Here is a 288,358-nt window from a genome sequence, read left to right as displayed (position 1 = left end):
GCCCAGGGATAGCCCTCAAGCAGAGGGGCATGAGGATCTGATGGGTAAAATACGTCCCAAGGTTTGTACTTTGGTAGACAATTCTGAGAGACATCTATAAGCAGTTGAGAAAGCCTTGGAAAGGAATTGATCCATGGGGCCCACCGCAGTACCTCAACAAAATCACTTCCTATGGCCTTTTTCTCTTTTTTTCACTCCTCCTTGTCCCTCAGTCCTTATCTCTGGGATCACCTCACAAACAAACTACCTGTACATAAATTCTGGCCTCAGGTTCTACGAAGTAATCCAGTGATAGAGTAGAAAGATCAAGGCCTCTGGAACTAGACAAATTTGAGTATATATCAGCTCTGCCACCCTCTAGTTGGGAGATCTTGAACAGGTTGCTTAACTTCTGTGAGCTTTAGCTTTTTCATTCATAAGATGGGAAAAATAATACTTGGCACAGGTGGGGAATATTGATTATGGATAAATACTTAGCACAGGGTCTATCACAGCATCTGTGTGCAACAAATAGCAGCAATTACTGTTATTATAGCCTGAGCAAATCCCAGGGGGCACCCTGGAAACTAGAGGTGCAGAAATGGTGATGATTTGACTTCTATGCCTGTCCAGGCACTGCTAAGCTGCAGGACTTTATCACTTTAAGGACCCAAAACTACATGAATTATGTATAAATTACTGTTTATAGAGATGGTTGCACCATAAACAGCTTCTGGATTCCATAAACTTATTTATGCACATGGGGAAAGATAATATATTTGAAGAGTTAAGCCATGTTGTTGCTTTTTTTCTCCCCTGATTCTTTCTACCCCTTGTTCTCTCCTCCATCCAGTAGGCTAAGCAGGGTGTATTTGTGGCCCCAGGGGAGGGATGACAAAGCAGAAATGTAGAGGTTAAAAAAAAAAGATTTAAGTAACTCAGAAAAAGACAGATACCACATGATTTCACGCAGAGGTGGAATTCAAGAAACAAAACAAATGAACACAGAAAAAAAAAAAAAGAGAGAGAGAGACAAAAACCAGACTCTTAAATACAGAGAAGAAATTGGTGGTTGCCAGCCGGGAGGCGGGTTGGGGCATAGCTGAAATAGGTTAAGGGATTAACAAACAGTACACTTAGCCTGATGAGCACTGAGTAATGTGTAGAATTGAAACTAACATAACACTGTATATTAATTATAGTTGAATTAAAAAATGGTAAAAAAATATTTTAAAGATTCAACTCTTGTTTATTTATTTATTTATTTTCATAAACCTAGAGTGGAGTCCACAGCTTTAGGAGAAAGTCTTCCCTCTTCCTTAAATAGTATGGATTTAAGAGCTTAACGAAAGTTAGGAAGGGTAGAGGTTCAGACAGAGTATGGTGAAAGCACACAGTCAAGGGTGGAGGTAGGATCCGGAGATGACCCAGCCTCCTCTTGAGCAGCCTCCTTAGGGGTTGTGTGAGATACAAATCAAATTCCACAGCCTAGTACACTGCAGTAAGTATTGTGTTTCCCCTGATGAGGAAGTATGTTAGTTGTTCTTCCTGTTATCATCCACTGAAGACCTGTCTTCAAATAGCAGCTAGATTTGCAAATGGGCTCCTAAAATTTTGCTAAGTCAACATTCAACTTATTCCATGTGGGAAATGCCTTTTTCAGAATTCTAAGACACCTGAAAGACCCTAAATGAAAAGTGAGCCCAAGTGTGGAGATGGGAGAGGGTTATGTCTTAGTATAACTGTCAGTGTAGACATGTACCCCAGACCAGACAGTGGTAAATCAAACCCCACCACACATGCATTATTTATCAATATATGCAACCTTCTGAAGGAGTTCAGAACATGCCACCCAAAATATGCCATTCTGCAATACTGACTTTTGAGTTAAAGGCACTTGAAGAGTAGCCTATACTAGAAAAATCCTTCTTTTTCTTTTTTTTCTCAATGTTTATTTACTTTTGCGAGAGAGAGTCAGAGAGAGAGAGAGTGGGACACAGGTTCAGAAGCAGGCTCTGTGCTGATAGCAGAGAACCTGACGTGGGCCTAGAACTCACGAACCATGAGATCATGACCAGAGCTGAAGTTGGATGCTTAACTGACTGAGCACCCTTTCTTTTTTCTTAAAAGTGGAAGATGGCATATTTATGGAAAGATGCCCTCCCCATTCCAAAAACAAAGTACATTCTTATCAAAAATGAGAAATTGAGATCAAGAGAACTCTATTCAAATAGACCTTGTTAAAATCTTTCCTTTCTTTAGTTTTCCCACATAGTTACTTTTCCATAATTGCTCTCTTTGTTCAACTTAAAGTTCTCACCATTTCTTTGGTTCTTCATTCCTTAGGAAGGTCCTAGGGTTATGTAAAACTCACATTAAATAAAAGTATATGCTTTTCTCCTACTGATCTATCTAGGTCCATATAATGTCCAGGCCCAACTGGAAACAGACTGAAGACAGCAGAAGTGAAACTCTGCCTTCCCTACAATTTCCCTACATGTTTATCTGGTTTATGCAATGCATACTTTATAGTCTTTGTGAATCCCAGAGAGTAAAGGTCCACAAACTTATGAGTTTCAGCCCCACTGAAGATCATTCCTATAAGATGTGAGTTATGAACTGACTTCAAATACACCTTCTCTCTTAACCCCAATGTGTGATTTCTAAAACATCCCTACATTACAGCCACTAATAAATTATAAAAATGGGTATCTGGAAATAATACTCCAGCTAGGAGGTACATCAGGCTGGAAGTGTCTCTACCATTGGTGGACCGTGAGATGCCTTGACCGTGGATGGCAGCCTCAGGACTTCTCAGATTATAACACTCAGTAGGTCATGGAAGTTTTACATAGATGGAGTGAAAGCGGACAGCAGAAACCTTGTCCTTCAAAATGTCAGTGAGAACCAATGCCCTCTAACTACATAAATGCCCCTTACCATGAAAGAGGTGATGAGTTATGCAGGAAAAAGCACTGTGTTTTTGAATGACATTGGAGAAATTGTCCTTTCTTGGTCCCTATTACCTCACTCCCAAGCCCAGAAAATCATTTTTGTAAGGTGTCTCTATTTCAGACCACTAATTATGGGCTAATGCATATTAGTTATCTAATGTTGACTAACAATTACCTCTAAACCTATCCGCTCAAAACAACAGTTATCTCACCTTTTGTGTGGGTCAGGAATCTGGGTAAAGATTAGCTGAGTGCCTATGGTTTAAAGCCTCTCATGAGGTTGTAGTCAAATCATCAGCTGGGTCTGTATCTCATCTGAGGGGATGCCTCCACCACCTGTGCATCACCACAGGGCTGCCTTACAACATGGCACCCAGCTTCCTCCCAGGGTAAGTGGTGATAGAGAGAGTGCATACCCAAGACAGAAACCACAGTCTTTTTTTTTTTTTAATTCCAGTATAATTAACATACAGTGTTATATTAGTTTTAGGTGTACAATACAGTGATTCAACAATTCTATACATCACTCAGTGCTGATCATGATAAGTGTGCTTTTTTTTAATTTGTTTTTAATGTTTATTTATTTTTGAGAGAGAGACAGAGAGGGAGACAGAGTGTGAGCAGGGTCGAGGCAGATTGGGAGGGAGACACAGAACACAGAATCCAAAGCAGGCTCCTCTGAGCTATCAGCACAGAACCCGACACAGGGCTCAAACTCATGAACTGTGAACTGTGAGATCATGACCTGAGCTGAAGTCGGATGCTTAACTGACTGAGCCACCCAGGTGCCCCAAGATAAGTGTACTCTTAATCCCCTTCACCTATTTCACCTATTCCCCACCCACCCACTTCCCTTCTGGAAACCACCAGTTTGTTCTCTTTGTTTTTTGTCTCTTTTTTTCTTTGTTCATTTGTTTCTTAAGTTCCACATATGAGTAAAATCATATACTTGTCTTTCTCTGACTTATTTCACTTAGCATTATACCCTCTAGATTCATTCATGTTGCAAATGGCAAGATTTTACTCTTTTTTATGGCTGAGTAGTATTCTATTGTATGTATACACCACAAAGAAGCCACAGTCTTTTTATAACCTAACCTCAGAAGCAACATCCCATCACTTGTTCTGTACTACATTTGCCAGATGTGAGTCAACATGTGAGCCCAACCCACACTCAAGGTGTGGAGATTTCATCAGTGCGATTACCAGTAGGTACAGATCACTAGGGGGTCATCCTAGAAGCTGTCTACCACAATAAACTCAGTTCTATCTATTAGCCACACAGATGGTGTCATTCTGCTTCCACAGATTCTCTAGAGTGTTCTGTAGTTATTTTATTTTTCTCCATTTCATTCCACAGTTTGACCTAAATATTTTCTGTTCTTCTTACCAGTTTATTTTTCAGTGGAAACCTGAATTCCTACTTCATGACCAAAGATAAGTCATCTCACCATTGTCCTCCCTAGTTTCTTTCTTTACTTAAGAATTTATCTGTATTTATATCCAATTCCCTCTTTCTATCATCTCAGAAAAAAGGATGAGAGTGAGAAAGAAATGTAATTTTGTGATCACCTTCTATCTGCCAAGCCCTGTTTTGAGACAGATGGATAGATAGGTAGATACAGAGATATAAATATAGATATAAAAATATGCCCCAAATTAAGATATTAAATTAAAGTATATATACAAATTAAAACCTACTAAAAATTTAACATATGCCAGAAAATATAATAAACTTGACATTGCATTATCTCATTTAATCCATACATTTTATAGATGGCTTGACATTCAAAGAAGCTAAGTAACTGGTTCAAGCCAAGACAGCTGGTGGAGGATTGTGACTACCCCCTCACTCCCACCTCCCCCAAACCAGGTTTCCTATCTATCATAGTTTACTCATCTCCAAACTACTCTACATCTTTAGTGTTGATCCTGTCTCATCCTGTTTTATCTGAGTGCCTCTTGTCATTTATCATGGAAAAATATAATTTCCATCTCTGGTTTTATTAATTGTAAACTTGCTCTCAGCTAATAAGTTCAAGCCTTTCTTAGCCTAAAAAAAAGGAAGAAGTAAGGAAAGAACAAAGGAAGAAAAGAGAAGGGAAGGGAAGGGAAGGGAAGGGAAGGGAAGGCAAGGCAAGGCAAGGCAAGGCAAGGCAAGGGCAAGGGCAAGGGCAAGGGCAAGGGCAAGGGCAAGGCAAAGGCAAAGGCAAAGGCAAAGGCAAGGCAAAGGCAAGGCAAAGGCAGGGCAAAGGCAGGGCAAGGCAAGGCAAGGGAAGGGACAGGAAGGGAAGGCAAGGCAAGGCAAGGCAAGGCAAAGGCAAGGCAAAGGCAAGGCAAAAGCAGGGCAAGGCAGGGCAAGGCAAGGGAAGGCAAGAGAAGGCAAGGGAAGGGAAAGACAAAGCCTTGCCTTTTAACCATTACTTTATCATATATCTATCTGATATCTTCTTGTTCCTGTCCCCAAATGTCTCAGTAAAGAGACTTTCCTCAGTGGCTTCCCATTCTTGCCTGTCCTCCATATATCCACTCCCCTCTCCTGCCTTCTGTGAGGTCGATGGAACTTGGCTCCATCCTTTTCACTTACCCTAACAAACATAGCCCTGGTTTCTTAGAATGCTCCATTTTTGTGGGCTGAAATATTTAACGTCTAGCTTCTTTTTCTGTATTTTTCACCAGTCCTCCTTGATCATATTCATTTTCTTTCTTCCTACCTCTAAAGTATATCTTTGTATCAGTTTCCTAGGGCTGCCATAGTGAAGTACCATAGACCAAGTGGCTGAAAACAACAGAAATTTATTTCTCTCACATTTCTGGAAGTTGGAAGCCTGGATTCAAGGTGTCAATAGGACTCTGCTCCCTCTGAGACCCTTCCTCACCTATTCCTAGCCTTTGGTGGTGGCTATTAACCCTTGGAGTTCCTTGCCTCACAGCTACATCACTCCAGTCTCTGCCTCTGTCATCACATAGTGTTCTCCCTTTGTGTGTCTGTGTCCACATGTTCTTCTTCTTATAAAGTCACCATTCATATAGGAGTAAGACCCTACCTCACTCCAGTATGACCTCACTTTAACTAATTACATCTGCAATGAACTTATTTACAAATAATGTCACATTCTGGGATCCTGGGGGTTAGGACTTCAACGTATGTTTTGGAAGGGACAGAATTCAACCCACGACAGTCTTCTTTGGGATTCTATACTTTACTCTCTACTCTTGTCCCTGAGTCCCAGCTTGAACCAGCATCTCCATGTAGACAGTTCCCCAACTATGCAACTCTCCCCAAATTTTGTTATTTTGCACCAGTGTTCTCTTAGACCAAAACAAGAAGCTCCAAATGCCTAAAAGATATCACAGTTTGTCTCATGAGCACAATAACTCAATTATTCCCAAAGGCCAAAAGTTAATGTGAGACAACTTACCTCCGTTAACCATAACCACCAAACCACCATCCTTACTCACCTGGACCCCTATGCCAGCCTCCCATCTAATCTCCCTGCTGCTGCTCTGCCTCTGCCTCCATTTCTCATGGTAGCCAAGAGTAAACCCTTAAAGGCAGAAAGCATAGCATTTCACTCTCCAAAACTCTGTGGCTTCCAGCTACACCTAGGGGAGAGAAATCAAGCTCCTTAAAGTGCATATTCTTCTGAAACTTCTGTTTACATTATGCCCCTTGTGTCTCACTCTCAGGAGCTCCACTCATCCCCCTCATAGTAGTATCACCAGTAGCTAGAAGTGTGTTTGGCATACAGTAAGTGCTTGGCAGATGTGTTGAAGAAAGTAGTTAACAAGTAGGAAAATCAAGTTCATTTTATTGCTCCCACATTCACCATGCAGCCTCTTTTTGAAGTTGCTTCCTTCACCATCCTAGCTATTTGGTTTGCTCATATGTAGCACAGATAGTCTTCCTGTGGTTGTACACCATCACTCCTGTGTTGGGACTGCCAGTGCCCTCTCTGAGCACTCCAGTTCTGCAAAAACTGTCTACAAGGGCCTCCTACAACACCGTCTCTCAGGGCATCTTTGCTTCTTTGAGGGGGAACACTTAGGGGACAGGGGCTGGGGGAAGGAAGAAGAAGGTCAACCAAGGCTTCTCAATGTGTGCTCTGTGCTGACCCAGGAATTGCTGGTTACCTACCTACAAGGTAAATACAGGCCACAAATGTAATGCATGGGAAGACAGCATGGTATGGAAGGCCTTCCATAGTGAGGATTTCTCTCCTCAACTCTGTTTTCTTCCAAACAGCATTTCCTGCACCGCACATTCTTTAGAATGCCTCTTTTGTGGCTCTTCTCCATAAGTCAAAGCCTGGGCAGTTACCATGCTGTCTTGAATCAGAACTTCTCAATTATGTTAGATGTAGGACCTGGGAATTGTTGTTTTTGTCTGTTCATTATTTTAATTTTTAATTCCAATCAATCACTGTCTGATACTGTCATAAAACATAATAAAAATGAGTTACTAGAAAAACGAAATGTCTCTTCGATTCCACAGCAGTATCAAATTGCTATGAAGTTTCCCATGCATTACATTTGTGGCCTGTATTTACCTTGTGGGTAGGTAACCAGCAATTCCTGGGTCAGCACCAGTGCACACAGCACACATTGAGAAACCTTGGTTGACCTTCTTCTTCCTTCCCCCAGCCCCTGTCCCCTAAGTGTTCCCCCTCAAAGGCTTTTTCTTCCATGAATATCAAGTCAGGTAAAAAGAGTCTTGCAATTTCCTGGACCTCCAAATCATCATTTGTGCTCAGACACGTAAGTCCACCTTGGATCTTTGTCCCCCAAACATGTCAAATCCAGATCTCTCTCCTCACCAAGTTTGCTCTTTCTCTCAAACTATCAACTCTGTAAACAGAATCACCATTCTCTCCAACACTAATGAGAAACCACAGCCTCACCTACACATCATCACTTCTTTTTTCCCCAACACATCCATCTGCTGGTCAGGACTCAAGGATTCATGTTCTGCAATATTTTCTTGCCTCTTCTATTTTCTTTCTCACCCCACAGCCATATTCCTAGCTCCGGCCCATGTTATCTCCCAACCAAATTATTGTAGTTGCCTCTAAATTGGACTTCCTGCTTCCCGCATCTCTCATTTCCAACCCACTATATATGGTGGGTCTAGAAACATACTTCTAAACTACAGCTCCGATAATCATCCAACATCTTCTCAGAAGCCTTTAGTACTATCATAGTGCTCACACTACAGAAGCCTGTGGTCCTTGGATACACATCAAAGCCCTCCATAGCTAATGATGGCAGTGTCTTTCCCACAGATCTTGGAACATGTTGGGAGTGCCAGAGAATTAGCACCCACAAAAACAGACGCCAACCAATGGGGCCAGGAGTTGGTGGACTAATACCTCAGCCTTCTACCTCCTAGGTAGGGCAAATAGCAGAGGACCCCCAGGGGGACTGAGCCACAGTGGTAACCAGTGCCACGTGGAGCCATACTAGAGCCTGAGGCAAATGAAATATGTATTCTCCTCTCTACAATTTTTAAATGTATTTTTAAATGGTTAATGGGTTTTAAGAAAATATTGCTGATGAGTTTATTTCCATCAAAAACAGTAAAATAAAATTAAAATTTGTTTTTGATGTAAAACATTGTTTAAATATAAAATAATGGTGTGTGTTATAATATACCTACTTTTCAATTTTTCAATATACTTTTCAGTTAATGCTCTGAAGATAACTCACTGTTTTAAAAACACATAAAAATGTATTTTTACATAGTTTTCCCTTTTGCCTCAGGTTGCAATATGGCTCAACACAGCATTGTCAGATCCTGTCTTTATTTAAATTTTGATAATTTTGGGGGGGCACGTGGGTGACTGAGTCAGTTAAGCGTCTGACTCTTGGTTTCAGCTCAGGTCATGATCTCACAGGTTTGTGAGTGAGCCTTGCATTGGGCCCTGCACTGACAGCAAAGCCTGCTTGGGATTTTCTCTCTCTCCCTCTCTCTATGCCCCTCCACCTCTCTCTCGCTTTCTCTCAAAATAATAAATAAATTCAAAAAAATTTTTGATAATTTTTTACCAAGATAATTTTTACTGCTAATTTTGATATTTTAATTTTTTTCATTGCTCACTTTTAATTACTGTCTGCTGGCACTTCTTAAATTCTATGTCTGAAGTAAGTGCTTTCCCACTTCACCCTGTCCTAGCCCTGGTCGTAATCCACATGTTCCCTATTACTGGCTTTCCTCCCTGCCTCTCCTTTCATCCTGATTCCTGGGATTATTTTCCAAATAAAGTACCTGAAATCTTCATTTTAGGGCCCACACTTGGAGGAATCCAGAAGAAGACATCCTCTGTGGTCTAGCAACAACTGACTGTCATAGAAACACTTCCACCACCAACCCTCAAACTTATGCTCAGTCAGTTCAGGGTGTTTTCTACTCCTGCCTTGATTAAATGTAACAAAATACATGAAAGTCTTTTATCAAAAAGCACTATATAATTGTGAAAATTGTTATGAGCTTCTTGATTGTCCACAAAACTCCCTCTCCCTAGAATTCCTTTATTCTGTGTTCACAGCTGAAAAATTAGTCACAGCATTACCCCCATGAAGTCACTGTTCCCACATCTCCTCATTCAGTTTTATCCTTTTTTGTTCTGCCCCACTATCTTAGTGGTAACCCGTGTGATAGACCCTTACATTGTTATAAGGGGCTTATATCTTAGGTATTTTAATAAGTTTTATCTCTTTATTATACTGTCAGTCTGAAAAATGGAGACATAACCACTGTACCCTGCCTTGCAGTGGCCTATTATACACCCTAAATGTCTGGTGCATTGAATTAATTGAAGAATTCGATAAATTCAAAACCAAATGCATTCAACAACAGAACTGCAACTTGAGTGAACAGAGCAGGTGGAGATATACACAAATATATTCATAGCACAGCTATCTGGGAACCCAGTGTACTAGATTAGTTGGCTTGATAGGCTGCCTGATTGGTAGGTTTAGGAACACTCCCGCCCAGCAAGCTGGAGGTAAATTTGGCAAGCAACAGTACGCAGAAGTTCTCAGCTTTACCCAACAACTAAAAGTTCTACCTTTACTGTTACCAAACTCTCCTTGACGTGGTGCTCGCCTCGATATGCATCAGGTGACAAATATTCCTAACAGGTGTCCTCAATCATGTCCAGAATTGGGGCATGAGAAAAAAATAGTTGGCATCTGCTCTGATCCTGATGATAGGGTTGATTTAAGCTCTGGCAAACTCTTCTCAAAACCACCTGGCATTGAATCTCAACACACCCACACATGCCATTCAGTTAGCATTTTATAGGACTTCCATAAATCTCCAGCTTCTCCAAACTGCTCTACAGACAGCTGAATTTTCCTTAGCCAAGATTAAACTGTTATGCCACCTCCTCCCCTACCTTGCCAACAAATGGGGGGGGGGGAGAGGGCCCAAACAAAATAACACTCCATATTTCCACCCCATAGCCTTTCTCTATCATCTCAACCATATCAAGTTGTTCATCATAGTATTATTTATCATAGGGGAGAACTGAGACAAAACCTAAATCATAGAGTAATTAATAAGGAAACTGTTCCCTTTTCACAGAACTATATATAGAAAAAGTTATAATAATAGTAATAAACTACTAAAAATATTATTAATTGTAATAATTTAGATTATACAAACATGGGTGATTTTTTCTCCCTTCTACTCATAATCCATTTTAATGCATTATGAATATATAGTCCTTTAACATATATGAAGTAATGACACATTGTACACATTTTTAAAAGATTAATTGCATGGACAATGGAATTGGGGAAAAATCATAAAAGAAGGGCATTTGGAAGAGGGAAATTCTAGTCCAATTCTTTGCTTTGACAAAGACATTCACAAATTCTAAATGTTAGTGGTGCTGATATGTGCGTTTTTGTGTGTATATGTGTATGTGTAACATCCAGTTGTAATACTCATAAATGTTTAACAATGCACTCTAACAAATATCCCAGTTTGTAGCATTTGCTTACTTCTGCACTACAAATATTCTCTTTGGAGTCAAGAGTTGGGCAGAGATGCACACAACTGATCTCATAAGGCTGTAGGAGCCCAGCAAGCCCCAGCACACCACTGGACTTCATTTTCCCACTGAGTGCTTCCCTGAGCCCACGGATAACCACCTAAATGTGGCTCCTTGAAAACAATTACCTGTGGTAATCTGAAGCTCCTCTCCAAATTTCACAGCCCCCTGAGAAGACAAACCCACCAAAATAGAAGACAGAAGGAGATGAACACTGCTTTCACCAATCTGTCCACTCTCCTCAAGTCCCTCTGTCTCCAGGACCACTGGAGCTTTATTGGGGTTTTAGAGCCCAAACATCAGACAGGAAACTCTTTTTAAAGGAAGCTTTTTCTTTAACGTTTATTTATTTATTTTGGGAAGAGAGAGGGAGGGCAAGAGAGAGGGGGGCTCCATAACATCAGCACAAGCCCCGTGCAGGAATTGATCCCACGACTGTGAGTCATGGGATCTGAGTCAAAATCAAGAGTCCAACGCTTAACTGAGCCACCCAGGCACCCCTAGTGAAACTTTCTTAAGGGAAATGGCGAAATGATGGAAAATGTTAAATGTAAAAAAAAAAGTGAGTAAAGAAGACTAGTAGCATAATTTGGATTTGTAAGTAAACATGAGAAAACCCAAAATATTATTGGAAAATTGATCAAGGAATTGAAGATCTAGTAGGGACCTTTGTGAATATCTAAATTAATAGTTCATCATCTAGAAAATAAAACTGAAGCCCAGAGAGTTTAAGTGACTGATTCAAAGTCAGATTTCAAAGCAGTGCATTCTCATTTCAAATATGTTGCTTTTGTCATTAATTTGGCACCACATAAAAATTCACGTGAGCTCAAACTTTAGAGGATTCTTATAATATTTCAAGACAATAAAGACTCTAAATATTTTTTTTATATTTTCCCCATTGAGGTGAAGTTTTTAAAATCTCTTCAGTAAGTTTATATTTTAAGCAGAGAAATTTTTCAACACCTAACAGAAAGGCATTGATGTTCATTTTCAAATAAAACTCTCTCCCACACTTTTTTGTTCCCTGATGCAAAATAGAAGCAAGGCTGCCCCCAGTTCACCTCTTTCCATTTCATCAAAGGGAGTGTGTCCCATGCACATACTGCAAATAAGTCACATCTTTGACTTTACTGTTGATGTTAGTCTTTGGGAATGAAATTTGGAAATGACATCCTCAGGAGAATGAGCAGCTTGTTTTTGCTGTTACTGCCAGTAGGCTGCATCTTGTCACAAGTGACTAAATTTCTGAGTGAAAGCCTGAACATTCTGAAACCTTGTTAAACTACCAGTTTAATAAAAAAAAAATAGAAAAAAAACAATAGTGGAAAACCAAATTCATATCCATGCTTATATTCTCACCATCATATTTCTTAATTTTATGAGCATGTCTTGGGGCGTGCAAACCTAACCATGCATATCAGACACACTACAGAGATTTCTTGATTTGTCCATATAACTCAAGTTACAATGTCAATGGAGCATTTCTAATTAGTGGCATGCAAATATTCTTAATACTCTCTGTCACTAGCTGAAACATACATGCAATCTCAGGATAAAAATTAGAAACTCACACTACTATACAAGTTATTTTAAAAGAAAATAACTGGTTTGGCAATTGAAAAATATCAACTTAATCTTCTGCTTATGTTTCATAAATTTCACAAAAACCTTAAACAGCATAATTCTTGGGTTGATAGACAAAATCAGTAAGCTTCCAATACTCACTATAAGTTTCTTCTGGGTTATTTGGAGGGAAATCAGAAGGTATCCAATAGGCAGAGAATAATATTTTGGGGAAACAGGAGGACCACTACTCCAAAAACTCTAACTTCTGTGATTAACATCTTTTCCTGCAATGAGGATGTGAAATTGTAAAATACTCAAGGATTATACACATTCACAATGATTTCTGGAATTTGGACTTCAGCATTCTACTTAATAGAATTCTTCAAGATGGCTGAAGAGTTATTTATTTACTCACTTGATTACTTATTTATTTACTTTCAGAGCTAGTAGGTACTTGGGGAGAATTGACTGGCCACTTGCCGGAGTGTGGTCTCAGATTCACACCATTGCCATCACCTTGGAGACATCAGAAGTGCAGGATCCTAAACTTACTGAATCAGAGTCTGCGTTTTACCAATATCTTGGAGGATTCAAATGCACATTAAAGTTTAAGATGCACTGATTTAGACCCATTCGACATCTGGAGCAACTGAAAAATTGTTTCAAGATCTCATAGTTGGTTAACTAATGATTAAACCTCAAGCCCAGGGCTCTCAAATTCCAGAACTATGCCTTTCCCCTGCTTTCCTTTCTTCCTTTTGATACATTTTTAGGCAAAATGGGCAGATCTTCCAACACAACCACTTAACACTAGTTCAATCACTATTAATGTCCATCACTGCCAGTGCCAGGTTTGACTGGATCTATGCTTTGCCATGATTTAAGTTTTGACATTCCTTTATGTTAATATAGTCCCAACTTTGGCATGAGTACAATGGTTGCAAAGTCAAGAGGGATGTATTTGTATCCACTGGCAAAGGTAAATCTACTCAGGGGGACTGTAGGAGGGTTTTTTAGACTATTTGACAATTTACCAGCAGATGAGAGAAGCTCATACCCCCGCCCCCACTATTCCAATGAGGAAGAAGCAGAACAAAGCCCTGACATAGCCAAATTTTCTGGGAACCAACAAAGTAAATGGAACTTCATTTCAGAAGGATGGCTAAGAACAGACCGACAGAAGGAAAAAGCTTCAACTGATAACTTTCAGCAAACAGGAGATTCACAGCTGGTGAGAGTGATTTGGAAGCAGATCATAGGAAAAATAGTTTATTTTCTATTACCCTAAGAGGAATGAGTTGGAGAATATGGCTTGATTTCTCCAGTCTCTTAAATCATATCAATGAAAAACAACAGCCATTACACAGCAGGAAAGCAGGGAGGGAGGAGATGGGACTAAAGCCGAAGCTGTGTTATTACAAAACATGCAACAATCCCCTTAGTGTTTCAGTTGAAAGTTTGAAAACTAACACAATAGATTTGCAGTTGACTTTGATCACACAGAATTTGCCACATTCCCATTTCTTAAGGACCTTTACATGACTAAAGTTAAAAGGGAACATAAGAAGTCATTGCCATTTGACAGTTAAGCAACTGAGGCTCAGAAGAGTTAAACAACATTCTCAAGGTCATTTGATAAGATGAAAACAGGATGAAGATCCTGTGTCTCTGATACTCAGTTCAGTGCACAAATTTTGGCATAATACCCACACTTGCTGCCTAAACTTTAAGTTGAATTTCCCAAATGGAAGGAATCTTGCTTGTTTTTGTTTAACCCATTCCTATAAGAGACTGTTTAATAAAAAAAATAAAAACAAAAAAAAAATCTCAAGATTCTGGGGAAGTAACAAAAGGATATAGGTTTGCTTTGGAGGAATCTATTCTCTGGAATTTAAAATGTCGACATCCCTTTATGTTAATAATATCCAGCCTTAGAGATCTGGGTCAAGTGTGAGGACAGTCAAGAGAAATCTGTTTGCATCAGTGGGCAAAGAATAAAGCATTTAGAAGAACTGGACAGGGCTCCTGGAAGTCTTTGGGGCTTAATTAATATCTCAGTGGTACATGTGGCTTTGGGTAGTGCTCCTACTTCTGCTTCCTAACTTTAGGGAAGGATAATTTGGCCTCAAAGCTACAGACAGCTGTGAAATCGAATGCTCTATTGGAGCATTTTAAATAGCACATTTGGCCCTTTGGAGGTAACTAAATGGGTTTCACTTCCACAGATTTATAGAACTTGCTCTTCTGCCCAAATTTCTACCTCTTCTGGCTGACTCACTCCCAGTACTTTTGAATTGAGCCCTTCATTACTCACTCCCTACAGCATGTAAGGTAAGCTGGAATTGACGTCACACAAGGCTAGCAAAACTTACTTCCTTTCAGATGCTAGAAGTTTTATCCATCTCTTCCCTTCCATAGCAACACACGGAAAAGAACAAATTGCAGATACTCTAGTCTTGCAACCTAGAATTGAGGGTATGGTCTAAGAAATGGTTTTCAACTTGTCTACACATTAGAACCATCTGGGGAGCTACAACTAATCCCCATGTCAGGCTATTACCCAGTCCAATTTCAATAGAACCAGCTGGGTGAGACCAGGCATTAGCCTTCTATAAGGAACTCATCAGGTAAGTCCAATGTTTAGCTAAGGTTAAGAACATGTGGTTTAAAGCAATTCTTCTCAGACTTTAGTGAGCATCTGTATCACCTGGAGGCTTGTTAAAACACAAACTCCTGGGCCCAACAACTGATTAGTGATGACTAACTTGGTGCTACTTATAATGTGGCCCTCAGCCAGCACAATGGCATCACCCAGGAGCTTTTTAGAAATGCAGATTCTCAGGTCCCACCTATGACTGAGTCACTCTAGGTGGAGCTTCTGAATCTTCAGGCTTACTAAATCTCCAAGCGCTACTGATGTTCTAAAGTGTGAGTACCATTGGTCTAAAGAAGCTGGTAAGTAAGAGTGTTACTGCAATGGTAACAGCTAAAAATAATATTTTAGCAATAATATTTCAGGCAATGCTAATATTTCAATCTCTCATTAACTGCCTGGTTTATCAATTGATTCCACAAAACTGTGATAACTGTAGAAGACCTAGCCAAATCCACTTCTGAGACAATTCTTCATCCATGAAAATTAGAGCTAGATAGGTCTGCAAGGACCAAGAGTCTCATTTTTCCTCAAGCCTGCAGAAGTGCAGTTTAACTTGAGAGCAACGCCCATGACATCTCTGAGGAAAAAGTCCAGGATAAAAAAAAAAAAAAATTATGCAAGAAACCTAGCATTTTTGCTTCCTGCTTCAATCAGGAATGCTGTTCTCATTCAAGCCTCTAGCCTGCTTTGTGGGGCTCAGACAGGGCTCAGACATAAAGCATACAGAAGAAAGAGCTTCTATCTGGACCCAAAGTGCAATCCCATTCTCCAGTCCCTCTCTCTCCAACACACTTCCCTGTATAGAACACCTTGTTCACCTCTCTTGACCCCTATTATCTATCTGCCAGTCCTCTGAGTTACCTGAGCCCCCACATTTTTTTTTCTGTTCAGCCATTGTCTTCAATCAGGTAAAAGTTGTCCTGAAGCTGAAATAGAATGTCAAAATCACTAACCATTCCAGGGTTTTATTTCGGTATTATCTTTGACCGTTAACAGTGTTATAATGCAACTGTGAGCTAGCCCCTCTTAACCACTGAAACTCCAAACAAGGGTTTGAATGTCCTGATCGTCCGGATCATTGATATACAAATCATGCCTTGTTGGTCTTGATCCATTTTGAGTCATTGACAAAAGCTGTGACTATCACTTATGAGCACAAGTCAGTTTTTCCCTCTAATTAAAATGCTACCTCACTTCACAATGGGAGGTTAAAAAACAATCCCTAGTGTTTCAGATGCCTGATTGACATCAGGGAAACACACTAGAATATTAGACTAAATATTTTCTCTTTGAGATTTTTGAGTGGCGGAACCAGGTATTTGCCTTTTTCCAGCAGAAGAAAGATAAATCTAAGAACAGTGGGGTGAAGCTGACCTAAGTCAAAACTCCCCATAGAGAGCAGCAAGCTTCTTAGGCTAGGTGTGGGTTCTGCATAATATTTTATTATTTCCCACCCTTCTTGTTTATTATTTCCCACCCTTCCCACAGAAGTACAAGAGGAATCGAATGCTTCGAATCAGGGAAAATATGCAGATTAAATCACTGCAAACAAGCCTGAGACAATTGCTAGTCTCTAGCTTGGGTTGTCTTCTTTGTTGTGAGTTTTAATATCACAGCCTCCCCCCCTTACAATTGTATTTAAAAAATTGGGCTCACTTTGCACATTGATGTACGTCCTCCTTAGGAAGGTGCTTTGCAACCAGGAAGCTGAATGCTAATGCAGGGGTTGCTATGGTAAGCAATCTTTTCTATTGAGCAGAATAAATAGTTCTATGAATTCCTAAATCAATAGCCAGGGCTGAACAGGATATAACCAGGTATTTTAGCCCCTAAATATAGACTTAGAGCTAGAAGACAGTGTTTTCTCTGTAAAATCCCAATATAATTATAGATGCTTCAGGAAATTTTGTGTTCACCGTTTGAAGCTGATTATTGATATTTTTTTTCAGAGTTTTTACATAACCCTGTAGCACTTGTTTAAAACAATGTTTTTTTCTTTCATCCAGATAAAGGCAGCTGAGGAAAAAAAACTGCTGGTTTTCATGGCTGGGAAAAGAAGCTTTTGCAGAATTAGACCCTAATTAATGAATGCTTAATGAGCTAGAAATGTTTAATGAACATTAAATAACAGTACCATAGGTGTGTATTTTTTTTTTAAAGACTTTTATCTAAACAAAATGCTTTGTTTCGGTTCTTGAGAAACCTAACTATTCATATACTGGATGGTTCCCAAGCCTCCCCACCTTGTCCCTCTGGCCCTGTTCCACCTGAAGGCAAAGGACACTTATCTTCATCAACCAATGAATAGGCTCCTTGCAGCTGGGCCTCTAGTTGGATTCACCCAATGGTGAGACACCATCAGGAGATAGGAGGGAGGTGGGAAAGAGGGTTTGGCTCCCTCCTGCCCATTGATATAAGCTGGCTGAGATTCTCCTGTAGACACAGCTCCTGGGTATTAGTTGTTCTTTTCTCCCCTAGCTCATTCTACCCTAGGCATGATAAAGGGCCCCTCACTATTGCTAGCTCCAGGGGCTTCAAACTTCTATGTTAGTTCCATTTCATCCTGCCAGCAATTGTATAAACATACTCCCTTAAGTCTCCTCAAATTCTCCATCTGACTGTGTATCTGGTTCTTTCTGGGGCCCTGCCTACTACTCTCACAGGGTCCATATCTCATTAGGATGAGAAAATAAATATATTACAAAATATAACTAAATTTTTATTTAAACACATATTTTTAAGCATATATTTTAAGACAGAACTACACCATTGGGCTATTTCAATGCCAAATGAGCCACCTCTCCATTGATATAATTAGTAAAGTCAAAAATATCCTCTTTCCCATATTCTGCTGAATCACTTTGATTCATAATTTGTACCTTATTTACATATTTTTTCCTTCACATTTTCCATGTGATTCTCCACCAGAGTGGAAACTTTGTGAAAGAAGCTTTCCTGGTGGCTTTTGTACTCATCAAAGGACAAAGATAAGCCAGGAAAGAGCATAAAAACTCAACCCAGCATTAAGGAAGGGGCTGGAAGAAGCTTTCCTCTGTACATTTTGCCTTTTACTCTCACTGGTCACTTCCATCTCATAAGTATGCCCTTTGGAGGGAGACCTCCACCTCAACATTTTTTTATCTTTACACAAAAGTCTCTTGGATAAATTTATCAGTTGTGACTGCAGACATTGAGCAAAAATCTCTTCCAATCTCATAGTGGGCAGGTACCTTATCTGGGAGCCATACAAAAGGCTGAGATATAGCTTTTTAAAAATTACTTTTTATTTTTTTTAATTTACTTTGAGAGAGAAAGAGAGTGAGCTAGGGAGGGGTAGACAGAGGGAGGGAGGGAAGGGGAGAGAGACAAAGAGAGAGTGTGAAAGAGACAGAGAGAGAGAGAATCCCAAGCAGACTCCATACTGCTATCATGGAGCACAATGCAGGGCTTGAACTCACGAACTGAGATCATGACCTGAGCTGAAATCTAGAGTCGGATTCTCAACTGACTGAACCACCCAGGCATCCCATGAGGTATAGCTTTGAAGTAGCTCTTTCTCTTTTCCTAGGTCTTTCTCTGTCTTTCTGTTTCCCCCAGGGCTCTGACCTCCCTCAAATCTTAAGACTCAGCCTCCCTCTATAGAGAGGCAGGCATGCAAATATCAGGATGGAGGCAGTACCACCTCTCACCCTGGCAGAACACTCAGCTCGTTAGCATAGCCCTTGAACAAGGCCTGTCCCTCTCTGTGGGACTTGAAATGATAAATGACTCTGTCATTCGGGCTCTAAAGGGATAATCATCATTTTCCAGACCTATCATCCACTCCCAGGACAATACTGGGTGATGGTGTGCTAGGACATTTTCTCTGTGCATATGGCATTGGTGGCAAGAACCTCCATCTCCTACCAATCTGTGAATAATACCATGGATACAGCTCCAGGAAGTTAAAGAAGTTAGTTCAGCTTTCGAAACTGCCTCATTTGCAACCAAAAAACAGCTTAGGCCCAGAGAGAAATAGTCTTACTAAGTTTGAAGTGGAAAATCCCTAGGTTATAAATGAAATGTAGCTACATGGACCTTCGACCAGGTCTACAGCACCCTCCAAACTCTTAAAATAGAAGCTATAAGTGTCTGCTAAATATGAACATATACAAAACCTATGACCCAGAAATCCCATTCAGAGGTATATATATATATATATATATATATATATATATATATATATATATATACAGGTTATATATAGGCTATATATAGGTATATATATAGGCTATATAGGCTATATATATATATAGCCTATAGGCTATATAGGCTATATAGGCATATATATATATATATATAGGTTCCACAAAAGTATATATATAGGCTATATAGGCTATATATATATATAGCCTATAGGCTATATAGGCTATATAGGCATATATATATATATATATATATAGGTTCCACAAAAGTCATATAGCAGAATATTCATAGCAGCAGTATTCCTAATATATAAAATATAGATGCTTCCAAATTGTTAAGAGTAGAATAAATACATAAACAATGCACAGCAATAAAGAGTAACAATCTACAACTTTACATAAAACTATGGATGCATCGCACAAGCATAGTGTTAAGAGAATGAAGCAAGACATAAGAGTACCTGCTACATGACTCCATTTATCTAAAGGACAGAAATAGGCAAAACCAATCTATGGTCATCAAAGTAAGGATAGTGGCTACCCTTGGGAGCATAGAAACTAGAAGGGAGTGTGAAGGCAGCTTCCACCACGCTGGTAATAATCTGTTTCTTGACTAAGTTTACAATTCAATAATTTTTTTCCAAAATTTACACATCTCATCGAAATAAAGGATGACCAGGAGTCCAACTAATTTAATGCAGAATCACTAATCTATTGACGAGGAGACTTTTTCTTTCCTTAGAATAGGAACAGAGGTGGCTTAATAGGAGTTCCATCCAGATAATTGTCTGGGCTGCCATTTTGTAAGGAATGCTAATACCTGACAAGGGAAAGAAGATAGATAAAATTGTACCTGCCAGAATTCCTTCCAGAGATGGCATTGCATGTGTTTAAAAAAGGATCCTCTGGCAGTCAGTTAAATTTGATAGGATACCCCAAAAAACAGTTGCAAAAATCTGTCATAACTTCAGAAAAGTACTTGGTTGAATAAAATGACCACAATTGTTTAATGATTCTGTGGCAATTTGGTTGGTCATTCAGCAATGAATTCAGCATTCTCTCTCCCTATGTTTCTCTGTGGACAGAGAATGTATCCAGATCCATTGAAGGTCAACTTGGCCACTTGACCTACTTTAGACAATGGAATGTTAGCAGACATACTAAATCAAAATCCACATTTGTACAGAGAACTTGAGTTGCTTGTCCAAACAGTGATATAAACAATGACAAGTGGAAGGGCATTAAATACTTAAGGAAGCTATTATCATATCCATTTCATAGATTGAGACTTCAGATTCTTCACTTTTAACAAGCTACCAGGTGGTGTTGATGTTGCCAGTCAATGGGCCACAGGTTGGATACAGGCAGTCACACCTCAATGTCTTCATCATTTAGAAAATAGAAACCATATTATCTACTCATAGAGTTGTCTGGGGGCCAATACAAATTGTGTGTCTGCATCACCTAGCACTATGCACAATGAACGGTCATTTGTATTTATACTTCCTATCCTATCTCAAACCATGAAAGAGGAGAGCAAACACATGTGCCTAAGTTTTGTGCAAAAAATGTAGGATGAAGAATAAGAAGATTTGAGTTCAATAACACTGTAGTCACTTGCAACTGTGCAAACTTGGGGAGGTTGTTTAACTTCTGTGAATCCCAGTGTTCTCATCCACAAAAGGAGTAATGATGTCTACCTGTCAAGAATATGAATATCAAATAAGGTCTGTTCCAGGCACATGGTAGGCTCTTGAAATTTGTTTGTTGAATCCAAATGTGGCTCATTAAGTAATGAGTTCATTAATATATCTGAGGGCTCCACACCATTCAAAGGTGCCAAACTGCAAACACCAAGAGAGGTTGTCCTGTGAGCATCCACTAAGCAACTATTACATGCCACAGAGCAACTTGACAGGATATTAGTATGTGTCCCATGCAGGCAGGGCATGGGATTCCTTTAAAAACACAAATTCCTTTAAAAACAGGAAGTCATGCCACCTCCCTGTTGAAAAAACCCTTTAAGTCATCCTGGTACACTTAAAATAAAATCCCATGGGAATGTAAGCTGGTGCAGCCACTCTGGAAAACAGTATGGAGGTTCCTAAAAAAATTAAAAATAGAACTACCCTACGACCTAGCAACTGCACTGCTAGGTATTTATCCAAGGGATACAGGTGTGCTGTTTTGAAGGGACACATGCACCCCCATGTTTATAGCAGCACTATCAACAATAGCCAAAGTATGGAAAGAGTCCAAATGTCCATTGATGGATGAATGGATAAAGAAGAGGTGGTATATATATATATATATATATATATATATATATATATATACACAATGGAGTATTACTCAGCAATCAAAAAGAATGAAATCTTGCCATTTGCAACTACGTGGATGGAACTGGAGGGTATTATGCTAAGCGAAATTAGTCAGAAAAAGACAAATATCATATGACTTCACTCATATGAGGACTTTAAGAGACAAAACAGATAGAACATCAGGGAAGGGAAACAAAAATAATATAAAAACAGGGAGAGAGACAAAACATAAGAGACTCTTAAATATGGAGAACAAACAGAGGGTTACTGGAAGGGTTGTGGGAGGGGGCATGGGCTAAATGGGTAAGGGGCATTAAAGGAATCTGCTCCTGAAATCATTGTTGCACTATATGCTAATTTGGATGTAAATTAAAAAAATAAAATAATCAATAAATAAATAAAAATAAAAAATAAAAATAAAAAAAGGAAAAAATAAAATAAAATAAAACCCCAAATTCTCAACAAACCTTATATGGTCCAGCAACTGACTATTGCTCCAAAGGCATGCCGTCATCTTGGCCACTCTCCACTTTGCTCACTCCATCCCAGCCTCTGCCTCTCAAAACACATGCTGTTTGCACATGCTGTTTCTCATCATGAAACACTCTTCATCTAGGCATCTATATGGTTCATTACTAATAGATGTCCTATCATTTTGGTTTTAGTTAATCCTCCCTCATTAAAGAGGCCTACCTGACTAACCAATTTCAACTATCACTCTAACCCCCACCATATTACTCTGCCCCCCTCATCCTGCTTTATATGTCCTCATGGCCCTCATCACTAACTGACACTATATCATATACATTTTTGTTTTCATCTTTTATGACTCTACCACGAGACTCTAAGATTCATGAAGAATGGATTTTGTCCCTTTAATTCATTTATGTGCCCTCAGCTGACATATGATAGATTCTTAATAAACACTGTTGAGTGGATAAATGAAAAAAATTGCTACACCATGAATTCCTATCTAACATGTAGGAAGGTACCTGTACGTGTGTTGACTGTCAATATTTAGGTGTTGCATGCAGAGGTTGTCAGTGTATTTACATTTATTCATGCATCCAACATTTTTAAAGAAACTTCTACCTGTCAGACACTCTTCTAGAATCTCAGGTACATCAGTGAATGCTGTAGGTTGGGTTCCATGGCAAATAGACTCTGAGATGGAGATCACTGGTGAAGAACATTTTGGGGACCTGTTCTTAGGGTTGATACCTGTTATGGTTAGAGAAAAATGGGAAGAGAAAAGCTGACCCATGGAGGAGTTGCAGCAGGGGCCTAAGCCCATCCCTCTTGGAGTTGTGGACATTGGATGTGCACAGAGTTGTCCCGAATTGAGGCAAGGATTTGAGGCAAGGATACTTTTGCATCCACAGTCATTGGACACGGGCTGTCCCTGGAGAAGAACATGACATTGGATAAGATGGAGCTCTTCAGAAGAGAACAATTCCAAGAGAAGTAATCTCTTGAGCTGTGAGCCTCCATCGTTCTCAGGATCTAGGGGAATGAGTGCTTTAGTTGTGAGTGTGTGTGTGTGTGTGTGTCTGTGTGTGTCTGTGTGTTCGCGTGTGGGTGCGCACACATGCACGTCTGTGGTGTAGGGGGAGGGGCTGCTAGGGCAACAAACACTGGCATCTACTACAGGTAACAAAATAAACAAAGAACCTGTCTTTAAGGAGTTTACATTCCAGTGTGGGAGAAAACAGGCAATCAACAATAAAGTAAATAATCTAGACAGCATATTAGAAAGTGGTAAAGTCCCACAGTACAGCTTGATGGAGAGGCAGTAAGTACCAGAATGAATGTGAGGGGCAGAATTAAATAGGAAAGTGTAGGCTTCATTGAGCAGGTAAAAATCCGAGCAAAGGCCTGAGGGAGGTAAGAAATTCAGCTTAGCAGAAATTAGCCTGGAGGGAAGAGCATTCTAGTCAAAGGGCATACCTGTTGCAAAGGTTGGGGCAGTTTTAGCTTGTCTATGATCCTTGACCCCCAAAACCCTTGAAAAAAAGGAGCAAGCAAGACCTAGTCACAAGGAAGAATAAAAAAAAGGACCTGTGTGCTTTAGATGATACTGGTGATCCACCAGGCAGATCAAAACACACAACCTCAATTATTCCCCATCCTGGCACCAGCAAGCCATCCCGGGGGTTATCCCATGGCTGCTGGCCAGGCCTAGGAGACACAGGAGAATTAACTGCTATGCAAACCTGAAATTTACCAGCCTCTTTCTTCACCAAGTGCACCCTCGGACACTATTAGTGTCTGAATAGAATCTAGAATTCTGAAAACAGTTGATTCTGGCAGTTCTTGACAGTTCAGTAGTTGTTTTGACGGAGAGACATATTCCTGAAGCTTTCTACTCTGTCATTTTTTTTGTGATCTCACTCAAAATATTTTAATATCTGGTAAATTAAATTCTGTATGCTTCTTCTCTTGTCAGGTTTTTTTTTTCCTTACTACTTTTGCACATTTATTTTTTCAGATAAATATTAGGATAATTTTTGTCATTTCTTAAAAAGAATGAAAAACAAAATCGTATTTGGATTTTCTCTGTAAATTGCATTGATTTTTTAGTTATTTTTAGAAAATTGACTTATTTCAAATGTTATATCTCTTTACACATAAGATATAGTTCTCCATTTATTCTAATCTTCTAACCCTTTTACAGAGTTTTATGTTTTATACAGTACCTGTCCATTTAATGTGATATTTGTTCTTTATTATTTCATATTTGTGAAATAATATTGTTTATAATATTACTATTGTAAATGTAATCATTTTCTTTATTAAAACTTCTAAACAGTTATTATTATACAAGAAAACTATATTTGGTTATTTGTTTTGTGATTGGCCACACTACTGAATTCTCCCACTAATTCTAATTGTTTTTGCTTTTCTTAAGGTTTCTTGAATATATAATCACATAATTTGCAAATAATAATAATTATTTCTTTTCTACTTCTAGTATTTATATCGCTTATATTTTCAGAACAATTATAAAGAATAGTGATGATTGCAATTGTCCTTCTTTTGTTCCTAGTTTAAATGAGAAAGTGCCTAGTTTTTCACGATTAATCATGATGTTGGCTATTACTGTGTGCTATAAATACATATATAATCTATCGATATATACACACATAAATATATGGAAATTACATTTTAATAAATATTATGCTACTACTACATTATTAAAATTATTATGTGCCTCAGATATAATTTGAATTGTATTCTATACCTTTTTTGAATGTGTTGAAATAACTTTCTTATCCTTTCATTGACTTATTAGTATAATAACTCAGTACATTTCTGGAAATTGAGACTTTCTGCATTTTTAGCATTACCCTCACTTGATCACTTTAATTGATAATATTTCTTACCTATATTTCATACTTTTACTGAGTGTAATTAAATTGGTCTTTTACTATTTCCTTCTGCTACTCTGTCGTAGTTTGGTTTCAGTAATAACAGAATTTATACAGTTCACTGGAAAATTTTTTACTCTTTATTCTAAAATTGCATAAAATGCAGATCTTTCTGGATTTTTTTCTCTTTGAAAGTATTAATGATGAATACATGTATTGTTTTCCTTGTGTGTAACTAGATGTTTATCTGTTTACTGCATTTTCTCCATGATTAACATATTGTTTAGGGGCACCTGGGTGGCTCAGTCGGTTAAGTGTCCGACTTTGGCTCAGGTCATGATCTCAAGGTTCATGGGTTCGAGCCCCGCGTCGGGCTCTGTGCTGGCAGCTCAGAGCCTGGAGCCTGCTTCAGATTCTGTGTCTCCCTCTCTCTCTGTTCCTCCCCTGCTCTCACTCTCTCTCTCACTCTCTCAAAAATAAATAGAGATTAAAAAAAAACTTTTTAAAAAACATATTGTTTAGACTTACAAATTTGGTACTTTAAGTTTTCTTAGAAAATTACCCACTTTAACCAAGTTTTCAAAGTTTGTAGCATAAAGCCATGTAAATACTCTCATAATTCTTTAAATTTCCTCTACAACTTAATATCTTCCTTTAATCATGATTTATTTGGTAAATTTATTTTGTGGCTACAAAACAACAAATGTACAAAATATGTATAATATGTACAATCTATGTACAATAGACTTGTACATATGTACAAATCTATTTTGCACACATTTTGTGGCTACAAAACAGATATGTACATAAATAAGCATTATAATTATATATGTATATATATTTATATATTATACAGGTACATTCTAGCATTATATGTTTCATTCACCTATCAAAAAATACCTTTCATTGTAACTTTCTGTTTTATAATTTGCCTATTACTATTTTTTAATCTATTAAAAATTTTAAATGGTAGGAAAGGAATTCTTTAAAGAATTTTTAAAGCTATTAAAAACATTAAGTGCTGGGTTCTCAGACATGTTACCAAAAGCATGATCTATTAAAAAATAATAAGTTAAACTTTATTAAAATTTTTAAATCTTGCTTTGCAAATTACCCTGTTAAAATGATTAACAAAAAATAAGACAAGCCATAGACTGAAAGAATTTGCAAATCACATATCTCACAAAGAATTTGGAAAAGAAATATATTAAGAATTTTATAAACTCAACAGTAAGAAAATGGACAAAAACTTAGACATTTCACCAAAGAGAATATACAGAAGAAAAATATGCACAGGAAAAGGAGTTCAGCCTCACAGGCCATAGTGAAATGCTAAGACGATGATAAGATACCACTACACACCAATTAGAATGACTAAAATTTAAAAATATTCTTCATTCCAGTGCTAGCTGGAGAGACTGAGTCTCTCATCCACTGCCAGTGAAAATATAAAATGGTACCACTGCTCTGGAAAATTGTTTGACAGTTTCTTGAACAGTTACGCAAACACTTATCATCTGACCCATCAATCACAGTCCGGGGTATTTATTCTAGAATCTTGAGAATGTATGTTCACACGAAACCTGTCCATAATGTTCATAGCAGCTTTATTTGTAATCACGAAAAATTGGAGCCAACCCAAATGTCCTTTAACAGCTGAATGGACAAACAAGTGGTACATCCATAGAGTAGAATACTTCAATCAGCAATAAAAAGGAATGAACTATTCATGTATGCAACCACCTCAGGATCAATCTCAAAGACACTATATTATACTGGGTTGGTGTTTTTTTTTTAACTAATCTCAAAGAGTAATATGCTATGTGATTATATATAAAAGTAAGTTACACTCAATTAAATAATATACTACATATATAATATATACACAATGCTCTCAAAGTAGCAAAGTTATAGTAATGAAGAATAAATCAGTGATTGGTAAGAGGTAACAAGAGAGAGTTTCTTTAAGTGATTGAACAGTTCTGCATCCTATCTCTGTGAGGGTTACTCAAAACATGTGACAAATTTTCATAGAACTATACACAAAAGATTGCATGTAAAAACTGATGAATTCCAAGTAAGGTTAGTACCAGATTTTAATAGTACTGCATCAATTTCAATTTCCTATTTTTAACATGTTCTGTGGTTATGTAGATATTGTCTTCTTTTTTCCTAAAAAATCAATCTGATTGCATGGAACTGTACACCCCCCCCCCCACACACACACAAATTCACAGAAAACTGGCAAAATTTGAGTAGGCTCTGTGAATTATAACAATGCCAACTTCCTGGATTTCATGTTTTATTATAGTTATGTAAGATGTTCCCATTGGGGAAATGGCTGAAGGGAACATGTAACCTTCCTGTACATTTTTAAAAATCCTCATGAATCTATGACTATTTCAAAATAAACAGTGTAAAAATATTGATCTCATTATTCTGTTGTGAATAATATGACTTAAAGAATACATATTGCAAAGAGCTGGAAATTGTCATTCTCACTCTTACAAGAAAACACTGGAAAAACTGAATATTGATGACTGAGATCCATGAGAAAACTGAGGTTGCAGAATAAACCACCCTGCAGTCTGGATGGGGAAACAGGCAAGCCCAGAGAGTCCCAGCTGAGATCCGCTTACCTGGCATAAAGCCACTGGAGCCATACACTGGTAAGAACTGTTAAATGTGAATTTTCATGAATTCCTGAAGGCTGAGTGTAGACAAGCATGGCAGTGAGAAACTATGGAGGCTACAGTGTTTGGCAGCCCCCATACCTCTGTGGGCTTTACTTCCAGGAGCTCCTCCTGGTTCTCACAGTGAAGAGCTCTCGTAGGAAGAAGAAAAATAGTCATTCTGAGATACGCTCAGAACCTATTCCATAATGAGGGCCTATGCTCCAGAGTAGAGGACTTTGCCAGAGCATTATCCCATCTGGGAGAAGGGTATTCCTCCCACCCCAGGCCCCACTAGTTTTCCTATATTACCTAAAAGAGGAAAAACATATCAACAAGGGACAGAGCTTCTGGAAAATCAGCTGGGGATGTTGGAGCCAGGTAAGGGAATATGGGCTGGGGAAGGGAGAAACTATTCCACTGGAGAAACACTTGTGAAAGTCACAGCCTCTTAAAGACTGATTTAATTATAGTATTATAAAATACTTCCTCTCTGTCACACTTTACTATCACAACAACATGGCTCCAGAGTAACATACTGGTTTACAGCTTAAATAGCAGGCATAGTCTCTCTCTGGAGAGGAGTACTCAGAGAAACCCAAAGTCAACAAGGGGAGACAAAAAACAAGGACACTAGAAGAATTTAGGATCTTTAGTATATATAGCTAGAGCAAACATTAAACACAGCCCAACCCTTAGCCAGACTAACGTGAAACCTTACACTAAATGCCTACTTACTTCAGTTCCTTATTACCCAATACGTCCTTGATGTCTATCTTTCAACAGAAACCACAAGGTACACCAAACAGGCAATACACAGATCTGGGGGTTGTTTGTCACACAGCATTTTATAGTACCAAGTTGACTAATAAAGAAATCATCTTCTATAATATCATCTAAATTATTCCGTGTCTTGTTTACAGCATGTGGAGAAATTTATGGCATAAGGTTGAAATCCCAGGGCTCCAGTCCCTGAGCTCTGAGTTGGCACTGAGGCCAACAACTGAGTGTATCACAGTTCATGCTAAGGCAGGTCCATTTCTGGAAGTCACAGGACTCCTCTGGTGGCGGGTTTGGTTCAAGGATGCCCCAGCGGCCTTGCTGGAACTTAAGACTGCAACATGGTCTAAAAGCTTTCATCCGCTTTCACTCACTCTCACCAGGTCAGATGTGCTTTGTGGTCTGATAGCTCACCCAGCTTTTCCTAGCTCCCTCCTCATTTTTCATTTTTCATTATAGGTGTTTCCCCTAAAAATAAAGTCTTTTGTACTTAATCCTTGCTTGGCATTTGTTTCTCAGAGAACCTGGACAAGCAGTCTCTCATCCCTTCACTGCTTCACTGACACAGACACTGTTCCCTGGTGGGCATTTTTAAATCACATATATTCATAGACAAAAACTGTCTGTATTTTTATATTGATTTTTCTAGGAATCCAGAGAAATTCAGGGAACTTCTTCAAATGCACTCTCAGCATTGTTTTTTAATCTCTCAAATTTTAAGCTGGAATGACTTTTTAGAAAGCAATGCCACATCCTTTACCACAAACTGGCATCACAATAAAAAGAAAATGCTTGGTATAAAAGAGTTAGGCTGTCCATTAGATTCTGTATGATAGCTATACACTTCAAGGATCCTTACACAAGACAGGCAAGATGAGCTTTCTTTTTTTTTTTTAATTTAATTATAAATCTTAAACACACTGTGGTTTTGTGGACACATGGCCCCTGAATTAGCTCATGAAGTGACTGGGTTAATAAGACACAGTTGGATCTTTGCAATTATATAGCTATGACCTTGGTTTTATTTCCCTAAGGTCTGAGGAATTTAGAGGCCAGGAACAGATTTTAAATAGATTAAGTGGTGTGTCTGTGTGTGTGTGTGGGGGGGGGGGGTAATATGTGTGTGTAAGTAGGCCAGGTGTGTATTCTTAACTTTCACTATAGTGTATATGTGTGGTTCAAGAATTGTCTCCTTTATGTATTCAACTGTGAACACTGCACCCCAGCTAAAACCCACAAAGGAGATGGAACCATAATTCCTTGAAGCTAGTAAACACCTACAAAAAAATGACTGATAAATGGAAGCCAGTTTCAATTTGAGACTCATTGGGAGGGAGTTTGGCATTCTCAGGGAAACTTAAGATCCTTTCTAGTGGCATACATTCAAAAATACCCTTGAAAAAGCTGCTTGACAGTGGTTTTGGCAATGAATTTTTAGATATGACACCAAAAATACAGGCAACCGAAGCAAATATAAATACTGGGACTACATCAAATGAAAAATCTTCTGGGGCACCTGGGTGGCACAGTGGGTTAAGGGGCTGATTTCCAAAATAGATAAAGAGCTCAGATAACTCAATAGCAAAATAATAATAATAATAATAATAATAATAATAATAATAAATAAACCTGATTTTAAAATGGGCCAAAGACCTGAGTGGACATTTTTCTGAAGAAGACACATACATGGCCAAGAGAGGGACACCTGGGTGGATCAGGTGGTTGAGTGTCTGACTTCAGCTTAGGTCACAATCTTATGGTTTGTCAGGCTCTGCACTGGCAGTGCCATGAGGAGCCTGCTTGGGACTCTCTCCCTCTCTCTCTGCCCCTCCCCACTCATGTGCACACACGTGCACACTCTCTCTCTCTCTCTCAAAAATGAATGAACGTTTTTTTTTTTAAAAAATGGCCAAGAAGTATATGAAAAAGTGTTCAACATCACTAACCGTCAGAGAAATACCAATCAAATCCACAATGAAATATTACCTCACATCTGTTAGGATACTTACTACTTAAAAAAAAAAAAAGATAAATTTTGGCCAGGATGTGGAAAAAAGGGAATCCTGCTACAGTGTTAGCAGAAATGTAAATTGGTACAGCCATTATGAAAAACAGTATGGAGTTTCCTCAGAACATTAAAAATGGAACTACCATACGACCCCAGTAATCCCACTTCTGAGTACACATCTAAAGAAACTGAAATCAGGATCTCAAAGAGACACCTGCAGGCCTTTGTTCATTGAAGCATTATTCACAACAGCCAAGATAGGGAAACAACTTAATGTCCATTGATGGATGAATGAATACAGAAAACATGGTATATACATACAACAAAATATTGAGAAAGAAAGGCATTCCGCCATTTGTGACAACATAGACCTAGAAGACATCATGCTAATTGAAATCAGACAGAGAAAGACAAATACTTATGCTCTTACTTACATGTGGCATTGAAACTAGTCAAACCCATAGAAGCAGAAAGGAGAATGGTGATTACCAGGGGCTAATGGGGGAAATGGAAAGAAGTTGGTGAAGTCTCAGTTTTGCAAAATCAATGCGTTCTGAAGATCTAATGTACGGCATGGTGACTATGGATAACAACCCTGTACTGTGTACTTGAAATTTGCTAGGACAGTGATCAAAGTATCCTCACCACCATAAAACAAAACAAAACGAAACCAACCAAACCCAGCTATAATTATGTGAGGTGATAGATACGCTAACTAGTTGAATTGTGGTGGTTATTTCACAATGTATACATATATCAAATCATCAAGTAGTATACTTTAAATATATATAATAAATAAAATATCCTGGAGCCAAAACTTACTTGGGTCAAGATAGAAGTGGGGGGTGGGGGAAGGAAACAACGTTTCTAAATAAGTAAATTACCCAAAAGTCATTTGAATTTTCTTGGGCAAATGAATCAAAGCAGTTCTGCATGTCAGCACTCAGGCACCCACCTTCCTGAAAATCACCTGGCTGACAAGCCATCGGCCCCTACTGGTTGTTCTCATAAGCACAACTGATCTGCTTTAAGACCTATTAAATCAAGCTTTAGACAATGGGCGATTCATCAGGACTGCTGGAAAGAAAAAAAAAAGTTCTTTGGAAAATGATAGATCCACTGTTCCTATTATAGAAAGAACCTTAGTTGGAAAAGTAGAAGACATTTTTGAAAAGAAAATATTTGAACTTCCAATATCTTATAATAAGAAGTAAAAGACCCTCATTAAAATGAGTCTTTGCACCAGAACAGAAAAGTTCGAATACAAGCCTTTCTCAGAAAGAGGGGGACTGCCTCTTTAGTCAGAACTCAATTTTGCATTTCCTTGATTTATAGATGGAAAGAATTCCAATTCTCTATTTATTTTGTAATGCCTGGCATGCGAACCTCTAGCTGGCTCAAGTAGTTCTGATGAAATGCAGGACAATGACACCTTGAAAGGTGGTGACAGTGTATCCACTTGAAAAGTAATTGCTCCTGGCTTCACGCACAGTAACTTCAAGATGGAAAATACATTCAGAATAGCAAAATGCCAAGAATGCTTCTAATCCAACTAGAGTCTCTCCCTTATCATTTAAGAAAAGCAGGTGGGATAAAAATAATGCCAAAAAGCATTATTTACCATATCAAAATTTTATTGTTTGTTAAGTTTTCTATCCTCTCTCCTCTCTCTTTCTCTCTCAATTTTTCAAATGCTTTTCTTTATATATAGGGCTCCCACCCAAAACTATTAACTGCATTCATTTTTCAATAGACTGATTTTCTTTTTAAATGTAAAGTCCTGGAGACATTTTGTCTTTTTTATTGTTTTGAATTTAATGTAAATTAATTTTTGAATAACTGACAACTGGATTTGTTTTAGTTTTTTAATATTTAAGGCTTGATGCATTCAAAAGAATATATGTAACATGTGTAAAATATGTAGCATAGCACTAACAACCCCTGGAACATCCCTCACTATTATTAATATTGATACATTCACTTGTTTGCTCTTTCTCTACTCTATAACCCTGTCTCCCCTCAACCCCTGAAGTAACTATTATCCTAAATTTTGTTTTTATTGCCTTTTGCTATTTGCATGACTCCTTTGTATCTTGTGTTTAAGAGTTCATTCATTCATTTGTCACAAGAGCTGGACTTCATTATTTTCACTACAGTCTAATACTCGATTGTGCAAATAAGCTGACTGCTGAACAACACAAGTTTGTACTGCACAGGTCCACTTACATGTAGATATTTTTCAATAAATATAGTATAGTACTGTAAATATATCTTATCTTCCTTATGATTCTTTTAAGTTTATTTATTTATTAAGAGAGAGTGTGTGCAAGCTAGCACAGGAGGGGCAGAGAGAGAGAGGCAGAGAGAACCCCAAACAGGCTCCGCACTGTCAGCATGGAGCCTGATGCCAAGCTTGATCTCAGGAACTGAATTGTGAGATCATGACCTGAGCCAAAATCAAGAGTCGGACGCTTAACCAACTGAGCCACCCAGGCACCACCACCCTCCCCCCCTTATGATTTTTCTTATTAACATTTTCTTTTCTCTAGCTTACTTTATGGTAAGAATACAGTATGTAATATATGTAATATACAAAATATGTGTCAACTGACTTTATGTTATGGGTAAGGCTTCTAGTAGACAATAGGTTATTAGTAGTTAGGATTTTGGGGAGTCAACCATTATATGCAGATATTTTACTGCATAGGGGTCAATGCCCCTAGCCCCCATGTTGTTTGGGGGGTCACCTGTATCACAACTCATTGTGCTGTCCTTTGATTGATGGACTAGATTTGATCCATGTTGGAAATATCTCCTTCTAGTTTGTCAGGAGTCTTCATTTTTCCTATGTTATCTTTGAGAACTTTGAGTTCTTAATTTGTTTCTGGTCAAATGTATTCATCTGGGTTTTTTATATCTAGCATTTTTGTCATATTTAAGAAAGGCTTCCTTCTCCAAAGTTACAGATCTGTTCTTCTAAATATTTTAGTTTGACTTTTAAGTCTTCAAACTATTAGGAATACATTTTTGTGGTGGCTATTTTATTAGGTGGGAACAAGTTTAAAAGTTTATATTTTCTTGTTTAAAAACATTTTTATCACGGGGTGCCTGGGTGGCTCAGTTGGTTAAACAACTGACTTCAGCTCAGGTCATGATCTTACAGTTCAGGAGTTCAAGCCCCACATCAGATTCTGTGCTGACAACTCAGAGCCTGGAGCCTGCTTTGGATTCTGTGTCTCCCTCTCTCTCTGCCCCTCTCCTGTTCATGTTCTGTCTCTCTCTCAAAAACAAATAAACATTAAACAATTTTTTTAACTTTTTTATCATTATAAAGACCCTTTGTACCTCAACCCTGTTTTTTGTCTTAAAGTCTTTTTTTTTTAATTATTTTAATTATACTACACTTCTTTGGCTTCATATTTGCCTTGTATATTTTCCCCACATTTTTACATTCAAATTTTCATGCCCTTGTGTTTTGGGTGCATCTTTTACAAAAAGTATGTAGATAGATTTTCTTCTTATTATTTTTTTAGTAATCTAACCATATTGCAAAAACTGGAAATTATCAATGAAATTTAACCTTCCAGATAGAACTCTCTTTTTATTTAATACAAGTAAAGACACAGAGGGTGCTTTCATATAAAAATAATAGGCTGGATTCTACCACACAATTGATTATTACTGTAAAGATAAATTAGTAGCTTTAGAAGAACTTAATTTTATCTCCAATCCGATTCTTTTAGAACAATATGTGTGGACACAGCCCTAAATATACACTGTATTTCTTGGATCATCTCAACTCTTATGAAGAAAAATCCTCCAATGAGACACAAAAATGGCTTTATCAAATGTGACAATAACACATTTAACAATATGTCCCAGTGGAGACTAATATAAGCATGGCGAGTACCTAATTACTTAATCAGATTTTTTTATTGCATTTAGCAATGTAGTAACGAAACTGCCCAGGTATACCTAAAGAGGACTTTGAAAGATGTTCCTTCTGCCCTCCACCCTCACCAGGGAGCATTCCCTCTTGTTAGGAAGATTATTCATTATTCAAACCATTGTTAACAGTTCCCAAGGTCTGGACCAGCTGAGGAAGGTAAGAGATTATCCATAGGGAGACAAAGACGTCATACTTACAGGTTGTAAAAGAAGTTTTCTGGTCTTGGTTGGGCTCATCACATAAGTGGGTGTCACTGGCTTAGCTGGGTTGACCTGGCTCTACTCTACGTGTCTTTTATCCTCCAGCAGCCTTGTTCACATAGACATTAGAGACAGCCTCTTTATCACCCTTGTTTATCACACTTTAAAGCCCCTTCTTGTATCACCCTTATTAACAACCCATTGGCCTTTTAAAATGTCCTACAATCTAAATGAGCTTGGAGTCAGGCTAGGAAGGCATCATAATGCTATAAAGCAGAGGGTGAAGATATTGGTAGGGGTGAGGTGGGGGGGGGGGGGGGGGGATTAATGTAATCAATCTACCACAGAAACTAATTTCTCTCCCTGACTCAGAAACTCAGAAATGGAGGATAGGAGCAAAACAATGAGCCTGTTTCAGAAAGGACTGACAGGGAACCATTGTCCTCAGGGAAAGGCAAGTTTTGGGTGAGACATGACCTCTCTAAAGGACAAGCTTGTCCTTTAGCATAGGCCCCTCACCAATCTTTGCTTGCTCTTTGAATAGCTGGGGCATATAATTGCATTGAATCAATTTTTACAAGGAGAAGGAAGAAACCACGAAGAAGCAGGATCCTTTGTCTAACACTGAGTTATGGCAGGAAGCAAGATGATAAAGTGACAGTACCCATAAAGGAATGGTATATTTCTTCTCAGGGTTATAGAGAATTTTTGGGAAAAGACAAACCTCTTGTAACTGCTGTTAGGGAAGTGTTGATCCGTGATTTGCATAAGCTGTGGGCATCTCCTTTGAATTGTAGAAAAATTGCAAATTGGGGAGTACAGATACATCAAGCAGGAACAGCTAGATTTCTGAGGCACAACAGCAAAGTAGTAAAGAGCCTTGATTTGGGATAATGAAAAGTATTCATGATTTTCTTATTTTATATTTTAGGACATCCCCTTTATTGTTTCAGTTTCTGTGTGTGTGTGTGTGTGTGTGTGTGTGCATGTGTGATAGTCACACTACAAATTTGACATATAATTTTAGTTTATTTGGGTGGATTCCACAGTGTTATATTAATGCATGTTTTTGCATTCCGCTGCTAGAAAACAGGGCAATAAATCTTAGGAGATTCAGACCTAATCTCTCTTGCCATACTGGAATGAAAAGCTAGAATTTCTGCACATATTTTAAGCTGCCTCCTTCCTTAATGCATTGTGTCATGTTCTTAGCAGTTTCTCCCATAGAAGATAGGCTTTCAATGTGCATGTCGGCTTGGGGGAAATCTTGCTCCTATGTATTAACTGCTGACTCCTTTAATCCTGTTAGAATTTAATTTCCCTTGATTGAATGTGGTGTTATCACCAGGTGCTGAGAGGCCCTTTCCTATCAGTACATATAAATCCTGTTAGTCCTCCCCAGACTCCAGATGTTGCAGAGTCTTCTGAGGTCAGACTCTTCTAAAGGAGCACTTACTCTCAGGTTCATCCAATCCAGAGTGTGAAAGTCAAACTTCTGGACACAAATGTCTTGTTTATTTCTGTCTGGCTAAGTTATGGGGTTGAGGCATCGGTGCTTGCGGCCTGTGAGAGTCCCAGGAGTTTTCAATCACTTCTCAATAAATACCAAGTTCAAGGACTTTTAAAAAGCCTTACATTAAATTGTGAGGTGTTCACTGATTAGCAAGATACTGACCCATAAAAATCTCTATGGTTTTCAATTCTTCCAATTTTACTAAACAAAGCATTTCCTTTTTATATGCGTGACCTGCTTTAACTGCTTATCCCAGGAAACTCTTCCCAGCAATTGCTGAGATTTGTAATGAAATCCATTCTCAGCGATCCCAGTGTCTTTGCTTCTCTGTGAGAGATTCTTCCTGCTCCCAGCTTCCTCTTTCTGCATCTCATTTGTTGGCCATTTCCTGCTAATTACCTTCCTCCACCAAACAAAAGAAAGCAGTTCTATTCACAGTCAGTTTTGCTACTTGTTAGCACCTCTAATTATTTTTTTCAAAAGTTTGATTAAGAAGAAATTATTGGATAAATTGTATTTGAGCATCTGTGGATTTCAGGCATTAATTAAAATAAATCAGCTTTATTACTAACAATCAACTTTGGTAAATTTTAAGACTTTAACTATTTCACTGACATCAATTTGGCCACCAAATGTGGTCTCAATATTCTGTAGATGCTGTAATTTAACCAATTTAACCGTAATTCAGATAAAATACTTGTTCTCAGAGGAGTGAGGGTTTATTGTCAGATTTTTTCAAGGATCTCAAACTCCAAAACATTCAGGTCAGCTTTATGAAAGAATTGGGCAAGGTGGCAATGTGCTGATCGCAGGTCAGATCTAAAAATGGGGAAACCAGCTTTATTAAACAGCACAGCCATTGTTTCTGTGTAGGAATGCTGGTCCACTGCTGTCAGGATTTCTTTTTCCTTTTCTTTTTCAAGTAGTAATAGTATTTTGGATTTTTCTACAATATCTCATAATTTATAAATGTGAGCTTTCATACTAGCTTTATAAGCAATTAACCCACTACATTTACTACATACTTACCTTTCCAGCGAGATTTACTCTTTATTATACATTCTTATACTAATTAGCACCCTTTCTTTTCAGCTTAAAAAAGTCCCTTTAACATTTCTTGTAAGGCAGTTTAGTGATGATGAACTCATTTAGCTTTTGTTTATCAGGAAAATTCTTTTCTTTTAAATTTTTTATTTTTAGAGAGAGAGAGTGTGTCCATACGTGTGTGAGTTGGGGAGGAACAAAAAGAATCTTAAGCAGAATCTATGCTCAGCATGCAGACCAATGCTGGCCTCAATCCCCAAACCCTAGGATCCTGACCTGAGCTGAAATCAAGAGTCAATGGATGCTCAATTGAGCCACCCAGGTGCCCCTATCTGGAAAACTCTTTATCTCTTCCTGAATGTGAATGATAATGTTGTGGAGTAGAATGTTCTTGGTTGGAAGCTTCTGGGTTTTTTTTTTTTTTTCTTTCAGCACTTTGAATACATCTTGCTACACCCTTCTGACCTGCAAAGTTTCTGCTGAAAAATCTGCCGCTAGTCTTATGGGGGTTCCTTCATACATAACAAATTGTTTTTCTCTTGTTACTTTTTATATTCTCTCCTCTCCTCGTCTTTAAGTTTTGACATTTTAATTATAATGTGCCTTGTGGTGGGTCTCTTTGGGGTCCAGTTTTCTTTTTTAATGTTTGTTTATTTTTGAGAGTGAAAGCAGGAGAGCGGGGTAGACACAGAGAGAAAGGAGACAGAGGATCCGAAGCAGGCTCTGCACCTACAGCCCCGACGCAGAGCTCGAACTCACAAACCAGAAGTTCATGACCTGAGCCTAAGTCAGATGCTTAACCAACTAAGCCACCCAAGCACCCCTGGGTTTCTCTTATTTGGAACTCTCTGGGCTTCCTGGGTCTGGATGTCTGTTTCCTTGCCCAGGTTAGGGAAGTTTTCAGCTATTATTTCTTCAAATAAGTTTCCTGCTCCTTTCTCTCTCTCATCTCCTTCTGGGAGTTCTATGATGCAGTTAGTCTGTTTGATGCTCTCCTATAAGTCCCTTAAGGTATCCTCACTTTTCATTCTCTTTCTTTGTACTGTGATTGACTGAGTTCCATTACCTTGTCTTGTGGTAGACTGATATCTTTTTTGCTTCATCTAGTCTGCTGTTGATATTAATGCCATGGAAATTAAATACTGGACTCCTAAGTCATTAATAGGCAAATTAAAAACAAAGTATTTTGAAATGTATTATAAAAATAAGACAAGGGGCACCTGGGTGGCTCAGTCGGTTAAGCATCCGACTTTGGCTCAGGTCATGATCTCGCCGTTTGTGAGTTCAAGCCCTGCGTCAGGCTCTGTGCTGATGGCTCAGAGCCTGGAACCTGTTTCAGAGTCTGTGTCTTCCTCTCTCTCTGACCCTCCCCCGTTCATGCTCTGTCTCTCTCTCAAAAATAAATAAACATTAAAAAAAAATTAAAAAAAAAATAAGACAAATCAAAACTTGTGGAACATAGCCCAAACTATGAAAAGAGGGAACTTTACAGCCATATATACAGAGAAGAAAAACTGATTATCAATTATGAAGAAGTTAAAAAAGAATTCAATGGGGATGCTAATTGGTTAAGCCACTATGGAAAACAGTATGGAGGTTCATCAAAAAATTAAAAATAGAATTACCATATGACCCAGTAATTCCACTACTGGGTATGGGGAACGCTAATTTAAAAAAAAAGATATACATACCCCCATGTTTATTGCACTATTACTTACAATAGCAAAATATGGAAGCAACCCAAGTGTCCACCTATAGATGAATGGACAAAAGAAATTGGTGTATATATACAATGGAATATTACTCTGCCATAAAAAGTAATGAATCTTACCATTTGTAACAACATGGATGGATCTAGAGAGTATAATGCTAAGTGAAATAAATCAGACAAAGAAAGACAAATGCCATATGATTTCACTCATATGTGGAATTTAAGAAACAAATGAATAAATAAAGAAAAAAGACAGATAAAAATAAAATAGACTCTTAAATACAGACAATAAAAACCAAACAGACTCTTTGGTGGTCACCAAAGGGGAGCTGAGTGGGGGGATGGTGAAATAAAGGGATTAAGAATACACTTATCCTGATGAGCACTGAGTAATGTAAAGAATTGTTGACTTATTCATTATGTTGTATACCTGACATGAGTATAACATTGTGTGCTAATTATGCTTCAGTAAAAATAAAACATTTAAAAAATAGAAAATTAAACCTGAAAAAAGAAAAGGAAGTAAAAAGGTTGAGGAAGAAATTAATGAAATTAAAAGTAAATATAATATAGAAGGGCTCAACCAAGCCAAAAATTGTGGTTTTTCGAAATAACATGAAATTAATAAACCCCTGGCAAGACAGATCAAGAAATTCAAAAAGAAGCTTAAACCACCAATATACAGAGTGAAGACAATACTATCAGTAAAAAAAAAAATAAATAATAATAATAATAATAATAATAATAGAAGAATATTGTGAAAAATGTTGTGGCAAAAATATTTGAAAATTTAGATATAGTTGGAATAACAAATCTTACTAAGTCTGTATTAACAAGAAAAAATAGAAAACTCAATGAATCTGATAGTTATTTAAAATCTAAATATGTAATTAAGAACCTTTCACACCCAAAGAGTAACAAAAACAACAACAAACTTTAGACTCCAGATTACTTGACCCATGAATTCTACCAAATGTTTAAGGAAAAAGCAATCCCAATACACAGATTACTCTAGATAACAGAAAAAGAGGAGAGTCACCTAGCTTCTTTTAAAACAGCCAAAACCTATAAGGACGTTATAAGAACGAAAAGTTATAAGCTTATTTCCCTGGTGAACACTAATGCAATCTAAACAAAATAGAAACGACCAAAGCCCAGCAAAATATACCTACAGTAATAATACATCATGACAAAGTGGAGGTTGGTCCAAGAATGCATGGGTGGTATACATTCACGTCCCATTCAGTATCATTCACCACATGGAGAGAATAAAGGATAAAGCATTTGCTAAAACTCAATATTCACAATAAAAACTCAGAGAAGGTAACTTCCCTTGATAAAGAACATGTAAACAAGCTTTTCCTCTGATATTGCGAAGAAGACAAAGATCTGCTATCATACTTCCAGTCGTTATTGTACCGGAGGCATAGCCAGTGCAGTAAAGGAAGAATAAAAAATGACAAGTGAAAAAATATAAAATGAAGGAATAAAATTTTCATGATATGCAGATGAAATAATTGTGCATATAGAGAATCCAAAAATAAAAATATTCGTATTAATGAATAAAAACAAGGGCACTGGATACAAGAAATATTGAAGAATCATCTCAATCCTATATTCTATCAAGAAACAATTAGAGGGGCACCTGAGTGGCTCAGTTGGTTAAATATCTGACTTAGGCTCAGGTCGTGATCTCAAGGTTCCTGAGTTCAAGCCCCGCCTGGGGCTCTGTGCTGACAGCTTAGAGCCTGGAGCCTACTTTGGATTCTGTTGTCTCCCTCTCTCTCTGCCCCTCCCCCACTTGCGCTCTGTCTCTTTCTCTCTCTCAAAAATAAATAAACATTAAAAAAAAAGAAACAATTAGAAAATGCTCTCTTTAAAATTGATATCTTTTACTTAGACACTGAATTTCCTGCATAACTCCTGCTAGATTAGCTTCCTCTCTATGTTGGAGGAAATCTTAAGATTGATGCTGTGAATGCTGTTCACACTCCTTGGTATATTTAAGGTTTTATTCAAGTAACATATACTTTATGTTCTTGCTATTCAAAAGTACAGGTGTTTTTACCAAAGTGCTAATAAATGCTGAAATTTAATCAGTTAAAACAAGGATACCATTTATAATAGCATAACAAAAGTCAAACATCTATTAAAAAATCTAATGAAGAATTTGAAACCTCTACAGAGAAAAAAATCTAAAGAAAATCCTGTAAAAATCGATTTACTATTTTCCTATATCGAAAGACTCAACATGTTTAAGATGTTAATAATCCTCAAATTAATCTATAGGTCCAATGAAACCCCTTTAAAAACTGCCACCTTTTTAGTGGAAATTAACAAGCTAATACTAAAATTTATATGTGAATAGGGCCAAGTAATAGGGAAAAGAAACACTACCAATCTGGAAGATCAAACTCCCAGGTATGATGACTTAAACTACCTTTTTTCAAGATAAAACCTCAGTAAATAAATCAGAGTAGGATTGTCTGAAGGACAGATAAACAGATCAATGGAACGGAATATAGAGTCCAAAAACAGATCCAAGCATGACAGTTGATTTATGACAGAAGTGATACTACAGAGTGATAGCTAAAGGCTGTTTTTTCAATTAGTGGTTCTGGGTCAAATGTATATCCATATATAAAAATAAACTTGCCCATATTATCATCTACAGAAAATCAATTTCAGGCTGAGCACAATGGTAAGACAAAATATAAATGGTTAACAAGAAGCTTCTGGGACATAATATAGGAAAACACTTTCATGTGACTGGTATAAGAAAAAGTTACTTAAGCAAAAAACACTACCCATAAAGAAATAGATAGATAGGGGCGCCTGGGTGGCGCAGTCGGTTAAGCGTCCGACTTCAGCCAGGTCACGGTCTTGCGGTCCGTGAGTTCGAGCCCCGCGTCGGGCTCTGGGCTGATGGCTCAGAGCCTGGAGCCTGTTTCCGATTCTGTGTCTCCCTCTCTCTCTGCCCCTCCCCCGTCATGCTCTGTCTCTCTCTGTCCCAAAAATAAATAAATGTTGAAAAAAAAAATTTCTTTTTAATTAAAAATAAAAAAAAAAAAAAGATAGATAAATAACACTTGATTATCACTAACTACCAAGAAATACATGGGCAAAATGAGAATTAATTAACTAATTCTGTTCATCTGTTCATCACAACACACAATTAAGGGAATGAAGAAGCAAGCCAGAGAATGGGTAAAGATATTTGTAGAATACATAACTTGTAAACACAAAGGATTTGTATTTAGAGAATATAAACATTCTTGCAAACCAATATTAAAGAAAAAAAAGGGGCAAATAGTCCGATGGAAAAATGGGGAAAGTTCCTGCATGGCTATTTTTCAAAAAGAGACCATCCAAAGGGACATTAAACATATTAAAATGCACACGACTGCATTAATTATTGTGGAAATATAAATTAAAACCATATTGAGATACATATTATTACATACCCACCAGATTTGCAACAATCATCCAGAATGACAATATCAACAGTTGGTATATGTATGGAGTAATCAGATCTCTCACACATTGCTGGTGGAAATATAAAATGGTACAACCACTGTGGAAACCTTTCTGGCAGGTTCTCATAAAACCAAACATTTATTTACCATATCACCTAGCAATCATACTCCTAGAACTCAATAGAAATGCAGGTATATGTGCAACAAAGGATATATAAAAAAGTGATTATAGTAACAGTATTTGTAATATCCATAAATTTGAAGCAAGCCGAATGCCTATCAGTGGTATTAAAATGAATAAATAATTTGAGTTGTATCCACACAAATAATCACTGCCTATCAATGAAAATGAATGAACTTTCATTACTTTGAACGACCTGAACAAAAGAAACCACTCATGAAAGAGAACATGCTATAATATCCCTTTACATAAAGGTTGAAACATTATTAGAAGATATCCCTTTAGGAGAGACTGAGGACACAGTTACTGTAAGGGTCACAAAAGTAGCTTATGGGATATAATACAGAATTGCTTTACTTTTCTGGCCTGGGTATATTCACTTTGTGGTAATTCATCAAATTAGACATATATGATTTGTTCACATTCCTCAATGTATGGTATACTTCAAAAAGTATTCAAAAATGTAAATTGGTGTCCAATGTTTATAGCAGCACTATCAACAAGAGCCAAAGTATGGAAAGAGCCCAAATGTCCATCAACAGATGAATGGATAAAGAAGATGTGGTATATATATACAATGGAGTATTACTCAGTAATCAAAAAGAATGAAATTTTGCCATTTGCAACTACATGGATGGAACTGGAGGGTATTATGCTAAGCGAAATTAGCCAAAGAAAGACAAATATCATATGACTTGACTCATGACCATAAGGGAACAGATGATCATAAGGGAAGGGAAGCAAAAATAATATAAAAACAGAGAGGGGGACAAAGTATAAAAGACTGTGAAATATAGAGAACAGAGGGTTGCTGGAAGGGTTGTGGGAGGGGGAATGGTCTAAATGGGTAAGAGACATTAAGGAATCTACTCCTGAAATCATTGTTGCACCATATGCTCACTAACTTGGATGTAAATCAACAATAAATAATTTTTTAATGTAAATTGGTGCAACCATAGTGAAAACCAGTATGAAAGTTCCTTAAAAAATTAAAAATAGAAATACTATATGATCCAGTAATTCCACTATTGGGTATTTACCCATAGAAAATGAAAACACTAATTCAGAAAGAGGTTTGTACCCCTATGTTTATTTCAGCATTATTTACAATAGCCAAGATATTGAAGCAACTCAAATGTTGATCGACTGATGAATGGATAAAGAAGATGTGATATAGATACAGATATAGATATACATATAGATATAGATATTTATATATCAATTATAAACAATGAAATATTTATATAATATGTACTATATATGTGTATATATACATACTGTGGCACACGTTGACTTGGACATCTTTTGAAATAAGTACCAGTTCTAGGATTCTCATACTTTTAACTCAGCAATACAGATTTATAATATGCAATGTGCTTTCAAATTTCCCCCTATCTACAATATAAATAGTGACCATGAGGGGCGCCTGGGTGGCTCAATCGGTTAAGCAACTGACTTTGGCTCAGGTTATGATCTCACAGTCTGTGAGTTCGAGCCCTGTGTCAGGCTCTGTGCTGACAGCTCAGAGCCTGGAGCCTGTTTCGGATTCTGTGTCTCCCTCTCTCTCTGCCACTCCCCTGCTTGCACTCTGTCTCTCTCTGTCAAAAATGAATAAACGTTAAAAAAACATTTAATAAATAGTGACCATGAGATCAGTGACTGAGATTTCCTAACTGCTGGTGACATTTTGGAGATGGAAAATATTGACCTATCCTACCACCAACTTGCATCACTGTTTCTTCCAATGTGACATAAAAACCCAAAAAATCACAGGATGGCAATATTTGAACAAAGGACCCCAATGTCTTGTGCTTCACATCCACTGTCTGTCCATTTCTACCTGTTACATTTAATCTGTTTATAAACTCCACACCTAGAAGAAGCCAATACATCTTGCCAAATTATTCACCAGGGTCAATTCTGCATTTACATTGCCTTTTCATCTTAAAAATTACAAAAGGAGTTTGGCTTCTTTTTGTTTCAATTTTCCCTATAGCATCACCGTTCAATGTTTGCATTTGACAACCCTGCAGGAGGTCTGGATTAACAGCCAGCATGATGCGTCCATGCTCTGTAAGACTACTGCTCTCAATTGTGAAATCATATATATGGTAAACCCTTGGTTTGCAAGCACAATTTACTCCAGAAACATGCTTGTAATCCAAAGCACTTATATATCAAAGTGAATTTCAAGAACTGTTGGCTCAGTTGTGATCATGTGACATTTGGCATCACATACTACTCATATTGCAAGACCTCGCTTGTTTATCAAGTTAAATTTATTAGAAATATTTGTCTTGCAGGACAAGTTATTCACAATCCAAGGTTATACACACACACACATGCACACACACACAAAGTAAGTAGAATGTGTATAGTTGATATGGTGACACATAACAAAATCACATAAACACAAAATTAAGCTAAATTATTTCAAATCATAAGCATCCACTCTCTGGTAATAGTATGGATACTTTGATGTATTCAGTGTACCTTAGTTGAAGTGAACCAGAGGAAAAATTTCCCTTGTATAGGAAATTACCACTCTATCCCCAAATAGCAATATTTCTTATGCTTACTTTATAGACCATGACTCAGTGGCCTATGAGCAGTGCCAAGAGGATTTCACAACCTGAGCCTACCGGTCCACTGGGACGTTGTCAGGAAGTGATGACACTCTACTTCCACCTCAAAATGCCTCTTAGCTGGTTTGTGGAGTTATTCTCTGACACTGCCTCATGGGCACTCAAAGCCTTCATGTTACTGTACCCTTCCTTTATCATTTAGCCATCCAGTGGCTTTCCCTTTTCCCAGGACTTCTCTTAGGGTAACCCCATGCTCTAATATCAGCCACCTCTGATGGCTGAGTTGCATCAGGATGGAAGTCTGAGACACTGCCATCACTATCGCTCTGTCCCACGTGTGGGCACAAGCCCGATCCTGATTCCTTGAACACACCAGAGGCCAGGCTGTAACTTTTTTTTTTTTTTTAAGAGAGAGACAGAGCATAAGTAGGGGAGGGGCAGGGAAAGAGGGAAACACAGAATCCGAAGCAGGCTCCAGGCTCTGAGCTGTCAGCACGGAGCCCGACACAGGGCTTGAACCCATGAACCTCGAGACCATGACCTGAACCGAAGTCGGATGCTTCACCAACTGAGCCACCCAGGCGCCCCCAGGCTGTAACTTTTAAGAAGGTGTCCTGGAAGTTTGAATGGAGGAGGAGTATGATCACAGACTATTTGGCAACAACAACACAAGCCCAGCTCCATCTAAAATAAAATCTCAACTCGGCCAGCCACTGGCTTATTAAAGCCTACACTCACCAGGTCCATTTCAGGCTTCTCTAGGCTCTGGAGTCAGAGCTAAACAAATTTTGATTTTCAGGGAGAGGAAGATTCTTATATACTCTTCCTTAAAATCTGTGTAATGGGCTGAAAGACATACCAAAAAAGATATGTCTATACCTTAACTCCCCAAAACCTGTGATTATGTGGCAGAAGGTATGATTATCCTATGGATCTTGAGAGTAGGAGCTTATCCTACATTATCTGGATGGACCCTAATGTAATTGCATATATCCTTATAAGAGAGAAGCAGAAGGAGTTTTGAGGCAGGTATACAGAGGAGTATACACACAAAAGGAGGCAATGTGACCCCAGAGGCAGAGATTAGAGTGATACGGCCTTAAACCAAGGGATGCCAACACCACCTGAAGCTGGAAGAGGCAATAAGTGGAATCTCCCTAAAACCTTTGGAGGATCTGAGATGGCTTTGGCAAAACTTCCATCTCATACTTTTGGCTTCTAGAACTGTGAGAATACATTTCTGTTGTTTTAAGCTACCAAGGTTATGGTAATTTATTACAGTAGTCCTGAGAAATGAGTACAATCTACCTCTCAAAATTTTTATTCTTTCCTCCAGATTAACCCCTTTTGTTTCAGAAGCAGAACCCAACACACTCTGGATAAGGGACTGGGCTCTTCTTGTGAACTGAGATTATTTCATTGGGCCCTGAATTGGTATGGCTATGGCCCAGGTCATCAGAGTGTTTCAAAATAGTAAAAACTTGGGCATTGTTTCCTTTATTTGGAAAACAATAAAATCAGGTTTGTGTAGGCAGTGATCAGTGTTTCTTGGCCTCAACCATCTGTAAGAACCATGCACTGGGCCACCAGCATTTTGTTGATGCTTACTGTACCTAGTACCTGCAGAGAAACTAAAAGCCAACTTCTGCAAAAGGGAAGAAGACCTGGGGAGCTTTCTAGAACTCTGTCTGCCCTTCCATCCTTCCAAGAGCCAGGGGTTAGTATTGTTTTAAGTGAAATTCGCTTCTCATCCCATTCTTTTCATGATTCCAACATCACTAGAGCTGTCCCAACCTTTAACTCAGAGGAAGATCAGAGATATGAATGTTATGCAAAACAAAATGATCGACTTGTATGCAGAAAAGAAGAAATTTACAGAAAGCAAAAACAAAGGCCCATGCATAATCTACTCACGAATCTATGACTAAAAAAGAGTTTGATCTTAGTTCTTACAGAACTAAGTGGAAAGACAGAGGTGAAGGCTTTAGTGGGTGATTGATCGCCAAGATAATTGACTAAAAAAATATCAGTTCCCTTCAGAAGAAACCCAACTTCAGTGTCTCTGATAAGAAGCTCTGAAAGGAGCTTACCTGTGCTTTATTTTCTCAAGTCTTGGTGTCACAATCTTATCTGTTGCCACTTTATTGCACATTCCCTGGTATTAGCACTTAGAATTTCTATACTCACCCCACTGTTGGTCTAAGGTTTTATAGTTGGCAAATCTGAACTGGAAATTCCATGTTGTACTGGAAAGGGGTTGGGTGAGTCAGATCTGAGTTCAAGTTTAGATTTAGCCACTTCGTAGACATGAGGGCTTACGAAAGTTACTGGTTATTTACCTTCTCTAATATACATTTGCTCAACTGGCTAAGACAGGAAACACATTTATATTACAGAACTTCTATAAGAAATAAATACAAGGATATTTGTGAGGCTGCTTTCCCCCCTACAGGTGCCTACATCCTGGTATGAGCATAATACACTACATTTTGCTGTGTACACAAAATAAGAATTATAGAGGGTGGTAATTATGGGTGATGCTTCTTGTAGAACTGGGGTGAGCATACTTTTCAACAAAGGACCATATAGTGACTATTTTAAGCTTTGAGGCCATGTGGTCTCTGCCTGACCATTCAACATGGTTCTTGTAATGTGAAAGCGGCCAAAGGCAATAATAAATAAACGGAATGTGGCCATGCTATTATAAAACTTAGTTAAAAAAAATAATGATATCTCAGTCTATTTAGGTGCTATAACAAAATGTCACAGACTGAGTAGCTTATAAACAAGCTAAATAAATAAACATTTATTCCTCACATGTATTTATTTATGGAGGTTGGAAGTCTGAGATCAAAGTGCCCTTATGGTTGCATTCTGGTGAAGGCTTTCTTCTTAGTTCATATTGGGCAACTCTTGCTGTGTCTTCACGTGGTGGGATAAAGGACTTCCCTAGATCCCCTTTTATAAGAGTATGAACACCATTCAAGAGGGCTCTGCTCTTATGACCTAATCGCTTCACAAAGGCCCCACCCTCTTGATACCATTACCTCTGGGATTTAGGATTTAACTTATGAATTTTGGGAGGATACAAACAAGTGGCATCCCAGACTTGCTGTGGGGCATAGTTTGCTGGCCCTAGCTATAGAGCCTCTCTGATCATCATTGGAAAACCTAACTGTCCCATATGATGTCAACCTCAAACATTAAGCAAGAATTCCTGAATCCAAAATCCCACCTAATGATTCCTTATCAGAATGAATGTACTCATAACTTAGCTGGTAGTACTTACTGGTACTACCTAAAGATAAAAGTTAGACTTTTACCATTTAATACATAATTAATTCTCCCATTTGTTACTAAAACCATATTTTTCAACTTTTTTTTAAAGTTTATTTGTTTATTTTGAGAGAGAGGAAGCACACGTGCAGGAAAGGGGCAGAGAGAGGGAGAGAGAGAATCCCAAGCAGGCTCTGTACTGTCAGCATGGACCCTGATGTGGGGCTAGAAGTCATAAACCGTGAGACCATGACCTGGGCCAAAGTCGAACACTTAACTGACTGAGTCACCCAGGTGTCCCAATATTTTTCAACTTTTAAAGAACTTTGCTTGATTTTAGTATTCTCATTAATTACAAACATAATTAATTTGATATTATCTTTCTAAATGATAGCCTTTTAAAAAATGTAAAATGATAGGCACCTTGTGAATATTCAAATACCTTTCCAGGATCAACACACTCTATATTCCTGAATTCACCACCCTTTTAAAAAACATTTTTTGGGGTTCCTTGATGGCTCAGTCAGTTAAGCATCTGACTTTGGCTCAGGTCATGATCTCATGGTCCATGGGTTCAAGCCCCATATCAGGCTCTGTGATGACAGCTCAAGAGCCTGGAGCCTGCTTCGGATTCTGTGTCTGCCATGGTCTCTCTCTCTCTCTCTCTCTCTCATTCTCTCTCTCTCTCTCTCTCTCTCTCCCTCATTCTCTCTCTCTCTCTCTCTCTCTCTCTCTCTCCCTTCCTCCCTCCCTCAAAAATAAATAAAAATTAAAAAAAAAATTTTAGGGGTGTTTGGGTGGCTCAGTGGGTTGTGTGTCCAAGTTTAGCTCAGGTCATCTCAAGGCTTGTGAGTTTAAGCCCCATGTCAAGCTCTGTGCTGATAGCTCAAATCCTGGAGCCTGCTTCAGATTCTGTGACTCCCCTCTCTCTGCCCCTCCCCACTTGAGTTCTGTCTCTCTCTTTCAAAAATAAACATTAAAAAAATTTTTAATTTTTAAATATTTTTGTAGAAATGACAGGGATATAGTAAAGTCAATGAATCTTAAATCTCAATTAACTTGTACATATGCATACACCTTTATAACTCCCCAGAACAAAATCTAGAGTATTTCCAGCTCTCCAGAAGTCTCCTTGTACCCCTCTACATAAGTATAACCTGAAGGGTAACATCATTCTTTTACAGATTTTTAAAGCTCCAAGTAACCCAGACTACCAAACTCTCTCCCTTTTATTTTCTAAAAGGACTAAATTGATCAGACCTAGTTTTCTCTCATTTTGTCTTACCTCCAAATGTTCTGTGCAATGAAACATTTGATAAACTAACCTCTTCTGCAGAAAACCCACCAGCTTACCAGGTGTGCAAACAAGAATCACTCTCTATGGCTGCCAGGGTCATTTTCCTTGGAAAGACTTCTCATGTTTGGAAGACATGTTGGCAGAACTCCAGTTCACAATCCAGCACATGTCATCAGCCCAGCAATTTCACATTTTTTTGCCAAAAGTTCCCCAATTTTGCCCTTGAACTGCTGCAGCTTCTTAACAGATATGTTACTGAGCAATTTGTGCAAATTAAATTTCGTTATCTTCTTAAAATGCAGTATTTTAACAAGCCCTGAATGTAAATTTTTTAAAAGGAGACTGCAGTTGGAAGGCAAGAATTTAATGGCAAATCTTTATGAAAAATGAGGAAATTTTAAAGTTACTCTTTAACTATCAATATCCTCATATATCCAATTTATTTTTAAGCAAGCTGCACCTATAGTGTGGATGGTAATAAATCATGTTCAGAATCCCAACACATCCCTTTAAAAGGCCAGGAGTGTGTGTTGGGAGAAGCACTTGAAATTTTACTCAAGGTGGTGAAATTTAACCACTCTATTAAATATTGAGAATTTAACCAAAAGAGTTAATGTGGCTAATTACCTGGGCAGACAAAAACTGGCCTGTCTAAAAGTAAATTAAAACTAAATGGTTTGAACTCCCATTTCTGACCAAGATGGAGTATGGGGATCAGATTTATGCTACCACCTGAAACAACCAGAAAACAGATAAGATATACAAAACTTATTTCAAGAAATTGAGTATAAAGGACAGTGAACCCCAAGAGACCGGAAACAAACAAGGTCAGCTCTATGATTGTCTCAGCTAACTGCCTGGAGAGTTTTCAGTCCATGGCACATATCTCTCTTGAGAACACAGGATGAGACCAGCAGATTCTCTGAGTTGAAAAGACAGAGATGAGAGTCTTAGAGACCAATGCAATTGAAGTCCACTGAACAGATGATCAGAGAAGGCAGAACTGAATACAGAGGGAGCCCAAGATAGAGGCAGAAGGTTCCACTTGAGTTTTTAGTTGAGTACTGATCAGTACATATGTGTGAAGAAACACCTAGAGATGAAAGCTACAATGTCTGAGAAGAAAATAACACTGGATGGGATTAACAGCAGATTAGATATGAAGAAAAAAATAGTAAACTTGGACACAGCAAAAGAAGTGATGCAAAATGAAATAGAAATAAAAAGAGAACAATGAGGACACCTGGGTCGCTCAGTTGGTTAAGCATCCGACTCTTGATCTTGGCTCAGGTCATGATCTCACAGTTTGTGAGTACAAGGCCCGCATCAGCCTCTGTGCTGACAGTGCAGAGGCTGCTTGGGCTTCTGTCTCTCCTTCTGTCTCTCTGGCCCTCCCCTGCTCACTCTCACTCTTTCAAATAAATAAACTTAAAAAAAAGAACAACGACAGTAAAGCAGAACATCAGTGAGCTGTGCAACATCTTCAAATGGCCTCGTGTATGTGTGAGGCAAATGCCCAGGGAAAGGAGATAAGGGGATACAGAAAAAAAAAAAAAAATTCAAATGGTAAAGCTGAAAGTCTCCTAAGTTTGATGAAAAATGGCAGATCTGAGCAGCTCAAAGAACCCAACCCCAACAAACAAAAGGCAGATGACATCACAGTATATTATAATCAAATTACTCAAAATCACTGAGAAAGAGAAAATGTTAAAGGCATGAGAAAAAAAAAGATATATACAGAGGGACAAAGATAAGGATGATGTAAATGTACAAAAAAGATAGCACAGCCTGACCAAGTAAGGTTTGCTCAGGAATACAAGGTTGGTTTAATACTGAAAAGTCAATGTATGTCACTATATTAGAAAACTAAAAAAAAACCATATGATCATCTTAATAGGTGCAGAGGAAAACATCTGACAAAATCCAACATCTGTCCCACTAAAAACTCCCAATGTAGCAGGAATAGAAGGGGATGTCCTTAACCTAATAAAAGGCATTTATCCAAAACCTACAGCTAATGTCATACTTCGTATTTAAAGACTAAATTCTTTCCACTTAGATATGAAAAAAGGCAAGGACATGTACTCTCATCATTTCTATTCAATGTTGCATTTAGAAAATCTGATGAAATCTTTTAAAAATCTACTAAAACTAATAAGTAAGTTTACAAAAACTTTAGAATACCAAATCCATGTCTGAAAAGGAAGATTAGAAAGGAGGAATTACCAAGAGACATGGCAAAACTTTTGGAAGTGAAGAAGGTGTTCATTATCTTGATGCTGGTGCTGGATTCATGGATTTATACATTTGTCAAAACATTGAATTTCAGTATATGCAATTTATCGTATGTCAATCATACCTCAATAAAGTTGTTTTTAAGAAAAAAAATTACGTTCCCTTGAGATATTTTCCATCTTCTTTGGGAATTTTGTCTTCAAACTCACTGCCAAACAACATCTATATGAAACAAGAGGTTATACTCTGAATATAGAAACAGTATATTCAATATTTTATAATTCAGAGAAACACCAAGGCTAATTCATTTTGTTTTAATTTTTTTTAACGTTTATTTATTTTTGAAAGAGAGAGAGAGACACGGAGTACAAGCAGGGGAGGGTCAGGGAGAGGGAAATACAGAATCCAAAGCAGGATCCAGGCTCTGAGCTGTTAGCACAGAGCACAATGTGAATTCGTAAACCATGAGATCATGACCTGAGCCGAAGTCAGATGTTCAACCAACTGAACCATCCAAGTTCCCCTTTGTAAGGGTAATTTTCTATGAGGAAAATAATCGCTTATCCATAGTAGATAAGGAAGTCCTACTCTCTTATTGTGATTGCTCACAAATGTGTTTGTCTAAGAGAATCCATAAAGATCCACCCAATTTCACCAGTGTACTATGTTTTCTAAATGTTCTTGTCACTACATTCAACTGCAGATTACACGGATTACACGGACTTCTACTCTCTGTGTTGCTCGAGTCTGGACTAGACCAACCTATTTCATGAGGCCCTAAATAATAATATGAATAAACCACTACTCAATGAAAATACAGATTCAAAGCACCAAAGAATTATAAGTTTCAACTTCTCTAAACATCTCAGAATCCTACAGAGGTATTTCTGGGCTTCCCAATTCCCTCCTTCAAATGTTCCTTTATGAATATTTTCAAGTCCTTTTATAATGGTTTTTAAAAACCACATCTATTAAAATAGGCTGAATATACTGAGGATTACAAATGTTTTAATTTATGCTTGTGGGCAACTCATTTTTGTGCAATTCTCTAAATAAAAGCCCTCCTGCTGCCTCAGTTTAATTAAAGTGTGTCCTGAGTTTGCAGAGGCTCCCCGTGTACTTGAACTTGGTGTAAATGTGTTGTGGAAATGAAAGGTTGCTGTTCCGCACTGACCTTTTGTGACTTCAGGCCTGTGCACGTCCATCTACTTAAAAATGTACAAGTAAGTTCAAACCTACAGAACAAGGACACTGTGCTCTATTAAATACTAGTGAGACCCAGGTCGATCAGTTTAGCATAGCTTCCTGTTGTGGAATCCCAGCTGGCTGTGCAACAAGAGAATGTATAATATGCTTCATCAGGGTAAAAATATATTACGCAAAATTTTATATTCATTATATTTTAATGTGGTTCTTATCTATTTTATTTTTAATACTTTTTACTGTTCAGGTCAAATGATGGTTATTTAAGTGAGAAATGGATTGCTGATTGTAAACGGACTATTTGAATGAAAATCTGATGATGCAAATGACAAGATCAAAAATGCTCAAGATGAAACTTGGAACAAATCATGTTCTGTTAGCACCAGGTGGATTCTTAAGCTGATGTGAATCACACTGAAAACAGTATGTGAAAACAAACAGGTGCAAAAAAAGTGCTCTCATAGTCACTTGTAAATAAAAAATAATAAAACCATAGTATAGGTAGTATGAATTTATTCCTAAACATTGCAGGGAAGGAACCACTATTTTTTCATTTTTCTAAACTAAATTTCATCTGACTCCAAGCCATGCATAGTGAAATCTGCCATTTTCCCTATTGCTTCTTTGGCCACATTCTGTTGCCCTAAGTGCTGATATCTCTTGAGGTCTGGGCACTCATACTAAGAAGTTGAGCTGTGTCCCAGCTCATCTGCATATGGCCTTGACCAAAGGGGACTCCTAGATTCTGCTCCCAGAACCTGAAGCTTCCTGACAATGGCGCAGGCATGTTCTTGGCAGAACCAGAGATCTCGCCACCTCACAGAGCACTGAATGGCAGTGGGAAGCAAGTTCCCATCATGATGCCAGCCACATCCTTCCCCCTCCTACAGTTTCTCTTCTCCTAATACAGTCTACTCTAGAACCCACTTAGAAAGAGCCAAACTTTCAAAGACAACTGCTAGTTCTCCCTTGGGGCCAGAGAAACTCAGACAGCACCACACAAAGTCTTCCTAGCTGCTACCAGGGCCCAAGTCTCCCATGTTCCATGTGATGCCTGGGTTTGCTGAGGGAGTCTGGAGGGGCTGCAGTGACCAAAATGGGAGGAGAGACTACCTTTCATTCTTTTTCAGATGCCTATGGGAGAAAGCCAGACGATTTTTCCATCCTCCATGTCATTCTCGGATGATAGTTATTTATTATCAGGGCTCACCTTTAGAATTTTTGCAAAATAACCCTATAGCCATTCCTATCCAGTAAAAATGGAATTTTTAAGCAAAATCGTCTCAGTCTAAAAATAATTATTTAACCTTTACTTACCATAAATCAAACCACTAACCCTTGTCAGAAATTTTATGAAAAAAGACAATAAAATGGTCTTCATTCAATGTAAATGACTGCTTTTCCATTTTTCTACATTTTCATGCATTTAAAAATTGTGTATATCTATTTTTGTAAGTTTTTTTTTAATATATTAATTCTTGAGAGAGAGAGAGAAAGTGAGCCAGTGCATGAGCAGGGGAGGGGCAGAGAGAGAGAGGGAGAGACAGAATCCCAAGCAGGTTCCACTTTCAGTGCAGACCCTGACACAGGGCTCAACTCAAGAACCATGAGATCATGACCTGAGCTAAAATCAAGTTGGACACTTAACCAACTACCCCATATTTTTTAGATATATGAAAAAATAGAAAAATTGAAAGGCAGTAACTTACATAGAATGATATAGATAGATAGATAGATAGATAGATAGATAGATAGATAGATAGCTGTGTACATATGTATGTAATTTTCTTTCCTCTTTAGGAAATACAAGTGTTAAAACCAGCATTTTCTTCATAAAGTGTACCTTTTACACTTGGAACACTATCTCTTTCTGTCCTCTTTCACCCCTTTTTTAAATTTAAAATTTTTTTAAATCTTCTAGTTATGTTTCTGCCCTCATTTTTATAGCCTGTGAATAACGTCATATTCTGTAAATGAATTTAATCATTTCTGTTTTTCATAAGAGAATTCAGCCTGTTCTCATTTAAAATAACAATTAAGCATTGATTTTATTCTGTTCACCTTTCTTTACATTTTCCTTTTTTCTTTTAACTTCACTTTCTCAACTTGCAACCTTTGTTTCTTTGGACATTGAAGTGTACTTTCTACTTCCCACAGTGATTATCTTCAAAATGCCAGCAGTCATTAACAAACACACATTTCTCTATTATAGGAAAGCAACTTACCACGTATTTCCCTTCCCAAAAAATTCTCTTCTTGCCATTCCAATAAAATGAGAGCTTCAGACATTTTATTTTTTAAAACCTATTTTAGATGGAATATTTCACATATAGGAAAACACATAGCTCTTTGGTGTACAGTTGCAGGAATTTTACATACGTATGTGGTCTGGGAACCACCACCAGGTCAAGATATTTCCATATTTCAGCAGCCCTGAAATTCCTTCAGGCCCCTTCTTAATCAATACCCACCATGTACCTACCAATGCAGTCACTGTCCTGATGATTCTTGAGCTTTTAATAAAAGCAATCCCATACTGTGTTCCTTTGTGCCTGGCTTCTTTTATTCAGCATTATGATTTTGAGATTCATAAAAACATCTGTCAGGAAATCACTCTTTTTATTATTGAGCATATTTCATTATATGAATAAACCACAATTCATTTATCCTTCTCCCACTGATGGACATTTGGGTTGTTTCCAGTTTGAAGTTATTATTAATCACACTGTCACGAACATTCACATATATGGTTTAGGTAGACACATGCCCTCATTTTTCTTAGGCACATATCTAGGTGTGGGATTGCTGGGTAATAGTGCATATTTAACTTTATTAAAAACTGCCAAATATTATAGTTAATAATACTGTGTGCTTATTTGAAAGTACCCAGGAGAGTATATCCTGAAAGTTCTCATTGTGAGAAAAAAAAAAAATAGTAACTATGTATGGTGTGGACTTACTGTGCTCATCAGTTTTCAATATATACAAATATTAATGCATTACACTGTATACCTGAAACTAATATATGCTATGTCAATTATACCTCAATTTAAAAAAATCTGCCAAGGGGTACCTGGATGGTTCAGTGAGTTAAGCATCAGACTCTTGTTTTCCGATCAGCTCATGAGCTCATGGTCGTGAGATCCAGTCCCGCCAGCTTGGGATTCTCCCTCTCCCTCTCCTTTTGCCCCTCCCCTGCTCACAAACGCTCTCTCTCTCTCTTAAAAACAACAACACACCTGCCAAAAGATTTTTCCAAAGTAGTTTTACCAATTTGCATGCTGATTAGTAATATATGAGAATTTCCATAATTCTTAATCTATTCCAACACTTGCTATTGATGGTCTCTTTAATTTTGGGCATCCCCATAAGTTTACAGTGACATCTCACTGTGTTTTAATTTGAATTTTCCTGACACTAGTGATGATGAACACCGTATGTTCTTTTATGACACACATTCAACTCTTTTGTCATTTTTAAAAATTAGTTTCTGTCTTACTGGGACTTTATGAGGATAAAATATTCATAGTATGTATATCTCTAAGAATGAGTAAAGAGGATACAAAAGAAACTCATTTAAAATCAGTAATAAAATGATTCCATGCAAAATAAAAGGGGAAATTTTTTAACATGCAATTTATAATAGAAATCTAAATAACCCATAAACATGAAAAGATGTTCCACCTTATTGAAAAGTTAGAAAATGCAAATTAAAACATTCACGAACCATCAGGAACTTTAATCAATTGGGCAAAAACCAAAAGTGTGAGAGAACTGAGGGTTAGTTAGGATAGTGAAAATTGGGAACCTTTATAAATTATAAATTGGAACCAATGCCTTGAAGATGCACTGGACAGTATCTAGAAAACATGAATGAACATGCACATCATTAATATTTGACCATTTTGCTTCATGGTATATATACACTACAACACATGTAGAAAAGTGCTCAGTGTAGCCTTGTTTATACAGTGAGAATTTGGGAAAACGTGAATAATCAACAATAGAAAAAGGAACACAGAATTGTTCTAGAGCAGTGGGGTAAACTACACATAGATATGTTTCACATGGACAAACCATAGGAATGTGATTTTGAACGAAGACAAGTGATACATGATCATTTACCGAGTGCTTTTATTTTATTTTATTTTATTTTATTTTATTTTATTTTGAGAGGGAGAGGGAGAGAGGGAAAAGGAGAGAGAGAGTGTGAGCACATGCAAACAGGGAGAGGGACAGAGGGAGAGAGAGAATCCCAAGTAGGCTCACTCAGCGTGCAGCCCGAAACAGGGCTCGATCCCACAAACTGTGAGATCACAACCTGAGCCAAAATCAAGTCGGACGTTTAACCAACTGAACCGCCCAGGTGCCCCACAGAGAGCTTTTCGAAAGTATGATAAATTACACAGTATTGTTTAAAAGTGAGAAATAAGATATACATATTGTTCTGAAAAATCTGGTGCCTACACTAGCAACATCGGCATTTCCTGAAACATGTTAGAAATGTAAATTCTTGGGGTGCCTGGCTGGCCCAGCCAGGAAAGCATGCAACTCTTGATCTTGGGGCTGTGAGTTCGAGCCCCACATTGGGTATGGAGATTACTTAAAATTAGACATGTAAATTATTGGGACCACCCTCAGACCTACTGAATCAGTATCTCTTGTGGGTGGGGCCAGCAATCTGTTTTAACAAGCCCTGAAGTAGATTCTGAGGCTTGCTAAAGCTTGGGAAATATAGATTATAGACCTACATTTTATTTTCTTTTCAATGTTTTGAAGTTTACTTATTCTGAGAGAGAGAGACAGCATATGAACAGGGGAGGGGCAGAGAGAGAGAGAGAGAGAGAGAGAGAGAGAGACGGAGAGAAGGAATCCCAAGCAGGCTCTGTACTGTCAGCGCAGAGCCCAATGCAGGGCTTGACCCAACAAACCAGGAGATCCTGACCTGAGCCAAAATCATGAGTTGGAAGCTTGAGTGAGCCACCCAGGTGCACATGGACCTATTTTTTTTTTTTTTAACATTTATTCATTTTTGAGAGACAGAGAAAGACAGAGGATGAGTGGGGAAGGGGCAGCGAGAGGGAAACACAGAATCCAAAGCAGGCTCCAGGCTCTGAGCTGTCAGCACAGAGCCCAATGTGGAACTCGAACCTATGGACTAGGAGATCATAACCTGAGCTGAAGTCAGACATTTAACTGACCGAGCCACCCAGGTGCCCTAAACCTATATTTTACATAGATACCTATTTACTAAAAATAGTATAGATAGCCAGAGGAAATAAAAATATCCTGCCAGTGGTTGTCTTTGGAGTTGCTCAAATATCTGTAATGTCATGTCTATAAATATAAAAATAAATCTGAAGCAAGAAGCATGAAACACTAACATCTGTTACTTATTAGTGGTGTGTATGAGGGTCTTTGTTAAGTTATTCTGCATCCTTCTGATTTTTTTGAACTTTTCAAAATAAAAAGGAGCTACAGAGAGCACAGGGTATGTGGTTACTGAATAGTGCAGGGATTTAATGTGTTAACCGAAACATCTTAGTTCTTTCTCCATCTTCACATTTAATTAAGAATACCTTGAGATTGCAAAGCAAAATCTTTTAAAAACAAAACAAAAGAACCCATGATTTTGTAATCATTTACACTTGTTAAATTTACTGTATCAAACTTTTCGTGATTCTGCGCTCAAAACAATGTAGAGAAATAAATCAGAAAGCAGAGTGGATACTAAATTATAACTGGCGTCTATATAATCTCTATTTTAGCGCTTTAGTGTGATCAGAACATTGCTATCATTGATGTAAGAAAAGTTAAAAAAGAAAATTAGAAAATACACTTATTTGAAACAAAATGTTACTTGTATTCGTTTTTATATTGGGATTGTGGAAGACTAGTATAAGCAAGGCTTCTCATTGTTTTTACAATGCTTTGCTTTGTAAGACAGTTTTACTTCTCTTTCTTCCTCCTGGGAGGGCTGCCCTTCAACCCCAGAAGATAGATACAGTGTTACTCAGTACTTCCAGATTTCCCAGCTACTCTTACTGAGGATTTTTCAAGTCTCACAATTCAGATTTTAGGATGTCTCCCTTAATGTTATCTTCTGCTACATGATGTTTCTGAAAAAAGAAAAGCCACTTTTGCTCCATACTCCACATCCTAAGCTTAGGATGAAATCTACTTCACTCATCAGTAATGGAGGCTAAGCCCATAGAGCCAGGCTACCTTTGGCTCTCTTTCATTCAACAGTGACTCTCTCGGTGTAGCACAAAAGTACAAAAACAGCCCTTGAACACAAAGGCTTAAATTCCAGTCAAGGGTGTAAGAAGTATCCATTTGCAGCATTGTGTACAAAAACAACAACAAAAAATAGCATTCTATATGGCAACCATAAAGTGCTAAATCATTTGGGATGATACTGAACAGAAAAGGAATTTTAAGAGAAGTCAGGCAATGGTGGAAGGTATTGGCAGGAAGGTTCTGTGAAAGAAATGAGGTGTAGAAGTTAGACAGAATTGAAGAAAACTGGGCAATAGGAATAGTGGGGGAAGCAGGAGAATAGTGTGGCTGAGGGAAGAAGGCTGTAAGGTCAGCAGGGGGCAATGAATAGCAAAGATTGTTAAGGTGTGAGAGAGAAAGTAGACTCCAGTTATGAAGCTCTGAGAAATTTAAGAGGTGCACAGACTTGATGTACAGAACATCATATGTTCCCTGATTAATAAAGATTTCATTTTTAAGTGTACTTAACCCACTTCACAAAAAATCTGGGAAATCATGCAGAAAAATAAGATCTTTCTCCATTTATTATCCTCATCATGAACTAGTATTAATATTTTATTGCCTGTCTTTTTATTTCACAATATCTGTTTCCTTTTCATTTTTTTGAAAGTATAAAAATAATGCATGCTCATTCTAGGAAGTTTGCAAAAATGACCAAAAAATGTGGGAAATACCAGTTGATATTTATGAATCATCAGCATTTACATTTTTAACTCATGTGAGCCTTGCAACAACCTCAGTATCTGTAATTTACAAAGGGATTAATATAGCACAGAGATGTTAAATAAGTAGTCTAAGATCACCCAGTACATATACAGTGCTGTCACAACTTGACCTCATGAATTATAGTGTCAGAGGCCATGTACCATTCCACTGGGCTCCACTGCCTATCTCTCTTCCAAAAATATGAGTTTAATTTCTGCGTTAGAATCCATGATATATACATACCAAGAATCTTTAAATATTTCCTTATTATAAGATACTGTGTCTAGCTGAAATATTTTCCTCTTGTAAATAATGCAACATTGAATATTTCTACACATAAATGTTTACAGGAGTGTTCAATTATCTCCCCAAGATACATTATTATAAGCCAAACTGCTAAGGCAGACATAGAAAAAAGTTGAGGCTTTTGTGTTGCTAAAATATTCCCCAAAATACCCATCTATGTTACTCATGCCACTCCCAATATGTAAGCAAGAAGAGACTTCTTTATATCTTTTCTATCTCTCAGAATTGTATGTTTAAACTTTTCATTTTGAGATAGTTGTAGATTTACATGCAGTTATAAGAAATAATACAGAAAAATTCCATGTACATTTTCCCCAATTTACTCCAGTGACATCTTGCAAAACTTTAGCACGATGTCACAACCAAGACATTACATTGATAGAGTCAAGATATGGAATGTTTCCATCACCAAAGGATGCCTCGTGTTGCCCCTTTATAGCCACACACACTTTCCTTTGTTCCAACCTCCTCATTTCCAGGTACGACTAACTTCTCCACTTCTATAACTTTGTCATTTAAGAATGTTATTTAAATGGAATCATACAGTATGTAACCTTTTAGACTTACCTCTTTTCAATGAACATAATTCTTTGGAGGTATCCAGTTTGTTGCATGTATCAATAGTTTGTTCATTTGTATTGCTGCTAATAATCCATAGTAACAACGTACTGTGGTTTGTTTAACCATTCACGCACTGAAGGGAATCGGGGCTGCTTCCGGTTTGGGAGTGTCATGAATAAAACTACTAAAAACATTTGTATTCATGTTTTCGTGTGAATATACATTTTCATTTCTCTGGGATAAATGCCCCCGAGAGAGCAACTATTGGGTCATACAGTAGTTATACATGTATTTTTATAAGAAACTGCCAGTTTTCCAGAGTGGCTGTACCACTTTACATGCTTATCGACAATGTATGAGTCATCCAGTTTCTCCTCATCCTCACCAGCATTTCTTAAACTAAGTACTTTTTATTTTAGCCATTCTTATAGGTTTGTTTACTCATTGTGGTATTAGTAAATCATGTGATTTTTTAAAATTTAAGTTAGTTAACATACAGTGTAGTATTGCTTTCAGAGGAAGAATTTAGTGATTCATCACTTACATATAACACCCAGTGCTCATCCCAACAAGTGCCCTCCTTAATGCCCATCACCCATTTAGCCCATCCCCCATCGAACACCCTCCAGCAACCCTCGGTTTGTTCTCTATATTTAAGAGTCTCTTATGGTTTGCCTCCCTCTCTGTTTGTGAATTATTTTTCCTTCCCTTCCCCTATTTTCATCTGTTGTGTTTCCTAAACTCCACATATGAGTGAAATCCTATTATATTTGTATTTCTCTGACTGACTTATTTCACTTAGTATATAATACACTCTTGTTCCACCAATGTTGTTACAAATGGCAAGATTTCATTCTTTTTGATCACCAAAAACTATTCCATTGTGTGTGTATATATACACACATACACACACACACATACATACCACATTTTCTTTATCCATTCATCAGTCGATGGACATTTGGGCTCTTTCCATAACTTTGCTATTATTGATAGTGCTGCTATAACCATTGGGGTACATGTGCCTCTTTGAAACAGCATTTTTGTATCTTTGGATAAATAAGTCATGTGATTTCTAATCTTTATTAACATAATACAAAAATGTGACTTCTCATTGTAATTTGGAGTTCCTTTTTTTCCCATCTTCTCAAACTTTTTGACCATTTTTGTTTTTTCTATAAACTATATAGTTCATGTGCTTTTTAAATTTATTTTATGTATTTGTATACTAATCATATGAACCCTCCATTTTAAAATTATTTTCCTGATTTCACTGAAATTACTTGAGGAAGTGTTTTAGTTTTTTTTACAAAATGTATTCACAAACCATAATGACCACTATATTCCCAACAGGGTTTCTAAGTCTGCTTCAAATCTCAGTCAGGTCAGTTGATTAAACTGAATTGAATTGAAGCCTTTTATAATTTTGAATAGAATCTTCCCTGCATATTATGCATAAATTTACTCAATTTCTATTAGTAATACGCTTGGTATATTATTCACTGACACTAACACGTTATTTGATACCAATGGGTTATCAGCTCTCTCTAAAACCAGTTGTTTTCTTCTTCCTCTCCTTCTTCTTCTCTTTTTTCTCCTTCTCCTTTTTCCTGTTTAGTATTTTATAGTCCTGAGTCAATTTCATGGTCTTGTAATGCAAGTGTCATACTTGGAAATGCAGCCATTTAAATCCACAAAATGTACATAGATTTCTGAAGAGAATAGGGATTATACATAAAGTCAAAGGACCAACAGAGCTTGAAAACTGTGTACCTGTGTGTGTTCATTCTGGTTCAGCCATGGACTTCTCATTGACCTCAGAGAAGGCCTTCTCTGTGCCTTTTCCATTTCTTCTTCTGTAATAAGGGATCACATCATTTTCTTCCCTCTGGGTCTGATCCAAGAAAATTCACTGATGAGATAAAGGCAGTGGAAAGGTCAAGACAAAAGATAGCCTTCAGTCAGGAAGATGGTCATTTAAATTATCCACCCAGGAAATACTGGAGTATCAGATGGGAGGGGCAGATGTCGATATCTGAAGCAGAAAGCACAGGAAGCTGGTGCTGCAGGAGGCCCACCCAAGAACCATGGTACGCATTAACAGCCAATTACAATAACTCAGAACACCACCACGAAGGTCAGCCTCAGAAGTCTTAACAAAGCCTGAGATTATTCCAAAGGGTTGCTGTCCATACACACAATCAGCTTGCTCTCTAGATGAAACCAGATGAAAGAACTCCTGTCGACTTACAAAGGTGAAACCATCTAAGGTGGGGCTGTGCACTGAATCTACCGTTTGGAGTCAGAGAAAGGAAAACGTTGTCAGGAAAGACCCCCATTCTCTCAGGAAGAAGCAAACACTTCCAGCAGGGTGAGATTCAGTGAAACATCCATCCCTCTGAAACACATTTACTTGTGGAAGGCAAGAATTTACCCATGGAAGACAAGTCCTTTTTCTCGGCTAGTGGAAGCCACCTTCCAGAGTATTCTAAGCAAGCCCAGAATCCTCACACCTCCAGGCTCCTGACATTTTAAGGCTCATGTAGGCCAGAAGTTAGCAAACTAAGGTCCACAAGCCAAAAGCAGCCTACCATGATGTTTCTGTATAGCCTGTGAGCTGAGAATGTCTTGCACATCTTTAAATGGTAGGGAAAAAAAATCAAAGGATGAACAATATTCTGTGACACATGAAAATTATATGAAATTAAAATTTCAGTGTCCATTAATAATGTTTTATTAGGTTGCAGGCATTCTTATTCATTTAAATGTTGCCTGTGGCTGCTTCGGGGGTTACAACAGCAAAGTCAAGTAGTTGTAACAAAGACCATTTGGCCCAAAAGTCTCAAATACTTACTATCTGGCCCTAAACAGGAAAAAAAAAAAGTTGGCTGACCCCTGATCTGGGCCATCCTCCCACACAATCCTTATATAGACCCAATAAACCATCATCTTGCTCTGTGCTTCATGCCTGTCATGGCAGGGAGCTCATCACTTCACAAGCAAGCCTGTAACTTTGACAGCAACAATCATCAAAATTATCATTATTTTGAACTCAAATCTCCAACCCTCTGGACCTAATTGTGCTCTATTAAAATGACCTAGAATAAGTCTACTCCCTTCATGCATGATGACAAAATGAAACGAGAAGAAAATTCTTCCTTGTTAAGGTGTTGTCAGCTGCTCAACAGCAGAAGAGTAAGGGAGGGAAGGAGCCAGTTACCTCAGAGACTCACCAAGTCCCACCAAGCATGCTCCTGGCCTTGGCTGCGCACAGGAGCCAAAGCTGTGGTCCTGAAGGAGCTAAATGAATTTCTGTTTTGTCAATATCACGTTAGCCCCTGTGGAGCAGTCTGGCTGTGAACCTGGCCCCCTAATTCTCCCAATGGCACATCTTGGGTAACTGAATCCCTACCATTTAGCCTTCTGTCCCCAGCCTTTTCACTCTTTGGCCTATAAACTTGTCTAAAGGAAGCAAGAAAAAGTATGTTAAGTTATAAGGTAATCTCAGGAATCATCTTGTCCAATGCTGCTCAAAGAGAGGTCCGTGGACCAGCAATATCAGAATCACCTGAGAGCTTGTTAAAACTGCAGGATCTCAGGCTCAATCAGACCTTCTGAATTAGAATCAGCATTTCCACAGGATCTCTAGGTGATTCATACGCATGGCAAAAGTGGGAAAGTATACAGCTAAATCTACAACCATCCTATAAATTGGGGGCCTCAGGTTTAAATTTAGTGCCTCAAATCTTATGTCTGGTTCTCTTTTGCTCTTCTAAGTAGCATCCACAAATACCCAGGAGAAGTCGTGATCATGCCTTTCAGCATGAAGTAACCCAGAAGGCTGCCTCATCCTGATTCTCTCTATTTAAAACCAGTACTCCTGGTGATCAAATGCTAGTCCATAATCAGCTAGCTCTGAGCTTAATCTCTTCATGTCTAATGTTAGTAAACCATTCAGCTAAAATACATACACATAAATTCTTAAATAAATGTCTGTCTTTCAATGCCCTTCAAAGGGTGGATGGTTGAACAAATCATGGTACATCCATACTAATCAAACCACTCAATAATAAAAAGGCACAAATTATTAATATACAGAAAACCTTGGATAAACCTCAAGCAAGTCATGCTGAATGAAAACAGCCAATCTCAAAAAGATATATACTTCATGATTCAATTTATATAATATTGCTGAAATAACTTAATTAGAGCAATGGAGAACAGGTTAGTGGGTGATAGGGACTGGGTATGAGGGAGAGGGTGGGTATGGCTATAAAAGGATAACATGAGGGAGTCATAAGGGGATAAGAGTTTTTCTGTATTTTGATTATGGTGGTGGTTACATAGAGCTACACTAGTGAGAAACTGCACAGAGTTAAACACACATATGCGTGTGCACACACACACAAGAACAAGCATTGTTGATGAACTCTGAATAAGCTTTGTGAATTATACCAATATTGATCTCCAGATTTTGATATCACACAACAGTTATGCAAGATGCAAACGCTGGGGAAGGCTGGATGAAGAGTGCACAGAATCTTCCTGTACATTTCTTAGCAACTTCCTGTGAATCTGTGATTATTCCACAATAAAATTAGCTTGAAAAGGGATAATTTCAAAAATGCATTAACAAACAGATGAATGAATGAGCAAATCAACAAAACAGAACATTATCCACAATAGGAGTGAGAGAGGCAGGTCCCTTTCAATTGGGAATGTTTTCTTTTTTTTATTATTATTATTACAACATGTTACTAAGACTCCATCAGTTATAAATTCTGTCCTCTAATTTGGCTGGTTCTAACTAGACGTAGTTTTTGCATTTGGATAATGAGGAGACATTTTTAGCCTTCTGATAACTGTACCTAAGATATGATTATATAATAAATCAAATGTCAAAAATCTAGAAACATTTATTAAGGATAAATCTTGTCTTTCTGTAAAGGCACAGAAATACATCATGCCTCACACATTATACTCCTATTGAAGACATTTATTTGGGGCTGAAAGAATTAACAACACATTCAGGGGACTATGAGGTCAATATTTTCATATGTAGGCCCTGCCCCCACCTCCTGGATCTCAGATTTTCTTCTTAACAGCCATCTTAGCTAAAATGAAAATGGACTGTGCAGTTGAACATAATAGCCACTTTTGCCCCTGCACATGTAATTGCTTGAATTTTAGTTTTAATTCTCCCTCTCTCTTGCTGTAATTATGAACACAATTAAGTGTCAGAGGTCAGAGCTGCTCAATTTTAAGAAGAGAGGAACAGCCAAGATGAACTCCTTTTCCTGCCTTCAAATACCAATTGCTAAAACAGCTACAACTAACATTTTCATAGTGCAACTGATAACACACTTTCACTTAGAAATATCCATTTAGGGGCCAACTCAGACAATATGGAAAATGGTGTTAAAAACTACTAAAGTAGGAACAGAGAACTGCATGTACATTTTCCAATGAATCAGCAAAAGCCTAAGTACAACCGAGTACACTGACTCCAAGGAGAACTGGGACACTCCATCCACCCCTTGCTAAAATCTCTCGTGCTGATGATTTTGAACTCCTGACCATGGCCGCCATCACTCTCCAAGAGAACTTGTATGTGTCCTGAGCTTGGGGAAAGGAAAGAGAGTTAAAGGTATGAACTAAGACTTGAATCTACCAAACAATCATAAAAGGTAATGGCTTTAATTTGAGCCAGAGTCTACCCAGTGGGGGAGGGTGTCACATTAATTGGCTGCAAGACCTACCCATGGACCAGCCTCTTGGTTCTTTATGACTCCTAGTTGATAAACTGAGTGCTTATGGAAATCAAACAGGGCAGAGTAGTTCCAAGGGCTCCAGAATCCTCAACAGGTATGTGCTTTGGGAAAAGCAACACTTATTCAAGGCTGCAGCAAGGAATATTGAAATGACTCCAGAGCCAAACTAGAACCCAAATACAAAATTCAAAAGGACAAGCAGTAGTGTCACTAAATGAGAAGGGGCAAGAAGCAGAAAAAAAGCAAGACTGGGGCACATAGCCCCAAAATCAAGCATCAAGGTGCAGGTGTGTCCACCAGGAATGATTGGGGCATTACCTAGAGCAGACATTGTTTCTTGCAGCTGTCTTTTGTGGACCATGCAAAATGCAGGCAAGCTGGATAAGCTAAAAAGATCAGAAGGAGGGCAGACTGGAGAGATGTGAGTAGAGGGAAGGAAATAAGGTAGTTATTTTCCTCAGGCACCTTATATAGTACAGTGGAAAAGTTAGATGTATTCATCAGTAATTAAAAGACAAGCATATGGGCATATGGGAAGTTTCCTTACTAGAGAAATAAATAGTGGCCCATGGGAATATGGGAAAAAGAAAAGTTGGTTTTGATTCAGGGAATCTTAGAAGGCTTTGCTAGGGAAGAAGCATTTAAACTGGATTTTTATAGGTAGCATTTTAAGAAGCAGAGATGGGGAGAAAAATCCTGAGAGAGGGAAAAGCAAGTTCAAAAACAAGGAAGGTAAGAATATATGAAGTATCTTTGCAATGTATTATTTGAATATAAAGAGAGCAACTGACCTCATAGACCAGTGGGCCCAGAAAGATGAAGGGGAGACCAACTTAGACCACTTTGGGCCTTGCCTGATAGAGAAAGTTACCTACATGGTGGATATTGTGGGAAATGGGGAAGCAGAATGGAGCAGGCAAAAACGTCAGTGAGCAGAACGTGTCAGAGAGACATTATGAGGTTCTTGACTAGAGGTATTTAAGAACCTGAAGAAGTGGAGGATGACTAGAGGCAAGTCAGTGGGAAAAGAGTCAAAGATAGTTTTGAGATTTCAAACCAGTATTACTGGAAGATGGTAATGTTGTCAAAAAATATATTGGTACTAGGATATTATGAGATGGTTTTAAAGATTTTTTTCTTTTTGTCAAATGATTCATGTCAAAAATATACATTTCTGCCTACTTTGAAAATCATGTATGAGACTGTAACTTTAAAACATTTCTCATATTAATTTAGCTGAGTTCTTTACATTGAATTCAATAAAAGCAGAAACTGAGACAAGAATTTGGGTCCCAAGCACATGATTTACTGAGAGTACTCTTGGGAGAAATCTGTGAGTAAAAGAAGGAATCAGTGGGATAAGGAAACTAGCTAAGCAAGACTGTGGGTTCTTCTGGAGTTCAACCTCAGGCTTGATCCCATGGGAATCTTTTGAACATGAATTGCATCACAGAGTTGGTCCCAATATTAAGCAAAGGGATCAACTTTTTGTACCCCTGAATTCATCAGTCCTCAGCTTCAGGCAGTCCTAGGCCAGTGAGATAAGCCTAATATCTTGGGTATGAAGGCTCCTAGTAGCTTAAAGCAATTCTCTAGAGAAGAGAGCAGGTGTGAGCCTTTAGTTAACATTCACAGCAGCTGGGCATGTGTGTACCATCCTAATACAAGGAACCTACGTGGGGTACCATCACTGCCCACTGCCTACAAGTTTGGTTGTCCACCACAGATAACTAAATATATTCTAGGGTATTACAAATAAAGTATATTTTGATAACTCATTATTTCTTTAAATTTCCCTTGTCTCCCCTAATGAGGATGAGCTAAAAGAGAATATGTTCCAACTCACATCTCTAAGGGGGACATCTTGGACCAAGGTCTTTGAGATAGCAAGAATACTGCCAAGAGAGTGTCAAGCCCTCTGAAACTTCCTGTTTTTAACCCAACTTCTGTCTTCTCCACAGAGTGTCATGGTCAGAATATACTCTTGTCTGAATCTGAGTCATGATCTTTGTTGCCTGATAACATTTTAGCTTAACCATCCATTGATCTCAAATAACAGGAAGCATCTGAGCCCAGACATAGAATAAGAATTGAATAAGTACCTAGGCTTTGGTGCTGAAATTCTGAATCAACCCAGACTATCTGTAAGAAGAACTTTTAGATGAGCTCTGTGTGGTTGATAAGCAAGAGTGAATGATTTTCAGGAAAAGTCAGGGTCATAGCTTCCTTGCTTATAACAAAGAATCAATGAAGGCAGTAGTTGGATTTGATTACTTCACGAATTTGTGAGGTTTTTGGAACATGACCATAGAAAATAGTCTATGCAAGGATTGTTCGTTAAACAAGAAAGTTTTAAAAAGTATTCCAAAGGAAAAAAATGGGGTTATATCACAAGGACACAGGAACTAGTTTGAAGGAGCACTTGCTGGCCAAATCTAGGACAATTTGAGCACCAAAATATTTACGGAAGGTAATCTTTGAGTCTATACCAAAAATAGCTAGACAAATCAATAAATAAACAGGGGGAAAGGGAGGCTCTTGCTCAAAAAGAATGCTGATTACTGGCTGCAGATGCAGCATATGAACTATAGTTGGAATATCATTATTTTGCAACTATCATAACAAAGACAGGATCAGGCAAGAATTATCAAAGGATGCTAAATTCATGGAGAAATTTTGATGAGGAGCAAGATGGTTGCATGGTCTTAAGCGTCTTTGACAAACTGTTTTACTAGTTGCAAATGAAGTATATTGACTATACTGTAAGGAAACTGGGAAACCCCTTGATGAAGAAAAGCTTGGACGATACTTTGGTTGATCAAAATCAACATGACTAATGAGGGGCTAAAGGACATAGTATGCCTCTGAATGTGATGTCTTCACAAGCACACAACATCCTCCATGCAGTATTCCAGCTGAGAACGTATAACCTCAAACTAGGGACAAAGAACTCTCAGAAATCCCCAAATAAAGACTATTCCATTAAAAGGAGGCACTTGAGTTACTCAAAACTGTCAATTTCATAACTGAAAAGACAGGCTGAGGAACAGTTCCAGATTAAGGAAAACTAAAGAGATATGACAGTCAGTTGAGCATCTGACTTCGGCTCAGGTCATGATCTCATGGTTCATGAGTTCGAGCCCTGCATTAGGCTCTGTGCTGACAGCTCAGAGCCTGGAACCTGATTCAGAATCTGTGTTTCCTTCTCTCTCTGCCCCTCCCCTGCTTGCACTCTGTCTCACTCTGTCTCTCAAAAATAAATAAATGTAAAAAAAAAAATTAAAGAATGTCTTTATCCTTATGAAATCTATACTTAAGAATTTAGGGGTAAAGAGGCATAATATATGTAACATACTCCCTAATGATTTACAAAAAATCAATTTATGTATATGTGTATGTATGCATATGCATATTTAGAAAGAGAGGAAAAATTACAAATAAACAAATTAAGTCAAAATGTCAACAAAAGATAAATCTGGGTATTCCTGCATCTTTTCTGTAGGTTTCCAGATAAAAAGTTATTTACAATTAAGATGTTTTTTTAAAAAAATAGGGGCAAATATATCGGTACCTCAGTACAAATATATCAATACCAAAATGATTCCCTGCCAGATGAACAAAATGGAATCCATTCCAGCACACCATCAATGACCTGGCCCCTAGACCACTACTGATACTTCTAAAGTGGCTTCCTGCTTCTCAAATGCTCCCTCTCTGATCACTTGGCCCACGGCACATAAAATGATATGCCTAAAACAAGCACAGTTAAGTGCTGCCCCTCTCTGTTTTAAGGTCCCCTGTTGACTACCAATTACAGATCAAACTTCTTTTTGACCTTCAAAACCCTCCAAATATGACCCTAAATTGGTATTCCTTCCATATTTTCTACTATCTGTGACAAAATGTGGGGTCAGAAAGACCCCAGGTTCTCACCTAACTCCAAAATGCATTGTGTGAGATCAGGAAAATTTGCTGACCTCTCTCAGGTGCAATTTCTTCATTTGCCCCCTGCCCCTAAAAGGAAATTATAATGCAGAATATATAGGATGATGATAAGGATGATTATATCACCATGCTTCATCACAGTCCCCCAAGTCTATAATAATTGCCATTCCTCAAGTCATTACAGAAGCTTCTTCTGACTGGAAGTCCTCGTCCTTGACTGTTTTCCTCTGTGAGAGCATTCTTTGATCTAATCTCAGTCTCGTATCTCCTATGGAGGCCTTCCATCTTCCCCACACATTTGCAATTGCTCTCCCTTCTGCATTCTCATAGCCCTTTGTTCATATCTCTATTTTAAATTCATGTTTTATTTTCCATCTTTGTCTTAGTATTGGACCAAAGGAGCTCTCAATAAGTGTGGGCTCAAAGCATATGTGCCTTATGGAGTACTGGGGGATAATACTTACTATAAAGAATAGTAAATACACGTATATTATTATCTCCCATTTTGGATTACACAAATTCATTTAGAGTGGTGGCCATGTCTTCATGTATCCATCTGAATTCCCCACAGGGTACTCAGCAGAGTGGAATGGGGTTCTGTGCCCTCACTTTCATTGAAATAATAATAATGATAGTGATAATAATAGCTAAAACTTATTGAGCATTTACTAAGCTCCTGGTCCTATCTTGGGCACTCCATACATATTAAAACATTTAATCCTCACAATGATTTCATGAGATACATACACTTTAGTACTAGTCTCATTTTCTAGATAGGGAAACTGAGCCCCAAAGAGGCTAAATAACCTGCCACAGCCAGTAAAGCAGTGGAGCCAAGAATGAAGCCTAGAGAGCTGGGCTACAAAACTCATTCTCTTAACCATTACTCTGTACCATTTATCCTCGGAATATATTGGGATCTGAAGCAGGTTGCCACTGTGACAGCAAGGAGAATGTCTGTAAACAGGGAAGATTGTCACTAGAAGATACAATGCCGCAGGGCAGCCATCCCACCTGGTCATTCTCAGGAGGACATGCTCTTTTATCTGGTGCCTTTTCAGCAATAATACCCTGCTTTCTTCTAGTGTCTTCCTTTTTCCTTCCCCCAGGCCAGCAGCCACTCTTTTACTATCAGTTTACCTTTGTGGGCTCCACATCCTGGATGCCTTACCACCCAGCCTCTTCCTCTATTAAATTTTTACCGTGACGATGATTTGTAACAACAACCCCCTAAATCTCAGTGGTTTACAACAACCAATGCCTACTTTTCTTATTCTTCTCTAAAGGTCAGCTGTGGTTTGGCTACTCTTGGTTGGGTTTACCTGGTTCGGGTGGGCTGGGCTGGACTCAGCTCCATGTGTTTTCATAATTTTGAAACCAGATTAACACAAATACAAGTTCTTCGTAAGAGAAACAGTAGAGCAAAAGAGGCTAAACTAACTACAGAGCATATTTAAGTCCTGTGCACATGATACACCTGCTAATCTCCATTGGCCAAAACAAGCTGTATGAACCCAAAATGAACAGGGCAGGGAGGCAAAAATCACATGGCAAAGGAGCATGGAAATATAACTATGTTTTAGGAAGGAGTGAAAAAGTAAGAATAATAATCCTACCTACAGAACTCTCCAATGTCCCAGAGACAGCAAGGCAGGGGTTTCCCCACACAGAGAGCAGTAGGAACAGCACAAAGCATGGCTTACCCTTGGGCTCTGATGTGGACTCAGCCCCAGCAGTCATTTGGAAGTGGATGGATGAGACCACACCATGAAGGATGGCCAGAGAGCATACTCATGTATAATGCACCTGCCTCAGAAAAATCACATTGTCCCAATCTGAATGAGTGGGGTATGATTATGCAGTCAACCAACAAATAGCTACTGAGCATGGAATTACATCAAGGTGGTGTTTTGAGTCTCAAAGAGAAATGGTACATCAAGGGCCAATTGACCTCTCTAGGAAGACAGGACTAAAACACTTGCAACACATACTGAAGGAGCCAGTGTGTGATTAAGTTCTCAACCACATAGAGGAGCTCCTAGAGAAAAGGACAGTATTTTACAAGTGATAATTGCACAGCACAAAGCACACGCAGAGAAAGCCTTGGGGAGTTGAGAGCTTTGAAAGAGGACCTTGAATGTCCTATAGATAGAAAGAACAGATAGAAAATGTTAGATATGCATTTCCAGAGAGGATAACTGGATGAGTCAGGAGAGACGGGGGACAATAATAGTGTGGGATATTATAGGACTGTCATTTAAAAGAGTTTTAGAAAATCATATTCCAGGAGCCAGAGAGGGATAAAGGAAAATGGCCTGAACTGACAAATCCTGTGGCTGCCTTGGTCTGAAAGAAATTCCTGAGCTGTCTTTTTGAGTTCAAGTTCTATTTTCTGTGTTATTTTTTACTATTTCAAGCCCGTTCACTTTCTAACTAAACTGTGTGGAAAGAAACAAAATTTAAATGATTCAACATATGTCACCCAGAACTACTGGGCCCTGCCGTTCTTTTTTAAAGACAACCCCCATGAGGGTTCTATTTTCAGCCGGAGCAGATTTCCATTTCAACCAGAGCTCCTTGGGGTGCTGCGTTTCCCTTCTCTCCTATTCAGTGTGGGAGCCAGTTGGGATTCTTTAAAAGACCCGCTGTGTTGCTGAGTGTCCTGGAAGAATGCAGCATTGCAGCAGATCTAGCTAAACCAATAAATCGTGACCCGGACACACCAGCCATTGGGCCCTCCTGTTTATCACCAACAAAAGGAAATGCAGCGCCTTTTCTTTCTTCCTCTGTGCCAATGCAGCACCCCAGGGGTTATAACAGGAGGAGGAAGAATTAAAAGCTGAAAGCTAGATATTTTTCTAGCTTGAGTTAAAATGCTACTTTGGGATTATAAATGCCATTACAGAGACTTCTGGTGCTCACCCAGATCTGGTTGTAGGAGCATGGGAAGATGAAATATCCCTACCCTGTTGCTGTGGGTGGTGATATTTGGCTGTTTCTGGACAGTGGACAGAGATGCGTGTGGAGCAGTGAAAGACCTCACATTTCTCTAGTGTCTCTTCCCATGACTGTTGAACAAGGAGGCTGCTTGCTCCTGACACTGCAGCTAATAGTTAGTGGTGCCCCATCAGCCTGGACTGCCACGTTACTGTCTGGAGAACAGTGGTCCTGAAGGATTTCTGGGACACTCAGAGGGCATTGCCTAAGCAAGAAATACACCACCTTTGCTGTATTTAGGCACTAAAATTCCAGAATTATCTGTTATCACAGTTTCACCTACCTCTGCTGACTGATAAATGTTAACCCGTATCTACAAGGGTCTAAAAGACAGTGACCTTGACTTAGGCTAGAAGATTTAAGACGAGGCAAAATAGAGCCCAGTGCAGCGGTATCTGGGCAGCATAAAGTAACCCCCAAGCTCCAGTGTGTGTTTTTAGTCCTAGGTGAATCCCTCACAATCTCATTTAGAACCTAATAGGTCTTAGTTTAGATACAATTCTAATACAGCTTCTTCTTTCTAGCTTAAAGCACAAAGTCAGAAGGGAGGGTGTTCAGAGTTGTGCTTACAGCAACAAACAGAGAAAGCTGACAGTTTATCAGCTTGGGTATTTCTCTGGCACTCTTGGTCCCGAATTAGGTGAATTTACAAGTTCCCATAAATTTTCCTGGGACTTTCTGAAATGTCATTTAGTTTGTATATTGGCAGATTGTTTAATATCTTCTCTGTGACCCACCACCCTGTGGTGCCAAACTTTACCTAAGGAGGATACAGTGGGAAATATCATGAGCACGATGTTGTTGAGGAGAAGCCAGTGCAAGCTCATTAACTTGGACACATACTCTGGCTTCTCACCACTGGCCCACAGCACTGGATCTGAGTGTAGACACAAAATGCATAAGGAACTATAAGGCATCAGGTTCTTATTATCAAAGAGCAGTGTGATTTGCAGGAGCAAACTCATTATAAAAATATGGACATTTTGCAACCCTGTCTAGTATTGCAAGCTTCACTTGTATTGGACATGGTCTCTTGAGGACCCTTTTCCAAGGTTAAGTTGACCTACAACTAGTAATACCAGGTGTACAGAACTATAGATCTTTGATTGCCATTTTCTCCTGCATACTTGACCACTGTTCGTGGAGAGCAAAGTTGACAGGTGGTGCCCAAGGGAGATTTGCTGGAAGCTAACAGATCACATTTGTGCTATAACCATTAGATGTTTATATCTAGAACATCTAGATGTTCATAACCTACCTCTACAGGCCATCCAAATCCTATGGTTTACTATGCACCATGGGGCATTTCTCCACATCTGAAGCCAAGCAAGGAGGGGGTGACTGGCAGAGAAACTGCTGAATTTAATTTTCTAACCAGTTATCTCCCTGAATAGATACCTTTCTTATGAAAGTGACTTGAACTTTAAGAAGAGAGGTACCCTATATTCTTAGCCAGCCTATCTTCCAGAATTGCATCTAGCCCATGAGCACTTGCTGGCATTTATGTTTAGTAACCAGGAGTTTGGAGTGATGTTCAAAAGAGGATACCTGAGGGTGATCTATGCCAGGTAACCAAGAATGACCTGCAGGAGGCCCCCACCTCAGTGGCACATGATGAAGCATCCTCAGTAAAGAGTCCCTATTGAGTTAGGAAACATTCACAAAGCAAGAATTCAATGGTGACCAATTCTTTCACAAATTGGGTGAAGTCAAAAGCCTCTCATTCTACCTATCACTGCCACAGGAATAATCAGAGCTCTGCAGTGGTCATTTACAAAGTGGGTTGTCAGACACAGTCCTTTGTGCGCACAGTTAAGAGCAATGAATTTGTGGACAGGGGTCCTTATCTCAGCTGTACCCTTCTCTATCACTCAGAGCAAATGGTCAGGCTGAAATGGTGGGACTAAATCGTGAGGGGAGGACACTAGCAACTACAGTCTGATTTTCCAGGGTGTGATTATACTAATGACAAATATATGGATAGTTTAGGGCTTGTCGTGATCTAGAATTAAATAATGACTTGCAAAATTTAGAAAATAAAGCAGTTAAGATGCTAGTCTCTCTGATCTACCCACTTTACAAGGGAATTTATTATTATTATTATTATTATTATTATTATTATTATTTTAGAGACATGGAGCTAAAACCAGATAAGTTCTTACTGTAGTAACTGAGGTCACAGTCATCTGTGCGTTGCAAACTTAAGAATGCATATAATTTGATCAAGGAAACCGCATTTGCTCACTTTCAAGGAACTTCCTCCTAATACATGACAGTTAACCATTAAAAATTAGCCCCTTTAGTCTCATATGGCAGAGATTTTGCTTATTTCTGAGGAGCCATGAAATGAAGGATTTAATAACTGTATTTTTGTCCTCTCAAAGCTTTAAAAGTAGAATTATCTCCTATTTCTGCTCCTAAAGGTACAATACGGAGGCCTGTCATTTGCTGGCAAAAACGTTGGAAAGAAGAATGATCTGGGGGCAGTGGGTACTATTTCAACATGGTACTTTTCTTTCAGAAAACTAGAGCAATTGAGGGACAGGTAAGCACAAAGAGGATTAGTTGGTATTTCACTAATGGAATGTTGTTAAAGACCTACTGTTTCTTCCCTGTTTGAGGGATTCTGATATAACACTCATGGAAGAAGACAGGTAGAGTGAGTGTGAATGTTAAGTTTGTGTATAAGATGGACGGTGGAAGGGGCGCCTGGGTGGCGCAGTCGGTTAAGCGTCCAACTTCAGCCAGGTCCTGATCTCGCGGTCCGTGAGTTCGAGCCCCGCGTCAGGCTCTGGGCTGATGGCTCAGAGCCTGGAGCCTGTTTCCGATTCTGTGTCTCCCTCTCTCTCTGCCCCTCCCCCGTTCATGCTCTGTCTCTCTCTGTCCCAAAAAAAGTAAATAAACATTGAAAAAAAAATTATTTTTAAAAAAAGATGGACGGTGGAAGTGTTGGAATACTTCCTAAAATCATTCTGCGTGACTATGTACATCTATCAACCTAAAGCTCATCCTTACCCACACACCTGGCAGCACTGTAACTCATATCAGAATATTTGAGTATTTCCACTAGTCTCAATAGGTCTATTTACAGTCTCATTGTTAGCAAAAACTCACCTTCTATACGGGACTGTCAGAAATGAGAGGCCCTAGACCACTGTTGTCCATGATCTAATGCATACTGGAGCTCTGACCTTTCGCTGTTCTAGTTTGGCCATCTCCCTGAACTTGGGGCCCATGGGTGGATGTCAGGGAATCTGTGAACACTGAAAACTCCATGAAAACGTGTGTGAGCTTGTGTGTGTGCGTGTGTGTGTGTGTGTGTGTGTATGTGCGCGCGTGCGCGCGCACATGTTTCTTAGAAGAAGGTCCATAGCTTCCAACTGTGTCTTAGAGTAGTTCTGTAATGCTCACTCCAAAGAAAGGAGAGAAAAACTGGCCACAGAAGGAATGTATTCTATAGTGTATACCCAGCTCAACAACACATTTACCCTTTCTGTCCTCTCAAAGTCTCTGTGAGGATACAGGCTCATCTTGGTCCCATTCCACATTCCCCTCTGTTTCTTCTCTTTCCTTCACATTTTCTCCTCCCCCTTGAAGCATCCTTAGCCCCCAGTGAATCACATCTGGTTGCTCTCTGATGAAATTATTCCCTCATGGGTGTTAACTGCAGAACATATTATGTCTCCCACACTCTTTTGCTCTATGTTTAAAAAAAAGAAAAGAAAAGAAAAAAGAAAAAAAGAGTGAGAATTCACACCAAAGGAATGAATGTAACAGAATTTCAGACACTGTGGTCTCGACTGAAATTACTTAAGGGTCCTTCCCAGCACCTTTCCAATCCCACCAGCAAGTGACAATACTGTGCTGCTTCCCTGTGTGACTGATTCCAGACAAGTCATTTCCTAAACTACAGGAAGTCAGCAAAAGGACACAATTCTGGTGCAACAGAAGAAGTAGCAGCCAAACTTGCTGACAGAGTAAATAAGAGTTGGCCGATTTTCATGTTAATTTGTAATCTGATCATGTGGCCTTATCTCTAAATTGTACAATTACACCTCTTTAGTAACCTCAAAGAACCTATATCAATGTCCTGTCTACAAAGAGAAAAGGGCAGAGTATGGCCAGAATCCCTTATCTTGCTTTTCCTAAAATGTAGAACAGCATCTTCCAAAAGAAAGTCCAGGCAAGGATCTCCCCTCACTCCAGGACAGAGCAGTCTGTAGCCTCCAAGTCCCTTCTTCCCACCCCCTGGGAAGAGTAAGAAGCCCCCACATTATCCTCCCGCTGATCTATCCCAGCATGCTCATGGGAGAATCTGGAGCTCCTCTAGCACCCTCTCCCCTCCAGTTCCTCAAAAACATACCCCACAACCCAAAGGGTACTCCCAAATATGTACAGACATCAGCACCTTCCTCCTGGAGAAGAGACTGTAGTCAATTATCTGTTGACAGTTCTGAGAAACTGTCTATGTTTAATAATGCTTAACTAAGCCTGCAAAAAAAGGATCACTTTAGAACCTCCCTGCAGCTTCTTCAAGTCTCCTGTGACAATCCTGAAACCTAATCATCTTCCATATTTTGCCTACTTTTCTGAGCAATAGTGGGTGTGCGTGTGTGTCTCTTTTCCATTATCATTAATGGGAATTGGGAGCACTTAAGAGGCAAGCCTTTCCCTAGAGATGTAATTTCATGCATTAAGATATCAAAACATGAGAGAATACACATAGATATGTGGTGGATTCATACGATTGGCTCCATTAACACTAATGGGAATGAGGCCCGTGTCTCCCTGCCACACTGACGGGACAGATATAGAAGAGCTGGCGCCTCAGGAGGCCCAGGCTTGATGACTGACCTCACCCTTGCATGTAGTTTCCTTTGTTTTCAAAACCAGCTGGATAAATACAGCAGAGGCCTCTGATTGAATATAGATACCAGGTCCTCACCCTGGCAGCAGGCAGTCTATGAGGTATGGCTTTAAAGATACGCATGAGACAGACTCTATAAGCCACATAAACATCAGTCATTTATGGTCACATTATTCAAAGAACAGACAAAGCAAATTAAGGATATATGTTTTCCTAGTGTTAGAAAAGGAGACACCAGGCCCAAAATGGAGTCACTTATGCTAAACCCCACCAAGACTTAAAACCTAACTGCAGCTTCAGCTTCTCCCAGAAATATGATCTTTAACCAGCCAACCTGGAATTTCTTTGTCAACACAAAGATGTAATCCACTGATAGACTCCTTCCATTCCCAGTAGGAGGGCAACCTTGCCAAAAACAAAGCATTCTTCACTAATAATTTCCTTTCCCACTCTGTCCCTGCCTTTAAACACCTTTCCCTTTCTTTAGCTCTTTGGAACTCCTTTCTATTGCTAGATGGGATGCTGCCTGATTCATGAATCATTCAATAAAGCCAATCAGATATTTAGAATTGAATTTTTGTTATTTAACTCTAGAAGGGAGATGCAAAATCCTGAACCTCAAAGACCTACACCTGCTGCAGACTCAAACTACCAACAGGACCAGGTACTCCCTGATGGACTCACTTTCCACATCATTCCACTCCAAGCCTTGTCTGCCTTCTCTCTTTTAGGGTAATATTTGCACTTGCCTTTCCTTTGATGTCTTCTCTCTGTCATACTTACTGACACTCTCTCCCCATTGAGTGTTTTGTATATCCAACATTTACTTGATTACAAAATCCTAGACCCTTCAAAACATAAAATTGCGTGGAGGTATATCATCTTAAGGAAGGTGACAATATGGTCAAATTATTCACTAAAATCCATTAGTTAGTGAGAAATAAATAGCAAGTATCCAGCAAAAGCAAAACAGCAAAGTGTAGCAATTAAAACCTTAGAGTTAGACATTCCTGAGTTCCAATCAAATGTTTAATGTGTAATCTTGACCAAGTCATTTAATGTCTCCTGTTTTCACATCTGTTAAAACAAAACAAAACAAAACAAAACAAAACAAAACATGTCTACTTCATAGGACTGTTGGTAAGCTTTGGATCAGTAATCTATGGCCATAATAATGCTGCATAAAATAATATGCACAAAACCTCAGTGACTTAAAATAAACATGTACTTTTGTTTAATAATCTATGGGTTGGCTGGGAGGCTCTGCAGATCTGCCTTGGGTTTGGCTGATTTGGGCTTACTTGCTACATGGCCTCCTAAGGCTTGGAACTGTTACACAATCACTTCCACTGCACCTTATTAGTCCAAGTAAGTCACATGTTCAAACTCAAACTCAAGGAGTGAGGAAATAGATTCTATCTCTTGATAGGCATTGCTATGATGTGATTTTGCAAAGGGTGTGGTAAAAGAATAGATGACTGTGGTCATTTTCCAGTCAGTCTTCCACAAAGCTAAATGAACTTGTAAAGGGCTTAGCACAACACTACCACACAGCAAATTGCTTAATAAAATACATCAATTGTTAAAACCATTATAACCATACTATAATTCCTAGTTATTAATGATACAGCATTTTATCTGACACATTCTATGCATCTCTTCACATTCTCTTCATGCCAACCTCTTCCAGATTCATAAGCAATTGCTCTGGTCTTAATTAGTGCACAAACCATCAATTCTGCTTGGGCCTTAGTGGCCTGACTGCAAGTTGCTTTCCATAGGAAAGTCATCAGGCCCTCTCTACAGCTGAAAGTTTGGTTTGTCTCATGACATCTGGACTAATGTAAAATGTCACACTGTGAGGCATGGGGTCTGTCACCCTGAGGAGCTGGTAAAGCAGCTGGATGAACAAACTGTGGTGTGGAAGAGCCAGTCCTCTATGGGGTCACCTTTGACCAGTGGAAAATAGGACACAGGAAGGAGCAAACAAATAAATGTCCTCTCCTTATCCTCTCATGGACTGTTCCATGAGCAGAATCTTTATAAATCCTGTCCAGAGACATTGTGTGGGGCTGAGCAAACATACCTGCCAGACAACATACTGTATCTACTCACAGATAGATCATCATGAAGCAGTGACTAGTAAAGCATCCTATTATCTTGTTTTCCACACTTCCCTGCCTCACTTTATTTTGTCTTCACCCTCCAGTCCTGTGTCTGCATCTCCCAAATAAAGCACTGGCACTTAATCCTTGCCTCAGGCTCTGTTTCCATGCAACTCTAAGATAAGTACATTTATCATATATCTTGCGCATATATTACATTTATATGTTATAAATGGTTTAAGGATAAATAATAATGTACCAATATTTGTCTAATGATGAAAGCCTATAGGAATAAAGCATACAAGTAACATGTGTTCAGTCCATTCTTGAGGAGAACTCAGATCCTTTTTGTGATTAAATAATAAGGTTGCTGTGAACAGCTTGGAAAGCAGACATTAAAGTAAGGATTTGGAGGGAAAAAATTGCTTTAGTGTCACAGTTAGTATTAGTTTTAAATTGGATATAAGTTATGTTGCTGGAGGTGTTTTACAGAGCAGGTTGGATGGGTGGAATGAGTGAAAGGACTGGCCAAGAAATCTGTGGACTACTCCCACACAAAACCCAGAATCCAGAGAACCAAGGGCTTTATCTTATAAGAGTCTGCATTTCCCAAATAGGACCCAATTATTCTCCTTCCATCCCTTCCTTTAATGCATTCTCCTTCCTTCCCTACATTGGGACAGAATGTCTAAAGAATTTCCCCAAATGGAGAGATAAAAAAAAAAAAATAAGAAGAAAAATAAAACTTCTCAGACTACAGAAATGAACTAACAGAGGAAGGAGGCTCTCTCCTGCCGCTATCCCCAGGTTCTACAGATTCTTGTAAGAGATATTCAGAGAGCATCAATATCTTGGATATCTGATAAGAGACAGTTCTTCTTAAATTGAAGGGGCCGAGGTGGGGTGGACATTATCAGAGTCATGATACTGTAAAGTTGTCTGTTAAATTATACTTTAGTTGGCATGACCTCCTCAGTTTACTGGGAGAAACTGTAAGACGGTGTTCAGAACATGACTTTGAGGAGTCAAATCTGAGTTCAAATGTGGGTTGCCATCCTCATCGACCTTCTGGCAAGGTTAAACAAGTTGTGTCATCGATCTTTCTTTTCTTGGTCTTAGAGTTGGTAATAACATCCTTTTAAACTAGTGTCTTAGGTGAGTTAACCCTGAGATAAAAACTCATATGCAAGGGATTTTTTAAGGAATTGCTCTCAGAAAAGGCTGATGAAGGAATGAGGGAAGCTGGTCCAAAAGGGAGAAGCCAGGTGAGGAGGGAGAATGTTCAGGTAAATTCCCAACTTCAGCCTGATCCCAAGGGGAGCTCTGGAGTATAAAATGTACCCCAGAGTTTGTGCTACTTCAGAGCAAATGAGCTGAGCTTCCATATTTTAGTACCAATCAGTAAGACCCACCTCCTCATTCATAAAAGGGGAATCATATCTATGTTACTGGGCTAATTGCATTCCAAATTCTACATGTATAAGAACTCTTAGCAATATGCCTAGTGCGAGATGAGAACATGACATGTAGTGGGTTGTTTCTAATAATGATTGTCATTATTTTTTTAAGTGTATTTATTTTAAGAGAGAGAGCATAAGCAGGTGAGGGGCAGAGTGAAGGAGAGACAGAATCCCAAGCAGGCTCTGTGCCACGAGCACAGAGCCCAATGTGGGGTTTAAACTCACAAACTGTGAAATCATGACCTGAGCAAAGATCCAGAGTTGAACACTTAAATGACTGAGCCCCCCAGGGGCCCCAGTGATTGTCATTATTATTGAAGAAATTGAGCAAGTTGCTAAAGCATCACACATCTAGCCAGAGCAGAGCCTTGAGAGAGGACATGTGTTTGGTTCTTTCCTTCTGACTCTCCGAGGAGTCACAGAAACTCTAAGCTGCATGCTTACACTCCGGATCACTTGGTACCCAAGTATCTTCTTCTGGGTGGTTCTACTCTCAAGTCAATTAGAATTAAAGTGAAGAGTTAGAAATGAAAGTGATTCTGTCATGTGTTTGTTAGTGCTGTTCTGAAAATCTGAACAGAAAAGGTCAGACAATTCAAAATGTATTTGTTCATGTGGGTGCATTCACATGGAAGCAAAGTTTAACTGGAAACGTTTCACCTTGACCAGTGTCAGATGTTCATTTGGAAGCAGAGCCTTGTCATCTCTCATTAAGTCTCTAAAACACGCCTAGTACATGGTAAAAAGAATATATATCATGTGAAAAAATCCACATTCTTTCCTGAAACTATTAAGCACTTTTCCATCTTTCTTAATCCTCATTCTGGGTACTATGCTTCAAATAAAGAATACCCGTGTGCCTCTTACTGAAACAATATTCTCAAGCTCTTCAGGTCATTCTGCCTGCATGCCATGGCCAGAAGAGCTGAGAGTTTATATCTCCCAGAAAGAACCTTTTACTGATGCCTTTTGAACGTGCTGAACTGTGAAACCCCAGCTCCCTTGTCATGATGTAGGACAAACTATGGAGCTCCCTTTGGGGTCAGGCTGAGCTGGGGATTCACATGAAGTTTCTCCATCTCCATTTGGCTTCTTAGTGTTTCCTATCAAGCTTCCCTCACTCTTTCACCAGGCTTTTCTGGGAGCAATTCCTTAACAAATCACTCTGAAGCGAATCTTTGTCTAACAGTCAGCTTCTGGAGTCCTAACCTAAGACACTGATAACAAAAAGGATTTTATTGGGGTGCCTGGGTGGCTCAGTTGGTTAAGTGTCCGACTTCGGCTCAGGTCATGATCTCATAGCTTGTGGGTCCGAGCCCCGTGTCAGGCTCTGTGCTGAAAGCTCGGAGCCTGGAGCCTGCTTTGGATTCTGTGTCTCCCTCTCTCTCTGCCCTTCCCCCACTCACACTTTGTCTCTCTCTCTCTCTCTCTCTCAAAAAAATAAATAAACAGTAACAAAAAGATTTTCTTAACGAACATAAGGCCAAAGCAAGCTAGCAACATGGCATAATAAAAATTAACATTTACTGCATGACTCATTTATCAGGAAATGTGTAAAGCAATCTATGGGTTACAGTATCTATGGGCTATGTTTGCAGATAAAGAATAAATTATAAAATAAGTACTAATAAAAGATAAAAGTTAAGTAATATGTTTATAACCACACAGCTAGTTAGTGACCAAGTACATCTTCATTCAAACTGATTGACAATAAAGCCTAGGCTCTTAACCAGTCACCACCTTTGAACCCTTGAACTTGAAATGGAGAAAATGTGAAAGAAGATCCTTTAGCTCTTATTCCAAGAGGCATCCATTTCAACGTCTGGATTAATCAACCAAGGAAATTCTGTCTTTGTTTTCAGATTCTCAGCTAGGTCAGCTTTGTGAATGTTTCTGGATTTTGCATCATATTCCATGGAGGAAAGTGTGGACTGATATTTCACTTGCATTTTTATGCTTGTGTTACTTAGATCTTCTTAGAGACCCCATTGAGTCCCAGTGCTAGCTGCCAGTGCCAGTGATTTCTCCATCAGGGAGTGGGGTTTAAAATTATCACTGACAACAAAGGCTCATCCGCTAGAAATGTAATATCCCTGAAATCTGACCTTCCTGAAGTTCAAAAGATAGTACCACTAAATTGAAAAGAAACCTTCAATGTAGGGTTGATCTTACGGACTATAATGAGGACCAGAGTTTCAATCTGCTCCCCAAGTGTGTGGTAATAAGGAAGGAAAGAAAGAAAAACAAAGAAGTGGAGATGAAGCTAATTCAGTGGAATTCAGTACAACAAATGTATTGAAGGTCTTCTGCCCTCACTTACTTCATTATTCTGGGGCAGCACCCCTGCCGTCTCCTTTTCAAACTCTGCCATAACTCCTACAACCACATTCAGCACAGCAACAATACTTCACAGCAATTCTAAGGATAACAGTCCCTTGGTATTTCTCTACCACTAATAAAATCTATGTGGAAACTTTAAAGCTAATGGTCATAAAGAGTAGCGACACAGATGCATAGCCAAAGAGAAAAGAGCCAGGGACTTAGGACATTTCATTATTTCTTTGCTCTTTCCCTCCTGCCATGTATTAACCTAAACAGCAGCAGATAGTAGATCATGGGACACCTACATGTTGGGGTGGGTCCTCAAACATCTTGAACCATGTGAAAGATACCATATAAGGTGCCAACATCTTCTCTCCTACAAGAAGCTTGGAGTCTAGACTGGAGGCTAACACTTTTGAATTGATTGATACAGCATGAAATAAGTAGATTCTATTCATGATTGTGTGGGTTTAGTAGATGAAGAAATCATTTAGAGCCAGGCTGATCAAGGCAAACATTGGGAAGGAGGTTCATTTTGAACAGCAGTTAGCTGTGGGAAGGCTAAGAGGACTAGAAAAGGCATCCCAGGCTCAGAGTCTGCATGAGCAAAGGTGTGACAGAAAAAATTTAGAAGACATATCAGATACATAATGGATCCACATGCAATAAAGAGTTTGAAACAGAAATTTGAAATATTTGAACTAGGCTAAACTGCCTTCCAAATATTTTTGTAATGTCAAATGCTTCCCTTATTAAAAATCCACTGATTATTGCTTGACAAACTATAGTACTAATCTAGCTCTGTATAACAAACCACCACAGACCCAGTGATTTATGACAACAACCATTTTGTTTACTCATAATTCAGGGGATAAGCAATTTGGGCTGGACTCAAACGAGTGGTCTACTGTTGGTCTAGTCTGAGGTCACTCATACAACTTTTGTTATTCTGGCAGCTCATCTGGGGTTAAGTGGTCTTGATGGCTTTGAATATATGTTCCTATTTTGGAGACCATCTTAAACCATGGATTCATTCATGCTGAGGGCATGAACTCCACCTACCGCACTCTCTGCATCCCCCCAGACTCTGCACTAGGTGGAATCTGTCTCATGGACTCTGCCCTTTCATCAGGGTCACAGTGAAGATTCTGATAAATGATATTGAGAGAGCTAAGGGTTGTGGATCTGAAGCCAAAACATTTACCATTCTTTTACCATAGGGAAGGAATTCTGAGCAGTATTTCAAATTTGGAGGTAAATCTATGATATTTATCCAACTAAAAAAAAATCACCCACTTCCATGAACATTCTGGAATGGTTAGAGAGATGGTAAACCCATCTTGTTCAGTGCTCTACAATAAGACATGGAAGGAGTCTATGGTATCAGGAAAACATAGCTATGATGAGCCTGAGTGGTGACATTCTTTACTCGGTGGGGAGAAAACAAATCTGTGTACTCCTAGTATATGTCTGCAGGCTCTGGCATAGATCTGGAAAGGAAATATTTCTCCCTTTGGTCTAAAACACAAGACACATAGCAACTAGCAACTCCTTTTCTCCTTAACACCTGCATAGGGATTTGTCATACCTGCAAGTAATATTTATTTTCATTTACTTTTGGTATTGAAAATCCAGCTCCTTAACCTTCTGATATTTGAGAAAAAAATATCATTTAGTGGCCTGAAACAGCATCTAATTAAATGGTGTCCAAAAAGATGGAAAAATTTCATCTTCTTTCTAAAAATATCCCAGAGAGGTTTTTATACAGGGAGAATACATTTGTTGCAATACTCTGCCTACAGCAGCTGTCCCAAAGGGTAGGCAAGGTTCTCAAAGTACTTCAGAAATGTTAATGCATTTATTCCTCAAACATCCCTAATTAATATATAAAGAGCAAGAATTTATTACCATTTTTTTTTAAAAAAGAGCCACATTAGCATCTGTCCATATCCCCGTTGTCCCTAACCCTGTGGTGCACATTGACCTGACATCCAAATGTCACCATTTGCATCTCTTTGCCCAAGGGCTTCTCTTGACACCACATTTCTCTGGCCTTATGCACAGCAGGCTGAAACAACTGGAGAATTAACAGTCCCCAGGAGCAGCCATCAACTAATGCCTGACAAAAATTAAAAATCGGTATGCAGTACCATCCCTCTACAACAACCTCTACCCTCTGGTGAGATGACTCTGAGCTCCATGTTCTACAATGGCTCCAGGGTACCCAGTGGGATGGAGCTCCAGTTACCCACAGCGACACTAAAATTGAGCATCTCCCTTGAATCATCTGCCTTGCTGTCCTGGTGCTTCCTGGAGTTGCCTTCTAACTAAATCACTTAAACTCCAATCTTTGTCTCATGTTCTGCTTCTGGGGGAAACAAACCAAGACAAACAGTGATGCATAGAGTAAAACTGTTTGCTTTTAATTAAATCAGATCTAATCTTCAGGTCTGGGATCTAGAATTGCTTCCATAAGACCTTCCTCTTCTTTCTATATTTAGAATTGTGAGAGGCACCTGAGTGGCTCAGTTGGCTGGGCATCAGACTCTTTATTTCAGCTCAGGTCATGATCTCAGCGTCATGGGGCCAAGCCCTGAATTGGACTCCATGAGCATGGAGCCTGCTTGGGATATTTTCTCTCCCTCTCTGTCTCTCTCTCTCCCCCCTCCTCCACTTGTGCTCTCTCTCTCTCAAAAAGAAAAAAAAAAAAAAGAATTGTGAGGTTTATAAATTAGAAGAAAAGACCACAGGACATTTTATTCCAAACTCCTCATTCTACATATGAGGAAACTGGAGGTCAGAGAGGTGAAGAACTTGTTTCTTGGGGTAAAGCAGAGCACCTTTTGTTCCCAGAACAGCACTGTCCACACTAAACCACCCCACATTGGTTGTTCTGAGAGCATCTATCTTTCCTTACTGAATATGATGCAATCGAAATAATATAGTCCAGTAAGGTAGAGAGCAAACTTGCAGATAGCACAATAAAAATAAAAAAGGCTAGAATAAGAAATAGGGAGCAAAACTGGAGATATAGGCTTTGAGTTATGGAATGAATAAGTCATTGGACAAAAGATACAGCATAAGGAATATAATCAATGGAACTGTGATAGCCTTGTATGGTAACAGATGGTAGCAACACTTGTGGTGAGCACAGCATAACATCTAGACTTGTCAAATCACTATATTGTACACCCGAACCTGCTGTAATATTGTATGTCAACCATACTCCTATAAAAAGTAAATAATAAATAAAAATAAATTTTAGGGGGTGCCTGGGTAGCTCAGTCAGTTAGGCATCTGACTTCAGCTCAGGTCATGATCTCCTGGTTTGTGAGTTGGAGACCCGTGTCGGGCTCTGTGCTGACAGCTCAGAGCCTGGAGCTTGCTTCTGATTTTGTGTCTCCCTCTCTCTGCCCCTCCCCTGCTTGTTCTCTCTCTCTCTCTCTCTCTCTCTCTCTCTCTCTCTCAAAAATGATTAATGGTTAAAAAAAAAAGTTTTTTAAATAAATTTTTAAAAATAGGGAAAGAGTAAAGAAAGAAAAAACAGGTTAGCCTAGCAATGAAAGGTTAAATAGAGTGCAGTGGTTCTCAGTTTTGAACAGACATTGGAATTACTTGAGGTGCTCTTAAAAATGTGGAGGCCTGGATCCATTCCCCCAGAGATCCTGATTTAACTGATTTGGTGTGCACCTTTGGCACTGGGACTTTAAAAAAGCAATGCTCAGTTGACTCTACTGTGCAGCCAAGATGGAGAACCACTGGTCTGGCATACCAAAATTCTTCCATCACTGAAATAAGAAATCATATTGCTTTAGGTAGGGACTCTCAGCAGTCAAAAGAGGCTCCAAGGATATTAAAAAATGAAGAATTAACAAAAGAAGGTGTAAAAATATTTTACACATGTATTTTAAAGGTTTGCATTTAATCAGCTAACATTTATAGAGAGTACTGTGCAGTATAATTACATATTAACTACAGTGCCTGTTGTAGGGCAAATAATGGCCCCAAAGATGTTTGCATCAAAATCCCCAGGACCTGTGAATATGCTGCCTTACTGATAACTGAGATTTCAAAAATATGATTAAGTTAAGGTTCCATAAATGGGGAGATTATCTTGGATTACCCAGGTAAACCCAATGTAATCACAATAGTCCTTACGAAAGGGAGGCAAGAGGGTCAGAGTCCGAGAAGAAGCGAGACTAGAAGCAGAGGCTAGAGTAATTGGCATTGCTGGAAGGGGGCCAGGCACCAAGGAATGAAGGTGACCTCTAGAAGCTGAAGAAGACAAGTGACAGATTCTCCCCCAGAGATCCCAGAAGAGAAACATCCCTGCCAACACCTTGATATAAGCCCACCTAAGATCCATTTTCAGACTCCAACCTCCAGAACCATGATAATAAATTTGTGCTGTTTTAAGCCACTAGGTGTGTAGTAAATGGTTGCACTAGCAGCAGGAAACTAATACAGGGCTGCTGGTGTGAGCTAGTCATGATACACACTTTAAGGTTTTGTGATAAACATTTCTTTCACTCCCATACCCACCATCCCTGTGGATAATGTAACCTAAAGATAAGAATGAAAGCCTAAAACTGGAGCCCTTTGTGACTGTGCAGTCCAAGCCATAGGACTCTCTTGGCCCCAGTGACCAGCGCTGGCTCCAAGGACATATGATACTGCTGCAGATGACATCAAATAGGACACAGGCTAACATCTGCCTAAATATGATGCCCAACACAGAGAATTAGGGATTCTGAAGAATCATTTGTTCACCTTTTTAAATCTATTCTTCTATTCATCCATTTATTTATCCACTCAACCAACACCATTTGGCTCCTGCTATTATGTTGGGCAGAGGTGTGATCTAGTATAGTTAGGATTTCCAGATAAAACACAGTTAAACTTATTTCAGAAAAACAACAAATGATAACATATATATAAATATAGAATATTAATATATTAATATTAGTATTATATTGTTTGATGTTTACTTGAAATTCAACTTTACCTGGATGTCCTGTATCTTTATTTGCTAAATCTATACAATCCTGAGGTTAGCAGTTCTCAGCCAGAGTTCCAAGACACACTCCTGTGTTACTGGTAATTTGTGGCTGCACTTTGTGAATGACCTGTGCTTATAAAAACTTAGAACCTGATTCTAACTGAATTTATTCTGGCATGCTGCCTCGTGCCAGAGAGAGACTTTTTGTCAGAATAAAAAGAAGAAGGCAATGCACACAACACTTTGGCACCCCCTGGGAAATGAAAGCTGCCATGCTTTTTGAAAGGTAGAAAATAAGGGAAGAACATGACTGACCCAGTGTGTATTACAAGGACTCATAGACTATCTTTTAAATTCTGCCCTGTCATTCACTAACTGTGTGACTTAAGGGAAGTTATATCTTCTCTGAACTTTGGGGGTTCTTTTCCTATAAAATTAGAACATTATATAATTTTAGGTCATTTGATGCATCAACTAATATTTATCCTTGATCAAACAACTAATATTTACCTGCTATGTGTCAAGCCTCATTCTAGCTGCTAGAGATACTATGTCGAACAGGCCAAAGTCCTTGTTCTCAAGAAACTTATATTTCTTTGGTTATATAATGATTAAAGAAACTATCCCAGCACTGAAGCACACAGTGTTCAACAAATGTTATGGAATGACTGCTTTGATTTATGATAACTTAACACCTTATCCTCAAGAGGCTTACTCTCAAGTAAACAGGTTAGCCTTGCCTGCCTTGTTTGCTCAAAGGCTTAGGAAATGCTATTTGGGAAAAACTATTTTAATCTTGAGTAGCACAGGGTGTCAGGGAACAGATTTCATTAGGTTCTGTACTTCCTCTGTGAGAGAAGTTTCCAAGAAGCAGTTCATGACAGGAAGAAGTACAGTGGATTCTATGCTGGGTTTGCCTGTAAGTCAGATGGCCCATGCGGGGGATGTTGCAACTTTTGCAGCTTTGGTAACCCATATGGAGATGGGGACAAGCAGGAGTCATAGGCATCTATGTGTTTACATTCAATTTCATGTATTCAAGTGACATTTATTAAAGTAATTTCCATGCACAATGGAGGTAACCTTCAGTTTTCAAAGCTGACTGCAGTTCACACTGCTTATATGCAAAAATCTAGCAGCAGCAACTGTGCTCTGAGATTATATAAGAAAGAAATATCTGATGGAATCCACAGTATTTTTTTTCAGGTTGTGAAATATAATTTCCCTAATCTGTATGTGTGCCTATGAAAGTATAAATAGGAAAGACATTTATCACGGCATAGAAAGTCATCTATTTATTCAACAACTATCCACTGGATGGCCTTTATTAAGCATAGTACTGAGAAGACAAGAGAGAAGAGAAGAGAAGAGAAGAGAAGAGAAGAGAAGAGAAGAGAAGAGAAGAGAAGAGAAGAGAAGTCATGTAAGACCTTGCTACTAAAGTGTGATCAATCTGTGGACAATTAGCATCACCAGCTATGAATTCTTCAGAAAGGCAGGATCTTGGGTTCTACCAAGACCTATTGAACTAGCATCTACATTTAACAAGGTCCCAGGGTGATTCAAATGTACATTATATTTTGAGAAACCCTGATGTATGATACCATCATGATGACCCAGAGAGGATGCTGCTATAGAGACAGAATTTATATACAATATCAAGAAATAAGGAGAGGGACGCTCGGGTGACTTAGTCAGTTAAGCTTCTAACTCTTGATTTCAGCTCAGGTCATGATTTCACGGTTCATGAGTTCAAGCTGATAGCACAGAGCCTGCTTGGGATTCTCTGTCTCCGTCTCTCTCTATGCCCTTCCCCTGCTTGCTCTCTCTCTCTCTCTCTCTCAAAAATAAATAAACATTTAAAAAAGAAAAAGAAATGATGGGAATAGCTGTATGATTTTTCTCAAATTAAAATCCAAATCTCCTGCAATGCCGTTCTCTTTCTTTTTTCTCACATGTCATTTCAAACTTTTTGTTTCTTTTACCACAAACAACAGTGGTAAACGAATTCAAAACTATATTATTCCTGTCTGTATGTATTTATTTCCTGGGTTTCATTTCTTCCTTGTGAATTCTTAACTTTGGGTATGCAAATTCTCTTTTCAAACTTTTTGTTTCTTTTACCACAAACAACAGTGGTAAACGAATTCAAAACTATATTATTCCTGTCTGTATGTATTTATTTCCTGGGTTTCATTTCTTCCTTGTGAATTCTTAACTTTGGGTATGCAAATTCTCTATTCATCTTGTTTTTGAATAATGCAGCCTCACTAATACGTGAATGCTTTTTGCCATTAGCTTCAAATATTCATGCCAATAATTGGTATCAGATTAACATAACAGGTAAAAAAATGACTCTAAAGTCAATTATATCCAGGTTTGCAGTATTTTTTATATCTGCAGTAAAGTTTAGTATATCTCCTTCTCTGTGAATGTACATTGATTTTTTGTAAATTGAAACATGATGCTCATACAAAAAATTATAACCCTTTTATTTATTTTTAAATGTTTATTTATTTGAGAGAGCGCACATGTGTGCGCACACGCAAGCAGGGGAGGGGCAGAGAGAGAAGGAGAGAGACTCCCAAGCAGGTTCCACACTGTCAGTGTGAGCCTGATGCAGGGCTCGATCTCACCAACCACAAGATCATGACCTGAGCCAAAATCAAGATTCAGGTGGTTAGCTGACTGAGCCACCCAGGTGCCCCAATTATAACCCATTTAAATACAATTCAGTGGTTTCAAGCATATTCACAAGGCTGTACAACCATCACTTCATTTCCAGAACATTTTCATCTCCCATTAACAGTCACTGTCCATTTTTCTTTCCCACTGCTCCTGTTCACCACTAATTTATTTCCTGTCTTTATGGATCTCCCCATTTTGGACATTTCATATGGCCTAAAGTGTCTGGTTTCTTTCACTCATGTTTTCAAGGTTCATCCATTTTGTCACATGTCTCAATTCTTTATTCCTTTGTACGGGTGAGTAACATTGCATTGTGTAGATGTCCTAAACTTGTTTATCCATTCATTTATAGATATTTAGTTGCATCTGCTTTTTGGCTACTATGAGGAAAGCTGCTATGCACATTCATTTACTAGTATTTGTGTGAACTGATGTCATCAATTCTCTTCTGCATGTACCTAGGAATGAAATTGCTGGGCCATATGGTAACTCTATGTGTACCATTTTGAGGAACTGCCAAACTGTTTTCCACAGCAGCTACACCACTTTAGCTTCCCAGCAGCAGTGAGTGATGGCTCTAATTTCTCCACATCCTTGCCAACACTTGTTCTTGTCTGTGTTTTTTTTATTATAGACATGCTGTTTGCTGTGAAATGGTATTTCATTGTGGTCTTCATTTGCATTTCCTTAATGACTAATGATGTTGAAAATCTCTTCATGTGTTCGGTGGCCAAGTGCAAATCTTCTTAGGAGAAAATGTCTACTCAAACCGTTTGCCCATATTGGGCTTTTTGTTGTTGTTTTGCAGAATTCTTGATATATCCTAGCTACCAGACCCTTTACAAATTATTTGTCAATATTTTCTGCCATTCTGTGGGATACTTTGTCACTCTACTGATGATGCCCTGTGGAGCACAGGTTTTTTTGTTTGTTTCCTTGTTTGTTTTAATGTAGTCTAGTTCATCTATCTTTTCTTTGGTTGGTTGGGTTTCAAAAGTGTCGTATCTAAGAAACTGTTGCCTTATCCAAGGTCATGAAGATTTACACTTATATTGTCCTTTAAGAGTTTTGAAATCTTAGTTCTTATTTAAGGTCTTCAACGCATTTTGAGTTAAGTTTAGTTTACGGTGTGAAGTAGGGGTCAGGCTTCACTAGCACCACTTTTTAAAAACATCAATTTTTGAATTGCTTTGGCACCTTTAACAAAAATCAGTTGACTGTAAATGTACGTAAAATGTGTTTTATTTCTAGACTCTTAATTCTATTCCACTTATCTATATGTCTACCTTTATGCCATTACCACACAGTCTTGATTATTATACTCTGTATTAAATTTTGAATTGGAAAGTGTGAGTCCTCCAACTTTGTTCTTTTTCAAGAGAGTTTTGGCTCTGCTGGATCCCTTGAATTCCCATATGACTTTTAGGATCAGCTTGGGAAATACTGCCATCTTGACATGTGAAGTCTTCCTATTCATGAACATGAATCATTGTTATATTTATGTAAGTATTCTTTCATTTCCTTCAATGATGCTTTTAAGTTTTCCTATGGTTGCCCAGGGGATTATAAATAACATCTTAACTGATAACAATCTAGTTACTTTAACACGAGTTTAATTTCAAGAGTATGCTGAAACTTTGTTCCTATACTGCTTGATTCTCCACTTGTTCCTCTGTGTCATTACTGTCATATAAATTACAACTTTATGTTCCATGTGCTCATCAACACAGATTTATGGTTGTTCATGTATGCAGATATCCTTTAAATCAGAGAGGAGAAAAAAAGAGTTATAAACCAAAATACATTTTTACTGTCTTATGTATTTACTTATATAGTCACCTTTACTGGTAGTTAGTATTTTTAATGTGGATTTGGTTTACGGTTTAATGTTCTTTTATTTCCACTTAAAAGATTTTCTTTAGTAATTTCCTGTTGGTCTCCTAATGACAAATTCTCTGTTTTTATTTATCCTGCAATATCTCTTTTTCCACCTTCTTTTTGAAAAATGCTTAGGCTAAATACAGATTCTTGGCTCAGCTGGTTGAAAAGACTTTTGGGACATTACATATATCATCTTGCTGCCATCTGGTCTCCATGGCTTCTGATGGGAAATCAACTGTCAATCTTATTGATGATCCCTTATATGGAATGAATTTATTTTCTCTTGCTGCTTTCAAGACTTTGTTTTCGTCTTTCAACAGTTTGTTTATGGTGTGTCTAGGTGTGAATATGAGTTTATTCTACTTGAAGTTTGTTGAGTTTCTTGTATATTCAGAATAATATTTTTCATCAAATTTAGGAAAATTGGGACCATTATATATTTAATAGTCTTCCCTGTTGGCTCTCTCTTCTCCTTGTGGAACTTCAATTATGACTATGTTGACATGCGTATAAGTCTCTGCTCATTTTTCTTCATTTTTGTCTGTTCCTCAGTGTATATAACCTCAATTACTTTATGTTCAATTGTGCTGAATTTTCTGCCTGCTCAAATCTACTATTATGTTCCTCTAGTAAATTTTAATTTCAGTTAGTGTACTTTTCAATTCTAGAATTGCTACTTAGTCCTTTTAGTTAATTTCTGTCTCTTTATTGATATTTGCTACTTGGTGAGACATCATTCTTATGCACTCCAATAGATTATATATTCTTTGACTATAATTAAAATAAATGATTTCAAGTCTTTGTCTAGTAAGTCCAATACATGAGCTTCCTCAGAGACAGTCTCTATTGACAGCTCTTTTTCCTGTTAATGTACCGTACTTTCTTGTTTTTCGTTTTTTTTTTTTCTTGTAAGCCTCATTATTTATTGGAAATTGAACATTTAAAAAATAACATGGAAACTCGGGAAATTAGGCTTTCATCACATCCTATGTTTTGCTATTACTATTGAGTTTTGTTTTGTGACTGGGTGTGTGGTTGGTGGTGGTGGTGATGCCTGTGGTAATGGTTTTGTTGGTTTAATGGCTTTCCTGAATTAACTCTGTTAAGTCCCTATTCTTTTATACTTGTGGTCACTGAAGTCTCTGCCTAGTTAACATCATGGTCAGCTAATTACTGGACAGATTTTTATAAGTATATAAAACCAATAAGTCTACCAAGCTTTGTTGAGGGGCTCTGTGTATCTGCTGGGGAACACCGTTAGTACTTAGCCAGTATTTGACAATTCTACCTTATGTTTCACTTCCTGCTGACAACGAACCTCAAGGTAGGCCACAGTTGAGAACTTAATGCCTTCTCAGATATTTCCTGAACATACACACATCCCTGTGCATGCACATAAACTTTATATCCTTGTGATTGTGTATGTGAGCTTTTTAAAACCCCTATAGATATCTCCTTTCCCAGCTTTTCCTTTAAAACTTTTTGGTTAGCCTGTGGTTTTCTCCATAGTCTGTTATTTACTGCTTCAGACAGACACAAAGGTAAGCAGTTTAATTCTAATTGTTTTTGACAAATTCTGCCAGGTTAAAGGATTTTTTTCCATTATAGGAGGTCCAAGTCAAGGCAAATAAAGACTGTCTTGCAAGCAGGGTCTTTCAAGGAACGACTAGATAGGTCAAATAATGATAATCTATGGGAATGAAGTTTAAAGGAGCTTCAACTCTGTTTCTCTTCTAGTTGCTACCAGGCTGCCATATTTAACTATGGGCATGGGCTCTAGGTTTTCAAGGCAACCAGCTACCACATAGTTTACGGGTGGAAAGAGAGCAACAGGACAAGTTAAAACGCCCTTAGTTTACGGGTGGAAAGAGAGCAACAGGACAAGTTAAAATGCCCTAAGAATAAGGCTCACTGTTTTTACTGAGATCCAACCATTGTTACTGAATAAATACTTCCCATATAACTAAAAGCCTTTTGTTCATTTTCAGAGTTATAAAAATGTTGATTCTATTTATTACCAATATTTTTGTAGATTTTATGGAAGAGAGAATTTTCAGAGATCCTGCCATTTTTGCTGACACCAATGACATTAATAATTTTAGAGTAAAAATGCATAAAATGTAAAATATTGGTCTGAGGGGAAATTAGAAAGTCTTAAAATTTCATCTTGTTTTATTGTTCAATACCTCCCATGAGGAAACAATATGTTATCTGTGTAATATTATAACTTTGTGAACATTGTGCATATTCATTTTCCTGAGAATTTTGTGAAGGCATAAAATGGTCGATATTATATTAAACATAAACAGGAAGATGTTTTCTGAAGATGCCTATTTCTCAGAATGGCAGCTGTACCTTGGAGACAGGGACTAGCTATTTAGGATAAATAAATTGCTTCAGGCCTAGACTTAGAATTCAAGAAATGTGGTAAAATAAGCCTTGACTTAGGTGTTTCGTGTTTAAGATAGGGCCTGGAATTTGGTGAACTATTGCAGGAGGTAAGAGTAGAATTTCCCATTGTGGAGTGGTAGCCCCAAGGAGCAAGCCAGCTAGGGTGAAATCAGTACTTGTTGTTATTAACCAGACTACTTGTGATACCAATATTGACTGTGTTTATTTTCCTTGTATTACCATTGAAGGTGAGATCCTTTTCTGAAAGCTAGATAAGAATGTGTATTCAGGAGAAATCTAGACTTAACCTGATCCCACCTAAAAAAAAAAATGGACCAAAATCAGCATTTTTTGTATTTATGATCATGTGCAACATCATTAAACGTCCTTAGAGTCAAAGCTTATCATCAGAGGCCACAGGCATAATTTTGCTTAGGCTGCATAGTCATGAAAGGTTTCAATGTCAGACTTTCAATCTTACCTTTAGATTATATTATCTATATGGTCACTGGGTCAGAGGATAAGCACTACAGGAGTGAAGAAATATATAAGATATTGTTGCTTAAAGTGCAGTCTGTGGACAATTAGCATCACCATCTTATGAGAGATTTTCACATACATAGAATTTAAGGCATCACACTAGACCTACTGAACCAGAATATACATTTAAACAAGATCTCCTGGTGATTCATGTGCACATTAAAGTCTGAGAAGTACTGCCATAGATAATCTAGCCATGGATTGTTGAAATTTGATTGTATACACTCCATTAAACAAGGCCTTGGGGAATTTAAAAGGTTGTTTTTGATCTTTCTAGCTACTCTGCTCCTTTCAATTGCAAAAGCAACAGGGCAGCTAAAATATTTTAACCTCAATGTGGCCTCTTATAAGTTATTAGCTGAGCTATATTAAATATCATTCTATATAACGTTGCAGTAAAATTTCTATGGTGAGAAACAGAGAAAAGTCATGCTTTTTCCCCCAAGAAAGTTGATTTATGAATCCTAGAGAAATTCCATAGTTAAGTCATTTTATGTACTGAACAGGGTCTACACCAAGAAAGCTACTTCTTGAAAGAACTGCCAAATACCATTCTTACATATTTAATGGGCAGAGGTGAAAATGATGATAAGGAACAGTCCTACTTTGTTGCAGAGCTGAACTTTCCAAAATTTATTGAATATATGAATTGTCACATTATATGAGAAATTCAGTAGTAGGTTGTCCAGGTGTCTTGGGAGGAAAAGCCCTGTAAGATAAGGAAGATCAATGGAAATCAGGAGCATCTTAAATCAAGTTCGCTAAAAGCAGAGCCTGAAATGGGGATTCAGATGTATGGGATGTATTGCAGGAGGCTTCTCCGGTGAAGGGGAGTAAGGGAAGCAGGATGGGCAGGGAAAGCACATGAGCAATGTGGTATGAGCTGATGTGGTATCTAACTTCAACCTGATCCCACAAGGAGCTCTGGAGTATGAATTTCACCACAGAGCCCCCTCTAAGGCCAGGAAACTAGCCTGTCCCTAAGTCAGTCAGTCATTGACTGCCTCTTGAGGATAGACGTGACCTCCTTGGCTAAGGGTAAGTCCCCAGAGCAGGAGTCCTCATGACAGCCAACAGAGATAGTGGCTCCTTTCTTGAGGACAGCTTGGAGGTGCATCACCAGGGCTTCAAAGGAATCATACTGGGAATGAACCGTGACTCTAAAACATCCATATTATTACCCATGAATACAAAGCTCAGTATGATCTCACAGCCTCAGAGGAGACAAAAAACAGATCTTGATATAGGGCATATTTTCCATTCATCCATATTTATTTAATCTGTATAATTTTAGCATGTATGGTGTGCATAGTGCTAAGCTGGGCCCTGTATGTTTTTTTAAGTTTTCAATATATAGTGTCCTATTTTGGGTTCTACTTTAAATGCAAACCCTGAAACAAGGACTTGGGTACAGGTAATATGTCTGGAAAGTAACTTCAGGAAGCACAAAAGAGGGTTAGGAAAAATGAGAGAGGGAATGAAGAAAAGGTTCACTCCAAAATAAATTGTGACCTGTTTGTAGTAAAAAGCTCTTGTATAGCATATCACCACCTTGGGCAAATGGGGTTCAGTCCCATTGGTGACTTTTTGAGGAATGACTTAGAATTGTGCCACCAATTCCCATCCCTTGTTTTAAAAGGACTGTTTCTGGAGGTGTGATCTCCACAGCACAGCCTGGCTACCATGACTTTAGGCTGTATATAATGTGACTAGAAAGAAAAAAAGGGATCAGTTTAGACTAATCAAAGTTTCATACACGAAGTAAGAATGCTCCAACTGAGGCAGATGAAAGGCTAAGGAATACGATACAAGTAGAAGAAAGGGAATTTGAACTTGACCTGCAGAGAATGAGGTGTTATGAAGATTAATATGGGCACAGTAGACAATAAAAGCACTTGACTTATCATGATCATTGTGGCAGAAGACTGTAGCAAGATTAGCAAGCATGCAGTCATTCAACAAATATGCATTTAGCACCAACTGTATGCACAACCTTCACAGCATCAGGGTCAGAGAGACAGCGCCCTAGAACTCATCCAGTGTGGTCCTCCAGCCTGAGTTAAGTCAAGACTAAGCAGCATTCCTCCAAAAGCAAATATCAGCCCTCAAATGTGGTACCAAGTTGCCCTCTCCCAAGGTTCAGGGAGACCGCCTAGCTGACTCAGGTTGAGCCTGTGGGGTCCTGGGCACATCTGAGGGAATTTCTCCTACATATGGTGGGCGGGTTGGTTGCTAACCCAAAGCTCAGGAGGCCAAGGTTCTAGGTCATGCTCTGCCAATGAACTTCACAAGCTTTACCCCTGTCTGGGACTCCATTTCTTTTTCTCTAAAAATAAAGCAACCCGACTTGGGGATGTCTGCAGCCTTCTCCTATAAAATTCTGCTCTGATGAAACCCCAACCCTCATTTTATGGAATGAGTACCTGGCTGATTTGCCACCCCCTCAAAATCCTGCCACACCTGCAACATGTTCTTCCAGAAAGGTCCAGCAATGCTTTTGGTCCTGCCTTTAAACTAGCATGGCAAAGTCATTCCTCATATTAAAGGTCATTTGCCCATTTGCAAGGTTCATAAAGCAACAACATTCTTTTTTATTTGTTTGAAATTAGCCACCTTGTATTTCCCTTAAATAAAAATCTAGTGGAAATTCTTCACCTCATCAATTTTCATAACTCAGGTGCAAACTCAGGCATGCTTTCCTTTTGTGCAGAAAAGCTCTTCTGTGATGTGTTTTGGGTTTCTTTCTACACGAACAAATATCTCTAAATAAAGTTCTACAACATTTATTATTTTCCACTATATAATATTTTTAAAGAAAAAAAAAAAGAAACACTTGTGAGATGTGCTGATTGATTTCACAGGTCACAAAATATTTATTTTTGCAGACATGTGAAACCCTAAAATCTTTTCTTCATTCATGGGCTTACAAACACGGGCAGTGGGCTGTATTTGGTTCTTGGGACCTGGTCTGGCCATCCCTGCTCTGCAGCAAGGTGGCTGAGAGAGCAAACTCTTGAGCAGACCATGCCTATGGAAAGCCTTTCTATTCACAATACAGAGCCACTACAAAGTCAGGGAGGTGGTGGCTTACATAAACCTTAGCCATAGGATCCAGGAATAAATAAAATACCATCCCAGATCTATAAAATGACAATAAATGTCAGTGCTCATAAGTATTCCCAAACCCGCATGGTCAGCCACAGAATCTCAACATGCCAGGTGTTCCACCTCCAAGTCCAGACAGAGATCTAAGCTGTGCTTCCCTGAATAAACCCATCTGAGAGCATCAAGAGCACATGCTGTCCTTGAATTCTGGAGTAAGTTGGCAAATGCAAGTTCAATCAAAGGCAATAATGTAACAAGTGTTCCAAGTGTAATAATAATAAATTTCTACAGCCAAATTAATAGGACATGCAAGACCTAAAACCTAAGTGGGAATTAAAACTGCTCTTTTAAATGGAAAAAAAAAATCAAACTGTGTAGAAAAGAGGCATCACATTAGTCACATACGCTAGAAAGGTCTAGATTCCCAAGGACAAGGGGCATTTTTTTTTTATTCCACTAAGAAAATAAGTGTTCATGGCTAATGTTGCAGCACTAAGTTGCACTAAGTGAAAAATTTCATTTGGTTGGTATTTTTGATAAAGAAACTGTTTGTGAATGTTCAGCAAGGGCTGGACTCCAGAGGGATCACATCAGAAATGTCATGTGTTTATAAGAACTTAAGAGAAGGAAAGAATGTATCTGTCAGCCTTGGATATGCAGCCGTGATGCCTTAAATATTGTGCATATAACAACTCTGGAAAACATTTTCGTTTTGCCCTTTGGGACTTGAAGGAATAACTGCAAAAAAACAAAAACAAAGGGACGGTCCATTTTACATATCTGAACTCTCTAGCAGCCACATTATTCAAAATCCTAAGTTTCATAAAAAGATTGCCTTGATAGAAACTTTAAAGGCCATTTAGTTCAAGTCCCCATCTATGTGGGAATATCTGATGGGTGTTTATTCTCAGCTTGGACACTTCAGGCAGGGAGGGAGATGGGGTCTTTTTTCACATCTCAGTGTCCTGCAAAGCCATGACTGCCTTATCTCCTTGCTTGTCTCCTTCCTTCCTTCCTTCCTTCCTTCCTTCCTTCCTTCCTTCCTTCCTTCCTTCCTTCCTTCCCTCTCTCTTCCCGCCCTTCCCTGCCTCTCTTTCTTCCTTCTTTCTTCTGTGCCTCCTTCCCTCCTCTCTTCTTTCTTTCCCTCTCTCCCTCCTCCCTCCCTCCTCCCTTCCTTCTTTTCTTCCTTACTCCCTCCCTCTAACCCCACTCTTCTTCCTCATTCCCTCCCTCCTCTTTCCTCTTCCACCTCCCTTCCTCTTTCCTTCCTTCACCATTTTCTTTTCCCTCCTTCTTTCTCTCCTTCTTTCCATCACCCCTCTTTATCCTTTTCCCTTCCTTCTATCCCCATCTCCCTTTCTTCCTTTTTAAGAAACAGCCCTGATTTTGAGAAGTTTTACCCTCTGTCATGCTAAAAATCCATTCTCTCTCAATGTCCTCATTTGTGTACAGTTCTCAGCCTCAGAACCCAACAGAGTGACTCTGTTTGGCCTACAGGACCCTTTCTTTCCAAATTCTACAAAAAAACCCCATGCTTCTCCTTTCCCAGGTTCCAAATCTCTACAAAATTCACATGTATGGTTTATGAACTGGAAACCAGTTAGGGAAGGAACAAAATTTTTAATGCTTATATATTAGCTACGTTTTTATGATTTTGTTACTTTACTGTCAGGATGTCAGGAGAACTAGCCAGGTAATAATAATACAGTAGTCAAAATTATTGCACATTTACCATGTGCCCAGATAATGTACAATGTATTTACAGGGACTATCTTACAGAATTCTCTCCTCCTGCAAGAACGCTATTTATCAGCCTTTTTGTACAGAGAAACATGCCCAGGGTGAGCCAGCTAAGAAATGACAGTGTGGGTTATTGAGCCTCTATTAATCTCCTAACCTAGTGCTCTCAACCACTACTCAGTCCTGACTTCACATGTGTGCAGTATTTAGTTTCCAAAAAGGCATTAAAGCCAACTTCTAATTTTTCCCAGTTTTATAGTTAGCATCCCCAGGAGTGCCAGAAGCCCTGTTCCCACTTGTGAGCTCTGCATGCCTTAGACAGAGGTACTCAGCAGACACAAAACCCACTGGGCTATGTCTTGCTACCTCACCCTAGTCAAGGCTGCTCCCTTGTCCTGGACCACCCTCCTCATGCCTCTCTCCATGCCATGTCAGCACCCTGCCTTTCAGGCAGACCTGTGTGCGTCCAGCCGGCCCCATCATCAACCCTGGAGATCACGTCCTGCCCGCCCTTGCCTCTCACTCAGCTCAAGAAACACCCTGGCTCTGTTTGAGGTTCTTATGTGGGAGACTTCTCACCTCCACCAGATTATGAGAGCTGCCAGGGCAGAATCGAGGCACACAATAGGCCCTCAGCTCATGCATGCTGGACACGTTGATCAATGCATCTCCTTCCCTAGCATCTCCACTGAAGGCTAAGGTGCCCTTTCTCTCCTGAGCTACACACACAGCTCCAATTTCTCAAAGGAGCATGAGCATACCTCAAGTCCCAAAATCCTTGGTTGCTCGTCTGCTTTACAGCATCACTCAAACTTTGAGTTTCTTCCAGTAGCCTGCATAGAAAGAGGGATTTCATAAGCGGCCAACAGTATATTTTGTGCTCAAATTCCTCATTCACACAAGACAAGAAAAACAAAAACAAAAACAAAAATCCATACTAGCCCCTGGAGTGTCTCAGCTTCCAAAAGAGTTGTTATTAGAAAATTGCCCTTGACTGAGACCCTGGAGAGGAGCTAGTGCTTCCCGTGGCACATGCAACCGTGAGCAAAGAGCCCCCGAAGCATTGGGGCATAATTTTCTCTCTTAATAAAAGATTAATTCCCATGTAAAAGGCTGCATGGGGACCATCATTACTTGCTGGCAGGGCCGTTCCATTTCCCTGTGCCGTCTCTGACCTGTTCTGGAAAGCTGTATAATGTGCTGTCGGGGGCGTCATTCCAGAGATGGAGGAATGCAAATGAAACCAAGGAAGAGGTTGTGCAGACCTAGATTGAGACACCAAAGTTCTGCCCTCAGCTCTGACATTCCCATTTCCATTAATTGGTTTTCACTTCCACTTACCAGACCATCTCAAAGAGGCTTTCTCATTCTCTGTGCCATGATCAGAGTGTTATAAACACACCTCCACATGCTCTCCCTTCTGCCTGCTCACTCCCCTACTTTATAATTGGGCCAATTTCTGGTGGTGGCGGTAGCTGATACTTCTTGAACACTTTCTAAGAGACGGGCCCTGTGCTTGGAACATTACTGTGAGTTATAGCTTTTAATACTCTTAAATCCTGAGAGAGGCACCTGTATTATTATTGTAAATATATAACCAGTAATATATGTCATTATACATAATCAAATTAATGTTTATAAAATGTACAATGGAATGTGTGATTAAAAAATAATCATCTCTATTGTGCATCTTAGGTTGGAAAGATCATCCTGGGTCCCTCAGCTAATAAGTAATAAGCATTTCATTTAAGTCTAAGCTTTTCTAACTTTTTTAAGTTCTTGCATTTAACTAGTCTGATATACTACCTGTCTGTTTATCCTTCAAGGCCATGTTCAAATATTACCCTCTACATGAAGAGCCTTTTTGGTGGCAACAAAGGCGAGTGGCTTTTCTACCCTCCCTATCACACTTTTACGTATATAACAGTAAATCTGAATCTCATCAAGGCCTATTTCAAAATAGTGCCAAAATCAGATGAAATATTAGTCCCATATCAAGAAATTGTAGAAAAGAAGGAAAAACCTTTTTGCAGGCTCTTAAGAAGATACCAAAGTTAGGTTACATTCATTAAACCTAACGCCAAGGCAAAATATCTTAAATTTGTCATATAGTTCCCACCCACCCCCATCTGTTCTATGGTAGTTCTTCCCTTGCCCCTGTATAACAAACTTAGCAGGCCCCATGACGTGTCTGGTCACAATTATATCATCAAAATTCCTCATCACTTTAAATCATAATAGTAATTAAAATGTCCAATCCCTGTAACTGCAAAGGCCTACATGTAGAAAGGAGGGGAGATATTCAGAAGTTTCTTTTCCTGTCCAGCTCCTCCTTCTACAGCTCTCTAAGCTTGATGTCTTACTTTTCTAGAATTAGGACATGGGAAGTTTATACTAGACTGAAACCCTTGTAAGCTGCCTTTGTATTTTCCAATAAACAAGAGCAATGCATACTGTATATATTACATAAAATAGTCATCATTATATTACATAACAATATATAATATAGAAATATGTAATATTAGATTTCACTAGTATTTTTTAAAATTTAAAACAGCACACAGAAGAAATAACAGCCATCCATAATTCCACCACCCCAAATGACCTCTGTCCACATTTTGATGTACATCATTGATTACTTCTCCTTCGTCCATAGGTTTACACGTTGCATGTGTATGTTTAAAGAAGATACTTTCTCTAGATGGTCTTTTTGAAATCTTAGCAATGATCTTTCTCTGCCCTAAGATTCTTGAGTGTGATAAGTACAAAGAAATCATAAATCACCTGTTGATAACTAGTGTAACATCTTTGCCTTCCACAAGCGGTCATGTGGACAGATTAAGGGCCTAGACCTCAGAGCTAGACTCCTTGGGGTCATTACAAATATCTCCCCCCTTCCCCAACTTAGTAACAGAGTACCATTCAGTAAATGAAATCAATTAATGTTCCTATGTATATAGAACAGTTAGTATACCAGACTAATTAAATGCAAGAACTTAAAAAAGTTAGAAAAGCTTAGACTTAAATGAAATGCTGATTACTTATTAGCTGAGGGACCCAGGATGACCTTTTTCCAACCTAAGATGCACAATAGAGATGATTATTTTTTAATCACACATTCCATTGTACATTTTATAAACATTAATTTGATTAATTAAAACTGATTAATTTAATCCATTTTCTGATCTGTAAAAGTGGGGACTGTTATAGTAACTGTCCTCATTTTCATTGTTAGTTGTGACGCATAAAATATATAAACGATCGTGTCTGTTTAATATTGTTTGAAGAGTGTCCAGCAAATGTAAAGTTCTCTATAACTGTTAGCTATTAAGACAAGGATGATGATGCTGATGCCGACATAATTACACAGTGGGAAACACAGTTCTCGAGAAGCTCCTAATTAGTGAGATGAAATGAGTATCCCCGTTGAGCGCTAATCTATTGTCTTAATTCTTTTAAAAAGTCACAATAGGTTTTAACAAACAAGGTGGAACTTAGGATTTAAATTCATTTGAGTCTGATGTTTGATATATATATGTTATTTTTCCTTGCAGTGGTTTTCCATTTATCAGGGGTTTTCTGGGTCTTCTTCATGTCCCCTAAAATCTGACTAGATGACAGTAAATTGCCCTTGTCCTAATAAACTAACCCTCAGAGAAGAGAAGCTACACATGAACCTCATTGGTGCTACCAGCACTGCAGTCCACGCACACTCTCGCTAAACTCATCTCTGATCCGAGCATCAGAAAAAAAGGGTGAGCCTGAAAAACCAGCATCATCCTCTCCTCCCTAATCACCTGTCAGTGGAGTGGATCCCCAGAGACTGGTGTGACTGGAACATCTCTTCTAAAGCTGAGAGGCCCAAGAAGGACTGGGGCAGGCAGTAGAGGCTAAGAATTAAGAAGTGAGAATTCTTTAGGTATCAGCTGGCAGAATGTGGTGCGGAGGGGGGCGGGGGGATGTATCAGGAGCCCTGAGACGCAGTTAATGATCATGAGCCTGGATGTTTCTATAATGTTGGTCTGAGCATTTGCATGTTTTTTCTTTCCCTTGGTTATTTCCTTCTGTTCACTGGGTTTGGCTTTTAAAACATGATTAGAAGTTTTTAAGGACTGTTTTTAAGAGCATTCCACAGACTATCATCCACATTGACTTAGAACAGCCAGGGTCCTGCAAGTGGCTCCTGGAGACACCGACATGCAGGTGGTCCCTCTAAGTTAGTGGTTCTCTATCTTGGCTGCATAGTGAAAACTACCCAGGAAGCTTTTAAAAAGCCCAACGCCCAGGCTTCACCAAAACCAATTTCAATCAGGAATACAGAAGACAAGACCCAGGCATCAGCATTTGTTAAAAGCTCCCTGGCTTATTTCAATTAGCAACCAAGGTTGAGAACCCATGCAGTTGGCTATAGCTAAAGAGTCTAGCTCTGTCCAGACCAGTGCATTGTTTTCTATGTACCGAAACCCTAGATCTTAGATTAGGCCCTTGATCACAAGAGGAATCAGTGAGATATGGGAGGATTGCAGAACTGGTTTCATTGCCTGAAGGTTCTGGCCATGCTCTGTCCCAGCTCTGTCACTAACTCAGCTATGTGGGTTTCGATCAGTTACCAAGCCTCATTATCCTTTGTCCATTCAGTGGGAATCATAATATTAATTTTGTAAAGGTTTTGTAAAGATTAAAGGGATGAGATGAAAAGTGCTAGCACGATGCCTGGAATATGATATGTGTTCAATAATTAATACGTGTTGTAGTCATTATTTGCTAAATAACCTGAAATTTTAGAAATAAAAGCATGTGTTACTGACAGGGGGACAGTAATACCATTGTCACATACACAGGATAGCACATTTGAAAAGAATATATGTTCACACTACTGATTTATTTAATGTTAACACCTGTCTTTAAATTCATAAGTACTCATGATTATAGATATCAGTGTTCTAAATGGAGGAGGTATTTCCTATGCAGGATGTGATGCAGAAAGGGAATTGAAATTCAGTGGATGCATTCATTGTGTCTGCTGAAGACCTCTAAGCGATGTGGAGACATTATTGTATCCATCTTGGCAGGTATCCAGTGGAGTAGATAAGAATATGTGCTATCATCCAAGGACAGATCAACTAAGTGGCTCAAGAACTCCTGGAGTCATAAAATCATAAAATGTTTAACTTGCAAGAGATTATAGTCCAATGACTTTAAAATATATATACTCTTAGCAGCAGAACACTTTCCTCAATAGAAATCTTAACTGTTAATGTCCAATATTTGTGAGTAAAATTCTGTTAAAGTGAGGCTTACCTACTTCACCCTGAAGGGTTGTTTGGAGTTCTAGTGATTTCAAAGAATACACTTTGAAATTCACTGATTGACTTGCAAACAATTATGGTAGACTGTTACTTTGATAGCATTCAGCACAACTCCCCTCTTGGTGTTTTCGCTCTTGTGTATTCTCTTCCAGCACTGAGTATGGACTTGGCCATGTGACTAGCCATGACCAGCAAGACATTAGCAAGCATGATGCAAGCAGATATGGTCCTGCTTCATGGTGTACTCACTCTCTGAACCAGTTGCCAGGCTGCAGTAAAGCTTGAGCTAGTCTACTACATGAGACTATGTGAAAAGAGAGACCATGAAGAAGAGCATTAACCAGATATATGAGTGAAGTCCTCTGGATCTTGCAGCCCCAATGTAACCTCTAAACAAATGCAGTCTCATGAGAAATTCCGAGTGAGACCAGCAATTGAACCACCAACCCAAGCCCAGATTATAGAATCACAAGGAGATAAAACAATTGTTGCTTTTTTTTTTTTTAATTTTTTTTTCAACGTTTATTTATTTTTGGGACAGAGAGAGACAGAGCATGAACGGGGGAGGGGCAGAGAGAGAGGGAGACACAGAATCGGAAACAGGCTCCAGGCTCTGAGCCATCAGCCCAGAGCCTGACGCAGGGCTCGAACTCACGGACCGCGAGATCGTGACCTGGCTGAAGTCGGACGCTTAACCGACTGCGCCACCCAGGCGCCCCAACAATTGTTGCTTTTAACCACTAAGTTTTAGGGTGAATGGCTACATAGCAACAGGCAACTGAGAAGTTATTTGCTAGAGCCCCTATTATATCAGTATCATCTATCCCTGTGCCTTGCATTAAAAAAGTGCTGTAATAATAAATACTGAACTAACCTGATTAACCAGCAAGTAGAATAACCATAAATATAATCAAAGTTTTTCATTCTGAACTCAAAACCTGTCCTAATTTACCTGATCCTGTATCAGCGGAACAGAACCCCTAAACTCTAGATACCCAATCTAAATTCCTTAACATTCACTATATTTTGAGGTAGAAAGTGCTATTTTGGTCCCTAAGACCGAAGTCTCAATTCACAGCAGCTAAGAACAGGATGCTTCTAAACAAGGAAATAAGATACCACAATGTCCATGGACTTGTCTTAAAGGAGAGAGCCTCTCTCAAAACTTACATGCTCTTATTTTAGATAAAGTTCTCTTTTAATGTGGTTTTCTGAAATTCTGGCCCATAATTGATTGGATGGAGGAGACATTTGAAGCAAGTATATTAAAACTTCAATAACAGATAAGAAGAAAATAGGAAAACTCCTTAAAAATACGGATAAAAGTATTCAACAATATTTTAAGAGTCTGGGGCTATTTGGTGTAGATATTAACAACCCTACTCACCATATGAAGTATCACAATCGTGTAATATGCCAGAAGGACTAATTAGGTATCAATGGTCTTGAGATATCAATAAAGGTTTAATATATTCTGCTTGATAATTAGTATACCTTCCAACTTGCACAATACTGTAGTGTACATATGGTTGTCAATCTGCTATCTGTCTTTTTGGGAAAATTATCACTTCTACATTCCACAGCATTTCTATTTGTTCCATATGGTTCTGGTGGAGCTGAACTCCATGACCCTTAGAAAAAAAGTCCTAAACCCATTTCTGTCCAAATAGTGTATTTCCTTCCATAGGCCACAGCAACTGGTTCAGGGATGGGCATGTTCCCAAGCCTGCTTCTTTAGTTTTCCCCATGATTTTTTCCCAGAGTTATACAGAAAACTGTCCCTTTCCCCTGGATCTTAAGCTCTAACGAAGCCCTGAGCCCTGGTAGGTGGTAGGAATGGAGGTGTGCTCACTAAAGCCAACTCTCTTCCACATGCAGAGAGCCTTTCTTAGAACAAAGCTAAAAAGAAGTAAGAATTGCCAAGAAATTAGAGGAAAGCTCAGTGATGACTGAGCTCCTAAATCTAACTCCTGCCTCATGCTGTGAGCATCCTAGAGAGATGAGCTTTTACAAGTCACCTTTTTGCTTAAGTCGATTGCAATTTTCTCTTGGACACAAGAGACTCTGGAATAATAAACCCATTTGACAGTTTCTAAAATGCTTTCACGTTTATCACCCATTGGTCCCTAATGGTAATCTGCAAAGTGATCAGGGCAGTTGGATGATCCCCCACTTTATCAGTAATGAAAATGCACCTCCCGTGGATGACCTTGCATCATCTACACAGCAAGTCAGATGTGGAGCCTGGCTGAAAAATGAGGTTCTCTGACTTTTTAGTCCAGGAAATTCCCCATTTTACTCATGTCACAAAATTATTTTCTACAAACCTCTATTGATTAAATATTTTCAGGGATTAAAGCGGTAGAAATTCAGTTCTGTGGAATGCATCATTTCCCATTCTCAGTGGGGAACAGAAGCATCACTACCAGGGAGAGTATTTGAGAGGTTGCACCGTCTTTGGCACCTAGGCAACATTCAGGGATGACTCACAGTAGGAAAACAGGCTCAGAAAGTTTTAGGTTGGGTTGCTTGAATGCAGATCCCAAGATGGGGATTCTTGTGCAAGTGACTTAGTGCGGGTAAGCTTACATAAAAAGGCTAGCTAGAGAGGGATGCAGGATAGGGTCAGAGAAGGAGCCAAGGAAGGATGTGATGTCAGTGGGTGTCTGGCCTCAGCCTGATACCACTAGGAGTCTGGAGCAAAAATGGCACCAGAGTTACCTGTCCCCCACTGAGGCAAGGGGAACCAGTTTTGTGCCCTGATATCAGCCAGTCATTGGCTCTGGGCTGCCCCCATGCTGGGTTAAGGGACAAAACCTCCAAGCATTTCTGGGCAAAGCAGCTCCTCTCAACTGAGCCTATTCTCTTGAAAAGAAGCCTGGGAGCAACTCAGTACTCTTAACAAACAGTACCTGTAGTAGCTGAACCCTGAGTTATGGAGAAAATTTTAGGGTGGGGCACTAGTGTGTGCTAAGAAGCCTAGGAAGGGCTCAGCCTGAAACAACACTTCTTCCCATAAATTCCATGTGAAATATCTTATGCCACACAGAGTTTTGTTGGAATTCATCATATCTATGAGTGCCCAATCCAAGACACCTCGAAGCAGAGCTTTTGTGACAGAGGCTCTGACCTATATGGTTTGCCTTCACAATGGATCTTTGACTCCGGTCCCAGTGTCTCATCACTGCTACCATCACCATCCACACCTGGTAGTTAAATACTATGCTTTCAAATCAGCAGACCACAGATCAGGTTTCTGTAAGTGCCCAGAAAGTTAGGTGGCTACTGGTGGATTTATTCCCTCTCTTTCCCCAAACAGCATGGCAAGGAAGTTTATTTATTCTTAGAATTTGAGAGAATTACCAGGGCTGTGAATTGTACCACATAATATTGGGCTAAAAAAATTCACTTTTATTTGTCAGAATTGAATAAACTCCATTCTCCTGCCTGACTGATGAAAGAGTCCATCCATTGTTAAAGTTTAGTTTTCAAAAGATGACAGAATAATGCTTAGGCAAATATAAAATGAATACACGTTGAAGATTTATTCAAGTCATTAATTACTGAGAGAAACAGTAAGGTGTTAAAACCAACCCAAAGAGCATTTGAAAAGATAGGTATTAATATCCCAGTTAATAAAGGTGGGCTAGGATAGGCTACCTGGCATAGACACAAAAACAGTGAATGTCCAATGGGGTGATAAGCCATCACCTTTGAGGTGATCTGTTCCACTGAATGGAAATAATTTGCATTTCTACTGAAAAATATTTGTGAGATAGCATGTAGCTTCACTGAGTCTGGGACCTCATATCAGTAGCAAACTGCAGGTTAAAGAATATGCATTTGCCTAACCCCTGGATGGGCCTGTGCCTCTGTATGACACTGAAAAAGCAAGCCTTTCAAATTATATCCAAATTTTGAGTAATTTTTATTAATAATCATCATTACTGAGTCTCTCTCTGCTGATTGACTCATGCAAAAATCATGGGTCTTTTAGAAGCCAGGAAACAGAGAAAAGGCCAGGCCTTTGTCCCACTGGGATATCATCTTTACCAGTGTCCTTCTGTGACCTAATCTTGTTTTCAGGCCTCTGCCTTGGACTGCCTCATATGAGGGACAGACCCTAGGATAATCCCCAATGACAACCACCTTCTGGTACCCCTGCCTTTGTATAATTTCCCCTTGAGTGTGGGTAGAATCCATACCTTGACTCTAGCCAACAGAATATTGCAAAGGTGAAGTGATTCTGCAGATACAAATAAGCTTACAAGCCAATTGATTCTGAGTAAAGAGAAGTTTTCTAGGATGGGCCTCAATTAATCAGTTGAGTCTGAATTAATCAAAGTCCTTAAAAGGGAGACTGAGTCTGTCACATAAGCTGCTTCCTCTTATATTCTAGAAGACACGAACGCAGCAGACTTGTCACTAGTCAAGGGAACTGGTGAGTATTTAAATAGCATTACATCTGGGACCATGATGTAACTTTTTTCCTGTCATTTTGGAAGCCCTCTGCCATGACCTGGGCTCTCAGGCCATTAAACGGTTTCCTACAAAATGGGAAAACATGCAAATCAATCAAAACCTGATTCCTTTTCTCATTTTCACAAATGTAATCAGTGTTACCCCAGGTTTATCAGAAGGCTGAGGGTGAGGCTAAGGTGTGTGTTACTTTATTCTATTAGGGCATATAACACCAGGGAAGAGGAGAAAGAAGCAGAAAGAGTTGAGAATGAAGGAAGGAGATCTGATAAGAAGTCACTGCCAGTAGGGAAACTACGTACCCAGTCTTGGACCTGCACCTTTGAAATCCATACTGGTTACATCCCAGAGCTGGAATGTGATGGTGGCTGGGTGCAGTGAGAAAGGACAATTCATGGAACCAGTGGCTCCCCTCCCCAATAGTCCAAAGGCCTGCTTCCAGAGGAAGGCTGGTGGGGAAGGACAGTGTCAGTCCTCCCACGGTGGCACCACTTCCAACAGCCAACAGTGGAGAAACCGGAGAGAATGTGACTCTCATGCTTTCTCCTTTCTGCCTTTTTCAACAGGTTGAGTGTCCTAACTTCCCAGAGACGGACTGTATTTCATCTATGCCCTAATTCTTTGTAAGAATTTAGCAGCACTCTTATCTTAAAAAGAAAGAAAAGAGGAAAAATGAGGAAAGTCAGCATTTCCCTTGCCTTTTCCAAATAACAGAGCTGAGCTGAGCTTCTCTGGCCCTGTGATCTTCCAGGACATTTTAGTCTCCATGAAAAATCTCTACTCCAGGATCTAGGGTCAGAACCATTTCCTGTGAATCCGGGTGGGGGAGTTTCGCCCCAATCATGGTGTAAAGAGAAGCATAATCTTCTTTCCAGAAAGAAGTTCTATACAGACAAGGAATACAAGGCAGTTCAATTACATTATAATTGACTCTAATTGGCCCTCCCACGGGCTGTTAAATTCTTATCTGCAGCCTGGTAGCACATTAGAATGCTGTTAACACCTCTGTCCTACCCGGAAGAGCACAATAGAAATGTAAAAAAAAAAAAAAAAAACACTAAGCAGCTGAGCTTGGAAAAAGAAAGTTCTGTTGAGGTCAATAAAATGGCAGCCATTTTAGAAGCAGTTGCAAAGAGCTCTCAGGGGGGACTGTGACACTTCTGACTGCCTTCTAACTGCAGAGAAGGAAAAAAAAGTTCTTTAGGGATTATTATCAAGCACTAAGAGAGCTTCTTAAATTAACGTACCTTCCAAGAAACTTCTCTACTTTCCTTCATTTGTTCAGTATGCACAGACTCCAGGCAGGTGCCGGGCACTCTGTTAGGAGTGGAGATACGGAGTGCAGATGACATATGTAGAGCCCAGCATGGAGAGAAGGTTTGGTTAAGAGGACACCAGGACCCAATGATTGCTTAAGGTTGGTGAGAAGGTGTGTGTGCAGAGAACCAAGTTGGTGTGCTCCAGGCAGTGGGAAGAACAAGGGAGAAGGGCTACATTCAGAATGGACACAGCAGGAACGAGCTCCTGGAAAACAGGGAAGCAATCCCCCCCACCACACTTCTGTCTTCCAGAACAGCCTACTGCAAAGAAGCACTTCCTCCATAAAACTTAGAGAAAACTCAAGATGACCTCCTTGTTTGCCTAGACAAGGCCAGACACAGACCCTCCAAACTTCCCCTCCTGAAAATAGCTGTCTTCAAGGTAAAACACCCTCTGATCTATTGTCGTGCCCTGCCCCTGCCCTTCATCCCATGTCCCTCACACCCAGCTCTTCCTAGCCTTGTTCACTCTTCTCTATACAAGAAAAGGCCTTTTCTGCTTAACTCTTGAGATGCTGGCAGATTTTATGGACAGAACCTTCTCCCCACTGCAACAGCCCTTCTCCCCCTACCTTGCAATTATCCTTTAGAATAAAGCCTCCCCTTGCTAAGTCCTGATTTATTTTCTATTTGACACAAATGAGCATCTGTACTAGTGGTTCTTAATACTGACAGCAGTTCTTAAACTTGAGTTGAATTAGAATCCCCTGGAAGCAAGCCTTCTAACACAGGATGCTGCGCCATAGCTTCTGATTCAGTAGGTCCTGGGTGGGCCCTAGAATTTGCGTTTCTAACAAGCCTCTAGGGGATGCTGATGCTGCTCACCCAGCACCTCGCTTTAAGAACCACTGATATAGAACCAGACAGGGAGAGGCAAGGGACACTGTCACCAGAGAATTAGGTAGAGGCCACAACATGAAGGACCACAGAGTTCACACTTTGAGGTCAGGCACTGTTGAAGGATGGAAACAGGAAGGCACCTAATCACACCTGCCTCTTTGGAAAATCCCTCTGTCTGAAGCTGGAAGAACAAATTGGAAGGGGTGAGAACCAGAGCAGCAGGCCTCTGAAGAAGCTGCTGCATGATCCTGGTGAGAAGGGATGGTGGTCTGGGCTGAGGTGTGGTGGAGAGCTAATGACTGGAGAGAAGCAAAGTCAAGTGGTATTTGGGCCAATGAGGAGAGAAGGGAATCCCTCATGGTCCCTGGCTTTGCAGCAGTAAATGGGACCCCATTACTAAGAAAAGAAAGCTTGGAAGGGAAAGCTGAGGCTGTTGTCATCTGGAGTTCAGTCTGTTGGAGAGACCTGTTGTGAAGCTGTCCACTATGCAACTGGAGAGAGGGTTCTAGAATGTCAAAGTCTGGTCAAAGAGAGGACACAGAGCAAGAAGAAAAAGAAGCATGGATGGAAGCCTAGGGAAAAGCAGGCAGACAGAGGACTAACCTTATAGCCAGTCCTCCAGGGTCCCCACCAGTGCTTGTCTCAGTCCTTCCTCAACAGTCTTCTAATGCTCATACTCCTCTCACAGTTACATGGGATGCAACTGCCTTTCCTCCACTAGACTACAACTGGAGAACACTGCTATGCATTAGTTTTGCCAGATGTCCCACAAGGATTCTGATGTCAATTCCAACGTGTGTGCATGTGGACACGGGGGGGGGGGGGGTCCCCATACCACCAAGCAATTCTGACACCAGCTGTATATCCTCCCATTCAACTCAATTCTGACACATCTACCCAGAGATAGCATCAGATTCCACAGTGTAAGGGCTCAGTGCCACAAGACTGCCACCTCCCCTAACTTCAGATACCAACTGCAAGTCCCGGTTGTTACCTGGATTTCTGACAAACTGGCTAGAAATCAGAGGTTCCCACGAACACCTTCTTGGGTTTGATTAACATGCTAGAGTAGCTCACAAAATTCAGGAAACCGGTTTACTCACAAGATTACAAGTTTACTACAAAGGATATTAAATGAATCACTAACTAGCCAGGTCAAGAGATACAAAGGGCAAGGTCCCAAACAAAGGAGCTTCTGTCCTTGTGGAGTTTGGGGCCTGGTTCAGTGGCACGTGGAAGTGTTCCAGTTACCCACCCTGGAAGGTCTCCAAACACCCTCCTTTTGGGTTTTTATACTGGCTTCATTACATAGACAAGATGGCTAAATCACTGACCATTGGTGATTGATTCAACCTCCAGACTCTCTCCTTTCCCAAGATGTCACGGGGTGGGACTGAAAGTTGCAACCCTCTAATCACATGGTTGGCTCCACTGACAACCAGCTCCCATCCTTAGGTGCTTTCCCAAAGTCACCATTTTAACATGACAAAAGACACATTTATTGCTCTCCTCATTTAGGAAATTCCAAAGGTTTTAGGAGCTCTGTGCCAGAAATGGGAACAAAGACCATATTTTTTTTATGCTAAGTCATAATATCATATCCCACCTAGTGTTTCTTTTTCTTGGAGAAAGTATTTGACATAATCAACCATATTAATTTGTCAGTGTTTGTTTTTAAGATAAAGAAAGAAAGCAAATGACAAATATCAGAAATGACTTCTCTCCTCATTCCTTTCGTCTAGCATCAGTAAACAAACTGAAAAGTGACAGATGATAGACTGACCCAAGGATGAAGACACTGCCCAGCAAGCCCAAACCAGGCATGCAAATGGAGAATTCACACTTGCAAATGGTGCTCAAGATCCACCATATTGATTTCTTTAAAGGAAATAAAATGTAGCACTGTGCCCCAGAAACTGTTTGTCATATGGTTGTGCATATTTATAGAGAGACTGTTATATTTTTAGTTGGAGGGAGGTGGGTTTTTTCTCAGTTTCTATGGTAAATCACTTGTAAAGTCTGCATTTGTATGATTAAAGTAATAATGTTGAATTGGCCAATTTACCCAAGTAGGAAATGCACCTAATTGCCAGGATTTAAAATACATGCACCTTTTTACAAGCATAACCACACTAATAGAACAAAATGGAAGACCTTTTTTTTTTTTTAATTTACCATCTTCAGACATGAAGTGAAAGTCCCCAAATTCTACTTGCCTCGTAATTAAAGTCCCCAAATTCCACTTACCTCACAACTGTATGGTTCCCTGGGGTAGTGAGTCTATATGCACTCAGCTTGGGAGAGTGGGAAACAGGATCCCTCCCATCATGACTCAGCTCATTTTAAACCCAGGCTGTCTACTATGCAGCCCACAAGCCACATATGCTTACTGAACACCTGAAGTGTGGGAGTCCAAATTAAGAGGTGATGTAAGTGTCAAATACACACTGAATTAGGAAGAATGTTTTTGACATGCGGGGTTGAATAAAATATATAATTGTTAAAAATCTTGTCACTGTGTGTTAGTTTACTAGAGCTGCTGTTAACAAACTACCACTAACTGAGCAGTTTAAACAATTAAGATTCACTGTTTCATAGTTGTAGAGGTTAGAATTCCAAGATCAAGGCGTTGGCTATATTGGTTCCTTTAGGGGGCTGTGAAGGAAGAATGGTCTGTCCACGCCTTCCTCTTTGACTTGCAAACAGCTGACTTCTCGCTGAGGTCCCTTCACGTCATCTTCCTTCAATGCCTGTGTCCAAACTTCTAATTTTTGTAAGGACAACTGTCATATTGGATCAGTGCCCACTCTAATGACCTCATTCTAATTTGATAACCTCTTTAAATAACCTATCTCCAAATAAAGTCACATTCTGAGGTACTGGGGTTAGGACTCCAATATACCTTTTTTGGCGAAGACATAATTCAACCCATAACACACTGTTTATTCTTCCTTTTGTTAAAAAGTAGCTTTGGGGCGCCTGGGTGGCGTAGTCGGTTAAGCATCCGACTTCAGCCAGGTCACGATCTCGCGGTCCGGGAGTTCGAGCCCCGCGTCAGGCTCTGGGCTGATGGCTCAGAGCCTGGAGCCTGTTTCCGATTCTGTGTCTCCCTCTCTCTCTGCCCCTCCCCCGTTCATGCTCTGTCTCTCTCTGTCCCAAAAATAAATAAACGTTGAAAAAAAAAATCTTTAAAAAAAAAAAAAAGTAGCTTTTAGAAAATGTAAAATTACATATGTGGCCTCATTATTTTTCTAGTGGACAGCACTACTCTGGAATTACTTCTCTCCCCACCCCCCCCCCCACCCCCAGTCTGGTGGCAGAGAGAAACTGCGGAGGAAAGGCAATTATGAGCTTTCCTGAGATGCCAATCATCTGAAAGCTTACCACCCTATTGAATGACCGGATCATGGTTAACCAGAATTCTGTGAGAAGTCTGAATCAAAGGTGACACTGGAATGCCATCACACTGAGAATTAACAGCAGTTTTTTTTTTATTACTTTTATTCTGTCAGAGTTGGCTACAGAGAGTGGAGCTCACTTCATTCATTTATCCATTGATTCACTCACCCATCTATCTTTCCATTTAGTCACCCATTCCCTTATTCATATTACATTTCATTCTTTCGGAGGCCCACAGTTGGTGCTTCTGGAATATCTTAAATATCTTCTTGACTAAAGTACAGTTTGGTCACGGCAGCTGAGGAAGATAGATTTTAAATTTTTTTTAATGTTTATTTATTTTTGAGAAAGAGACAGAGTGTGAGTGGGGAGGGGCAGAGAGAGAGAGGGAGACACAGAATCTGGGAAACAGGCTCCAGGCTCTGAGCTGTCAGAGCCCAACGTGGGGCTTGAACTCAGGAATGGCGAGATCATGATGTGAGCTGAAGTCGGATGCCCAACCAACTGAGCCACCCAGGCACCCCTGAGGAAGATAGATTTTACATAGGAGGGTAGACAGCAATTTGAGCAGTGGAAAGATTAAAAAAAAGGAGGTCAGGATGTAGGGATGTATGAGAGCAAGAGACAGAGACCAATAATCAGGTTCTATCCAAGAGTTTCCTCCTCCTATTTCTTATGAAACGGTTAGATTTTTTTTGAGGAAAGTCTGTCCAGAAGTTAGATGTGAACTCTTCTCACTATGCATTGTTCCTGTCAGCACTTCTTGGCACCTCATTAGCATTCAAGGCCTGTGGGAATTTTTGCTTTGCAACCAGTGAAAAGGAAAAGAAAAAAATAACAGCATTGAATTACTGGTTAGGAGAGAGCTGTTACCAATTCCTGTTCTTTTTCACCAAGTCAGGGAGCAAAATTATTCTAATTTCACAAAGGCCTGGGAATCAGGCATGATAGTAATGGGGTTCAGGACATGCTACCCCAAAATATGGCACCTTGGCACACTGAATATTTTTAGCTGAAGGAGTTTGAGAAAATAGCAGAAGCAGGAAGGTCACTGTGACTCTTCATCCCAACTTCTGTCCTGAAACTGGTCATAAAACCTTCATGTGAAAGGTGCTCTCCCTAAGCCCAGAGGAAAGGAACATCCTTATCTCCTAAGACAAAGAGACACAAAGAAGAATCTAAACAGACCAGCCTTGCTAACTCTCCCTCAGTTTACTATGCTATTTCTATAGGACTATCTACTCTTCATCAGACCTAACACAAAAATGCTCCAGTTTTACTGTTTCTTCAGGTCTTCATTTCTTCATCTTGTCACGTAAGTTCTCGTGTCACATAAAACTTAAATTTAAGTTTGTATGCTTTTCTTCTGCTAATCTGTCTTTGTCAGTTTAATTTTCACACCTAGCCAGGAACCCTCAGAGGGTTAAGGAAAACTTTTTCCTCCCCTCCGATAGATTCTTGAAAGTAAGGAAGTCTGACTTTCTTTGTGCCTGAATTGACGATAAGTTGTCTCCTGTGCAAAAATCACATGTGGGCTCTTTCCCTGGATGCACAGAATGAAGTCTTTTTAACAAGGTTCTGTGAGTTGTTTGCATTTCCTAAAAGAACCCCTTGGAGACTGAGTTACTCAGAACTAAAATTAACTGCAGCCCCTCGCTTCCTAGATTCATAATAACCCTGTGCAGCAAAGGGAGACGTTGGTAGGCATCCTAATCTCACTGGATTGACCTCTTTACCATTCTCCTTATCACTATGGCAGAGCACATTTCCTTCCTAGGGACAAGAGGCAAAACTATTCCAAGTCGGCAGAATTGCCTGGAGGAGATAAGACTGTATTGCATTAACCTTCCCACCCAATATGCTCCCAGCTCCAAGAGGAGGGAAAACAAGACTCAAATTAATTTGGGTTATTACTGACATACTTAGGGTGTCTCACAGATTTCAGTCTGATTCTCCTCTCCCAGGTTTGGACATCTCCAGAAAAACTTTCTCTGGGACAAACGGGCAGGTAGGTCATGCAGATTATTTCAGACTATCTAAGATAAAAGAGACAAATGTATCTTGCAGTAACTGTCCACCACATGACTTTCTCAAATGCTTACATGAAAGCATTGTAAAGGTAGACCACAACCAGAGGTCCTAAGTAGACCATGGAAGAAGGACTCGGCAGAGATAGTTGGTCACACACAAATGCCACACTGGTACCTAGTAAAGCTGAATTAGCCATAAATCATTTGGGCAATAATATATTTACCTTGTGCATGGTGAATTAATATCAGAGAAAGGACATACTATCTCCCAAACCAGAAACAGGAAAAAACAGAATGACTGCCTTACGCTTTCCCTGTATTATCATAATGTAACTGGCATACTGAAAAGGCATCAATCTAGCCACTTTGTACTACTGCTGATCATTTCTTGCTGCTCAGTAGTTCACTGAGATCTATCTTGCTAACATATCCTTGTTCCAGGCCTCCTTTGTAAGTGAGAACTGTACTTTTTACAGTTGGATTCCTGCCAATTACTGTTTAGGATCACATGTGGTAGCTTCATATTTCATTTAATTGATAAATTAAATTTAATTAATGACCTCTGTGCATCTACACCATTTATCTTGTAGCTTTCTAGCCCCTCCCACTCTCTCCCTGGGTTTGGCCACGTGACTTACACAGGCCAATGGGAAGTTAGCAAAGTGCTTGCCCATTTCTGCTTCCTCCCTGCTTCTCTGTAGTTTCCTGTGATAACAGGCACACATACAGGTTGGCCTGGCAGACAGAGGTGAGAGACCCTGGTCACATTTGGGGAAGAGACTTGACTCATGTTAGCAAAGGCCCCCCATCAACCTGCCAGTATACCTCAGAAAATGAGCAAGCCCAACTCAAAGACAGCAAATCTCTCAGTCAACCCACCGATTTGTAAGAATTTAAAAAAAAAAAAAAAAAAAGACTAATGCTTTAAGACACTGAGTTTGGGGTGATTATAATGCAGCATTATCGTAACATAGGTAAGAGAAAGGAAAGGTGATAAATGAATATTTGATTTGTTTTATTTTGCCAAATAAGAATTAATAATACATTTTGCTAAATGAGAACAAATACCTCTTGCTATTGCAGAAATAATTTACCATTTGACAATTCCATGCCTTGTGCCAAAATCTGACATTCCCTAAAACTTGGCTTGGAGGCTGGGAATATTGAGGGGAACTGTCCCACCCCTCCCCTGAGTTCTGTAGGTGTCCAGGCAGGAGGCTGTCCCCTGGGCCTTGGAGTATGGCAGGATCAATTTCTTCCCTCCTGCAGAAAGCAGGGTCTCCTCTCTTGGATTTCTGACAGCCCCATCTCAAGCTAATCCCATGCGGGCTGCAAGAAATCAAGTTTGTATGCTTGATATTGTATTAATTGTTTTCCTCTAAAGCTATAATAAATTTGCCTTTCTCTTGTCTTTGAAATAAAGTGCAGCTGTGAAGCTTTTAAGCTGAAAGAACGTTGATCATCCAATCAAACAATTTTCCTACTTGCAGAAGGATCTTTCCCAAAAGAAAATACCTGGGCACTGGAAATTCATTTTCCTTAAAGGCAAAAAGCAGAGCTTCCCTATTTGAGGCTGGTTAAGGGGAGAAGAGTGAAGAAAACCTCTCTCCTAAAGTTCTTCTCTTTCCTTCCCTCACATCCCCAGAGGAGCCTTATGGCACCACAGACACCCCTGGATTAGAGCTTCTCAAACTTTAACAAGTATAGGCATAGCCTGGAGTCTTGTTCAAATTCAAATTCAGTATCTCTGGATTGGGGCCCGAGATTCTGAATTTCTCACAAGCTCTGAGGTGATGTAATCAGCAGACACAGGAGTACACTCAGAGTGGCAAGGTCCTAGAACACTGCAGAACAACTCAGAAAACACTGACTTTCTGAGCACTTCCTTTTGCAGAGAGGGAATATGACTCTAGGAAGGTCACATTTAACGTCAAGGCTGGCATTCCTCACACACAGATCAGTGCTTTCTCTTTCCCATCTCTCTATATGACCCCAGGTCCCTACAGGTCTCTATCACACAATAAAAGTACTAGTTAATAAAAATGCTGAACTAGACATACATGCTTTTTCTTTCTGCTAAAATGTTTTAACTCACCAAAAGGATCTCTGATTTTAAAATCAACTAGCTCCAAGAAATCTGGCAGACTAAAAATATATGCAAAGACTTTTAGTTTAAAATAGCATCTGTCACAACTTCTTACATACCACTAAAACACATATAAATACACAGAAGATAAAATAACCAAAACAAAACAAAATGATCAGATGACCCCAAAATGAAGAGTGCTGAGTGACCTAGCTCCAGAATTTGGAAGGAATGTCCTGTCTGTAAAGTCATTGAAAGTGGATTGTTTTCTACATGACACAGAGCAGCTCTACTTGCTGGGAAAAAAGAGGAGGAAAATGCCTCCCACCCAGCTGACCCTGACTCATAGAGCCTTGGCATCTAGCTCCCAAACAAAGCTGGCAGCCCATTTAGTGAGACGGCCACATCCCACAATTTGAGTAGGAGACACCATCTAGTCCAGATAAGTCATCCAAGATAGGTCAACTGGACTCAGAGAGACACACATTAGCATTAGCTCAGGATTCAGCTTTGTCATTAGAAAGGGTATCCACCGCCAACAAAGTGGGCAGGATGCTGAACTTAGGCAACCTGCAGGCTCTGGTCCCTGACCAGGGTCCAGAGAAAAACCTCCCTCAATCAAGAATAAACATAATATGCCAACATATGATCTCTTAAGAAATTCTGGAGGTCAAAGGAAAGAGGATTTTATCCTAAAAGCTCAGAGGAAGAGCGCACCATAAAAAAAAAAAAAAAAAAAAAAAAAAGAATTTTTGACCTTCTGTGCCACTCTTTATTCTGGTTTTACCTTGTTAAGGAGTCCTTTCTTTAACCCCCACCCCCAGCCCAGATTAAAGTAGGCCTCTATTATATACTCTTGGAGCACCCTGTGATTTTGTCAGTATATAATTATTTGTGTAATTATTTCGTTTAATGTCTGTGACTAATAAACGTGCTACTGAGCATGAAAAAGGTGTTCAGCAAATAACTGCTGAATGAATGACTGAATCTCTGTTGACATAGAGGCTGTGCCTTAGTCTATATAAAATAGAAACCGAAAGCCATAATAATGACAACAAAAGATGGAGATGAATATAGACCCTCAGAGTAAGGTACAAGGAAGTGAGTTGAGACAAGGTGAGTGAGGAGATAGGAAAGGATTTTAAGGACACTGACGTTGGAAAATCTAGTTAAAATCCTCACTAGAAGTAAGAAAGCAGATTCAGCATGACTGAATATTTAATCTGTAATGGGGCAGAGCTGGGAAGGACAGAATTGAGAGATTTTTCTCAGGATTTAAAAGAAAAAGATGAAAACAACATGGTAGGAAATTTATATATATAGAGCTAGAGCCTAAGAAATCTAGCTTAAGAGTTATAGGCATATCTACTGATATAAAACAAAGGAGCCTCAGAACCAAATGCAATAAAGACCAAGTTTAAAAGAGAAAGAAAGAGTTCAAGAAGGTACCCAAGTGTGATGGTTTAAAAAACTCACACATTCCAATAAAAACAGACAAAAAATAGAAAGAAACCCACAACTAGGTGCCTGCTGGAGGCATTTTTGAATGACTAGAATACAAAACCAAAAACAAAAAGTCCAACAAAACAAGTGGGAAACACAAGTTACCTCAAAATAAAGAAAAATAAGTGCCAGCAAAAAAGGGAGGAAAGACTAGAAAAGACAAGTCTTGCGAAATCAGTAATTTTATACCCAGTCAAGTCATTATTCGTGAGAAGGAAGAAAAATAAGGTCTTAAGCATGCAAGGCTTCAGAAATTATATCAATCCTGTACCCCTTCTGAATAATATTAATAATAAATTACCAAAAGTTTACATCCTGCTGCATGAAAGATGATTCAAATTAAAGTGTCATGTTTTATTGTTCAAATATACACTTGCAATGTAAATTTAGCAGTCATAAAATGGTATGCATAAAATACCAGCTCACCAACTGCATAAATTAAAAGCCTTAAGATGAAATGGTCAGAATTACAACCAATGGAGAAGATTTTGAACAAGAGTTTTAAAGTTTTGATAGATGAAGAACACAAGAGGTAAATAAGTGCAAAAAGAACTTAAATAAAAATTGTAGGGAAGTACTGAAATACAAAATCTATAAACAAAAAAATGTACCTCTTTTTCAAGTTTCTTTAAAATCCTTATAAAAACTGATCATGTACTAAACAACATCAACAAAACTTTGGAACTTGTAATTAACAAAAATTACATTTGCCACATTTTCTAGCACAGATGTTTTAAAACTAGAAATTGCTGGTAAAAGTTTAAATAAGACAAAAATAAACCAGCCCTTTGAAAAACATGAATTTTGTCATAACTTTCATTGAGAACCAGATATAAGAGTGGGAGTTTTTACCTTAAACTATGTGGTCTCAAGTTTATTTTACAATACATCAGTATAAATAGAAAATATATATGTGTATGTTCATCTTAATGTAGACCATTGGATATTCAGGTGCCCCAAATCCTCTAAGGTGATTTGTTAGCACTCCATCAAAGACCACACTTTAAGGATAATTACTCAAGTTCCGCAGCAATGTTGATCTCAGAACAAAATCTAAGGTTTTGTGAATTAGTGTAATTTATGTCAGAAATGAATTTTGTTTAGCAAGTCGAACAGTTTCTTTAACCATCACAATGGATTTTAGAAATGAGTTTATACTGGTGACATTAACAGTGCTCAGGGTATTTGAGTTGGTTAGACATATACAAAAGCCATCCAGCCCTGTGTGTGCACTGGGTATAGCATTCAAGGTATCCTAGATTCTACTCAGTTAGGAATGGTACCCTAAGCTTGATTCATAAAACAATTCAGCATTCAGTAGATAATGAAAAGGCTTCTTGGTTGTCAGAGTCCATTGTATGCTTTAGCTGCAACTTGCTGACTTTATCTTGGGTGGATATTTTATGGAATATTCCAGTATTCCAACATTTATGGAAGGTACTATTAAATCACCTAAAAACAGAGATGGAATCTTTATTGAGCCTGCAGAATAGAGTATGTGGACTCCCAATTTTACTTGCTAATAAATGTGTATAAGTGAGGCAGAGATAGCTAGATCTGAGATTTGGCTTCATTGCAACTTTTTAGCAGGTCTGTGGAAAGGAAACTTATCACCTTCTCCATTAGGGTGGGCTGCTGAAATCTGTCTCAAAGAATAAACTGGCTGAGTTTGACCTAATCAATTTAAATCAGTTCCCAATAGGGCACAGCAATGCCTCCATTATACCAAGTTAATGGCCCATTTTGACCTAATATAGGAACTTCTAAGTACAATAGCACAATTTCTCACCTCACTGATTCAGGGTGAACTATTAGGAACAGTGATTAGTATACCGATAGCTATCAGGATAAGAAATGCAGCTATTGTGATTAAGGAACACATTTTCTAATTTTATTTCATTTAAATTAAACAAATTTAAATAGCCACATATGGTTACTGGCTACCATGCTGGGCATCATAGATATAGAACATTCCCATTATCACAGAACGTTCTGTGGGGGTGACATCACAATCAATAAGGTGATAACATGACCTCCTGATACATTGTTTCTCTTAATTCATAACCCCAATATTAGGATCTCTGAATTCTCCTTGTTCTGTGCCTGTGTGTATTCCCTTCTCACTCTGATTCTGGATTTGGTTATATGACTTGCTTTGGTCAATGAAACAAGAGAAAATGTAATACAAGCAGACTTTCTTGCCCTTTCTTTTGTGCAATCATCATGAGAACATGCCCACACTAGCCTGTGGAAGAGACTTGAGAACAGACAAGAAATGGTTATGGTTTTAAACTACTAAGTCTCAGCATGGCTTGCTATAAATGTCCTGAAGTATCAGTCACAAGCAAGCTCAACTATTGACCCAGCTGTTAAGCTCACTTAGTTGAAAAGAAATAAATGTCTTGGGAAAGATTAGGCAGATGAAGGATGGTGTTGTGGACTACATGTTCATGTCCCCCCCAAATTTGTATCTTGAAACTCTAATCCACAATGTGATGATGGTATGTGTTGGTGGAGCCTTTGGAAGGTGATTTGGTTATGAGGGTGAGCTTTCATGATGAGATCAGTGCCCTTATATTCAGAGACACAATAGAGCTTCCTTTCTCTCCCTCTCTCCTCCCCTTACCCCTCTTAACTCCCACCATGTGAGGAAATCAGGAAGATAGCACTGACCAAGAACTCAACCATCCTGGCACCCTGATCTCAGACTTAACAGACTCCAGAGCTGTGAGAAATCAATGGTTATTTTTCAAGCCACTCAGTCTGCGGTATTTTGTTATAGCAGCCAGAACCAAGTTAGATGGTATGCTTTATTCCTCAGGTAGGTACGTTGTCCCAACCAAGGTAATTTCTTCTTCTTCTCTACATTTAGGGGGATACCTACAAAGGAGTTTCTGATCCCTCCCTACCCAATTACTTAGTACTTTCACAGGAGGAGGTGATAATAAGGCGTATCAAAGCATAAAATATTTACTGGATCAGGTATTGTAAGCACAGGAATTGTACCTATAAAGGTCCCACTCATTCTCTTTTCCTTCCTATTCTCCACCAGGAAGTTCACTTTACTTGTCTTCTCTACCTGTCACCACACTATAAGCATACCATGAAAAAGGATATAGAGTAAGTAGGTAGGCCTACTTTCCAGAGGTAAGCACCATCCTTGCCCATGTGACTGACAAGAAAGGAGGTATCAGAATCACTTCATTGCAAATATATCTCAAAATTTCCAAAACATTATTTAGATTCTGAACATAATCAGGTACCAACACATTCTAGGCCCAAAACTAAAACCAGCACAGCTATCAACTGAATATAGGATTAAGCTATCTGACACTTGAATGACATACATTAACAACATTGTTCTTTGTTTCTCTTTTGGCTTCTGATCCTTGTATGCATTTTTTGCATGTTTAGATTCCATACAGAGAGGAAGAATAAGAGAGGGAAAAAAAAGAATAAGAGAAAGTCAACCCCTCATAGCTTATTAAAAAATAACTTCAGTTGGGGCACCTGGGTGGCTCAGTCAGTTGAGCGTCCGACTTTGGCTCAGATCATGATCTCACAGTCCATGAGTTCGAGCCCTGCATCGGGCTCTATGCTGACAGCTCAGAGCCTGGAGCCTGCTTCAGATTCTGTCTCCCTCTCTCTGCCCCTCCCCAACTCATGCTCTGTCTCTCTCTATCTCTATCAAAATAAATAAATAAATAAACTTAAAAAAATAAATAACGAGTTAATTTAAAGTCAATTGTGGCTATTTCCCTTATTCTATACACCACACTCCTTAATAAGTATCTAACAGGCAAAATTTTAGACACCATAATTAAATACGTTTAGAAAAGTGTTATAAAGAGAGGTGTTGGGAAAAGAAGACATTAATAAATTGTCTATTCTTGAAGAGTACACACTTATAAGATTTCTAGTTCAGGTTGAGAAAGTGATTAATATGAGCAAAATCACTTTAAAATATTGGTGTTATGACAGCAAGAGGAGCAAAGGCACAGAGGTGGAGAAAATATCTTCTTAAATGAGAAACTTGAGATAGAGTTTATACCTTTAAATACACTCAGGCTGCCTACAATAAAAAAAAAAAAAGGCAAAAAGAAATCAATTGAAATCCCATATAAAATGTTGGAGACCCAAAGGGTGCGATATATCAGACGTTTTTGGAGTAAATGAAAGAATTTGGGTTTGGGTTTTTTCTCACTCCAATGTGAGAATGTAAATTTGGAGCAAAGATATTGAGAGTAACATTCTTCCCTAGAGCTCAAATGCTATTAGAATATGGTCTTCCTGAAAGAGGGGCCAACATGACAGAGAAGTAGGGGGAATCCATACTTCCCACGTCTCTCAAACAAACAAGTATAGAAGCCAAAGGACTTTGAACACCAGAGGAAGGAAAAGAGACTAAATCTATTAGGAAGAAAATTGGAAGGCTGGACAAAAGACAGGACTCCTCCAAGGAATAAATCAAAGCACACCTGGTGGAGGGTCCAAAGTATTACTACAAGTAGAGTAATAAAATAACCAAAGTCACAACAACAGAGAGCAAGTAACAATCCCCGAAAAAACACCTCCTGAAGGGCCAGGCCCTGGACAGTGTATGACTCCTCCTTTAACATAGCAGTGCTCGCAGGTGCAGAGCACACAGCAAGCTTTTAAAATGCATAAGGGACAGAAAACTAGCCAAAATGACAAAACAGAAGGATTCTCCTCAAAATAAATTCCAGGAAGTAGTGACAGCTAATGAATTGATCAAAATTGATATAAGCAATATAATGGAACAAGAATTTAGAATAATGGTCATAAAATTAATCACTGGGCTTGAAAAAAGCATAGAGGACAACAGGGAATCTATTGCTACAGGGATCAAGGGACTAAAAAATAGTCATGATGAATTGAAAAATGCTATAAATAAGGTGCAAAATAAAATGGAGGCGGCCACAGTGCAGACTGAAGAGGCAGAGGAGAGAATAGGTGAATTAGAAGATAAAATTATGGTAAAAGAGGAAGCTGAAAAAAAGAAAGATTAAAAAAATCCAGGAGTACAAGGGGAGAATTAGAGAAGTAAGTGATGCAATCAACTGGAACAATATCCATATCATAGGAATTCCAGAAGAAGAAGAAGAGAGAGAAAGGGGCTAAAGGTATACTTGAACAAATCATAGCTGAGAACTTCCCTGATCTAGGGAAAGAAACAGGCATTGGAATCCAAGAGGCACAGAGAACTCCCTTCAGATGTAACTTGAATCAATCTTCTGCATGACATATCATAGTGAAACTGGCAAGACACAGGATAAAGAGAGAATTCTGAAAGCAGCTAGGGATAAATGGGCTTTAACATACAAAGGTAGACACATAAGGGCAGTAGCAGACCTATCTACTGAAACTTGGCAGGCCAGAAAGGAATGGCAGGAAATCTTCAATGTGATGAACAGAAAAAATATGCAGCCAAGAATTCTTTATCCAGCAAGTCTGTCATTCAGAATAGAAGGAGAGATAAAGGTTTTCCCAAACAAACAAAAACTGAAGGAATTCATTACCACTAAACCAGCTCTACAAGAGATTCTGTGACTGAAATGTTGCAAGGACCACAAAGTATCAGGGACACCACTACAAGCATGAGGCCTACAGATATCACAATGACTCTAAACCCATATCTTTCAATAATAACACTGAATGTAAATGGACTAAATGCTCCAACCAAAAGACATAGAGTATCAGAATTGATAAAAAAAACAAGACCCATCTATTTGCTCTCTACAATAGACTCATTTTAGACCTGAGGACACCTTCAGATTGAAATTGAGGGGATGGAGAACTATCTATCATGCTACTGGAAATCAAAAGAAAGCTGGAGTAGCCATATTTATGTCAGACACACTAGAATTTAAATTAAAGGCTGTAATAAGAGATGAAGAAGGACGTTATATAACGATTACAGGGTCTATCCATCAGGAAGAGCTAACAATTATAAATGTCTATGTACCAAATTCAGGAGCCCCCAAATATATAAAATAATTAATTACAAACATAAACAACCTTATTGATAAGAATGTGGTAACTGCAGGGGACTTTAATACCCCACTTACAACACTGGATAGATCATCTAGACACACGGTCAATAAAGAAACAAGGCCCTGAATGATACATTGGATCAGATGGACTTGACAGATATATTTAGAACTCTGCATCCCAAAGCAACAGAATATACTTTCTTCTCAAGTACACATGGAACATTCTCCAAGATAGATCACATAGTGGGTCACAAAACAGTTCTTCATAAGTATAAAAGAATTGAGATCATACCATGCACACTTTCAGACCACAATGCTATGAAACTTGAAATCAACCACAGGAAAAAGTCTGGAAAACCTCCAAAAGCATGGAGGTTAAAGAACAGCCTACTAAAGAATGAATGGGTCAACCAGGCAATTACAGAAGAAATTTAAAAATATATGGAAACAAATTAAAATGAAAATCCAACAATCCAAATGCTTTGGGATGCAGTGAAGGCAATCGTGAGAGGAAAATACATTGCAATCCAGGCCTATCTCCAGAAAGAAGAAAAATCCCAAATACAAAATCTAACAGCACACCTAAAGGAACTAGAGGCAGAACAGCAAAGATGCCCCAAACCCAGCAGAAGAAGAGAAATAATAAACATCAGAGCATAAACAATATAGAATCAAAAAACAGCAGATCAATGAAACCAAGAGTTGGTTTTTTGAAAAAAATAAACAAAATTGATAAACCTCTAGTCAGGCTGCTCGAAAATAAAAAGGGAAATGACTCAAATAGATAAAATCATGAATGAAATTGGAATTATTATAACCAATCCCTCAGAAATACAAATAATTATCAGGGAATACTATGAAAAATAATATGCCAACAACCTGGACAACCTGGAAGAAATGGACAAATTCCTAAACATCCACACACTTCCAAAACTCAAACAGGAAGAAATAGAAATTTTGAACAGACTCATAACTAGTGAAGAAATTGAATCAGTTATCAAAAATCTCCCAACAAATAAGAGTCCAGGACCAGATGGCTTCCCCGGGGAATTCTACCAGACTTTTAAAGCAGAGATAATACCTATCCTTCTCAAGCTGTTCCAAAAAATAGAAAGGGAAGGAAAACTTCCAGACTCATTCTATGAAGCCAGCATTACTTTGATTCCCAAACCAGACAGAGACCCAGCAAAAAAAGAGAACTACAGGCCAATATCCCTGATGAAAACTGATGTAAAATTCTCAACAAGATACTAGCAAATTGAATTCAACAGCATATAAAAAGAATTATTCACCATGATCAAGTGGGATTCATTCCTGGGCTGCAGGGTTGGTTCAATATTCAAAATCAATCAATGTGATACATCACATTAATAAAAGAAAAGATAAGAACCATATGATCCTGTCAATGCAGAAAAAGCATTTGACAAAATTCAGCATCCTTTCTTAATAAAAACCCTCGAGAAAGTTGGGATAGAAGAAACATACATAAACATCATAAAAGCCATTTATGAAAAGCCCACAGCTAATATCATCCTCAATGGGGAAAAACTGAGAGCTTTCCCCCTTAGATCAGGAACACGACAGGGATGTCCATGCTCACCACTGTTGTTTAACATAGTGTTGGAAGTTGTAACATCAGTAATTAGACAACAAAATGAAATTGAAGGCATCAAAATTAGCAAAGAGGAAGTCAAGCTTTCACTTTTTGCAGATGACATGATACTATACATGGAAAACCTGACAGACTCCACCAAAAGTCTGCCAGAACTGATACATGAATTCAGCAAAGTCGCAGGATACAAAATCAATATACAGAAGTCAGTTGCATTCTTACACTAATAATGAAGCAACAGAAAGACAAATAAAGAAACTGATCCCATTCACAATTGCGCTAAGAATTATAAAATACTTTGGAATAAACCTAACCAAAGATGTAAAAGATCTGTATGCTGAAAACTATAGAAAGCTTATGAAGAAAATTGAAGAACATACAAAGAAATGGAAAAACATTCCATGCTCATGGATTGGAAGAATAAATATTGTTAAAATGTCAATACTACCCAAAGCTATTACACATTCAATGCAATCCCAATCAAAATCGCACGAGCATTCTTCTCGAAGCTAGAACAAACAATCCTAACATTTGTATGGAACCACAAAAGACCCCGAATAGCCAAAGTAATATTGAAGAAGAAAACCAAGGCAGGAAGCATCACAATCCCAGACATTAGCCTCTACTACAAAGCTGTAATCATCAAGACAGCATGGTATTGGCACAAAAACAGACACACAGACCAATGGAATAGAATAAATACTCCAGAATTGGGCCCATAAATGTATGGCCAACTAATCTTTGACAAAGCAGGAAAGAATATCCAATGGAGAAAAGACAGTCTCTTCAACAAATGGTGCTGGGAGAATTGGATAGCAACATGCAGAAGAATGAAACTAGACCACTTTCTTACACCATTCACAAAAATAAACTCAAAATGGATGAAAGAACTGAATGTGAGACAGGAAACCATCAAAACCCTAGAGGAGAAAGCAGGAAAAAACCTCTCTGACCTCAGCCGCAGCAATTTCTTACTTGACACATCTCCAAAGGCAAGGGATTTAAAACCAAAAATGAACTATTGGGACCTCATGAAGAGAAAAAGCTTCTGCACAGCAAAGGAAATAATCAACAAAACTAAAAGGCAACCGACAGAATGGGAAAAGATATTTGAAAATGACATATCAGATAAAGGGCTAGTATCCAAAATCTATAAAGAACTCACCAAACTCCATACCCGAAAAACAAATAATCCAGTGAAGAAATGGGCAGAAGACATGAATAGATACTTCTCTAAAGAAGACACCCAGATGGCCAACAGGCACATGAAAAGATGCTCAATGTCACTCCTCATCAGGGAAATACAAATCAAAACCACACTGAGATACCACCTCACGACGGTCACTCCTGAATAAATCAGGAGACTATAGATGCTGGAGAGAATGTGGAAAAATGGGAACCCTCTTGCACTGTTGGTGGGAATGCAAACTGGTGCAGCCACTCTGGAAACAGTGTGGAGGTTCCTCAAAAAATTAAAAATAGATCTACCCTGTGACCAAGAAATAGCACTGCTAGGAATTTACCCAAGGGATACAGGAGTGCTGATGCATAGGGGCACTTGTACCCCAATGTTTATAGCAGCACTTTCAACAATAGCCAAATTATTGAAAGAGCCTAAATGTCCATCAACTGATGAATGGATAAAGAAGTTGTGGTTTATATATATACAATGGAATACTACTTGGCAATGAGAAAGAATGAAATCTGGCTTTTTGTAGCAATGTGGATGGAACTGGAGAGTGTTATGCTAAGTGAAATAAGTCAGGCAGAGAAAGACAGATACCATATGTCTTCACTCATAAGTGGATCCTGAGAAACTCAACAGAAGACCAAGGGGGAGGAGAAACTTACAGAGAGGGAAGGAGGCAAACCATAAGAGACTCTTAAATACTGAGAATAAACTGAGGGTTTATGGGGGGTGGAGGGGAGGGGAAAGTGGGTGATGGGCACTGAGGAGGGCACCTGTTGGGATGAGCACTCGGTGTTATATGGAAGCCAATTTGACAATAAATTTCATTTAAAGAAAAGAATATGGGGGGCGCCTGGGTGGCTCCGTAGGTTGAGCGCCCGACTTCGGCTCAGGTCATGATCTCATGGTCTGTGGGTTTGAGCCCCCTGTCGGGCTCTATGCTGACAGCACAGAGCCTGGAGCCTGCTTCCAATTCTGTGTCTCACTCTCTCTCTCTGTCCCTCCCCTGCTGATGCTCTGTCTCTCTCTCTGTGTGTCAAAAATAAATAAACATTTAAAAAAATGAAAAAAAAGAATATGGTCTTCCTATTTGCAAATGAGAACTAAGTGGGGAGCAGGGACACCAGGGGCATTGAGAGATTGGATGGATGGATGGATGGATGGATGGATGGATGGATGGAGAGATGGAGCTTGTATTAGCAGAGATTCAACACTGTGCAAAAGAAATTATTTCTTCAAATTTCCGTGAAATAACTGAAAAGAATGGCAAATCAAGTAAAATTGTGAATCAGAACCTGTCTCTATTCTTGCACCAAACTCCCAAAGTTTGCTTTCTGGTCATCTTTAGTCTATCTCAATTCACCATCACTCACTTTTGCCATCATTCTAGTTTAGACTAAACAGTCCTCTGTTTTGAAGATTTATTACTAAGCATAAATTTAAAGTAAAGCAGTTGAATCTTCCCACAGAAGTTGTTAGCATCTCTCCTGACCTTGAGTGCTTCTCCTATGTAACACCCAAGACCTGGACCAACAGACTCAGACTGCTCCCCAGCCCAGGAGTTTCACCATACACACTCAACAATACGGCAGGTGTTAGGATCTGCTGTGTAACAGATCAATCTAAAAGTTAGTGGCTTAAAACACAATCATCATTGGGTGCCTGGGTGGTTAAGCGTGCAACTTCAGCTAAGGTCACGATCTCATGGTTCATGAGTTTGAGTCCCATGTCAGGGTCTGGGCTGACAGCTCGGAGCTCAGAGCCTGGAACCTGCTTTGGATTCTGGGTCTCCCTCTCTCTCTGTCCCTCCCCCACTTGCATTCTCATTCATATTCTCTCTCTCTCTCTCTCTCTCTCTCTCTCTCAAAAATAAACAAACATTAAAAAACCCCATATAATCATCCATTTATTACCTCTCATGGTTCCTATGGGTGAGAAATTTGGGATTGGCTCAGCTAGGCAGTCCTGACTTAGGGTGTTACGATTTTTCTTAGTCAGATGAGGCTGAGACTAATGTCATCTTCAATCCTTCTTCACTCATATGTCTTGTGACAGGGCTTCAGAGACTTAAATGAGTGTCCTGAATACCTAGGGCCCCTCAGATTTCATTCTCTATCTGTATGTGGTCTTTTTACGTAGTTTCTCGAGAATGGTGACTTCAGTATAACCAAACATCTTACATGTCAGTTCAGGGTCCCAAAATGTAGGTCTCAAGAAAGAAAGAACCAGGCAATAGCAGTGTTACCATCTCTAGTTTAGCTTTAGAAGTCACATAGAGTTACTTTTACCATACTTTATTGATTGAGGCAATTGCAAGATCTGTCCAGGTTCAAGGGAAGGGAACTTAGACCCAATCTCTCCATGGAGGAGTGTCAGCATCATCGTATAAGAAAAGCATGTACGTGTAATGGTACAGTGGTTTTTGGAAAACTCAGTGTGTTACAATTTCTCTTTTGGTAGCCCATGTGTCTCTTCAATTTCTCCTGTCTGATTAGACATTATAATGATCATAAATGAATTCAAACAAAAGAGTTTATTAAAGCTAGAAGAGAATGTTAATGTAAGATATATCAAAATCAATATCCAGAATTATCTCTTGGCAGACTTGGACTGCTGAGTTTAAAATAACAAGATGAATTTTATAAAGGGCCATGTGTGGGAATTTAAAAATAATTCTATGAATGCACAATAGGGAACTCCTGGCTTGGCAGGAGTTCATATGAAAAAGAGCTGGGAACTGTGGTTGATTGTAAGCATGAAATGTATCGAGTGGGATGTGATTACTTAAACAAATGAGAAGCTGATCCACATTTAGGTTGTATTTACGGTAGATAGTGTTCATATTATGGGAAGTAAAAGCCCGACATCCCCAGCATTCAATTAACCATTCATTCACTCAGTAAATGTTTATTGAGTTATTACTACATGCTAGGCACTGTTGTAGGTGCTGGCAATATACCAGTGAACAATACACACACAAAACCCTACCCTCCTAAAACCTGTATTCTAGTGGAAAAATGCATAATGAACCAGGCAAGCATGCTAGAGAACAAAAATGATGAAAAAGAAAGCAAGAGGGGGAATAAATGTTGGAATGAAAGGATTACAGTTTTAGATAATATAGATAGGCAACTCTTCACTGAGAGGGGCTATTTGAGAAAAGATATAAAGGACAAAAGTGAGGAAACCATGCAAGTCTCAGGGCAGAGGGAAGGAATATGTGCAACAAGGGTGCTGAGGAGGCCTGGCAGTGAAGAGCCCACCGTGAATGGAGCCAAGTGAGCAAGTCTGAGAGTAGTAAGAAACACAGTCAGAGAGGTGATATACAGTTGATTCTCTAGGCCCTTGTGGGTCACTCTCAAGACGACTGGATCTCACTCTGAGTAAAGAGAGAAGCCAGAGGAAGGTCTGAACAGGGAAGGGACATGAAAGGACTGGGATTTCACCAGATGAGCAAGAGCAGCCACTGTATTGAAGCATGCTATGAGACTAGTTAGAAGATATTGTCAATAACCCAGGCAAAAGATGATGGTGTCTTAAACCAAGATAGTAACATTGAAGGGGCTAAGAGGTGGTCAACTTACAGATGTGTTTTGAAAAAAGAGCAATCGCATTTTCTTATTTATCAGACACAGCTTAGGAAACAGAGGAGTCAAAGATAATACGACGGTTTGGGCCCTGAGCATTTGCTGAGATAAAGATTGCACATCAGCAAGTTTTGGGTCAAATAATGGGAGTCCAGCTTGGGATATATTTACCTTTGAAGACCTATGAAACAACCAATTGGATATATCAATCAGGCAGATGGATATAAGAATCTTTAGTTCAGGGAAGGAGTCCACATAGGTAATATAAATTTGGCCAGTATCCATAAACAAATATTTAAATCCATAAGTTTGATTGAAATAAGCAAGAAAGTGAGAATAAAAAGTTCCAAGAACTAAGCCTCTTTAAATATACCCTAAACTTAGAGACTGGGAAAATGAGGAGGAACCAGCACAGTGGACTAAAAGAATGGTCCTAGAAGTAGAAAAGCCAGGCAAATATGGCACCCAGAAAGCCAAATAGAGAAGGCATTTCAAGTAACAGAGTTGCTTATCATCTGCTACTGAAAGATCAAATGAATAAAGAATCAGAATGAATTTAGGACAAGATTTTTCAATGCAGAATTCTCTGGTGACCTTGATAGAAATAGTTTTAATGGTGTAATGGGGGCAAAACTTGATTAGAGTGAGTTCAAGAGAAAATGGAAGGAGGAAAATAGAAGACTGGACAATTGATAACTCTTTGAGTTTTGTTGTAACGGGAAGGTCATGTGAGGTAATGACTAGATAGAACTATTGTAAAGAAAGGAAAAATGACAGCATGCTTCCATGCTGTTGTGGAGATTCTAGGAAAGGAAACATGTATTAGGTAAGGGAAAGAATTACTGAATTGATAACTCTGAGAAAGTGAGAAAAGGATGGAACCTAGTGGGCAAATGGCAGGATTGCCCTTAGCTAGAAGTAGGAGTAATTTAGCCTTACTAGTAGGAAAGAAGCCAAATATATGGGCGCAGGTGTAGATAGGTGAGCAAAAGTGGTGGTGGGAGACTTAGGAGTATTCCTATGAATGTTTCCATTCTCTTTATGAAATGGAAAGCAAGGCCATCTTGTGAGCTTCAGGATGAAGAGGGAGGTGTGGAAGATTAGAGCACAGATGAGAGGGTCTGAAATAGTTTTGTAGGCAACTGGGAGAATGAATGAGTGGAGGAAATATGAGTGCCATGTAGAACAAGACACCCTTGAGGCTGATAACTGTGAATGAATGTGAGACCCATCAGCAAGGCTATATGTTCTTCTCCATCCACTTGTAGTGACAGGTGAGCAGGTGCAGAGTAGGCAGAAAGATTTGGCAAAGACTGTGGCCTAGTTGAGCAAGTATTTCAATAAGGTTGTTGGGTTTGCAGACAAGGAAGTCATCATGATGGCTAGCCACTGGATTTGAACTGGATAAGGAGAAAAGTGAGGATTTTAGTTGGCTTTGATGGACTAAGAGGAGGTACTTGTATCCACTGTAGTTCTCAGAACTAGGAACTACAGCAGGTGTATACTAGAGGGAGTGAGATGAAAGGTTAGGGGATGGTAGTGGTAATGTGATATGTTCGGCACTAAGATAATAAAGTAGGTGCAGTCAATGGCAATGACAATGTCTAGGGTATGAAGGCTCAGTGAATGAGGGAGGGTGCAGGATAAGAGCATGGCAAGACAGAACAAGGAACTAAGCCACCAATGAATTGATGCTAGAGAACCTAACAATTATCCAAGAACTAAAATGTTCCAGGAATATGGGCAGTGACCTGAGAAGTATACAAATAATTACAACAAAGAAGGGGTAGCAAGTGGAATAAGGTAATGACATGAGAGTCAAGTTGAGGGGTAGCGTAGAGAAGAATTAAGGAGATGATTTGGAATGACAATGAGGATCAAACAGGATATCCATACATCATCAAACCCAGTGGCACCAACACTGTGAAAAAGGAAACAACCATCAGTTGAATTACAAGGGGAGCAGAGTGTTAATGTTTCTAATTAGAACAAGAAGTGAAGGCAATAGTTCCAAGAGATGGTGAGATTCTGGGGTATTTTACTCTTGACTGTGAGTCCTGGGGGCACCATGGAGGGTTTTTAAGATATAGAGAGGGTGAGCTATATATTCAGAAAAGGTGATGGACAGGGTCATGTGAGACTTGGGCTTCTTAAGGTGACTGATATATACAGGGGATAAAGCATATAGTGAAATTAGTCCTCATAAATCCAAGACATAGAGTGGTCTCCAAACTGTGAAGGTTGGAGGGAGGAGCAGCTGAGAGTTCATGCAAGGAAGGTGCAGACTTCCACATTTGAGGCTCTGTGTTCAACTTGTAATGCTGTTTTAAGAGGATATAAATGAAGTGGAGGCCACTGAGATGCACAGGCTCAAAATAAGGAGAATACAGAGGAAATCTTAGGAAAATCAATAGAAGAAACTGAGAAGGATTTTCTGGGTCTTTGGAAGACATGACAACTGTCTTCAAGTATCGGAAGCATTTCATGTAAAAGAGGGTCTTCCTTGTGCTTTATGGTTCCAAAAAACCCAGAACTTATTGTTGGCTAGAAGTTATGGGGGAAAGAAATACTTGTTCCAAAAGCTGAGTCCTCCAGTGATGGACCAAAGGACAGCTACTAAAAAGTGCTGTCCAAAGACCAATGCCGATCAACAAACTATTTGTTACCATAAGGGAAGTATAAAACTCAAGAGCAAGAACTTAGAAACCATTGTTAGCAATTTCCCTACAATGTTTACTCATTTTTTGAAATACAAATTTAGGTTTGCTTACTCAAATAGAAAAATGCGGATTTGTGTTTCAAATGTTTTATTTAATTCTTCTAGTATTTTAGTTATATTATATTTTATTAAAATGTTGGTCCTTGATGGATAGGGAAATTTTTTAAAAAGTAGGTTTATCACCATAACTAGCTAAAGAGCTTGAACTAACCTAGGGTATCACAGGAGTCATTTAACTGTCCTCTCAGCACTCAGATCTTGATTTCTAATACTATTCTCCAATAAAAGGAATTAGGGCTCCTTAGAGAAATGGCTGATGTTAAGACTGAGTTAGGAAATAAACAAGATTAACCTGAAGTATCTTGTAGTGCCAGAAAATAAGCAAGTGTTCTTTTCTCTCTCTCTCTCTCTCTCTCTCTCTCTCTCTCTCTCTCTCTCTCACACACACACACACACACACACACACACACACACACACACCTGGATAGGTCAAAAAGACACAGGAACCAACTGAAAGAGATCCCAATGGCCAAAGTGGGAACAATTTGAACAACAGCATAAATAAAGTAGCATTGGATTATAACCCAAAGTATCAAATAAATATCCATGAATATAAATAAATACTCATACTGATATAAATAAACAGTCCCGTAAAAAAATGAGCAAGAACAGAAAACTATCTACTGAAGAAGAATTCAAAATAATTCATGTAGATACTCTGTCTTTAAGGAGATGGAGTATAACCCGCACTGCTTAAGTGTGGGCTGCCAATAGCGACTTTTTTCCAAAGAGCAGAGCATGGAATGGGGGAAAAAGTAACTTTACAGTGGAGAAACTTTAAGCCAGATAATCAAGGTAAACATCAACAGTGATAATTCATATTGATAGTATTGATATTCATACTGATATGATGTGGCACTTCACCTCTGTGGTCTTCCTCCCAAAAGCATATTACCTCAGTCTGACCATAATAAAAAAAAACATCCGACAAATCCCAACTGAAGGACATTCTGCAAAAACCTGAACAATACTCCTCAAAACTGTCAAGGTCATCAAAAAAGGAAAATCTGAGAAACAGTTACAATCAAAAAGAGCTTAAGGAGACATGTATGTTATCCTGGGACAGAAAAATGATATTAGGCAAATGCTAAGGAAATTTGAATAAAGTATGATCTTTAGTTAAAAGTAATGTATCAATATTAGTTCATTAACTGTGATAAATATATCATATTAATGTAAAATGTTAATAGTAAAAGTAACTGGGTGTGGGTTATATAGCACTTTATACTATGCAATTTTTCTGTAAATCTAAAACTGTTCTAAAACAATTTTCCTTTTAACAGTCTCTCAGAAGAGCCTGGGCAACACTTTCCATTTGCAGTGGGAGAGTAAAAGGTCTGGAATAGAAGACCTGACTATCTTTACTGGTAAAAGGAAGTCACTTAATTTCACTGAGCTTCAATCTCCTCATCTGCAAAATAGAAGTGATACCACTTTTATCTACCCCATAGAGTTAAGACTCAGATGACATGATCCATGGGAAGGATCTCTGGAAACATCATAATCTAGATACAAGGAAATTTGGAGGTTGCTATCATTGTAACACATGGAGATATTCCAGCCTGGGAGATCACTTGGACCAATTCTGATTACAAATGTCACACATGTACACTGTGCCCTGGGCACCCTACTCCCAGAGGTTCTGACTTAGCAGCTCTAAGATACAACATACAAATCCATATTTTTAAGCTTCCCAGGTGATTCTGATACACAGCCGGATTTGAGAAGCACTAACCTAGGTGAATTCTAAAACCTCTTCTTATTTTATGATCAAATGTTAATGACACAGGATTATTTTTTCCGATACGTGACACTCTTTGAGAAAGATTTAAACTTTGCAGTAAGAGCATAATTCTAGGTATCAATCAGCCTGTGGGTAGTGTAGGTGAACTAAAGTTGTTAGTCATAATCTGTTCTGCCTATTTGTAAATTCAACTCAGCAGGGAAGGCCTTCAAAGTAGCATGAAAAGGTCACAGCTGTTTAGTCTTCATTTACCTGTAGTCCCTCAGTGTGTCTGTGTGTGTGTGTGTGTGTGTGTGTGTGTGTGTGTGTACTTCAACTGTAATATACCATATACACAAAAAAAAAGTGTATAAGGTGGAAATCATAAGCGTATAGCACACAGTGCCTTGATTTTTTGCGTATATATACAGCCCACACAATCATCATCCAGATCAAGATACAATTTCTAACACCCTGTAAGGTGTTATAGTTAACTAACTTCCCAGTATAGTTATAACCAAACTAGCGTGAGTTTGCTCCTTGGTGAGTTACAGATAGAGATTGCACCAGGTGGAGTTGTCACACTAAGGAAACTTTATTTGCAGCAAATGAGCTCATGGGGCATAACCTCCAAAGCCAGGACCCCCTGAGCAGGGGTAAGTGCATTTATTTTATTTAGGGTTCGGATTAGTCTGAACAAAGGGGAGTTTAACCATAATATTATAATGAGGCAGAGGTAACTGTGGCACAAGGGGGAAGGGTTATCGACATTCTCCAAGAGCTGAGAGCAGATATCACCAAGAGGAAGTCTTGGGCTCCTTATCCAGGTAAGGAATTCTGGGCCTTGCTTACTTTTGAAAGAGCAGTGGGAGTTTTGCCACTGATTTATAGTCTCTGGTTAGGCTATCTCCTGGCATAGTTTTTGCATTCCTCTTGTTCCCTTAAAATCCTAACTACTGAGGTTTTTACATTTCTTTGTAATTCTGACACCTCCTAGGAAGTTCTACGAGAAGTGTGCTAGGGGGCACCCAGGTGGCTCAGTCCCTTAAGCCTCTGATTCTTGATTTCAGCTTGGGTCAGGATCTCAGGGTTCCTGGGATCAAGCCCTGAAATGGGCTCCATGCTTACAGTGCAGAGCCTGCCTGGAATTCTCTCTCTCCCTCGCCCTCTGCCCCTCCCCTGCTCACACTCTCTGGAGTGCTCTCCCCTCTTCCCTCTCCCCCGTCCCCCTCCCCCTGTCCCTCTTCTTCTCCCCCCCCAATCCTTCTCCCTCTCAAAAAACAACAACAAAAAAAAACCTTAAAAAAAAGAAGTGTGCTTTTAGAAGAGCTATTAAGACATAGATCACAGAAAATAGCTAGAAGGCCTAAATGACCTATTTTTCTGGGGACCCCAAACTCTTTCTGCTTCCACAGTCACCCAGCCAGAGGTAGCCATCTTTTTTTTTTTTTCAACGTTTTTTTTTTATTTATTTTTGGGACAGAGAGAGACAGAGCATGAACGGGGGAGGGGCAGAGAGAGAGGGAGACACAGAATCGGAAGCAGGCTCCAGGCCCTGAGCCATCAGCCCAGAGCCTGACGCGGGGCTCGAACTCCCGGACCGCGAGATCGTGACCTGGCTGAAGTCGGACGCTTAACCGACTGCGCCACCCAGGCGCCCCCAGAGGTAGCCATCTTAAGACTTCCTTCACCACCAGTTAATTCCACCTGTTCTTAAACTTCATGTAAATGGAATCATGTGGCATGAGCTCTTTTGTGCCTATCTTCTTTCACTCAACAAATTATATGTGAGATTCTTCCATACTGATGGATGTACCAGTAGCATGGTCTCTTTATTGCTGGTCTTTCAGTTCTTAGCACAAGCTCTAAATGATCAAGTTCAAATTGTCTATGTGTAGACTAAATAATTATACAATTATACAAGTACAGGGACAGAATGACAAGTCAATGATGGGAAATTCCATAAATATTACTGCTCCAGTAGGGTAAATTGTGCCACAAGAAAAAAATGGCATACTTTATGGTTGGCCCCAGTCTGAACCTCTGGGAGGGAATCAGAATGCAAGCCCCATACCACCATCACCTCCAAGAAAACCACATTTTTGTCAAAACATTCTTCTCGATTTGTACATATGCTCATGTTTGAGAATGATTCCTGTGAACTTTACAGAGAATGTAGAAAAGGGGCTTTCATTAATGGAGTTGCCCACAGACTGCTTAACAAAAGCTAAAGGTTTTGAAATTTGACTTCAGGGATTATCACCTAGGAGATCTGATTTTGATGAAACTGAGTTTAACTTAGCTTTTTTTCCCCCTTCATTGACATCTGTCTGCCCCCTGGGTAAAGACTTTTTTTTTTTTTTTTTTTTTTTTTTGCATATGATTTGATAGAGCATAGAGCATTTTTTAACCAGAGAGGATAAAGAAAAAAGAAAAATGGTGAACCAAACAAGAACAGTGCTTATTTCCTTTCAAGAATAATGTCAAAGTTGATTATCAAAGCCACTCTCAGGGGTTCCAGGAAATACAAACTTCAACAAAACCACACAAACTCTTCCCTATTCTCTGTGGTCTACTGTGCAGCCGACCACAAAACCATACACAGGCATCACAGCAAAACCACTGGGCTCTACTGAGTACTCTGAACAAGTGAATATTAATCCAAAATACTGTTTCAGAGATCTTTATGAAAAACCACGGTTTCCCTTCCATGGGTTATTTATTCTGCACTCATTTGCTAAAGCAATTTCCATGTGCTGAATTCCAGTGAATAAATAAAACAAGTCAATCAACATGTCATTATATTGGTAATCAATTTCTGTGGGTTTCCAATTGTTGCCCCTTAGCTTTATTGCACATCTCACCATATCCATGGTCTTCTTCTCAGCTATGTATGTGCCTAGGAAAACATGCATACAGACTCATAGGTTCACAGATCCTCCAAAAAGTCCCACTTGGGGAATGTTTTATTAGTACTTTTAATGATATTGACAACTGACATTAGTAACTATGACTTACACAGCTCTTCACCTAATGGATTTTATGTGCACCACATCAGAATCCTTGAGAGATAGAAAATGCTAAACTCATTCCATAGACAAAGAAACTAAGTTTAAACACTTTCATGGACTGACATGTCTTAGTAAACAGGTACAATGTCCAGTATCCAAATTCATGATTTCTAGCTCCAAATCATGTTAGTTGCCTTATTTTTCTACAATGAGATGCTTCTGTTAAGATTAAGTCAAATAAAAGTCAAAACTGATAGAAGCAGAAAAAAAGTAGGTTGCAAGGGGTTGGGGCTGGGAGAAATAGGGAGAGGTTGGTAAAAGGTCACAAACTTTCTGAATAAGGTCTTAGAATCTAATGGAAAACATTAGATAGTCGACAATACTGTGTTGTGTGACTGAAATTTGCCAAGAGAGTAGAAATTTAATACCTTTACCAAAGAAGAGGAAGAAAAAGGAGGAGGAGGGGGGCGAGGGGAAGAAGAAGGAGAGAAGAAAACAAAACAAAAAAGATAAATATGTGAGGTGATGGATGTGTTAATTAATTAGATAAGGGGGAATCCTTTCACATTGCATATGTATACCAAATCACTATGATGTATGTGCAAATGATACCTCAATAAAGCTGAATTTTTTAAGGCAGAAAAGGAAGAGTAATTTTTTAAAAAAAATTTTTTTGAAGTTTATTTATTTTGAGAGAGAGAGAGAGAGAGAGCACAAGAAGGGGAGGGGCAGAGGGAAAGAGAGAGGATCCCAAGCAGGCTCTTCACTGTCAGGGCAGAACCCAATGCAGGGCTTAATCTCACGAATGTGAAAAATCATGACCTGATCTGAGCTGACATCAAGAGTCAGACGAGTAACCAACTGAGCCACCAAGGAGCCCCAAGTAAATATTTTTTAAAAAAGAATAATTTTCAAAGCATGACGGAACAGTAGTTTTGCTTCTTATTCACATTTTCAACAAAATCATATTTACAACAGTTTCACATTTTGCTCACACATTCAGTGTGGACAGGTATGTCTGGGAGTGGACTTCAGGAATCTCCTCATCTAATCCTGCTGGGCCAAGAATGCATGCGCAGTTTTGAATCACTCCTTAACCTCTCTCAGCCTTTATTAATCATCAGTAAATAAGCCTACTGACCCTACACCATCTTTAAGGGTCTTCTTCAGCTTAAGGTAGGTTTTTTAGGGTGACCGCAGGAACATTTACATGTAGCAATGCTAGGATGCCACAGTGAATGCTTCTGCTACGCTGGACCCCATCGCCGCAGCCCACTGGATTTCTCCCTGCCTCGGTGTAGAAGGTGGGCCGTGACCTCCAGCACCTCAGCTATGAAAGACTGCCAAACTGCAAAATCCCAAAGCACAGCTCTCAGCCAGCAGTTGGAAGGAGTCATGGGATAAATATACCAGAGTCCCCATCCATCTGTAGGACAAGTCTGGGCAACTTCTACATTTTTCCTGAGAATCTCAGTGGGATTGAGCCCATTCCCCACAGGAGTAACCAGCTCATGATACACTCCTATTGGCTTTTCTCTCCTCTCCATTTCATGTCTCACATCCCCTACCTGTGCTTCCTGGGTGCACTTCCAAATAATCTACCTGCACTGACAGCCTTGTCACAGGCGCAGCTTTTTGCAGAACCTAAAGCAAGACTTGGGCTTTAGAGAATTGTTACTGTCTGAATACAGAATTGAGTGTTACACGACACATTACCAATTAATGCAATGCAATTTACCCCTTTAAGCTGTTTCTTTAAAATTTACTGTGATGCTTTCCAAACAGTTCTTTATATGTACCTGAAAAGTTTAGATAGAGAGATGAGGACGTGGCATAATTAGTACCTGATATGGCCTTTTCTAAATAAGAGAATCTCCATGGGGACACCTGGGTGGCTCAGTTGGTTAAGTGTCCAACTTAGGTTCAGGTCATGATCTCGTGGTTCAGTTTGAGCCCCACATTGAGCTCTCTGCTGTCAGCATAGAGCCTGTTTCAGAACCTCTGTCCTCGTTTCTCTCTGCCCATCCCCTGCTTGTTTGTTTTCTCTTTCTCTCTCTGTCTCTCTCTCCCAAAGATAAATAAACTTAAAAAAATACAAAGAGGAGAATCTCCAGAAAGGTTTTTTTTAAGTTTATTTATTTATTTCTAGAGAGAGCACAAGCAGGGGAGAGGCAGAGGGAAAGAGGGAGAGAGGATGTGAAACGGGCTCTGTGCTAACAGCAGAGAGCCCAGTGCGGGGCTCAAATTCATGGAACTGTGAGATCATGACCTGAGCTGAAGTCAGACGCTTAACTGACTGAGCCACCCAGGTGCTCCAAAGCATTTTTTTTAAATAGAGACTATTGGACACATGCTCTTCATGTTTTATAAAATTATGATTCTTCAGTTAGTACTTTAAGTCATATCTTTGTCATAATAAAACGGTTTGAGGGTGAGGTATTAAGACAAAAATCTCTACCAAATTTCTTATTAGGTGATGTTCACTTGGAAGCTGATCAAAATAGTTGCCTGTCTTACCAGTAAGGATAGTTTTAGCTGTGAATTACAGAAACCCTCATCTGAAGTCCTAAGATGACCAACTGTCTCATTTTTCTCTGGGGCCATCTTGGATTTAGCACTGAAAATCCTGGGAAATCCCTTAGTCACAGGCAAACCAGAACAGCTGGTCAACACCAAGTCCCATCCATCTTTATCTGTATCATTTAACCACCCCTCTTATCTTGGGTAGTACATCCAACCCTTCCAGGAGATTCAGATCCTATAATTGCCCATCTCCACTGGAACCACTCCATGGGATTCCAGGGAAAGAAGAGTTATCCAAAAGGAGAGGGTATTGAGTTTGCCAAAAGAAGTGATGGGGGGAGGCTTGGATTGAGATAGAGATACATATACATAGACATATATAGATCCAGATATAGAGATATAGACACTGATGTCCACTCTACTCTTTAAAGAATCTTGTTCTTTCACTCTTCAGATCTCATTATCAATATTATTTTTTCTCTTCATTTTTCCTTTACTTCCTACATAGGTCTTTCCTCTTCATTTTATATTCCAGCCCCAACACTCTCATTTTCACAGCACCCCAAGGGACTCACACTTCCCTCCACCATCTGCACTACCAGATCCAAATAAAACTATGCTCCAAGAAACATACTATTCTGAGAAAGAAATGAATAGATACATTAAAAACTAAACATAAAAATATGTTATAGAAATTTAAAATGCATATCTTCTTTCCTTCGCTCACTGTTTTGATTAATGCCATTTTCTCTAAAAGTGTTAAATGCCCAACTCTTGACTAATGTAAAACTTTTTTTTAGGCACCTGTAGCCAGGAAGTAGGCATTTTAAATACTCACTAGGGCCCTTTTTAGTGTCTAAAGTAGTAACTCATCACAGGCTTAAAATTCTATGAGAAATATTATTAAATAAAAAGTTACTGGCTGACTAACTCCTGAACTTGAGCTTTAATTCCCATGTTTAAGGTGGAAGTGATAAAGCACTTGGAAACTCTAACAGATGGTCTTTACCACAATGGCCTGAATATTCCCCTTAGTTTGACCAAAACTTAGACAGGTTTCTTCCTGACTCTAGCCCACTGACCTCACTTTTCTTAGAACATTTACTTTACAGAATTTGTAACTGTACATCCTTTCTCTGCCCCCTTTGATATGTAAATATTTTTAAAAGCCTCTTTCCAGTTTTCCAACCCAAGAATGCCTGTCTCAAGGATCCGGGAACCATCTCATTGAAATGTAATCATCAAAGATAGAACCCCTATCTCCCAGTTTCTGTGTGAAGGCAGAAGCTTAACTTCCCCATTGTAAAGCTATCATCTGTCATGAAAAAAGAGAAGGTTTACTTTTCCTTGAAATGAAGACAATTAATTAGCAGCTGCTAAAAAATTCGGTCTTCAAAATATTGTTGCCTATGTCTTGCCACTCTCCTAGATTTTATCTCATATCCTGTCTTTGACTCTGTCTTATCTCAGGCACTATTTTTATCTTATCTCTATGGAGCACCCTCATATTAAATCCTGATCAATCCTTCAAGGTTTCAAGTGAGCTACCATCTTTACTATGAATATTTCCATGATTAAAGCAACCAAAAATCTCCATTACTGCTCCTAATTCCTATAGCATCTTCAATTGGCCTCTTTCCCTCCTCTGTCCTTTTTTATCCATCCAGTTTCTCCTGGGAATATTTTCTTAACAAATCATTTACACCTGAATCCTCGTCTCAGGCTCTGCTTCTGTGGAACTTGTCCTAAAATACTGCCTTCCCTAATAACTTTGATGTCTTGTCAAACACTTAACAAGACATGTCAGGTCCATTAGTATCTTGCTTACACTTTTAGCCTTATCTCTTGTCTCTCTTCCTAGGTTACTCAGTGGTCCATTCTGAGCCGCTATTTGCTCAGGTGTTTTTGCATGTGTTCTCATGGCTCCCATCAACTCAGCCTTTAAGTCTCATCTAAGATTACCAATGCTGCAGAGACCTGACAAATTCTTTTTCCCCCTTACTCTAGGCAATTTCTCACTTCTTTTGTGAAAAAAAAAAATAACAGATCCTTTAAAATAACATAGCTTTTAAGGGCGCCTGGGTGGCTCAGTTGGTTAAGAGGCCGACTTTGGCTCAGGTCATGATCTCGCCGTCCATGAGTTCAAGCCCCGTGTCGGGCTCTATGCTGACAGCTCAGAGCCTGGCGCCTGTTTCAGATTCTGTGTCTCCCTCTCTCTGACCCTCCCCCATTCATGCTCTGTCTCTCTCTGTCTCAAAAATAAACGTTAAAAAAATTTTTTTAAATAACATAGCTTTTTAAAACTATACAAATAGTAAGATGATTTAGAGCCTAGCCTCAGCAGAGGGATCAAAGGTAAGTTATTTACCTTCTGTGGGCTCCTGTTTATTCACATATGAGGATGGTAAGATTCCACATCCTTCATAAATGCACGTAAGGTGCTTACCAGAATATTTAGAACATATTATGTGGTAGTTTTATTAACACTAATGAGAGAGAGAGATTGGTTTCTCTATAACTTAACCAGATTTCAAAGTTGTGAATACTATATCTTGTTTATCTCTGTACTCCTAATTCTCACACAGTGCATGGCATAATACACATCCAATAAATAGCTGATGAATAAATAAATGATATGTAGCCACTGGGAACTAAAACTTGTTTCTACTCTTTTTTTCTGTTTTAGTATATAGCTCTTCTACACGCACAACCAAGAAACAAACTCTGGGAATCCATTTCAAAACTCAAACAGCATAAAGTAAAAGCAAACATTCTGGTATTTGTTGTATTTTCTATTCTCTCCAATATCCACCATGCTCTCTCTCTCTCTCTCAAGCTAATGAAAGTTTTCCTTTTTGCTTGAAAAAAATGGTCAAACATGTATGAGCACAAGGTCTTCTTTAAACTCAGTAGTAAATCTGTGTTTCCTCTCCCTCTCTCTCCTCACATTCCCTCCCTCTCTCTCTCTCTCCCACCCTCCTTCCACATTTCAGAGATCTGGAGATTAGATGTAATTTTATATTTTTCCCCTCTTTCTCTCTTTTCATTTTTGATGACTTTTGAAAACCTGCGACCCTGAAAACCTTAACTTCTCAAAAAGAGATTCTTCATTTTCAAGAGATGCTGAAAAAGGCATTCTTTTAATAGATGGATGTCATCAAAATTACTCTTCCCTTGGACTTTGTCTCCAGAGATTTTTTTGAAGAGAGCTTTCCATTTAGTAAGTCATTTTCTAAAATTCTTAGAAGTTTTCTAGAATAAAAGCTCTTGGATTCTCAAAGTATTTGTGAAAAGTTTCTAGTGCTTAAATTTACTAGAAAAGGGATTTAGTATATAAAGGGATTAACTCATGGAATCATAGCCCTGTTTGCAATAACACTGATAATTATTTCAGATATCTGCCACTTTTCCCTCCTGCGGTTGCCGTAGCTGAAGAGAATTTTTTGTCTTCTAAATCCTCGTGGCATTTCATGTTTGTCGTTTAACACATATCTTTGCATCCTCATTTGGAGTTCTGTTTTTACATTTGTTCCCTTACCAGATCATAAGATCCCACCAAAGTCTAGCACTGAGTCTTGGGTATAGTAGGAGTTTTAAAATATTTGCTAAATGAATGAAAATGGCCACAAGGTGCCTGTGTGAAAATAAATCAGCAAAGTACTCTGGAAAATACATCCCTCATAGTCACAAGATAACATATAGATTCATTTGCTATTAATGATAATATTATAATGATTAATATTGACAATATTAATGATGAAAGCCATTAAAATGGCCTTATTCCAGACAGATGCAATTTATTTTTCAAAAGAACTTAATGCCTACAACCAATTTTCTCCACATATCTATATCCCCATGAATTAGACAATGTAAAGAAGAGAGGGCACAGGTAATGCCACACAAAACACACTTAAACTCAACTCATATCCATAGTTCTCCCCTGGCTGATGGAACAAAACCAACTTTGACTACAATGCCCAATGCAAATGAATGGAAACTTAACCCTTCAATCAGATCCTTAGGGGAGCATATTCATTTCCTTTCTCCTCATTTCCTAATTAGAATCCCTTACCCAGTCACTCTGCCACCAGAATTCTTGTCTGACTCAGTATTAGGGGTCTAGTTATGCTTTCAATATCTACATATTAATTTCCTCTGGGCACCTGGCTGATATTACAGAGAACTTTCCCTGCTAGTTCATGCCCCTGTCGAGACTAAAATCAATTTTATGACAATCCCAAACCACTTTTCCATCTATGGCTCCTCAATTCTATTCATTGGGGTAGCAGTAAAATTAGTCTTAGGGCAAAGATATTCTATTTAGCTTGAGTATTCTATTTCTAGGTGGTCTGAATGTTTAAGTGGTAGGGATATTCAGAGCAACTCAAGAGTCTATAGGATTTGGCACACGTCTGCTTTCACACAATGAATAGCTTCCTCCTTGTATAAAGATTAGCTTTATGAATTCTCCAGGAGAAAACACCTGTTTTATCAGTTCATTTAAAGAATTTCAAACTATTCAGAGATACTGTTAAAAATATTGATGTGATACCACCACTCACTCTTCTAACTTTTCTCCACAGATTAAGAAACTAGACCCCAGTGTTAATTTCCTTTAAAATGTGTCTTAAGTCGGGGCGCCTGGGTGGCACAGTCGGTTAAGCGTCCGACTTCAGCCAGGTCACGATCTCGCGGTCCCGGAGTTCGAGCCCCGCGTCGGGCTCTGGGCTGATGGCTCGGAGCCTGAAGCCTGCTTCCGATGCTGTGTCTCCCTCTCTCTCTGCCCCTCCCCCGTTCATGCTCTGTCTCTCTCTGTCCCAAAAATAAATAAACGTTGAAAAAAAAAAATTTTTAAAATGTGTCTTAAGTCAACATTGACTAGAAGAAGAGCTTGAGATAGGGTTCTTGTGCAAGTGACTTAATGAGTGAGGGCTCTTTGGAGAAAAGGAATGAAGGAAGGAAAATGGTACCGGAAGGAGACAACCGATGATGTGGTCTTAGCTGTAGTCTAGCCCCACAGCTGTCTGATCTCACAGGAGTTCTGGAGCACACATGGTACCACTGAGAAGGTCCACCTTAAGGCAAGAGAACTAATGTTTCTGTCCCTCTTTTCAGTATTAGCTGTGGGCCACCCCCCAGGAGGAGGGCATCGAATCTCCTAGGCATTTCTATGTGAGGTCACTCTCATGGGCTGAGGGAAATTCTTTGAAGAAGGGAGGAGCTCTAAGCTATTAAAAGTTTCTGTTTGCAGCATCTGGGGGGTGGATGCACTACTCCTATAAATATAGACTTGGATAGGATAGCAAACTGTTAGTTTCTATTACAAACGGTTTCGGGACTAGCCTAATCCTGGTATTATTTTACACACTGAGTAAATACAAATGCAGAATCAATTATTCATAGAAAAGTGAAATAATATACTTGAGTTGAGGTAATCAGCAAACTGCCTCTCTAGTGGTGAATAAAGACCCTTTTACAAGATTATATGTCTTATTTAAATCCACATTCAAAACCAGGCTTGGAACTGAAGGATGATGTGTGTGACTAGAGAATGCCAGACTGGCTCTCACCCTTCAGAAGACATTTATCTGCATGTAACCAAAACCCTGAATGTAGAGTTAAACAAACAGAACCTTACTAAGAAGGCAGGAGAATCACAGTCTAACATAATCTACAATAGCATCCAAAATTTTGTATCTTTCACACTGAGTTACTTATATTTATCCCTTAAATTTGGTGGCTTATTTGTGGTCTCACAGTCACAATGGAGCTACCAGACTACCAGGCATCTCATTTGTGTTGCAGAAAAAAGGTAGAGAAGAGATTAAAAGAGCAAAGAACATGCTAGCCAAGACTATTTCTTCTATCAGGAAAGCAAACACTTTCTCAGCAGCTACACATGACACACTTATTCTTAGAACTTATTAATAGAGTTGGGTCATATTGCTACCAGTAGGCCAGTCACCAGCCATGGGAGATAATCATAATTTATTTAGATCAACACTATTTGACAAAAATGTCATATAAGCTACATATACAATTTTAAATTGCTTGTAACCATATTTAAAAAGCAAAAAGATGTGAAATGAATTTTAATAATAATACATTTTATTTAATCCAATATATCCACAATATTAAGTATATAACCAACATAAAATAAGCAATTTTACATTTTTTAATTAAATATTTGAAATTCAGTGTGTATATTACACTTATGGCACAACTCAATTTGGATTTGTCCCATTTCAAGTGCTCTAGAGCCATATAAGATGAGTGGCTACAAACCAGACTAGCCCAAGTCTAAACCAATGATGATTTGTCTCTGGAAGCTGGGGTAGGAACCTGTCTTTCCTGAGATCCTGTTATCTCTGTTTCTATCTGAAGAAATCTGGATATTGTTAACATGGAAGACAAGGAGAGATGGATAATGGGTAGGAAGGATTAATGTCTTCCTAACTAATGTCTCCTACCTAACTAATGTCTCCATTGACCTGTCCCAGTGGTTGGAATCCTAGCATTTACAAATCTTTCCATGGTTGGATTATCTGATTTAAAGTTCATCTTTTTTGAAGCATATAATTGGCTATGGATGATTTTAGTAAAATTATGACTTTTCTCACATCTAAGATCGGAATCCCACAATAATGAGACCCAGAAAACAAGCATTTTGGTTGCACAAGGGAGACTCAGGAAGGGAAGAATCAGGCCATGGGAGCTGAGGTGACTAAAAAAATTTCAGGGCAGCCTAAAGACACTGGGTTCTTGTTGGGAGGAGAATAGGGGCCTATGACAGCAACTGGACATTGAGACTCTGAAGTAATGAGGGGAACAAAGCTTTCCATCTCATGCTTTGCTTTGATTCTGGTTAAATATTTGTGCATAATGCAGACCAGACTCTGTAATAGGACCAAGGAAGAATTTTATCAGATTCTTGAACATTTAAGCAGATACTCTTGGTGCACTGATGATATTCTCTAGCCCATCCTAGAGGTCAACTCCAGCTCTGAAGGACAGGACTTGACCACGCAGGCAACTTCTAACTCAAGCCTCTATGTCTACCTTGCCCTAAGGTTTTTTTTCTGGGATAAGAGTAACTCCAGCCAACTGGAAGTGCTAGGATATTCACAACCCTCCACAGGACCAACCCTCAATTAATCAGGAATGAGAGTATGTGAATAAATACTCCCTCTTCCTTACCTCTTGGTGAACAATTATAAAGCATAGGAAGGTCTCAGCAGGATTAACCCCAGCTGACCACAGAAATGGCTCACTAATTAACATACTCTTCATTGGCTTTTCTTCCTTCCCTGTCTCACTTCTCTGCGCCTCCACTGTGCTTCTGGGATCACACACCAAATAAGGCCTCTCCACTCAAATGCTTGTCTTAGTGTTTGCTTTTAGGTAAATCTTCAAATCAAGACACTTTGTTGTTGTTGCTTTTAGAGACAGAAACAGAGACAGAGACAGAGACAGAGAGAGAGACAGAGAGAGAGACAGAGAGAGAGACAGAGAGAGAGACAGAGAGAGAGCACGCCCAAGTGGGGCAGAGGGGCAGAGGGAGAGAGGGACAGAATCCTAAGCAGGCTCCATGCTCAGCACAGAGCCCAATGAGAGGCTTGATCCCTCGACCTTAGGATCATGACCTAAGCTGAAATCAAGAGCTGGATGCTCAATCAGCTGAGCCACCCAGGAGCCCTAAATCAAGACACTTTGTATAGGGGATGATGTCTTAATATAATAGAATATATATTTAATAATCATGATTTTCACTAATTTATGCTAAATTATCTTTTGAAGCATAAAACTACTAATCAAATTTTCCTCACCCTACTGCCTCAAGAAATTCAAGAGATAGGCCATGTCCTCAAAAGGATCATGTTATATTTAATTTTAAATAATAAATTTTAAAGGATGGAAGCACCAGCTAAACCAACTCTTTAGGTTCTAGGGATTCTTTCTCTCTCTAGTCGAAGTCCAGAGTACGTATGCAAATGGAGTATGGACCACAATTGTGCTTTCCAAAAGGTAGCCACTACCCACATGGTTAAGTTAAGATTACATAAAACGAGAGGCACCTGGGTGATTCAGTCAGTTGAGCATCTGACTCTTGCTTTCGGCTCAGGTCATGATCTCACGGTTCATGAGTTTGAGCCCTGCATCAGGCTCCGTGCTGACAATGTGGAGCCTGTTTGGGATCTGTGTCCCTCCCTCTCTGCCCCTCCCCTGCTCACTCTCTATCTCTCTCTCTCAAAAATAAATATTTTTTTAAAAATGAAAACTTCAGTTCCCTAGTTGCACTAGCCACCCTTCAAGTGCTGAATAGCACGTGTGGCTAGCAGCTACCATATTGGACAATATACAGAACATTTCCATCCTTGCTAAAAGTTCTATGGGATAGGACTAGGCTAGGATCTCAAGTTTGGAAGATACATAGAGGACAATCCTCTCTCTTGTTCAATGTAGACAAGCAAACTGATTATGTGCTTTCTCCTTGGAGCTTAGTTTCAGTCTTTTCCAAAAACAAAACTCCAGACTGTCATTTAAAAACACTTAGAATTGGCAAATGTAGTAGCCAGAGTAATGCTAAGCTATGCTGCAGTAAAATATGAACCATGAAAATCACTAAGTCAGGCAATCCTCCAGGACAGCCATCCACTATGCTCTGTGCAATTCAGGCTACCTCCATCAAATAGGGGCTCTGATAAAAATAGTTTCTCCTGAGAGCAGACCTTGTTAAGAGGAACAGAATGCACTGGCATATTTCAAAATAGCTACTTTTTCCCTCCCCTTGCCAGAAGCACAAGGGGATTTTTCTCTCCTCTTCATTGTGGAAACCTGGTAGTGCTCCTGGAGATAAAACTCACCAGCCGATAACTGGGTCCCCCCGGAGTTTCTAACTCACAGACTTGTCCACACTTAGCCTCCAGCAATTCATCAATTATAGTTTTGTTTTTTCTACCCCAACCCTGGTTCTTGCAGAGGATTTTGCTCATGGGTTTAATGGTCTGGTAAGTTGTGATCCTCTGTAACTGCCTATCCTACTGTATCTCCATTTTTGGGGCCAGTGGTTTGCCCTGTGACCTCAATTTTCTGACAGATCAAAGAAGGGTTGCTGATTTTCAGTTTGGTCAGATATTTACCTATGATTAGGAAGGAGGGATCACTTCCAAGCTCCTGACATGCTGGACCATGGACCAGGCACCAAGACGGCACTCTATTTTTTTTTTTTTTTTAACTAGTTGTATGTTTCTACAGTGGGGTAGATGGGCTGTTCCTTTTTCCCCGATTCCCCTTTCCTTTTCTTTCCCACTCTAGACTTTCTGAGCTGAAGCCTTCTTTATTGTTCTGACTGAAAGTGGCAAGTTCTTTCACTAATGTTTTCTTCCCTGTGGTTATTAACTTCCTGTACCCCAAATGCATTGGCCTAAAATTCATTATTACATCTCAAGTGTTCTCTTTATTTATAAAGAAATCTGTCCCAGTGACTCAGTCACTAGAAATTCCTTCTCTCTACAGTGATACACCACATAGTATCATTTCCCAGACCCAGGAGGCATATGTTGTAATTATGGGACAAAAAAGCAAGGTGCACATTGCCATGGCCATTCCAACCCCAATACCTTCTGTGGATGTGTCCCTAGCTGGCCCATCTCTCACAGCACATGTTTATGAATTTGTTTCCTAACTTTTAGGACTTTGAACTAAAAAAAGATATTGACTGGATTGACACCCAATGAGCTAGATGCTCCATTTGGTTATTTCTGGACAGTCTGGAGCAACGTCAATCTGTTCTCTTCCTCCAAACCTCTCATCTTCCAAGGTAAGGGTCTTTTGACGAATTAAAAAAAGAAAACCCAGGTAGAAGTGATACTTGGTAGGAGATCACTGAGTGTTATCTGCAATTCTGCAAACTTGTACTGGATAACATAACTGCTTTTAACAATTAGGGACCAATCTGTTATTTTTGTTTTGCTTCGTTTTGTTTTGTTTTTTTGGTCTCACTTTTCCATACAATTGGTTTTTCTATCTATGAATAGTTAAAATATATTTGCCTCTTACTCTCTCCTAGACATTTTTACAGACTTGATGGCTTTGAAAAATCACATTACAGTAAACTCAGGGTTATCCCATTAGGCCAAAGAACAACCTTCTCTAGTTAATCACGTTGCCTGATTAATTGAGACACACAGATTTTCAAATAATTAAGAAATACATCTAACACAGGTTCTGTGTTAAAAAGAATCTAATTTTCTTTGATGATTCAGAGGTCACTTTTATTCTTATGTTACTTAATCATTATTATTAGGAAAATGACTTGCCAGTTAGGCAAAATTTCCAACTGATACACGCAGACAAAACAGTTTTTAAAATCTAATATACTAAGCTCCATTCTTTTCAGAAATTTTTCATATTCTCAACAATTTAAAGACCACATTCTAAAGCGACATGTCTTCCTTCCATATTCCCAGGTGGCATAGGTATCTACAAAGTTTTGTTTTCTTCTATAAACTAATAGCCTGGAACAATACCATATTAAACATTACAAGCTCAATAGTTTTTGTTAAATAAAGGAATGAATGGATATGTTAATAAAATGTTTTTTGAGGCATCCATCTCACTCCAGGCAGAATGATTAACTCTACCTAAGAGACCCTCAAATTTTGCATGCTTCCATTCCTACCGAACTATCCTGCAGGTTCTTAGAAAATACCCATTGCTCATTGTCCTCATACTGTTTAGAAAACAAACCTCAGAAATGATAGAATGACCACATTTCCTCTCTGTAAAGGGTCACTTTATGAAGAATCATCTCAGTATTAAATATTATCTCATTTACGTAGTCCTTTCTGCTTGATCAATGCTACCAAGGGCAGCTTTCCCAAGAGCAAAGTTGGTCACGTGACATGTCCCACCTGCCCCCCCACACTCAGTAGTTGCAGCCTCCTCGGAGAGGCCTGAAATCCATTTGTCAGAGAAAAATGCTGTTCATTTTTTAGTTCCCACAGCAAAATAAGGTTTAAATGCAAGGCCCCAGGCAGAGGAGCGCAATGGCTTACATTCTTACGAAGGCAGAATATTTCTGAGAGCAGATCTGAGCAAAGATGAAGGTGATTCAGACATCAGCAGGATGGTACATGAGGAAGTTACAGGCCCTTCCTCTCCCACAGAGACACCAACTTAACAACAATATATGAATACTGTGCAGGTAGACACAAAGACATCTAAAGAGAGAGGGGGCCTAGAGGCCTAAGGGCTGGAGGAGGATTAGAGACAGAAAATTCAGGCTTATCTCCCCATTTAGGGACAATTTAAACACACAATAGCTTTTACACATGGTTGAAATTTTGCTCTTTAAATCTTCAGTTACCACCTGTCTCCAAACTGTCTTGCAAAATGGTAGATACTTTTTGCAAAAGAAAAGATGCTTTTGGTTTCAAAATCTGCATTCTCCCTTTTGAGTAAAAAAGTTCAAAGACAAAAAAAAAATTCTCCATTAAATTTGGGAACACATTGCATACCTTGGATCTCTAACTTTTTTGTCTGAGATGTCCCTTCATTCTTGCATATCTCTTGACCATAGGCTGTCTGCACATATTAAGCGAGACAAAGTGTACCTCAGGTATTTCAGCAAATGCATCTTTTTTCTCTCTACCTTCTCTGCCTTTGCACTCCCACCCCCATCACACTTGTTTTAAACATGATGATTAATCTGTTCTAGTTTCAAGTAGTTGTGGTCATCTTAGCTTGGAGGACTCAAATAGTGACAATTAAGTCCCACATAACTTCCCCCCTTGCACTGAGCACTCATTCCCTATAACCCATCAGGAGTCTCAGAATTTTACCTTGAAAATAAAATGAACACTCTGATATGGTCTTTATTTAAAAGTTTAAGGATTTTTCTGCATTATTTTCAATGTTTAAATATTGGTCACTCTTTCCCAAGTATCCATCCATAGATGAACGGATAAAGACATGACACACACACACAGTGGAATGTTACTCAGCCACAAAAAAGAATGAAATCCTGCCATTTACAACAACATGGATGGAGCTAGAGGGTATAATGCTAAGTGAAATAAGTCAGTCAGAGAAAGATAAACACCATCTGATTTCACTCGTGTGGAATTTAACAAAAAAAAAAGAAAGAAAGAAAGAAAAAAGAGACAAACAAAAAAACAGACTCTTAACTACAGATAACAAACTGATGGGTACCAGAGGGGAGGTGGGTGGGGGGTGGATGAAATAGGTGAAGGGGATTAAGAATACACTTACCACGATGAGCACTGAGTAATGTATAGAATTGTTGAATCACTGTATTGTACACCTGAAACTAACGTCACACTATATGTTAACTACCCTAGAAATAAAATTTAAAAATACATATATTGTTCATTCTTTCACTCTTACACCAAAATAAGGTTTAAATGCAAGGCCCCAGGCAGAGGAGAACAACTTCTTACATTCCTACTAAGGTGGAATCTTTCTAAGAGTAGATCTGAGCAAAGATGAAGGTGAGTCAGCCATCAGCAAGATGGCATACTAAAAATTTACAGCCCCTGTTCACTCCCACAGAGACACCAAGTTGACACAATATAGGAATACCTCTATGAGTATTCAATTATGAAGCAACACAAAACCATGCTAAAACATAAGGTTCTCCAGTAAAGGTAAATATGTGGACAAATATAGCACTGTCTGCTATTGTAATTTTGGTACATATAATTTACATGACAAAACATCTCAAAATTATAAATCTATATTATAGGTATCCCATATATAAAGACATAGTTTATGGGATAATATCATAAACTAGAACTTATACATGTTAGTGAAGTTCTTATCAGTTTAAAATAGAATGTTACAACTCTAAGATGTTTTATGTAATTGCAATGGTAACTACAAAGAAAATATCTGTAGAATTTACACAAAAGGAAAATGGTAAAAGAATCAAAGCATCTCACTACAAAACAGCAAGAAAGAAAGGCAGGAGGAGAGGAAAACAGGGACAAAAAAACTACAGGATACATAGAAAACAATAAAATGACAATAGTAAGTCCTTCCCTAGCAGCAATTACTTCTAGTTTAAATGGATTAAATTCCCTAATCAAAATACATAGATGGAATGGATTAAAAAACAGGACCCAAACAAATGATGTATACAAGAGACTCACTTTTAGGGACACATACAGACTGAAACAGAAAAGATGGAAAAAGATATTCTATGTAGGGGCGCTGGGGTGGCTTGTCTGACTTCAGCTCAGGTCATGATCTCGTGGTCTGTGAGTTCAAACCCCACATTGGGCTATGTGCTGACAGCTCAGAGTCTGGAGCCTGCTTTAGATTCTGTGTCTCCCTCTCTCTATGCCCCTCCCGGCACGTGTTCTGTCTCTCAAAAATAAATATTAATTTTTTTTTAATTTCTAATTCTTTAAAAAAAAGATATTCCATGCAAACGGTAACCAAAACAAAGCAAGAATGGTTCTTCTAATAAAATAGATTTTAAATCAAATATATTACAAGCGACAAAGAATATTATATAATGATAAAAGTTCAATTCCACAAGAAAAAAATTATAAATACTCAACCAAACTTCAGAGCTCCTAAGTATATAAACAAACTTTGGCAAAATAGAAGGGAAAATAGACAGTAACACAATAATAGATTTCAATACCCGATTTTGAATAATGAACAGAATGAGATAGAAGATCAATAAAGAAACAGGATGTGAACAACACTATATATTAATTCTACCTAACAGACACAGAACACTCAGCCTAAAAACAGCAGAATACACATTCTCCTCAAATGCACAGATAACATCTTCCAGGATAGATCAGATAGTATGCTAAAAAGTAAGCCTAAACAAATTCAAGAAGACTGAAATCATACAAAGTATCTTTTCTGATCACAATGGAATGAAACCAGAAACCAACTATACAAGGAAAACTGGAAAATACACAAATATGTGGAAATTAAACAACAGTCTTAAACAAATGGGTCAAAGCAAAGAAGTAACAAGAGAAATTAGAAAGTATCTTGAGGTAAATAAAAATAAAAACAACATAGCAGCAAAAGTAGTGCTAAGAGGGATCTTGATAGCAGTAAATGTCCATGTTAAAAAGGAAAAGATGTCAAATCAACAATGTAACTTTATACCTCAAGAAACTAAAAAAAGAACAAATTAACCCAAATCTAGTAAAAGGAAGTAAATAGTAAAGATTAGAGCAAAGATAAATGAAATAGAAAATAGAAAACAGAAAAAAAACTGAATGAAACTAAAAAAAATTTTTTTGAAAATATCAACAAAACTGACAAGTCCTTAACTAGATTGAGAAAAAGAAAGAGAAGTCTCAAATAACTAAGATCAGAAATGAAAGAGGGGACATTATGACCAATGTCACAGAAATAAAAAAGATAATAAGAAAATGCTATGAATTCTTCAAACTCAACACATAAATGTTTTCCAGGAGTTGGGCTAAGAAGGAGATGAGTAGGCATAAAATCCCACAACAACATACTCAATGGTGAAAGACCATTAGGAATAAGCCAAGAAAGCCCACTTTTGCCACTGCTATTTAACACAGTATTGGAAGTTCTAGCCAGAGCAATTGCACAAGAAAAAGAAATAAAAGTCAACCAAATCAGATAGGAGGAAGTAAAATTATTCTATTCAGACAAAATTGTCTCACATGTAGAAAACCCTAAAGATTCCACATACAAAGAAAAGAAAACTATTAAAACTAATGACTGAATTCAGCAAAACTGCAGGACGCAAAATCGATAACAAAAATCAGTTGTATCTCTGTACGTGAACAACAAACAATCAATCTGCAAAGGAAATTAAGAAAACAATTTCATTTAAAACAGCCTTGGATTAGAGCACCTGGGTGGTTCTATCAGTTAAGCATCCGGTTTCAGCTCAGGTCATGATTTCACAGTTGGCAGGTTTGAGCCCTGCATTGGGCTCTGTGCTGACAGCTCAGAGCCTGGAGCCCATTTCAGGTTCTGTATCTCCCCCTCTCTCTGCCCCTCCCCCACTCATACTCTGTCTCTCTCTCTCTCTCTGTCAAAAAAAAAATAAGCATTAAAAATTTAAAAAATAAAACAGACTTGGATATTATAAAATATGTAAAAATATACCTGACCGAACAAAACTACACTGAAAACTACAAACCATTGGTGAAAGCAATTACAAAAGGTACAAATAAATAAATGGAAATACATCCTGTGTTCATAGACTGCAAAGCATAACACTGTTAAGATTTTACCCAAAGTGATCTACAGATTCAATGCAATCCTTATCAAAATCCCAATGGCATTTTTTTTTTTGCAGAAATTAAAACATTCATCCTAAAACTCATATGGAATTTCAAGCCAAAACAATTTTGAAAAAGAAGAACAAAGTTAGGAAACTCGCATTTTCTGATTTCAAAACATATTGTAAAGCTGCAGTAATCAAAATAGTGTGGTACTGGTGTAAAGACATGTTGATCAATGGAATACAAAAGTCCAGAAATAAACACTCACATATATAGTCAATGATCTTTGATGAGGGGTCAAGACCACTCAATGGAGAAATGATAGTCTTTTCAAATGATGTGGGGAAAACAAGATGTCCACATGCACACGAATGAAGTTGGACCCTTATCTTTCAACGTGTATAGAAATGAGCTCAAGATAAATTAAAAACCTAAACATAAGACCTAAAAATATAACACTCCTAGAAGAAAATACATGGAAAAAGTTTCATGACATTAGACTTGGCATGATTTCTGGGCTATGACACCAAAATAACAGGCAACAAAAGCAAAAATAGACAAATGGGACTACATCAAACTTAAACAATTTTGTGCATCAAAATACACAATCAGTAGAATGAAAACACAATGTATGGAATGACAGAAAATATTTGCAAATCATAGATCAGATGAGGGACTAACATAAAAAATAGATAAAGAACTCTAACAATAAGAAAATAAATCAAATAACCTGACTTTTAAAATGGGAAAAGAACTTAAATAGGCATTTCTCCAAGAATGACAGACAAATGGTCATCAATGAGCATATGAAAACATGCTCAACATCACAAATCATCAAGGAAATGCAAATCTCCTCACTCCCATTAGTGCTATTGCTACTGTACAAAAACAAGCAAACAAAAGCAACCAACCAAACAAAACCAAACAACAACCAAATAACAACAATGCAAAATGAAACAAACAAATAATAAGTGTTGGCAAGAGTATGAAGAAATTGGAACACTTGTGCATTGTTGGTGGGATTTAAAGCCTCTATCAACAAAATATGAAGGTTCCTCAAAAAATTAGAAGTAGAATTACCATACAATCCAGCAATTCCACTTCTGGCTATACATCCAAAATAACTGATAACAAGGTTTCAAAGAGATATCTGCACACCTATGTTCATAGCAGCACTACTCACAATAGCCTAGAGGTAGAAACAACCCAAATATCTATCAATGGATGGATGGATAAAGGACATGTGGTACAGGCAGGCAGTGGAATATTATTCAGCCTTATAAAAAGAAGGAAATCCTGTCACATTCCATGACACGGTAACCTGTGAAGACATTATGCTAAGTGAAATAACCTAGTCACAAAAGTACAAACACTACCGGATTCCACTTACATGAGGTACCAAAAGTAATCAAATTCACAGAAACAGAAAGTAGAAGGTCAGTTACCACAGACCAGGAGTAGGGGAAAAGGGGAGTTGTTCAGCGGGTATAGTGTTTCCAATTTGCAAGATGAAAGAATTATAGAGATATGTTTCACAGTAATTAGAATAAACTTAACACTACTGACTGGTAGACTTAAAAATGGCTATGATGAGGGGTGCCTGGGTGGCTCAGTCGGTTAAGCATTCAAATTTGGCTCAGCTCATGATCTCAGAGTTCATGGGTTTGAGCCCTGCGTCAGGCTCTGTGCTGACAGCTCAGAGCCTGGAGCCTGCTTCGGATTCCAAGTCTCCCTTTCTCTCTTCCCCTTCCCTGCTTGTGCTCTGTCTCTCTCTCTTTCTAAAAAATAAACATTAAAAAAATTTTGACGTTTAAATAAAATGGTTATGATGATAAATTTTAGCACCATACAAATTACTGCATTAAAATATTATGTACATTGGGGGCCCCTGGGTGGCTCAGTCCATAGAGCATCTGACTCTTGATCTCAGGGTTGTGAGTGAGTTCACGTCCCGTGTTGGGTGTGAAGCCTACTTAAAAAAATTATGTACCTTTATTACTGAGTTTTTTGGGACCCACTCAAATTTTGCACTTAGTTAGACGCATCACCCCAGTCCCAACTCTGTATTTTCCTACCAGCCAAGTATTATAATTGAAGTGGTAGGAAGGAAATTAAAATAAACATATCCTGCGGAGTGGGTTAAAGGGGCCAAATTCCTTTCATCTCTATATCCATCAAGATATGTGTGTACTTGATCCGTGATAAAGAAAGATACCAGCAAAGACGTTGCTAGATTTACCCCCACTGAATGTCTCAAATATCCTGATATCACATCCTGCTCCATAAACCATTCAAAGGCTACAAAAATTCATGTTAGTCATTCAGCATCAGACACTGTCTCCCCAGAGGACTGGAGACCTCAGATGGTTTAAATAAATGTCAAAACTGGCTTTTAAAATGGCATTTAGAGTTGAATAATAGCGCAGTCCATAAGAAATTGTTGCTTAGAGCCCAGATACGATAGGTATTTGAATACAGGATTCTGAAAACAGTTATTTTCTCTATAAGAAGCATACTCTCTAAAAGAACAAAACAATCAGAATGCAAAAGAATGGGGAAGATAATTAGTATTTAATAAGACTTGTTCCACTTCGTTGCAAAGAAGCTAAGGTAATAAACCTAAAAGTAGGTTAATCTTCCATCTTGTCCCTTAAGCCTGCCATTTCTTATGTCTTTATTGTATTCCAAATGCACTAAGAAATAGAAAAGTCCATAAGCAAGGTATTTTGCAATATCTGTTAAAATACATTCAACAAGTATTTAAGCACCGTTTGTTGCAAACACGGAGGAGAGAACTGTGGGGGGGAAAAAAACAGAAACAAGCTCCAATTTCTTGAATATGAAAACAAGCTACAAACCTTGCTTTCTCTATTTTCCCATACTGAATTCAGGAAATCAGAAAAGGGAATAAAACACAAGCTTTTCTAAATCAAGGGCCCCCAAATTGTTTACTGCAGACCTCAATTTTATCAGTTGGTACTTAATCCCCAGCCAAATCTCATTCTCTGTGGCCCTGAGCCATCTGAATTATTAGTATGTCAAATCTCTAGCAGCAAAGCCTTACCTAGGAGTTGTTTTGCGAATGATTTGTAGAGGGAGTGCTGTCAAGAGAATCTAGTAAGGGAGAAAGCGACACAGGATGGAGCGGGAAAAAGAGCTGACAACAATGTGGTCTCAGGTGACCCTGTGCGGGGCTCTGGAGTGTGAATTACACCAGAATGGTCTCACCTGGAAACACCTGGCCATGGCTACCTCTGACCTATAGTTGGTGCATTATGGAGCCTAAGGGATAAACTCCCAGGCATCTCCAGGTGATGTGGCTCTCATTAGCTAAGGACACCTGGAAGATGGATGCCCAAGGACAGTAAAGAAGTTCCACGCAGGGGAAGAATAGAACCTACTCTGTCATCACAGATCTGGGTTTTTCAGGGAAGCAGCCACAGAGTGGCAGATTTTGAAAAGCTAAAAGGATGAAAATATCCCTTCTAGAGAAATGGCCTGAAGAATTTCCTAGCAACGCCAAGGCCTCCTCCAGCTAACCATGTTTTTCTCTATTAGGTGGTCTTTCCCCCATTCATCCTTAGATTCCAATAAATCTAGAGCATTATTATTCAGTCAGAGGTAGAAAAAGCTCTCCCAAAACTGTTAAGCTAGACCTAACCTTAGAGATCTTCTGGTCCAACAGCTTTGAGACACTGGTATCCAAGAGTTCTCATTCTCCAGAAATCTTGTGGAAATCCGATGAAAGGGAAGTCATGCTGGTTGGAGGGGTGAGGATGGATGTCAATCTCTCACAAACTTTGGAGGATCCCCTTAGGCTACAAGGGGGTGCATTCCTCATGCCCCAAATATTAGCAAGTATTAGGTCAGAGTCCTTAGAAACAAAGCCTCGTGTTGGGAGTTCTTGCAAGTGATGTATTGATGAAGTGATCTCAGAAGAAACCTTCAAGGAAATGAGGGAAATAGGCAGGAAATGGTCTCCTTTGGTGGCTGGCTTAAGGCGGATCCCATGGGGAAGCTTGAAGGGTAACCCAGTTATGTCCTCAGTTGAGGCAAGGAGCCAAGATTTTATACCCTAGTATCAATCAGTCATTGGTTTGGGGCTGTAGGCAAGGCATAGCTTCCCAGCCATTTCCTGGAGAGGCAGTGACTGTTGGCCAAGGGCAGTTCTCTGAACAGGAGGCAGCTGTGAGTCATTCGCTTTCAATATTCACGGCAGCTGGTGGAGGGCCTGAACAGAGGGGCACTGGGCAGGCACCAGTAACTTTTACTACAATAGCTCACAGGCTCCCTTGCCATTTCAGTCACTTAATGTGATCGTCAGCACAATAAAAGCCCAAACCCAGAGCAGTGTCTGAGGAACTGCTTGAAAAGGCATAATCGCAACTACCTCCCACAATTTCCATTTGGTCTTCTGGGTTTCTTTTTCCCATAGTGTGAGTTTCGTCAAAGATTTTCTTCTTAATATGCTTTCACTTAAGTTATCTATAAAGACGCCAACTTTCGATTCCAAAAGGAAGTTGCCAAAAATACAGATAAACCTCTAAGTTCGTTGAGGAGATTCACAGCTTCAGTTAAGGCTGTTCCTTTCCAGCCTCGGTGAATCCATGGCAGGAGAGCCCCCTGCCCATCAGCCCCCTGCCCTCCACACCCCCATCCCTCCTCCAGCCTGCAGTCGCACCCCGGAGATGATGTGCCTGGGTGTGTTTCTATGACTACCCCATTCTCTGTAGTTTCTGGGGGTTTTAAATAGCCATCCAATAAGCTGAATCTTTACATTTTGTTGGGTGGGTTCCCCCCTTAACTCTTTTTAATATATTTTTGACTATTATTACCACAATATCTAACTGGAAGGATCTTGTTGTGTTCATTTTGTTTTAAGGAGGAGAGGAGGCAGACACGGTATTAGCAGCAAGCAGTTCAGTGCAAAGATGTCGACCAAAGAGCTAGAACTGGAAATGTCCTTAAAGATCGAAATTATGTGTTTTCAAACTATTTTCTGAGGAGCCCTCGCATTCCTCAGAGGTGGCTCTGGGTTGGTTTTCAGAGCCATAGGGAAAGAGAAAACACTGGGTCCAAGCCCACACTAACCACCACAGAAATCACAGTAGCTCTGTTGTTGTTGTTGTTGTTGTTTGGTTTTACATGCTGTTTTATAGTCCATAAGAGGATTTGAGAAGCTGGTTAAAAAACAAAGGTTGAAAACCAGGACTTAGTCTGGAACAGACACTTCAGGTCACAAGCCATATCCCCTGAGCACTCATCATTTCCATACACATCACCTGTGTATCTTTACCTGAAGACTTTCTCTGGTGGCAGGAGCCTTCTCTGCCACACAAACTGGCTGGACCTGCCAGGCAAATATTACCTCCTGGGAGCAGCCCTTAGTCACAGACTGATGTCATTGGGTGTATCACTGCCCCAGCTCCCTCACTTCTCAGGTGAGACATCTATGAGGCATATGGTCTATTCTGTCTCCAGGCTTCCACAAAGACATTGAGTTCCCAGTGCCCACAGTGGTAACCAGCATCAGAACACATCTACTATCTGCTTTCCCTTCCCTGCCTCACTTCCCCACCAATGTTTCCTGGGCTCCCTTCCTAGACAAACTACTTGCATTCAAATCCTTATCTCAGGGCCAGCTTTTGGGGCAACCCAAACAAAAACATAGCCCAGGGGCACCTGAGTGGCTCAGTCGGTTGAGCGTCTGACTTCAGCTCAGTCATGATCTCGCCGTCTGTGAGTTCGAGCCCCGCATTGGGCTCTGTGCTGACAGCACAGAGCCTGGAGCCTGCTTCTGATTCTGTGTCGCCCTCTCTCTCTGTCCCCTCCCCCACTCATGCTCTGTCTCTCTCTCTCTGTGTCAAAAATAAACATTAAAAAAAATTTAAAAAACAAAAACAACATAGCCCAGTTCTGTTCAAGGCACAGATGAAAACTGGATATTCAAAAGAAAAATATTTATACCTTTTTTTATGTAAATTTTACATTTTTCCTTACCTTTTATAGAGAAAATTAAACTAAATTATTTTTAATGATTTAATGATGAAGGGATGATTTCTTACTGAGGGCATAGTAAACTCTAGGCAATGTGCTAAAAGCACAGTGATAGAAACACCACCATGTAACAAAAGTGCAAATTGTTATTCAAAGACTTTAGGTGAGTGACTCAAGGGACGTAGGCAAAGCTTGGATGGTCTGGGTTCAAAACTTAATTTTGGTTCCTTAATTCAATATCAGTACAACACAGCCATTAATCTTATTAATCTATGATCTTCATCTGGTTCTCTTCTCACAGGGTAGCCATCCTCACTAAAATATCTATTCCCTATAACTGCTCAGAGCTTACATGAAAATTAACAATGTGTATAAATTATATCAAATATATATGGCTTAAGGAACGTCTCAGGAGTGGCTCAGTCAGTTAAGCGTCCAACTTTGGCTCAGGTCATGATCTCGCGGTTCATGAGTTGGAGCCCCGTGTCAAGCCCTGTGCTGACATCTCAGAGCCTGGAGCCTGCTTCAGATTCTGTCTCCCTCTCTCTCTGCCCCTCCCCCACTCATGCTTGCTCCCTTCCTCACTCTCTCTCTCAAAACTAAACATTAAAGTAACCTTAAAAACAGTACACATGTAATATAGAGTTCAGATATTAAAACTTTATACTATTCTTTATCATACATATGACATTTTGTCAACATTATCTTCCTTATTTCTTTAGTTATATAAATTGGGCAATTATATTAATTCTCTAACTTTGAAGAGGATAGCAGTGCGATAGTTTCTGCCTCTGCCCATTCTCATGAATTAAAGAAGTAATCCATGGAGAATGTGCTAGATTGTTTTTACTGGTGGCCCCAATTAGTGACTTCCCTGTATCCATGCTCATTCCCCTATAACTGTAAGCTCAACTACTTTGACTCTAGGCTCCACTTTAGCCAAGAAAATTCATGAGAAGTGATGTTGTGCAGTTGAGAGCCTAGGCCTCAAGAACTATCGTGCACTCTTCACTGGAACCCTGCCTCTGATGTGAGAACAGGGTCTCTCTAGCGAGAGGCCACCTAGAGGGGAACCAAGGTGCCCCAAACCAACACCCGGCCAAGCCTCTGGACCACGGCAGACTATCTGACCAGAAAACAAACACAGAACCACAAAGAAACCCACCTGAGACCTGAAGACTCTCTCAGTGCAAATTGATCCCAGTCCAAACCGCCAACCTACACAATCCTGAGTTAAATGAATAGTTGTTGTCTTAAGACACCAAGTTATGGGATCACTTGCTGTGCACCAATAACCAACTTGTACCACTTCCTTACTCTGAAAGAAACTTGAGAAAACATATATGACACTCAATGGGTTTATGGTGCCCACAGGACCAAGTCAAAGCACCTTTGCTTTGTACAGTGGGATTTTTCATCTCAGTTTCTGCTTATCTTTATGGTCTCACACTGGTCTCATAAACCCCCGCATATAAGCAATGAACCTGCCCCAAGCAATGAATTCTGCAAAAATCCCCCTGCCTTTTCTTGTAGAATAATAACAACTTTTAATTAAGGTATAGTATGTACTAGATAGTGTTTAAGAGCATTACAATTATTATTTCATTTAGTTTTCACTACATCTCTGAGAAAAGTGCTACTATTATTCCAAATTTACATATGAGGAAACCAAGACATAAAGAATTTAAATAATTTGCCTAAGGTCATGCTGTAGTATCAGATCCTAGAATATCTGCTTCCAGAGGCCAAGGGCTTGTTTAATCATTGCCCTCCCCTATTCTGTGGATGAAGAATCTCCCAGTCTCTCAGAAGACTCTCTGGCACACTCAGCTTCTCACTTTAAGATCTAGCTTCCCTAACAGAGCTACCCTTCCATATGCCACTCACTGTGCTCCAGGCAGCATTCAAAGGCCTTTGTATCCTTGAGTATAAGTTGATGTAACAGACTGTAGTTATTAGCATCCATCAGTATCCCTATTTTAAAGAGGCAGAAACTGAGGCAAAGACAGGTCAAGTGACTTGTTCAGTGTCACACGCATGTCAGTGACAGAAACTTGATTCAAGCAGAGGCCATCTGACTCCAGAATTCAGGTTCTGTAGCACCACACACTAGTGCTCTCCCATACCTGCTAGCTTCGGGGAACCATGAAGAGTGTTGTTCCTTCCTTCTCTTGTTTGCCCACATCTTCATATGCAGACCACTGTCCCAACTTCTGTATTTATGCCAAAAGTTAACTTTTGCCTGCCCATCTTCCTATGAAAGAAATTTGCTCTGCAAAATTTGGGACCGCATGTAGAGCCATAAAAAAAATATGGGTTTCCCTTTGGGAAGAGAATCTTCCCATTGGTCTTGTCTAACAGGGAATCATACATTCACATATTGAGAGATAAGAAATTGTTGTAACGCCACTGGTGACTGGCACACCCATGCCCCAGCTATGAGAGTATTGGCTGGAAGCAGTTCACAGCTCCCTTCTTCTTCTCAGGATTTCCCTCACTCAATAAGAGCCCCTCATCCTAAAATTGCTGGGGATGTTCTACCAGTGAAAGAATGGCTAATTTGGAAGTTCAAAACCCTGTGCCCTGTCTCAAGCAGAAACAACCTGGTGGTGAGATTTATACTCTAGAGCTCTTGGTGAAATCAAGCTGAAGCTAGTACCCAGCTGAACCCACATCTTTTCTTGGCTCTTTCCCCTTACTCATTTTGCTCCCCTCACTTAGGGTGTTTCTCTTGACAGTCCTCATGCAATAAAAGCAAAAGAATCCCCATAGGAGGCTCTGCTTCTAGGGAATCCAACCCAAAATAAGAGCCTTATAAAGATAGGACACAATTTCATCATGGATAAAAGAGGTGTTTATTCAGAAAAAGGTTTTATAAATTTTTTTCTTGATAATGTGGTTGTTTCTGGCACTTAAGGCTGAAAAAAATTTCTGAACAAAATTGAAATTAATATCAGCTGTTATGTAAGCTAGGGTAATATTAGCTGCTGTGACAAACAGACCTCGAAATGTAATGGGTCAAGTAAGACGGAAGTTCTTTTCTCTTTATATATCAAATGGACTTTCAGGTTATTGGGCCACTTGACTCTACAGTCTTAAAGACTAGGATTTGTCTCATGGTTTTCCACCATGCCCTACATAGGGTGGTGTTCTCTTCTGCATGTCGGAAGCTGTGGTACAGCAGCTGACTTGTAGGCAAAGGAAAAAAGGGTATGAAGGAAGCACACCAGCCTGTTTAAGGGCTCTATCACTTCTCTGCACATTCTGTTGGTGAGAACCAAGTCACCACACCCGTACATGAGGGTGGGCACTGCAGTGTAGATAGTCAGCCAAGAAGCATTATATTGTTGCAGAGAAAAAAAAGAAAAGAATGGATTTTGACAAAGAGTCAGCAATCCCTGCCATAATCTTTATTATTAGTTTTGCATTGGCTCACACTATTTTTTCTAACATTCAGTATAAAGAAAATGAGAACACATGAGGTAACAACTCTTTAAATTAACTGCCAAGTCTGTCTTTTTGTAACTTCAACGCTTGTAAAACCTGTTTTAGAAAATTTCTTGTCCTCATAAATGTGTCTGTTGTAGGAAGTAATGTCAACTCATAAATTGTGCCTGATATTAATCATTAAGTTGTAAATGAAGTCACCAGGTTTTTTTCTTCATTCCATCTATATCTAAGCTGCTCAGTAGAATGTTCTGTGATGATAGAGATGTTCTACATTTGTGCCATCCAATTCAGTAACCAATGGACAAATGTGACTGTCACGTACTTAAAATGAAGCTAGAATGACTAACAAACTGAAATTTCAAATTTATTCAATTTAAATTCACTTAAATTTAAAGTACCGCCAGTGGGTAGTGGCTATCATATCGGGCAAAGCAGCTCTATCTAATACATAAAAATTCTGGTGTGAAAGAAAACAGTTCGTTTGTTTATCTGACTGCAACTGTTTTTACCAAATTTGCACTGATGGTTCTTCTAATGGTTTCTGATCCAAACAGAAGGCAAAGCTTTGTTTCTTCAAAGTGCACTATCTTTGCTGCTATCTTTCAGCATCAGGCAGAGTTGTCAGCACACAGTAGGCTTGTAGTAAACATTTGCTTATGTAAATAAACGATTGGTGCATGCTTTGTTCAGTTGAGTTGAATCTGCCATATATACCACGTTTGACCTGGCTCCTAGTTCAGAACATTCTGCAATGCAAGCTACCAACAGTGAAATAATAATTCATATGAATTAGGCATTGATGTGATTTAATTTTTTAGATGGGGACAATTGTTGGACCAAATATATCATGGCAGTAGTGTCTTGTGGCTACTGAGTCAGGGCATACAAAGGACTTACACTCCAAATAAGTTCTTCACATTTCAGATATTTTGCATCTCTTCCATATACACAACACAACAGTATTCAGTTAACAGCTGTATGCAACTTTACTGGAATGGCAGTGCAGTCAAGTACCAGAAGTCATAAGCACATTTGCCATCTGGATTCAAGATGAATGTAATTTATCCATGTCTGGGTTAATCAGAGTTTAAACTCAGTCAATTGACCTACCAGATACGAAGAGTCATCATTTCATAAATGTGGGCCAAGTCAGACGCAGAGCTATTAGCACACGTATTTTATGCTTAGCTCCACTTATCTCTAGAGTAGAGCCTCCAGTGCTTGCCTGATTTTTATGTATTTGCTGAACATCATGAAATAAGTCATCCTTGCTTAGTCTGATTTAGGAATAAAATCCTAGTTATGGAGGTGGAGCTAGAAGCAGGTTTTTTCCCTTCTCTAAATTGATAGGGCTTAGACAAAAATACATATTTGCAAATATAATTAAAAACAAGCTCCCGCACTACATCCCATGTCCCCTAGACCCAGCGTGGAAGAAAAGAAGGGCCCTTACCCAAAGAGTCAAATAAAGGCTACAGTTTCTCACTGTAATGGGTAGAGCATGGAATGGAGAAAGAAATGAGAAGGATCTAAGGAGGTGGTGAGAAGATGGAGAGAATGAGGACCAAATGGAACTGAATTCTTCTTTAGGATTTGGAAGTGGAAAAGAACTTCTTTACCCAAAGGGTCTCAGCAGGTGTAACAAGTATAAGGCTTGTCCTTCCTGAAGAAATGAGCATGGGGCTGTCTTTCTTTCAGGAGCCAACCGAGTTCTCAGTCTTGGTGAGAGTGGTCAGGCATCTGGATAGTGCCCTGCTCAGCTAAGAGTAATCTTCCCATCTTCTAAAATTAACCGATGAAGTTTAATCATATTTGTAGGTCTCAACTTTGCATTTGTACCCAAATTCAAACGGTTGCATCATAATCAAGTTGAATTAGGAAGTCTTATTTTTGAGACCTAAAAACTTCAGCTAATTTAATTTAATCTAGTGATCAAAGAAAGGAGTACTTATTAGAAAACACAAATTATTTGGGGAGGCTCATGTCCTGCAAGAGGACTAAGCCAGGGGCCTACAAAATAACAATGAATTTTTGTCCTCATAGTTTTTCCAATTCTGTACTAGTCAGTGGGTAAAATAGGTTTCCTTCTATGTTGCCTAGTGCTCAAATTAAAAGCAAATACCAACCTCAACTACATTTGAGAAAAGGATATAGTACTCATTACATGTATTTTGGCACTAGCATGTAAGAACAATACACATAAATAAAATCTTGCTTGTAAGCAAAAATGGCAGAGTGAAGACCTCTAAAATTTTACCTCTTTAAAAGCAATGAAAACTCACAAAAATTACTAGATCATATGGTATTTCTATTTTTAACTTTTTGAGAAACCTCCATACTGTTTTCCACAGTATCTGTACCAGTTTTCATTCCCACCAACTGTGTACAAAGGCTCCTTTTTCTCCACATCCTCAATAAAACTTGTTATTTCTTGTGTTTTTGATTTTAGTCATTCTAACAGGTGTGAGGTGATATCTCACTATGTTTTGATTTGCTCTTCCAGGATGATTAGTGATATTGAGCTTCTTTTTATGTGTCTGTTGGGCATCTGTTTGTCTTCTGTGGAAAAATTTACCCAAAGAAAATAAAAACACTAATTCAGAAAGATATATGCACCCCTATGTCTATTACAGCATTATTTACAACAATCCAAGATATGGAAACAACCCAAGTGTCAATAGATGAATGGATAAAGATGTGTGATATATATGTGGAATAGTACTCATCCATAAAAACACAATGAAATCTTGCCATCTGCAACAACATAGATGGATCTAGAGGGTTTAATGCTAAGTGAAGTAAGTCAGAGAAAGACAAACACCATATAATTTCACTCATATGTGGACGTTAACAAAACAGACAAAGAAAAAAATAGACAAACAAAAAAAACAGACTCTTTTTTTTTTTTTTTTAATTTTTTTTTTTTCAACGTTTATTTATTTTTGGGACAGAGAGAGACAGAGCATGAACGGGGGAGGGGCAGAGAGAGAGGGAGACACAGAATCGGAAACAGGCTCCAGGCTCTGAGCCATCAGCCCAGAGCCCGACGCGGGGCCCGAACTCACGGACCGCGAGATCATGACCTGGCTGAAGTCGGACGCTTAACCGACTGCGCCACCCAGGCGCCCCAAAAAAAACAGACTCTTAAATATAGACAACAGACTGGTGGTTGCCAGAGGGGAGGAGGGGGGGAATGGATGAAATACGTGAAGGAGATTAAGAGTACACTTATGGAGCGTCTGGGTGGCTCAGTCAGTTAAGCTTCCAACTTCAGCTCAGGTCATGATCTCACGGTTCCTGGGTTCAAGCCCCGCATCAGGCTCCATGCTGATGGTGCAGAGCCTGCTTGAGATTCTCTCTCTCCCTTCCTCTTTGTCCCTCCCCTACTTGTGCTTTCTCTCTCTCAAAAAGAATAAACTTTAAAAAAAAAACTAAAAAAAAAGAGCATACCTATTATGATGAGCACTGAGTAATGCATGGAACTGTTGAATCATTATATTGTACACCTGAAACTAATATAACACTGTATGTTAATTATACTTGAATAAAAAAATATTTGAATAAAAACATACTACAAAAAAAGAGAAAACTCACAAAAAATCTCAGCACCAACTTTTTTAGAACTCTAGGAATTAACCTAAAGCTTTTTCAATCCATGGAGTGTTTGGTTGGTAATATGTTTGAATCTCAGTAAGAACATGAACTTCAGGGCTCCTCACTCCAGCTCAGCAGTACTCTTGAAAATAATAGGCAACATTCCAGTGCGGAAGGAACAGAACGAGCTGAAGCTCTCTCAAAGCCTCACTCCCATTATTTTGTCATAATTTTAGCCTGTCTGTTGGGTCCCTGGAGGATCCCACTTGAAAAGTTTGTTTTTATTTGACCTAAGTTGGAGCTAATCCTATGCAAAAAGCTTCTCCTTGTGGGGCATTTATCAAAAACAATAAAAAGCTATAGTTATAAAGTTGTGACTGCCTGAGATGACAGATACAATTAGGGCAAACAACAGACTAAAAACAAAACTGAAAAAGAAAATATGAAGATAAAGAAGTCGATGGGGACTTTGGAAAGCTCCATCATATTCCTATGAAAGTAGAAAGTCACACACATGCATAAGGCTGTGTGTGCACACCAACTGATTTTGAGACTTTGCACAAGTAGGAGGTAAAAGCTAAGGAAGAGTTATCAATCACCTGGATGAGTGTTGAAGGCATGCCCCTAAGCAAAGACTAAGAGATTTATTTGTTCCAGGCATTTAAGGAAATCTATGTCCAAACATTAGGTAACCACTAAGCTAATTCAGTAGAACCTTCAATGGTTACACACTAAAGAATACAGACCTTACACAATTAGTTCAGAGAAGTCACTAAACAAAGAATAATTACAACAAGCAGCAATGACAACAAATGCTGGGGAGGGGTGAGAAAATAACTGCCAAAGTTATTACATGTTATTTAAAACATCTAGTGTCCCAACAAAAATTATTAAACATGCAAAGAGGAAGAAAGTATGGCTTACGCACAATAAAAATAAGCAGAAACTCCCTAAGGGGGAACACTCTTGCGCTATTGATAGGAATGCAAACTGGTGCAACACTCTGGAGAACAGTATGGGGCTTCCTCAAAAAGTTAAAAACAGACTACCCTACAATCCAGCAATTGCACTACTAGGTATTTACCCAAAGGATACGAAAATACAGATTCAAAGGGGTACATGCACCCCAATGTTTATAGCAACATTATCAACAATAGCCAAACTACAGAAAGAGTCCATTGACTAACAAATGGGTAAAGAAGATGTGTGTGTGTGTGTGTGTGTGTGTGTGTGTGTGTACATAATGGTATATTACTCAGCTATCAAAAAGAATGAAATCTTACCATTTTCAATGACGTGGATGAATCTAAGTGTATTATGCTAAGCGAAATAAGTCAGTCATAGAAAGAGAAATAGCATATGATTTCATTCATATGTGGAATGCAAGGAAAAAAAACAGATAAACATACAGGAAGGGGAAACAAAAAGAGAGAGAGGGAAAGAAACCATAAGAGAGGTTTTTTTAATGTTTATTTACCTTTGAGAGAGAGAGAGAGAGAGAGACATAGCAGAGCAGGGGAGGGTCAGAGAGAGAGAGACACAGAGTCCAAAGCAGGCTCCAGGATCCGAGCTGAGAGCCCAACACTGGGATCGAATGTATGAACCACAACATCATGACCTGAACTGAAGATGGACACTTAACTGACTGAGCCACCCAGGTGCCCCACGAGACTCTTAACAATAGAGAACACTGTGGGCAGATGGAGGGAGCTGAGCGCAGGATGGGCTAGATGGGTGGTTGGTTCTAAGGAAAACACTTGTCATGATAAGCACTGGGTGTTGTATGTGTGAATCACTGAATTCTACTCCCGAAACCAGTATTGCACTGTATGTTAATTGACTAGAATTTAAATAAAAATTTGAAAAGAGAAATCAAAAACAAAAAAGAGAAGCTCCCTGAGGAAGTCCAGAAGTTTGGTCTTACTAGACAGTTATTTTAAACCAACTATTTTAAATATGTTGAAAGAGTAAAAGGAAACTACATCTAAACAACTAAAGTATAGTATGAGAAAGATGGCTCACTAAATAGAGAATAGAAATAAAGAGATAAAAATTACTAAACCCCAAGTAAAAAATCTGGAGTTGAAAACTACAAGAATTAAAATTCAAAAATTCATCCAAAGGGCTTTGCCAGAAGATTTTAGCAGGCAAAAAAAAAAAAAAAAAAAAAAAGGAAGGAACCAATGCACTTGTGCACTCAAAGATAGGCTAAGGAGATGATTCAATCTGACAAATAGGAAGAGAAAAAGGAGATAGAGAAATGAGCAGAGCATCAGAGACCTGTGTAAACTGTTGAGTATATCAACACAGGCATACTGAGAGCATCAAAAAGAGAGGAGAGAAAGAGAAAGAAAAAAAAACATTTAAAGCAATAATGGACATCTAACAATAGAGCTCCAAAATACAGATAAAAACTGATAGAATTGAAGGAAAAATAGGCAATTCAACAATAAAAGTTGGATATTTTGATATGCCACTTACAATAAGGGATAGAAAAACTATCCGGAAGTTCAGCAAGGAAACTGATGACTGGAGCAATACAAAATAGACCAACCAGCCCTAACAAACATCCAGAGTACTTCACCCAACAGCAGTGGAACAGATATTCTTCTCAAATGAACATGGAACATTCATTAGGCTACACTATATGTTAGGCTATAAGCCAAGTCTCAATAAACTTAAAAGGACTATGGGGCACCTGGTTGCTTAGTTGGTTAAGCATTCGACTTTGGCTCAGGTCATCATCTCATGGTTTGTGAGTTTGAGCCCTGCTTTGGACTCTGTGCTGACAGCTCAGAGCCTGAAGCCTGCTTCATATTCTGGTCTCCCTCTCTCTCTGCCCCTCCCCCCGCCTCCCGCTCTCAAAAATAAAGAAACACTAAAACATTTTTTAAATAAAATAAAATAAATTTAAAAGGACTGAAATCATAGAAAGTGACTTCCACACTGAAAATTAACTAAAATCAATACAGAAGGAAATTTGGGAAATTCACAATTAAGCATAAGTTACAGAATGCACTCCTAAATAAACAATGTGCCAAAGGAGAAGTCTCAAAGGAGACTAGAAAATACTTCGAGATGGACAAAAATGTCAACACAACATACCAAAACATATGAGATACAGCAATAGTGCTCACAGGGAAATTTATACTTTCAAATTCTTACATTAAAAAGAATGATCTCCAATCAACAACCTAACCTTGCATCTTAAGAAACTAGAAAAAAAGAAGAGTAAACCAAATCCAAAACAAGCAGAGGGAAGGAAATAATACAGATTATGAATAGAAATAAATGAAATAGAAATTAGAAACCACAATAAAGAAAATCAAAGATACCAAAAGTTGGTCCTTTTAAAAGATTAACAAAATTAATAATGGCTAGCCAGACTGTTTAAGTCTAGTTAAATATTTAAAAGAATAAAAGAGAGAAGATTCAAATGACTGAAATCAAGAATGAAGGATGGGGCATTACTACCAACCTTACAGAAATAAAAAGTATACAAGAGAATACCAAGGTCAATTGTATGCCAACAAATTAGATAACCAAATAAAATGAACAAATTCATAGAAAGAAATTTCCAAAGTGGCTCAGGAATAAATAGAAAATATGAATAGATCCGTAACAAGTTAAGAAATTGCATTAGTAATAAAGAAAAATCCGCAAATAAAAAGCCTGACACCAGATTGCTTCAATGTTAAATTCTACCAAACTTTTAAATAAGAACATCAATCCATCACAAACTCTTCTAAAAATAGAAGAGGGAGCACTTCCTACCCCATTCCATGAAACTAACATTATCCTTATACCAAAATGAACAAAGATGTCTCACAAAAAGAAAGCTATAGAACAATACTTCTTAGAATAAAAATCCTCAAAAAAATATTACGAACTGAATCTAGCAGCATATAAAAAGAATTATACACCATAATCAATTGGGATTTGTCCTAGGAATGCAAAACTGGTTCAACATACAAAAATATAATCAATGTAATAAACCATATTAATAAAGGATAAAAACTACACAAAATAGACTCAGGGGAAAAAAACTGACAAAATCTGATACACCTTTATGATAAAAACATTCACTATGCTAGGAATAGAGGGGAACTTCCTCAAACTGACAAAGACATCTACAAAAATCTCCAACTAATGTCATACTTAATGGTGATAGAATTGAAAGCTTGTCCCCTTAGATTTCACCACTACTTTCAGTACTGTACTGGAGGTACTAGCCTGGGCAATAAGGCTAGAAACAAATCAAAAACCATTCATATTAGAAAGGAAGAAATAAAACCATTTCTATTTGTGGATGGAATATATATATATATATATATATATATATATATATATATATATGAAATGCTAAGTAATTACAAATACATAATTATAGCTAATAAATTTAATAAGTTTGCAGGATGTAGGGTCTATATACAGCATAAGTTTAATTTATATACACTAGCAATGAACACTCCAAAAAAATTAGAAAATAATTCCATTTAAAATAGTATCAAAAGAATAAAATACATAGGAATAAAGTTAATGAGTGAAGTATAAATTTGTTCACCAAAGCCATAAATCATCACTGAAATAAATAAAAGAACTCCTAAATAAATGGAACAATATCCCACATTCACATACTGGAAGGCCTAATATTGTTACTATTGGTGATACTCCCTATATTGATATACAGATTCAATCAATCCATATCTAAATTCCAATTGTCATTTCTATAGAAGTTGGCAACCTGATCCTAACAGTCATATGGAAATGCACAGGATCCAGAATAACCAAAACTGTTTAGAAAAAAAAAAAAAGAAAGAAAGAAAACATGGTTAGAGGACTCACTGTTTCCAATTTCAAAACCTACTACAAAGCCACAGTAATCAAGATTATGTGATACTGGCACACAGATATGCAAATAGGTCAATAGAATAGACTTGAGGGTCCAAAAATAATTCCACACACATACAGTCAATTAAAGTTAATTAAGGGTACTAAGGCAATTCAATAAAGAAAAAAATAGCCTTTCCAACAAATGGTGCTGGGACAACCGGATAGCCATATCCAAAATATGAATTTGGACTTCTACCTTACACTATAAACAAAAGTCAGCTCAAAATGGATCAAAAATCTAACTGTAAGAACTAAAACTCATTAGAGGAAAACATAACTATAAATCTTCATGACCTTGGATTAGGCATGGTTTTATAGATATGAAACGCGAAACACAACCAACCAAGAAAAAAGTATGTAAATTGGACTTCATCAAAATTAAAACATTTTGTTCATCAAAGGACACCTTCGCAGAATGGTAGCAAATATCTGATAAGGACTTAGTATCTAGAATGTGTAAAGAACTTTTACAACTCAAAAATAAAAAGACAATCCATTTATACAATGGTTTTATAGTAATAAAATACACATAACATGAAATTTACCATTTTAACCTTTTGTAAGTGCACAATTCAGTGGCAATAAGTACATTCATGATGTACAATATTTACTACTACCCATTTCCAGGATTTTTCATCATCCCACACAGGAACTCCATATCCATTAAACAATCACTTCTCATTTTCTTCTCTCCCCCACCTCTAGTAACTTCTTATTTATTTGTTTGTTAAATTCAAGTTAGTTAACATTCAGTGTAGTATTGGTTTCAGGAGTAGAACCCAGTGATTCATCACTTACATATAACACCAAATGCTCATCCCAACAAGTGCCCTCCTTAATGCCCATCACACATTTAGCCCATCCCTCCACCCACCTCCCCTCCAGCAACCTTCAATTGGTTCTCTGTATTTAAGAATCTCTTATGGTTTGCCTCCCTCTCTGTTTGTAACTTATTTTTCCTTCCCTTCCCTTCCCTTATTTTCAGGTTTCTTAAATTCTGCATATCAGTTAAATCATATGATATTTGTCTTTCTATGACTGACTTATTTTGCTTAGCACAATACACTCTAGTTCCAACCATGTTGTTAAAAATGGCAAGACTTCATTATTTTTGATCACCAAGTAATATTCCATTGTGTGTGTGTGTGTGTGTGTGTGTGTGTGTGTACATATATATATCCCATCTTCTTTATCCATTCATCAGTCGATGGACATTTGGGGTATTTCCATAATTTGGCTATGGAATGTCAACAATAATGTTGACAGTGCTGCTATAAACATTGGGGTACATGTGCCCTTTGAATCCGCATTTTTATATCCTTTGGGTAAATACCTACTAGTGCCATTGCTGGGTCATAAGGTAGTTTTGTTATTAATTTTTTGAGGAACCTCCATACTGTTTTCCAGAGTGGCTGCACCAGTTTGCATTCCCACCAACAGTGCAAAAGAGATCCCCTTTCTCTGCATCCTCGCCAACATCTGTTGTTTCTTGAGTTGTTCATTTTAGCCATTCTGACAGGTGTGAGGTGGTATCTCATTGTGGTTTGATTTGTATTTCTCTGACGATAAGTGATGCTGAGCATCTTTTCACATGTCTTTAGCCATCTGGATGTCTTCTTTGGAAAAGTATCTATTCATCTCCTGCCCATTTCTTCACTGGATTATTTGTTTTATGGGTTCTGAGTTTGATAAGTTCTTTATAGATTTTGGATACCAACCCTTTATCTGATATGTCACTTGCAAATATCTTCTCCCATTCTGTTGGTTGCCTTTTAGTTTTGCTGATTGTTTCTTTCGCTGTGCAGAAGTTTTTACCTTGATGAAGTCCCAATAGTTCATTTTTGCTTTTGTTTCCCTTGCCTAGGGAGACATGTCTAGTAAGAAGTTGCTGCAGCCGAGGTCAAAGAGGTTGCTGTTTTCTCTTCTAGGATTTTGATGATTTCCTGTCTCACATTTAGGTCTTTCAACCATTTTGTACTTATTTTTGTGTATGGTATAAGACAATGGTCCTGGTTCATTCTTCTGCATGTCGCTGTCCAGTTTTCCCAGCACCATTTGCTGAACAGATTGTCTTTTTTCCACTGGATATTATTTTCTGCTTTGTCAAAGATTACTTGGCCATACATTTTGGGGTCCATTTCTGGGTTCTCTATTCTGTTCCATTGATCTATGTGTCTGTTTCTGTGCCAGTACCATACCATCTTGATGATTACAGCTTTGTAATACATCTTGAAGTCTGGAATTGTGATGCCTCCAGTTTTGGTTTTCTTTTTCAACATTACTTTTAAATTTTCCATCTCTGTGAATTTGCCTTTTCCTCATCAATAGAGAGGAATCACAAAATATTCATCCTTGTGTCTGACTTATTTAATTTAGCATAACATTTTCAAGTTTCATTTATGTTACAGCATGTATCAGAAGTGCATTCTTTTTTAAATTTTTTTAATGTTTATTTATTTTAGAGACAGAGAAACAGAGCACAAGTCGGGGAGGGGCTGAGAGAGCCAGAGACAGAATCTGAAGCAGGCTGTAGGCTCTTAGCTGTCAGCACAGAGCCCGACGTGGGGCTCGAACCCACGAACCATGAGATCATGACTTGAGCTGAAGTCGGACACTCAACAGACTGAGCCACCCAGGTGTCCCAGAATTGCATTCCTTTTTAAGGCTGAATAATACCCCATTGTATTTATATGCCACGTTTTGTTTATCCATTCATTTGTCAGTAGATATTTAGGTTGTTTCTACCTTTTGGCTATTGTGAATAATGTTACTATGAACATTTATATACTGTTATCTATTTGAGTTCTTGATTTCAAAAATTTTTGAATATATACATAGGAATGAAATTGCTAGATCTTATGGCGATTCCATGTTTAAATCTGTGAGGAACGTGGGCATAGTATTTGAACTGACATTTCTCCAGAGAAGATATACAAATGGCCAATAAGCACATAAAACACTCTCAGCATCATCACTCATTAGGAAAATGTAAATTAAAGCCACAGTGAGGTGCCACTTCATACCAATTAGAATAGTTGTAAGAAAAGAACCCTGACAACATCAAATTATGAAAAGAAGGCAGAGGCAAATTGATCTCTCCTCCACTGCTGGTGGGAATGTAACATGAAACAGACACTTTGGGCACAGTTTGGCATTTTCATAAAGTTAAACATACACTTGCCATATGAGCCAGCAATCTCACTCCCAAGTATTTATCCAAGAGTAATGAAACATGTCCTCAAAAATGTACAAGAATGTTTAAAGCAGCTTTACTCATAATACAAAACTGAAATTAACCCAATGACCCTCACTTGAGAAAGGAAGCAAAACGGTGATACTACTCAGCAGTAAGAAGGAATAAAATACTGATACTTACATCAACACAGCTGAATCTCAAAAACATCAAGCTAAGTAAAAGAAGCCAGACTCAAAGGGCTAAATACTCTCCAATTCCATTTATATGACAGTCTGGGCCAGAAAATACAGTTAATAATGGGGAGCAGGGTTGATTGCAAAGACTCTGTAAGACTCTTTACAGTGATGGTGATGGAAATATTCCATATGGTGATTACTGGTGGTCATCTGACTACCACTGACCCTCAAATGGCATGAATTAAGACCCCCATGCAGCTGAAAATCCACATATAACTTTTGACTCCCCCTAAATTAAGCTACTAATAGCCTACTATTGACCAGAAGCCTTACTGATAACATAAACAGTCTGATTAACACACAATTTGTATGTTTTATGTATCATAGACTGTGTTCTTACAATAAAGTTAAGGTAGAGAAAAGTGTTACTAAAAAAAAACATAAAGAAGAAAAAATACATTTATAGTACTATACACGTATTTTGTGGGGAAAAAAATTGTGTTTAAGTGAACCCGCAAAGTTCAAACTCATGTTCAAGACTCGATTTATTTGTCAGGGGTACCTGGGTGGCTCAGTCAGTTAAGCATCCAACTCTTGATTTTGACTCAAGTCATGATCTCACAGTTCATGAGTTCGAGCCCCACACCTGTCTGGGCGCTGACAGTGCAGAGCTTGCTTGGGAGTCTCTCTCCCTCTCTCTCTGCCCCTCCCCCGGCACATACGCGTGCATGCTCTCTGTCTCAAAATAAATTTAATAAATGAACTTTTAAAAAAGTCAACTTATTTGTCAAAACTCCAAGAACTCTATTCCTATAAAATGCAAATTTTACTACATGTAAATTATACCTCAACATACTTGCCAGAAGCAAAGAAATGTGATCCAGGAACTTATTACATACTTGTTCGTATATCAGTCCATTAACTATTCTTATTTTCAGCTATTTTTTTTCCTCTGACAGGGGAAAAAACACAAAGGTTGGGGGATGGGAAAACAGTGCTCTCAGATGCTGTAATTGGGCTCTCCTTTAAATCTCATTTTCACAAAAATGAGCCAAAATAAATGACATACTGGCGACTTAGTGGCACAAAGAAGAGACAAAGCAGACAAAATAAAATAACATGATTTCATTTGTTGAAATTTATGAAGTAATTTATTTATAATGGTTACAGCTGTGCAAATAGCCATAATGGGACTTATAGGGGTATTATGCAACCTCTGTTCTTTGTGCAACCAGTGTCCTCTCTGAGAATGTGAACCCGGTGGAACTGGATACATTCAAGAAGCTTGAAAGAACACAGGCCTTCAGGACAAGACTCAGCCGGCACCAAAACACAGTGCTTGGTAGTTTACCAAAGTTGAGCCTGATTTCCACTTGGAACTGTAACTCAAGACACATTTAATGCACCACAAAACGTGGACTGTTTATTGCTTTGCTTATAATCCTCTCTGAAAATGTCAATATTTTTTAACAGTGGTTCAGATTACAGGGTAGAATGAAGCTGGGAAAATGTAAGCTGTTGGTGCTTTCAGCATACGGTATTTTCTTTGGTTCTCATCAGGCTATAATAGAGATTTACGGGCTCTGTTTAGTATAATAATAAACAAATTATCTTTAAATCAAGGATCAGCTGTTTGAGTTTAGCAGATAACATCTGCTGTGAATCATAAGAGGGAACAGGCCTAATCTGGGAGTTACACGCCCTCCCTTCTCTCCCTACCCTGCTGGTCATTGCCCTGTTATTCCTCCAGTTTTCACATCAGGCAACATCCCATGGCTGAATTGGGATAGAAGAGGGGAAAAGAGAGTTGTAGCAGGCAATTTACTCACGCTGCAGAACTAGACCCCACCACTTTCATACTCTGAATTAATTACCATCTTTTACTTTGGACTGTATTAACATCCTGTGATACAGAAAAAAGGAATTTGGGGGTAAATGCTATGTAACAGTTGAAGTCAATATTCAGTAAGTATTTCAGATTACCTGAAATTTCCAATACAAACTCTTGCTTGAACTACAAACCCAGGGTCTCATATCGGCAAGTCTGCAACATCCTGGCATTAAAGGTAGCTGAAAACTGTACACTTCACAATCTTTTGCTCTCCTCATTATCGACAATATTGATTTTAAAGAAATTAAAATATTGCTAGGTGCCTGACTGGCTCAGTCAGTTAAGCGTCCGACTTAGGCTCAGGTCATGATCTGCGGTTCGTGAGTTCAAGCCCCGCATCAGGCTCTGTGCTGACAACTTGGAGCCCGGAGTCTGCTTCGCATTCTGTGTCTCCCTCTCTCTCTGCCCCTCCCCACTCACACTCTGTCTCTCTCTGTCTCTCAAAAATGAATAAACATTAAAAAAAATTAAAAAAAAAGAAGAAATTAAAATATTGTTAACAAAGTTTGGTTATTCTATTCATGCTTGGGTCATTTAACTTTTTTCCAACATTTATTTATTCATCCAAAATATATCAAGCTAGTATGGCTTGTGATCCATAGAAGATAACCATGAATGTCCAGTCCACTCATTCATTTAACACATATTGGGCAGGCACCTGCCATGCTGGGTGCAAGATAGGTAAATTCTATATTCCTCACAAACTTAATATTCTAGGGGCAAAAGGGAAATAAGAGCAAATAAATGTACAAAGGAGATAATCAGAGAATGTCAGAAGTAAAGGAAAGAAATAGGTGATGAGGTACAAAAAAAGGCCTAAGAGGGATTGAGGTCAAGAGACCACTTGTCTCCCACAATGGCTAACATCTGAAATGCACTGGTGTAATGTGACCTTATAGCCAAAAGGGAGTTGAGGAATCATTGATTCTACATAAAATTATCTTTAATTTTACATATAAAAATAGCAGGTTCTGCCAGGAAGGCCAGGCTAGTCTAAGGCCATGAAAAGGTTTGGGTAGGCACCTTTGTCTAGAGCCACCATAAATATAAAGTAGAGCCATTGCAAATATCAAATATCAATTCATCAGGATGGCATGCCAGGGATCTTTGTGAACCCTCACTTTTCCCCCATACCCAAACCTCCTTCAAATCTTTCTGCCAACCCAGATAATTGGTTTTGGAGTCATGTGCACCGTTGCTTTGGAGAAGTCTTCAGGACACAGGCTTTTAGCTTTGCTTAACAGCCTCCATTCTGAGATTCTCTGGTAGACCAGTATGGCCCAAAGAAACAATGTCTTCAATGACTACTTTTCTGACATTGGCATAGTACCTCACAAGACACAAAGCACACTCATGGACACTATTGCATGTGATTCTTGTAATATTGCTAGGTAAATACTTATAAAAGAGGAATCCAACCTAAGGAGGCCCTGTGACCTGGCCAAGTTCATATAGCTTGTTCTAAATGCAAAGCTGTAGCTTAATTCCAGTTATGGTGACCAACTGTACTCATTTTCTCAGGACAAGTGGGGTTTCCAGGAAGTGAAATTTTTCAGGGCTTAAACCAGAACAGTCCCAATAAAACCAGGTGATGTCATTAAGCTTAATACCAGGTCCAGGGGTGCCTGGATGGCTCAGTCGATTAAGCGTTCAACTTTGGCTCAGGTCATGATTTCAGTTTGTGAGTTCAGGCCCGCGTTGGGCTCTGTGCTGACAGCATGGAGCCTGGAGCCCACTTGAAGTTCTGTGTCTCCCTCTGTGTCTGCCCCTCCCCTGCTCACAATCTGTCTCTCTCTCTCTCTCTCTCAAAAATAAACATTGAAAAAAATATCCGGTCCATTTAATATAATGTCTAGGATACTTGCCATCAAATGACAGCTAGAGCAGGACTCCAATTTGTTCTTTTTCAAGGCCCACAGGCAAGTCATTCTCATTGACCTGCAACGTAGAGCTCTAGAATGAGTCACCACCCTCATCACCCCACTAGCCTCCAGCAGCTGTGTATATTACAGTGCCACACAGTTGGATGGCTATGCTTTGAAATACAAATCTGCGAAGAGAACAATAAACTTTAAAATATCAGAGCAGCCTCTAACTCCTGCTCTCCTCAACAACCTCTAGGCTCTTCTCTGCCTAATGCGAGCATCGGTTGGAACAAGAGGAATGGAGTCATTTTAAAAGTTTTGCATACATCTCATTAGGGTATTTGACAATGCAACATCATGCTGGGTTAGTCATTGCCGTGGGTGTCTCGGGAATGATAGTGGGCAATCTTATGAAAACTTTATAGTCAGTAACATTACTCCCACGGCATGGCAGGCAGGGGAGGAAGGAGAAGTCGAACAGATCCTCACTGTCACTTGAGCTTGAGAGAAATGCAACCCTACAAACATCAAATAGTAAGAAAGACCAAAAGTTCTTTTTGAAACAACTTTGCCAGAAGTGCATGAAGAAATCAGAAAAACACCTGGAGAAGGTATTCCAAAGGAAAATCACTTCATTGGGTTTTTAAAGTTAAGTTGTATGTAATTTTTCAAAAACTCAAGAAAAAAATGTGTTTCTCTTAAGTGCAGGGAACATATGTTGAATGTTTACAATGTGACAGGTACTCCTCTCAGTATTTTACTGTGTAGATTACTTACAATCTATTAAGTCATCACAATATCCATCCACTGGAGGTACTTTATTTACTGGCCCTGTTTTATGATTGGGCAAACAAGACAGAATGATTAGAAAACTACAGTAGAAACACATTCAGGATGAGAAGGATCCAGGATCTGAACCCACACTGGCTCTAGAATCCACATGCCTGAGTATCACACTGCACTGTCTCTCTGTGGTGCCAAAGGTACAATTTCTGCCCACCAAGACTGGTACCCAAATCTCCAGACATTCACGAGTATAAATAAACTATGAACAGAATGATACCTTGCCCATAAGAGAAGACTGGAAGAACAGTTCTTTCACAGGAGGGTAAAGAGTAGTGGTTTGGCTTCCTCAGTGTTTACAGTGGGTTGAAATTTAATCAAAGAGGGGCCCATCCAAATGCTACCGTTTGCATTTAATTAAAAATTCGTCACTACAGGGGCGCCTGGGTGGCGCAGTCGGTTAAGCGTCCGACTTCAGCCAGGTCACGATCTCGCGGTCCGTGAGTTCGAGCCCCGCGTCGGGCTCTGGGCTGATGGCTCAGAGCCTGGAGCCTGTTTCCGATTCTGTGTCTCCCTCTCTCTCTGCCCCTCCCCCATTCATGCTCTGTCTCTCTCTGTCCCAAAAATAAATAAACGTTGAAAAAAAAAAAATTCGTCACTACAAAGTTTGTCCTTAAAATATATATTCACATGGTATCTAGGTTAAATGGTAGCAACATAACTGACTCTGCTACACATTCTCTCTACCTTCATAAACATATCCAAGGATACAAGCAAGTTAAAGGGCAAGACAAAGAATTAACAATAGCAATGCAAACAAAAGTTGATTAGACCCGACACCAGGTGGGAGAGGAATTTCTCCCAACTGCAATGACAGGGTGTTGGGTTAGGGACTTCATTCCCAGACTACACAATACAGTAAAACTTTGGTTTGTGAGCATAATTCATTCCAGAAACACACTTGGAAGCCAAAGCACTTGTATATCAAAGCAAATTTCAAAAACCATTGGCTCAGTTGTGATCATGTGATGTTTGGCATCACATACTACTCATATTGAAAGACATTGCTCCTTTATCAAGTTAAAATTTATTAGAAACGTTTGCTCATCCTGCAGAACACTCACAGAACAAGTTACTCACAATCCAAGGTTTTACTGTACTTACTTAATATTCAGAACAAATTGAAAACAGGCCTTGAGAAGACAGAAAAAGATAGATTTTCTCTTATTTTTTGAACTACATCCTGGATGGAGCTGCACTATTCAGAAAGATAGGCACACATGTCTCAAAAGCTAAAAAATAACTTCCTGAGCCATCCCAAGGGTCCTCCCTCCTCCTTTGTTCCCATTAGCTTCTCAGGTTTTTTGCATCCTTAGAAGACTACAGCTCCCAGCATGCACTAGTGGTACATGGAAGTTGGAGACTTAAAGAAGGTTGCATCCTGAAATGTTGAGTTAAGTAAGGATAAGCTTTGTAAGACAGGGTGGAAACAAGAGGACCTTCAGGATAAGCCAGGTTGGGTGTGGGGGTAGGGAAAAGTTAACTTGGAAGAGGGAAAAGAATTCTCTGGCTTATTCTATGGAGAGGGAGAGTAGGCATAAACACAGTAACACCTTAATTAATAAACACTTGAACTTTTTATTCAAGAACAATTAATCTGAAAACACCAATGTAAGCTTTTTTCCCTTTTCCATATAGGATATAAAATGTTTCAGAAAAGTATACCTCTAAAAAAAAGTTCCTATAAGTTACAATAAAATTTAGAGTATACATATCTTCCTTTCTTTTCATCGAAAAAGGCAAGTACCATCAATAAACCAAGGCTAGGAAAATAAGTACAAAAGGAAGATCAAAACAGATTTAAGAAAGGCTCACTGAAAAAAAAAAGTTAAACAGAAATAGAAAATTCAAATAATTAAGATGGAAATCAATAAAAAAGAATATTATGGTCATGGCAAAAAGTCAAAATGCTTTTAACAGATTAAAAAGAATGAAGAGGAAGAGTAAATAGAAATAAAAATATGGGGAAAAATTGAAGACATATCAAGAAACAGATTCAAGTAAAGAATTATAGATGCTCCTAAGACGGAAAACAGAACATCAGAACAAATGTAATAATAGTTTTTTTCTTTTTTTTTTTTTTTTGATAAGAGGGGATTATTTAGTAATAGTCTTAGTGTTTAACAATTTTTCAAGGCTGTATACTGGGTGGAGGGGGAAAAATTAAACATGTATCCTATTCCTTTCTCCACATGGAGATAAAGAAGAGTCCATCTTTTTGATAAGAAATTTGATAAAGTTAAAGTCAACCACAAGTATACTTTAAAACAGTAGGTCTATTTTAATAGTAGCCACTGAATACAAGCATAAGTAAAATACAGTCTATACATAGAAAAAAGGACGTTCAAAAGAAAGTGGGAAATTCAACACAAGAAGAATTTGGGCCAAGTATTCATTTTTATCGGAAACATAAAGATGCTAAATTCTCCTATTGAAAGGGAAATATTTTCATATTAAGTGAAAAATTTGACCATACCCCATACTATCGATAAGACCATATCCAAGACTACAGCAAATATTTAATAAACAAATAAAAAAAGAACAAGAGCAATTCAAGATCAACACATCCAAAAGAACAGAAAATGTACAAACCACATCCTCTTAGGATTACTCTATAAAACTAGATATTGATAAGAAGAAAAAATCCAGTTATTTAAAAATTAATAATGATCTATATGCTTCTCAATAATATTATGTCACAAAGAAAATAAACATTTCAAGTAGACATTGAGATTATAGCATATATGAGGTATTTCTTATGCAAATATATGAAATACCGCAAAATTGCACTCAGTTTACAGTTAAACCCTGTGCTTGTTTTGGCGTTAAAAGCGGACAAGTAAAATAAGTGAAATAATTAATAAAAATGAAAGTGTGATAAAAAAAAGGAAGAAAGAAAAAATAGAGCGAAAAACAGCAACTAATGGATTTGAAAAGAGAAAAAGATAATTTATAGACACATTCTAGAGCTAGAATGTGTGTGTGTGTGTGTGTGTGTGTGTGTGTGTGTGTGTGTGCGCTTGCAAACCGTCCCTAGTACACGGAGGCCAAGGAGAGACCTAAGAAAGAGGCAGACCTCCGGATCATTAGATGGCACGCTTAAAACTACAGGGCTTGTCTTGGGCAGCTGCAGGACAAGTAGATTTCCCAAGCCGCCGCCAGAATCTTAAAAGCTATATAGAGGTCTTACCTGGGTTCAGTCATCTATATGGTCCCCATGTCCTAAACAACTCCTTACTCTCAAAGCTGCGTCCTTGAAAATGGCTGCTCCGAAGGGATGGTGGGTGGAACAAACAATCCAAGGCCAGGGGAGGGGGCAAGGAGCCTCCAATTGCCCGGATCCAGCGTAGGGGTCAATTGGCGGTCACGTCCTTTCGATGACTTCCTCCAGGGGTGAAAAATATACAGAAACCTCACAAATCTAAGATTCAGTAGAACCATCCCTAAGTTCACACAATTCTAGGTGTGAATGCTGCCTCCATCACTTACAAAGCTGTGTGACATCAGATAAGTTGCTTAATTTTGCTGATCCTCAGGTTCTTTATCTCAGAAATGGCAATAATGATAGTACCTCTTTCATAGTAAGATAAATTTTGTGAAATCCACTTAGCACCCTGTGCTTGACATATTGTAAGCTGTCAATATATAATGGTTCTTCTATTTACTATAATCCTTAATAAATACAAGAAAAAATACCAGTATGTAGAATTTGGCATAAGAAGAACATTGTAACAATAGAGTGACATTAGTACCTACAAGATAACATTGTGTAATGGGTATGTTAATAAAAAGAGATGTTTTTGGAAAACTAACAATTTTCTGGAAAGAAAATTGCCAGAATTGACAAAAAAAGTAGCCAAAAACATTTATACTTTAAGGAAACAGATAATTATTTTTTATATTGGCAGAAAAAATAAAAAGCCACAAAGATCCTTCCTTTTTAATGAACAAGTGTAAGTAACTTTTATATCAAAACCTGACATAGACAACGACAGTATAGGGCAGCATTTCAAAAACATGTTTTCTAGTTGTGCTAGAACCATGGATATTAATAAGTTTTAGCTTCAATTTTGGTTTTTGAGAATCTTATATTAAATTTCCCCAGAACATCCCTCCATACACATACACACACATTGGAATAGGAAATTCTGTACTCCTACAGCATCCTGGTCTCCCCTATTGTATCTTTTCTATTGTATCACATTTATCAAAATGTGACTCAATTTGCCTGTTTACTTGTCTGTACCCTAGCCATTTGGTTCTGCATTACTTGGGGCAAGAACCATGTGTGTCTTTTTGTCATTGTAGCCTGAGCTCTATTAATATCCACTTTTTGAATGAAACTGTTACAGGAAAAAAAAATATACTATCTTCCAACAACTATGGAAAACTCCAAGTTATAAAAACATTAAACAGAACTCTTACCTATAAAATTGTTCATTTTGAATCTCTAACACACGATATATATTACCTGACCACAGAAATACTGTTTTCAAAAAACATTCTCTTAAACCTCATTATGTAATACCTACTTAGGAAACCTCAGTACATAATACCTACTTAGGAAACACTCATTAGCTAATTTCATTCATGAATATTGATCCAATATATCCAAATAAAATACTAACTAATTAAATTCAATGTTATATTTTAAAAATCCCCCATCTTGACAAAGTAGAGTTTATCCCAAGAATACAGGGATGATTTTTTATTAGGATAAAATACATCAATAGGTCAGATAAGTAATATATATATACTATATATAAATATATATATATAGAGAGAGAGAGAGTATATATATATATATACACAATATATATACATACATATATACAATATATATATATACATACATACATACATATATACATACATATATATATATGATCAGTTTAACATACACTGGGGAAAAAAATCAATAAAATTTAGCCCTCATTTAGGATGGAAACTTCTACGAATTATTGTTAGAAAAATTTTTTCCTAAAATGAGAAAATACCTATCTTGTAACCAACAATCATAGGCATCTTACAAGCTTTCTCCTGTCTTGCCCATCCTGGTTTCCTGTTTCCCCTTTTTTAAGTTAAAGCAAAAGCTTTAACTCAGACCATGTGACACTGAGGAACTCATCCTAAAGTTTCATGCAAGATGGGTGTTAAATACAAAATACTCCATATAACTGAATGAATGTTTAAAAATCAGAAACAAAAGTAAAAGACAGATAACCTTAGGAAATATTTGCAAATATATGAGAGAGAGTATCCCTAAAAATACTAGAAGTACTTATACTTTATAGATAAACAAACTATTTGTAGGAAAGTGAGCAGAAGATAGAAACAAATGTTGCAGAAGATAAAAATGTTCAAAAAACCCTATCATCTCTCATTGATTCTCCCAATTCCGGTCTTTCCTCACCTAAGTCAATGTTATATTCCACAAGATTATCTAAAAGCAAAATTCTGATTATCTTCTCAAACACCATCAGTGACTAACTTCTCCCAATAGTAACCAAATTGACAATGAATATAGTATTATCCCAGGTAATTCTGACATTAAAGTAAAATATCTTGTAGGTATGTGGACCCACAAGAGTATGTGGACCCCTATTAAAGCAACCACCAGAACCAGTAGTTCATTCATTCATCAAAGTTTTGTTAAACCTCCAATGACTACAGGTACCTCATCACATTCTGGGTGCCAAAAGATGAAAAACACAAAGTCCTTGCCCCTGAGTATCTCACAGGCCAGAGAAGACAAACAACAAATAATGGTAGCAGATGTTGACCTAAAAAAAAGAGGTAGACTAAGACAAGCTCAAAACTGTCAAAAAGATGAGTTTATCTGAGAATAGCAGAGGAATTGCAATTAAGGCCATGCAGCAAGTTCCGGGGAAGTCCACTGAGGGTTTGGGGTGGGCTCTTCTTCTGGGAAGGGAATGTAAAGAATGGGGAGTTTCGTTAAAGTCTGTTAAAATTAAAAATAAATGGAAACCAGCTTTGAAAATGCCCCAAGCAGATGAAACTAGTGCAGTCCTATAAATGAAGCTCAATTCAGCTTATTTTGTGAGACCAACCCAATGTGGATCATTTCTTGGTCATGTCTCTGGAAACCGTAAGCAAAAATTTCCCCAGGTTGAGATGAGATAACTCCTGACCAACTGCTTATCACTTAAGAAAACCCTAATATTATCAGTTTTCTGTAAATCAGGCATTTATGAGAACTCAGTCCCTCAGTCCTGAAGCTTTGTTTTCCTGAGGACACATGTGCGAGATTGTCCATCTTACATCCTCCAGTTCCATTTCAGATTGAAATTCTTTCATGCAGTACAGTGAGCTAAGGCTCACATTGGTCCCATTCGCAGAGCAATAAGGGAACATAAAGAGATGTATCTGACCCAGTCTAGGTCTTCCTGGGGGATGCTATATCCAACCTGGATCTTAAAGTCTGAGCAGGAGTCACTCAGAGAAAGAGTGAAAAGAGGCAGAGCATGCCTGGTAGAAATGATGATATAAACGAAGACAGGGGGGCAAGAAGTAGTATTTTACATGTGGTGGCATTGTTAGACCATCTATGGTAAGCTAGAGATACGAGATAAGGCAGTAAAAGGCAAGTTAAAGCAGGCTATAGAGTTCTTTTTTTAAGGTTCTTGGAACCTGGCATGTAATAACCTATAAGCTCATTGAGGGTAGGGATTACCACATCTTCTAGAGAGTCTATCTAACACATCTCTCTATCTGAATTGCCAGCTAAAAAATTGCACACACAGCACCCAGAATGCAATAATCAGCCCGTCCTATGAAGCCTTCCTTGCATTTCCAGTTCATCTGGAAGAAGACAAATGTTGCACCTGCCAAAAAGCCTTGTATCAAGCTGAAAACTTATGTTTGTAGGGCAAGGGCTCTTGATAGCTCAGAATACACAAACTTTATTTCTCTGGGGCTTGTTTTCCTTTCCTCTAGTCACTTCCATCCAGCTTCACTCATGCGTTTTGCTAGATATGAAGCAGATATAACCAGAGGGAGAACCTGTTTGAACTCAAGGTTTAATTCAATTCCAAACCAGAGCCCCATTGTGTGCATGATTTATCAATAGCATTTAAGTGCCTGTGGTGAGCCAGCCCTGACTTGGCTCCATAAATAAACAATGTCAGACTTCATTCCTGTCCTCCAAGTTCTCACACTCTACAGAGGAAAAGGGGGAGCATCTACACAGTTTTCATCAAGATAATTATGACTAAGCAAAGCCTAGCTAATTGGCCAAACACAGCAAAAAAGCCATTCAAACCTGGGAGCTAAGCAGTGCTATGAGGAGCCCTATGTTCTCCTTGAACAGGTTTTATTTCCCTTTCTGCTTTCTTTTCTTTCTTTTTTAAAGCTTTTACCTTCTTACAGTGTAGAGATTCTTTTACTCAGGTCTGCTTCAACTCAGCTATGAAATGGAAGATCTCTGAGTCAGGAAGTCTTTGATGAGTGGCAAGGAGGCCTCTTGCTGTGCTAACTAACATCTGATGGAGAATCATAGAATCTCAAGAATTAAAATAAATTTAGTGGGAAGTATGCAGACTTCCATCTCTAACCCTTATGAGACAGTTTTATTTTTGGTTGTAAGAGAGGACCAGGAAAGAAAACACATTGGCCCTATGAGTTACCCATGATCTAGAGATTCTCAGTCATAATTGCCAAGATGGAAACAAAAAATGGAGTCAAGAGATTGCATTGTAAGGAGAGACTAATGCAATGGTGTGGTCTGGACATTACAGAAAAGACCCAAAATGGAGTGTAGTCCAAACAAAGAAATAAAGAAGTTCCATGCATGGTAGGGAGGTAAGCATTTGGTAGAGAGGGTGGTATAAAATGGAAAAGCAATAAAAAGAGGACAGATCTTGAGAAGGAAATCTTGGATTTGCAATTAGGAAGGACTGGGAATATGAAGTCTAGGAATGGACTAGTGCCTGGGTATATGCCCCATTCAGAGAATAATAGGACGATCTTCACAGGAAGTGTAAGCATGGTGGTTGTGGGAGCCCAAAAAATAGATTGCCTTTGAGATAAACAAACAGTCTTAACCTTGAGGTGATTCTGTAGGGACAGGAGAAGGCTTTTTTGAAAAGCAAGGGAAAAAAAGGTATGAGAATGAGTAAGAAAAATCCTAGATACAAAATCAAAGCTTCAAAAGATGCAGGGAAAGACCCGAAAGTAATAAATATGCCTTGAGTTGCTTCTGAGAGACAGAATATACAAGAGACAATGCCAGACTGTATATAAAAATAGAACCCTGTCCCACAACCCACAGCAACTAGCTCAGGAAGTCAAACCACAACCTCAGTGGCAATCAGCCCCAAACATCCCCCAGGACAAGATCATTAACTGACAGCTTCTCTAATTTTTGTCCCTACTTCCAGCTTGGGACCAACTGGAGAAAGCCAATATGGCTGGCTAACCAATTACATAGGATGCTCTGCTTCCCAGTAGCCCACCTCCAGTTCCCCATGCCAATGAGGGCATCTGTGAAGCCTTTCTGCTTTTTTCCATTATAAAGCTTTCCCACTCCTCTGCCAAGCTTTGAGTTTCTGCCAAATACAGGTGATGGAGTCTGACTCCCTTGCTATAACAAGCTCTGAATAAATACCCTTTTCTTATTCTCATGTAGAAGAGAAAATATCTCTTTTTCCCCATACTACCCCATGTACCCAACACTATTACAGGCACTGGAAATAACAGGGAGCAAATCAGGAAAAGATCTCTGCCCTTATGGGACTAGCTTTCCTTTGGAAGAGACAAACGATGAGAGAAATTAAGCAAGCATTATGATGATAAACTACTATGGAGGAAATAAGGATGATGAAATGGGGGGTGGCTAATGTACTAGATAGTGAAGAACAGCCTCCTCAAGGAGGCGATATTTAAACTGAAGACTAAGAGATCAAGAAAAGCCAGGCTCACGAATTGCTCAGGAAGAGACGCCAGGTTGAAGGAACAGCAAGTACAGGATGCACTGGGGCAGAGTACCCTTGGTTTTGTTGGAGAAAGATAGAAAAGACCAGGGCAGTGGGGATGTGTTGAGTGAGAGGCAGGTGGGGGTGAGACTGGGGAGGTAGGCGAGGCTGGATCACACAAGGCTGAGGAAGGATGTTATTACAAATGTGGAGGGATGGTATCAGAAGGTTTCAGGCAGGAACACTTGAGGTCCTAAGATAAATGCAAATGTACAAGCAGAGTCAGTTTTAAATGTTCCTTTCCACTCAATTACCACTATCAAGTCAGAGCAGTTCATCCTAAAGATTTCAAGTGTTTATGGAAATAACAGAAGTGCTGCTGGGATAATAGTGCTTTGGTGTAATTAAGCACCTCTGCTCTCTCATCATGAAGAAACAACAAGCTTCCAGCTCTTTTTCAAGATCCCATGCACAGCTGATAATGGACAATCCATCAATATCTTCTTCCTGCCACACTAAGACTGTTTTATGATGATCCTGAAAGCTTTAATAAACCCTCTTAGATAATTTCTTTATGAGGCAGGGAATTAGTAGAGCTGAGCATGAAATAGGTTAGGGTCTGTCAACAAAGAGGGCACCATTGTTTTTATGACTTCTACCAGTGGTCCCTGGGTGGAAAACTCTAATTAGCTGGGATATTGATAACATATGTGGTTGCATCGATCTGCTCTCTAAATAGCAGCCATCTCTTTGCTCAAACAGGGACTTTGCTCAGTTCTGACATCACCGAGCCTGCTCCATCACTGGAAACAGGCTCCTTTGAAGGCTAAGGTAACTCATTTCCACTGGTTGTTAGAGTTCCAGGCCTCACACTAAATCCTGAGTCCCTAAAAAAAAAAGAAAAGAAAGAAAGAAAAAGGGTCATAAAGGCATGATACTCATAATTTCTGCCACAACCCATTTTATAATACAGAGAAGTTCAGGTATCAGTGCAATCTTGCTCCTCAATTTCTGCTGCCAATTCCAGATTAAGGTAAGGGCTGTGCCTAATGATGCAGCAAGAAAAGGTATTGTCTGATCAGCATTGCCATGATCACGGCTGGTAGTATCAGGAAGGACTCCCTGTTTAGAATTAGTCAATCACTGGGGATAGCATTCTAGAGTCTTCCCAGTGTGTTTGTCTATATCTGTTGCAAACCTCAAACGAGCAAGTGAAAAGAGCTGAGAAAGGAAGCATGGCTAACTGATGTGGTTGAATTCAGCGAACATTCCATCAAACCTGTTTCCTCTTTGTCCTGGGCACACAGCTACACCACTTCTCCAACCTTCTTGCCTTTAGGTGTGGCTTTATGATAGTCTCAGCCATTGGAAAGTAAGTGACATTGAAGCGTTTCCCATCTGGGTCTGGCCCAGAAGCCCCCCCCCACTCCACTACCACTGCACATGTTCCTCCAAGCCCTCTTCATCTTCCCTTGGCTTGACACAGATGAATAACACAATCTTCAAATCTACAACTGGAAATAGAAGAATCACAAGGTGGGAAGGCTTAGGGTCCTTAAAAAAGCATCTGAAGGAGAGCTGCCTGCCAATTAGGAATACCCTTTGTGAACTTATATGAACAAAAAATAAATTTCTATCATTTTAAATTGCTGAGATGTTGGAATTTATCTGTTACAACCACTGGCATTCACTAACAAAACCAGACTTTCAAAGAATTCATAAACAAAAGTATTTGTCATCTTAGGGTTACTGCCATGGCCCATCAAGCAAGAAAGCAGCCATGTTTTTTAATAGCTTTATCAAGGTTTAAATCACATATCATATAATTCACTCACTGTTAAGTGTATAGTTCTATGGGTTTTAGTAAATGTATACAGTTATGTAGAATATTCTATCAAACCCCCAATTCTCTCATTCCTATATGCAATCAGTCCACGATCCCAACCCCAGCACCAGGCAAGTACAAATCTGCTTTTCGTATTTCTGGCATTTATCACTTAGTATAATGTTTTTTGAAGTTCACCTGCATTACATTATCAGTAGTTTATTCCTTTTTTTTGAGAGAGAGAGAGTGCAAGTGAAAGAGGGAGAGAGAGAGAGAGAGAGTCCCACGAGGGGCAGAGAGAGAAAGAGAGAGAGTAGAGCTCACTCAAAGCAGGGATCGTGTTTTACGCAAAGGGGGGCTGGAGCTCACCGGATGCATGACTCGAACTCACGCACTGTGAGATCATGACCTAAGCAAAAGTCAGATGCTTAACTGACTGAGCCACGCAGGCACCCCTAGTTTGCTCTTTTTGATTGCTGCATATGATGGAATTTGAAACGTTTCCAGTTTAGTATTACTTTTATTGATGCTGTTATACGTAAGTCTTTGTACATGTTTTAATTTCTCTCTAATAGGAGCTGAATTGCTGGGTTGTATTAACTACCGTTTCATATCTAACAAAAGCTGTCTTTGATTACCTTAGAAAGAATCTCTTCTTTGGTGTTTTTAAATCATTTTTGTTCATACATGAAATACTGCATTTATCACATTGAATTCATCGAACGTTTTCATTCACATCTCTCTCTGCTAACTAGACTATCAGCTCCTGAAAGATTTAAAAAAGCCATTTTTTGGGGATATGTTAATGCTTAGAATAGTGATGAGTACTCAGTAAGTGTTTATTGGAATAACAAAATGCCAGAGAGCTTGAGGTGAAGAAGCTATTATGTAGACGGAGTGCTGGGCTATGTCAACTTGGCTAATGTCAGGAACTGTGTTTCCAAGAATTCCCTTCTCTGTTTGATCCCCATTAGAGATGACCAAAGGAAGAAACTGCATGGGACTCCGAAGGAGGAAGTGGAACAGAAGTCACTCTACTCTCCAAAGGCACTCTACTGTACTAGTGGTGAGGCATGGTGTGAGGTTGGGGTGGACATGTCTGGCAGGCCCGCTTACCCCCATCTCCTTGGCCCTTTGTCGGCTCCTCTTCCCCATAGGTGAAGCTGCAGCCCTGCCCAGGTGCTGTTGCATCCACACGACTCCTGAAACGGAATGCTACGGGCACCAGTGACAGTCTCAACCAAGTTTATTGCAATGAGAGGCAAGGCCAACCTATCGATCAGCACCGACACTCTTGAGCAGAGGGCGGTCCCGAACAGCAGGGATAAAGAGTTTTTACAGCCGACCACATCGTCTTATCATCACCTGGGAACAGAACAAAGGAATAGTTCCCAGGTGGAAACGGTTCAAACAGGCCCTTGCCCCAATCCAATCAAACACTAATCACATCCCTTGGTGGATAGGATAAGGCTGTCATCTCTTAACCTATAGTGTTAAAACAAAGCTGTTATTTCTTAAGGCTACAGGTTAGCCCTGCACTACAATTTAACCCTTACAGTGCTAGGCATTTATCACTTAGTATCATGTTTTCGAAGTTCACCCATGAACGTTTTGAAGTGGACCCAGGGAGGTAAGCCCTAGACAGAAGCAAGGGCTTCCCATAGACCCCTCGTTGGCTTCCTCCTTTGGGGATCCCACCCTGATGGCCTGATGCCCTTGTTTCCAGAATGTTCCCTCAAGCTCTGACATCAACCACACCAGAGCTCCAGCCAGACTAGTCAGCAGCTGATTCTCTGACTCGCACATTCCTCTTCTGGATCTGCACTTTCCCAGTTCTTGCCACAGTCCCATGAGGTCTAATTCCTATAATAAAGCCATCACTTCGTATTACTCACAGTGGGTCTGTTTTCTTAGCCAAACACTGACTGATACAGTTCTCCAGGCACGACCCAACCATATGTAAATCTTCACCCTTCTTGAGAGTCCAGCACTGTGGCCCAGAGCCTCTGAAAACCTGCCTGACCAGCTCTAAGAAGGTGGGCCCTCCCTGTCCTAGGTGACATTTATTTAAAAGGTCTCTCTACACACAAAGCATTACCCATGAGATCTGGGAAGAGTTTTGTTTCCAGCATTAAAATGTCACTGAAGATTTTTAATGATATTGTTTTTCTTTTTCTTCAGCTAGAATTTAAATTTTTCCTGATAACATTTTAATTGCTATTAGAATTCCTAGGTAACTGGCAACCCTTAAATTTTTGTTATAGGTGTTAATTGTTATCTTGAATCCTCAGAAAGATAAAGACAATTTAAAGTAAACATAGGGAAAGAGATCTCAAGTGCTTTGAGAGAAAGGGAGAGAGAATCTGGGAAACAATGACTAGGGGCACTGCCATCTTATTTTCTTCTTTTTTACTCTCTTCTCACACTTGTACCTCAACTGTTTAATTGAAAGAAGAAACAACTTATTGGGTAAAATCAACTGTTCTTGTCCTCTACCCTTGTCAAACAGCAGAGCTGAAGCACTCAATATTCCTGCCTGACTGTAGATTATCTTCTGATACCTTGTCAATGGTAATTGGAGCATATGGCAGATCACAGGCAGAAGGAGTGACACCAGTAATGGTCTTTATGGCCAGTTATTACAGAGGGCTGTCCCCCTGCCAAGTAGACCATTGTCTGGTCATGATCTGTGACAAAAGTAAGGCTCTACGAGTCATAAGATAATTGGTGGTGGTGTCGGTACTTAGGGACTCTAATGAGGCCAATTTCTGTGAGCCTAACTATGAAGTGGGTACAGCTTTTTGTTGAATTTTATTTGAACTGATAGAGACAGACTTACTTTGTCCTGCAGAGGATCTCTTGAGCTCTTTCCTGCATTATATATTTCAAGGACCAGTACAAGACTCATTTTTCCTGGAAGCAGGATGAAAGGGAATTTACTATTTTTTTTAGAAGCTTGGCAAAAGATGCAATGCTTTTTGCCAAGATGGCCACTGCAAAGGAAATACATCAACTTAAAAAAGAGAAAAGGCCAAGACCCAGTCTGTTCTTTGAGGGACAGATAGGGGAACCAGTTCCACATAGACAAGCTATTTCAAAGTTGAGGGCAACAAGTCTCAACCAATGAATCTGTTTTTCAGAAAGAGAATCCATTCTGTGTTTGAGAGTCAAACTCAAAAAAGAAGCCATGGTGTTAGGTGATGGAGAGGGGAAGAAGGGCTGATTGGAGTGTGAGGTTGCTGGTGAGGGATCCTCCTAACTCTACCACTCCTGAGTTCATCCTGGTCACTGTGGCACAGGGCACCAATGCCATTCCAAGCAGGGATTCAGAGTAACAGAGCAGAAGTGGTGTGGCGGCTAAGCCTGAAGTCCCATTGCCTGGGTCTGAATCCCAGTTACGAGCCTGAGAAGTTGAGTGACTGTGGGAAAATTATATAAGTTTCAATGTCTCAATTTCTTCTTCTGTATAATGGGTAAAATAATAGCATCTCTAGTGCAGAGCTAAAAACAAGTTAAGTGAGTTACACACACACACACACACACACACACACACACACACCCTTTGTTCCAGCCATGGCCACTTAGTCTATTAAAAATATTTTCCTTGTCAGAGTGCCTGGGTGGTTCAGTCAGTTAAGTGTCTGACTTCAGCTCAGGGCATGATCTCTCATGGCTTGTGAGTTCAAGTCCCGTGTCGGGCTCTGTGCTGAGAGCTCAGAGCCTGGAGCCTGCTTCTGCTTCTGTGTCTCCCTCTCTCTCTGCCCCTCCCCAGCTCAGGCTCTGTCTCTCTCTCCTTCAAAAATAAATAAACATTAAAAAAATTAAAAAAAAATATTTTCCTTGTCAACAAACCCAGATACTGGTCCCCAGTCATATCCTCTGGTCTATTTCCTGTCTCTAAGGAGCAGTCTCCAAAGTGCCTTTGGATACCTTTATAGATTCACCGTCAGCCACCAGTAGACTAATATGCCTATTAGTGGAATACCAGCCCCAAGAGCTTAACTCTACTGCCATAGTTGCTGTGGATAACAGCCTGTTTTCCTGCCTCAATGCACCTTATATGAGATGAGAACAGACCTCCCTCCCCCCACCCAAACACAACCTCTGTCTTCTGTCCCAATGAATTTGGTAAGCAAGGTAGTAATGCTGCACCAGGACCCCAGCAGTTGTGGGCTACCCAAGACATAAAAGGAGTTCATTAATGTTGATAACAACTCTCCATTTCTCCTCAAAATGAAGCATTGGCTTCCCCTTTGAATCCTGATGCTCATGAAATTTTCCCACTTACATTCCAACCTGTAAGTGGCCTGGCCTCTTTTTTTCTCTCTAAAGCTTGACCATATTTCCTACTATTTCCTTGAGCAACAGATGCATTTCTGGCTCAAAATAGCCCTGAGATTGACCACCAGTCAATCCAAAGAGATTATATGTCAACAACCTCCCCGATAGCTATAGGTTTATGTATCCTCTGGCTTATGAAATATTTTGGCTTCTGGTAAGTTTTTGTATCATCACTGTAACTTCTTTTTTAAGTAGGCTCCACATGCAGAATGGAGTCCAAGTGAGGCTCGAACTCACAATCCTGAGATCAAGACCCGAGCTGAGATCAAGAGTCAGTCGCTTATCCAACTGAGCCACCCAGGCACTCCTTATCACTTGTAACTTTAAACACTGGTAGTTAGCCATAAGAATGTCAATGAATTAAGTCATGCATCCATTCATTTCCTGCATGGTTCCATAAAAAGTCTTAAAATAATTAACAGAAGATAGTATATGAGGTCAGATAAAGCAAAGCAAAGGCTGGGCAGTACCCCCAAAATGTTTTCTTTTCTGCAACAGTGTTTAAACTGTGTTACAAATTTAATTCTGAGCTTCCCAGCAACAAAGTCAAGAAGGAAACACATTCTGTCATTTGTAAATGCTAGCCACAAGATTTTTTGGAGATATTCAAAGGTTTTCCTGTCATTAATGTAAGGTAAACATTATGAGACCTTGAGAAATACTGGTATGACAGATTATTTTCCCTTTTGTGAACTCCAAAGCCACGTAACTCCATCTCAAATGTGCCATTCTCACTGCCAGTGGCAGGGGCTGCAGAAGCAGCATCCATATCTCAGAGCAAAAGTATTGGAGTTGGGTTTTAGAAAAAAAGTCTGGCCCCTGATAAGCCCCTGATTAGCCCCAAGAGACTACATTTCCTCTGTCCACTCTAATTTGCATCAAGCAGTATGCCATTAATCTTCATTGATCCTTACATTCTGCTTGTCCCTGCTATCTTCGAGGAAGCAGACTTCAATTTTCTATGCAGACAAGCTGGTAGGTCTTCAGCTGGTTTGGAGGTCTGTGTGTAGACATCACATTCACGTTATTGAAAGTTCCAGATGAATGGCTGCCCATGGGAATTCATTCAAACACTGGATGGATTCATCATCAGAATGAGAAAAATCATGGCTATGGTGTAAGGGACAAGTATTCCCTCTATTTTCCTTCCATCTTTTAAAAAATCAAATTAGTAGCCAATGTGACTTACATAGCCAACTAATGAGTGTGAGCACACAGAAATAAGGTTAGATTTGAAATCAAGCCAAGCTTCAATTAAGTCAGTCTTGCAAATTTAATAATTTTTATAGATATTTCTTTGCAGAGTGGTAATGAGATACCTATAGTAGGCAATATATACGTGATTATAACTTCATTAAAACATAACCACAATGTGCATTTTTTTAATAAACTAGGATAAAGGAAAGTGAAATTTGGAGAGAAGTTGTATTGAGATCCCTTTAAGTGCCCCTGAACTAAAGTAAAGAGGGCCCACTGATCAATATTTTCGAAAAGGGCCCTGATAACTAAATATACCAGAAGATAGAGGCCACAATCCTTTCTTCTTTCCCAAGGAATACATTCTATACAAGTTAAAAAAGTTGTGCAGATCCAAAAGAAAATTTCACTAGAGAGATCTGATCAAATATCTTTTTTAAGCCTAGGACTAAGCTGTCAATTTCTTATGAATCACTTTCTGTACCCAGGATACATACTTACATATAAAGACATAACATTTAAAATTGGCAATATACATGTGAAACAATGTGTACATGGAGGAAATATGGGAGATTTCTATGATATAAGATTAGTGTTTCTCATTAATATATTATAGTACTTATTGCTTTCTAAAGTAGAGGCAGGATTGCTGTTCTCTACACTGTTGCAATTAGCTGGAGCCCTCAAAATATGAGCAAAGGTGCTGTGAATTGTTTGCAGGCAGAAGTTTGAAGTTGGTTTGCCATGCTCTCTTTTGCTTATGCCATGACAACCAGAAAGTTTTAGGATGCCTGGTGTGCAGCCTGGGTGCCTGAATGAGGATGACATAGAGAAGAGTATCCAATCAACCCATGATGTTCATGCAGCATGAGCTACATAATGTCTTTATGAGACTGGGTGTATTTGAAGCATAATTTAACTAATCCTGACTGGGTGCCCGAGTTGTGTCCAGCTAGATCAGGATAGGCTAATTATGGTGTAAAAGCAAATAATTAAAAATCTCAAGTGCTTAAACCAACTAAGATTTACTTGTCACTCATGCTACGTGCCCAACGTGGGCTATCTGAGGAGTCTACTCAACACAGTCACTCAGGGACTCAAGTGACAGTCCACCATTGTGATTGCCAATGCAGGGAACAGGGGACATGGCAAGTGGTTTCCTGGCTCTTAAAACATCTAGTTACTTCTGCTCATATTTCCTTGGTGAAATGCATGTCACATGGCCATACCTTCCTTCAGATGGCATGGGAAAGTGCAATCCTCTCATGTGCCCAAAAGGAAAGACTTTTTTAAAAATGTCAGTGATAGGCCCTAATGATAAAAATACAGGTGTGACACCCATTTTCTAGATGATATTACCAGTTGAGAAAGCTTTAGAAACTGGCTTAAACTCATTGGATGTGGAAGAAAAGAGTATCTGAATACTGGCAGGCTGAATTCCAGGTCCTAGACCCTTAAAAACTATGCAATCATACTAAGACTCTACTATTAAGAATAATAGTGAGCACTTGGAGATGGTAAAGAATAATAATGTGTATTATTCATAGCATGGAGTATTATTATTAACAAATAATAGTAACAACAGCCAATTAGCATTAACTAATGATAATGGCTACCAAAGAAGCAGAATAGCCTAGCAGCTAAATGATTGGTCTCTGACTAGTGGTTATGTGACCTTGAACAAGTAACTTAATTTTTCAGTTTTCAGTTGCCTCATCTATATGATGATAATAGTACCATCTCTCTTGTAATGTTATTCTGAAAAGTAAATGAGTTTCATAAAAAGCCTGCCCCAAAGGACACCCTCAATAAATATTCCTGAGTGTTTGCTGTGCATTGGGCATTGTGCTAAGGGCTCTGCATGGATTACATCATGCAATGTCCAAAATACTGCCAGTGCAATGAAGATGTCTCACCTCACCTAGAAGTTGTATTTTAACATTTTCCAACCCTTCTGCCATTCCTTCTTGTCTCCCTCATATTTTCTCACATACTTGTCTTCACCTTAACCCTAAGTATCTGCTTCTATTATGACCGGCACCTAAAACACCCTCAGTCATACGCCTGTCAAGACTTTTACCCATAGTCTGCATTCTTCTGGAATTCTTACCAGAGAACTCTAAGGCACACATATCAGAAGCCCTGTCCTCTAATACTCCCATCAATACATTTTTGTATGCCCCTGATATCTAGATAAATATGTATGTTCCCAATATAAATTTAGGGTCAGAATGGGGCACTTGGGTGGCTCAGTTGGTTAAGCATCTGACTTCGGCTCCGGTCATGATCTCAAGGTTCATGAGTTTGAGCCCTGTTTTGGGCTCTGTGCTGACAGCTCAGAGCCTGAAGCCTGCCTCAGATTCTGTGTTTCCCTCTCAATCTGCCCCTCACCAACTTGTGCTCTCTCTCTCTCTCTCTCAAAAACAAAAAAAATAAACATTAAAAAAATTTTTTTAATAAATTTGAGGTCAGAATGAAGACAAAAATACAGTCTAGGACTTCGACAGATACAAAATCCAATTCAGAAAGGAGAATTGTATAAAAAATTAAGAACTGTACAATGTTGTTTTTATACATTAAAGCCTGGTCTCCCTGAGAAGAGCCTTACCTGTACTCATTTAGAAGTTTACTAGGTCAGAGTAAAAACCTGAAGAATGTACCTTTATTGTCGTTTAAAAATCTCAGCTATGTATCCAGAAAACACAGTTATGTCAAAGTGAGTTGAAAATAGATTCTAGTGTTGGCCCTTCATTCATTATTCTTTTCAACTTTGTGGGAAGCTGGGGAAGCCAATGTGACTCCCCTCTGTTCTAGTCCCTGATACTAAAAATGGAAACCAGGCCTGCTACACATAGGGACATTCACAGGGCAGAGCCATCATGAATTAGGACAGCACTGAGTTCTGAAACATGTGGAGTTCCTTATTTGAAGGCTCTTCTGCATCTGTACAGAGCATCATTGTTTTATATTGATTCATTTTAAATGGTCCCTTGGCTGAGAATGTCAAAATAGATTCATGCTCCAGATTTCCATCATCCTTTTGGAAAAATCAAGACAATGGCCTTCATTACTTTTTATCCTGTGTAGCCTCTGAAAGTTTCAACACTTCTCCAGTGCACAGGTCCCTCTTTACCAGATGCTGGTTTTTCAGAATTGAATTCTAGTAAGAATTATGCCTGCCAAATTAATTTCACCCTCAACTCCTAAAGAGTCCTTAAGATGAAAAGGATTTGCTCACTTAAGGTCATTTGTAAACAAAGAAGAAACACATTGCTGTACAACATGGGGAGCAAATAGGATTCCCAGTGAAAGGAAACCAAGATACATGAGGGTGAGGCCACCATGTTTAACTCGGCAAATACCTCACCCTCTGTCAAGGGCAAGGGGCTGATGCAGAAACAAGTTATGAATGAGATAAGCAGTGCGGAGTCTGAGAAAACACCCAGGACCTCGGGGCGCCTGGGTGGCTCAGTCGGTTAAGCAGCCGACTTCCGCTTGGGTCATGATCTCGCGGTCTGTGAGTTCGAGCCCCGCGTCGGGCTCTGTGCTGACAGCTCAGAGCCTGGAGCCTGTTTCAGATTCTGTGTCTCCCTCTCTCTGACCCTCCCCTGTTCATGCTGTCTCTCCCTGTCTCAAAAATAAATAAAACGTTAAAAAAAATTTTTAAAAGAAAACACCCAGGACCTTGAAACAACACATCTCCATGGCAGGATTCTTTTCATTAGTTACATCTTTTTTATCCCATTAACAATACCCTTTGTTACCCATGGAGCCATTATTTATCCTCAGAAATTTATGTTAAAGAAGCAACATTAAGTAAAATACAAATTAAGTAACTATGATATACATATGTATGTGTATATACATATAATATACATATAAACATACATATATACATATATATTTCATTTAAAGTATTTAATGATTGGGGTGCCTGGGTGGCTCAGTCAGTTAAGCATCCGAATCTTGATTTCGGGTCAGGTCATGATCTCATAGTTCCTGAGATCGAGCTCCACGTGTCAGTGCAGATCCTGCTTGGGATTCTCTCTCTCCCTCTCTCTCTCTGCCCCTCACTCACTTCCTCTCTCTGTCTCTCTCTCTCTACCTCTCTCTATCTCTCGAAACAAATAAATAAAACAAAATAAACTATTTAATGATTACATACCACATATAAAGTTATACTTTTAAGTATCCTCGTTTAGTAAGAGACATGCTGGCTTAGGTTAATTATCAAACATAGGTCATGATTAGTTTTTTGGTAATGAATATATACAAAACTATAGTTTGAAACATAATTTCATACCATAGTATTCAATGTAAATACCACAAAATACTATTTTTTTATGAACAGCTATTGGGGACTCTTGCATTTTTCATAAAAAATAAAAACAGTTCCTTTTTATAATTTTTCTGTTGTGTTTCTAAGTGAATAAATGTGAGAGAAGGATTCTGACTCATTTTAGAAGTATTTCTTTGCACATCACTGTGTAAGTATGGCTAATCCTTATTTCAAGAAATGATATGCCAACTTAGAAATAAATAATAATCATTGCTTTATTTTTTCCTTTTTAGCACTGGCTCCTGAAGTGCCATGGAAAGTTTCCAAGCTATTTGAGAAACAGATAATATGATTGTAGCCCGCAGATCCAGTGAAGACAATCTTAATGGGATTTTGATGTGTCTCTTAATGTGTTTTCCACACCAGCATTTCTTTGCCCTCCCACCTAACCATCAGTCCCACCTGGACATGAACTAAACAATATATGACTCAAAATAAAAACACTGGAACCAAACCACGATGATGGCTGGTGGTGGTACCCTGGGTAAGAAACTGAAGGAGTCACACGGCCCCCACGTGCTCATCTGCTGCTGCCCACTAATTGTAGTACATGCCTACTCGATATACATCCCGAATCTCTCAGCCTTGTGTAGAAATAATCATTAAATAATTATCCTATTTATTGAATTTTTGAAAGTAATAAATTAAAAGACACATCAGTTTCTTTGAGCCCCCCAAAATGCCATGGAGTTACTGGTCCACCCCATGACAGCTAGCTGCCTAATTATTACCCTTTCTTACCTTCTCCTTTACAAATATAGCCATAATTTTATTTCGTGCAACCATATCAGTTAGCTTTTGATGCTTAGAATCTATTCCACAATATAGTGTCTTAAAACAATCACCATTTATGGTTCAGTCAGTCAACAATATGGGCTTGGTTCAGCTGGAGGTTCTTTTGGTCTTGGTGCATTTCATTCCTATGTCTGAGATCTAAGGATTGGCTAGCTATTGGCTGGGGTGACAGAGGTGACTGAGCCATGTGAATGTCACCATCCAGGAGGATAGCCAGGGCTTATTCACACAGTGGATCAATACAGCTCTGAAAGAGCAAGACAAAGCATGCATATTGCTTTGAGGCCTGGGTTAGGAACTGGCACAACATCCCTTCCATTCATTCTATTGGCTAAAACAATTTCTTTTTAAAAAAATTTTTTTGACATCTATTTATTTTTTTATTAAAATTTTTTTAATGTTTTAATTAGTTTTGAAGGAGAGAGAGACAGAGCATGAGTGGGGGAAGAGCAGGGAGAGAGGGAGACACAGAATCCGAAGCAGGCTCCAGGCTCTGAGCTGTCAGCACAGAGCCTGATGCGGGGCTCGAACACACGAACTGTGAGATCATAACCTGAGGTGAAGTCAGACGCTTAACCGACTGAGCCACCCAGGTGCCGCAACATCTATTTATTTTTGAGTGAGAGAGTGCACAAGCACGAGTGGCGGGGGTGGCAGAGAGTGAGAGACAGGATCTTAAGCAGGCTCAAAGCTGCGAGTGCAGAGCCCATCCAGTCCCAGGACTGATATGACCTGCACGGAAATCAAGAGGTGGCTGCTTAACAGACTGAGCCACCCAGGCTCCCCTAGCCCAAACAATTTCTAAGGCAAGCCCAGACTTAAGGAGTGGGGAAAGAGACCTCACCTCTTAGTGGGAGGACTTTCAAAGTCACATTGTGTAACTGGAAAAAAGGAGGGACATAATTTCTGGCTTTTCTTACATTGAGGGGTGGTCAGATAACACAATTTGGGTCAAGATAGAGAAGTGAAACTTCTAACAAATCTCCTGGATGGTAAAGAGACTTAGCTGCCTTATATATTTCACTTTGAATCTTCCCCTATTTCCTGGGAGGAATGCGAAGCAATGCTGGAGGTGGAGCCGCCATTCTGAAACCTTGAGGCAATAATGATCAGCTTGGAAGCCACATCCTAAAATGACTGAATGGAGAGGAAACACAAGACAGATAAAGCCTATTCCCTGAACACTTTTTACATGAAAAAAAAAAATAAAACTCCTTACTTGTTTAACCCACTGTAGGTCATTTCTGCCACTTAGTGTTGAGTGTACATTCTCGCTGATACAAATTTGTGTGTGTGTGTTGGGGGGGGGGGGGCATGTCATGGTGTGAGAAATTCAATTAACGTATTTACCACTGTGCAGCCACATAGGAAAGAGAAACAGGAAAATATGTTTCCAGGTGTATTCCCTGGGTCACTCTAGGTGCCTGAGAGAAGGGAGAGCACTAAATAGAACAAGGATCCAAGGCTAGAAGACATAAGCCCACCTGATCCACTTGAGAGCAGGAATGATGGTGGCCTACTTTAGAGCACAGCCAAGCATGGATAGACGCATTCTCAAAAATTATGTATCTAAAGCACTATTTGGTGCCATGGAGAGAGAGAAAAAAATTGTACACAAAATAGATATTAAAATGAGACAGACTACAGGTTAAGATTTTTCCCTAGGAATATAAGAACTGCTTTCACCTAGTATCATTGTGGGGAAATCCATATATTGGAGAACTGACAGCATTTATGGGTTAAGGTCTTTGGGAAAATCATTAACCCATTCAAGAAATATTAATCAAGCTCCTTGATAACTGATTTATAATGATTCTTTTTAAATTTAATTAGTGCTCCTGTACTTCTAGGATACTAAAGGGTTGTCAGATATGGTGACTTCGAAGCAGAACAGAACTACTTTCTTTCCTTTTCCTGTCCCTTCCCTTCTCCTCTTCTCTTATTTATTGCTTCCTTCCATTCCCTTCCTTTCCTTTCAGGAAAATAAGAAGAATCTCATTAATACTTTTCTTTCTTTCCTCAGGTCTGTGATTCTCAAAGCATGGAACAATATTAGTGTTCTATGAAGAAGCTTTAGATGGTAAATAATGCTTAAATACATAGTGAGAACGTTTCCATTTTCCATTTTCTCTCTTTATTTCTTTGCCTTGAGTTAAAAAATGTTTTCATAAAATAGTTATGAAAGGGCTGTAAGAACAATACAAAAAAATAGCCCCCTACCTCTCCCTCCTCACCTCTTCACTTCTCCCCAAATACAACCACTTTTGCCTCTTTTAGCTATTTTTAATAGTACTTACTTTCATATTTAAAAATAAGATGCTTATACTGTTTCTTTGATTCATCAGATTTAGTTTACCTTTTGACAGTTTATAATCAATCAAAATTCTTATGTGGATTTAAAAAATATGTCCTTAGATTCGTGATACTCTGCTAGGCTTAATCCTCCTCTTGTTGAGTGTGGGCTGAAATTTGTAACTTGCTTCTGACAAATCGAACAGAAGTGATGGTGTTTGACTTTGGAGATCAGGTCATAAGAAAGCACTGTGGCTTCCATCATGGTCCCTCCTCTCTTTCTCTCAGACCACTTGCACGGGATGAAGCTAGCTGCCATGTTGTGAGGAACTGAGGCACCTGTCCAATGTCCGTTGAGGAACCAAGGTTTCCTGCCAGCTGCCATTGACTGAGTTTGGAAGCAGCTCTTCCTGCCCCAGCCAAGTCTTCTGATGACTGCAGACCCAGCCAACATCTGGACTATAACTTCATGAGACACCCTGAGCCAGAGCCATCCAACTAAGCTGCTTCCAAGTTCGTGATCCACAGGAAGCGTGAGAAGAATAAATGTTTACTCTTTAACGCCACAAAGTTTGGGGGTAATTTCTTATGCAGTAATAAATAACTTATAAAGTACTTTAAAATTGGGGCACCTGGGTGGCTCAGTCAGTTAAATGTCAGACTTCGGCTCAGGTCATCTTCTCACAGTTCATGAGTCTGAGCCCCGCATCAGGCTCTGTGCTGACAGCCTGGAGCCTGGAACCTGGAGTCTGCTTTGGATTCTGTGTCTCCCTCTCTCTCTGCCCCTCCCCTACTCACGCTCTGTCTCTCTGTTTCTCTCAAAACTAAATAAACATCTAAAAAGTTTGAAAAAAAACCAAAAACCATTTTCCCCATACTTCCAATATAGCTACCTGACATTTTCAGTTAATCAATGACATCTGTTTATTTCATTATAGTTATATGGATGTTATTCATTAAGCCAGCTATTGTATTATAATCACATGTCCTTCCTTCTACAACATTTTGTTTTTGCTGGAATTAACAACTGGCATTATTCTGCCGGACACATATAGTTATCTACATATCTATCCTCATTAATTTTTCAAATATTTCATCAGATCTACCATGTACCACTTGGAAGTTTTCCTTACTCTAAATGGCATATTGTAATAGATCATTTAATAATTACATATTTTCCCCCATGGAGACCTTTGTCCCAGGTCTTCTTACTCCAATCCAGATATCTTTTCTCTAGGTCTGTCATCCTGACTCTTGTCTTTCCTTCACTCTGGGGCTCCCATTCACTACTCTTGTGTGTCATGACCTCTCCTTCTTAGATCTTATATCTCTTGTCTCTGTGTCATTTCCTCTTTTATAGGCGAACAAAATGCAATAACTTTCTAAGCATTGGAGAATGGGTGACAAATTGGATTTAGATGAGTAAAAATATTTTATTTCTCCAAGATGATGAATTAGGAGAGGATAGTCTATGTGAAGATTGTTTTTATTCTTCATATTTGTTTCTTCCAGATTCTTCTCCTATTTCTCACACTTTGATTTTTCTCAGAAGTCATTACCAATGTACAAATAAATGAATTAACCATATCAATTTAACATTATAAAAAGTTATAATAAATATCTTTTTAATTTCAGACGAAATGTGGACAGAAGCAGATTTTAATTAGTCATTACTTTTGTTATTCTCATCTCTACATGCTCACAGTGCTACTTTATATATTTATTTCAGCATTTGGTAACCTGCCAAGCTCCATTAAAATGTGAACTCATTGCAAATCTTCATTTGATGCTATTTCATCATGTCTAATTACAAGTGAAAATTGACAGTTTAGCAATAGTTATCACTACCTTTCTACAGATGATTGTCTGGGCTAGAGGCTTTGTGTTGGGGAAGATGGAACAAGATTTCATATGCACAAGCCAACCCCACTTTTTGTACCTCCATATCTTTATCTTTTAAATATCAGATTTTGTAGATGATCTAGAAGATGAGAGACTTCCCAAATCTAATGTTATAGATGGGAATGATTTACATAATTTGAAGTCCCAATGTACCTTTCTCTGGTCTTAAAAATGTAAATGATACCTAAGTGTATTAGTTTCTTCAGGCTGCTATAACAAAGTAAAACAATTTCAGTGCCGTAAAACAACAAAAAGTTATTATCTCACACTTCTGAAGACTAGAAGTTTGAAATCAAGGGATCGACAATACCTGTTCCCTTTTGGGGGCTCTGAGGAAGAACACTGTGGGTCAAACCTTGGTTCTTCACTGTAGGATCCAAGCTGAAAGAGAACCTCTAATCTGGAATGTCCAGCCCCATGACAGAGGCTCTTAGATCTTCCACTCAGTACTGATGAACATCACCTGACTGACCTTACAGCAATGTGGGAGGGAACAATACTCTCTACTCTCTCCAGAAAAAACACCAAATAATTGGTAACAACAATGCAATCTTCAATGAAGGGGAAGAGAGAATTCAAGCATACTTACAACCCCAAAAGAAAAAAAAAAATCCTTACCTGCCAGTGATTTTCCTCCCCATGAATTGGATAAACATACATTTGAAAAGAAATCACAAATAGAATACTTATTTTTAAGGAAAAATGATGAAAAGTTAGACCAAGAGCAACAATTATAACAATACATGTAAAGTTTATATTGACCTCCAAATGCCTCAAATTTATTTAAAAATCAATAATAGCTTACAAGAGATATCCTTAGAGCAAAAAGATAAAGTAATACTAAAAGTAAAGACATAGGCAAATATGAATCAATCCACCTCAAATATAAAGAAACAAAAAGAGATGATAATACATCGCAGTTCAAAGGGTTCATATTTTTTGCTCACAGAATGATCCTGTTAAAACATCATTCAGATGAGATCACTTCTGTGCTCAAAACGCTGGACCTCAAAAATAAAAGCATGCTTATTTTCTATGACCCACAAGAGCCTAAATCTCCTGACTTTATCTGTCTGACTTCATCTCCTATAATTTACCCTTTCTTTTACTCTCAGCCACATAGGAAACCTTTGCACTGGCTGTTCCATCTGCCTGGAAAGCTCTTTCCCACATCACCTCCTTCAAGTCTTTATGGAAAATTCATCATCACAGTGACACTATGTTGGCCAAAATTTCAGGCCCATGTCTTAAGTTACATATCCCCCTTCCCTGATCCTTTTCCTTCTTAGCTCTATTTAACACACTATAGATTTTATTTGTATATGATATGTGTGTATTGTCCAATTTCCTCACCAAAATATAAACCCCCTAAGGTGAGAATTTCTATATGTTTTATCAATACTGTATACCCTATAATAGTTGGTAAATGTTTTCTGTAATGGGCCAAATAGTAAATACTTTAGGCTTTATGGGCCATATGGTCTCTGTTACATTGACTCTGTTGTGTCACTGAGGTACAAAAATAGTCATGGACAATACATAAACAAATACATGATCATGGCTGCAGTCTAGTAAATATTTATGGACACAAATTACATTTAATATAACTTTCAAGCATCATGAATATTATTCTTCTCTCAGCTTCTTTTTCAAGCACTTAAACATGGTAAAAACATTTTTAGGTCACAAGCCAAACAGAAGCAGAGAGCAAGCAAAATTTGGCCTATGGGTCACAGTTCATAGACTACTGTTCTCAAAGAATTCTTGGCATGTAGTAGGTATTGAATGAATGAATGTAAAGATAATCAATATTTATAACTGAATATTTAATAGCAAAGATGAGTAGTAAGTTACATTAAAAAGAATTTCAATCACCCATAAAATTATAGCAATAATAATAGACTTATTTTATCATATTAATCTTACAATTGAAAATATGGAGCATATCATCACAAGAAGTTGTATACAGAGATTGTAAATGGTTGTTGATTTTGCTTACTATGGTTGGAAAGCACAACTAATTTGCAAGTACTCAAAGAAAGTCTACGAATGTTGTGACAGTCTTCAAAAATGGATACACATTCGTTTGTACTCTTCACATTGAGGTAGAGTCTACGTAAACTCAATTTGAATTTGGGTGGCCCTGGGACTGCTTTAAATAACAGAGGGAGCAGAAGTGATGCTGTGTAATTTCTGGTGGTAGGCCATTAAAGGCCATGCAGCTTCCACCTGTGTCTATTGGAATGCTCACTCTCTAAATGCTTCTCTTTGGGTACTACATCTCAGAACTCAGCTGCCATGTTGTGAAGCAGTCCAAACCATTTGGAGAGGTTAAGTGTAAGTACTCAGGCTGACAATCAAAGCTAAGCCCAGCCTACAAGTCACCCTATCCTAGCTTCAACGCATCCCTGCCTAAGCTCCAAAAGCCCCCAGATAAAGATAAATCTCCAGGTATTCAAGTCATCTAAGCCACAGTCTTCCTAGCTGAGGCCCCAGACATCATGAAGCATAGACAAGCCATTCTTGCTATGTTCTGTTTGAATTCCTGACTGAGGAAATCCATGAACATAATAAAATGGTAGTTGGTGAATAACCCCTTGTTTGGGGTGGTTTTTTATTTAGCAATAGTTCCTGGAAAGTAATTCATCATAATATCATGCCAAAATAAAATTACCATACAATTCAATAAAAAATTCAGATTACCCGTAAATATAGCTAAAAACTAAAGCACAGATATAATACAAAATCTAAACTTACTTTAACAATAGTGCCTTGAAAAGTAATTCAGTGAGGAACATGAGACTAGGCTCTATAGTTTCCTTAAATATGAATAAGTTGAAGTTCTGGAGAGTACCAATGAGTGGAATAATGTAATACAAACAAAAGGAAATCTTGAAAAAGACTCCGGCTCAAAGCTATACTTTTTATTTTATTATTCCCATGACTAACCAGTTGTGAAATTCTGCAACTTTCACCAGTATTTCCATTATTTCTTCCTTTAAAGTGCTACAGACCAAATTCATCTTTTTTCAGCTCCTCTGCTTCATTATCTGAATAACTTCTCTCTTGACTTCAAGCCTGTTGTTCTTCAGAACAGCTCCCCCTCTGCTTCCAGAGACTTTGATTTAAGAAGAAGCTGTATCATGTCACTCCCTTTTCAAAAAACTTTAATGGGATCATTTGTGTATAAAATAAAGTCTAAAATCTTTAGCATGGCAAGGTCTTTAGCAAGCTAAAATCTTTAGCAAGGTCTTCAAAGGCTACCTCCTCTAAAACATTATCCATTGTCATTCCCTAGCAAAATCCCCACCTCTAATCACTTAATATTATCATCTAATAATGTGGATATTAGATGGACACATCATTCATTCACATTACCCTAGCCAAGGGTCTTAATAATAGTGACAAAGATGGTTAAGAAACTAGAAATTTGGGTTTTTAGAAAGGATTATTTTGAAGCAGTTCACAGAATACAAATAAAATTATTTTATTCTAAGAAAAAGGACTTTGTTGGCCCATATATATGAAAAGTCAAGGTGTTTCTGGCTTTAGGTAGGGCATGGTCTAGGCATATATGTGATGTCCTTGATCTCTCTCTGTCTCTCAATCTCTCAGTACAGCTTTCCTGTGTGTGGGCTTCACTCTCAGACAGTCCCACCACAGGTGCTAATTCCTAGTATCTCTGAAATTACATCTCACCATCTTTGCTTGGCAACACCAGCTGTAACATAACTTCTTTTATCCTAGAAATTGCAACATGAGTCCTAGAATTAGTTTGTATTGGCCTGACTTGGATTACAATTCCATCCCTACAGCTAGGGGGAAGCAATTCATGGCTTCAGCCAGGCTGAGAAAGATGAATCTAGTGGTAGAGTCAACACTATCCAAATACATAAGATGAAACTGGAACAATAATAGTTACCCCAGTATGGTCTCGCATCAGGAAGAAGAATGAGCGCAAGACTCACAAGGATGACACTTGCCTATTGCACAATTTCTCAAAACTTCTTAGGGAAAAAAAAAAACACTCTAATTAGGCTAGAAAGACACTGTCTAAAGGAGCATTCCCAAAATTTTCTTTAAACATTTACTCGTGAGAGAGAGGGAACAGATGTGGTCTTTGGAGCTCTGCAGATTGTATGGAGGGCTGAGAAGAAGTAACAGAGAAATTTGGGTTCATAAAAAAGAAAGTGTTTTCTTCAGAAAATAGGACAGGCTGGCTCTAAGGTAGAGATGGATGGAGCAGAATCCAGGAGAAGGAAAGTTCTAGGGAAATGTTCTGTTCTATCATAAGGCTAAGGCTCCAGGGTGGTGAAGAGGGTAACAGTTGGAACTTGCATACCTGACTGGATGTGCTTAGAACCCATTGGAGACATTCAGTTACCCCACAAAATTTTACCTTTATCTATTCAAAACCAGTTTCCAGTGTTTTGAAAGCGCTGGAAGCAGATCCATGGAGACATGAGTCAATATATGCCAGTCACTAGTATAGTGACTTAGACTTGAGTCCTCACTATACATTTAATTTACACAAATAATGTATTGAATAATTTGATCTGTAGGAGACTCCATTTTTTCATCTGTAGGTAGAAATAATAATATACCCCTACCCCTGACAATTCTTTGAAAACCAAATAAGGGTGCTTCATCTAATGCAGGAGTCAAACACCATTTCTATGCACTCTGTGTATTTTGCTCATAATTGGGGTAAGAAACTAGTTATTTCTCACTTGACTTTGAGAAATCTACAAGAGAGGAGGGGAAAATAGTTAACAGACATAAATTAGAAGTTAACCTAAATACATAATAGTAGTTTGAGTCCAATCTGGTAACTGATTATGTTTTTAAATCAATCTTATTCTCCTCTAAAAATAATGAGTAATTTGACTTCAATTCTCTCTCCTTACCACCCACTCCCTACCCCTTTTCCATAAACTATTTTTATTAAGTATTTATCAATTCGTCTGATGAGTTTCTCATGCAAAACAAGATAAAAGTTTCTCATTTCTTCTCATAGCGTCTGCTTGAGAAATGACTCTGTGCAGAATTCAGAGCAAAAAAAATGTCACTAGAATATTAAAGAAACATAGATGATTAAAATATCACACCTTGCCTGTTTCTTTGGCAAGCTGAATGAAGAAACAACGATGAAATATTAGCATGTATTTTCACATGAATATGTGGAGGGGAGACTTCAAAAAAACACAACTTTTTCTTTTGTTTTCACTTCTATCTGATATTTTTTAAACCCTCAAAACTTATCTTGATGCTTCTCCTAAATAATAGCTTGGACAGATACAGAATATTTCAAAAGTCAGACTTAGAACAGTATAACTGTATTTTTGACAAGGAAGGAATATCAAATACTTTCTTCTCTTAGTATTCAGGAAGTTTGTCCTGAGTTCACAAATTAGAGCTTCATATACCTAGCTCTTTTGAAAACAAGACTCAAAATTAAGGATCCTTTTAGGGTCTCTTAAAGATCAAAATCCCGGGGCGCCTGGGTGGCGCAGTCGGTTAAGCGTCCGACTTCAGCCAGGTCACGATCTCGCGGTCCGTGAGTTCGAGCCCCGTGTCAGGCTCTGGGCTGATGGCTCAGAGCCTGGAGCCTGTTTCCGATTCTGTGTCTCCCTCTCTCTCTGCCCTCCCCCGTTCATGCTCTGTCTCTCTCTGTCCCAAAAATAAATAAACGTTGAAAAAAAAATAAAAAAAAACAACGCAAAACTATTAAAAAAAAAAAAAAAAAGATCAAAATCCCTCAAGAGGTACCTGCCTGGCTCAATTGATAGAACATGTGACTCTTGATCTTGGGGTCATAAGTTCAAGTCCCATGTTGGGTGTGAGGATTACTTAGAAAAGTAAAATAAAGTTATTTTAAAAAAAGATCAAAATCCCTCAAATACAGTTTTATTTGACAAAAGATCTTACAGTTTAAGTAATTTATCCTCATTAGGTCAAATGGGTCCTCTAACATAATTTTAAAAACATAATAGTTTCATTGAGATATAATTTATATAGCATGCAATTCATGCATTTAAAGTACAAAATTCAGTGAGCTTAAATATATTCAGAGTTGCGAACCAATGAATCTCAGGATTCAAGAGTAGCAAGAGAGGGTAAGCGCCAATTACAAACACTTTTCAAGCTTTTTATATCACATTTGCTACTATTCCATTAGCCAAAGCAATTCACAGGGCCAGCAAGATTCTCTAGGAGGGAAAACTCCAGCTACAGAGGGAAGAAGTTGCAACGTACATAGCTAATTTTGCAATCTACCACAGAAAGCAAAAGACAAGATTTCTTAGTGGTACCAAAATAAGGTCTTTAGCATGGGGCTTCCAATCATGAGTTTTGTACATGTACTGCTATTTAAACTTTTCTACTACTTCCGGGTACTTCCTCTAACAATTATTTTTGTCTTAATTGAGAATTTTTTATTAGTTGTTATCTTAATAGATGTAAGGCAAGCACACAGAAAAAAAATACAAGGAAAAGAAAGAGGTACAAAATGGAAAGAAAGACTGTCCCTCACATCTTTTTCATTCCCTCCCCTCTCCACACTCACTCCTCATAGACCATTTTGTATAGTTCTTCCTTCAGGCCTTTGGAGACAATACTAAATAAAATGTGTGTGTCTTTATGTTTACATTTATCAATACTAAGCAGTATCTATTCAGGCTTTATGTGGACACAAGAAATATTTAGTTTATTTTCTCTATATCTCTTCCATCTACTTTCTCTTCCTCTTTCTATGTTTGTTGATTACATTTTTTAAAAGTTTTAAATCATATACTAAGACCTGTATTTTAGACCCATCAGCTCCAAGCTCTGGCTCTCAATTTCTCACTGTACCAGATGAGGTACTTAATGTTCTGACATCTTTCCACTTGGCTCCCACAGCCCACCCCTCTACCACTTGTCAGAATCTGTCAGGCATCGCATTGCTTTGACAATGTTGTGTAGCATTTATATTCTGACTTCTATTTATAATAAAGTTTTGCATTCACAGTCCGGTTCTGAAAATCATGAACCAAGGAACAATATTAAAAATACGATGATTATGCAGAAATCAGGGATGTGATTGAACTCACAAAAAGGTAATCCTGTGTCTCTTAACTGGAGTCACTTGAAGGAGAATATTTCAAACATCAAGGTCAAATGTACTTTATGAGATTCCATCACTTGTTCGATATTATGACACACTTGAGTTTGCTTCAAATTTATAACATGATTTTCTTATAAAACTTTTATAAATCTGTTGGAGAATTTTATTGCATTCCCTTTGTTTTTCCTGTCAGCGAGAAAGTATTCATATTTTATCACATTCTTTAAAGCATCAACTTGCCTTATCATGCTACTTGTTGGATGATATAAAATGCTTCTAGGCCATAAGCACAGCTGTCTTCTTCTTATTTCTTTTTATTGTTCTCCTGGGTTAGTTCTATTGTTTCCTAAGGCCTTTGAATTTCTCTTGGATTCTTTTAGAAATGCGTATAAGAGGTGAATTTAATGAGTCCTTACATGAATGAATATATCTTTTATTTCCTAGAATTCTAGCCCCTGTTTTTCTTTCTTCTTAGAACTTTGAAGGCATAATTATACCATCTTTTAAGATACAAGGTTGCTGATGTGAGAATTTTAATGCCAATCCAATTCTTAATCTTAGTATGCAATGTAGTTGTGTTTATTTTAAAAGTTTTAATTAGGTATAATATGCATACATAAAAGTGGACAAATTATAGCTTGATGAATCATCTCAAAAATGATCACATAAGTTAGAGATAAAACACTATGCCTCGGAAGCCCTCTTTGAGTCCCATTTTCAAGTACTATCCCCTTCTTCCCATAAGACATCATTTTACTGATTCCTAATAGCTTAATAGTTTTGACAGTTTTTGAAATTTATATAAATAGAAACAAAATACTACATATTCTTTTGTGACAAGCCCCCTTGACATTAGGTTTGTGAGATTTATCCACATTGTTGCTTACAGAAATGATCCAATCATTCCAATTTGTGAATTGTTCCATTTTATGAATTTATAAAAACTTGTATTTTGAAATGTCTATATGTATTTGTTTGTTTGTTTCTAGTCTTTGGATGTTAAAAATAAATTATAAAAATTTTTTTCGGTGCACATACATTTGCATTTCTAATATGTTCTATTTTATGCCACCTGGGCTCATAGAGTATGATTATATTAAGCTTTAGAAGATACTATCAAAACACTTTTCAAAGCATTTGTACCAATATCAGTCTTACCAGCAATGTCTTTTCTGGACTCCAGTATGTTCCATTGTTCCATCAGTAAATCCTGGCACCATGCCACCCATTATTAATTTATGGTAGCTTTACACTGAAAGTGCAGGTAGATTTGGTAGTGTATGTTCTCTAACTCCTTATCTTTAAAGATAGCTTTGCTTGGAGTGCCTAGGTGGCTCAGACGGTTAAGCATCCAACTCCTAATTTTGGCTTAGGTCATGATCTCACCATTTGTGAGATCATGCCCTGCGTCAGGCTCTGTGCCGGCAGCGCAGAGCCTGCTTGGGATTCTCTCTCTCTCCCTCTCCTTCTGTCCCCCTCTGCTCATGCGTGCTCTCCCTCTCTCAAAACAAATTAATAAGCATTAAAAAAGAGATAATTTTCATTATTCTTGGCCCATCACATTTCCACATAAATTTTAGTATTAATTTGATAATTTCTACAAAATCACCTGCTATGATTTTGACTGAAAATTTATTGAATATATGGATATATTTGAGGAGAATTGACATCTTAATAATATTATTTTTTCCTGTTCATGAAAATGGTATATATCATTATGTATTTTGATTTTCTTATTTTCTAGCAATAATGCATTATAGTTTCCTACGTAAAGATCCTATACATTTTTTACTAGACTTATTGTATGTATTTGATATTTTTGATGTTATTGTTAGGTAGTATCATGTATTTTAATTTCTACAAATTGCAAATATTTGCTGCTGTTACACATGACATAATGATTTTAATGATCACCTTATATCACTGATCAAATGTTATTCCTGAAGATTCCTCTAGATTTTCTACACGAACAAATCAAGTTGAGTTGTCTCCAGGTAATGAGTTTTATTTTTTCTTTTCCAATATTAACAATATTTGTTTATTTTTGCTTCATTGCAGTGGATAGAACCTCATACAAAATTGAAAATGTATGCTAAACAGACATTCTTATCTTAGTCCCAAACTTGGGTTTTCTCCCTAGATGTTCAGAAAGCTTCCTTTTGGGGCACCTGGGTGGCTCAGTCAGTTGAGCATCCAACTCTTGATTTCAACTCAGGTCATGATCCCTGGGTCATGGGATCAAGGTCTGCTCTGAGCATGGAGCCTGCCTGAGATTCTGGGTCTCTCCCTCTCTGCCCCTCCCCCACTCGTGTACGCATTCTCTCTTTCTCTCTCTACAATAAAAAAAAAGAGAGAGAGAGAGAGAAAAGCATCCTTTCACTCCTAGTTTGCTAAGGATGTTTTTATGATAAATGACAAAATGAACAAATTTTATAAACTGCTCTTCTGCATCTATTGATTAATTTTTCTCCTATATTCTGTTAATGAGATAAAATACATTGATTTTTTTTAGTGTTTAACCAACCTTGTATTCCTGAAATAAACTTAACTTGATCATGACCCATTTTATATATTGATATACTTTTTGCTAATTTTTAAAACATTTTTTTCATCTATTTCCATGTAAGGTATTGACTTATTATGCTTGGAATATAATTACCAGGTTCTGTTATCAAAGTTATGCTACCCTAACAAGTGAGTTGCAGAAGGTTTCCTCGCCCTAGTCTTTGGAAGAGTTTGTATAAACTATGTATTCTTTCCTTTATATTGAGAGGAATTTTCTGGAGAAGTTATCATTGAAGAGCTTTTTCTTCTTTTTTACATATTGTGCTAACAGATTTAATTTACTCAACTATGGATTCAATTTGATGATGTTTCTCTCTTTATAGTACAATACCATTTCAAATACCTCTGAGGATCTTAAGCTTAAATTAGTATCTCTTCCCCTCAGTTACCTATGCATCCCCTTGAGTCTGCTGCCTTTTTGTTTATCTTGTTATTTGTCCTTTGCATTGCCAATTGTCTTCAAATACCTGGCAATGTTCGTTGTCCAGTGATTTATTGTCAAAGGACTAGACTAATAACATCAGTAGCTGGCTTGGGTGTGCTCAGCCCTTACCAAATTCTATACTAAAGAAGAAGACTTGCTATGAGATCTGTGTGAATTATGAGAGGGTGTCAACTGGCAGTTCTCTTTCACTCCCTGATAAGAGAGCACAAAAGAACCTGTGCCCTCCTCCAAATGGCATAATAATAAGAGGGGTCTTAATCTAGAGCGCTAACTCCTGTTCTGGATGCCCATGTTCTGCCCAGAACTTCTTTCTCTTTTGAAAGAATCTCTCTGGCTTTGTCCTGAAAGTGAGTTCTGCAGCTGCACTCAAGGGATGATGAAGGAGGGTGGAAGAGGCTATTCTACAAGCCATTTAGCAAAGAAATCAGTCAGGCGCCTACTTTTTGTCCCTACTGTCAGTTCTGCTCTGCAGATCAGCTGATTTCACTGGCCACAGCATGAACTCCACACTGGGCTACCAACTTTTCCTGAGCTCATTCAAATCACCCACCTATTGGCATGATTCTACCTTCCAGAAATTTGTAAGCATCTTTGTTCCACTGATAGTCCCTTCTCCTGTTTTAATTTTTTCCTGTCTTTCAATGTTTTACTTTTTGTGTAGCTTTGGTTTTTTTTTTTTATTTTTATTTTATGAGGTGTTTGTCCTTTTTTTTTTTTTATTTTTCAGGAATGGATAGGACTAAAAGATTTATTCAGTCATGGTTATTGAATTTAAATATTACATTTTTAATTTGAATATTGTTTATTACTTATTAATGTTATATCAATAACATGCAACTAGGGGATTTAAAGTGATAGTAGAGTATGATCAAGATTATTTTTACAACACCTGAGAGATAAAACACAAAAACACACATGTAGGTAGGGAGAAAGGAGAGTGAGAACAAGAGAGAAAAGGTATAAAAATATCCAGACAGCTGCCTAGGGAGTTTTCTGCTTTTAAAGAAAAAGAATCATAAATATGCTGGAATAAGATTTAAAATTTGCCTATGCTATAAATCTTACCATAAATCAGAAACTAACAAACATTTTATTTTATTTTATTTTATTTTATTTTATTTTATTTTATTTTATTTTATTTTTTAATTTATTTTGAGAGAGAGATAGAGAATGAGCAGGGAGGGGCAGAGAGAGAGGGAAACAGAATCCCTAGCAGACTCCACCCTATTAGCACAGAGCCCGATTCTGGGGTTGAACTCATGAACCATAAGATCATAACCTGATCCAAAATCAACAGTTGGACATTTAACTGACTGAGCCACCCAGGTGCCCCCAGAAATTAACAAACTTTTTAAAGGTCCATGACTGCTAGCAATACTATTTTATTCATTTTACTCATAGATATCAAATAGATTATGCATATCTTGTGTGACCTACATCACCAAGGAATGTCCTAACTTATCAATAAAATTACTCATTCTGTTAACATAACTTCATGCTTATACTAATTTAAAGGAATGTATGTTATTGCTCTTGAAAATAAAAACATACATCTTCAATTTCCCTTTCCCTGCCTCCTAACCCAGTGCCAACCTCACTGGCTACTCTATATGGACCTAGAAAAGTTAAAAATAAAACAAGGAACAACCCAGCGCCCAGGACTGATGGGTAATTGATTTAATTGGCAATGCCCAATTTACTACATAGGAAACCACTCTAGTAAATTATTTTATAAGGTATAAAGAATTCCCATTTATACCACTTGTTAATTTTTAAAGTATATTTCCTCAATCTGAAAAAAAGTCTATCATTTTCCAGATATGGTGGTTCTTCTGCACAGCCTCTACTAGATCCTTTGCTATCTGTCTTCCACTCGGGTCCGGCCACTAGGAAGTAATGACAGAAGATCACAGGATGGGAAATGAGAAAAGTCAGAGGATTTCTCCCTACTTGCTCCCTGCTTCCCTCCCTAGTCTCCGACTGTGTGTGTCTACCCATCTAGAGCTTCTTCCACACTCCCAGCTCTCCATGGACTCCAATGACAACAATTCCTCCCAAAGGTGGTAATGACCTCCCATTACTGCTGGTCTCCATCCCCAGATTGTTCCCATAGCCCCGACCACCTGTCTGTAATTAGTCTTGTCACCAGAGTCTCTTGTCACCAGGGTGAGCTCTGTTTGTGGTTGAAACCCTGACAGGTACACTAGATTTCAGAAATGGCATAGTTCAAATCCCAAAGGAAGTGCTTCAAACCCCAAAGGAAGGATGGTATTTCTACTGAGAGTCACATTGGGCCCTAAGTAAAGCTCTGCCACCTCAGAGTTAGAAATTCTATTGATGTCCTCAGATTGGTGAGATTGTTTTAGATGACTAGAAGATGTATTTCTTTAAAAAAATTACTGTTTTTAAAGGTGGCTTCATAACTTGCCCTTTGAAATATTTGATACGATTGGTCCAGTGGTTCTCACCATCAGGGGAGTTGTTTAATACCAATTGTGGTAGGCCGAATTCTAAGACAGCCCCAAGATTTCCTGCATCCCCATTCCCAGTGTCTACACCCTGCATAATACCCAGGACTGTGGGTTTGATAGCTTACATTTCTGTAATTAGGTGTTGTTGCATACCATGTAGCTGACTTTTAGAAAGGGAGATTATCTGTTAGCTAACACTACAATGCCAATCATATTGCAATATAAATGTATCAGATCAATGTTATATACCTTAAACTTACACAATGTTATATGCCAATTATATCTCAATAAAAAAATTGAAAAGCCAAAAAAAAAAAAAAAAAAAAGGGAAGGAAGAAAGGGAGATTATCTGAATAGGCCTGACCTAATCACTCCAGCCATTCAGAAGCAAAGAATCTTGTCCAGCCAGTCACTGAAGAGAAATCAGAGATTTGAAGCATGGCTTTGACACCACGGAGGTTCTCCACTGCTGAGATGGAGAGGGCCAGGTGACAAGGACCTCAGACTGACCTCCTGAAACTGAGAGTGATCCCCAGCCAAAAGGTAGGAAGACAACAGGGACCTCAGTCCTAGAACCACAAGGAAATGAATTCTGCCAACAGTAGTGAACTTGGAAGAGAATCAAGAACCCCAGAGGGAACTAGCCAAAAAATTGATTTCAGCTTGATGAGAATCCAGTCACCATGTGCCCAAACTTCTGACATATTGAGACTGTGAGAAAATAAATTTGTGTTGTTTTAAGCTGCTAAGGTAATCTGGCAATTAAGCAGGTAATGTGTTAAATGTAATAGAAAACTAATACATCAATGCTCCAACCTCCAAAATTCTAGGTTTTTTTTTGGTTGATCTGGGTTGGGATCCAGGCATGGGCATTTTTCAATACCTTATCCTAGGCAATGCTAATATTCAGTCAGGAATTTAAAAACTCACTGCTTCCCCCCCGCCCCATAACAGAACTGGAACTAGCTAAAAAATAAACCCCCTACAATAGTTTCATCTTCCCAGTTCACCAATTCAACAAATAGTTATTGAATGTTTACTGGGTGCCAGGTGGTTGGCCCTAGGGATTTATTTAAAGGTAAACAAAATCAGACAGTCATTTCCCTCATGGAGCTCACAGTTAAGAGTAGGAGATAACACGTGTTTTTTTGAACACCGTGTGTTTTTTCTGCACATACAGCTAGGTTTCTTTTTACAAAAATTGGCAGAAAATAAGCACTTCTTAATACTTAGATGTTTGTGCTGCCTCTCATATTTCAGGGTGCCCTCTCAGTTACTTTAGTTTGAACCACAAAGGCCTGTGTGGGAAGATAAATTTGCTTGAAATGACCTTGATCAGCACTAGGATGGTGTGCTTATAGAGGTCATTTGATTAATTCAGGAAAAAAAAAAAAAAAAGGATAAGAATTCACCATAGACCCAGTCATCATTCTTGGCACTAAGACACCAAGATTGCAAGTGTTGGCTGTCATAGTAAACAAGTCTTTTACAGATCACTTTAAAAAAGAGTTGGGAGAAGAAAAACATTAAACAAATAATGTCACAAAGAAATGTAAAATAACTACTGTGATAAGAGTTTCCAGAGGGAGATGCACTTTCAACAGGGGGATATGACTTAGGTTGGGACCGGGGAAGATCAGGGAATGTGTCTCCAAGGAAGTACTATTAAGCAGGGAAGCCAAAGATTGAAAGGTGGGCTGACAGATTATTGCTTACACAGTGGTTGCAAATTGAAATACCCTGGGAAATTTTACCCCAGATATCCTGATTCGGTGTACGGGAGGTATGGTCTGGGCATCCCCAGGTCACCCCAGTGTACATCCAAACAGGAAAAAAAAAAAAAAAAAAAAAACACAGTATGTGTAAAGGCCTTGTGGCAGGAGGGAACTTAGATTCTAGGGACTGAAAGAAGGCTGGGCTGAAGGAAGTCATGGCCCTCCCAAGATTTTTGATAACTATAGGCACGTTACAGACACATGTGACACAAACTTGCCTTCTCTGAGTTACTGCTATCCAAAGTATTTCTAACATGTTACCTTGTGTTGAAAAGCACTCTCTAGGAGTTCAATATATGAAGTAAGAGAGATTTCACCAAAATGCAAAGAATTGCCCCAGGTTAAAACGTAAAGGAATCAGGCACCTGGGTGGCTCAATCAGTTGAGTGGCTGACTTCAATTCAGGTAATGCTCTCATGGTTCCTGACCTGAGTTTGAGCTGCACAACGGGCTCACTTCTGTTAGCGTAGAGACTGTTTTGGGTCCTCTGTCCCCCTCTCTCTCTGCCCGTCCCCCTCTCAGGCACGTGCACTCTCTCTCTCTCCCTCTCTCTCTCTCTCTCCCTCTCTCTCTCTCTCTCTTAGAAATAAATAAACATTAAAAAAAAGTAAAGGAGCATATAGCTCATTTCAACAAGCAACCCCACTCCCTGCCACGGAGCAGAAACATGTTGGTCCAGGCAGAAACATGTTGAGAGAGACAAGAGCACTCTCCTGAAAATGAGAAAGAAGGCAGCATTTAACAGCCCATGCATTTTCTTTCTGGCCTGCCCAATTGTGCAGTCAGTTATATTCCAGATAGCATGTAAAGAGTTCACTGCTACTGACAGGAGTGCAAATTGTTCTCTTAATGGCATTTTGGGATCAGCTATATAATTTGCATATAGCATAGGGAATAAAGTTGATTGACATAGGATAATAATCTAAAAGTCTCTTTTGGCATAAAAAGACCTGATCACTCTCAAACTGCCAAATCAAACAGGCTTATGGAATTTACCTCAGCCACTGTCCTCTCCCTCAGCTTAGGCCAAATTGGCTTAATTGCTATTTCTCTAAAAGCCCAGCATGCTCCTGTCTCAGGTCCTTTGCACTCTGGATTCCCTCTCTTGAGATGTCCTGTATGCCCACCATTCACTTCGTCACTTCCCTCAGAGTCATCCTATCAGAGAGTTTCTTGACCACCTAATTAAAAGCACTCCTCTGATACTCTATACCCCCACCTTGCTTCAATCTTACTTACACCATTTATTGACCTGTGACATATTATAAAATTATTTATTTTTTGTCTATCTCCTCAACACTGACTCAGGCTATAATCTGATTTGGTTACTAAAATAGTACATACTTAGAATAGTGCCTGGTGCATACTTAGTGCTCAATATATACTTTTAAAACCAAAATATGACTACCAATAGTAACATAAAAGAACAAAAAAGTGTTTTTTTTTTTCATTTTTTTTAACATTTATCTATTTTTGAGAGACAGAGATAGAGCAGGAGCAGGGGAGGGGCAGAGAGAGGGAGACACAGAATCTGAAGCAGGCTCCAGGCTCTGAGCTGTCAGCACAGAGCCTGATGTGGGGCTCGAACTCGTGAACCATGAGATCATGATCTGAGCCAAAGTCGGACGCTCAACCGACTGAGCCATATCAGGCACCCCACAAAAAAGTGTTTTAAGAAAGAATATGCTCTTACAAAAAAGTTAAGTCTCTAAGATACAAATGGACACGCGAATGAAAACTATAACATATTTCATAGTTATTTTCTAGATAGTTGGTGATTAAATTTTACAGAATGTCAACCTTCATTGAAAATTGCTCTTTTATAGATAGAGCCACTTGAATAAAAATTAAATTACTTTTATGTAGCATATTCCATTAAATTCTGCAGGCATTTTATTTCATCAAGGCAAATAAAAATAATATGATTTGAAGCTGAACAGTTCCTCATCTTTCTGTTAAAAATCTCTGTGGAATGGACAGTGATATATAGATCAAAAAAAGTTACATAATTTTTTAAATCAAAAAGCAATATACAAGGTACAAAGATGTTCAAAGCATGGAAAATAAAAAGTGTGAATAAATATATTTTCAGTTCCATTCTTAGTTCTTTACTTCCCAATTTTGTTTAGTATTGTACTAAGATAGCTAGTATAATAATAAATATATTTAGTTACACCAAGAACTGAAATCCCTACTTTAGATACCCACATTTCTCATTGTAGTCTTCTGGAAACCTCCTATATGCATTTCTCATGGAGATTGGAGTAACCACATGTGACTGCTATTTGGTGAATGTGGGAATTGCTTAGATACATTTAACTGTTCACCATTTGAAAAGAAGTTATGACAGTTTTTCAAAGCTGGGTGTACACCAGAATCAACTGATGGCTAGTTAAAACAGACTGCTGAGCTCCAGCCTGAGTATCTTGATTCAAAGTTGAGGGGCAGGGTCCAAGAATTTGTATTTCTCTCAAGCTCCCAGGTGATGCTGACACTCTTGGTTCATGGACCATCCTTGGCATAACACTGGTCAGTTGGGTTCTGAGGGTTCCATTCCTTTCCCCTATTCCTATATTTCAGAACAACCCCATGAAGTGGATCCACCGAAGAAAGAGTGAGTTAAGCATACACACATAATTGCATGTGCAAGTGTGTGTGTGTTTTCTTTGTTTTAATTTTCATAAATAATATCATTCTCTATAATTCTTACCTCAACTTGCTTTCTTTTACTTAATATTTTGTTTTGAGGATTCATGTCAAGTGCTAGCTACATCTAGTTTACTCATTTTCACTCTGTCATGGGATGTGTCGTATGACTATCAAAACTTTAACTTTTCTCTTGGTGAAGGGTCTTTCCATTTTTTTTTAAATAACTACAAACACTACCATAATCAATGTACCTATACATGTCTTCTTGTACATATGGGTCAGAGATTTTATGAATGGAATTGTTAGGTCACATAGGTCACATAGGATATGTGAATCTTCCATGGCACTAAATGAGTTAGATAGATTGGGTGAATGGTGTCAGTTAATTGCATCCTTTTCTCAACACTGCTTCCTATAATAGTGTAACCTTGAGCTTGGGTTTGTGATTTGCTTTGGTCAATTGGATGGTAGCAAATGTGATGCAAACAGGCTTAATAAGTGATTGTGTGTTTCTGCTTGCATCCTTGCATGATTAAACATGTCACACTTGCTTTTCTGAGACTGCCAGGAGCTTGTCCCTAGTCTGCTGAAGGAATATAACAGACACATATATTAAAGAAAAATGAAGAAGAGCCCAGGCATCTCATTGGCCATCTTAGACCAGCCTTCAGCCAAAATCAACAATGTGACTTGTCTACACTTGTTTGATGTATCTAGCTGACCTACAGCCGACCACAGATGAATGAGTGGGCCCACCAACAGTAATAAATGGTTCTTGTTTTAAGACATTCTGAAATAAGCTCTGAAATGGCTTGATATGCAGTATTATTGTTGTACAACATAACAGATACACTTGATATTGCTAAATATTTTCCCAAAGTAGTTGAACCAATTTACATTCCCACCAGTGATAGTTTCCCACATCTTCCTAACACTTGATATTAAAGACTTAAATGCTTTTGCCAATAAGACGATTATGTAACTATACCTTGCTAAGAGTTTGCCTCCATAATTACTAGTGGGCATGACCGTATTTTCACATGCATTTTGGCCATCCATTCCTTTGCATGTTGTACATTTCATTGCCTCCGCATGAATTAACAAGAGTTGAAACCATTTTAAGATTTTAAAAGTTAGACTTTCTGAGGGTGCCTGAGTAGCTCAGTCAGTTAAGCATCCGACTCTTGATTTCAGCTCAGGTCATGATCTCACGGTTTGTGAGTTTGAGCCCCTCATAGCACTCTGCACTGTCAGTTTGGGATTTCCTCTCCTCTCTGCCCCTCCCCTGATCACATTCTCTCTCTCTCTCTCTCTCTCTCTCTTTCTCTCTCTCTCTGTCAAAATTAAAATAGACATTGAAAGAAATCAGACTTTCTGAAAAACAGAATAAAACTTGACTAAAATTGGGGTGACTCCAAAAGTTAATTAATTAATTAAAATAAAATGGCAGTGCCCCCTTCAGAATTAGACTTTCAGATAAAATTAGGGGAATATGATCAATGGGAATCATTCTCCCAAAGACTCATTGGATTATCAATTATTCTGACTAGGGTGTGTGTGTGTGTGTGTGTGTGTGTGTAACACATATGTCATTATAATATCCAACTTAAGTGTAGGGTAACATTGCTGGATTTGCCATAAAGAATACTAGCAACAACTGCATGAATTTGCAATTTGTGATTGCATGAATTTGGGCTGCCAAAGCAGTGCTGACTTGCTAAAGTCAGTGGGTGAATCTCACTCACACAAGACATAGGACAAGATCAGGGCTCCTGGCTACCAACGGTGAACAGCTACCCTCGGGCTTGAGCAGCACTCAGCCATTTGTATTCTGATCCTGGGACCTCTGGAGGTGTATAGCACCTGAAGGCAATGGGTGTGGCAGAGTCATCCTATTACCCTGTGAGCTCCCTGCAGCTGGTCCCCAGCATAGTCTCACCACCCCTCCTCATGCCTTGTGTCAGGAAGTTCTCCAAGTTGACCATGCCTATCTCCTCTAAAGGATTTGGTGACCATTAGCCCCCAGGGCCAATGGACTCTTCAATACATGTGGTGGAATGATGCTTTCCTAAATAAATCTTAAACCATGTCTCATAAGGGATGAATATCCCTTGCTCTTATGAAACCATTCCACCTATCCCTCTCTCTCCCCTTCTCTTCTTAACCACATCTCTTTCTATTTCCAGTTTCAACAAACATTCATTACATATCTACATGTGCCAGCATGGCAGTGTAGAGACTAGCCACGCTGCTACTCTCTTGCCTAGCGCAGAAGAAAGGCATTTAAAAGGTAATTACAGTTCTCCCAGGGATTACATTAGCCATCTATTATTAGCCCATACCTGAAGTCACAGCTATAGTTCAATGCTTTGCATTGAGTGCCTTAGAACTTGAAGTACAACCCATATATTTAAGCTGCTATTTTTAAGTTAAGATTGATTCCTGTCCTTAGTCTATAGCCAGAGCCCCATTCTCATTTTCTCCATAGTAAAGAAGAACACACACACACATAAAAAAAGAATAAATTTAATTATGAATCTGAACATAGTGTCACATTCATTTCAATCTTGTGGAAAACCTGGTTAAACCTCCCAGAGGATCCCTCTCTGTGTCACAACATCATCTTCCTTGTGACAGATTTCACATTTCTTTTATATCATGGGGTAATGACTAAATTGCTGCTCAGGGAAATGGCATTTGGCTAAAGGAAAAAAAAATATTGGTGCAGGGGGAGAGATTTGTGCAGTCTGAATGCCTAGGCCAATGTCTGATCTGAAGAACAGAATACAAATTATGTAATGAATCAATATATTCCCCATACCACCACAGAAAAGAAAAGAGGCTGGGTTAATCCCAAATAAGATACATTGTAGAACAGAATATGACATCAATTCATGGAAATTTTCTACTATATGTGTCCCATGCAAAAAAAGAAAAAGGGGAAAGTGCCTTTTATGCCAAACATATATCAGATAATGACATATAATGAAATGCACACATCTTCTGCGGGAAAAAGAGAAGCTATTATATTCCATTGAGAAACGTAATGTATCAAGGAACTAAAAGCTCCCTTCAATGCCATAATTTTCTCCAAAATATTTCTGGAAGCATTTCACCACTTTAAAATATACCCATTAAGACCAAAGCTATCTATAATAATTTGGAAAACTATAGATTGAACTTCAGTATAATCCTTCATATATATTCCCTTGCATACTGATAGGGTGAGAAAGAAAGCAAATTCTGTGTTCCATAATGCATACTGCCAGAACTTCCAAATAGTTCCACATTTCTCTACAGATACTTTGTGATGGGTTTTTTTTTTTTTACATCCATCCACTCATTACTATTCAACAAAAATACATTAAATACCTACTGTGTGCCAAGCCTTCTTCCATGATTAAAAACAAAAATGCTAAAAAGAAAGATTAAATCTCAGGCCTCCTGGGACTTATGTTGGGCAGAGAGATATTAAACTTTGAAACAAGTACATCTGGGGAGTAATAAGAGTACAAAAGAAAATAATGGAGGGCAATGAGATAGAGAACATTGGGAAGAGTTGGGACCTACATTAGATAGGGTGGTCACAGAAGGCCTCTTTGAGGGCATACAAAGGCATGAAGGATGAAGGAGGCAGCCATGTGTAGATATGGGGGAGGAGCGTCACACAGACATAGAAGACCAAGATGGTCGTGGAAGGTTTGTGAAGCTACACTGCTTCCATAACCTTATCTCTGTAGTGCACATTATTGGTAATCTGCCCAGATGCCAACACCAGTTTCCTGCATGCTTTACTTCTAATATTGTGTACCTGCAGCTTTGTTCAGAGGCCTTCTCTTGGGCAACTTTTGAGCCACTTTAAACAAAAAAATCAAAAGTCTGTGTTTCCTGAGCGGAGCTGAAGAAGGATACAGGCATGAAAGCTTAGTTCTGTGGCCCTGAGTGAGGGATGGGAAGTCTCTGCAGTGTAATTTGCACTCCTGAGAGCCTCATGGGATCTGGCTGAGGCTGAACCTTTGCCTTGAAATCACATCCTTGCTTGGCTTTCTCTTCTTCCTTGACCTGCTTCTTCTGTACCCTCATTGGTTTCTCCTGGGAACACATTTTAAATGAATCACTTTCATTCCAATTCTCATTGTAGGATCTGCTTCAACCTCCATGCCAACATGAATGACTGAAAATATGTCATGGTGCATGATTTGAATTATCCTAGTATTTCTGATAATTGTGGAGTTTGGGGAAGAAACTTTGTTGGTAATGATGATGACGGGTTCTGGTTCCAGCTTTTCTAGCATGTAATTTTGTGAACCTAGGCAAAGTCACAGCTGTGGACTTCAGTGCTTCATCTGCAAACTGGGGTGTGGGGGGATTGATGACCTCCAGGGAATGTTTCCTAGTTTTCCTATTAGAAAATAATAGGCTTGGGGCACTTGGGTGACTCAGTCTGTTAAGTGTCTGACTCTTAATTTTGGCTCAGGTCATCAGCTCACAGTTCATGAGCTTGAGCCCCACATAGGGCTCTGTACTGACAATGTGGAGCCTACTTGGGATTCTCTCTCTCCCTCTCTCTGCTGATCCCCTGTTCCATCTATCTATCTATCTATCTATCTATCTAGAAACAAACTTAAAATCATATGCTATGTATACACATGGGTACAGATGATATATTGATACACAGTCACATATGCTGCACACATCTAGAGAGATAATGGTGTTACACCCAACGGGATATGGAGAGATCAGTGAGTGAGTGTTCCAGTAAGTCAGTAAGTGATCTTTACTCGGTTACTGCTGTGAGAGGTAATGAAGAGCAGTTGGTTAAGGCTAAGGACAATGATCAAAGGAGGTCAGGAGGGTTTTGGTGTAATTGTGCTTTTACCTTAGACCTAAGTAAGATTGAGAGATGGGCAACCTACTCAATGAAAGGAAAGAAAAAGGAGCCAAATAAGAACACACGTAAGAAATGTCTGCACTCTCAGGGGGAAGGTGGAAACTGATACGAATCATGACAAAAACTGCCAAATCATGATTGCTCCCGAGTCACTGGACCTGGACATGTCCTCTAATTCCTGCTCATTGTGGCTAAAAAGTAACCTCCAAATCTTACAAAAGGAGGGGGGGGAATAATAGAGAACAAGCAAAGAGAAGCTCAACTTTACATCATGCAAAGGAAAAAGGTGTTCAGAATGCATTATTTAACATTACCTTAACAACCATTGTGGTAGAATAAATAGATCTAAAATTAGCTGTGTGATGTCACTGACACTACTGTGTCTCAGATTTCCTGCTCTGTAAAATGGAGAAAATGCCTGCACTTCAAAGGGGCATTTTGAGGCTATAGAGCAGAGAAATAGCTGACATGGGAGGCACCACAGCTTGTAATGGATGCTTCAGAATTAGAGGCATCTGAGTCCTCGCTACCCCTCACCTGATCCCTTGATAGCTGTGTGATCTCGGACAAGTCACCTAACTTCAAGTCTATAATATGTGACCATCATTGTACACACTTTATGGAATTGCTAAATGTGAGGCACTTTTGCCTGTCTCATAATACAATCTGCCCTTTGGTCACATTTGCTAAGTAAACTTTTTCTGGAATACATACGGGATGTCAATAAGCATCATATCCAGTGCTCACTGAGCTCCTTCCACCCCAACTATACTTTCTCTGTTATTTTTTTCTTTTTTCAAGTTTATTTATTTATTTATTTTGAGAGAGACAGAGCCAGCACGAGTGGAGAGGGCCAGAGAGAGGGAGACAGAGAATCCCAAGCAGGCTCCACACTGTCAGCACAGAGCCTGATGTGGGGCTTGAACCCATGAAACCATGAGATCATGACCTGAGTTGAAACCAAGACTCAGATGCTTAACCGACTGAACAACCCAGACACCCCTACTTTCTCTGTTCTCGTCCCATGACTGACTCTGTCCTTACTACTCAATGGTAATCCCACCTCCTTGATAAAATACCAATTATTGACATGTTTTTCTAGTTTATCCTTTATACATTTCCTCAGAGCACAGATTCTGGCATTCACTCCTAACTCAATACATGGTAACCATAGATATGAGACACCCCACATTCCACTAGTCTGTAGTCTCTGGATGCCATTAGCCAGGGATATCAACATTGGAGAAGAGTGCCTGACATCAATCCCCCAGCTCCTGCCTTTACTTCCCTTCCGGTGAAAATCACAACATTCTCAACTTATCCTGTGCTTCCTGCAAGCTTTTCTACACAATCTGATCTTTTAAGGGGAAAAAAATATATCACATCTTTACATCCCCAGGCACTTTATGTCCTCAGCTAAAATTAGTATAGTTGCTGCTCTACTATTTTAGGAAATGCAGGACACCCCTTGCTCTTCAGACCCACCAGCTTAACCAGTTGAGTAGCAATTATTCAATATGTAGTATGTAGGTTAGGCAGCAAACCCTACAACACCAGGCTGCTCTTTCTACCTCAGTTTACCAACATAGCAAGAGTGTGATCAGGTGGGCACAAGAGCTGTTAGAATGGACAAATGTAAAGATGTAAGTGAAAGAATGAAAACCCCAGAAAGATAATGTTTTAGGCCAGTTTCCCTAGAAGCAGAATCTGAGATGGAGATCCTTGACAAGTGATGGAGTGTTCTCGGGAGACACCTGTCAGGGAGAGAGAAAAGCAGGGTAGTACAAAGAGAGAAGGTAAGCAAATATAAAGCTTCCGGTGAAGTCTAGTCTCAGTTTGACCCCCCAGGGAGTTGGAAGATGTGAATGGCACCGGGATCAGTCTGTCATTTCTGAAGGCTGCCTCAATAAAGGGCACAACCTACATGCGTTTCTGGATGGTATGGCTCCTGGAAGCCTACAGCAATCCTCTCAGGAGAAGGGGGCTGCTGTGAGCCAGTAACAGCCAATACTCATGGCGGCTGGGAGGAATCTTTAAATTTAGGGATGATATTTGTTACATGGGTTAAAATCTCCAGCACTAATATCAGTCCATAGGTGAAATACTCAATGTTAGGTAATCAATGACTAAACTAAATATGAAACAAAATACCAATTTATTTGAGATGGAAAGAATGGGAAGAGGAAATAGTTGTTATTCTCCAAGTAGGGACATCTGAGTTAATAGAACATGGAGTTTATTTCAAGAAAATGGAAAATCAAGTCTCAAGATTCTGTCTGATTTTACCTCCGTGTCTGTCAGCAGCAGGTTAACTGTGTGTGAGGAAGAAAAGTGTTGGACTTGATATAAAAATTAAAAAAAGAGAGAGAGAGGGAAGTTCTAATCACAGCCTGGTCACTTACTAATTTGTATGTCTGTAAATCAGCATCAAATGAAGAGTCTCAGGTAATTAAATTCCATTATGGGAATTATAATAACTAAGATGCCTAAATCATGGGGTTCTTCTGAGGCTCAAGTGAGTTAATGCACTGGGAAGGAAACCTGTGTCTTTTCAATGCAAGTGAAAGACCCCAAGTCCACGGGCCCAGGGTAAAAAGTGATGTATAGGGCCAGGGATCAGGTGGCCACATGGAGTGGCATGACAGTTCCCTACCACCATCTCTCATGTCTCTTTCTATTCCAGTGTCAACTTCATTCTCATGGATTGGGCTGCCTTTCTCATGAGACTGGATACATGACAGTGAACAGCCTTAAGCTTTATCATATGAGAGGGAGGAACCTTCTTCCCTGGTTCTTACTAGAAAAAAATTGCTCTCTTGATTGCACTGATTGTAAGCCCTGTGAAAGAGATGTCAGTAGGGCACAGTGTTTGGCAGCCACTCTCTGACCTGTGAAATTGGGGAAGCAATAGTTTCCCAAAGCAAAGGCTGGCCCCAGGAGCAAAGATTTGGGGGTGGGGAGAGAAAAGATGGCTATCCACGGGGATGCTAGATGTGGTGTCAGAAGATTGAAGCTCAAGTGTCTTTTTTTTTTAATGTAGCCTGTCCTTGAGTACATCAATAAATCTCTCTGAACATCTTCTTCATCTACAAAATGGGAACACTAAAATATATTTCACCAGGATGTTTTAGGATTAAAATAGATAATTTATGGGTAAGGACGCTTTGAAAAATGTAATGTGCTTTCAAAATTTATATTAAGGTGTTATTATGAATTATTGTGCATTAAATACACAGCACTTCCCAGGCATATATGCATTTTCGATTAGTTTTTTAAACGAAAAACAAAAAAAGAGAGAGAGAGAGAAAATGTTTTAATGCCTACCTTCTTGAAGTTTGCAGCTGAATCAATCCACCACATGGCAAGAAAACAGACAAGAGGTCTAGGAAAACAGCCTTAGCTGAAGGTGGCGCTACCTTCAGTCAGTTCTCCCTTCAGAACAGTTATTCCCAGTAGGGAGTGACACGGGGTACCGTTTAGAGAGGTGTCAGTTCTACAGAGGTTTCTCCTTTCATTCTGAGAAATCGAAAGTGATCCCAGCAGAAAGCATTTGCGGCTGTGTTGGGAAATGAGCTAGTCACGCCTCGGCAATTTATGGCCAATTTTCCATTAATAAGAGAGAATGGAGTGTGGTTCAATCACTTTACAATCTAAACATTTGTTCTTAAGAATGGGGGAGACAGAATACAATGGTTTTGTTCTGTTTCTGAAAGAGCATTAATTCAATATTGTGTATCTTTGAAGAAAAACATTTAGATGGCTTTAAGTGATGGGAAGGTAAGTTTTACAGGAAAATACTTATAACGACATGCACTAGAAATACCGCCTAGAGTTCACCGGTGAAAGAAGGGCCTGAGGCCATGACCATGGTACAGGTAAGAGGAAGGGTAGAGTAAAAGAGAGAGAGAGAGAGAGAATTGGAAGTGGGACTGGAAGTTTCAGAGCATAAAACCAAGACAGGAGTCTCAATTAAGTGATGGATTTCTATAGTCAGGGGCCTAGAACCACAGGCACATTGAAGGCTGGGTGAAGCAGAGGTAAGAATCAGGGTGGGAAACAGATACTGGGACACAGAAGTGTCCCTCTTCTGTAGGCCCAGAAGAGCCAGGTGGTAATGTTCAAGGCAAACTGACAGTCATAGAGAATTATTAATTCAGGGAGGAGGCTTGCGATAAGACACCAAACTCTTACCCCAGCCAGAAGCTTGTGACATATTCCCCAAAATGTGTCTTCCTAGGGTTTGCAACAAGAAAAGCAAAATGTTGGCTGGCACCATGTATGTAGAAAATGAAGATGGAAATTGCTTACAGGTCTGAAGAGGCAGAGACCAAAGGAGGTTTCCTAGAATAGTGGAAGGTTTCTTCTGTGGCATTCAATCCACTGGACATATCCATACCCTCAGTTCTCTCGACACAGCATATCACCAGGTGCTTCTTAATGTAGGTTCCCTCCAAAGAACACCTGGAGTTGAGAATTTGGGTGCAAATTTGGGAGGTGATATGGGGAAGACCCCTGAAGGAACAGAAACCAATAAAGGGGATATCAATGAGCAGGTGACCTCCGTTGGCACCTGGGGACACAGTAGAATCTGGCTCAGAACCCACCAAAGCACAAGACAGCCAGAGTGTTCATCCATCAATTTCTATCTATCATGAATCACATTCATTGAGGGTGGCTCCTTGAGATGCTAGCTCCCCAGCACTTCCAGACTCTCCTTAGTCACTAGAGGGAGGAAGTCCCCAAAGCTACAGGTGACATCCAAAGTGGGTCAAGGCACCAAAGAAGGGGACAGCCAACACCTGCCACAGAGCCCTGAACATCCACACCCTTCACTCAAAGACTTCTCCCTAGTAAACCATTGCCCTTCTACTCTGACTTGAAAACTTACCAGTGCTTTCCAAGAGTCAGCTGAGTTTATTACCAAAGATGTTAGAGTTCTAATTGTATTGTTTTATGTAAGCAAATTAATTTTACGTAAATTAAGTGTATAGAATCCATGAAATATGAGTGCACAAGAAGAGATGTTTTCATGAAAGATCAGTTGAGTTCTTCAGAATAGTTTGATGCAAGCAAGCCAATAAAAATTTATACAAACTGTTGAATTAGGTGGGGCTGAGAAAACTGAGAAGGGCTCAGGGAGTGATTATAACAATCGAGGAAGATTATTCAATCAGATTGCTTTGCAAGTCACTTCAATTCTCACTTGAATGTAAAGAAACCAAAGTTGAGGATCTTAGGGGATGCATTAAGAGTGTGATTTATGATGAGAGACCACACATCATGCCAATTAAGAGAAAAGGCCTTAGCTTTACATCAAAGATTGGCAAATGAATGTCAACTTATATGTTTTAAGTTAAAATAAAAATGTTTAAGGCCTGTATGAATCATTTTTTATGACCCCATGCTTTCAGTAATTTTTTTCCCAATTAATCAACCAATTGCTAGCCTTGAGAGTGTTGCATGAGAGGTACCTCAGCAGCACTCCCAGCAAAATGCTCTGAGACCACGGCTCTTTACCTCGTACAAAGTCAGCTGCCAAGAGTGTTTTATTTTAAGCATCCCACGAAAATTGAAGTACAAGGAACAAGTGCTTCCTCAGGGGAAGAGAGGGGATTAAGGGTCAAAAAGGTTAAGATTTCACTCTGGGAGCTATTTGGCCCAATCATAAAGAATCACAGGAGAGAAAAGCTAATGAAATGAAGTAAAGATGGGATGGTGAATACCCGGGCTTAGCGGCTTCACCCATATCTCAGTTAGCCTTGCAAAGTTACAAGAGGCACAGCAGGACAGTTTTGAGGATAGAAAAGGGAAGACCCAACAAACAAACTTGTAACTAATTTTCAGAATAAGAAAGGTGCCAAATTCTTAAAGCCACACAATGTAGATGCTGAGACTCTGGAGATTGCCTGGAGTCCCCCCTTCTTCCAATCATTTAACACCAAAATCAATTTGTGTCATGCTTTGGCTACCTGAATGCTTGTCAGTTTAGAGAAATTCATTATGTGGCTCTTCAGGTTGGCAAGATTGAGAATCACTGAGGTTTGCTACAAGGTTTTATAACTCAGAACAAGTACCTGGCTTACCACAGATATGTTCTTATTACCCTGGAAAAGCAACATCAGAATAAACCTAATGGGTTTGTTTTTCATAATGACTCAAATTTTCAGGACACCAAGGTAACCACAGCATGGCCTCTCTTCCTCCTCAGCCCTGGGGAGCTTTCACTGGTAATGGGTCTGCATTCATAGGATGGATGAGATAGGCTTAGGTCTGCTTAAGAGGAAGATTCTGGAGTCCTGGTGTGGTGGGCAGAATAATGGCCTCTCAAAGATGCCCACATTCAAATACCCAGAACCTGTGAATATGTTACGTTACCTGACAAGGGAGAAGTAAGGTTGCAGAGGAATTAAGGTTGTTAATCAATCAACCTTAAACTAAGACTAGCCTGGATTATCTAGGTGGGCCCAATATAATCACAAGGGAGGCAAAAGTGTAAGAGAGTATTTCAGTGTGAGAAAGCCTGGACTAGTCACTCTGGCTTTGAAAATAGAAGGGATGTGAAGAATACATGTGGCCTCTAGAAGCTGGAAAAAAGCAAGGAAACACATTCTCCACTAGAGTCCCTAGAAAGGAACCCAGCCCTGCCAACACACTGGTTTGGGTCCAGTGAGACCCATCTCAGACTTCTGATCCGCAGGCTGTGAGACAATAAATTTGAGTTGGTTTAAAACCACTAAGTTTGTTGTAATTTGGTACAGTAACAATAGGCAATGAATACATCTGGGTACCTGCTGTTTGGTTTCAAAGGAGGTGTAAGGGCTCTGAGTAGGCACACTCCTTGACTCTGTAGACCCCTGTCCTTGGGGGAAAGTGTGGCTAGAAATGAAATAAAGGAGATCCTTCAGAGGGCAAGAGCTTGAATGCTTGGGTCAAAAGGAGGTAGGTGATGGGGCGCCTGGGTGGCGCAGTCGGTTGAGCGTCCGACTTCAGCCAGGTCACGATCTCGCGGTCCGTGAGTTCGAGCCCCGCGTCAGGCTCTGGGCTGATGGCTCGGAGCCTGGAGCCTGTTTCCGATTCTGTGTCTCCCTCTCTCTGCCCCTCCCCCGTTCATGCTCTGTCTCTCTCTGTCCCAAGAATAAATAAACGTTGAAAAAAAAATTAAAAAAAAAAAAAAAAAAAGGAGGTAGGTGCTTCAATGTAACAGGAAAATGATGCAAGCAAAGAAGAAAGCCTTACTGAACAATGACAATGGGGGGACCTGAATTTACCAGGCAACTTGGAGGGATGAGGTAGACCAGTTTACTGGAAGGGGACAAGCCCTCATGCTATATCCCCTTTCAGACTAGTGTTTGGCCTCTGGGTTAGAAATGGCCACATTCTGCTTTGCGTAATGGAAGGAGGGAAGAAGGGGATTCTGAGCAGAAAAATGAGGACAGAACAGAGGGAGTGGAGAAAGAAGGAATTGAGCCAAGGAAATGGTGTGAAGACCACTCCCCACAATCTCCAAAGCCTGGTTAAATTATACTTACTAAATACTTTGTTTGGATAGATTTCTTATGGAAACTGGCCAAGCAATGGAGCTTTGTGCCTGCAACAACACGGGCTACAGTGGATGCCAAAGCAGATCACACAAAGTCTCTCAGGAGCCAGGCTCTCATGCTCTTAGCTTTCAACATTGTCAGCTGCTATTGGTGCAGAACTGAGCCTTTCCCTGAGAAATGTCCTTGCCAAGGTCACATCCCACCCAGGGAACAGCCTGCATGCAATGAACGCTATCCAGAGTATGAAGGCTCAAATGCAATTTGAGACACAGGGCTACCCCAGCTCCAGAGCACCCCTTAGGTCAGATGAATATTCTATGACAATTAAATCATAGCTAAATTCTCCCCGGGGTCCAACCTGCCTCTTTCACCCTCCCACCTGGGATCCCAAGAGAACTTCCCAAAAGAATTCCTACATGGAAATCTCGGAGTCTCAAAATCAGCTTCCTTCAGAAATGGATCTAGATAGGGGTGAAAAAGACAGCAAAATGACCTCTAGGGCCATGGAATTAGAAGAAAATTGGGGAGGGGCACCTGGGTGGCTCAGTCCATTGAGTGTGCAACTCTTGATTTTTGCTCAAGTCATGATCCCAGGGTCATGGGATTGAGCCTCACATCGGGCTCTGCCCTGAGTGTGGAGCCTGCTTAAGATTCTCTCTTTCCCACTACCTCTTGCCCCTACTATCTCTGTCTCTGTCTCTCTCACATAGAAGAAGGAGGAGGAGAAGGAGAAGGAGAAGAAGAAGCAGAAGCAGAAGCAGAAGCAGAAAGTTGGGGGAGAATGGCTCTCCATTAGAGTGAAGTCTGGATTGTAACAGACAGCAGAATTGTAGTAAGTTAGATCCTTAAGGACCAGAACACCTTCCAGCCTCTCACCAGGAGCCACAAATGCCTTGTAAATCCATATGTGGCCTACCCAGGCTGCACAGGAAAGGGCATTAGGGAATTTTCATCCTCAGGTCACCCAATAATTTCCAGGTCCTCTACATTTCTGTGTGCTTGACTAACAAGTTGCCTTTTAGGTTTTAATTAAAAAGCAAAATGTCTAGAAACTGGAAGGCAGGGCAAGATATGATTAAAGAGGCTGAGGAGTGACCACATATCGACAATTTGCCTGTACTGTCTACATTCATTCAGAACATAAAACCTTACACGAATGTCCTAAGAATGGGCCAGGTTGCCTGGATAATCAGTCTAATTTGGCTTGGCATTTGCGAAGAATGAAGAAAAGCCTTAACAATTCAGAACCCTTGACCCATTCATTGCAATAGCAGGAATGGCAGGAATAGCAGGAGTATATACTTGAGAGTAACCATCAGTTTATTTCTGAAGGCATGAGCAAACCATTATTTATAATGCTCAACTTAGGAAATCAGAAATTTCAGTGATCACAGAAAAACATGCACAATTTTTGCAACTTCTGACATATCCATGTGACAGAGTTGTGCCTCCAATAAGAAATCCTGTTTTTAAAGGACTTGAAGTGGTATAAGGAATATGATACTAAGCAAAAACAGGAATAAAATTATTTATACAGTCTGGTCTTTACCACGTAAAAATATATGAATATGCATTATTAAGTTTTGGTTTTTCAGCGGGAGAACTAAAAGCATGCAAATGACTCTTTTTAAAAGGCAGCCTCTTTTTACAATAAATGTTAACATTTTAAAGTAATTTTAAAGGCCAATTTCTTATATCCTTCAATTCCCTGAAAGAACATTGTTCGTATTTTAAATAGTTCAGTTGCAAGATATGAATCAATACATGAAGAACTATTTAACGTTGCTGTTTTGATCCCAATGGTGTCCTAACAGAGGCATCAAGAGTGTAGCTCTTATAATAAACACAAATTGAGACTCTTTAAGTGGTCAAGTCTCACTCTGGAAAATACTGTAGAGTTGGAGACGCGTGATATAGCAGAGCTAGTGACAGAACCATCAGTCTAAGGTTGAGAACAGTGGCTTTCCATGTCTGGTCCCTGCACCAGCAGTGTCCACATTACCTGGGAACATGTTATCTTGTTAAAAATTCAGAATCTCAGGTCCCATCCCAGCTCTACTGAATCAGAAACTCTGGGGCAGGACACAGAAATCTTTTACAAGCCCTCTGGGGGAATATTGTAGAGGCTAATGTTAGAGAATCACTGCTCTACATCAATGATCCTTTCTTGAAATCCATGAACTGGGGGGCATGTGGGGGGAGTGTGTATGTGACCTCATGCCCCTACATTTTCCAAGGGAGTTGATATAAAGCTCTCATTAGATTCTCAGAAGAATTTGTGATCCAGAAAATGAAATATATATATATATATATATATATATATATATATATATATATATATATATATATCACAGGTACAATAATAGCACCAGGAAAAACAAGAACATAACGGTTCTGAGCAATCAGGAACCTCTCTGTCTCAAGGTCCTCAGTGACTTTATGTGGTTAACATGATAGATTTTGATGCCTCACTATAAAGCCCGTGGTGACTGACTGCATTAAAGTCCCTAATTATTGGCCTCCCCACACCCTGCAAATGCATGACCTGTAAAAGAGTGGTCTCTACTTTTTTGGTATGCCCAGCATTTCCCTCCCCTTTCTAGTGAGACCACCTCCCAATGTGGGGGACAGGCCCACCCTCCATTCCGTGTGATACTAAGTAAGGGAGCTGTTCATCACTGCATCCCATCTCCATGGCCACAGGAATGAATACATGGTTTCCAAAAATAGCACCCATCAGTATGGTTAAACTGATTAGCCAAGAAATGTTCATTTGACCCAAAATGGGCCAAAGGAGTCCTTTCCTGGGATTTTATATGCATATACTTAGAGACAAGAAGTGGCCCTTTTCCTCTGAAGTTTCTAAGCTGAATGGACATGAGCCTGTACCTGAGTGTAATGCACCTACACATAGAGGAAACCATATGTGTCAGGAGAATGAACGCACTAAGAATCACAAGAAAGAGAGACAGAGAGAGCTAGCAGATTATTCACATCCTGGGTGAGAAAGAAAGAGAGAGAGAAGGTGGTGGAGAACTTTTTCAAAAATTAATTTTATTTAGTTTACTTTTATTGTAGTGGAGAGTTCTGTGAGTTGGCAAGTGTATGCAGTTCTGTGTGTCCATCACAGTCAGTACATGGAATAGTTCACCACCTAAAAAACTTCCTACGTGTCTGTCTGCAGTCATCACTCCTCCTACATCCTGGCAGCCATGGATGTTCCTTTGGCCCTGTAGTTTGCCCTTTGCAAAACTGTCATATAAATGGAATCATATAGTATGTGGTACTTGGGGTCTCATTTCCTTCACTTAGCACAATTCATTTGAGATTTTTCCATTCAAGTGTCCATACAAATACTGATACTAATCTTATCAGTAGTCAGTTCGTTTCTATTGCTGACTAGTATTCCATTGCATGGATAAACCTTTCCCCATTTGAGAAACATTTGTTTCCAGTTTGGGGCAATTATGAAAAAGCTTCTAAAAATGTCTGCATACATAGGATTTCATCCAGTTTGGGTAAATATTTAGGAGTTGGATTTCTTGTTCATATGGTAAAGATATATTTAACTGCATAAGAAACTGTAAAGCTGTTTTCCAAAATGGCCGTACCATTTTGCATCTCTCCCTGCAGCGCATGAGAATCTCTGTTGGGTCTATCCAGAAGTTCTTAAGGCCAGTCCTTCCCCTTGATTTCCTATGTGAGTGAACTAATAAATTCCTAACTTGAGTTCACTTTCTATCACTTCCAGCCACAAAGTCTTGACTAACATAAGAAGTTTCTAATTAATATGGCCAGCAACCCTTGTATATTTTATTATTCCTCTGAATTCACCCTGTCATTCCCAGAGATACTTATTAGGTATCTACATGAAAAATACCATTCTAGGAATTACAAAAGGATATAATTTTTAACATTAATTTTTTTTTTCCTCAAGGGGTTCTAGAACCTGTTGATATCATCAGCCAGGACAAAGTCTCTCTCAGTGGCTTGGATGGAGAACTCCAGCAACATCATGCCTCCCTTGTCCTAACACCCACAATATGATCTAGCCTACTGTTAGGAGTCTGAGAAGGAAACATAAAACCATACTACAAAGATGCATTATTAATTAATGTTTGCTTACAATGATAGGGACCATTTCCATGGCTATATCAGAAGTTGTTTTATCATATATTATGTGGGAATGTTCTTTGTTATGTCATATATTATGTGAGAATATTCTTTGGGAACACCAGAGATTTTCAGGGAAAGATATTTTTGCCTAGACAATTCCCATCAGCTCAATGAGGTTGAGTATCATCTTACAAGAAACAGTTTCCCAGTAAATACTCAGAGGTCATGCCATAAATAAGACCCCTTTGCCCTTAGGGAAAAGTGGGCAAAAGATAAGTCTATCTGAGACCTTGAGCCAGGGAATTTGTTACTAGCAGAACCAAGAGAATAACAGTTTAACAAATTTTCATTCATATCACATCTTGATACAAAGCTCCTAGATAATGCATTGAGGAGTAGCTGTGCCCTTTCTTAGGAAGTAAAATGTCCAGTTACTTCTAAATCTCTCCTGCATCTTCAGCAAACACAGGGTGGGGGAAATGGACTACATTTTCTTCCCCCTTCTTTCATTCCCAAGAACAGCCTGTAGAACTTTTATGTGGGGCTACTAGTAGGTTCTGTCAAAAATATGGCATGAAAAAGTGACATATCAGATAAAGGGTTAGCATCCAAAATCTGTAAAGAACTTATCAAACTCAACATCCAAAAAACAAATAATTCAGTGAAGAAATGAGCAAAAGACATGAATAGACACTTTTCCAAAGAAGACATCAGATGGCTAATGGACACATGAAAAGATGCTCAACATCATTCATCATCAGGGAAACACAAATTTGAATGACAATGAGATACCACTTCACACCTGTCAGAATGGCTAAAATTAACAACTCAGGCAACAACAGATGTTGGCAAGGATGCAGAGAGAATCTCTTTTGCACTGCTGGGGGGCATGCAAGCTGGTGCAGCCACTCTGGAAAACAGTGGGGAGTTTCCTCAAAAAGTTAAAAATAGAAATACCCTATGACCTAGCAACTGAACTATTAGGTATTTATCCAAGGAATACAGCTGTGCTGTTTTGAATGGGCACATGCACCCCAAAGTTTGTACCAATGTTATCGACAATAGTCAAAGTATTGAAAGAGCCCAAATGTCCATCGACAGATGAATGGATAAAGAAGATGTGGTATATGTATATACAATGGAGTATTACCCAGCAATCAAAAAGAATAAAATCTTGCCATTTGCAACAATGTGGATGGAACTAGAAGGTATTATGCTAAGAAAAATAAGTTAGTCAGAGAAAGACAAATATCATATGACTTCACTCATATGAGGAATTTAAGAAACAAAACAGATGAACATAAGGGAAGGGAGGCAAAAAGAATATAAAAACAGGGAGGGTGAAAAAACATAAGAGACTCTTAAACACAGAGAACAAACTGAGGGTTGCTGGAGGGGCTGTCTGTCAGTGGGGTGATGGGCTAAATGGGTAAGGGGCATTAGGGAGGACACTTGTTGGCATGAGCACTGGGTGTTATATGTAGGGGATGAATCACTGGAATCTACTCCTGAAAACATTATTGCACTATATGCTAACTTGGATGTAAATTAAAAATAAATAAATTAATTAATTAATTAATTTTAAAAATATGTCATAAAAGATCTCCACCACATACAGTCCTCTTTCAATGTCTGTCCAGATTTGAGATTAGTTGGGAACACTTTTTTTCTTATACTATACATGAACTACATCGCTGAACTATTTCCCTGCTACTAAAAATGAAAACTGTTAAGTGTGAGTGCTTTACCTACTGTCCAAATAGGAACAGAGGGTTGGACTAAACCATTGCTCAATGTCCAGTTCAGTGACATTAATCTCTGTAAATGAAGACAAAGCGGAAATAACCAAGAGTGTTCAGTCTGCCCCAGTTAGAATGTAACAGAGAATTGTTCATTTCACACAAATCTATGAAATGGTGAATAACACAGGTTAAATCAGAAAGACTTTCTGAGAATACTAACGAGTGATCCTAACTTTGGGAGAATAAAAAGAAGGCATTGAGGAGTGTGTGTGTGTGTATGTGTGTCCTGGTATTTCCTACACATTAAATGAATCCGATGAGGACAGCAGGAAAGAATTTATAGCACAAACAGCAAAAACTGATCGGACTAGGAGTATCTACCATGCAAAGGCTACGAAGGAAACAAAGATTAAAACAAAGGTTTTACTCTGGTAGAGCAATAGCGAGATTAGGCTGAGATGAGAAATTTCATCATTAGGCTGAGATGGAAAATTAAAGTTGGTAGACTTAGGGGGTTGGAAAACAAAAACAAGACCAGAGCACAAACACCAACGTGTGACACTTCCTTGCACCTCAGAGGTCACACAAAGAACTGTGTTTAAGCCCAGAGGCAGGACAGGCAATTGTCCCACACCCAGGCAATTACTCCATTTTGATCTTGTGGCTGGTGATTGCCTAATGAATCCTTACAGATGCAGTGTCTCTCCCCAACCAGAATAAAGATACTCACCTGCTTTAGTAGATATTTTAACATGCAAGACCTCTATATTCCTCAGATTTAGCAATGTTTCAGTCAAAGATATAACCAAAGTGTAAAAACTACAGCTGTGACCATATGCCCAGCATCATATTAGGCAATAAAAGGGGATAAAATATAGGTAGTATATAGTGCCTAATCTCAATGAATGTATAGCTCATTACAGTCAAGCTAAGAAAAAAACTTGTGGCTGGGTGGTATTTGAAAATATTAGCTTACAGTTTTCTCTCATTTTATGTCCTGCTTTCTCCCATTCAAGCATGTATTCATCTGAAGATATTAAGAGTTGAATATAATTACTTGGAGATCCTCATTTATGGTTTTCTCCAATTTATGTTTCCCCTCCATTCTTCATTCAAGCACTCCCAGAGTAAGATGGAGAAGGAGGGGAGGCCAGTCCAAGGACATGTTATCAAGTTGTATATCTCTATCCTGCTAGGGACCTCATGAGACACAGAAACACCTCTGACTGCCCTCAGAAACAGGGAACAGGGAGTGTTTATCCACCAGCTTCATAGGTTAGTGTGTGTGTGTGTGTGTGTGTGTGAGTATGCGCATGTGTGTCTGCATTTGGTGGGGGGGCACTGTTTTAGGTGAGAAATATAAAAATATTGTTTGAAAGACATCTTGGCTTTTGTTTCCAAAGACCTAAATCTAATGAGGGGGAGGGTGTTGGAAGTAATAAACCGAGTGACCTCAAGAGGCAGGGAGCCTTCCTTTCCTGATGAGGCAAATGAAAGATACTCTGTAAGATCTGGAGAGTAGAGAGGTGAGTGGGTGAGCAAGCATTTGGGAGCTGAAATCTTGATTAGAGTTGGGTGGGGATTTCCTATCAGGTTATCAGGGTGAGTAGAGGGGATTCAGATGTTTCTCCAACAACACTGAAGCAAGAGCTCCAAAAATGTTTGGTTTTGGAAGAGATAAGGAGAAGTATGGAGCTACCCTTGTGGTAGGGTCCCCTCCCTAAGGAGAGAAAAAAAGAGAGAAAAGAAACTTCAAGGTAACTTGGCTATGCACCTATGTGACAACATCCCTCATGACCTTGTAAACTGAGACTAGTTAATCAGACTACATGTTTGTGTGTGTTACCATAAATGGGAGACAAAGAAATAGAAAATGTATTAAAAAAAAACTGCCACAGGACATTCGGGGCTCAGCTCTTCAGGTACAAACCCAAATGAGTGGAGTTGGCAGGAATAAGTTTGCTTCCAGGAAAGAAAAGCCTCAGTGTCATGACTCTGTGTGAGAACCCTGCTACAGTCTAACATTTACTCCACCTTCTGGCCCTGAGGTCCAACTTTGGCTTGATGGGTGCTGTAACACAGCCTCTTACCACCTTCTTACCTTCTGTCTCCCTCTTTCCCAGACCCCACTCCTGTTCCTTGGGATCACTTTCCACAATAAATTCCCTGCACTCAAGCCCTTCCCTTGGGCTCTATCTAGAGAAGAGGGCAGGGAAACCCAAGCCAAGACAACAGAAGAGGTGAGTATGGCTTGAGAAGCTTTCAGACCCATTTTGAAGACGTTGGTCCCCATTTAAACTGCATCACTGCAAATCACTCTTTGCTCCTATTCCAATTGGTTTTGTAAGACTCTATTAATACTGGAAAGTCCCCTCCTGGATGTCACACTCAACTAGCTGCTCTCACTTTCAATCCTTCTGGAACCTCTTTACAATATTTGACAGTGATGACTTGATAAATCCTTTAAGCTCAGGTCTTCTTAGCTCCCCAGAGTACTGCACTGACCATGTTCTTTCCCTTCCTTTCCAAGCATTCCTCCTCTGGCTCTCTTTCCTGCTCCCATTAGCCTCAAGAACAGGCTCTTGAACCTAATCTGTCTCTATCTCCATCCAGTTCAGTGTCTTGAAACTCACCACTATGTTTTTTCATAGTGGGTTTCAAATTTGGATTTCTCTGAGATTTCTCCTGAATTCCAACCCCATACTTTGAATTCTGTTCAGGATGTTACATACAAGCTCAGTATATCCATAACTAAATCAAACATTCCCTCCAAACTGGAAATGCAAACATTTAAAGCAACAACAGAAAAGAATGAATATGAGGAAAACAAGAAAGAAATAAATCGCACATCTGGAGGTCTCATCTTAGGGAAGGATGAGAAGATAAAATACAAAGAAATAGAAAGAATCAAAAGTAGAATATTCCAGCCTGGTAAACCAGAAGAATGGTGACATTTTGGGAGCAGGCTGGGGGGAGTTGAAAGAAAAGCAATTTTAGGATGAAAAGAAAGATGAGGAGTTCTGTGTTGATCATATTAGGTGTCTGTCCTGACTTTTCTCCCTGCTATGTTGCATACATATCAGAAGACCTGGGATCCTTTTCCATTTTTCTCACTGATCTTGGTCACATGCTATGTCACCTCTTTGATTTCTACTTTCTTTAGTTTCATGGGGACTTCTTGAGGAAAATGTCACCAACTTCCAACAGGGTATTTCTTTTAATTTTCTCCTGAAGCCAAACTTGCTACTTTATAAACAAAACAAAACAAAATTATAATACATGCATAGAATCAAAAATAAAAACAATAAGAATTAAAACATACAATGTATAGGGGCGCCTGGGTGGCGCAGTCGGTTAAGCGTCCGACTTCAGCCAGGTCACGATCTCGCGGTCCGGGAGTTCGAGCCCCGCGTCAGGCTCTGGGCTGATGGCTCGGAGCCTGGAGCCTGTTTCCGGTTCTGTGTCTCCCTCTCTCTCTGCCCCTCCCCTGTTCATGCTCTGTCTCTCTCTGTCCCAAAAATAAATAAACGTTGAAAAAAAAAAAAAAATTAAAAAAACAAAACAAAAAAAAAAAAAACATACAATGTATAAACATCACCACCAAAACTCCCACTTGGAATCCTACAGCTATCAAATCTTCTAAAACCATTCCTTACTTTCCAGAAATGACTTAAATGGTTTACTTCATATTACTTTAATACTTGAGATGCACCAGGAAAATACCACTCAACCAAACAACAAAAGGCCTGTGACTGGAAGCAGGTCTACAAATTCATGTGAAGAGAACCAACGCATAGAGCATCTATTTTATTTTATTTTTAAATCCTTCAAGCCCTTCACTCTGTTTTTGAGGTCTGAAAGCAGCCACCTTCCTAATAGCCTGTTTTACTTGTCACCCACCTTTGTGCCATTAGAAACCTGTTAATTGCTGTCTTGGTAACAAAGGAAAACAACAGCATTGTGCTACTAATAAAAGACTGTGTGAATTGCTTCCCCTCCAAAAGGCAATGATTTTAATTGACTTTATTTTCTTCCAAAAAGAAACAGAGATGCACAATCATGGTGAGGTCTGCCCTCGTTAATGGAGATGCACCGCTAATTTAAGATTAAAACTGAAGGCTGGTGAATATCCATCTTTCAGCTCCCAGAGCCTGCAATACACAGAATCTGGTGCGTGAGCTTCTCTTACTCCCCTCCCCACTCAGCTTCCTCCTCCCGGGACCGAATAAAGGCCCTGGGAGAAGGTAAAAAGCTACATGTTATTCTGTAGCTTTATCCTGCCTGCACTTTGGAAAACAGAATTGCAGGCTCTGAACCAACAGGCAATAAGTCACTCAGCCCATTTTCTGAGAATTATGGCTGTGCCGTTACTGTTTGCTTCCCAGTAACTATAATCACGGACAGTAACAAATATGCAGAGACATTTTCTTGTCTGCACCTCAGAAAGCTACCCCTTCATGAACATCTCTTCTTTAGCTATTTTCTAATCCAATTTTTTCATGTCAGAGCTGGGAATTTGTGTGACAGGGTTTCTAGTGCATTTCCATAAGGCTACAATTAGCCACACTCATGCTGATTCTAGGCAGCTTCTAGTTACAGCTTCACAGGTTAAGTCTGTGATGATTAGCTGGATCCTCAGATCTGGGAGTGGCCATATTCATAAGAGCCCCAGATTCTAAAAGAAAGCCAGGGGACAAGTATTAATGGCAGGTGTTAGATAGATGCCTGTTCGGACCTGTTGGCAGAATTAGGTGATAAAAATTTCATGTACTCAACAAATACTGTGTACCAACTCTGTTTATGGAGCACCTACTATGCTATGTAGGGGGAATGTAGCTATGAACACCATGCCTAATATTCTTGCTCTCCTGGAAAGTGCATATTTGGCAGGGAGTGACAATTTAATTATGCAATTAAATTCATGCATTCACAGAGAAAATTTAGATAATTGTCCTATGAAAAAAATCCAAGAGGTTTGTGACAAACAGTGATTCTGGGGAGAGGAGGCCCAGGAAGGACCTCTTGGAGGAGATGACGTTCAAGATGATGTGGTCATTTTAAAATGTGTCCCCCTAATTCTTGGTACTCCTTCCATCGAGAAGTGGAGTCCATCCATGTCCCTATCCCTTTCCCTTGAATCCAGGCTCTCTGCTGGACAAACAGAATAAAGCAGAGGGAACACGATGCCAATTCCCCAGCCCTGGTCTTAAGGAACTGGCAGCTTCTACTTCTGTGTCTGAGGGGGCATGCTTACTCTTGGAACTGGGCCACCATTCTGTGAAAAAGCCTAATCAGCACACAGTGAATGTTCTACCACATAGAGGTCAGCCCCACATTGCAGTCTCCTGCCACGTATCACTTCCAAAACCAGAGATGACGTCTATCATTGATCTATAGCCCCTTTCTAACCCAAAATGCCACTTAGCATGACAGTGTAGAAATGTAGCTACTGAGATGTAATTCTAACCTCCCAGGCCATTTGCTATATATGTGGTATCTATAAGTCAAAATATTTATGATCCATATACATGCCTTATTCTTTGCATAGGAAAAGGACACCATAAGACTGCCACCACTGGGATGTAAACTTTAAATGGTAGACAAGTGACAGGTCAACATAAGACATAACTTGGGGTCAGACGAGCACTTGACCAGCCTTTGAATATATGGCACTTCGTTGGCTTCTATACACTTTCCCTACATACATCTGTGCTTTGGCCCCCAGATAAGACAAAGGGAAGTCAAAGCCAGATGCCTCTTCTTGGAATGTCAGCGGTTGAATGCTTCATCAGTATTTTAAATGGTGACTCGAGATTCTTTTTCATTTATTCTAGGAGGAGCTGATTAAGTCATTTTATTTCGTGAGCAATGAAGGGTTTAGAGTTGATTTTTCTCCTGGCAACAGTTAATTCTGGTAAAACAACATCATGAAAATATTGATGGAGAACAGCAATATTAATCCATCAGATGTTATTTATTAGCAATGTGTTATGTAACAAATACAAGCCATAAATTTAAGGAAATTCAATGTCATTAATCATTCACCATTTATAAGGAAGGCCCACAGAACTTCATCTGAGCATTCTCTTCTCCCAATCTGCTTATTACAAGCTCAACTGTGGCTGCCTTTTCTATCCTGGGACAAATCTCCTTTCCTTCTTTACTTCCGAGTCACTAATCTCCCTTTCTAATTCTGTGAAAAGTAACTATTCTCTCTATCTGTTGTTATGGTTTACCAGCCTAAAGCAAGTTCTGTCTTCCTTTTTGCTGAGAGTAACCTGAATTTTTGTTTTCAGGTAGTAATGTGCCAAACCCCCAGAGGACAAACCTGGTTTGGTCTAAGCGAATCAAAGAACCCATTCTGCTTCATCTATAATTTGTCTAGAAGTAGATGATGTAACAAGTTTTAGTTAATATGACAGATGGAGCATTCTGCTAGGGCATGTGGGTAAGACTTTTCATACTGAATAGGAGATATTAGGAGAAGAAAACCTGCTTGATGCCTCCTTGCTTCTCACTCAGGGCACTGTCATGGGACAATGTGATATTTAGAGCTGAGGCAGCCATCCTGTGAATATGAGGACAGACATCTCTGTTCTGAAGAAGGAAATGGCCTGAGTCTTTGATGCTGTCCAAGTTGCTCAACCAACCCTGAGACTGCCTGACAACAAGATTCTTATTAAGTAAACAATAGTCTCTTCATGAGTTTAATTCATATTTATCCAGGTATTTAGCCTAATGAGTCGGTGTTTAGCAAACTGAGAAAAGAGCAGGACCATTCCTATCACTTATGAGACAAGCGCAGGATAGTAACAATGGCCCATATGCCCAAGTACTTAAAAATAGTAAGTTAAGCTACAAACTGCTACTACATAAAGTATGTTCTGTCCTTATACCTTGGAAAATATTACACCATCATAATATGAAAACCCAAACTGTAATTATGAGTATTTAGACTCCTTTGGAGCATCATGTTGGGACATAGTGGTGCAAAGTGGTGCAACTCCAGTCCCAGACCCATGGGTCAGCCCTCTTCCTTTCTCATTCTCTAGCCCTATCCTACCTGTAAGGTGTCTTGAGAGAACATCTTTGGACACTTGCTTGCAAGTTTAATTTTCATCCACATTCTCCCACACTTCAAACAGCCATCTTGGCCATACCTTGGGCCTGACAGTATGTGCACTTTTGGAAGAGTGGACCTCAGGAAGAGGCACATGGAAGCCCTGAAAGCAAATTTTCATGGCCCTTTGGAAAGAAATTTTAGGGCTCTAGGTACCTGAAGAGTAATCTAGACAAAAGGCTTGGTTGGTTACTCTCTGGATCACAGTAGGCATGGGCCCTTCCAAAGTACAGGGCTTAGAGCAAGGGTCCCTCCTGACTGGGTTTAAGTCTATTAATAGATGATGTTAACCCAAACATGACAGGAGGATGGGCTGAAATGCAAAGACCCAACCAATATGTTTGTCCCAGGAATACCAAAAATAACTTCCATTTTTTTTAACTTTATTTGTAAGATCAAAACTTCAGCAATTTTCAGCAAATAAAAAAAGTAGTTGTTTTTAGATGTAAACACAGACATGGGTTTATCATGAAGCTAATGAACCTTAAGCTCCAAGACTCCTCACTGCAAAGGTTCTGAGAAAGAAGGCTTGGCAATATGCTCACACGATAGATGCTGATGTCGCCATCTTGTGAACAAGAGGGCAGACATCACCATATACTGAAGGTAGCAGAATGTTTTACTTGTAAAATGTGTAAAGGTAAAATTTTTGAAATTCTTAACTTTAAAAGGAATGTCTGGTGTGATGAAAAATTTCTGGAAATAGATAGTGTATAAAGTTCTCCAGAGAAACAGAACCAATAGGATATATATAGATATATATAAGAGAAGATTTATTATAGGAATTGGCTCACACAGTCATGAAGGCCAAGTCCCACAATCTGCTGTCTACAAGCTGGAGAACCAGGAAAGCTGGTGGTATAATTCAGTTCAAGTCCGAAGGGGCCCAAGAGCCAGGCAGCCACTGGTGGAAGTCCAGAGTCTGAAGGCTCGAGAACCAGGAGCTCTGATGTCTGAAGGCAGCAGAAGATGGATGTCCCAGCTCGATAAGAAAGAATTTCCCCTTCCTTTGCCTTTTTGTTCCATTCAGACCCAAAAGAATTGGATAACGCCCACCCACATTGGTGACAGCAGATCTCAGTCTACCAAATCAAAGGCTAATCTCTTCCAGAAACACTCTCACAGACACACCTAGAAATAATGCTGTACCACCTGTCTGGGCATCCCTCAGCCCAGTCTAGCTGACACAGAAAATGAACCATCACAGGTAGCCATGGTTACTCAATATTGTGAATGTTTTCAATGCCAATGAATTGTACATTTAAATGGCTAAAATAGTAAATTTTATCTTATGTATATTTTACTGCAATAACAAGGACCCTCCACATTTATCACATGTAGGCCTCACAAGATTGACTTCTTCCTATTTGCCAATCACTCAGTCCTTCTATCACACATTCTTTGAGCACTTAGGAAGCACAAAGCATCATGAGCGTTTAAGGAAACAGCATCTTGAAGGCACTGCCATCCTCCTGCCCCTTGCTTCTTCCCTGAAGAATATCCTGTGGGTGGGAATTTCCTCAGTCTTTTTAGTTTGTTAGACATGGTGCTTGACCTCAAAGAGCTTTGGCTCCATGTCAAAGGCCAACCTGTGCAAGAATAAATCTCACACAAAGCCAAAGTAGAAATTTCACAACATAATGTGTGTAAGGCACTCAGCATGGGCCTGACAGGTATCAGACACCATCCGTGTAACTTCACCCTGTGATTCACAGCATTACCTATGCCTCTCCCAGCTCCTGGAGGGTATTATGACAAAATCTAAGAGAGCACGGACTAATGCATTTTAAAATATCTTAAGTATTTTGCCAATTTTATGCTCAGTGTTTGGGGAAAACCAAAGAAGAAAAATATCATTGCCTGTTTCTTAAAAGTGCTGGACTCTAAGGAACACAGACAGGAAGGATTCAGTCTAAATCTGCTTGAGGTTGGCCTTCACCAGAGGCTTCCTTGATGGAAGGTACAGGTATTTGCAGGTGAGCCTGGGAAGCACTTTTAAGGAAGAGAGGGTGAGAATAGCAAGGGGAGGGGACCGAAGCAGAGTGAGTGGATAAGCAGGTCACCACTGTGGGTAACAGGGGCTCAGCTCCACTGGGGACCTCTGGGACAGAGTGTAGAATACCTCACGGTAGCCCTGCCTAGGGGAGAAGCTGTGCATTGATCTTCCAGTTCCCCTCCACTGTTGGCCAAAGGCAGCTTCTGGAGGTGTTAACTTCTTAGCACATCCAACCTGCCTGCTTCATGGGCCAGAGAAGGCGCTTAGGTGGAGTGGTGCAGGTGTCTGCTGACTGACATGACCTGTACACAGTGCATGCTAAAATGGCAAGGACTGAGGGGATCTGGGAGGGGTCCTGCCAGTGTCTGCCTGTACCACCAACATGGATAACTTTGAGTACAATACAAAAAAAAAAAAATCCTCTGTATTATTTTCCTATGGCTGACCTAACAAAATACCACATACCAGATGGCTTTTACAAAAACAAACTCTCTCACAGTTCTGGAGTCATCAATGTGTCACAAAAATCCAAGTGTCAGCAGGGCCATGCTCCCTCTATGCCTCTGGGTAGAATCCTTCCCTGACACATCTTAACTTTTGGTGTGGACTTCAATCCTTGACATCCTTTGGCTTACAGATGTACCTCCCCAGTCTCTGCCACTGTCCTCACATGGGCTCCTCCCTATATGTCTCTGTCTTCACCTGGCATTTTCCTGTTTATGAGGACAGCAGTCATATTGAAGTAAGAGCCCACTCTAGTGACATCATTATAACTTTCTTATATCTGCAAAGACCCTAGTTCCAAATAAGGTCACATGCACAAGTACTGGAGGTTTAAAATGTCAATGTCAAAATATCATTTTAGGGGACACAATTCATCCCACAACGACTCCTCTGGCTTCAATTTTTTTTTGAAAAGTGGGGATAATAATTTATATTTTATAGGTTTGTTTTCAGTGAGGGGAAAAAAACAACCTGAATCGCATCAAACATCACTGAGCAATCTGTGAGGATCACACAAAGCCTGCCCTGTGGTAAATCCAAGGAACTTTGGATTAAAGGAAATAGGATTGTCCAGTAATAGTTCAATATTGAAACAAACAAGGAGTCAGAGCAGAAATATATAAAATCATTTTTAAAAAGGCATAATGGGTGACCTAACTGAAGTATCCACCTGTCTAAAGAATGTTTTGATTGGAAGTGGGTTTATTCAGTCCCGGAAATAAGAATAACAGAGTCAGAGAGCAAAGACATGCCTGTTCCTATCCTGGCAAACAGCAGGAAAGAGGATGCCCTGGAACTTTCCCTGCATGCCAAAGGTCATCACTACTGGAGCCCTTGAACCCCAGAACCTTGTCCCTAATTTCTGGGCCTGGCTTTTGCTCACCTGTGCATCTGCTGAATCTGACTGGATTTCCCATGCCACCTGCCATCTTAGGGAGGTGTCCCTGTGCCACATCTCTCACCATTTTTTATTTTTCTGATTTTATGCCTCAGACCTAGCAACTTGCTTCTGCACTCCTGAGAAATGCATCCTTTCCCTCTGGTGCTTAGGACATGGTAACTTTGGCCAGGTACCCTGGAGAGGACAATAGCCAGGCCCTCTCAGCTCAATGTGCCTCTTAATTGCCTTCAAAAGCACCTGTCTTTCTTGTTGGTGTCTATCCTGGTGTCTCCCTCTCATGAGCACTTGAATAACCCAGGAACCTTTTTAAAAATGCAAATCCCCGCGGTCCGTGAGTTCGAGCCCCGCGTCGGGCACTGGGCTGATGGCTCAGAGCCTGGAGCCTGTTTCCGACTCTGTGTCTCCCTCTCTCTCTGCCCCTCCCCCGTTCATGCTCTGTCTCTCTCTGTCCCAAAAATAAATAAACGTTGAAAAAAAAATTAAAAAAAAAATGCAAATCCTGGGGGACCTGGGTGGCTCAGTCAGTTAAGCATCCTACTTTGGCTCAGGCCATTAATTTGCGGTTCGTGAGTTCAAGCCCTGCATTGGGCTCTGTACTGACAGCTCAGAGCCTGGAGCCTGCTTCAGATTCTGTGTCTCCCTCTCTCTGCCCCTCCCCAACTCATGCTCTGTCTCTCTGTCTCCCAGAAATAAATAAAAACATTAAAAAAAAAAAACACAAATCTTGACTCAACACCTCTGGGATGGATTCTGAAAGCCTGTGATTCTAACAAATTCACTGGTGCTGCTGATGCTGCTGGTGTGGGGTCTACACCTTGAGGTGTGGTCCAGGGACTGGACCTGGGCCCAGCAGCCTGGGCATTGATAGGGGCTTGCTAGAAATGCAGTCCCTCATATCCAAGACCTACTGAATCAGAATACAGTGTTTTAACAAGCCCTCCTAGCTCTCATACTCATGAGAATACTGGTCTAAAGCTTGTGCTAGCATGTGTACACTTGGTACAGCTTCATTTCCCCCTTGTCTGCCATGAAAGATGGAGGGAAGGAAGGCAGGTATATGATAAATCATTCTAGCATCAGTGAACACAAAGAACAGGAACGTTTGAGGGACCCCGGAAATTCTCTGTGATCATATCAGATGAGTGAGCTTATGCATGCCAGAGGGAAGGGAAGGAGGAGAGGGCCAAAACCTAGAGCCATCCAAACCCAAGACTATGCTCCTTGGTCCCAGAGGACACAGAGAACAATCTGAGATAAACAAAGGGACCCATGATTAGGGGAACCAGGAACCTTCACTCATCACAGCAGTAAATACTTATCTTGAGGATTTATACAACATGCAGGAAAGCTTCTCTCCCTCTCTCCTTTTATTGACTTTCCTGTGATTCCAAAAGCAATACTTTATAGTCACAGAGTATTTAGAAAGTATAGACAGACACAAAGAAAATAAAAGTTACCCACAATCCTACTTACTGGATATGCCATTTTATCCATTTGATATTTTGGTGTATATTCTGTATCCTGTCTAGATAGGGACATACACACACTGCTATGTTTGTGACACATCTTTTATAAATATCAATATACATATATACCCATATTTATACATGCTTATATAAAATATAAATATGCATAGATATTTATCATATATATTACAGATGCATATATACTGATACCATATATGACATGCATATATGCAATGTATACATATATATATTTAATGTTTATTTATTTTTGAGAGAGAGAGAGAGAGAGAGAGTGCGAGCAGGGGATGGGCAGAGAGAGAGGGAGACACAGAATCTGATGCAGGCTCCAGGCTCTGAGCTGTCAGCACAGAGGCTGACACGGGACTTGAACTCACGAACTGTAAGCTCATGACCCGAGCTGAAGCTAGACTCTTAACTGACTGCCCATATACGTATATTTTTAAAACCTTTCAGAACACAAATGTACATATATGCACATATTACACACACATAAAAATATGTTTATATTATAGATAAATGATATTTTTATATAAAAATATGAATATATACATAGAAGTACAAATATATACTATTAAGATATAAATACACAGAATATACAAATATATAATATAAGTATAACCAAATTTTATATAAATATAAGCATATATGCACAATTGTGTCACCTACTTTTTTACATTTGGCACTATATTGTACTTCACCCATTTATACAGGACATTTATGGGGTGCAAATTTTAAATTCTCCAAGTGTCCACTAATCACTCCCCTTTCCAGCCCCCACCCCGAGCTAGAAGCAATACAACTTTGCGGATTACGTGAAGACTCAGCAGAAAGTGAAGAGGTAAAAATCAGCTCCTCCTTCCCATTAGAACCAGTGAACCAGGTAATTACATTGGGAGAGCCAGCTCTAATCCCCAGGCACCAGGTCACCACCTCTCACATTGATGCCCTTCACACCCCAGCCCACATGACAGAACCAAGTCAGGGGACAGAGCCACCCAGCCAGCCTCTCTCACACTTTTCTGTACATTTCAGGCAGCCGCCTCAACTCTCCAGTGTTACATGGAGTCTAAAAATTAGAAGTGAACTGAAATCAATTGGTTTTTGAGATTTCTGTGTGTCAGGGGACAATTTCATATCATCTCTGGAGCTAACAAGGGATCCACTGTAGTGTCTTAAACACGGTTAGAAATCATGGTCATAAAACCATGCACAGCCAGTCTCAGAGGGTTGTCCCAGATCTACCACAAAACCTAAAGCCCTCTTCTTTCCTTTGTCTTTATCAAGAAGTCTATTCCAGTGGAGTCCAAAAATTTTTAACTAAAATGATGCAAGCTTTAATTTAAATCCTTTAAAAATAAATGATTTCACAGAGCTCATTTCCATGTTTATTCTATTGATTCAATTTAAAACAAATTGTAACATGGAGCTCATAATAAGCCCAAACTATCCAGGGATCATTTTCATTTTTGGAATAATAAGTCTTACTTTTTTTTTCTCTGCTGCTGCAATTATGATAGAATAGAAAATTAGATTTTAATTAATCAGCAAGTGTTCCTCTCCTCCAATCACTGGGACTTTTGAGGCTGCAAGCTACAGTGTAGAGAAGTCACATGGCTCCAAAAATAGCTGGAAAAAACAAATGGGTCCTTGCCCTGGTGCTTTTCTCAGAAGTTGTAGATAGTCCAAAGCTGTTTCTCAAACAAGGGTGGAAACCCCATGGGGGGTGGACCGGGGCACTTGAGCAGGAATGCTCTTGCTAAGGATGGAAACTAGATGCAGCACCCATAGTCCCACCTATGGTCTCCAAGGGGCAAGTTAGCTGCTTCTCTTGTGGGAGGAGCTTGAGCCATCAGACTTCTTACCCAGAGACACCTGCTTCTTTCTGTCACCGGGAGCCAAGTTGGTATGCGGTAGGAACACAACCATAAATGCCCTTATACACTTCTCTGCTCTCTCTTCCCAGCCGCCCAGAGATCTCTTCTGTCTCAGGTACTGGCATTATAAGCCTTATTAATTATAGATCAATCTCTAATTTGAAGGTATGAGCCAAGACTGTAGGGTGTCTCATTAACATAAGATTAAAAGCTGACTCAGAGACTAGTTATTTTGTTAAAACAACAACAACAACAACAACAACAACAACAAAAACAGGCTGTATTTAGGTTTGAGCAAAGCAGTTTCTCAGCAATGAGCACATCTGTAAAGGATTATTGTAAGATACACATGCCATTTTTGAGTCTTTCGGTTGACTCTACCTTTGTTTAATTTTTTATTGCTGATGGTTAAATGTGCATATGTGTGCTTCTATACAGACACACGTATCAGGATGCAGCAGGTGAGAGCAATTTATGAACAGATCAAAGGAACTTCTATAGGAAGGTGTTGACTGAGAGTCCTTGTGTGAGCCAGAAAGATAGTCAAGTTCAAACATACTCATGAAATGCTAAATGAGCTTCATTTATTAATGATTACTGATATAAGCTAAACAGAGACTATCCAACAAATGAGTATCTTCAGTTGCTTGGACTATAGTTCATCAAGGAGACAACGTAAGGTATCTGCTAGCAGCTACCAAATGTTGGTCTGGAGATGTCTGGAGATCTCTGGCAACTTTTCACTTATCTTCATCAAAATGAAGAATAACGATGTTTTCAAAAGCTAGAGTTAGTCAATTAAATTTTTCTACCTTTTTTGGGTAGGTTAAAATGCCCTTTATTATTCACCATGATGATGGTGCTAAATGGCAGCTTTGTAGTTTTCTTATGTTCCTGGGTTTTTTTTGTTTTGTCTTGTTTTGTTTTATGTTCTTAAGAGAATAAAGTCTGATAAGCTTAGGCCACTTGTTAATTTTTTTTAATTACACAGATGGTTTCTTATCAATTAGGAGTGGTTTTGGCTATAAGTAACAGAAAATTCAATTCTCTGTGGCTTAAACAATCGACTATTGTCCCACATAACGCAGCCTTTGAAGGTAGAGGTTTTTAGCACTGGTTCTGTGTTTCTAACTGGCTACTTTGCCATCTTTATTTTGTCAGCCCATGGCCTTTTTGTATGTATGCTTGTGGTCTCAACAAGGCTGCTTCATTTCCAGGCATCCTATCTGTGTTCCAGGCCAGACAAGGGAAAATTCAGTGCCATTAGAGTAGAGCAGTAACTTCCAGAATTGTCCCATACCCCTTGCAGACTTCTGCTTAGGTCCCAATGGCTAGAATTTTGTCAGAATATCACATGCTCACTCCTAGCCGTAGACTAGTCTGACAAAGTGAACTCACCTTTTCTTAGATTCTGTATTGAATAAAGCCATGGGAAAAATGGGTCCTGAATGAGTATTTGGTTGGCCAACAATAGTGTCTACCATATGAGTGATACCAAGATCTGACCCATGTCACAGTATTTTGCAAGCCCTTAGTTTAATGTTTGTCAAAATGTGGTCCCTGAATAAGCAGCATAAGCATCAAGGGGGCATTTGTTAAGAAACACAAGTTCTGGGACACTACCCTAAACAAGTGAATCATAAATTGGAGGTTGGGCCCAATACTGAGGTGATTTGATGCACTTTCAAGTTCAATAACCACTAGCTTGGCTGTTGAGAGAATCATTTCCTGGCAATGATTCTTAATTGGAAGAATGAAAGCATGCCTTCTAGAAAAACATCAAAATAATCACCTGGAGGTAAGAAGTGTTTCAAACTACCCATGGCCCTTTTGTCCAGATTTTGTTGAGCTCTCAACCACCAATTCTCAAACCTAAGCTTTAAAGTCACCCTGCTGGTCCCAGCCCTCAAATCTCTAATTTGAGTCTTGGGTGGGGCCTCCAAATTTGCTTTCCTAATAATTACCAGGTGAAGCTGATCCTGCTGGTCCCAATGGTACCACTCAAGTGTAGCCAGCAAACCAATAGCCTTGGCATCACCTGTGAGCTTGTTAGAGAAGCAGACTGTTCTGGCCCCACCCCAGGACAACCAAATCAGTCTCTATAATAGGGCACAGCAATCTGTATTTAACAAGCTCTCAAGGTAACTCTGATGCACCATGAAGTTTGAGAACCCCTATCCTAGACTAGTACTTTCTCAAATCTCCTTATACACTTGTTAAAAATTCAGATTCTAGGGACACTTGGTTGGCTTAGTAGAGCATGAGACTCTTGATCTCAAGGTCATGATTTTGAGCTCCACATTAGGTACAGAGAATCCTTAAAAAATAAAAATCTTTTTGAGGCACCTGGGTGGCTCAGTTGGTTGAGACTCCGACTTCAGCTCAGGTCATGATCTCACAGTTCATGAGTTTGAGCCCCGCGTCGGGCTCTGTGCTGACAGCTCAGAGCCTGGAGCCTGCTTCGGATTCTGTGTCACTCTCTCTCTCTGACCCTCCCCCATTCATGCTCTGTCTCTGTCTCAAAAATAAATAAACATTTAAAAAAACATTTTTTAATAAAAAAAATAAAATCTTATAGAAAATTTTTTTAACATTTATTTGAGAGACAGAGAGAGGCAGAGCATGAGCAGGGGAGGGGGAGAGAGAGAGATACAGAATCTGAAGCAGGCTCCAGGCTCTGAGCTGTTTGTTAGCACAGAGCCCGACATGGGGCTTGAACTCACGAACTACAAGACCATGACCTGAGCTGAAGTCGGATGCTCAACCGACTGAGCCACCCAGGTGCCCCTAAAAAATAAAATCTTTTTTTAAAAAAAATTCAGATTCTTATTTAATTGGCCTGTTAGTCTGCTAGGACTGTCATACAAGTACCACAGACTGAACGACTCGGACAACAGAAATTTATTTTCTCACTGTTACAGAAGCTAAAAGTCCAAGATCAAGGTGTATGAGGCCTCTCTCCTTGGCTTATGGATGTCATATCCCTCTATTTTCACATGGCCTTTCCTCTATGCACACACACGTGTCCAAATTTCCTCTTCCCATAAGGACGCCAGTCATGTTGGATTAGGGCCCGCCCTAAAAATCTCATTTTAACTTCATTACCTCTTTAAATTCCTTATTTTCAAATATGGTTACATTCCTGAGGCACTGGGGATTAGCACTTCAAATATGAATTTGGGGGAAACACAATTCAGCCCATAATAGTAGATACAGGGTTAAGTCTGAAATTCTGCATTTCTAACAAGCTCCCATGGGATATCTGTGCTATTGATCTGTGGACCATCCTTTGAAAACACTGCTCTTGGAAAGAACAGCTGCCATCTCTGTGACCCTGCCATTATGCACAGCTGTTATTAATGGAAAGGTGCCCTATTCCTCAGATGTGTTGAAGCCAAATTAATTTCTATTGTTCTCAGACAGTTTCTCTGCAACTTTAATGTGCATCCAATTCATCTAGGGAGCTTACAAAATTTCAAATTCCTGAGTCCCACCTCCAAAGGCTCGAATACTGAGTGGGCCTATGAAAGGGCCAAATGTATCTTTCCTTTTACGTCACTCAGATACAGATGATCCTCCAGACCAAGCTTTGGGAAGCACTGATCTACCATGTTTGTATCCTAGCTCCTCAACCAGCCTACTTGGTGGGAGTTCTTTAAAACAGGAAACATGTCTATGCCAGTGTGTCTGAAAGTTTAATATGCATGTGCTTCACCTGGAGACCAGGTAAAAATGCAGATTCAAATTCGGTAGTTCTGGGATGGAGTCTGAGAGTGCTGCATTGCTAACCAGCTCCACGTGATGCTGATGCTGCTGGTCTGTGTACATTTTGAATGACAGTGACAAGATTCTACATCTCACACTATGCCTGGACAGGGACTGATCTCACAGGCTCGTTTAAGAAACTCTTTGTATAATTCGTGCATTGACCATTTATCTTTCATACATCTTTACGCTTTAATGCAGTACATAATATAATAAACCTTCCATTATCTGATCGTCTCGAAATTGATTCCTCCTACTGTTCATATAATTCTTAATTCAATTGTCCTGGGGACTCTCCTTGAGTAATAGAAATTAGAATGTTGGACTGCAGGATCAGAATTCTAAGTAACTGTGACAAATTGAAGAAATGCTACATTATAAATGAACAGAATAAAGTCCAGTAGGGATAGGTACAAGTCAGTGCCCTTAGGCATGAAAAATAAAAGATGTGCCATGAGGAGACCTGTAAAGCACACATGAAGGGGAAATCCAGAATCTCATCACTCAAGGTGAGATGTTATACTAAAAATGAGCATCCAGGCAAGAAATTGCGGAGGAGCAAGGCAGCAAATGTCTCTTTTATAATGCAAAGCCCTGAGTTAGGAAGAAATATATAACTAAGCATTAAAATTACTCTTCAGATTACTATATTTTAAATATTATACTTGTGATACTTATGTTTGCATGGCTTCTAAACTGGTTTTGACATTTTCTACTCAGGTTATACCTGCGATACATTTATTTCCCTTAATAGTTATGAATACCAATCCTGGCACATTAGAATCATCTGGGCCACTTTTAAAACTGCTATCCAAGACCATCTATGTTAATCTCCTAGAGGTGCTGTAACAAAGTACCACAGCCTGGGTGGCTTATCGCAACAGAAATGTATTGTCTCACAGTTCCAGAAACTAGAAGTCCAAAATCTGGGGATCAGCCATGCTCCCCCCCGAAACCTGGATGAAAAGGATCCCTCCATGCCTCCTCCAGCTGCTGGTCACCTGGAGCTCATCTTGAGGCAGCATAACTTCAATCTGATCTTACCATGGCATTTCCTTTATATTCTCATCTCTCTGTGAGATTCTTTGTATTTGAATTTCCCCTTTTTATAAGAACACTAGTCGATTAGATTGGGATTCATGATAATGGCTTTAATTTAACTTGATCACCTCCTTACAGATCCTACTTCCAAATAAGGTCACATTCTGAGGTACTGGGGGTTGTGACTTCTACAAGTCTTTGCAGGGGGCAGGGGCGGGGATGGGGGCAGGGAGGGGCACAGTTCAACTCATAACAACATCCCAGACCAATTACATCAGAATCTCTTCAGTGAGGCCCAGACATCAGCATTTTGTAACTGCCCCCAGGAGGTTATTATACACAGCTGAGGCTGAACAGCTCTTCCCTGGGAGAAGGTCTACAACAGCCACATTGTCATGGGAAGCCACTGGTACTGAGAGTAGTGAATGTTTTGGTCGCTAAGCACCAAAACTGAGGCAAGGGGAGATAAATAACTAATATTCTAAAACAGTTTTTGCTCAATACAAAGTGCATATGGGATAAATTAGGAGCTTTAAAAGGACACTGCAGCCTGGGCATACCCCAGAGATTCTGATGTCATGAGTCTGAGGTGAGACCTGAGCATGGAAAATTGTAAGTTCCTCCAGGTCATCCTGCTATGCAATCAAGATGAGAACCCCTGTTTACTGAGACAGATTTGCTACAAAGTGGCCAGCCTGGCCCTCAAGACCAGAAAAGCTGGGACAGGAACCCCATGCTTCTAACAGTAGACTTTGTTCTTTCCGCTTACCATCTTACCTTTTCAACAGATCAACTTACAACATCACACTGAAGGATCTTTAAATACTATCTTTCCATTTCTCATGTAAACTTGGGCAGGCCTTTGTCATCTTAAAAAATATAACCTTCCCCTAACTCTACTTTCAATCAATTACCTTTTCTCCCTTCACTATCAGGCAAAGGGAGATACTCCAAACTCGTCTTGATTAACTTCTCACTTTCCATGTACTTCATAAGCTTCTGAAACATGAGTTCTGCCCTGATCATTTCCCTGAAATGGAACTCACCAAGGTCTGCTCTCAGAGGCCAAATACAAAAGATAGGCAGTCTTCATCTTACCTGAACTGTGCTATGTGGTTTTCAAGACCTTCATTGGCTCCGTTTCTTCGTGTGCTCCTCCTTTCCTTCCATGGAATCTTCCCTTTCACTTTCCTTCAGGGGCTCCTCTTGTTCATCTGCCTGTTAAATTTTGGTATCCATTTTAGAATTATTTTTGTCTCATTGTGGCTTAGGTTGAAGCATATGAAATTGTGCTTTCTGCAGGCCAAAAGTGGTTAAATATTGGTCACATCATCCTGTTTAATCTAATGCCCTATCTCAGTACACTGTGGACCACACTACTCATGGCTTCAGCCATCACCTGTATACAGTAACTGATACTCAGTTGTCAAAATATTGTAATATTTCCCACCAATTGGTAAATGGTTGGCAACCAGTGCCCTCCTCTGACCAGTGCCATCTCATGACCCTGTCTATCCTACCTCTTTTCCTGGGACTCCTGCAACCTCCCAGTGATCCAAAAAGGGAAAATGTCCGGCATAACCAAGGACTCTCTGAATCCTGCTTCAAGGCTACAGCCAGTAACTGTTCTGACTGGTTAGCATCCATGTTATACTGAGTATGGAAAATTTTCATATTACCCCTATGTATCCATGATTTCCATATGAATCTGTCCAGCTAAATCACCTTTTCCTAGCCTTAGACCCATATTGCACCTGACTTTTCCCACTTAGGTATCACATAGACACATCAGAATCAATATACCTAAGATGGAACATCAAACCTCCCAGAGTGACAGACTAACTTTGATAGCTCCAATGAACTACATCTCCAGGCATTCATGCCCTTGTGTAGTCCCTTGTCACACTGACTCTTGCTTTGGCCAATGGGACAATATCAAACCTAATGGAAGCAGAGGCTTAAGAAGTGCTTGTCTATTTGGAATGCTTGCTCCAGGGGACATCAGCCAAACTCTAAAGTAGCTCAGACTTGATTTCTTTGTGATGAGACCACATTGAGAAGGAGAGGCCAAGGGTAGGAGCATTGAGGCCCCAAATATCATAGAGCATCCCCACTCCATCCTGTCAAATGTCTGACCTACAGATTTTGAGATTTAAAATAATTGTTGTTTAAGCTTCTCCATTAGGCAAGGTTCTCCAGAGAAACAGAAGCAGTCAGATGTGTATGTGTGTGTGTATTTATATGTATATGTTTGTTTGCTTGCTGTAAGGAATTGGCTTATGTGATTATAGACACCTACACATCCCAAGATCTGCAAGGTAAGCTGGCAAGTTGGAGACCCAGGAAGGCCAATGGTGTAGTTCTAGTCTACGTCCAAAGGCCTGAGAACCAACAAAACAGATGATGTAGTTCTAGTCTAAAATGAGAAAACGCAAGACCCAGAAACAGCTGATGCTTCAGTTTGAGTATGAAGCCAATAAAAAGCTGACATCTCAGTTCAAAGGCTGTCAGGCAGAAGGAATTCTCTCTGACTCAAGGAGAGTCAGCCTGTTTGTTCCTTTAAGGCTTTCAGTTGATTGGATGAGTCTCATTCACATTAGGGAGGGCAATCTGCTTAACTCAGACTATCAGCAAAGATGTTAATCTCATCCAAAATACCCTCACAGAAACACCTAGAATAATGTTTGACTTAATATTGACCTAACCAGTCAAGTTGACATATAAAACTAACCATCACAACTTGTAAGCTTTGGGTTGGTTATGTACTAAGACATGAGAGAGAAAAAAAAAATACTCCTTATGCAATATGATATAAGATTGGCTTATATAATACAGACTCAAATATACACCTTGCATAATATGACCCACTTCAAGAAATGACATTATCATTTATCTAGTACCCAAATCCAAAACCTACGATTATCCTAGAAAGATAGTTTTCCTTCATTGGCAGTAGATCGCCAACACTTTTTAATTCTGCCTCCTAATTAATTTCAAAAGACTCTTTAACCTCACTTCACTGCTCTTGGTAGAACAAAAATGGCAAGTACCTGGTACTGTGCTGTCATTCCTCCCATCAATGACCATGGCAAACATAGCCAATTCATCAAGGCTCTGTGTTCAGCTCACCCAGGAAAGTGCCCACATAATTCTCCTCAACACCCCACTCCAGGCATTTACTATAAATCAATCACACAGCATGCAACCTATTTGCTATCCCTGTTCTAGACACTCCTGATTTATCACTTTTATTAAGGCAAAAGCCATTTTGCTGGTTACACCAACCTCCCCTACCACTACCTAAATCAATTTATCTTCTACCTTTTTAGAAGGATTACCAAATTAATCTTTCTCAAATGCATTTAACATTGTCTGGGTTGCCAACCTGTGCTCACCTCAGGACTCAGAGGTGATTTGGGTGTGTGGCAGATTGGTAGCAAAGATAGCTCCAATTCTCTGCCCTTTCCCATGTCAATGTCCCTTATAATGTAATTTTGCAGCTCCTCCCACCAAGAGATAAAGTCTATTTCTCTACCCCTTCAATCTGGTCTAGTGAGTGACTTGCTCTGAGTAGAAGTCACATTGTGGAGATTCTGAACCTAATCCTCAAGAGATTTTGAGTGCTTGCTCTCTTTCTTAGAAGCTTGCCTCTGCCATGAGAACAAACTTGGGTTAGCCTGCTGGGGGATGAGAGATGATGTGGCATGGAGCCTCATCTCCTAAGCTAAATGCCCTCCCAGATAGGTCAGAGAGCATGGTCAAGATCAACAAAACCACCTGACTACCCACAGCTGACCACAGTTTGATGCACAAGCCATGGCCACTCAGATGACCCATAGACTTCTGAGGCTTTCTGGTTGTTTGCTACACTGCATCTCATGGCCACAGGTAACTGATGCAAGGGTTATATGAAGGACCTGTGAAGCAGACCCATCATAGCTCTATTTGCATGAGGAACTAAAACACTACTCCAAGAGAATTCATCCAACTGATTCAAAAACCCAACTATAACAACCAGTAAAGTCCATAGGTGGCCATTGTAGGACAACCTTTATAAGGCTATAAGAATACAATGGGGCACCTGCAGACCCAACAATGCTGATGCTAGCACTTTCATCCCTGGTGGGAGACAAAGCCTGCATCAGCACCTAAGTATCCCCAGAATCTTCAAAGGGCATTTGCCAGCATCAGCGGCCTTAGCAGCTGACATCCCTACAGGGGACTGAAGCAGAGAAAAATGGTAGACACCACATGGCAGCCAAGAAGATTATATTTGTGAGAACATTTGAGATGCCTCTGGGGACTTCCAGATATAAAAGAAGGCACCTTGAAAGGTCCTGCCAAAGAAAGAATGCTTTGTGATAATGTTTTTGACTCTATCTTACCCCACAACCTGGTATGCACTTGGGAAATGATTTACAAAAGTCTAAAATCGTTCAATGATTCTCCTTTGCCCTCAAAAGAATAAAGCTGGTTAATGTTGAAATACAAGTTCATTCATCCCTCACCTCCCATGTATGCATGCCCACACATTCACACACACAATTTTCACCTGCATTATTTCTACTCATTTCTATCTTTGCTCTCCCCACAACTCTGACATCATGTGGTTTCTCATTTCCTGCTGTATCAATGGCCGAGGTGAATTCCTCTTTCTGAAAGAGCATCTCAGAGGCCCCACAATTGACCTCCCTATAGAACACAGGATTTTAAACAAGGAGTAGAAGCTATAGTTCTTTTCTTTAAGCTACAGTGTAAGCAAGGGGAAAGGTGGTCCCTTCCCTCAAGTGGCAGCAGCAAAATTGAACTTTCAGTAGAATATGCACCAAAAAAAAAAAAAAAAAAAGAAAGAAAAGAAAAGAAAAGAAAAAAAAAGTCCACAAATTTAAAATTCAAAATTTAAATTCATTGCAGGTCTTGCCTTTAAGAGTGAAATCTATTTCTCCACTCCCTGAATCTGGGCTTGACCATGTGACTTACTTTGGCCAATAGGACATCAGCAAATGTAATGCCAAGAGGGGGTTGAACAGTGCTTGCACTCAATTAAGGCTTGCTCTTTTTCTGCTGTACTTGGAACTCTGAAGTAGTAATTTGAAGGAGCCCAAGCTAGCCTACTGGAAAGGCCACGTGGAGGAAAGATAAAGCACTCCAGCTGTCCAACCACCAAACATGTAAACGAGGTCATCCTCTCCTATCTAGTTCCAGCTGAGTTGTCAGATGCAGCTGTTACAAGAGTGAGCTTAGGCAAAACCAGCTAAGGACTGGCCCCCCTATCCCAGTCCAAAATGCCAACTTACATAATTGTGAGCAAATAAATAATTGTTAGTGCAAGCCACAAAATTTTGGGATAGCTTGTCTACGCAGCAAAGGCTAATGGGTGCATCACTAAAAAGAAGGTATCCGATGTCAGAGGAAAATAGTGCAGTGGGGAGTCATAACAATGCCTTGTATAAGATGGGCTTTCTACACCACAGCTAATTGCAAAGGGGTTAGGATGGGAGAATTTATTTCTGTCTCTATTATCAGGATCTTATTTTAAAGCCTATATAGGAGAGAAGACAAAATAAACAACAAAAAACAATATAAGATAAAATCCAAACAATAGCTTCTTTCAAATCTTAGGGGAAAAAAAAAACAGGTGTATTTTTCTAAGAAGAGTAGTTATATGTACATAAATTATGTAATTGTCCATGTTGTCTTCTTTGGTTTAAACAAATTCAGGGGCATCTGGGTGGCTCAGTTGGTTTAGAGTCCAACTTTGGCTCAGGTCATGCTCTCAACAGTTCCTGAGTTCGAGCCCTGCATCGGGCTCTGTGCTGATAGCTAAGAGCCTGGATCTTACTTCAGATTCTGTCTCCCTCTCTCTCTGCCCCTCTCCTGCTCATTGTCTCTCTCTCTCTCTCTCTCCAAAATAAACATTAAAAAATTTTTTTTTAATTCAGATCCATATTTACATCCTGCCTCTAACATGTGACTAGGATTTTTCAGATGCAATGCATGTACTGGTCATTTATTTATTGGGGGATCACATTTTCCACATAATATACAAATTTTTACTTCTATTCTGCTTTTTCACCTTTTACCTATTATATTTGTCCTGATAGCATTCTAAATAGTTTTTGAATGAATATATGATATATGCAACATTCATTTGTTCATTTGTTCTATTTTGACCTATAGGCAAGTCACAATGTCCATTCTTCCTTGTTATCACCTTCTACCTTTTTCCACATGGCCACCCAGAGTCATGGGAAGGGAGGAGGAAGTGGGAAATAAAAGTGGTAAAACATTTTGCAATTTTCCCAGTGCTAGATATAATCTAAGAGATGTGAATTTTCTATTGAAATAGTTTCCCCCATAACAATACACTCTTATTAGAACCGTATTTTTGCTGACAAAGCCAAGTTACTTCACTCAGCATTCTGCATGTAGTAGAAGGAAAAAAAAAAAAAAAAGCAAACACAAAACATCACTGTGCTCATCACTGTGATATTAATACACTTTGATTTGCCCAGTCTCTCTTATTTATTTTTTTTAGAGATCCACAGTCTTCCTTGACACTTCCAAATGACTCTGAGACTGACTGCATTCGAAGAAACTTATTTGAATTTTGATCTACATCTTTAATCAGGCAACTTGCTTTGAATGCATTAGTTTGAATAGTAGTAGAGTCAAATGGCTATTGTTTTTTCTGTAACGTGAGTAAGGAAATTAAAAGGATTTAGGGATTAGCTTGAATGTCTTCTTTTATGTGACCTAAATAATATAGTGTCTTATTATTACTGCATTCCTGACAATAAAGCATACAGTGCTTTCCAATGAGTTAAAACAATAGCTATATAACTAGAAAACATATTACTCATGTCTGTTATGTATTTAGTTGTCCATTATTAATATTAATCATCTTTGCTTTCTCCCAGAGAGCTTAAAGTCCTATATATTTTACAATCAAAACTGTCAAGAATTATAACACTACTCTATGTGATCTCTATAAAAGGAGATATAAATGCCAATCAAAAGGACCATTGGTTGCTTCATTTATATTCAAAATGCTTCTGTCCATAAATTACATTAATAGTTTATATTCTCCTTACCTAGTCTCAGAAAGAACTCAAAGCATGTCCGTTCCTTCTTTCTTATAACCTCTGCTTGAGGAGGAAGAAGCCCTAGAAGAGCCCTGGGAGCCCCCTTGCCCCACACCACCCACAAGATATGGAGAGCAGGCTACCATTTGCCTCTCTTCTAGACACTCCCAGATTCAGGGTCTTGATGCAACAGGGAGTAATGGAGACCCTGTATGCTGCTGAGCTGACTCAGGTGGCACACTTTAGGTCACCATTACGGTCCTGTCCACCATATTGAAGATGTCTGGGCCCATGACTCTTGTTTCTTTCTACTTTGGCAAGGGGAACAATTGTCCAATGCTACATACACTGAAATGTCACTGTAAGCCTATCTCATAACAGAGTCTTTTTCAACTTCTGGAAAATATACCTGACAGTGGGTCCAGCGCATTCCAGTCTGATTCCAACTTTACTGACTACTACTTAAAAGAAACTCAAGAGCACATGTAATTTAAAGGATTCTTTACTAATCCATTTTGAAATGTCATTCCTTTACTCCAAACACATCCGGAGAACATGCTAATAAGCACAAAGCAGGGAATACCTGTTTAAAGAGCCACGCAGAAACAAGAGAGGCCATTCCTCAAGGATGGCAAACTGTGTGATGACAACTGTGTGATAACATTTGAACAATGACTTCAAATTTAGATGTCTCATTTTCTAGGACATCTAAACTGTGGACATTGGACCAGATTGGGGGAAAGCCACCTTCTGACTGACTTACAGGTCAACCCCTTCAGATAACAGACAATGGAGGCAAGATCAAGCAGACACCTAGAGGTTCACTGCCAGAGCTGTGTCTATTCTCCTGGTCATCCCCTGTGATTTTCTCTCTTGCCATTCTTATAACTTCCTGGCTCTAACTGGAAGCTGGAGTGGCACTGTTAGAGCAGAATTTAATATCCACATTTGCTGGTGCCATGACTTTGCAGATGAGAAGGGGGTATGCATCGTGAAGACATGACTGTAGATGGAAAGCTGATGGTTTATCGTTGATATTTTTTCAAACTGAGAAACAGTTTAAAACCACTATATTTATTTAACTAGTTCATTAATGAAATCATCAGAGAGTGTCTATAGGCCTGGCACTGCACTCGGGACCTACAGATCAAAGTAAATGAGAACAAATGGTCACTGCCATTTCTTGTGTCCTATGATGGCAGATGTTCATTAATTTACTCAAACAAATATTTATTGAGTCCACAACTATGTGCCAGGCACTCTTCTAGCTCTGGGGAAACAGCAATGAATAAAACACTAAAATCCCTTCCCTTAATGGAAGCTTACAATTTAATGAAGGGAATTGTAAAATTAAAAAAAGCAGAATAAGTAAGTAAAATATACAGTATGGAGATTGTGCCAAGTTCTATGGAGAAAAAGCAAGCAGGGAGGGAATTAGGAAGTGGGGTGGGGTTTCATTTTGCACAGGCCACCCAGGGAAAACCTTGAAGAGAAGAAAATGTTTGGGTAAAAAACAAAAGTTATCAAGGAAGTGAGCCACATGCATATTTAAGAGAAGAGCTTTCTAAACAAAGAGAAAGCAAAGGCCAAGCCCTGAAAGAGAGCATGCCTGGTGTAATGAAGGGATGGCTCCTGATTTTATATTCCCCAAACATGGCCACCACAATATTTCCCATCCCATATGACCTTCCAGAGCCTTGTCATCCTGCCCTCTATCAAGAGGTGGAGTCTATACCTCCTTCCCCTGAACCTTGACAGGGCTTTGTGACTGCCCTGACTTGTAGAGTCTGTCAAGTATGATAGAAATGACACAGGGTAACTTCCAGGCAAGTTCATGAAAGGGAGTACAGCTTCTGCTTGGCTATATTTCTTGGGATGCTTACCCTGGGAACTCAACCACCACGTTGTGAGGAAGCACAGGCCATACAGAAGCCCACATTATGAGGCACTAAAGCTGAGCTTCCAATGATGGCCAGCAGCCACATGAATGACTGGTCTTGGAAGCAGTTTCTCCAGCCCCTTGTTGTCCACTGTCAGCTGATACCATGTGCAGCAGCAATGAGCCTTCTCCGCTGATCCCTGGTCAAAGTGCAGAGTTGTGAGCAAAATAAATTGTTTCTGTTGTTTCTAACCACTCTATTTTGGAGTAGGAAGAGGGTCAGGTAACCAAAGCAAGTGAGGATGGCATTGCAGTTGGATTAGGAGGCAGTTGGAGGAGAGGAGGCAAGCCAGACCCTCCAAGGTTTACAGATTATTGCATATCCTTTGCCTTTCACTCCATTCAGAAAGCTACTGAACTAACAAGTAAATGCTGGTCCCTCTCTGGGTTCTGGGTGTCATCAAGAAGACAGCTTCTAACAGGCACACATCTTCTTAACCCCCCTTGAGCAGAGATCTTTTTCCAAGAGAGGGAGACCTCCTTCTACTTCCCACAGTTTTACATTTATGATGACAAACTCACACAGGCTAATCTGACCAGCCTGTTTCCTGACACCAAAATTTTAATATTTGCCAAGAGAATATCCCCCAAGGAAGCCCCAAGGAATGTTGGCCCAGCCACTGCCTCCAGTTACAGGGAGACTTCAATATCCATGCTTATATAGGTTTCAGCCAACTTAGACCCACAAATGCCCAAATGGGGTAAGAAAAGGGTACTTTCCACAGAGGCTTCTAGACTTTGTTTTCCCTCTGGCTTAATAAGCCTCTAGTTTGCTGACTTTGAGGGCTGGGTATGGCCCATCTGTCATGGAGACATTTGCTTGGTCGTGTGGGAGGACAGGCAAACGCAATCCTGGAAACAAAGTGTTTTTCAAGGGAGGCTCAGGAAGACAAGCATTAAAATAATCCGTCCTTGCTGAGGTTTTAAACAGGTTAATGCACCAATGTGATGACGTGCAGTATCTGTCCCCATTTGGGGCCATATTTATAAAATTTCCTCAATCTGGGCATTTGTAAAGCTAGACGAAAAGTGGGGTGAGGTGAAGCCCCAGGATAATGGCACCTAAGATGAGTCTGGAGGGAAACAGGTCACTGCTCCTGAGTCACAAATGGATTAGGGTCATGTCTGACTGCCTCTGGGGACAAGGATTCTGGACTGAGGTCTAGGACTAGAGGGAGCAAGCATTCTATTAGTCATTCGCTCAGTTTGAGGGAACTAGTAACAGTGATAAATTTCTAAATGTTACATTATGTTCCTGGGCAGATTCAAAGGGAACATTTGGGTAGGTGGATGAGCAATAGGATCCAGCAAAATACCCATTAGATTAGACCCAGTCAGGAAGAAATAAACACTTCTGTTCTTGCTGTTTTGTTTTGCGTTAACAAACAGGATCATAGATAGGATGGCGCTATGCTGAATAATGTTTGGGTAAATGTCTTCCACGGCTGCTTTGAGAACCTTAATGTTCTCATGGAGAGATAGAGGAGGGTGGTATTGCAATGAGGGGTAGACCAAGCACATAGAAGAATACCGGCACAGTTTTTTTTGAGTGCTTATTTACTTTTGTGAGAGCGCCAGTGGGGGAGGGGCAGAGAAAGGGAGACAGAGGATCAGAAGCAGGCTCCACACTGACAGCAATGAGTCTAATGTGGGGCTCAAACTCACAAACTGTAAGATCATGACCTGAGCCAAAGTCAGATGCTAAACTGACTGAGCCACCCAGGTGCCCTCATGGCACACTTTTTGATTTTTAATTTGTTCACATAGATTTAAAATCATGTCATTCCATCAGAGGGATGTTAAGCATTTCTTAAGAGAATTTGGTCACAGAAAGTGAGAACTAAAGGGTTTCTTCAAGATGTTCTTCTCATCTCAAAGATGAGAACCCTAAGGCCCAGAACAGTTAAGTTTCTTTTGCAAAGTTCTTAGCTGTTTGAGGACCAATAATCATACATCCTAGAGTTTAGGACCCTTAACACTATTTACTTCAGTGGCTGATACATAAGTCAGTCATTCCAACATCACCAGCATTAGCACCTGGCATATACAAAAGTCACTCAATTGGGGTGCCTGGATGGCTTGGTTGGTTAAGCATCCAACTCTTGATTTCAGCTCAGGTCATGATCTCACAGTTTGTGAGTTCAAGCCCCACATCAGGCTCTGCTCTGACAGTGCTGAGCCTGCTTGGGATTCTCTCTCTCCCGCTCTCTCTCTCTGCCCCTCCCCCACTTGCTCTCCCCACTGCCCTAAAAATAAATAAACTTAAAAAAATCACTTAATAATGATGGCCTCCCCCCACAAGCCTGTAAGATCTTTCACGGGTGGGTCTTGTTTACGCCTGACCCCTCCACCCTCAGGGTCTAGCAAATTGCCTCTCATAAGAGGGGCTCATTTTCAATAGATAAATGGACAAATGCTGGATACCACACACACTCAAAATGTTAACATTTTTGTTGTTTCTTGTTGCTGAAATACCAATATATTAAGCCTCTTCTTCTTCTTCACTCATTCAATAGATGTGATTGAGTATCTTCTATGTGCTAAATGCATGGATATAGTAATGAGCACAGCAGATGGACAGATCTGGCCTCATGGAGCTGACATTCCTATGACTGCCCAGCTATCACTAAGCAGTCAAAGAAGTTGACCTGGCTTGACCAGGGCTGGCAGGCCAATCAGATGAGATGTGATTACATATTAAACCAGTCACAAAGCTATTCAAGACAGAATGGTGTCAGTAGTTTCAGGTAATAAGTTACATGGCTAGTCAATGGATTAAAGGATCGGTGTGGCCAAAATAGTCTCCAGAAACCCCCAAGGACAGTGTGAGAAGCTTCTTGAGAATATGGTAAGATTTGAAAGAGCAGGGAGGAGAGAAGGAGGATAGCATCCCAGGGAGGTGGAGTAAGTGGGAGAAACAACATGAGCATGAATAAGGGGCCAGGAATGATTTTAGTCCAGTCAGATTTTAGGCCCGAGGGTATGAGTTTAAGTAGGAAAGGTAGGACCAGATGGCAAAGGCACCAATTATGGAAAAACCCAAAGATAAAACAATATATTTAATATTCACTTTGAACAATGGCTGGAAAGTGAATGACAGATCATCTGCAGGTGTATAATCTATTTCGACATGTTTCTGACCAGAGTGAAGGTATACCTCGAGACTCACTCCTCCATGAACCTTCCACTCCCTTCAAAACAATAGTTCTTTAGGTAAGGAAACCCACAAGGCTATGAACTGTCAAAATGTGAGAGATTAAATTCCATGATTACTTTCTTAGCTTACACTCCAGTTGTTAATACTTTACAATGAATGCTCCACAGTTAATACTTTAGAAGATGAATTTTTTTTTTTAATTTTTTTTTCAACGTTTATTTATTTTTGGGACAGAGAGAGACAGAGCATGACCGGGGGAGGGGCAGAGAGAGAGGGAGACACAGAATCGGAAACAGGCTCCAGGCTCTGAGCCATCAGCCCAGAGCCTGACGCGGGGCTCGAACTCACGGACCGCGAGATCGTGACCTGGCTGAAGTCGGACGCTTAACCGACTGCGCCACCCAGGCGCCCCTAGAAGATGAATTTTAAGTACGTGCTTTCACTTGTCCGTCTATCTGTGGATCTACTCTGTAAATGGAGTCCAGAGCACAAATAGAATTAAAGCAAATTAGGCTTTTAAAAGTAGAGAATAGGTGCATATTGTATGCTAAAATGTCAATGCCATGGCTATAGGTCAAAGTTCAAATATTGCCCATAATGAAGCAGTGTGAATGGGGAGGGATGAAGGTAGAGACAATGAACAGATGTGTGAATGAAATACCAAACTAAGCCTTAAATTAACTGCTCTGAGAAGTCAGCTGTACCACTGTAAAGTTAGGGATTTAGGTCTAGGTGGTAGATTCCACATATTGTTGGCCTCAGTTATTGACCTGCCTCTGTCCATACACATGCCCTCTAACTTTGGAACCCCTTCCTGCTCTGACTCTGAGCCAGCCTTGGGACTTGCTCTGGCCAACAAGATGGAATAGAGGGAAGACATACCATCTCTGAGCCTAGAACATAAGAAATTCTCTGTGTTTCTGCTCTAAATCTTGGAGCCCAGCCAGGCCACCATCTGAACATGCTGGGCTACCCTGCAGGATGAGAGACCACAGGGAGCAGAACCCAGTTGTCCCAGTTATGGCCACCTTAAACCAGTTACCAGCCAGATGATCCCCAACAATGTGAGACCCTGACCAAGATTGGCAGAACCATCTATCCCAGACACAGCTGACCCCAGATGCATGAGTATGCCCAGCCTAGACCAGAAATACTGTCAGCTGGCCCTCAGACTCAAGAATAAGGACAAATGCTTGTTATTTTAATCCACTGAGCTTTGGGCAGATTGTTGAATAATAACAGCTATCTGACAGAGAACAGATCCTGGCTGTACATTATAGTCTCTTGGGAATTGTAAAATATAGCAATGCCTACCAATTTTCTCCCCACACCAAGATTTTGTTTAGTCCACATAGATATTGTTGTATTTTTTTAAGTTCCCCAGATTTCTAATGTGTAACCAGTGTTAAAACTTCCTGACTAGAAAAATCTCCTGCCCCCTTGCCCCCATCTCTCCAAATATTAAAATTCTAGGTGGGTGAGGCATTTATTGTCTTAGGTCTGGATAACACTAAAATGTGTTTGCTTTTGCACTTGCATCACTGAGAAGATGCACATGAATCTATTTTCCTACATGCAAAGTGATCCTCTAAATGTCCATCAGTTTGTCCAGGCAATAAGAAGTGATTTCTGTCCCAAAAGTAAATATTCAGGGTCCCAAGGGCACCTCCATCCCTGTGGATGCTGGCTATAACAGACCTAAACCCCTTTGCAATTTAGTATTTAATTTAGGCTATGAATCAGGCACAACCAGACACAAAAGGGATCAGACAGCAGTAGGGAGTGGGGATTGGGGGAGGGATTTTCACAGGGGGTTACACTGCTTTTATATTCTAATTATCTGTCAGAGGGTGGGTTTGTGAGAGTAAGTGATCCACTGGGAGGATAAACTTGAAAAAGAACTTTTATTGGACAGTAAGAAGATCTGTGTGGTAGATCCCTTGGTGCCCTGTCCAAATCCTCTTTCCTGGGCAGGTGTAACTCTTTCCCAGGTATATAGATGTTGCCTGCCAATGGCCCACTACCTGGTCCCTTTGCCAGAAAATGGTCTGTAGCAGACAGAAGCTACCTGCCTGGAAATCCCTGGGAGGTTGTGCCCTCCTGCACCTGACCTGGAGGCAACTTGCCACTGGCTGATGACCGATGGGCACAGAGTAGGAAACCCTGGGCTCTTTTCTTCAGGCAGAACAGCCCTCTGGTGCCTCTGACACTCTAGAAGTCCCCATAGGATAAAGCTGAGCCTCAACTTTAGCAGAAAGCCTGTTTTTGATGACTTCTTCCCTTGCCCTCTCCTGCTTCCCTCCCTCCTTTTCCAAAGAGTTCTCCCTCCATAAATCAGCTGCACCAGAATCCCTATCTCAGGCTCTGCTTCCAGGGAACCCAGCCTAAGAATATCTGCTTTCCTGAAGGTCTCTAGCTCAAGTCCTGTCAACATCTCTGTCTGTCCCTTCCTCCCTTCGGCTGGCTCTGAGGAAGAGCCACCCTCTTCCCGTGAGATGTTACCCACAGATGCTCACTCTTTGCCATCTTCTCCGATCACGGGTATTGTTGCTGCTCCACCAGTACCCTTTGCATCCTTCCAGGTCTTTTTCTACCAACCTTCATTCTGACTTCATGTATCCCGCATGGCCTCCATCTCGGCCAGGGCTCCAGGGAACTGTCCCTGCCTCTGGCTCCACTCCTTTTAAGAAAGTACTCAAGGGGCGCCTGGGTGGCGCAGTCGGTTAAGCGTCCGACTTCAGCCAGGTCACGATCTCGCGGTCCGTGAGTTCGAGCCCCGCGTCGGGCTCTGGGCTGATGGCTCGGAGCCTGGAGCCTGTTTCCGATTCTGTGTGTGTCTCTCTCTCTCTGCCCCTCCCCCGTTCATGCTCTGTCTCTCTCTGTCCCAAAAAATAAATAAACGTTGAAAAAAAAAATTAAAAAAAAAAAAAAAAAAAGAAAGTACTCAAGGTCACAATCCAGCCTTACTGCCTCCCCCAACTCCAGCCCACACTGATCTCTTTAACCTCCTTCTTCACTTAACATCTACCCATGCAATTTAGCCCTGAAAGAAATCCCTATGTGTTGTCTTTATGCACCACACTTGCCTTCACTACGTGTTTTACTCATTTGTCTTGTCTCTCTAACAAAATAGTAGGTCCTCATTAGGGACTGTACCTTTCTTATAATTTAGTGCCTGGTTCTAAGATACATACTATCTGCTGAGCTAAAAAGAAAAAGGCTAGAGTTACACTTAGGTCTCATAGTGCAGGGGTACACAAAATCTAACCTTACTGTCAGAGCACACAGGTAACTAAGTGGTTGGGACTTGCCAGCTCAGAATATCACATCTTTAACAATTATATTCCATACAAGAAGGACCCAATAGACTGAAATGCCCAGTTGCCAAGTTTCCTAGTTAATTGTGAAGATAGATACATTGTTTCCCCTTTGCAAATGCTACTGTTGTTTCACATAATGACTTTAACTATAATGGAAATGAGTCTGGACAGATCAATTTTTAGCCCTTAGCAAGTTAAGTGTGTCAATATAGCATGTAAACAGCAATAGAGATTGGTAATTAATAGTACAGTTTTATTCCTATATTATAATACCTCTCCTTTCTCTTTTCCAATTAAATTAAAAAATCTTTTGTAATTAGCACAATTTATACCACTACCATAAAAACCATTTCTCTAAGGGCACATTATGCAAAATGATCTACAATTTCAACTTATATGTTGCAAGACACAAAATATACAGATGTAGTCAATGTATATAAAGGAGGCTTTAAATTCTCTCCCAGAATTTTCATGCCACAAATTTTAAATTATGAAGATTAACTTCCAATAAGCATCCTTACCTTGGACTTAAATGTATTTCTCAGAAATGAAGACATGTTACACTAGTGACAGAGTAAAGTGTAACTGAGTTGTACTTATCTGAAGGGCAGTCTTCTACTAGGAAACCCCACTCAAGAAAACAGCAGACAGAGCTGAGCAATCCAAAGTCAGTTTGCCAAAAAGAGAGAGAGAGGAGGAGGAAGAAGGGAGAAGGAGAGAGAAGGAAAGAAGGAAGGAAGGAAGGGGGAGAAAGAGAGAAAGAGAAAAGAGCAGAAAGAAAGAAAAAGAAAAGAAGGAAGAAAGGAAGGGATGGAGAAAAGAATGAAAGAGAGGATGGAAAGAAAAGAAAGGAAGAAAGAGGAGAAAGAGAAAGGAAAGAAAGGAATGGCAGGAAGAAAGAAAGAGAGAGAAGGAGAGAGAGAGGGAGGGAGGAAGGAAGGAAAGAGGGAAGGAACGAAGGAAGGAAAGAAGGAAGGAGGGAGGGAGGAAGGGAGGGGGGAGGGAAGGTAGGAGGGAGAAAAGAAAGGAAAGAGGGAGAGGCAAGGATGGAAAAAGGGAGGGAACAGAGGAAGGAGAGAAAGAGTCAGTCTGGTTTGTTGAAATGGCTGTGATAAAGCACAAAAGCTGAGGGTCATGGTTTAACAGATAGGCCCTCAGTTCAGCTCCTGAGCCTTTTGAGGTACTTTGCAAATACTTGTTGCATTCTTGGTTACCTAACTTGCCAGCTCCAGCAGATTAAAATCAGCATTTTGTTATGGCAGGAGAACTGCAGGAGGTCAGCTAGCCACCTATGAAGCCACAACTTGAAACTGGAGAAAAGACAGAAAACACTGCATGACACAAAAAGTGGCATTTGTTATGATTATTGTGAACCAAGAAAAGACAAGTCTGGTTCTGAATCTTTGTTGAATAAGGCAGAGAAATGTGTAATGTGTTTCTGAAAGACTTCCGGCAAACATTCCAAAAATTGGTCATGTTTTAAAAGGAAAAAGCTTTGAAAACCAACAATATTCATGGATGTTTAATTGCCTTGATTCCATGGGTCAGTTTCCACTTCAGGTACTCTGACCCAGGTCCTCATAAACTAAAGGAATGTTCCTCAAACGTCCCAGACTTTCCATTAGACCTTAAGATTTTTACTTGGAAGATAGGGTGACCATAATTATTATGACTAGCTTATTACTCAAGGGAGGTGGGGAGGAGAGCAAGGGGTGCACATAAGATAGACTGAGATCATCAAGTAGGATGTGGTTCCATTTTCACTCCATCTATGTGGATGACACACAGATCTCAAAGGCAGTTGGGTAGAGCCAAAAAAAAAAAAAAAACAAAACAAAAACAAAACAACAACAACAAAAAAAAAAACAACCAGAGGAAGAAATACATCCTTACTCCACTTTATCCCAAGAATCTCCCATCTAGATTGAACTGGATTATTTCAGCTCTCCCTTATGAATCTAAATTGTCCAAGTCTTTAAAGTAATGTAAACCTGTTCTTCATCCACCCATGGCCCATGAGTTGAAGCCAGGTCATAAGTGAAATAGAAGGAAACAGTTATTATAGGCTGAGGACTCAGTGCTGTTAAAGACAGAAAAGCATTTAAGTGCTTGGTATGGCTATAGCTAAATCAGAGAGCATAAGTGGGGTCGCTGTGGGAAAGACTTCCAGAGATACAGAAGGGTGTGTGGCCTGGAGCAACCAGGAGGATCATTGATTAAATGGGTGCTGGACTTGGTACCCAATGGAACAAAAGTTAAAAAGATGAGAAAGTTGAACAAATGCACTTTGAGCCCTCAAGCTTGGCCACCTGGAGTAAAGAAGAGACGGGTGGTTGTTGTTAATTTTATTTAATTTTATTTTAATTCCAGTATAGTTAGCATACGATGTTATATTAGATTCATGTGTACAGTACAGTGCTTCAACAGGAGACATCGTTAGTACACACAGGAAGGTAAGAAGATGGTGTGGTAATGCTGAGGGCAGTCTACATATGAGCCAGGAGAGCCCTCCAGCAGGAAGTCTGAAAAATCAGTTTCAAGTTCTTAAGAAAGACCTAGAACACAGTGTCATCTATTAGATACAATCATCTGACTTCCAGAGCAGTGCCACTTCAGATATGACCTAGATAACAGTAGCATCATCTGGGAAAAGATTAGAAATGCACCATGTTGAGCTCCACCCTAGCCCTTTTTAGTCAGGATCTCTGAGATGGGGCTGACAGTCTTCTGTATTTTAGCAAACTCTCCAGATGATTCTATGTGCCCCAAACTTGAGAAGCACTGGGATAGAGAGTAGATGAGATGAGGGAAGGAGAAAGTATACACCTCAAAGAAAAGAAGTGAGGAGCTGAAGGAGCTGAAAAGCAGGGAAAACAAAACAAAACATGCACCATAGAGGGACTCTCAAAGGAGTGTGAGAAAAACTATGATGCATTTTAATGTGAAAATCAAGGTAAAATAAAATTACTTGTGCACTCATTTTAGGCTCCCTGATAAATTGTTAAACTCTGAGTGATGGGACCTGTTAGGGATAAGGTAAGAGTTAGTGTCAGTGTCTCCAAGAATAATCTATTCATCATGGACAAACCAAGACTGTTCTATACAAAATAGGGCTTTGGTCCCCTCTGGATAATGGTAGAACTATGGATGACAATATTCTAGCAGAGTGGCAGGTCTTTTGGCTGCATTTGGCTCTTAAACCAAGAACATGTGTCTTTAATCTCATGCTCAAAAAGACAAATCATTTGTCTAAGAAGCTACAACACAGGAAACATCAGAAATTTGCAGTGGGTCCCAGAAGAAAGAAACAACAGAACTCACTGTTCTTGCTCACCTGTAATTTATCAATTTTATTATTTCTCACACAAATATTGAATTAGAGTGTTTTAATAACTTTCCTCCAGCAAATGAATTTCTCTCCAACGTAGACTAATAACAAGCACAGAACAAGTTCTCTATGGTCCCTGATGCTGGGAGAAAATTACTTCCGGCCATTATAGCTCAGTAATGACAGCATTTAGTGTTACCCCATCATCAAAGCAATCACAAAATCATCCAGAAAAGTACCTATTTTCACAGAGCACTGAGCTGGGCTCATAATTCTCGAGTGAAGGTGTCTGGCTTATATGCAATGCAGGGGCTGGCATCCTCGGGCAGACTATCTGCTTCCCTCAACTGATGTGGATAAAGGACATGTCCTTGGGGTAAGAAGCCACCCCCAGTTTATTTTTGTTTCACCACAGAAACTTGCAGTTCCATTTCAAGGGCTGAAGTGGTCTTTGTTCAGTGAATAGATTCTTTCTAGCAGCCTCTGCCCTCAGTGGCTTAATATCATAGTTAAACACATCAAGGTTGGCAACATTCTCATTTAAGTAGATAGAATGCTGGCTCTAATACCTAGGGAAATAAATAGTTGAACTATATGTGTTTAATGTATACAAAAATTTATACATACTAGTAGACAAACTTTGGCCATTACTTTCTTTGCCACAGAACCTTGTCCTTTATCCTACCCTATTCAATGTTCCACACCAAAAAGAAAAGGTAACATGTCCAGAATTTTCAAAAGGTCCAGAAATGATCAAAATCAAAGCAAAAAAAATTTAGGTGTGGAAAATGACAAAAGCAGGCTGTTAGGAAGTTGAGGTCAGGAGTCAGAGAGACCTGGGTTCCAATCCCAACTCTGACACTCGCTATGTGACCTTGACTAAGTCACTTATCTTGAGAAGCCTCAGTCTCCTGATCTAAAAAATGAGAGTTGAGATCCTATCTCCCAATAGAGGTGTTTTATGGTTTAAATGAGATGATGTATACATAGTGTTTAGTTTTCAATGAACAAGAAACCCTTGTTACTATCTAGTACAGGTTCCATATGTTGCTATACAGATACATAGTGGAAAATACAGCCCCAGATTCAAATTCTGCCTTTACTGCTTATTAGCTAGCATTTTTTTCTTTGAGAGAGAGAGAGAGAGAGAGAGAGAGAGAGAGAGAGCATGAGAATGGGAGAGGAGCAGAGAGAGAGAGAGAGAGAGAGAGAGAGAAAGACAGAGAGAGAATCTTAAGCAGGCTCCACACTCAGCATGGAGCCTGATGCTGGGCTCCATCCCACGACTCTGGATCAGGACCTGAGCCAAAATCAAAAGATGGAAGCTCAACTGACTGAGCCACCCAGGCGTTCCATAGCTAGCATTTCTTAAGTCACTTGACTCTGGTTTTCCTCTCCACTGGTAAAATGGAGGGGATGAGTTATAATATTCTTAAATCCCTTTTATCTTAAATATTTTATACACCATACACCTTTATCAATTGCCCTGAGACTTTCCTATCCTTAAATTAATTATAAATTGAACTTTTACGTGCGAACTATATAAAGGGATTTTGTAGATGTGTCTCTATTTTTCTGAATTTCCAAAATAAGCTCTTTATTGAAAAAAAAAAGATATTCAAATAGAAAAATGACAAATTAAAATTCCAGGTTGGATGGTAACCTGTGCAATCAGCATCCAAATCAAGGACTAGAACTTTACCAGCTGAGTCTCAGATCATTATGTTTTCTTTTATACACTTAGAGAGTATTACCAGATAAGTACATACAGGAAACTGTTAACATAGAGGTTTTGCTTCTAATTAAAACAACAATAAGAACTAAATTAGAAAAAAATAAGCCAATTGAATAAAAAGCCTTCTGGATGTGAAAAATAAAAATATGGATCGAGATAAATAATCTCAACATTAAAACATTCCACAAAGCTAATTTTTAGGAAACTATTATGTCCACACTAACTCAGCCACCAAGAAGAAATCCAAATGCTATCTACTTCAAAATAAAACTCATTTCTTTATAAGCCCACTACCACTGTTGGCTTCAGGCGGTCCCTGTCCTGAGCCTTACTGTGCTGCTTTCATTTTTACAGTTTGCTTCTCAGATTTGCAGCACTTTCCCCTGGCTGGTGGTAAAAGGATTTTCAATGCAGACAGGCCTGCGTGCATTTGGAAATGGCATCCAGTTCACTGAAATAGAGCTTCCTTTCTGGTCGCATCATTATCTTTTAAACATACCTATATGCTGGGTTCCAGAGAATGGTTCTCAATGTATGTACACCTTCCTTACTATCACACAGTAGCTTTAAACATAAAAAGACTCCATTAAAGTCACAATAATATTCTCCCAAGCTTGACATCTCAAACCATGTATAAGAGAAATATTTTGCAGGAAATGCAAACTCTCTTACATTTTACTTTTGCTGTAGCTTACAAAAAAAAAAAAATTAAAAGGAAAAGAAGAGAAACTTTTTAATGCTATTGAGAATAAAAGGCATATGGATTCTCTGAGAAGGCGATTTCTTTGAATTCAGGCGAGAAAAGGTGAAATATCTTTGACTTTATTTATCTTGCTCAATCCCATTGCCCCTGCAGTCTGACCTGTAATACCTCAGGGAACCGAAAACAGAGGAAGGTAAGGAAGAAGAGGAGAAAGAGGGGAGAAAAAAAGGCGAATAACTGGAGGAAGAGAGCAAAGGAGGCCTGTGTAGGGGCTACTTCGAAGCTTCTTAGCCCCTGAGAGCACAGTGGTGTGACAGTCTGAAATATTACCCAATATGTTTTCATTCCTGGTGATTCTCACTGCCCTTCCCACCCACCTCCCTCCCACTCAAGCTGAGGCATCCGGTGCTTGGGGGTGGAGCTTGGTGAGAAGAAAACATTCAGAGCTGGATCTTAATTCCAAATTTGCCTCTGGAAGCCCATTTCAGGGAGAGAAAGGAGTAAGTGTTCAATCCAAAGCTTCCATTTGCAAAAGGAGAAACGTAAAAGAAAAAAAAGGGGGGCACCTGGTTGGCTCAGTTGGTTGAGCATCCGACTTCGGCTCAGGTCATGATCTTACATTTTGTGGGTTCGAGCCCTACATCAGGCTCTGCACTGGCAGCTTGTTCAGAGCCTGCAGCCTGCTTCAGATTATGTGTCTCCGTCTCTCTCTGCCCCGCCCCTGCTCATGCTCGGTCTCTCTCTGTCTCTCAAAAATAAATAAACGTAAAAAAAAAAAAAAAAAAAAAGAAAAGAAAAGAAAAATCTGGAGGGCTCAAAGGAGAAAAAGGCGTATTTTTACTTTTGTTTGTTTTGCTAACCAAAAGCCAAAAAGGAGGGAGGATTCAGGACAGGGTGTGACTTAGGGCATTTCCTGAACCACAAAAGCTGAAATAAGCCTTCCTGGGCTGGAGCTAGTTGGGAGGACCCAGAGGGAATCTGTCAGCAGAAGAGAGGTGCCTGGGTTCCCTTTTGGAACTCTGGGAGGAGAA

The 288,358-nt window shown here is 39.3% G+C and overlaps 2 long non-coding RNA genes across 2 annotated transcripts; one reads left to right on the top strand and one right to left on the bottom strand.

Moving 5' to 3' along the window:
- Positions 1 to 62,936: 62,936 nt before the first annotated feature.
- LOC116738002 lies at positions 62,937 to 267,273 on the bottom strand. The gene is made up of 3 exons (XR_004343469.1): positions 267,159 to 267,273; positions 102,642 to 102,713; positions 62,937 to 62,981 (listed from the first exon to the last, which is right to left on the bottom strand). It is a non-coding gene; the product is annotated as an uncharacterized LOC116738002 (long non-coding RNA).
- Positions 242,048 to 263,572, top strand: LOC115510352. Its single transcript, XR_003967685.1, has 3 exons — positions 242,048 to 242,060; positions 251,491 to 251,494; positions 263,509 to 263,572. It is a non-coding gene; the product is annotated as an uncharacterized LOC115510352 (long non-coding RNA).
- Positions 267,274 to 288,358: the final 21,085 nt, after the last annotated feature.

Source organism: Lynx canadensis, chromosome A3, assembly GCF_007474595.2.
Source record: "Lynx canadensis isolate LIC74 chromosome A3, mLynCan4.pri.v2, whole genome shotgun sequence".
Lineage (NCBI taxonomy): Eukaryota > Metazoa > Chordata > Mammalia > Carnivora > Felidae > Lynx > Lynx canadensis.
Note: the sequence above shows the minus strand (reverse complement) of the source record. Positions and strands in the feature narration are given on the sequence as shown.